Source organism: Mirounga angustirostris, unplaced genomic scaffold (genome assembly GCF_029215605.1).
Source record: "Mirounga angustirostris isolate CCGP_5_RB_7025 unplaced genomic scaffold, mMirAng1.0.hap1 SCAF_1, whole genome shotgun sequence".
NCBI lineage: Eukaryota > Metazoa > Chordata > Mammalia > Carnivora > Phocidae > Mirounga > Mirounga angustirostris.
This window is the reverse complement of record NW_026991709.1, coordinates 197,628,003-197,844,756: the sequence shown is the minus strand read 5'-3', so window position 1 is coordinate 197,844,756 and position 216,754 is coordinate 197,628,003. Positions and strand designations below refer to the sequence as shown.

The window sequence follows — 216,754 nt, the reverse complement described above, 5'->3', positions numbered from 1 at the left end:
GGCCTGGCTCTGCCCTCTGGCTCACAGGTTTAGTAGGAGCTCACTATGCTCTCATCTCCTCAGCTGCGGGGTTCTTCTCTAGACTTGACTTCTCCCGGTCCTGTGGCTGGGATGTGATTCTGGGACCCTTGGCGACCTGGGCTGTTCGGCCCAAGGCTGTCAATATCCTTAGGACAGGGAGGTTCAGAGAACAGGACCCAGGGCTCAGTATGTCACATGGACTACGAGTGACACAACCTGGAGGATGAGCGGCCTTCACTCCTCAGCCTGAGAAGACCATTCTGCACCTCCCTTAGTGCCCTCTGGCACTGCATCCCACACTTGTCCAGTCTCAGGCTGGGTTCCCTCCATCCTGGGCTTGTATAACCCAAGTGTGAGTGTGTGGGGGCCTGCATGGGCCCTGCCATGTCTTCTTTCATTGTACTTGGAGATCCCTTCCAACCTAGTGAGACCCTTTGGATCCTGACTGTCTCCTGAAATAGGGATAATAACTAAGACAGTGTACTTGTTTTCAGATCATGCTGGGAGAACTTCTCCCCTTCTTATGGCTCTGGGGGCCCACTTTCCAAATCCTTGTATCTCACTTGGAGTGATCAGTGTTGAGCCCTTGAGGCCAAAGCCTTGTCAGCTCTGGTTAGAGGTGGTGTCAGCTGAAGATGGTAGTAGAGCCAGGTCGCATTGGAGAGGCAACCACCCCTTGCACCTGTGGAAGCCTCTGAGCACTGCAGAGAAACTCTTTCGCAGGCCTGTTCTTCCCTGGTTGGCCCTGGCATTCTGGCCTCTTTTTGGGATACACCGGCCTTAGGCTCTGTAGGGAGGATGTCCTCAGGAGCAGTGAATGCTCTGCAGATGAAAATTTCAAACACACATAAAAGGAGAGAAGATGGAATGATGAACCCCCTCCTGTGAACCCATCACCCAGCTTCAACAATGATCAGTGTTCTGCCATCTTGTTTCATCCATATTCCTCCAACTTTTTTTTTTTTTTGACTGGAGTATTTTTAATCAAAATTCAAATGTATCATTTCACTCATACTTTAGGATATACCTCTAGTAGTTAAAAGCTGTTTTTATTTTAATCCAATGACATTATCACAGCCAACAAAGTTAACTATAATTTCTTAATATGACTTAATACCCAGTCCATGTTCAATTGACTTGATTATCTCAAAAATGATTTTTTAGGGTTGCCTTGTTCAAATCAGGATCCAAACAAACATTGCATATATGTAGAATTATACACACACACACACACGTAATGTATACATGTATATTTGTTTCAAAATAATAATATAGATATTTTTACTAACAATAATACTAATGAATGTATTTTAAGATATCCTTGTGGCTTCTCTTGTCCTTAGTTTATCTCTTTCCAGGGATGTCTAGTCCAAGCTCTGTGTTTTATTATTTTCTCTTCTGTTTTTTAATTTAAATTCAATTAATTAATATATAATGTCTTATTAGTTTCAGAGGTAGAGTTCAGGGATTCATCAGTCTTACATAATACTCAGTGCTCATTACGTCACGTGCCCTCCTTAATGTCCATCACCCAGTTACCCCCTCCCCTCCAGCAACCCTCAGTTTGTTTCCTGTGATTTAGAGTCTTCTGGTTTGTCTCCCTCTCTGATTTCATCTTGTTTTATTTTTTCCCCTCTTCCCCTATGATCCTCTGTTTTGTTTCTTAAATTCCACATATGAGTGAGATCATATGATAATTGTCTTTCTCTGACTGACTTATTTTGCTTAGCATAATACCCTCTAGTTCCATCCGCGTCATTGCAAATGGCAAGATTTCATTCTTTATGATGGCTGAGTAGTGTTCCATTGAAGATATCTATCTATCTATCTATCTATCTATCTATCTATCTATCTATCTATCTATCTATCTATGTAGATATATATCACATTTTCTTTATCCATTGATCTGTTGGTGGATACAAGTTCTGTGTTTTAGAATTATTAGAAATGATTCTTCTCGGGGTGCCTTGGTGGCTCAGTCGTTAAGCGTCTGCCTTCGGCTCAGGTCATGATCCCAGAGTCCTGGGATCGAGCCCCACTGCTCAGCGGGATGCCTGCTTCTCCCTCTCCCTCTGCCCCCACCTCTGCTTGTGCTCGCCCCCCCCAAATAAATAAAATCTTCAAAAAATGCTTTTTAAAAAAATTATTCTTCCCAGTGAGGTTCTGCCATTAAGAAGATATACAGTTAGGGGCGCCTGGGTGGCTCAGTCGTTAAGCGTCTGCCTTTGGCTCGGGTCATGATCTCGGGGTCCTGGGATCGAGCCCCGCATCGGGCTCCCTGCTCCGCGGGAGGCCTGCTTCTCCCTCTCCCCCTCCCCCTGCTTGTGTTCCCTCTCTCGCTGTGTCTCTCTCTGTCAAATAAATAAATAAATAAAATCTTTAAAAAAAAAAAAGATACACAGTTAAGCTCTTTCTTTCTAGTTTGTGTTCAGTTTGTAAGGATTGCTTTTTGATCACTTATCTGCTGCCACGATCATACTGCATGATGGGCTTCAAAGAGCAATTTTTTATTCCCACCCCGGCACCGGCATGCTGGCTGGAATCCTCTGATCTAGGCCCGGCTCCGGGCTCCAGTTGAGTACAGGTCTGCTCTACATGGCTCTCTCATCCTCCTTGGACGGCAGGCTAGCCAGGGCGTGTTCTTCTGATGGTGATGACAGATGCACAGGGGGCATGCCTAACCATGCATACACACCACACACACACACACACACACACACACACACACACGCATGCACGCACACACTTCAGTCCCCATCTGCTAACATGACTTTAGTCAAAGCAATTCATCTGTAAGCCCCAAGTTGAGGGATGGTGCTGCAGTTACTCTGAGTGTGTAAGAAATTACCCTAAAACTTAGTGACATCAAACAACCACTCTTTTTTTTTTTTTTTAAAGATTTTATTTATTTATTCATTAGAGACAGAGAGAGAGAGGCAGAGGGAGAAGCAGGCTCCCAAGGAGCAGGGAGCCCGATGCGGGACTTGATCCCAGGACCCTGAGATCATGACCTGAGCCGAAGGCAGACGCTTAACCATCTGAGCCACCCAGGCGCCCAAACAACCACTCTTTTGCTCACAGATTCTGTAGGTCAGGAATTCAGGCAGGGCACATGGGATGGCTTATTTCTGCTCCATGGTGTCTGGAGCTTCAGCTGGAAGACTCGAAGCCTGGGGACTGCAATCACCTGACATGTCTTCATCACTTACCTGTCTTACAGTTGATTCAGGCTAATAGCTGGGAGCCTCAGTGCTTCTCCACATGGGCTAGTTTGAGCTTCCTCTCAACATGGTTTTTGGGTTTCAAGGGTATCCTAAGAGAAACAGAGGAAGCCAGCTGGAGGCCGTACTGCCTTTTATGACTGTTGTATACTTTTTGCCACTTTCTATTCATTGAGGCAGTTCTAAAGTCCTACCCAGTTTTGAGTGGAGGAGACAAGGACTCCATCTCTTGTTTGGGAATGTCCAGATTCTATAAGACCCTGTGGAAATCTTGTTGAGGCCATTTTTGGAATATAGAGTCTGCCACATCTGGAAAAATAGACTCTCCACCCTTAGTGGGAGGAATTGCAAAGTCACACGGCAAAGGGCAGAAATCCACTGAGAACAACATACTTTTATGTTTTTGATTTAATTTTCTTAAAATTATGTAAAACTTTCATGTGTTCCAAATAAAACAAGATGAATTGAGAGAAGTCTAGTTCTATCTTGTTCCCTTCCACCTTGTTTTCTTCCTTCCCTGATAAGAATTTACCTTTAACAGTTTTTTTTCCCATTGTTTCTTCTTGAAAATATAAGGACAATATACATTTATTTACCTCTCTCTTTTTTTATATATATAAAAAATAGCAAATTCTGAACACTGTGCTGAACTTTGCCTTTTTTCCCCATAATATATCTTGAAGATCACCCTGTAGCAGAATGGAGAAATCCTCCTGATTCTTTTTTTTGCATCTGTGCAGTGCTCTATCACGCAGGTTTGCCATAGTTTATCCATGGACATTGGCCTATGGCCAGGCTTTTCGTCTTACAAAGAACCCCACATTGAGGAACCTGGTGTATGTGTCATTTTGTATTTTACTCGTGTACCTATGGGCTAGTGTATCTATGGGACTGTTCTCCCGGTGTATCTATGGGATGTTTTGTATTTTTACCAGGGTAGCTCTGGGTTAGTTTCCTATGGGACGCTGAAACAAGGCAGTAAATGCACATTGTGCTATGTTTGCCAAGCTTGAGGGGCAAGGGCAGAGGCAGGGCGCTAGTGAGGGGCTTGGACAGTGTTCAGGTACGAGAAGATGGTCATGACCGGGACGAGGGAGTAGAGAAGGGGGAAAGTGCTAAAAAGAGCTCAACTTCTGAATATATACTGAATGTAGAGCCAGAGGAGTGCTGAACGGCTGGCTTTGAAGAGTTAGGGAAAGAGAGGAGTGAGGAGGACCCCTGAGTTCTGGCCTGAGCATGTGGTACACGCTGGGGGCAACCGGCATGGGGCCTAAGATCAGGAGTTTGTTCCTGGACAAGTTGTGTTTTAGAGACACCCAAGTGAGACATTAGGTAGGCAGTTAGGCGTTCAAGTCTGGGCTGGAAAAATAAAGTAGCACCTCACCTGCACATGCATTAATAGTAATGCCACCTGGTTCTTACAAATACCCTGAGAAAGAGATAAGGAAGAGGAAGAAATTGAGGCAATACTGGGGTTCCAAGAGGGTGAGTCAAGTACAGTGAATTTGACAAACTTTTATCAAATGAAATGCTGCAAATGAAAGCATTCAGTCTGAGGCCTGGAATTAAATACCAACTGGTTGCCTGGTTCCCGTCCAGGGCTGAGGATCTGGAGGTGAACAGGTAGATTACCAGCCCTATTTCCCACTACAGAACTATTTGAATTAAATTTGATTAGGCGTTTGGTCCTGTCCTCTGGGATCTCTGACTCAATGGGGGGTGCCTGAAGGGGGGCTCAGAGGGCCCACTGTGGTCCATCTTCCTCACCTTCACATACAGCTGCTAAAACAGATACAGAATTTGGGCCTTAAGCTGGAGCTTTCCCTTGAGAAGCCTGGCCCATCCCACAGGCTCTCAGAATCCACTGCAAGTCAGGGTTTCAACCCAGGCCACCAGGGCCACAGAAAACCCCTTCTTGCAATAGGAAGAGAGCCATTTTATCTCTTAACCCTCGCTTGTGTTCATGAAACTCCAGGAAGTTCAGACAGTGGTGGAGGACAGGGTTCCCTTGGTAGATTTGGGGGATTGGGAGGAGGGCAGGAGGGAGGGAGCCCCAGGTCCGGGGCCGCTACTCTGGAGTGCTGATCTGCCAGTGGGCACCAGGGGTAGAGATACCACTGTGACTCTGGGATGTGTATTTCTCTGGGCCCAGGGCCCAGGAGGCAGGCTGTGGCCCGTGGAGCTGGAGTAGGGCTTTCCCAGGAGCCAGCCGTCCGTCCCTGCTTTCCCTGTGTGCTGAAAGCATTTTGCAAATGACAGAGCTTAGCACTGACAGGCAGAGGGGTTTCCTGGCGGGATGCTTTTGGGGAGCTGTGATTCAGGCTGAGCCTATGAAAGGGCACAATGGGAGCGGGCAGGACAGGGCAGCTGGCTCTGGGTGCTCCCGACAGGCCAGGTCTGCCACACTGCCCCCCCTTCCCCTAACTCCCCAGCTTTATCAGAGTATAGTGTGGGGCCCCCCCAAGGGCCGTGCTCTCACCGGTTCTTGGCACCTCCTGGCCACCACGGTGTATACCTTGGCTTGCTTGAGCTGTGAAACCACAGAGACTGAGGAGCGACAGGCGCATAGCTTCTGCTCTGTCCCTACCCAGGCACTCAGTCGGGAGTGAGGAGCCCTGGGAAACCCATCCAGGCCTCCAGGGACAGGTGTCATGCCACCATCTTCTTTTCTAAATGTTAAAACCTCCACAACCCTGAGTATGGAGTGTGGAAGCAAAAACGACCTCCCTGTCCTCAAGGCAGAAAGCCTGGTGAAGACTCTGGGGGGTATACTGCTCCCTTGCAGTGCCTGGTCTGCCTGGTGGTGCCGAGAACCTGTTTCCAGAGGCATGAGGAAAGAAGAAACAAAAGCTTTGCCTTTTGGGAAAGCATCTTGTGTTCCCTGTACTCCCTCATGAGCACTTATTCTGGGACGCGCAAGCCTGTGAAGGGGAGGGGCAGTGACCCTAGAAATAAGCAAGGCTGAACCTGCTGGCAAGGTTTTCAGGGAACATGGGCCTTAGTCAGGCTCCTTTAGCTTCGTTTTCCCTCGTCCCTGATGGTGGCTCAGGAAAAACCAAGACGTTCAGATAAAGGCATGCATTGCTTTTGAAAAAATAGTGATGATACTTAGTAGTAATTGATTTTGCTTATACAGTGATTTTTTCCTCTATGTAGCTCTGTCCAGTAGAGGGTCAGGATCACTGGTAAGGGATGGAAAGACTGAGGCCAGAGAGGTTTTTTTCCAAGAACCCCATAGCAAGGCATTTCCAAGAACAGGACGAAGAGTGGGGCCTTCCCACCCCTGGCCTCTGCTTGGTGGATTTCCCCGGCCACTTTGGGATGAGGAAATTTTCATGTGTCCAGTCAAAAGATTGGACATCCGGTGTGAGGACTGGTCTGCTTGGCACTCTCCCTGTCCCTGGATAGAGTGGGCTGGGGGTGGGGAGCAGGGGACAGTCTTAGGGTGACCTTGGGAATTAAGGCTCCAGAGTCAGAAGAGAAGAGTCCAGACCCCGTTGGATGGGGTCTGGGGACAAGGCCTTTGCTGCAGTGAGTCTCCTTAGAACAACCCACCCCTTGTAGTGTGCTTACTCTGTGCCAAGCCCCAGAGGCCTCTGAGTCAGAGGTCCGAGGCCTTCATTCTTGGGAATGAAGACAGAGATCGTTCAATATCTCCTTTTGCGAGAGGTGCCATGGACGCAAGGGGTACCTTCTCGAACAAGTTAACAGGCTGTAGGCTGTCCTGGAATGTACAGCCTTCAGGAACAAGACCCACAACCATGTAAGTATTCTGGTAAAGTGTGCTGATTATTACTCGTTGACATGCCGTGGGAGTGGGTTTAGACACACAGGGTGCAAGCGGCCTCACCAACACCTGCCCCCAATAAACTAACTTCTCCAAAGACCCTCCTCTATCCCCAGGGAAGGCTTTACTCCCGAAATGTGCAGACTCACTGTTTAAGAGTGTTGTTTCTTTGTCCCACGTTTTTGTTCACTGTTTATTTTCATTCAGTGTTTGTTCGTTTAACAAGCATTTATTAGTCCCATTGTGTATCGGGGTGTGTGCGGACTCTGAGTTCATAGAGGAAATGCAGTTGTCAGTTTGGTTGGATTCCACAGCCTGGGTGAGCAAGAAGGGCTCAGGCAAAGCCACACAATTAAAAGAAAGGAGCACCAAAACTTCTCTGGCATCTCCTACCCCTCCCGTTTTGTAGTGGGTTGGCCTGAGCCTCAGATAATAGCTGCTTGTCCACACACGCACACCCAGACCCTGATTCTTTCTGGGGCTCCAGGGACAACCTAATGGCCCCATTCAGGGGACATGTTTCTGTCTTAGCTGCCGACACTTCCCTGTGGGCTTCGGGTCACACTGTTCTTCTGGAAGCTCCCTTCTCGGTTTCTGTAGCACCCCCTTGTTTACTCTTTGGCCTCCTCTGTGGCACCACTGGCCCACCGCCTGCCTGAGGGCCCCAGGACTCAGCCCTGAGTCGTGTTTCTTTTCCCTCTCACATGACGGGCGTGGCTTGCTGACAGCGCCCTAACCCCTCGACAGCTCAGGTCTCAGTCTTCCAGTGGACACCTGCGTATGGGCACCCCCAGCCACCTCCTACACACAGTGCCACCATCTGCCCCCCTTCCTCTCCCCTTTGGCTGGAATAGTACCTAATGTTGGGTTTGTAGGACCTCTTTGCTTGGAAAAACTTGAGCCCATACCACGATGGAATTAATCTGACATAAAGTCTTTTTGTGAAGACAGGAATGTTGATGATTTTGTTTAGTGTCCATAAGAGATCTTTAAAAGTCTTTTGTTTGGGAAATGGAGCCTCTTCCCAGACCCAGGCCTGGGGCCCCTAGGGCCGCGAGGACAGTGCGAGCACCCGATAATGGTATGGGTGGTCAGAGACCCCACTGGTCTGGCTACATTCACCAAGGGAGGGGAATCACGGGTCACGGGGTGGGGGGAGATACTGGAGGTGACTGGGGGAGTGGGGAGCAAGAAAGCCTGCATGTGGTGGCCTCCCTCAGCTGACCATGACACCACTGATCCCAGGGCCAACTGTGTGGTTGCTTAGCATGACTGGGGCATCCCAGTCAGGATCTCTCATCCCAGACTGGATCACAGAGGGGCCGTGGGCTACTGAATACCCAGCAGGGGGTGCATAGCAGGGGCCCCTTGAAGGGTGATGGACACTTAGCAGTGACTTTGGGAAGGAGTCTTGCTTGGAGGTGGCTCTCACCCCTCTTTGGATCCTGCTACCCCACACACTTCTCAGGGATCTTGCCCAAGCAGGGCTCTAGTGCCATTGAGGCTTGTTCTTTGTCTTTGTTCCCATGCTCTTTTCCTGGCATCCTTTTTTCACATTACTCCCTGACTTCTGGTATGTTAGGGTACTTTTGAGTTTTAACTATATTAATGAGACTCTTCTGGATTTTTTTTTAAAGTTTTTATTTATTTATTTATGTCACCTCTCCACCCAAGATCAGAGTTGCACACTCTTCCGACTGAGCCAGCCAGGTGCCGATGGAATTTTATTTATTTATTTATTTATTTTAATTTTTTATTTATTTGCGAGAGAGAGAATGAGAGACAGAGAGCATGAGAGGGAGGAGGGTCAGAGGGAGAAGCAGACTCCCTGCCGAGCAGAGAGCCCGATGCGGGACTCGATCCCGGGACTCCAGGATCATGACCTGAGCCGAAGGCAGTCGCTTAACCAACTGAGCCACCCAGGCGCCCAAGGAATTTTAAAAAAATTATACAAGTAAGACATAAGCATATTGTTGATGTGAGTATTCACACAATCCAGTCACCGAATGAAACTTCTATTTTCCCCTACCTTTCCTCGCATTATTACCTCTCTGCCTATTTCTAAGATCTTTCTGTAGGCACATCCATGAATCTATTGTGTACTTATATAGTTTTTGTTCATAGTAGCTCAGCTTCATTTTCTATATATATTTTTTAAGATTTTATTTATTTTACAGAGAGAGAGAGAGGGAACACAAGCAGGGAGAGTGGGAGACAGAGAAGCAGTCTTCCCGCTGAGCAGAGAGCCTGATGTGGGGCTCAATCCCAGGACCCTGGGATAATGACCTGAGCCAAAGGCAGATGCTTAACGACTGAGCCACCCAGGCGCCCCTTCATTTTCTGTATTAACAAACATTTAATCACCAAACAAAACTTGCGGACCCCGAGTGCCCAAAGGCCATTACGGTCAAAGGCCAAGTACTATTGTGTACTATATAAGTACACAATAATAAAGTAGCAACCACTCCAGAAATCAGTGCTCTGGGGAAGGGTGCACTGCCTAGGACGGGGACACAAAGTTAGGCTTAGCCCCCTTTTCCCTGTTGAGGGTTAATGAAAAACGGGGGCACAGAACTCTGCAGGGTCTTCACCACCAGAGGGAGCTGGCCAAGACAGGAAGGGATGGAAACTCAAAATTGGCCAGGGTCTTTGGTAGTCAGTCAGACATTGAGCTCCTCCTTCTTCATCTTCCTCCTTCTCCTCCTTTTCCTTTCTTTCTTTCTTTCTTTCTTTTTTTCTTTCTTTCTTTCTTTCTTTTTCCTTCTTTCTTTCCTTCCTCCCTCCCTTTCTTCCTTCCCTCCTCCTCCTCCTCCTCCTCCTTCTTCTTCTTCTTCTTCTCCTCCTCCTCCTCCTCCTTCCCCTTCCCCTTTCCCTTCTCCTTCTTCTTCTCCTCCTCCTCCACCACCACCCAGCTGCTGGGCACTGTTTCTCTGCCAGGCCCTGGTGCATGGGGTGGCTGCTCAATCTGGGGAGGGCCACCCATTGTGGCATTTTTTTCTGTCATGATGCTGGGGCCTCTGAGGTCCCCAGGACCACCCGGCCTGTCCTGTTGGTGACAGCACACGCCCACTGCAGGACTCGTGCTTTCTTCAGCTGCACTCGTGGCTCCTCCACCATCCACCCCATCTTGAATCCGCCCACCCTCTCCACTGGCCACCAAAGGACTGACACATACTTTTTTTAAAGAAATGGGATCACACTGAATACATTGTTTTGTAGCCAACTTTTTTTACAGAACAATATAGGGAGATATTTCTCCCTAGTCTCCCACTTCTCAAAGAATCAGCAGTTCGGGGCCCAAGATAACTTTTGTCACCTTGTCACTTCTTGAATTGGAGCAATCCTTAGTGCATTTTGGAGGCTATTGTCCACTCCTGTGTCCCAGGCACATGTCCAGGCAAGCTATCAGACCCTTTGTCGTAGCTGGACACCTACTTGCTCAACCTTTGAGAGCAACATGAACTAGAGCAGCACCCTGCAGGGGGAGGAAAATGGCTTTGCCCCTGAGGCTCTGCCTCTGAACTTCAGAGAGTTTCCTCTGAAGGCTCTGGTCTGTCTTTCTGGCCAGGGCTATCTCCTGTATGTAGGCGTCCATGCAGAATTCCTTTTTCTTCCCCGGTATGTGGGATGAATTCACTTTTCTTTATTTATAACTTCTTCAGGTTGCATTGCTTAGATTCCCAGTCATCTGAGCAAAAGACTGCTTGTATAGCATGGCCATTTGCCGTGTGAGGAATCATCTGTGGCTGGCATCTTACCTTGCCTCTTGGCCCCAGATGGTGCTCTATATTAGTATACACTGCCTAGATGCCCCTTCAGAGATTCAACCCCAAATCTGAAGGAGGGTGGCTTCTTCCTTACTAAGGGTTTTGGTGTTTGGAATTTGAAAATTTTTATCTAGTGCAGCCCAGCTCCACCTTGGATCAGACCTCCACCCACTCCAGGGCAGGATAATGCTTGGAGTCATTCATTCGTTCATTCAATAGATATTTATTGAGCACCTACTACATGCCAAGTACTATTGTAGGCAGTCCTCACTGTTGACTATGGATCATGTCCTGCTTCCAAATTTCTTCTTCTTCTTTTTAAATTATTTATTAAGTAGGCTCCATGCCCAGTGTGGAGCCCAATGTGGGGCTCAGACTCATGACCCTGAGATCAAGACCCAAGCTGGGATCAAGAGTTGCTTAACCGACTGAACCACCCAGGTTCCCTCCAAATGTTGTCTTTGTTTTGTAGGTTTTCCTATTACCTGTGGAAGGCTTTTGCCTCTAAATTTGCCCTAGGAACATGATTATGAATTTCCAACTAATCACATCACAAGAATTTTTCCTTGGGTTTTTATTCAAGGTCTACCCTACTAGGAACATTTTAGTCTCCTAAGAAATATCAATCAACTAGGAGGCATGTTTCCTGGGGACTGGGCTTGGTGTGTTTCTGAGGAGGCCCTAGTTTTATAGGGTTGAGGGTGTGAGAGCAGGTCTTGGGGGTCATAAATCCCCTGGTCAATTCCTAGACTCACTGCCCATCCTTCTAGTGCCCTTTAGCTACTTTGCTTCTTTCATCTTCAGTTTTCTCATTTGTAAGAGTGGAAATGATAAGAGGACCTGCCCTGCATAGTTGGTAGGAGGTTGATTATGTGAAGAGGAGCCTGGCACATAGAGTGAGAGCTGAGAACACAGTATCTGCTGGGGGTAATGCTCTTACTGTTTTGACTCCCAGGAATGAAAGACATTGAAATCATTTCATCAGCCAATTTTTAAAAAATATATTTACACCACTTTTTTTTTAAATTTTGTGAATGCTTAGTGCATTAGCACAGAATACAAGCTCACAGTTCAGAAATGGATATTGCATATTTGAGAGGACAGGTTCAGATAGTATTTTGAAAAATTTTTTTGAGATATAATTCACATATCATAAAATTCACCCATTTAAACTGTATCATTCCCTGGTTTTTAGTAGAGTTGTGCAGTCTACAAAAGCTGCAATCCAAGTTTACAACACTTTCATCACACCAAAAAGAAACCTTGTACCTACTAGCAGTCACTTCTCATTCTTCCCCAACCCCGGGCTTAGGCAACCATTAACCTCCTATCTGTCTCTATAGATTTGCCTCTTGTGAACATTTCATGCAACAGAATCATTTAATATTTTTGTGTGTGTCTGGTTTCTTTCATTTAGCATGTTTGCTCACAAACTAATTCATGATGTAGCATGTATCAGTGCTTCATTCCTTTTTATTGTCCAATAATATTCTATTGTATGGACATACAACATTTTATTCCTTTGTTCATGGACATTTGGGTTATTTCTATTTTTTGGCTTTGGCTCTTATGAATAATTCTGCTATGAACATTTAGTACAAGTTTTTCTGTAGACATGTTTTAATTTCTTTTGGATATATTCCTAGGAGTAAAATTGCTGGGTCATATGTTAACTCTACATTTCGCATCTGAAGAACTGCTGGGCTGTTTTCCAAAATGACTGCACCATTTTACATTCCAACCAGCAATGAATGATGGCTCCATTTTTTCCCACATCCTTGCCAACATTTGTCATTATCTTTCCTTTTTCTTTTAGCCATCCTATTTGGGTATGAAGTAGTATCCATTGCAGTTTTGATTTGCATTTCCCTAATGACGAATGATTTGAACATATCTTCATGTGGTTATGGTCTATTTCTGTATCTTTTTTAGAGAAAAAAATCAAATCCTTTGCCTAGTTTTTAAATTGGGTTGCCTTTTTTTTTTTTAAGATTTTATTTATTTATTTGACAGAGAGAGACACAGCGAGAGAGGGAACACAAGCAGAGGGAGTGGGAGAGGGAGAAGCAGACTCCTGCTGAGCAGGGATTCCTGATGCGGGGCTTGATCCCAGGACCCTGGGACCGTGACCTGAGCTGAATGCAGATGCTTAACGACAGAGCCACTCAGGCGCCCCGGGTTGCCTTTTTATTGAGTTGTAAAAGTTCTTTCTATATTCTAGATAGTAGACTCTTACCAGCTATTTGATTTGCAAGTGTTTTCTCCTATTCTGTGGTTGATCTTTTTTCTCTGTTAATGATACATTTGCAGTCCAGAAGTTTTAAATTTTGATATAGTCCTGTTTACCTTTTTTGTTGTTGTTGTTTGTGCTTTTGGTTTCATATCTAAGAAATTGCCCAACCCAAGGTCATGAAGATTTACTTGTGTTTTTTTCTAAGTGTTTCATAGTTTTAGCACTTACATTTTTTAAAAAGATTTTCTAATTTATTTTAGAGAGAGAGTGTGTGTGTGTGAGTGGGGGGGATGGGCAGAGGGGCAGAGGAAGAGGGAGAGAGAGAATCTCAAGCAGACTCCCTGCTGAGCCTGATGTGGGGCCTGATGTGAAGCTCAATCCCAGGACCCTGAAATCGTGACCTGAGCCAAAATCAAGAGTTGGCCACTCAACCAACTGAGCCACCCATGTGTCCCTTAGCACTTACATTTAAGTCAGTGATCCATTTGAGTTTATTTATTTGAGTGAGAGAGAGTGAGCATGAGTGGGGTGAGGAGCAGAGAGAGAGGGACAAGCAGACTCCCCATTGAGCAGGGACCTGGATGTGGGGCTCAATCCCAGGATCCAGGATCAGGACCTGAGCCGAAGGCAGATGCTTAACCAACTAAGCTACCCAGGCACCCCTTGAGTTAATTTTTAAGTATGGTGTGAGCTAGGAGTCCAACATCATTCTTTCGCATGTGGATATTCAGTTGTCCCAGCACCATTTATTGAAAAGACTATTTTTTTCTCTATTTTATTTTCTTGGCATCCTTATCAATAGGAGAGGGAGAGAGGTAGGGGAACGGTTGGTCAGTGGAGCAGTCAGAACACACATACTTATCAACTAAATTCACCATCCTATATGGGCATGGATTGTGGCATCTCAAGACAAGTACAATAGTAACATCAAAGATCCCTGATCACAGATCACCATAACAAATATAATAATGAAAAATTTGAAATATCTCAGGACTTACCAAAATGTGATGCAGAGGGACAATGTGAGCAAATGCTGTTGGAAAAATGATGCTGATATACTTGGTCAACGCAGGATTGCCACAAACTTTCAATTAAAAAAAAAAAAGCGCAATATCTGCAAAGTGCAATAAAACGAGGTCCACCTATATTTAGGAATGTGTTATTTAATTTACATTTACTTGTGAATTCCCTAAGTTTCTTTCTGTTACTGATTTCTAATTTAATTATGTTATGTTCAGAGAACGTATTGTTTGATTTCAGTTCTTTTAAATTTATTGAGACTTGTTTTATGGCCTTGCTCTAGAATGTTCCTTGTGTGCTTGAGAGGAATGTGCACTCTGCTGTTGTTGGGTGAAATGTTCTACAGATGCCTGTTACGTCTAGTTGGTTTATAGTGTTGTTCAGGTCTTCTATTTTCTTGTTGATCTTTTGCCAAGTTGTTCTATCCATTATTAATAAGTATTGGTATTGAAGTCTTCAGTTATTGTTGAATTTTCTTTTTTTTAAAATTCTTTCCTTTAAATTTAAATTCAATTAATTAACATATAATGTATTATTTGTTTCAGGGGTACAGGTCTGTGATTCATCAGTCTTATATAATACCCAGTGCTCATTACAACACATACCTTCCCCAATGCCCATCACCCCATGAATTTTTTTTTTTAAAGATTATTTATTTATTTATTTGAGAGAGAGAGAATGAACAGTGGGGAGGGGCAGAGGGAGAAAGAGAAGCAGACTCCCTGCTGAGCAGGAAGCGCTATGTGGGGCTCAATCCCAGGACCTCAGACCATGACCTGAGCCGAAGGCAGATGCTTAACTGACTGAGCTACCCAGGCACCCCTGTTGTTGAATTTTCTATTTCTCCCTTTAATTCTGTCAGTTTTTGCTTCATGTATTTTGGTGCTTCATTATTACGTGTATATATATTTATAATTGTATATAATTATATATAATGTAATAATTGTATACAATTATAATAATTGTATGTAATTTTAATCTTTCTAATGGGTTGACCTTTTGTATCAATTTTATTTTAAGATTTTATTTATTTATTTGATTGAGAAGAGTGAGTGAGAGAGAGAACAAGCAGGCATAGGCAGAGGGAGAAGCAGGCTCTGCACTGAGCAGGGAACCCAATGCGGGACTCGATCCCAGGACCCTGGGATCATGACCTGAGCCAAAGGCAGACACTTAACCATCTGAGCCACCCAGGCGCCCCGACCATTTATATCAATCTTTATCTTCAGTAACATCTTTTGTTGTTGTTCTAAAGTCTGTTTTGTCTGATATTAGTATAGCCACACTAGCTCTTTTATGGTTACTGTTTGCATGATAATCTTTTCCCATTAAAAAAAATTTCAAACTGTATCTTTGAATCTAAAATGTGTCTCATATATAGCATATAGTTGGATTTTTATTTTATTTTATTTATTTATTTTTTTAAATTTTTATTTATTTATTTGACAGAGAGAGAGAGACAGCGAGAGAGGGAACACAAGCAGGGGGAGTGGGAGAGGGAGAAGCAGGCTTCCCGCCGAGCAGGGAGCCTGATGCGGGGCTTGATCCGAGGACCCTGGGATCATGACCTGAGCTGAAGGCAGACGCTTAACGACTAAGCCACCCAGGCGCCCCTATAGTTGGATTTTTAAATCCACTTAGATAATCTCTGTCTTTTGGTTAGATTGTTTAATCAATTTTTATTTAAATAATGTTATTGATATGGTTGGATTTACATCTGCTGATTTGCTTTTTGTTTTCTGCATGTCTCATGCTTTTTTATTCCTATCTCCTTTACTTCCTTCTTTTGTATTAAATGGATACTTTCTAGTGTAATATTTTAATTCCTGTGATTTTTTTTTTTAGAGTCTCAAAAATCAGTAAAACTTTATTCGCTTCCATTTTTTTGCCATTAACAGAAAACTGGAGAAAGCAAAAATGTTTTGTGTTTACAAAGATAAACGGCCTCTTTACCCAGAGAAGATCAAAACCTCAAACGACAATGGGGAAGATAAAAGTGCCCTCCCCCACATGATGATTTTTTAATATATTTTAAAATTATTTGATGGAGGGCGCCTGGGTGGCTCAGTCGTTAAGCGTCTGCCTTCGGCTCGGGTCATGATCCCAGGGTCCTGGGATCGAATCCCCACATTGGGCTCCCTGCCCCGCGGGGAGCCTGCTTCTCCCTCTCCCGCTCCCCCTGCTTGTGTTCCTGCTCTCGCTGTCTCTCTCTCTGTCAAATAAATAAGTAAAATCTTTAAAAAAAAATTATTTGCCTAGTGGTCACTTTAAGGTTACAATATCCATCTTCGTCTGTCAGAATCTACTTCAGATTTATGCTAACTTAATTCCACTGAAATTTAGAAATCTTACTCCTCTATACTGCCAATATTTCCTCCCCTTTTTTGGTGCTGTTATTGTTAAACATACTACATCTATGGGTTACAAACACTGTTATAATTGGAATAATTATTACTCAATATAATATTACATAATGTTATATATCACCTCAATAGATCTTTTAAAGAAGCTGAGAGAAAAAAGGGGAGCAAACATATATTTGTGGAGTTTGTTATATAAACCTTCTTATTTACCATTTCTGATTCTCCTCATTTTTTCCTGTGGATTCAAGTTACTATCTGATGTCATTTCCTTATATCAATACAACTTTGTTCCCACCTGCTTTGTGCTCTTTTTGTCAAGCATAATACATTTCTATAGGTGAAAAGCTCAACAGCACACACACACACACGTTACAGAGTTTATGCAATTGCCTTTTAATCAAGTGAGAACAAAAGGAAAGAAGTATGCAATTATACTTTCTTTTATACTTACCTGCATAATTACCTTCACCAGCACTCTTTGTTTTTTCATGTGTAGATTCGAATTACTGTGTGGTGTCACTTGCTTCTGCCTGAAGGACTTCCTTTATTATTCCTTTCCTCCCCCCACACCCCCGCTTCTTTGAAGTATAATTGACCTTTATTATTTCTTGAAAGGTAATTTGCTATAAATGATTTTTTTTCTGCTTTTATCTGAGAATATCTTTATTTTACCTCCTTTAAAAGTTTCTCTTTTTCCAGGGATTTTTAAGCTCACTTTATGTTTGTTATTAAAAAGATTGTTTTGAGGTGGGGCACCTGGGTGGCTCAGTCAGGTAAGTGTCTGCCTTTGGCTCAGGTCATGATCCTGGGGTCCTGGGATTGAGTCCTGCATCTGCTCCCTGCTTAGCAGGGAGCCTGCTTCTCCCTCTCCCTCCTCAACCCCCGCCCCCCACCCTGTACTCTCTCTCTCTCTGTCTCTCAAATAAATAAATAAATAAAATCTTTAAAAAAAAAAAAGATTGTTGGGGGGTCACCTGGGTCACTCAGTCGGTTAAGCACCTGACTCTTGATTTCAGCTCAGATTGTGATCTCAGAGTCATGTGATCAAGCCCCACATTGGGCTCCTTGCTGAGGGTGGAGCCTGCTTGAGATTCTCTCTCTCCCTCTCCCTCTGTCCCACTTGTGCTCTCTCTCTCTCTCTCAAAAAAAAAAAAGATTGTTGGCTCTGATTAGGTTGAGACCCAAAGACAGAGTAATATTATAAAATTATAAAATACCAACACATTTCTTACTCAGTTTTTAAAAATGGCAAGCTAATGGAGTAGAATACTTTGAGACCTATTTAATTTTTTAAAAAATTAAGATTATTGGAGATTCACATGCAGTTGTAACAAGTCCTTTCACAGTTTTCTAGTTTCACCCTGTGGTAACATTTTGCAAAGCTATAGTATAATATCGCAACCAATATAATGACTTTCATACAACCCATACCAATCTTATTCAGATTTCCCCAGTTTTACTTGTACTGCTGGGTGTGTGTTGTTTTTTTTTTAATTTTATTTATTTATTTGACAGAGAGAGAGAGAGAACACAAGCAAGGGGAGCGGCAGAGGGAGGAGAAGCAGACTCCCCACCAAGCAGGGAGCCCTATGCGGGGCTTCATCCCAGGACCTCGGGATCATGACCTGAGCTGAAAGCAAATGCTCATTGCACCCAGGCACCCCTGTGTGTGTGCTTATTAAGTTGTATACAGTTTTATCACTTGTGTAGATTTGTGCCTCAAGTACCACCGTCAAGATTCTGAACAGTTCCAGCCACAAGGGTCTCTTGTGTTGTCCCTTTACAACTATATCTACCTCCTTTCTGCCCCTTTCCTTCACTCCATCACTAATCCCTGACAACCACCAATCTGTCCTTGTTTACAAAAATTTGTCATTTCAAAAACGTTACTTAAGTGGAATCAGTCAGTATTTAACCTTTTGGGGTTGGCTTTTTTCCCCACTCAGCATAATTCCCTAGGGATTTACCCAAGGTATCCCTATTAATAATTCGTTCCTTTTTATTGCTGAATGGTATTTCGTGGTCTGTATGTGCCACAGCTTGTTCAACCGTTCACTGTTGAAGGACATCTGGGATGGCTCCAGTTTTGATCTATTACAAATAAAGCTTTTATGAACATTCATGCGCAGGTTTTTATGTGAACATAAGTCTTCATTTCTGTGGGATAAATGCCCAGGAGTGCAATTGATGGGTCATGTGACGGTTGCATGCTTAGGTTTTTTTTTTTTTTTTTAAGATTTATTTATTTATTTTTAGAAAGAGAGAGAGAGAGCATGTGCACATGTGCACTCCAGTGGGAGGAAGGGCAGAAGGAGAGGATCTCCAAGCAGATTCTCCTGTTGAGTGCGGAGCCAAAACAGGGCTCAATCTTACGACTCTGGGATCATGACCTGAGTCGAAACCAAGTGGGGCGCTTAACTGACTGAGCCACCCAGGTGCCTCACATGCTTAGTTTTTAAAGAAACTGCCAAACTGTTTTTCAGAGTGGCTATACCACTTACATTTCCACCAACAATGGAACCTTTTTTGGTCTATGGATGTCCAATTGCTCCAACACCATTTGTTGAAAAGGCTATCCTTCCTCTATTGAGTTAGTTTTGCACCTTTGCAAAAAATCAGTTGAGCATATTTGTGTGCATCTATTTCTGAATCCTCTGTTCTATCCCATTGATTTATGTGCCTGTAGTTCCACCAATATCACACTCTTGATTACCGTAGCTATCTAGTAAGCCTTAATATTGGGTAGAATAATTCCTTGCACTTTACTCTTCTTTGACAGGTTTATTTTAGTGTTCTAGAGCCCATGCTTTTCCATATAAATTTTGGAATAAATTTATATATGTCTATAAAAAGCTTACTGGGATTTTGATGGGAATTGCATTAAACCTATAGATCAATGTCGAGTCTTCTAGTTCATGAACATACTATGCCCTTCCATTTATTTAGGTCTTCTTTGACTTCTTTCATCAGTATTTTGTAATTTTTGGCATATAGATCCTATATATGTCTTTTAAATATACACCTAAGTATTTAATTTTCTTATTTTCTTTGGCGTGAATATAAGTGGTAATTTTTGTTTTGTTTTGTTTCGGGGGGGAGGGGGAGAGGGAGAGGGAGAGGATCTTAAGCAGGTTCCATGCCCAGTGCAGGGCCGACTCGGGCCTGTCTCACAATCCTGAGATCATGACCCAAGCCAAAATCAAGAGTCTGACACCTAATTGACTGAGCCACCCAGGCGCCCCTCAATGGTAATGTGCTTTTCCTTTTGATTTTTTTAAAGTAAGCTTCTGTGCCCAACATGGTGTCTGAACTCACAACCCCAAGATCAAGAGTCACATGCTTGGGGCCCCTGGGTGGCACAGTCAGTCGAGTGTCTGACTCTTGGTTTCCTCTCAGGTCATGATCTCAGGGTTGTGAGATCAAGCCCAGTGTCAGGCTCCATGCTCAGTGGGGAGTCTGCTAAAGTTTCTCTCTCCCTCTCCTTCTGCCTCTCCCCACTCTCTCTCTCTCTCAGATAAATAAATAAATCTTTTTGAAAAAAGAGTCACATGATCTACTGACTGAGCCAGCCAGGCACCCCTACTTTTGATTTCTTCATGTTCATTTTTAGTATATGTGATTGATTTTTATGTGTTTTATATCCTGTAACCTTGTTGAACTCAAGTTCTATGATTTTTTTGTAGGTTCTTTGGGATTTTCTTTTTTTTTTTAAGATTTTATTTATTTATTTGACAGAGAGAGACACAGCGAGAGAGGGAACACAAGCAGGGGGAGTGGGAGAGGGAGAAGCAGGCCTCCTGTGGAGCAGGGAGCCCGATGTGGGGCTCGATCCCGGGACCCTGAGATCATGACCCGAGCCGAAGGCAGACGCCTAACGACTGAGCCACCCAAGTGCCCCTCTTTGGGATTTTCTATATAGACAATCATATCATCTGCAAATATATACAATTTTATTTCTTCCTTTCCAATCTGTACACCCTTTATTCCTTTTACCTGCCTTGTTACAGCAGCTAGAACTTGCAGTTCTGTGTTGATTACCAGCGGTGAGAGAGTGGCTGGAAGTCAGGATTGGACCAGGAGATTTCTGGACATCAGGTTACCTGGGGCGGTGAGACCAGAGTCCAGAGGGCTTGGAATGGCAGGCAGGGTTTGGACTTGAGTCTAAAGGGGGCAGAGGAACTGTTGAAGGTTGCTGAGGTTTGTTAGGAAAATTCTTCTGGCCACTCTATGTGACTGCATGGAGGAGGGGAGCCTGGAGCCCTTAGAAATGAGTGGAGCCTGTAGTCACATCCCAGAGCCCCATCTTGGAGCCAGTGATAGAGATTGTTGAACATGGGTCTGAGACAGAAGCATGGCCCATAGGGAATGAGGAAGGAGTAGATGAGCCATCTTCAAGACTGGGTCAAGGCAGGGCAAGAAGCCACAGTACTCTTTTCCTTAGCCCTTGTGATATAGTCAGTGACCAATGGCAGATCCCAACTCTGTATGGGAGGAACCCCTCTAAGGGAGCAGACAGGAGAGTGGGTTTTCCAGTAGGAAGGTAGGTAGTAAGGGCCCTGGGCTCCAGAAAAAGTGAGGGAGGGTGGCCTGGAAATGTTGCCAGAAAAATTGGAAGACTAGAGGAGATGGTCTGCAGTGCAGGTAGCAATCATCGATGCTGCCTGAACATCACCCCTGAGACCTTCTCCCTGAAGGTTCTACGGAAGTTAAGGAGATCCTTACTTGCACTCCTAGGCGTGGCAGTCTCCAATGGGCTCAGCTCTGCTTTTCTTTCCAAGGCCTCATGAGATGTGTGAGTGACCAGAAACCTAAAGAGATCTTTCAACAAGAGCAAGGTTTCTTTGAGGTTGGTCTTCTGAGGGCAACACTTCTTCTAGTGCTACTTTGTGGCTTTGTGTCTTGGCTAAAAAGTTTGAGGGTGAAGCCACGTTTAGATCTGGCAAACAGAGCCCATGGGTCTGGAGGTAGGGTCTGGAGCAGATTCCCCTTGAGATTATTTTCCTTCCTGAAGTTCCTCCATGGCATCTCTTTCAGAGTGAAGGTTGAATTTCAATCTAGCCTGGTTTATATCCAGTCTCTGGATGACACCAGAACAGTGTTTCAGTCTTTTTTTGTATGTATCACTAGTATAGTTTGCTTCTAAAGAATTTATTCTTTTATTTTTTAATAGGAGGGAGTTATTAGATTTCTGAAAACTGTGGGATTTGTTGAAATGAGTCACAGCATTTGGCTGAAATAGAGAGGACTCCATCTGTTGTCTATGCGTGGTCTCCAGTTCTGTTCTATGTGACTGAGCTATAAGGGAAGCTGGAGAACTTGATGTTCTGGGAGCTCACCATGACTGGCCCTGCCTGGCAGACACAAGCCTCACCAAGTAAAGATATGGGGAAGTGGACCCTGTTTCCTGAGAGCTTCTCAACTTAAGATTCCGGCAGTTAGCACTGCGTTTGGGTGCGAGGGGGTGCGGGGCAGGTACCAAAGGCTCCTTGTCCACTGACCTCTCAGCACTTTCTTTGGAGTGCCCTTGAGTTTACCCCCTGGGTGTCAGAAAGGGGAGCATCCACTGCAGGGATGGTTTCCTCAGGGCTTCCCGGCCTGCTGAGCCCTGATGCTCTCCTCTGTCTCCCTGGGGACAGCAAGACAACTCATTCCGACTGAACTGGCTCTCTGAAGACAGGTGGCAATGGCTCAGGTCTGGAGAGGTCATGGGATCGTGAAACTATTGTGGGGGGACGGGGTCAGGTTTGGGGAAAGAGAGACCTAGGTACCACAGCTGAGCTTTATGCACATGACTTTCTCTCTTTAAATCTTGGCTTGCTCACCTGGGCCTCCTCTGCGGAGCTGTTGTGAGGGTTCACTGACAATCAATGTGAGGGGGTGGATGTGAGCTAGAAATGGCCAGTTTCCTGCCCCATCCCCCCAACCCCGCTCAGATCTGGCCCACTCCCTTCTCGTGCTGGCCTCTTTCAGCAGGGCCAGATCGTCCTCGTCCTCGTGCTTGGAGAAAGGAGAGGGGTGCTGGGAGTCAGGGGCACAGCACAGAAGATGCCGCCCTCCCACGCAGCTCCCGCAGAGGGGCGGTGGCTCAGCGGGTGCAGGAGCCCCGTGCTCGGTCAGCAGATTGGCCTGACCCACCTGGCCGCTCACATACTTGCCTCTCACATAGTTGACGCCTGGCCTTCCACGCCCCGAGGAGAGGCTGTCCCCAGCCAGTCGTGCCCCTCCAGGGTCGGCTCCTCCAGGACTGCCCCACTGCGGCGGCGTTCCTGTTCCCACTGGCCTCTGAGCCCTCACAGGAAGCGCCCTCGCCTGCATGGCTCACTCCCCTCTCCCCCAACTGGTGGTGCGCCGCCTGGCCAGTGCGGGGCCTGGGGGGGCGCTCCTCCTGTGGGACCAGTTGGAAGGCTGTGTGGCCGTGTGAGCAGATGCCACAGCGTTCCGGCTCCTCCTTCGGCCCCCGCACCCCGTGGGGTGTATGGCAGGAGTTGCTCATCTTGGTTGCCCCCCGCCCCGGGGCAACGTAGGCCCCTCAGATTACGACATGGTTACCCAAGGAGCAAGGGAGCAGAGCCTTGTGGGAGAGGGCCCCATGTGTGAACAGTGTGAACAGTGCTGAGTGGACCCTGCTCCGTGGCTGGAGATGGCCCAGAAGCTGGTCCCTGCGACAGATGCCAGGAACTCTGAAGACCCAGGGAGACAGATCACTGCGTTTTGGGTTGCGTGTTTCCCCTTTCTGGTAGGTCCACGCAGCCTCTCCTTCCCAGCAACCAGCAGCGGCTTGCTTCGACCCTGTGGGTTGGTTTGGACCACTAGCCTCTGACTAGGCCTCCCCTGGCCTCCCCCATTTGCTCTAGCTTCCTTCATTTTGGCACAATAAGAAATCCCAGGCTTAACAATTCTGCCCCTGACTTTGTTTCCCTGGCAGTGATCCTGGGGACCATCCTGGAGCAGTCCGTAGACACCTTCCTTTCCACAGCTATGAAGATTCCATTACTGTGGCTGGAGTATAGTTTTATTCAACCAACTCATACTGAGGACATTGGGGTTGTTTTCTGGGTTTTACTGTTACAAGTAGTTCTGCCATGCATCTCCAGGTGTGTATGTCTTTTGTATTTTTGGACCTGGACCTTTATAAGCTCTGGGTCTCTGTCCAGTTTGTGTAACAACTTCCAGAGAGGCAGCATGATATCTTTTGAGCATTTAGAATCTTCTGGCCACTGTACTACGTACAGATCATTAAAAGACCAATGGATGAAGTTCATTTAGAAGGAAAGCAAATTGGAAGTGATTTAACTTGGGGAAAAAAAGGCTAGATAAACACTCATTGGCTGAACTAGAAGCATCGCAGGGGTCCCCTGAAGGCCGGATAGAGGGTGGGAGGAGAGCAGGACTGTGAAGATGTCTGGTACTCCTCAGTGTTGGGTCAGGGAAGGCAGGTGGGGTCTGCCTCGCGGCAGGCCAGGTGGGCAGAGGTGGCTCTCCACAGCCCAGGAGAAGTGACCCCTGATTTTATTCGGGGAGTTTCTCCACCCGCCGCCCCTGCCCTGCTCTTTCCTCGTTGAAGTGAAATTCCCATAACATAAAATTAACCATTTTAAAGTGCGCAACTCGGTGACATTTAGTACCTTCACAGTGTTGTGCCGCCACTGCCAAAATATTTTCATCACCCCAAAGAAAACCCTATACCCACGAAGCGGCTGCTCCCCATTTTTTCCTGCACTCAGTGCCAGACAACCACTAGTCTGCTTTCTGTCTCTATCCGTTTACTTCTTCTGGATGTTTCATAGAAACGAAATGATACAATGCGTGTCCTTTTGTGTCTGACTTCCTTCTCTTAGCATAATGCTTTCGAGGTCATCCACATTGTAGCATGTGGCACTTCATGCCATTTGTTTTATTTATTGAGGCAAACTACACATCACCTAAAATTTGCCATTTTTCATCACGAGTGAGCATACAGTTCATCAGCATTAAGCGCATTCACACTGTTGTGCAACCAGCACCACCATCCATCTCCAGAACTTTCTCATCAGCCCAAATTGAAACTGTGCCCATTAAGCCAGCTCCCCATTCCTCCTCCCCAGCCCCTGGCAACCACTGTTCTGCTTTCTGTCTCTATGACTCTGCCTAGTCTAGGTCCCTCGGATAAGTGGAATCATTTAACGTTCCTCCTTTTGTATCTGACATTTCACTTAGCATAGTGTCCTCAGGGTTCATCCAAATTGTAGCAGGTATCAGAATTGCATTTCTTTTTAAAGGCTGAATAATATTGTATTGTGTGTATATGCCACATTTTGTTTGTTTTTTCATCTGTTGACATTTCATCTGTTGGACATTTGGGTCCCTTCCCCCTTTCGGTCGTTGTGAATAAGGCAGGGATTCTGGAGTCTCAGCAGCCTGGTTCACAGTCAGAGCAAAGACACGTGGATGAACACTGAGACGAGATACCAAGGTTTGGAAAGCAGTCCGGAAGCAGGGTTTGCTCCCATGTCCCAGGCTTCCCGGACCTACTCTTATACATCCCTCCGCACCCCCCCCCGCCCATACCCCTCTAGCCACAGCTGCCTGCTGGGTACTCCCTTCCTGCAGCGCACACTCGCGCAGGAAAGCCTCAGCCCCTGACATTTCTGCCCTCGGGACGCCCTTCCCTGGGCCTTGGCTTGGCCCCTCCCAGGATGTTTGCATGGCTCTGCTCTGGTGTCCCCTGTCCAGAGGTGCCCCCCCGACTCAGCAGGGTCATCTTTCTCCTTCCTTGTTCGTACTGTTCTAAGCACTTATTATACTCTGAACAAATCAGACCTACCTATTTATCTTGGTCTTTGTCTGTCTCCTGCACCGTAAGGCAAGTTCTGTGAACTGAGTGTCCTTGTCGGCCTTTCTCACCGGTAGGTAACCAATGTCTGCAGCGCAGTCCGGTGCCAGGCGCCCTGTAGCTCTTGATAAGGATCTGCTGTTCGCTGAAGCCTCCCACTTGTGCTGTTCTGGCTGCCATTGGAGCTCCAATGCTTCCGTCTCTCCCCCTTGCACTGGGGTTTGTATCCACCATATCCTCCTCCCAGGCACCCCACCCTGGTTCTCTGGAACCCCAGACTACCCCGGACCCCTAGCACCTTCCCCAGACATTCGCTCCACCTTCTGCCGAGTACAGCATTGCCCTCACCCCTCAACAGGCTGTCCAGACCCACATTTACTTGCTTGTTCCCCCTAACCAGGGGACCTTTGGGTCTGCTACCCAAGCCTGGCCCTTGGACCCGGGTCTTTGCTGTCCTGTCAGCCATAGGCCATATTGTTCTACCACTTTCTGTCCCTCAGCATTGCTGGTTGGACTTCCATTACTTCCCACTTCCCTAAAGACTTTGGCATCAAAATGCCAGGCTTCCTGCCCACTCCACTTGCTGTCAAGCCAGGGAAGGAAGGAAGGGAGGAAGGAAGGGCTAATGTTTTTCTCAGCGCCTACTGTGCACCTGGCACTGCTCTCCCTCAGGCTGGGGTGACCCTGGCCCCTCTGTTGGCTCATTCTAGGCCTGGTGACTCAGGGCTGGGCTAGTCCCTCGGGGCATTGCCCCTCCCCTTGGGAGCTGCCTCCTTGACAGTGTGTTAGTCATTATTCAGTGGCTCACCGTGTGCCACGAAGAGTGTGATCACAGGGGCTCACACAGGCTCACATGAGCATGCGTGCAGTCACGTGCATACGCACAGACCGGAGCGCACGTAGCCCTGCACACGCACGTGAGCACGCTCGTGTATGCCACACTCACCAGGGTCTCATCATGCTTTTTTCTCAGGTCTTAATCACCACTCTCAGACCCACGGGCAGGTATTTTCCTTGTGAGAACATCTATCTTGATGGGTTTGAAGCCCAAGTAGCTGAGTTTAGTGCTCTCAACATGTGAAAACGTGTCAGGTAGGAACATAGGTATCCCTCTGCCTCTGCTGCCCAGACACAGAGCCCTGGGCAGGGGAAGAGAACAGGGAAGGGGTGTCTGGGTGGCTCAGTCAGTTAAGCGTCTGCCTTCAGATCAGGTGGTAATCTCTGGGTCCTGGGATCAAGCTCCACATTGGGCTCCCTGTTTGGTGGGGAGTCTGCTTCTCCCTCTCCCTCTGCCCTTCCCCCCTGCTCATTCTCTCTGTCTCAAATAAATAAATACAATCTTAAAAAGAATCAGGGAGGGAGCCCCTGGTGCTCAGCCAGAGAGGGGGGCCTCTCCTGGCCAAAGGTGCCTCCAACCTCCTGGAAGGGACTTATGCTCCTTGGATGGGGATTTGGGCCTTAGGCTAGACCCATGGGGCCTCATGAGAGTGTTAGTTACCCCAAGCAGGCTGAGCAGTGAGGGGGGCATGAAGATCCGTCCTTGAGCCAGCAGGGGAGAATGGGAAGGTGGGGTGTTGAGGGATGGGGGCACCTCCTGCAGGAAGCTCTCCAGCCTTTCACCTTACTGGGGAATCTCTACCAGTGGGAGGCAAGCTCCTTGAGGGTCTGACAGGTGAATCTCCCACAAGAGGGACCTAGAAATGCACACCCAGGGGCGCCTGGGTGGCTCAGTTTTTAAGCATCTGCCTTCAGCTCAGGTCATGATCCCGGAGTCCTGGGATCAAGGCCCGCATCGGGCTCCCTGCTCGGCGGGAAGCCTGCTTCTCCCTCTCTCACTCCCCCTGCTTGTGTTCCCTCTCTCACTGTGTCTCTCTCTATCAAATCAATAAAATCTTTAAAAAAAAAAAAAGAAATGCACATTCAGCACCTCCTGGGCCCTCACAGTATAAGGGAGGGCAAGAGGCAGGAGCCGAAGTGCCTCAGGTAGGTAGTAGATTTCTCCTTCTGTATTAGACTCCTCGGAAGTGAAAGGTGAGCAAAACTTTAGGGGAAAGACTGCGGAGTTGGCAAAAACAGAAAATGAGCCACCATCCTTGTACATTTTTCTGCAACTGGGCTGACAGGGCAGGTAGGACAACGGACTTGGCAATGTTGAAGGCTGGAAGGGTGCTGGATGGCTTTCTTTTTAAAATGTCCTTAAATGTCACAGTGGGAATTATTTAGAGGAGGGTGTGTTTTTTCCTGCTGGAATCTTGAGTCTCACATACCATCTCGAGATGCCATTCTTTGCCCTTCTGATTTTCTTGCACAAGCCCTATAAAGGATGGCATTCAGTAGATGGACACCCTCTGGTGTGGGCGATTGGCCTTGCACTGCCCTCCATGAGGGGAGAGGGGGAGAGCGGACCAGAGAGGGGCCCACAGGAGCTGTCCTGCCTGAGGCTGGTGGAGCCTGCAGGAAAACACAGCACATTTCTGGGACTGGGCACCCTGGGGAAGGCCCTGTAGAGGGCAAAGTGCTTGAGCTGGATTTTAAAGGTTGAATTGGGTTTTAAGGAAAGGGCCTTCTAGAAAGAGAGCCGAGCACAAGCTGGGAGGGGTGATGGTCAGGTGAGGGGCCTCCGGACTCCCTGCCTGAAGGCAGTGCAGGAAAAGGAAGGCACAGAGGTAGGAGAGACCCCGTGTTGGAGGGCTTTGAAGGCAGAGGGCAGCGCGTCCTGGGTTTGATGACAGCCGTGCAGTGCAGTGACCCACCTCTGCTGGGGGCGTTGGTGACGGTTCCCTCCTGCTGGGCAGGAAGAATGAGCACTTAGCACGGTGTGGCCCGAGTGAGCCTCTGGGGCTGTCGCTGTGCAGTTGCCACAGACAAGCCCAGCTGCGTTCAAGTGGGCTTTCTGAACAAGACTCCGGAACTGGGCCTGTCCTGTGTTGGTCCCAGGCTTCAGACCCCTTTCTCCCCGTACCACGCCCCCACAGACTATCACCAGTCCGAGAAGTCTATAAGCCCCAGGATTGTGACAACATATCCTCTCTCTTCTATGGCCGGTGTGCCAGCCACCACTGTCACGGAGGACCCATCTATTTCCTAATCGTTCATCTCAGCTCATCGGTCATTCAGTCCACAAACATTTACTGAGCCCGGCCCTTGCCAGGCCCTGTGCTGGCCTCCAAGGACCCTGTGGTGACCATGTGTGGAGGAAAGGCTGGTGGCCTGCTTTTCTCTGGAACCCTCCCCCCGCCCCCGTCTTCCTCCATGGTTCTCTCTGACTCTGCCAATCCGCATTCATTTCTCTTCCCGGGGGCCCCCTGAGCCCCCTCCCCCTGCCCCTCCACACACATACCTGCACATTTAAGTTCTAATTATTTTGTGTATGCTACATGGAGTTTTATGTGTGAGAACACTTGCTTTGAATTCTTTTATCTGTAACAAATTTGAAATTGCCAGTGGTATTGTTCAGAGGGTTTCCTTCTCGTTTTATAACCTGTCCTGTCTAGTGCCAAACACTGCCTGGCTCCATGCCAGGGCTGTCAGCCCTTTGTCCGCAGGTGGGATTCTTGAGCCATTAGAATAACCCTGCCCAAGAGCTAGCACAGTGCCCCGGGCTGTGGGGACAAGTGACAGAAGGGTGAGTGCCAACAGGGTGGTTCTGGGAGATGGGTGGGGGTGGGACCCCTTGTATGGATTTACTCAGAGCTGAAACTGAGGGCCACAGATGATCCCCAATCATAATTTTCTTTTACCTTTTTTGGGTTACTGATCCTTTTTTCCTTATTTTTTATGGAAAAATAAAAATCAAGAAAGGTATTGCTAGTAAAGAAGTTTTTAAAAATTTTAAATAAAAAAAATAGCAGTTTTGATTTCTGGACAGGGAGATTTTTTTTTTTAACATGGAGTGGGTAGACATTACTTGGGTACTTCTTTCTCTCCCAAGATACACAATAGATATAGTCTTTGGATACCACTAGCTTCCCATGAGGAAGGAGTCAAGAAGTCTCAGCCAGGTAGGGTTTCCCTAGAAGTCTGGAGGAACAGGCATTGGGGTGCTTCCAGGCCCAGCAGAGCACCCTACGTACAGCAGGTGTTCACTCAGTTCATGTATTAATGATGCAGACACTGGGTTAGCTTGCTAACTGCACTGTTGGCCCCTGTCTTCCTGTGCTTGGAGCATGGCTGGGTGTGAAGTAGGCCCTTGGCCATCTTTGTGGGCTGAGGCTGTGTCCTGGTAGCCCCCGAGGGCAGGGTGAGTGCTAAGTCCTCTGCCCTGGGTCTGAAGACTGGGCGAGAGCTTGTGGAGTTTTCTGGCTTCTGCCCTACTGGGCTTGGCATGGGATAGTAGGGCCTGTGGCTTCCACAGTCACAAAGACTTGTGGTTTTAACTATCTCAACTTTCTGGTTTCAGCAGATTTTGGAAGAGAGCTGACAAGCACAACACGGTCCCCTTGGTAAAAGGCTATAGTAGTAGAATTTGCAGGAGCTAGAAGCTGGGAAAAGCTGGCTCAGCTTTATGTAATGACTTCTGACTCCTGATTAGAGCTTCCTAGCTTTAGGAGCACTCCCCCTGAGCCGGAAAACTGGGACACTTCACAGCTCAAAGTTGTCACCATGTGGGGTCCTACAGCAGGTGTCTGTAAGCCTGGGGCTGGGTGTGGAGCAGGAACCTCAATGGCTTGGGCTGGATCAGAACTCCTGGGCCACACTTGGGGCCATGGCACTTCCAAAGACAGGGTCGGCCAATGTGAACAGAGGGCCAGCACTGGGGCCTGTGAACAGGGGCCAGCACTGGGGCCAAAGCTTTTGAAAAGGCTATGGAGAAGGCCCTAAGAATTTGCCTGTGTGGCCCTGTGTCCCCTCAGAAAGATGAGTCAGGTAGGAGAGTCCTTGGGGGTATCTGGCTGGCCTGGAGGCACTCCTGAATGGTGCCCCAGTCATCATGGGCTGGAAAAGCCAGGAAATTCCTTAAAATGTAAATGCTGTGCGTAATGTAGGTCTTGGTGTGGGGATGCACTGTGATTTGCCCAGACAAGTGTCAGGGTCCTGGGTTCAGTCCTTATGGTGCCCAAAGGGATGAGTCCCTAAGGTTGGGCCCCTTTTCTTCTCTGGTGTCCCAGGTCAGGTCCAGGAAAGCCTGGGAGGTGACGAGGAGAGCCCTTCAAGGAGCGGCTGACCTGGGGCTTAGCTCTGGGTGGAGACTTCAGTCTAGCTTCCTGCCTGTCTCCTTTTCCCTCTTCTGGCCCTTTTGGCTCCCAGCATAGGCCCCCACCTCCCCTGGCTCCGTCAGGAATCTCCTGCTGATGAGCTCTTTCCCAGGTCTGTGGAATATGTGGGGGAAAAAGGCATCAGGGCACTGAAAACATTAACACTTCCCTCCTACTGATTTCTAGCTCAAGAAGCCAGCTCCTTTATGCACTATAGTAAAACCCAACCTTTGGATCTCTTCCCCTTGGAATTTGTGGTAATTGGCTAAACCAGATCTTTGTAAACCGTGAATGGTATAAATATGACTGTTCAATTCACTTAAAAGACGAAGTTACTTACAAGCCTTAGCAGGGTCATTTCCTACAAATCTTGTCCAATTACAATTTATTTTTTATCAGTTGATTAAGAGAGCCTGTAGAACTTCTGCTTCCTCCAGCTGGCAAACAGGGATGGTACCCGTGTTAGATTCCGGGAACCCCTGCCCTCATGGGGTGCTCAGTCCAAGCGGAAAGACAGACAGTGAACAGTGCCTCGAAAGGGGGCAGCACTGGGACTGGGGTTGGGGGGACATGCATAGGGAGGGACCCAGGAGGCTCCACACCAGAAGCTTGGAGGAGGTGTTCAGCTGGCGCTCTGGAGAGCCTGTGGGCATGGATGCAGGAAAGCTGCTGGCTGGTCAGGAGCTCCCAGGCCTCAGGCAGGGCTTGCACTGGGGACATGTGAGTGTGCTCAAGTGACAGGCTAATGTGATAGCCTGGGGCCTGCTGGTCATGGGCCAGATCAGCCATTGAGGAATTTGGCTCCCGTGGGCTTCGGGAGGTCTGGTACCTTCTGAAATCAAACAGAAATGTGTATGAATGTGTGTGTGCTTTTTTTCTTCTTAGGAATGAAATCTAAGGTGTTTTTTAAAAATTTTTTTTTTTGTTAAAGATTTTATTTTTGAGTAATTTTTACACCCAGCATGGGGTTTGAACTCACAACCCTGAGATCAAGAGTCACATACTCTACTGACTGAGCCAGCCAGACGCCTCCTAAATCTAAGGTTTTAAATCAGGTTTATAAAGGGGTTCATGCTTTAGAAAACTTAGAATATGCACAGGTGGAAAGCCAGAGAAAAATGGTATTTGTTTTGGGTTGTAAAATGTCCTCTGGTTAAATGTGATGAATTTAAAGAGTCTCTTTGTTCATTCTTCTTACTGAACTAACGAGAAGCTATTGCACTGCAGAGGTAAATGTTAATGTACCTATAAGGGGAGCTGATCAGGCTGGCCCAGAGCTCTCCGCAGTGGTGGTCGGTGCTAGAAAAGAGGGGCTGTACCTGCAAAGTCCTCAGGGGAAGCAAGTGTGAACCTAGAATTTTATATCCAGCCAAGCTGGTCAAGTTTAACGACCTCAAAGATACACTCAGATATTGAAGAACTAGGGAACATGATTCCTATGAACTCTTGTTCAATGAGCGAATGAATGAACATTTCTAGAGAGAAACCCCTTAACACCTGAGCAGAGAAGCCATGACCAAAGGACTAGTCACCCCCCAGCAGAGTCCGGAGACCAGGGGGACGGCATCTGGCACCACTTGCACTCAGGCAAGCTACCGTCCACGCAGCGCCTGTCACAAGCACCACAGTGCAAGAGACCTTCAGCTACACTGAGCCTGTGGCATTTGATGCTTCAGCTGCCTGATGCCCACGTACGGCTCCCGTGGCTCTGGGAAGGCCATGAGCTGGAGGTGCAAATGGGACTGAAGGGAAGGTCAGAGATGAACACTGCATGGATCTGCTGCTCCCTTTCTGACGGGGATGGACTTGGCCCCAGGTGGCCCTGGCCCAGCTCTCAGGGAGACACTCCAGCGGCTTGGCTATCACCTGAGGCAGGTCGAAGGGTCTGGTTTCGTTCTGCCTCATGGATGACAATTCTATGGCCTTTGTGCTTATGGGCCCTGGTTCGAAACAGACCTTACTAACCGATGGCGACGGTCTTTCCACTGGTCTTTCTCAAACCCAGCTCTCTGTGCAGTCACTACCAACTAACAGCTTTAGAGGAAAGTTACCCTTATTACCCATCCTTGTTCTGGATTCTGGAGAAGGGCAGGGCCAAATCACAGCGTTCTGAGAGATGCTCTTACCCCTTGGACCCACACAGGCCCTGGGGCTGGGGAACGAGCTCTCCAGGGCCCGCTTTCCTTGCACCTGTTGCCGGACCCTGCCCTTGCTGCCGGCCCTGGCGGTCTCTCCTCTCGTGCTGGCAGTTCCCCTGGCCTGTGCTGGGTGGCAGTAGCTCACACTCCCACCGGTCCCTCGGGCCTCCTTCTCTACCACCCTGACCCACCTGGCGAATCATCCCAAACTCCCTGCAGACACAGCTCACTGCCTGAAGCAGGTTCTCTGCCAGCCCAGATGGACTGGCCCGGGACCAACTGAGGCTTGTTGTTTGGTCCCAGGAAGAGTTCCAACTGCTAGACGATTCTAAGTGGAAACGATGAGTGGAGGTGGTGGGTACCTCCACATGGGTCTTTGTGCTCAGGGGTGTGAGTATATGTATGCCCAAGTGCAGAAGAATACTCCTGCTGTGGCGGCTGTCACCAGGCCGGCATGGTGCTTTGTCCCCACTTGTAGGGGAGGAGCTAATTCTCTGGGGTCTTTTGGGTCCTGGAACCTTGTCTTCACGGTGGGGCAGCAGCTTCCGGGGGTTGGAAGTTGGGAGGGGAGGGTGTCAGTCTCTGGGGGAGCTCTGCCTATAGCAGTGACAGCCTACCACCACCACCCAGGAAGCCTATGCATAGTACCTTCCCTCCCAGCCAGCAGGGCATCCTCGGGCTGCAAGAGAGCCACTCAGAGGCTCTGCGCCCGTGGGCCTGGCTTCTTGTCCCATCAAAGGCTCTGAGTGCAGTAGCCGAGTGTTATGGAGACTCTCACCTCTGTGCTGTTGCTGTCAGCCGAGCAAACTCCTTTTGGTTCATAGGTGGCCGGGCAGGGTGGTGAGGGCAGCCCCCAGTGGCCTGGGGTGTTCCTGACACTGACCTAAGTACACCTGCAGTGGAGCAGGGCTGGGGGCAGGAAAGAATCTGGGGTCTGGGCCACCAACAGAGTCCTTTATAGATTGGGAAATCAAGGATTTCCCCAGCAGAGGAAACTGGGGCACACGCGCCGAGGAGGGGAGGGAGATGAGGCAGCCAACTGAGGATGGAATGAAAACTCCATTTACACGTATTTCCGATTTCATCCTTTCAAACTTTTCCATTGAGGGAGGTGTGTTTTATCAGTAATATATGTGCACATAATTGGTGGATAAACATTCATATGTTGGGGCTGGGCAAATGTGTTTTATTTATTTTTATTTTTTATTTTTTAAAGATTTTATTTATTTATTTGACAGAGAGAGACATAGCGAGAGCAGGAACACAAGCAGGGGGAGTGGGAGAGGGAGAAGCAGGCTTCCCACCGAGCAGGGAGCCTGATGTGGGACTCGATCCCAGGACCCTGGGATCATGACCCGAGCCGAAGGCAGATGCTTAACGACTGAGCCACCCAGGCGCCCTAGGCAAATGTGTTTTATTGATAGGGACACATGATCAGAAAGGCAGAAGGCCACTGGCCTCAAAGCTGGGTAGGTCAAGAAATGTTTTCTTGTGTGGATACTGGAATTTTCTTCTAAATTCAAACTTTCTGAGTTCTCCCATCCATTCGTGAGAGAGTTGCTCCAGGACCCAGGACCTGCACCCTGCTTCCCAAGATTCTGCAACCCTTATTATTCTGTGCCTGAATCCACAGGGACCACTGGGTGGCCCAGTGGTCCTTTGGCACAGATCTGAAAGGAGAAGGTCCTCCCACAGCATCTGGTCATAATTGCCTATTAGAAAAAGGTCAGCCATGAATTTATCAAAACCTTGTTTGAAGCTGTGGGACTCTTCCGGCTGCTCTGACTTAGAAAAACAGCTTCCTTACGTTCAGTCCCCTCCTGGTGAACAAAGACCATCCTTGATTGGTGTGAAATATTTCTCTTTTAAATATTCAGTTGGAGGTGGTGGGGGGCGTGCTCTAGAATGCCACCTGGTGTTCCCTCCGGAGCCCATCCTGTCTCCCTGCCTCCTTGCTTTTCCTTCCTTCCATCTGGTCAGCCTGAGCAGCCCTCTCTGAGTGCAGCTACCAGAGTGGCTCTAGGCGCCTCCCCACTGTGGACCCGGGCAGCCACATCTCTCCCTGGTGGCCCTGTCCTCATGGACGTACCAGTGTCTGGAGCCTCTTTGGTCAGTGGAGCTTGTTGGCTTCATGCCTTTCCTGGGATTTCTGACAGAGGCAAGCCCGGTTCTGACCAGTGCAATCTGGATCATTTCTCCCAGCAGTGGTCATGGTACGGGGACAGGAGGCCCGAGGCTGCCTGAATCGGCTCTGTGCTTCTCCCCAACAGCACCCCTGTGGCCGGGAGGGCCCTTCCAGCCCTGCCAAACAGCTTCAAGACTTGTTTCTGATCAGTCAGTAGCCTTTAATGCTGAAAGGGAGGAAAGCTGGTAGAAACCCAGCTATTTTTACATCCTCTACCTTTCTTGGCTATCTTTTAAAAATATCTATCCCTAGATAAGCCATTTTTAGTCTTCCCTGCTTGGCTTCCAGCCACTCCTTCATATCCCTGTTCTCCCTCCTTCTCACCTACTTGTCCTCCTGTGTCTCTTCTGCTTTTATGGCACAGTCCTTCTTCCCTCCTTACTCACCTGCTCTTATCCCAACCCTTGCCAAGGAATCGTAGCCCCCAGTGGCCTTTGGGAGGACTGTTGGCCTCATGGGGCCTCACTGCTGATAATCCAGATCCATGAAACCGGGTCTTCTGTGGGGCTGGGCTGGGTCCTACTTGTGGACACCTCCCTCCCCCTTTCCTTCCTCTCTCCCTTCTCCACCCAGTGATCTTTGTTAAGGAGGGCCACCTGAGGAGGCCCAGGGCTACCCTAACCACCCTGGTCCCTGTGGGACTTGTGTCCAGGGATGTTTCACAGATGAATCTCATGGATCCCTTGCCATGGGTAGATCCTTGTGTTCAGCAGGATGGGGAGTTAGCCCCTCTCAAGTTGGTCCGGGTGGGCGAGGGCTGGGTAGTCACAGGGTGTGGCCCTCATGCGTGTAGACTTTTCTTCCATGCCTTCTCTAGTGTTGCAGACTTCAGGCACAGAGGTTCCTCATAGCACATGATTGAACGTTCCTCCTCTGCGAACTTTTCCAACCCGGGGAGGGGGGGTTGTGTCTTTTTGTTCTTTCTCTGACTTCTCTGTTTCTGGCATCTCTTCTGCTCCCGTAGATGTTGGTGCTCCCCATGAACCTTTCCTAGACCACTGCTCTCTGTGTGATCTCTGTCCCTCAGGCTTGCCTGTGAATTGAACCCTTAACTCTCCCCAATAAAAATATCTGGACTTATCTGAATTGAATCCAAGCTCTGACCCATCTCTGGATGTCTCTTGCACCCACCTCCCCACCTCAACAAAACCAAACCCAACCTTGTGATTTTGCTTTTTCATGCCCCATTCCCCACCCACCAATTGGCTTTTCTCCCTGAATTCCCCATCTCAATCAAAAGGACCACTCCTCCCCGGGCCTCAAGCCAGAATACCCCCACTGAGCCTTCCTTCCCTCTCACCCCATGGACTGTCTCCTGGGCTAGTGCCTTATTTTCACTGTTTCCCTGCCTCCACTGTCTCCTTGACACAGACCCAGAGCACTCTCTTGTTGGAAAACCTTAGAGGCCCCGCTCTCTTGGCTTTCCCCTTTTTAGCTCTAAGCTTTCCCATAGTTCAGGTGGTTCAAAGCACGTGACTGCTGGGAGCTGTTCTAGGTGCTGGGGATGTCAGGGGACCTAAACCAGCCAGGCCTGCCCTACACAGCCACTTCCCTCCTCTGTCATGCTCCTCTGTCACGTCATGTGCTCTGTCATGCCTCGGAGACTTTCCACCTCTGCCTACCTTGCCCTTTCACCTCTTGGAAAAGGCTAGTTGGACTTCCGCCCCTCCCCTGGGCTGTGTGGGGCGTGACGTGCCGTGATTTGTTTGCACATCTGTCTCCCCTCTAGACTGTAGGCTCCCAGAGGACTGGATCCCTGTCGGATTCACTTTTTTAGAAATTTATTTCAATTAAATATCGAATAGGTATTTCTAAAGAATATAAAAATACTCATAAAGTATGTGTGAGAGGTAAAGGATAACAATACAATGAACACCTGTGGACCCACTTTCCATTGTAAGAGACATAGTTTGTTCATCGATCATTACCTATTACAGGGCCTGCAGCCATGCCAGGGGCCAGCCAGTGTTTGTCAATGACTGCATTCCCGAGTGAATCAAGGAGTGTGGTTTTCTCTGTGAGTCTCTCGGCGTTGCGGGGCAAACTCCACGTGAAGTGGTCACAACTGAGTCATGTTGCTGCCCCCACTCGGTCCCACTCTGAGCTCGCCGCTTACACAGCTGTCCGTTTACTTCTCACATGCTTACTGAGTGCCCACTGAGTCCCAGGCGTGCTGTGGGCCCGGGCTACAGCGGGGAGCCAACTGTCAGAGACCTTCTCCTGGGGCTCTTCCACTTAAACAGCTCTTCAGAAAAAAGGAAAAAAGAATCCAGAGCCCAAAGTGCGGTGCTGCCCACTCCTCTCCAGCCTCACCAGGCTCCCCGGAGTGGCAGAGTGGGACCGTGGTTAAGGACAGGGACCGCTGGCCTTGATATAAATCATAATGGCTTTGCAAGTTACATAACTTCTCTGGGTAGCAGTTTCCCTGTCTGTATAACGGGCAAAATGGGCCCTACCCCGTGGCTTTGCTGTGAGGCGTAAGGGAGTTAACACGTGACACGTGCCTGGCACACTGCGGGGCTCGCGGCAAGGGCTCGGTTGGCATCACCCCGCTCTGCTCAGCACAGCGTGCTGTGTGGTGGGGCTGGGGGTGTGGCCCGCGGCCAGAGAGGACTCCGGAGCCATTTCTGCAGTTCTCTGCAGGGAAGGGCCAAGTGCCACGCTAGTCACATGGCATGCCTCGTTTCCTCAGCTCGAACAGGCTTTTGGGCCATGTTTTGCTGTTCGGAGTCATGACGTGCCTACAGTGCATCCATTCAGGAAACAGCTGTTGAGTGTTCAGTGTGTGCCAGGCGCTGCGCTGGGCTCTGGGATGCAGCTATGGAGATGGCACACGCAGGCCCTGCCCACAGCAAGCTGCCAGTCTGATGCGGGGATCACAGAGGGTACACAAAGGCAATACATATGTGATGAGTCGGAAGGTACTCATGCCATGGAGAACAAAGAGGCAGGAGGGACAGAGCTGCACTTAATTTATTTATTTTTTTATTAATCTCTATACCTAGTGTGGGGCTCGAACTCACAACCCTGAGATCAAGAGTCACTTGCTCTTGTGACTGAGCCAGCTGGGTGCCCCAGAGCTGAATTTTATTTTATTTTATTTTATTTTATTTTATTTTTTAAAGATTTATTTATTTATTTGAGAGAGAGAGAGAGAGAAGGAGTGTGTGCATGAGTGTGGGGGGGGAGGGGCAGAGGGAGAGGGAGCGAATAGCAGGAGATGAGGCCAGAGGGAAAGGGGCCATATCTCACGGGGCTTCAGAGGCCATTGTAAAGCCTTTGGCTTTTCTTCTGGGAGGGAAAGGAAGTGTTGGAGGGTTTAGACAGAGGAGGGAAGTGGCTGACTTATGTATGTAAGGGATTATCCCGGCTGCCATGTAGAGAAGACCACAGAGGGGTGAATGGAAGCAGCCAGGCTTGTGCAGAACTGAAAAGAGAGGACGGTGTCCTGAGCGAGGTGGAGCGTGGAGGCAGTGGGAGTGGTCAGACTCTGAAGCCAACAAGATTTACTGATGATTGACATAGATGGGAGAAGAAGGGGTGAGCGATGGCTCCCAGAGGAGGCTGGGAGGTGCATGTGTAGGGGAAGATGAGAGCTCAGCTTGGACACACCAGGTTAGAGATGCCTATATATGTGCGATGTCTCAGTCAGGATGCAGAGTTGGCACTTAGACCAGTGAAGGGCTCAGGGAAGAAGTCTGGTCATTGTCACTGGGTAGTGGGATTTTAAGCCTTGAGTCTGGGTGGGCCCTGAGACCCAGGATTGTGTGTACTCAGAGAAGACCGGGTCCCTCCAATGTGAGGATGGGGTTCTGGGACTGGGGGAGAGTTTAAACCGGTGTGGCCAGGAGGGAGGAGGAGGTGTTCCAGAAGGCAAGTGGAGAACTTATCTCAGGAAGGAGGGAGCACTCAGCACTATCACGTGCTGCTGCTGAAGTGGGATCAGGAACTGGGAAGTGACTGTGGGACTGATAACATAGAGGCCATCGGTGACAGTGACCCGAGCATTTCCTGTGGAAGGGTGTACAGAAGCCAGGTGGGCCTGGGTTGAGAGGAGGGGAGGGGAGGAGAAAAGAGATGGACAGGTAGCTAAAGGCGGAAGTGGGTCAAAGTTAGTTAGTTAGTTAGTTAGTTAGTTCGTTAGTTAGTTATTTTTGTGGATGGGAGAAGCATGTTTGAATGGCAATTGAAGTCATCCAGGAGAAAGGGGAGATAGATGATGAAGGAAGGGGGAGGATTTGTGAAGGTGAGAAGTGGGGGCAAATACTGGGGGATAGACATCAAGAGGCTGGGGATGTGCCCCTCCCCCTCCAGCGGCTCCCCCTTTCTTAGGGAGACGGCAGGTGGGTTGTCAGTGAAGAGAGGGAGAGACATGTTGGAGGCTTGAAGATCAAGGGGAGAGGGTGAGGAATCATCCAGGAGGTCGGGAAAATGAAGGGTTGGCAGGGAGCCCTTGCAGGACGGACTTTGCTGGGGGCCAGAAGGCACTGTTTGTTTCTTCACTGTCACTACAGCTAAGCTGAAAGCTAACTTGAATCTGGACCTCTGTCACAGAAATTTTGTCCCCAGAAAGACTACACTGTGATGCAACATTGAATTAAAATGCCGTCATGTACACGGAAGATTGCCTGTCATGTATCAGGCAATTCACATACAGTAGAGATGGCTACATTCCTCAGGAGACTCCGCAGACCCTGCACAGCCTGGGAAAGGGCTGCAGCCCCTCCATGTGATGGAAGGAGCTCTCAGTAGCTCCTGATTAGCTTTCAGGGACGTTTTTGTTTTTGTTTTTGTTTTTAATTTTAATTCCAGTATAGTTAACATACAGTCAGGAGGTGCTTTTCAATTCTAGCCCCACGCCTGGGTGGCTCAGTCACTTAAGTGTCTGACTTCGGCTCAGGTTATGATCTCGGGGCTCCTGGGATCAAGCCCCGCGGCAGGCTCTAAGGTCAGTGGGGAGTCTGCTTGTCTCTCTTCCTCTCCCTCTGCCCCTCCCCCTGCTCATGCTTTCTCTTTCTCAAATAAATGAAATCTTTAAAAATAAATTTTAAAAAAATCTTTAAAAATAAATAAAAAAGTAAGTAAGTAAATAAATAAATTTCAGCCCCAAATCATTCAAATAAAAGATGGAACTATGAACTTAACCAAGTGGGAATCTTTCTTTACCTAGAGATTAGTTTACGGGAAGGCCCTGGAGCGCAGGTTCCAAGTGTGGCCCAGAGATGTTGCGCCACCACATCCTGGGCCTCACAGCTGATGGCAAGGTGGCCCAGAGGGGCTAGACTCAGGCTCTGGTGATTCTACTGAAGAAGAAAGTGGCAGGTCCGTGAGACTGGATAGATGGGTGTATGCTGTTGTTAGTTGATGAAAGAAATATTTGATAGACACGTAAGAGTGTTTCTTTTTTCTGGAAGGGTCTTTGTTAGACCAAGGGTGCGGCACTCCCTTCCCCCACCACACACACACACTGTTCCTCAAAAAGGAGGAAAAGCTGCAGACTGTCTTGGAGCGGGTCTCCCCAGGGGGGCTCCTGGTCTCCCCTCTGAAGTGGCTTGTCCTAAGAGGTTCTACCAGTTGGCAAGCAGAGGGCTTTCATCCAGGGGCAGCAAACTTCGAGGCCCCTCCTGTCAGTCAGGCCCTAGGAGGTCAGGGGGCACCAGGGCAGAAGGCACCAGGGCAGGCCCCTCACAGGCTGCTGTGGCCTGGCCTCCACAGTGGATCGCAGCTGGTCTAGCCTGCCTGCTGAGTGCCAGGATCCACCCCAATGAATACAGACTGAAGCAAGGATAGAATTTCAGGGAAGCAGTACAAAGCATTGCCTTTGGCTTTTTGTGCTCAGTTCCTTTCAAATTAGAAAAGGAAAATTGGGAAAAAGAAAATAAGGAGACAGAGTTTAGCCTAACAGTTTGACTTTCTACCTCACTGAACTGCTCAAGTCTGCTGGCTCTTCTGCCAGCTGCACCAGGTTGGGATGGAGATGGGGGGTCAGGCACGTTGGACCTCCCTCAGTGGTTCCTCAAGGGCTGGATCCTAGGACTCCAATCCCCCCCGGCCCCAGCCTTGCACTAACGGAAAGTAACACCTCACCCATCTCCGTGGACTTGCTCTAGCATCGGGCCTGGTGGTGGACTGCCAGAAAGAAGGTTCCTTTGTCCCTGCTGGAGACGGCATTAACTAGTCATTGGGATGCCTCCCCCACCCATCTCCAGCTGTCTGGGGTCAGCCTTTGAAGGGGACAATAGCTCTGAACTTGAGCTGCATGTTGGGATCACCTGGGGAGGGAAAGATACGAATACCAGGGTCCTGCCCCCACAGGTTCTGATGTCATTTGTCTGGGGTATATAGTCTAAGAGTCAGAAATTTAAAAATCACCCCAGGTGTTTCTAATGTATAGGTCTAGAACCTTGGTACTCACCATGTAGTCTGCAGACCATAGTCTAGGGAGGTTGTTAAAAATGCAGCTCTCACCCTAGACTTATTGAATCAGAATCTGCACTTTATCAGGACGAAAGAGGGGAACTCACGATCCTACCATGTGGCCTGGTGCTGAGGGTTCGAGTGGGAGATGCTTGTCAGGGCTCAGCAAACGGTGGCCCAGAAGATGCCACTGGGCAGGAAGAGGAGGGTGGAATGGGGCTTGGCAGGGCCACCTAACTTGATAGAGCCCTCTACAGGCTGCTTCTCTGAGAAGTGTCTCTAACGCAGTCATTTTCAATGTCATTTCAGCGTTTCCAGGAGACTGGACCCCAAGGAGCCCCCGGGTAGCCAGAGAGCAGCTTCCCCAACCCCGAAGCAGGCTTCTGCTACTGCTCCCGGTCGTGAGAGCCCCCGGGAGACAAGGGCGCAGGGCCCAGCAGGCCAGGAGGCTGATGGCCCCCGCAGGACGCTGCAGGTAGACAGCAGGACGCAGAGATCAGGGCGGTCCCCCTCTGTGTCACCGGACAGAGGCAGCACCCCCACATCACCCTACTCCGTCCCCCAGATCGCCCCCCTTCCCAGCAGCACGCTGTGTCCCATATGTAAGACCTCGGACCTCACGTCGACCCCCAGCCAGCCAAACTTCAACACCTGCACCCAGTGTCACAACAAGGTCTGCAACCAGTGTGGGTTCAACCCCAACCCTCACCTCACCCAGGTAACCACCTTCTGCGCCGGCTCCCCCCACCTACCTTCCCATGTCTCCCTCGGTTCCCTTCCCCCCGCCTTTTTTTTTAAAGTAGGCTTCATGCTGAGCATGGAGCATAACGGGGCTTAAAATCACAACCCTGGGATCAAGACCTGAGCTGAGGTCGAGTCGGACACTTAACTGACTGAGCCATCCAAGGGCCCCTCCCTTCCCCTCTTTACCCAACTCTCTTTTCCTGGTCATTTCCCTTGGCCACCAGAATGTGTGTCTTCCTGGCTCCACGATGTGGTAGCAGAGAACAGACCTGGTCGCAGATCTCCTGAGGGATTCCTGCACCTCCTGAAACCGCGGGCAGAGTCCCAGCAGAGAAGATGTTTTCTTACCCAGTGCAAGTTTGACCCAGAAAAATGGCCTCAGAAAGGGCCAAAAACAGGCTTCTGGGCAACTTTTCTCAATGGATACTCATCTGGAGAGGGCCACAAGCAACTGCAGGCTGGAGGGGAGGCAGATTTGCCTGGCCCCAGGCTGGCCTTTCTCCCTGACAGTGGGCACTGGAAGGGGGTGCTGGTGAGGGAAGCAAGGTTTTAGGGGGGGGCAGGAAACGGCCTTCCAGTTGCGCTCTGGGAAGCTTCTCCTCTGGTTTCCATTCCAGTTAGCTGGGGCCTGACGTGGTAGAGCAACTAGCCATTCCCAGGGAAACAACCTTGGGGTAGAGACCCAGGCTAGGAGCCAAGCATTCACAATGGGTGACAGTGTCCTACTCTCACTAAGAGGCCACTGCAGGGCCATTTCCACAAGATTGGCCTCCCTTTTGCCCCAGAGGACCCTGGGTCCTCAGCCCCACCCTGGCTTTGTTCAGGATGCTTTGGGTTGCTGGGGGATGCTCAGCCAAGCCCCTGGAGGCTCTTTTTGGTGACTTGGAGGCTGGGTGTCCCAGTGTACTAGTAGAGCTGGGGCCATGCCTCTGAAATGAACCAAGCAGGTTTGCTGGCTTCCCCCCTCTCCTCTGGGATAACCTGGAGAAGTCTCTAGCTCCTCCCCCAGGGCTCTGCCCTTGGGCAGGATGGAGCATGGCTGGCTACAGGCAGAGGCATGGCTGCGTCTGGGACTATCAGCAGCCGGAGCCATTTGGACCTCGTGGGTGGGGGGACGAGTGAGAATAATTGTTCGCAGGTCGGGGTCTATTTGTGACATGAGGTGCCGTGGGTGTGGGATGTGTGGTTTGCGAGAGGTAAGTGTGAGATTCTGAGGAAGGAGCTGCCGTTGTGGGGAGATGACTCAGTAGGTTTGGAGTCGCTCCTGGAGTGTGGGGGCTTCCTTGAGGAGGCGGGCACACTCGTGATTATTGCATCTGTGATTAGAAACAGGCCCGTCCCTGCACTGATGGGTTAGGTAAGTGTTGGGCCTTCAGCACTTAGAACAGTGTGACCCAGACCAGAGAAGCTCACCTGCGTGCTTCTGCCAGCGAGAAGCTGGAAGCACCTGGCCCCACGGCAGCAGAGAGGTTTGGCAGGCAGGGACGAGATGCTGCTGTGGACCCCCCTATGGCCGTGCCCCTCTGGGTTCCAGCCTTCCTGAGGCGCTCACTCGAGCCGTAGGGCCTAAAGCCCTCTGGATGAGGTGGGCGGGGATCAAGGGAGAGCCATGCATGGTACACTGGTTTCCTGGCGGGAAGCCCAGTCCTTGCCACGCAACAGGCTCCCCCAAGCCCAAGACCTTGGGTGAGGTGGGAAGGGAGCCAGCCTTTGATGTGCTGGGAAAAACAGCAGAGCGGGAGGACCTTGGCGATACTCGGTCCATCTGCCTCATTGTGCCGGGAGGAAGTGGAGGCTCAGGGCCAGGAAGGAAGGGGCCTCAGACTTACTGCAGATTCACCGTGTTTGGTGACGAGCAGGCCTCCCTACCAGGTACTTCGAGCAAATGCCGAGCCAGACAAATGCATTCGTTCTTTGCTATGAGGCTTCCCGGGCCTTCGGCATCCTGAATGACACCACGCAGCTCCAAGACACAGCTGTCGCCAGCAGCCTTTCCCAGACTTGCTTTCACAGAACATTGGGGACTGCTGTTCCATGGCATCAGTTTGGGAAACGCTGACCTAGTGCATTCTCCAGGTTCTCAGAACCTGGTGGATGCCCTTTTCTGAAGGGGTCTCCAAGCAGAACGTTTTCTTCTCCAGAATTGGCTTTTAGTGGGGTTCCTGTCAAGGTGAAAGAACCCTTGGCACATTTTCCTGAGAGGCCCGCATAGCCTAATTCTTCAGAGCTGTTGGCCTTGAGCAGAGTCACCTCCCTGGTCACATGTCCACGTAATGAGAAAACCAGTTTGTAGGTTTTGCTCACACACCTGCCGATCCACCCTGCTCAGAACCTGTTCTGGCACCTCTAACTTGACGTTATGTCAGCCAAGAAGGCCGTTTCTGGGATTACCCTGGTGTCTGTGGGCTGGGCTCCTGCCTGGCCTGAGGTTCTGGGCAGGACGAGGGGCTGGTTCTGGAGTGGGGTGCGTCTCGGTGGCAGCTGCTCAGGCTGAGCGACCTTTTCCAGGAAACCCAGCGCTGGTCCTCACGTCTCAGGAGGAACCCTGCGAGAGTGCAATGGGAGGTGGCGCTGATCCCTGCACAGATGCACTGTGGACACTGGCCACTGGGGAGCATGTTGGGGACCTTGTCTGGGGGTGGGGGTGCGTGTCTGAAACTGCTGGTGTAGTGAGGCTCAGGCAGGGCTGAGGAGGGCTGGGTCCTGCGTTCTACCCAGAAGCTCACCAAAGCCTCATCAGGGCGGGTCAGCAGGATGCTCAGCTTCCTGCCAGCAGGAGTTCTAGAGAGGGACGAGGGCCACGCACGCGGCATGGAGAGTTTCACTGCTAATGCAGCTGCCCTTGGATATTTGGAAATGTGAGCATGGAAAACGGACCTTTCTTCCCAGGTAGAGAGAGAATCACTGGCTTGTCCCTCAAGTTGCGGCCCAGATGAGGAGGGTGACAGAGTCATTGTGCTGAATGGCTGGGTGAGGGCAGAGGAGCAGAAAGGAGGGAAGAGATGGCCACTGGAACTCAGTGAATTTGTCTTTCCACCTCATGGCATCTGTCAGAGTCTTGTGACCTTACCTGGGTCTTTCAGAAACAGTAGACTGGGTGTGGAGAGGAGAATCACCTACAGGTAGAAGAGTACATCCCATTTGGCCAGAGCAGCGGCTGAGATGTGGAACCACTCCTTTCCTGGGCAGTGGGCCTGGTCTTCTCCTCTCCATTCCCAGTCTTCTCCTATCCGTTCCTGGTCTTCTCCTATCCGTTCCCGGTCTTCTCCTATCTGTTCCTGGTCTTCTCCTATCCGTTCCCGGTCTTCTCCTATCCGTTCCCAGGCCGCCCGGGGGCTCCTGCGCTCACACAGACGTGGTGCTTGCCGATCTGCCCAAGCCCCGGATGGCCAGCTCTCGAGGCTGGGATGCCTTCGTTGGAGGATGCCCGCCCATGTACTTTGCTGGGCTTCTGAGGCCTGGAGCACGTTGAAACTGCGTGGAAGTCAGGGAAGGAGCTCGGAGCGCTCTCTGTCTATAGACCAGGAGACTAAGTCTTGGAAAGTCTTGGCCTATTCGGGGTCGTTTGGAGCAGTAGAGCTGGGGACCCCGAATCAATAGCTAGCTCTCCGGCTTTCCCTCAGGGACTCTCAGGCACCATCCTGCCCATCCACCATACACTTTTGCTCAGGTTGAGGATAGTTCAGAGCAGACAAGCCCATCTCAGCCACTCTTCATGGTGAGGCCATTTCTTTTTGGAGTTCTGCAGTCCTGGAGCTCAGGGCAGATGAATAATTCAACCTGTTTGAAATCGTGGCAAAAGACTGCAGGTTTCCTTGTGGGGGCTGAACATCTCTCACCACCCTTAAGAGGCCATCCCTGTGAGGATGCACTGACCAGGAGGCCACACTGACCAGGAGGCCAGGGGCATTAGCGTGTAAGCCCATTCCGTGCCCAGTAGTGGGGAAAAGGCAGGAAGATTGTTCTCTCCTCTCCCTGGAGGTGAGTCCTTAGAAAAGCACCTTAACTTCCCAAATGTCCGATTTCTCTAAAAGAGAAGCAGGGGGCCAGGGACCAGCCTTGGTGGCTTTGCTGATCCCTCATGCCTGCCCGGGCCTGTTCGCCCAGCTCTCCACTCTTCAGTGACTTAACGTTCAGTCCTGCCACCCCTTTCTTCTCCAGGAGGGAGGCCCTTGTTGCACAAGTCAGCCTCTATCCTGGTAGCTGGGGATAGGAGAGGAGGCATGGCGATGAGCCTGCTGGGTGGAGTCTGGGAGGTGAGGTTTGGGTGGGCAGTGGGGGTGGGAGTGAGCTGCTGGAGAAGATGAGCGGTGGCCAGGGGCAGCCCGGATCTGCCAGTCCTCTCAGGGGCCTCCCTGCCCCTCTTGGAGTGGCCCGGCAGCACATCCTGGCCTGGGAACTCCTCCAGATAGGAGTCCGTCCTCACGCTAGGAACAGCGTCACACAGGGAGGGCTATGCAGACTCGGGGCTGGCTCGTGCCTGTGTTTCCAGATCTGACTGGCAGAATTGTCCCAGAGCACCACCTCCAGCGAGGCTACAGCCCACACCTGGGAGGCCCACCCTCTGCCCCATCCCTAGCCTTCCAGGTTCAGGCAGCCCGTCTGAGCTCATCTGCCTCCCACCTCTGTTGCTCTAGTCAGAATCACTCAGAAGCCCCTCTAAAAAACTACAGAAGAATGATCGTGGTCTTTCTTCACCTATTCCAAGGTCTGGACTTTGCCAAGACCAAGCCGAAGGTGTATAATCCATTGCGCACCCCCCTTCATCCCCACTCCATCGGCAAGCCATGGTGGGCGGTGTGGAGAAGGGAGGGAGATAAGCAATGGCCATAAGGCTTCCCTCTATTGCCTGCAGCCCACTCCTTTCCGGCAAGGGCCGGGCCGCCAGATGGCCCGGGGGAGGTGCTGCGAGTGCAGCACGGATCCTCCACTGCAGCCACCGGCCTTGCCCCCTTCCCTCTGTTCCTTCCTGGCCACACCGCCCCATGGGCCAGTCGGGGGTGAGGAGCAGGTGTTAGGAGGACATAGATGGGCAGTGGGCTGAGGAGAGGCAAAGGTGTCCCCCTCCTTCCTGGGCCCAGCAGTTGTCTTCACACGTGCCCAGCCTTCCCTTCTCCGCCTCCACACCAAAAGGACATGGGTCTCTAGGTGGCAGGCCCTTTGGGGAGCCTTTCTCCCACAGTATGTCTAGTTCTTGGGCAGTTTGCCTTGAAGAAGCCAGTCTCCAGGTCAATAGGGAAATGCCCGCCAAGCTCAGTCGGTCCTGGACAACCTGCCCTGCTGCCAGTCCCTGCTCCCAGGACACAGAACGCTCGACCTGTCTGCTTGGACCACTGCAAGACAGATGCCAGCACCGCTGGGGACATGTGGAAGAGACGGCTCTGCGGGAGTGGGAGCTGTTTCGTAGCTGCAGCTATCAGGCGCAGAACTCCCTCTTTTAGCTACAAAGGGGGCCATATGTACCATTAGCAAAGAAGGAATGTGAAATGAATTCAGAGCCGAAACCTGAGATTTTATTCCTGAAAAACCTGCCTTTATACGTGTGGGCAAAAGAAACAGAATGGGAAGATAATTGAGTAAAAATGGTAGAAAAAAAAGAGAAACAAGTAAAGTGGGAACAGGGAGAAGGAACAGAGGGGAGAAGCAGGAAAGGGAGGTGATGGAGAAAGCCAGAGGCAGGAAGGGGCAGGGAGGCAGGAGAGCTCGGTGAAGTCACCGGCTGCTGGTAGACTGGGGCAGGCCTGCCTGGATCCACCGTTAGAAGGGCGCCCTCTCCCTTCTTCTCATCGTTTCCTTCCCCTGTAATTGCTGTGGAGGCCTTATGTGAAGCCAGGAACTGTCCTTGACACTGGAGAATCAGGTAGAACTGAAGCAGCTGTGTTGCTCAGCCCCCTGGAGCCTGTAGGCCAGAGGGAGAGGCGGCCCTTCTGATAACCACCCAAGCAAACACACAGTCAACACCTGAGGGTCAGCTCTGAGGAGGACCAGAGGGAGGCCAGGGGGCTTGATAGGATGCTGCAAAGAGACTCTTAGTGGGTGGGGCTTCTACAAGGAGGGGACATTAGACTGAAGCTGGACCGGGGAAAGGTGGGGCCCGGGGAGGCCTGAGGGGAAGTGCATGGTGTGTGTGAGGGTGGCTGGGGTGCCGTTAGCAGGATCAGAGGGCCTGCAGCTCCTGCTGGGGTCTGTAGATGGGATTTCAAGGGTATCGGAAAGTGGCAGTGGGAAGGTCAGATGTGCATTTAAAAACATCTCTTTGGGGGTCACCTGGGTGGCTCAGTCCATTGAGCGTCTGACTCTAGGTTTCAGCTCAGGTTGTGATCTCAGGGTCATGGGATCAAGCCCCACATTAGGCTCCCTGCTCAGCAGGGAGTCTGCTTCTCTCCCTCTGCCCCTCCCCTTGCTCTCTCTCTCTCTCTCTCTCTCTTAAATAAATAAATAAAACTTAAAAAAAAGAAGCAGAAAAAGCCCCACCTCTTTGAAAATTAATAACGGTGATTGTACAACATTATGAATGTAATGAATGCCACTGAATTGTACACCATTTAAAATGGTCAAATGGTCAATTTTATGTTATGTTTATTTAACCACAAAACTCTCAACACCGCCCCCCCTCCTCTGGCGGCCATGTGGAGATCCCCCCGTGGGGCGGGGCTGGCTTCCAGGAGCGGGCTGGGGCGGTGGTGATGGTAGTGGAGGGCCTTGACCAATTCCTGGTGGATTTTGGAGACTAAACAGACAGGTTTGGGACATGTGTTGGACACGGGGGCTAGGCGCTAGAGATGGAGAATGTTTCCATTTGGGCCATGTCAACTTGGAGGTGCCTGTGAGCCTTCAGGTGGAGTTCAGTCGGCTGGCCTGCAGACCTGGGACCCCGGCACGCAGTGCACAGGTCGGGGCTGGAGACCTCTGAGACCCACAAGCATATTGCCATCAGTGTACTTCACACTAAACACTTCAATAAGCATATCATCAGCTAGAGTTTAGTATTTATTTAAGGCGTGTGGTTTTATTTTTCCGTAAAATGTACCTATGATGAAATGTACAGAGCTCAAGTGTAGCATTCAGTGAGCTTTGACAAAAGCATGCAGCTGTGTCAGCCAAACCCCTCTCTCAAGGTGAACGTCCCCGTCACCCTAGAAAGTCCCTTCAGGCCCCGTTCCTGTCCATCCCCACCCCTCCTCCAGAGACAACTGCTGTTCTGATTTTTCTCCACCATAGATGAGTTGTGTCTATTCTAGAGCTTCATATAAATGGGATCGCACAGAATGTGCTGTTTGGATAAGGTTTCTTGCACTCAGCGTAATGTTTTTTGAGGGTTGTCTATGTGGACAAGTCTTAAGAAGCCTGACTGAGAAGGAGAGGAGAGAGCCCAGGCAGTAGTAGTAGACAGGAGAGGGTTCTGGGAGGCAGGTGACAATGGCACTGAGTTCTGAGAGAGGCAAGGGGTGCCTAGGGGTGTGGGGGAGAGGGTGTGCTTGAAGGAGTGGGACCCCCCCCCCAAGGAGGCAGGTCTGGATCCTGAGGGTGGAGGAGGAAGCCTAATGTGTGGCTCCTCTTGAAGGCATCGGAAGCAGGGCAATGGTTTGAGCCAGAAGGCAGGGGAGGGGGCAGGCAGGGGAGGAGGGCAGGAGAAATTGAACCAATCATTGTGGACAAAAGCTTCCTGGAGAGAGGGAGTGAATGAGTTAGCCAGGCAGCTCTAGTGCCCCAGGAGAAGTTGGGACAGAAGTCAGTTTACGGTGGAGCCCATTTGCCTGGTGCCCATTTATCTGTTTGGGTAGAGGCCCGGAGAAAACAGGTGTGTGGTTGGATCTAGTTCTGAAGCAGACATAGGTCAAGAGAGCACAGACATTTGGCAGAGTGCCTGCATGATAGACCATAGATTCAGCTGGGCAGGAAGAGATGTGAAGGCAGAGGCTCGGCGGGTGGGGTCCACACGAGGCCCAAGGACTGCTACAGTGGGGAGGCCTGAAGTGACCTAGAAGGCTGGAGGAGGACGGCACAGGGTGATTTTGGAGGAGATGGTTTGGGGTGATAGTGAGTTGGAGGGTGAGACTGAGGGATAGCGCTGTTGGCTGAGTCAGCCCAGTGCCTGCCATCTGCAGTGACTGTCACGTCAGTTCAGTGGAAGCCTGGGAGACACCGACCACAGGGCGTTTGGGAACTAGTGGCCCTGATGGTGGGGCCTGGAAGGCAACAGCAGCTAGGAGGGGAGAAGGGTGGGGAAGCCGAGGGCTAAGCCCCAGGGGTCCCAGGGATTTTAAAGGGAGGGTGAGTGGTTACCACATTCTGAAGTCCAGGGAGGACAGTTTCTCCTGGAGAGGTCGATGGGGGACCAAGAAGAGAGTGTGTGTGTGTGTGTGTGTGTGTGTGTGTGTGTGTGTAGGGAGTTTGGGGAGCTGGCTTGGTCAGAAAAGGATGTTTTACAGGGCACAGAGGAAAGCCTAGAAGGGAGGGGAGGCCATCTAGGGGAAGCTGGGAAGAGTTGGACACCAGAGGTGGAAAGGCAGGTGTTTGTAGGAATCAGCAGGAGGATGGGTTCTTTCCGTTTCATGGAGCTCCAGGCCAGTGAGGCCTTCAAGCCCCCAGCAACAATTAAATTCAGCCTCCACTTCCCAGATCCTGGCCTCACATGCTGGGCAGTTTCCCAGGGCCTCCCCGATGGGCCATGCCTGGCAGATTCATTCATCCAGCTCTGCATTAATGTGCCCCACCCTTTGGGGCCCTGTGGCACCTGCCTGCCCCTAAGCCTGTGGGCAGCCAGGTACTGGATGGGGCAGGTGGTGTGTCCAGTGCTGGGGGGAGAGTAAGGGGGAAGGCCAGCCCCGATTCCCTGCTCCGGACCATCATTGGTCCAGGGGCCACAGTGGGACATGTGCCCTCTGTTGAGGCCTGGCCAGTGACTCACAGTGCAGAAGAGAATGGAAAGCCACACTGGCCGGTGGGACCCTCCCAGGAACCAACAGGGAAGCCTTGTTTTTAAGCTGTTTCTGTGATGTTTGAACTTGTACCAAAATGGAAAAAAGCACGGATGCAGCATCAGGCATGTCAGTGCAGTGATCCGACCACCGAATGCCCTCTCTCCTGGGGAGGGCTAGGCCTCAGAGGCAAGCCGCCGCTCTCTGCAGGAAGGCAGGCTAAGGGATGTCTGTGACCCTCCTTCTTCCTTGCTGGTGGGGAGGCAGGAGGGGAGAGTGGAAAGAGACTCTGTTGCTGCTAGGGGCCCTCAGGACCTGCTGGCAGCCTCGGAGGTGACCGTGCGGCAGGCTCCATCTCAGGAGCGGAAGCATGTTTCCTGGGCAGCATCTTTTCGGGCTAGATATGGCAAGCAAGTCTGGGCCCCTGCCTTTGGGGCTGGGACACAGGGTGGCAGGTCTCAGTGCCACCAGTGTCCCTGTGGGAGAGATGTAGAAGCCCCTCCCCCAGAGTGCCCCCACTCCCCTCTCTGCCCCAGAGCCCAGTGCGGGGGGCAGTGGGGAGTGGTCACTGCAGATAGATCATGGCTGGCTGTTCCTTCAACGTGTGGTTCTCAGAGCCCCCAGCCTGGTCCACAGGCGGGCAGTGCTACCCTAGCCGACCTTCCCTACACTGAACAGCTCAAGTGAGGGAGCAGCTGAGAAAGGCTCTTCTCGGGATGAAAGTCCCTTCAGAGCCAGAGCCCACGAGGCCCTGCCTTTCTGAATCCCCAGCAGGCTCCTGGCAGGGCAGGCAGAGGCTCTCTGTGGGAAGCCACTTTCCTACAGCTTCTGCTTCTCCCACTTCCAACGCGGCTCTTGGCCTGCACACCACACTGAGCCTTCCCATCCCTACTGCTGCTCAGGCCCCCACCGGGTTGGGGTGCGCAGGTGTCCACGCCTCTGAGAGGCCAGGATGGGCTTCCTTGCTGGCAAGAAGGGTCAGCCTGACAAAAGCTAGTGTCTGGCAGAGCTATTCACCTCAGTGTAGCCCTGGGAAGTCCTCTTAGCTTACCTCTGGCTCTTGGGACACGAGTTCTGTGGCTGATGGCCTGCTCATCTCCTGGCTCTGCCAGGCCAGGATCATGGAGGACTCTAAGAGAGATTTCCTGTCACACTAGTAGAAGGCCATTCCCTGTGATTCTGGTGGGCAGCTGGATTGGAGGGTACCAAGGAGTCACAGACACTGGTACAGATGAGGAAGGCTCTCACTGCTGCTGGTCCCAGGCCTGAGGAGTCTGCCACAGGCCTGGCCATGTATGCCCAGCCTAGGTGGGCAAGTGGGCTGGGGGTGCGGAGAGGAAGAGGCTGAGGCTGAGCTCCTCAGATCCAGCTCCTGACGATCTGTGAGGGAGGCCGAGGGAAGTCTTGCTGGGTTCAGAGAGCGCCCCTTCCTGTGTCCTCCCTGGGAGGCCTTAGTGGCAGGGGCCTGTCGGCCTGGGCCTGAGCCTGGGTGGGGCACGAAGAGGGCGTGGTCAAGGCTCCTCACCGTCTAGAAGAGGCTGGATAGAAATAGCTGTGCCCATCTGGGCTATGAGTCACCGAGGGGCGTTTTAGCAGTTTCTTGGAGAGGTTCTATTTTAGGTGAGTGCCTGTGACAGCCTGGGTGACGGAGGCTGGGTAAGGGAAGGTTCTGGTGGTGAGTGCAAGAGTTTTAGCACATGCCCTTATTCAACCCTGTCCAGAACCTGAAGGAGGGTCACTCTGAAGTCCCAGGATAAGGAGCTTTACTTCCCGGATCCATCTTCTCAGAAGGTCCTAGAGCGTGCTGTGGCCTGCAGGTACACGATAGCAAGGGAGCCTGGGTGTGCCTGGGCACCCGCTACAGGAACTGAATCTGTGGCTACTGCCTGGGCCAGGGCCTGGGCCTCCCCTCCAGGGCTCCCTCTGAGGGTGAGCAGAAACAGCTTGCCCCTGGGAGCTCCTGCTCTTATGGGAGTGAGCCCTCCCTAGCCAAGAGGGACCTTTCTAAAGGGATCTTTGGACTGAGTCCCAGGGGTGCAAATTGTTTCCTGGGAGGCTTTCTCTGTCCAAATGCAGACAGGTCTGGTTGCAAAGGAGGAGCCTCCTCACTGGGACACTGAATCTCCAATCTCATGGCTTTGGCCTTATGGGAACTGTGCCCCCTATTAATAGGCTGTTGGGATTAATCCCACTGCAAGCCTCTCTGGAATGGGCCCTGCTCTGTGCCACGTGGTGTGCTATACACCCTGCATAGTCCTGAGAACCCCTTAACAAGAGCTCACGAGCTGGGTGGGGGGACAGGAGACTACCCAGAGAAACATATTGGCAAATACTTCGGGAAAGAATGAGCACTGTGACGAAAATAAACTAGGTGATTAGCTACAGCGTGCCTGGGTGGTACGTTAGATTGTGTGGCCAGAGAGGGCCCTGATGGGGAGATCTGAGGCCTGTACAGCTGGCCAGCCCGGGGGCAGAGAAAACTGTGAGCTCAGAGGACTACTGCACAGAACAGGAGGCCCAGTGTACCTGGGCTGAGACCGCTAAAGGGGGATGGCTGGGAAGGAGGCCAGAGAGAGGGATGGGCTGGGGCATGGGCCATGGTGAGTTCCCATGGTATGCATGATGGGACTCCACCAAGGGATTTGAGCCTGTAAGTGATATGCTCTGATCTGTATGTAGGTTTTTTGGTGGAAACAAATATCATTGGCTCATGTAACTGGAAGTCCAGGGGTAGACTTAAGGCGTAGCTGAATCCAGGGAATTAAACAAAGTCATCGGGTCTGCTCCTTTCTCCTTACCTTGGCTCCACTTCTGGGTCTATTGATGTCATCCTTAGCATCTCTCTGGATGCTGGGAAAGAAGGCAATTGACCACCCCACCGCTACATTCTTCTAGGAGCAATCCCAAAGGCAAAAAGACCCTCTCTCCCCTGTTGTTCATTTACAAGTAACATGGGTCAGCCCTGTTTGCAAGGTCACACGCCCAGCCCCGCAGCCCTTGCTGAAACCAGTGATTGGCCCAACCGGAGTCTCACACTCACTTTACTCAGGGAGGCATTGATGCAGAGAGGAAACTCCGTGTCCATCGCAGGAATAGCGACATGTGCTTGTTTGTTCTAGAGGCACAGATTATCCCATTTTCTTAAAAAATGCACCTTTTGCTTAAGGAAAAAAAAAAAAGGCTTTTTCATTCTACTTACATCACCACTGACATGGCATTACTTTGCTTTCCAGATTGTTCACATCCATCTTGTGTCCTCAGCTAGGCTCCAGGCTCCTCCAGGACAGGGGTCATGGTTTCTTTTTATTTTCTATGCCTCCCTCTCCCTCCTGTTACTCTTCATTTATTTATTCCTTCTGCAAGTTTTTAATTGAACATCTATTGCATCCCAGGCACTGTACTAAGGCCATCCTTTTTGTCTTGGTTTATGTTTTAAAAGATCAAGCTGGCTGCTGTGTAGAAATGGCCCAAAGGGGGCAGCAGGGGAAGGAGAGTGACCAGTTGGAGGCTTTGTGGATCATTGGTGGGGGGGGCATGGGGATGGAATGATGTACACGGATCAGAGGTACAGCCGGCGGGCAGCGGGGAGGACACCTGCGCAGGAGGGTCCGGCAGGCAGCGGATTGGTTCTTGGGGCGTGGGGAGTGTGTAACTACCCCCGTTCTGCTCCAGGCACCTGGCAGCTCCCAGGGGTGGGGGCCGTGCCATCGGTCCCTTCAGCTCTGTCCCCTGGCGACCCAGAACCCCCTGAGCAGGCCTTGTTGCTCCTGCCTATGCTTGGAGCTGACCCTGGCTGCCGTGGGGCCCACGGTGACCTGAGCTATGGGCACCACCAGTCCTGACCACCCTGATGACCATGATGCTTCCTCCTCAGGTGAAGGAGTGGCTCTGTCTGAACTGCCAGATGCAGAGGGCTCTGGGGATGGACATGACCACCGCGCCTCGCTCCAAGAGCCAGCAGCAGCTGCACTCCCCAGCCCTGTCTCCTGCCCAGTCCCCAGCCAAACAGCCCCTGGGGAAGCCGGAGCCAGAGAGATCGCAGGGCCCAGGGGCACCACAGCCCGGCCCCTGCCAGCCTGAGACAGCCAGGGCCACCACAGTGCCGGGGCCTGCCCAAGCAGCTGCCCCTCCGGAGATGGGGAGAGCATCTCCTCAGCCCCTTCTCCCTGTCAAGCCTTCCACAGCGGAGCCCAGGCCACCTGCAGGAGAGGCCCTGGCCAAAAGTGCTACCACAGTGCCCTCGGGGCCTGGTGCTGCTGAGCAGACCCAGGAGGGCCTCACCGGGAAGCTCTTTGGCCTTGGTGCATCCCTGCTGACCCAGGCGAGTACCCTCATGTCTGTGCAGCCTGAGGCTGAGCCCCAGGGCCAGGCTGCCCCCAGCAAAGGGCCACCTAAGATCGTCTTCAGTGATGCCAGCAGGGAAGCTGGCCCGAGACCCCCAGGCTCAGGGCCTGGGCCTGGGCCGGCACCTGGAGCCAAAACCGAGCCTGGAGCTAGAACAGGTCCTGGACTGGGGCCTGGAGCCCCGGCAAGAACTGGGGGAACCACCAGTCCAAAGCATGGCAGAGCGGAACACCAGGCCGCCACCAAGGCCACTGCCAAGCCAAAGACCATGCCGAAGGAAAGGGCCCCCTGCCCACTGTGCCAAGCTGAGCTCAACGTGGACAGCAAGGGTCCCGCCAACTACAACACCTGTACCACCTGCAAGCTCCAGGTGTGCAACCTGTGTGGCTTCAACCCCGCGCCCCACCTGGTAGAGGTAAGAGAGCTGGACCAAGCGTGTTCCCTTGGGCCGTGGCGAGGGCCACGACCCGGAGGCCTGGGAGCCAGAAAGGGCTGCAGAGAGCCGGGTCTTCAGCTGTTGCCAGGCTGCCCCGCCACGGCTGCCGGGGGGTGGGCTCCCTTTCCTGTCCCTGCCCCGTGCTTGTTCCACTCAGAAAACTGACTGGCGGGCGCCTGGGTGGCTCAGTTGGTTAGGCGACTGCCTTCGGCTCAGGTCATGATCCTGGAGTCCCGGGATCGAGTCCCGCATCGGGCTCCCTGCTCGGCAGGGAGTCTGCTTCTCCCTCTCCCACTCCCCGTTTGTGTTCCCTCTCTCGCTGTGTCTTTCTCTGTCAAATAAATAAATAAAATCTTTAAAAAAAAAAAAAAGAAAACTGACTGGCACAGCGCAAGGGGGAATGGTGCCCCCTGCCTCTGACTGGCTGACTGGTGCCCCGGGGCCAGTCCCAGAGGTCGCCAGGCTTGGGAAGCCTGAACTGGCCGCCCCATTCCCAGCTCCCCTGGGCCTGGCCTGAGGAAAGATGCTAATCTCCCCTGCTCGGGTAGGAAGAGCCTGAGGTCCTGTCCTGCCCACAGTCTGAGCCGCACAGGGCACTGAAGGGTTGTTAGGCAGAAGGCTGTGCCCCATTGCCCGGGCTCCAGCCCACCAGGGAGCATCCTCCCTCCATCCCGTCCTCTGAGGTTACAGATATTGATGCCCGCTTGTCAAAGCCATAGTCTTTGGGCCACATATTTTCCTTTGGCTGGCCTGGTTCTCCCTGGGGCTGCTTGTGGGGATGCTCAGAGATGTTCTTCTTACCCATAGGGAAGTTTGAGGGAGTTCTGGGGTTGGGGCCTGTCTCTGCGTCCTTGGTCCCGGGAAGGGTTCTGAGCACTGTGCAGAGCTGGGTGGAAAAGAACAGGAGGCCCAGTGTTCTCTCAAAGCTTCGAGCCCAGCCTGGCAGGCTCAGAAGGTACAGAGGTTCCTGGGCAGAGCTGGATCAGCCTGGACCCGGAGGCTGCTTCTGCACCTCCCCTTACTAACTCTGCCCTGCCCAGGGCCATCTATGTCAACCCTACCTTGCCTGCCTTGGTCATAACTTGTGTGTCCCGTTCCATGGAGGATCCTAAGGGGCAAGATGAGCGATTGGCTCATCTTGACAGGCGGATGCATCCCCAGCTGTGTCACATCAGGAGATGGTCAAGCCAAAGCCCTTCCTCCTGCACATGGGCAGCCACCCTTGGGGCTCCTAGGCTGAGCCGTGCATGGTCAGTGGTGGGGCAGGGGAGCCTCGGCACCTTGTTCTGACTTGCCTTGGGTCAGGCCTCCATTGGAGCAGCCCATTGTGATAAGGGAGACGGCTTTGGCTGTCCGACTCTGCTTTTCCAACACGCAGAAAGAGGCAGCTCTAATGAAGACAAGTGACCTCCTCAGATGAGGACCATGTGGCCCTCTAGGCCCCATACTGCCACCTCTTAATCCCTAGATCCAGTGGCTCACTGGAGGACAGCTGGCCTGGCTGGCTGGGGTGGGGAGGGGGCACCAAGGGGCCACCACAGAGCCAGAGGAGCCCCCGTCCAGAGACTGCCCGGTAACACTCACTGCCACTTGAGTGGGACGCCCTGACACTAAGGGACTGTGAGCCCTGTTGGATGGCTGAGCTGGCCCAGCCCGGGGGCCCCTTGTCCTGGAGAGACCTCCTGGCCCACATGTCCTCATTCAGCAGGACATGCACAGAGGAAGGGGGAAAACGGTCTCTGCCCAGGAGTGTAAACGTTCCTGACAGCTCCTTTCAGCAGCCCCTGGGCCAGGCCAGGGAAAGCGCTGATTCTGCCCAAACATGTCTCAGTCACATGCTGACTCTGGATGAGCATCTGGCTTCTGATCCGAGCCTCTCACTAGCTGCTTGGGTGTCACCTTCCTGGACTCCGGAGCTTCTGCTTCTTGATAGCCGACATCGCCCCCTCCTCAGGTTGTTTTTTCAGAGGAAATTTCCAAGGGAAATGGGATCTAGTTCTACTGCTTCCTTCATTGTATGCTCTGGACTCCCTGTCTAGAAAGAAGAAGGTAAAAGGTGTTACAGCTCCGAGATGTTGAAGAAAATTGTCCCGGGTGTCCTGCTGTCTCCATGTCCTGCGCCACTGCCACCTCCTTGGCCAGAACCAGCCTTGCCATCGCAGGATCTGATGGGTTCCATGGGCCTGACCACAGAGCTGCTGGGTGTCCTGGTCCTGGCTTCTCCCCACCCTGAGGCCGCTGCTTCCTTGCCTCTTGCTCCTAATAGTCAGGGTAGCCCAGCTTCTCCGGCTCCTTTCTCCTCACGGCTCTGCTTCATTTCCTTTCTTTCTTTCTTTCTTTCTTTCTTTCTTTCTTTCTTTCTTTCTTTCTTTCCTTTCTTTTTCTTTCTTTCTTTTTCTTTCTTTCTTTTTCTTTCTTTCCCTTCCTTCCTTCCTTCCTTCCTTCCTTCCTTCCTTTCTTTCTTTCCTTCTTTCTTTCCTTCTTTCTTTCTTTCTTTCTTTCTTTCTTTCTTTCTTTCTTTCTTTCTTTCTTTTCTTTCTTTTTCTTTCTTTTCCTTCCTTCCTTCCTTCCTTCCTTCCTTCCTTCCTTCCTTCCTTCCTTCCTTCCTTTCTTTCTTTCTTTCTTTCTTTCTTTCTTTCTTTCTTTCTTTCTTTCCTTTCCTTTCCTTTCCTTTCCTTTCCTTTCCTTTCCTTTCCTTTTTTGCTTAGTAGCCTCCATGCCCATCGTGGAGCCCAATGCGGGGCTTGAACTCACAACCCTGAGATCATGACCTGAGCTGAGACTAAGAGTCAGATACTTAACCGACTGAGCCACCCAGGTGCCCCATGGCTCTGCTTGTTAATGCTGCTATCTCCAGGGGGTTCCTGGGGAAGGTGTGGGTGGGCAGTCACGATGCCTCCCTCCTGTGGTTCCCACCACCATTGCTGCTTTTCTTCACTGTAACCAGGCCACGGGCCGTTTTTGATCTCACCTCGGCAAATGGCCACTGGATATTCAGAGCAATTGTGTGCTTCCCTGTGACCTACTTGCGTGTTTTGGTGAGAGGCTCCTGATTTCTCAGCAGGTGTCCTAGACACATCGTGCCTTGGGAGTGAGGTGGCAGGGCCAGCAGGTAGGGGTAGGTCTGCTCTGGCTGTCTCTCCCACACCTAGCTAATGAGTGCCAGCCCGCCAGGCCCGGGATGACTGTGCTGTCTCTGGGCCTAGTGTGAGGCAGAGGGACCCCTGTCTGTGTAGGCTGGGGGCTTGAGGGAGGGATAGACCAGGGAGGCCCCACTGCTAGCTCCCCACTTGTCTGTTAGACCTGCTGTGGCTCCACCCGAGACCAGAGCCAACTGTCTGGGCTGTTGGGTTGGGAATTTTCCTCAACATCTCGGAGCTGTAAAACCTTTTACCTTCTTTCTAGATAGGGAGTCCAGAGCATACAATGAAGGAAGCAGTAGAGCTAGATCCCTTTTCCCTCTGAAATTTCCTCTGGAAAAAAATAATAACCATAGTGCTATTTAGTGAGTCATTTCATAATTAAGAGTTGTTGATTCCAAATTTTTTACCTACTTATCTTTCTGAAGGATAATAGTACCCTCTGGCTTAATTTTTAATTGGCTTTTAGTTAAAAATAGAGTTTGTGAAGAAATTAGTGGAATTGGAAATGTTATAGTAACATCACCAGTTTCTGATCTTATTATAATTGCCAAAATACCAGCCATACCCTTGAGAAGTCGGGCCTCCTTGGGCAAAGGGCCTGGTGCCTGTGATATGCGGGGCTGGCCTGGGCTTATCTGAGGCAGAGGCTGAGGCCAGCAGCTGCCTCTGGGATCATGATCTCAGGGAGCCCTGTCTCCTCCATGTGGAATGGAGGTTTCTGGGAGAACCAACTGAGATGCTATACTTCAGGTACTTAGGTAAGGTCCAGCACACAGCCAGGAGATTGGAACCAGTGTCCTAACAGAGAGTCTCCGTGCGAGGAAGAAAGAGTCCCTACCGGCCCCCAACTATCTGGGTGTCAATCAACCCTGTGACCAGTGCAAGACCCTGGTCTCATGAGGGATGCCCCATGGGGAACGGACACATTTGGTACTAGAGCGTGAGGAGAGCACAGCCCCGCCAGAAAGGTGCATGTTGGGGATATCAGGGAGGATTCCTCTTCTTGGAGGAGAGGCCCAGAAAGGAGAAGCTTAAGCATGTCCAGGGACGGGGAGGGACGGGGTCGCAGCATCAGGAGAACAGTAGCCCCAGTGACGGTCATGCCCGGAGTCCAATGGCTGAGTCTCGGGCTCTTTAAGTCAGGACATCCCTTCTCTGGATTTCTCATCTGCTGCCTGTTGTCTGACAGTGAAGCTGGGGATGGGGATATGTTGGGCCCAGCAGCCGGCCGTGGGGTGTTGGTCAGCCTGGTGTCACTGTAATCAGATTGACACAGGCCAGCTCCATATACACAGAGATTGTGTTCTGTGGGGTCATTCAGACCATGGCAGGCAGTGCAAGGAGGATGCCCAACGTCCACTGCAGCCTCGCCCGGCAACCTTGGCCCTTGAGTCACAGTAGCCAGTGGTCCTGGAAGGCAGCTGGGCTCGTCCGCCTGTGGGGGTGCTCCACCAACTCTCGGACAACTCGCTTCCCCTTCCTCACCCTGACCCCACCTCCCACCATGAGGTGGTGATTGCCCTGGGGCGTTGCGACCTTCCTGCCCCCAGAAAGGAACTGGACCGAGGGAGATAAGGCAGAAATGGCCATCAGGCCGCCCACTGTCCATTCCCAGGTCCCAGATCATCCCCTGCCCACTTGCCAAGGGGGACAGGCAAAGGGGAAACAGGCAGCAGCTCCCTGGAGGCTGGGGCTGGGACAGAAGAGTGTAGGAGAGGGTGTGCAAGTGAATGAATGAATGAGGGAATAAACCCTTAAGGGGAGAGTGAATGAATGAATAAGGGAATAAGCCCTAAAGGGGAGCATGAATGAACAAATGAAGGAGTAGAATAATGGAATGAATAAGCAGGGGTGGAGCAGGGTGGGCCTGCTATACTGGGCAGAGATCAGAGCTGAGGGAATTTTAAAGAAATCAGGACCTCTATTCCAACCCCCAGGCACAGAGCCTCCCCATGGCCTGCCTCCCACCCCATCCCCATTCCCCAGAAGACTTAGGTCTGGGGCCAGGGCTCCTCAGGCTCTGCCCCTCCAGGCCCCAGCGCTCTGTAACCTTCTCCCCACCCCCCAACCTCCAGAGAGCTGGGGAAGGGCCTCCAGCAGCCAGGTCAGGTGTTTATTTTTAGCCCTTACCTCACATGCCTCCCCCTGCCTGCCTTCCCTCCCTTCCTGGCTGACTGCTATAGCGGAGCCAAGAGCAACAGGGCCAACTGGGCAGCCCCTTCTGCAGCCTGGTGGCCTCCGTGAATAGCGTGGGAAGGAACAAAACCCTGGGGAGCGTGTGACAAGTGACATGCTCTGCTGAGGGCTGGGCCTCTAGGCTTAGGTAAGCAGGCTGCTGCATGCGCTGGCCCTGAGCCCCCGGCATGAGGTCTGTCTCCTCCGTTCAGACCATCCTTCCAAGGTGCCCTTGCTTCACTGGAGACTGTTGCTTCTGGGGTGGGGTCTGCAGGCCAGAGATAGGGGTCAGAGGTTTGCGAAGCCACCAGGGTGAGCCAGGCCAGATGACCTAACCTCGAGAGGCCTAACCTGGAATGGCTGTGTGCAGGGACTCAAAGTGGAATCAGGAGAATATTGCCATAGGCCAGTCCCCCCGCCCCCCATCTGGGCCCTGATCCTCACCCCATCTTGCTGATCCTGGGGCTTTTCTCACTTCCAGAATTCTCTTGGCCTCTGCCTACACCCCTCTCACCTCGCCAGGGTCTCTTTGTCATCTCAGAGTCCTCTGACCTTGGAGGGATTTCCATTGTGTCCCCAGCTGACGTCAGAGGCACGTGGGCAGGATTTCAGGCTCAGGCTCCGTACTCTTCCATGCCCCATCTCTCTCAGGGCCTGGGCTCAGCCTGTCTAGCTAGCATTCTCCCCAGGCACCTCTAGGGGAGACCAGGCCAAGTGAGCCCAAGACCCAGCAAGTAGCCAGCACCCATTGCTTCCTAGGGGTTTGTGTCAGGGATACATAGAGGATCAGACAGGGTCCATGGGGGTCAGTAGTGGTGCTAAGGCCAAACCCTCCAGGGAACAGGGTGAGGACACCTAGGACTTGTGAAGGGTCACCCTCCATCACTGGGCGCCTCTGCTCAGGACCTGTGCATGGGATTGGGCTTCAGGGCAGAGTCAGAGCTCCAATCTCAGGGAATGACCTCAAGGCCCAGAGTAACAAGGCCGTGGACCAGGCCTATCCCTCAACATACACCAGGGGCCTGCCACTTGCCTGGCCTGGCCTCTGCTGGGGCCCAGGCCAGAGATGTGATATGTAGCCCTGTGGACAGGACACCGGGGCAGAATCATTGACATGCCATCTGCCATGGTGGCCTGGGGATGCCAGGCTGCGGGCAGGCACTCTGGGGGCACCATGCTTCCAAGGATCTGCCAGGCAGGCTGGGGTCTGACATGGGCTCAGGGCAATGTGCGAGGTAAGGGTGCCGAGGCTGCCCGCCCACTTTGGGCTGGCGAGGGCCAAGGGCCACCTCCCTGCCCTGGCTCCTGGCTCTGTGATCCTGTGGTTCTGTGTCTTGTGTTTCTCCTTAATGGCCCAGCCAAGTGGCCAAGCTGCTGGTGGGATCCTAAGTGTCTGGGCACATGGGATGAGGAGCAGCAGGAAGTCTCTGCCCCCTCCTCTGGTGTGAGAGCAGGCACGGGTGTGTGGTTACCCTCTTTCCCACCTCACCCCCTCTGGGCCATGGTAGGGCCTCCAGTCTTGGCAAGAGGAGTCCTGGCTCTGACAGTGTCTGACCGTGAAGCTGGGAGGAAGTTCCTGGGAGACATGGCCCTATCAGCCCCTGACCGGCTACAGGAATCAGCCCCTCAGGGCCTAGGATGCTCAGACCTCACCCCTGTGCAGACAGCTGGAGCCGGGGGAATCAGACTTGGTTTCTGGTGTTCTAGGAACTTCACCACTGATATCCATGTCACACTTGGATGACCAGTTTGGGTCTGTGGACTCCAGGAACGCTTCCTGCCAGCACCCCCGGTGTCTGTCTTCGTCCTGGCTGTGTCTCCAGCCCCCAGCACTGAGCCTGACGGGGGGATGACCCTCAGAGTGGTGGACTGATGGTTGAGGGTTCGGTCCCCACCCAGCTCTGGAGGAAGCAGGGCCCCTGGCCTCAGTGCGGCAGGGGGAGTGCACAGTCCCCATCGGAGGAATAGTCCAGAGCCCTGGGGGCAGGAGGAGGCTTCCACCTGAGGGTCTTTGCTGACCTTGGACAGGGAGACTTGGGCTGGGGGGTGTGGGCAGAGGGAACTGCTCAGCCCCATCCTCCCAGCAGGGCTTCTCCCAGACAGCCTCCCCTGGCCCCAGGAGTCTGCAGCCTCCCAGCACAGCCCTTACTTAGGAAGGGTGTGGGGAAGGATGGGGTCTGAGGCCACTCCTGGTTTGCAGGGGCTCTGGGCTGCTGGACTCTGCCCCAGTTCCCCCTCTTCCCCAGACTCACGGGCTACCTGTAGCCTCCCCTCCCCCGCAGGTCTCCTTTTCTGGCCAGGTGAAAAAGCTTGCTTCGGTGTCATGCTTTAGAAGCTGTCCTGCTTACGATTACAGAAATAGTCATGGAAACATTCTTTGAGTACTTTAGGGTCTTTGTGATTTTCATCAATCCCCTCCCCTCCCATTTCCTTACAGAAAACCGAGTGGCTCTGCCTGAACTGCCAAACTAAGCGGCTGCTAGAGGGAAGCCTGGGAGAGCCGACGCCCCTGCCGCTGCCCACCTCTCAACAGCCCCCTGCAGGGGCCCCTCTCCGGGCACCTGGAGCAGCCCCTCCGAAGCAGAAAGGGCCACAGGGGCCGGCCCAGCCATCAGGCCCCCCGCCTGCCAAGGCCAGTCCCCTGCCCACCAAGGCCAGCCCCCAGGCTAAGCCCCTCAGGGCTTCTGAACCCAGCAGGACCCTGAGTGGTGCCCAGGAAAAGAAGACAGGAATCCCAGCTAAAGCCGAGCCTGGGCCGAAACCACCTCCAGAGACTACCCTACCCCCTGGGACTCCCAAAGGAAAGACAGGGCCCCGGAGGACTGAACCTGCCACCCCTGTCGTCAGGGCCGTTCCAGAAGCCCCCAAGGGTGGGGAGTCAGAGGTCAGTCTCACTCACTTCTGGGACCCTAGCTCTCAGGTGGGACGGTCTAGGGAAAGGCTTGGTTCTCTGGGACGTAGGCCTGGGACAGGCCCCTTGGGGCCACGGAGGAGGTAAGGGATGCCTGGATGAGGCCCTGGTGGGCCTGTGAGTTCTAGGCTAGCCCTGTGTCTGGCACGTGGTTGAATACTTTGGTGGGTTTTGCTCCCATTTGATCTAATAAAGTTTCTCTTTGAGAAACTTCTCTTTGAGGGTGCTTGGGGTTTCCAAGGCCAGAGAAATGGAGGACGGTGGGCCATGATCCCCTGGGCAGTGGAGGGCCCCTTGCTCGGGCTTCCCCAGCGAGCTGTCTGCCACAGGGAGGCAAGTGTCTGCTTCTCACCCTGCTGCAGGAGCTGGTGGGCAAGCAGTACTCTCAGGACCCGTCCCGGAGCCCACAGAGCCTCAGCGACACAGGCTACTCCTCCGACGGCATCTCCAGCTCCCAGAGCGAGATCACAGGCGTCGTACAGCAGGAGGTGGAGCAGCTGGACAGCGCGGGGGTGACAGGGCCTCGCCCGCCCAGCCCCTCCGAGCTCCACAAGGTGGGGAGCAGCATGCGACCTTCGCTGGAGGCCCAGGGCCCGGCCCCCAGGGGCGAGCCGAGCAAGCCGCCCAGGAGCCGTAGGGACGAGCAGAAGCGGAGGCCCCACTCCTTGTCCATCATGCCCGAGGCCTATGACTCCGACGAGGAGCTGGAGGATATCCTGGAGGAAGAGGAAGACTCCCTGGAGTGGGGGCACCAGAGGGAGCATCAGGACACAGCCGAGTCCTCAGACGACTTCGGCAGCCAGCTGAGACACGACTACGTGGAGGACAGCAGTGAGGGTGGCTTGTCCCCTCTCCCACCCCAGCCCCCAGCCCGGGCCGCAGAACTGACTGACGAGGAGTTCATGCGACGGCAGATACTGGAGATGAGCGCCGAGGAAGACAACCTGGAAGAGGAGGACGCCACCGCCTCCGGCCACGGCCTGGCCAAACCTAGCGCCCAGAAGGGCGGCCCCAGGCCCCGGCCCGAGCCCAGCCAAGACCCAGCGGCTCCGCCGAAGAGACGTCTGCCGCACAATGCCACCACGGGCTACGAGGAGCTGCTCCCTGAGGGAGGCCCAGCCGAGGCCGGCGACAGCACCGGGGCCCTGCAGGGGGGGCTGCGCCGCTTTAAGACCATTGAGCTCAACAGCACGGGCAGCTATGGCCACGAGCTGGACCTGGGCCAAGGCCCTGACCCCAGCCTGGAGCGGGAGCCCGAGCTGGAGATGGAGAGCCTGACGGGCTCGCCTGAGGACCGCTCCCGCGGGGAGCACTCCTCCACGCTGCCGGCCTCCACGCCCAGCTACACTTCCGGCACCTCTCCCACCTCCCTGTCCTCACTGGAGGAGGACAGCGACAGCAGCCCCAGCCGCCGGCAGCGGCTGGAGGAAGCAAAGCAGCAGCGCAAGGCCCGGCACCGCTCCCACGGGCCCCTGCTGCCCACCATCGAGGACTCCTCGGAGGAGGAGGAGCTGCGGGAGGAGGAGGAGCTGCTGCGGGAGCAGGAGAAGATGCGGGAGGTAGAGCAGCAGCGCATCCGCAGCACTGCCCGCAAGACGCGGCGAGACAAGGAAGAGCTGCGGGCCCAGCGGCGGCGTGAGCGCTCCAAGACTCCCCCGAGCAACCTGTCACCCATTGAGGATGCCTCCCCAACGGAGGAGCTGAGGCAGGCGGCCGAGATGGAGGAGCTCCATCGCTCCTCCTGCTCCGAGTACTCGCCCTCCCCTTCCCTCGACTCAGAGGCCGAAGCCCTGGACGGTGGCCCCAGCCGGCTCTACAAGTCGGGCAGTGAGTACAACCTGCCCACCTTCATGTCCCTCTACTCGCCAACGGAGACGCCCTCGGGCAGCGCGGCCACTCCCGGCGCGGGCCGGCCCCTCAAAAGCGCGGAAGAGGCCTATGAGGAGATGATGCGCAAGGCCGAGCTGCTCCAGCGGCAGCAGGGGCAGGTGGCAGGCGGCCCCTCTCAGCCCCCCGGCCCCCGGAGCCAGGGCGCCTTTGAGTACCAGGACACCCCCGACCAAGACTATGGCCGGGCTGCGCAGCCTGCCCCCGAGGGCACACCGGCCAGCCTGGGGGCCGCCGTGTACGAGGAGATCCTTCAGACGTCACAGAGCATTGCCCGCATGCGGCAGGCCTCCTCCCGGGACCTGGCCTTCGCCGAGGACAAGAAGAAGGAGAAGCAGTTTCTGAATGCCGACAGTGCGTACATGGACCCAATGAAGCAGAATGGCGGCCCACTCACGCCTGGCACCAGTCCCACCCAGCTCGCCGCCCCCGTGTCCTTCTCCACCTCCACCTCCTCAGACAGTAGTGGTGGCCGAGTCATTCCTGATGTCCGCGTTACTCAGCATTTTGCAAAGGAGCCTCAGGACCCTCTCAAGCTTCACAGCTCCCCTGCATCCCCCAGCTCTGCCTCCAAGGAGGTAGGCGTATCTTTCTCCCAGGGCCCTGGCACCCCGGGCACCACAGCCGTGGCTCCTTGTCCCGCCAGCCTGTCACGAGGTTACGTGACTCCCACCTCCCCAGCAGGCTCTGAGCGCAGCCCTTCACCATCTTCCGTAGGCCGTAGCTACGGACAGAGCCCAGCCACTGCAAACTATGGGTCCCAAACTGAGGAGCTACCCGCGGCCCTCAGCGGCCCCACTGCCAGTGGACGGGTTGCCAGAGACAAGCCCCTGAGTGTGAGTGACGGGGAGAGCGGCCCCCACAAGGCCTCCCGGGGCTATGCCTACTTCACGGGCTCCAGCCCACCTCTCTCTCCATCTTCTCCCTCAGAGAGTCCCACGTTCTCCCCTGGCAAGCTGGGCCCAAGGGCCACAGCCGAGTTCTCTACACAGACGCCAAGCCCGACCCCGGCCTTGGACATGCCTCGGAGCCCTGGTGCCCTGACCCCAGCACCCATGGTGGCTCAGGGCACACAAACGCCACACCGACCCAGCACACCTCGCCTGGTGTGGCAGCAGTCCTCTCGGGAGGCCCCCTTTATGGTCATCACTTTAGCATCAGACGCCTCCGGCCAGACCAGAATGGTACACGCTAGTGCCTCCACCTCCCCAGTGTGTTCGCCCACCACCCACAGCTACAGCCAGACGACACCTCCCAGTGCGTCCCAGCTGCCCCCGGAGCCGCCCGGGCCACCTGGCTTCCCCCGGGCACCCGGCGCTGGTGCGGACGGGCCCTTGGCAGTATATGGCTGGGGCGCCCTCCCTGCTGAGAACATCTCCCTGTGCCGGATCTCCTCTGTCCCGGGAACGTCTAGGGTGGAGCCAGGCCCCAGACCTCCGGGCAGTGCTGTGGTAGACCTTCGCACAGCTGTCAAGCCCACACCCATCATCCTTACTGACCAGGGCATGGACCTGACCTCTCTTGCCGTGGAAGCAAGGAAGTATGGCCTTGCCCTGGATCCAATCCCAGGACGGCAGTCGACTGCTGTGCAGCCTTTGGTCATCAACCTCAACGCCCAGGAGCAGACCCATGCCTTCCTCAGCACCTCCACCACCATGAGCATCACCATGGCCTCATCTGTGCTCATGGCTCAGCAAAAGCAGCCTGTGGTCTATGGAGACCCCTTCCAGAGCCGGCTTGACTTTGGCCAGGGTGCGGGTAGCCCCGTGTGTCTGGCCCAGGTCAAGCAGGTAGAGCAGGCTGTCCAGACAGCCCCGTACCGAGGTGGGCCCCGTGGAAGACCTAGGGAGCCCAAGTTTGCCAGGTATAACCTGCCCAACCAGGTAGCCCCTCTAGCCAGAAGGGACGTTTTAATCACTCAGATGGGCACTGCCCAGAGTGTTGGCCTCAAATCAGGTCCAGTGCCAGAGCCGGGCGCTGAACCCCACCGGGCTGCCCCCGCAGAGCTGCGGTCACACGCTATGCCCGGTGCCAGGAAGCCACACACAGTGGTGGTGCAGATGGGAGAGGGCACGGCAGGCACTGTGACCACACTGCTCCCGGAGGAGCCCGCAGGTGCCCTGGACCTCACCGGGATGAGGCCTGAGAGCCAGATGGCGTGCTGTGACATGGTCTACAAGTTGCCCTTTGGCAGTAGCTGCACGGGCACCTTCCACCCCACGCCCAGCGCACCTGAGAAGAGTGTGGCGGACATTGCCCCACCCGGCCAAAGCGGCGGCCCCTTCTACAGTCCCCGGGACCCTGAGCCTCCTGAGCCCCCCAGCTACCGGGCACAGGGGGTAGCGGGGCCTGGGCCCCACGAGGAGCAGAGGCCCTACCCACAGGGCCTCCACGGCAGGCTATACTCCTCCATGTCTGACACCAATTTGGCTGAGGCTGGCCTCAACTACCACGCACACAGGATTGGGCAGCTCTTCCAGGGCCCTGGACGAGACTCCGCTGTGGATCTCAGCTCGCTGAAGCACTCCTACAGCCTGGGCTTCGTGGATGGACGCTACCTTGGGCAGGGCTTGCAGTATGGCTCATACACAGACCTGCGTCATCCCACGGACGTTTGGACTCCCCCGCTTCCCATGCGGCGCTACAGTTCAGTGTCAAACATCTACTCAGACCACAGGTATGGCCCGCGGGGAGATGCCGCTGGCTTCCAGGAGGCCAGCCTGGCCCAGTACAGTGCCACCACCGCCCGCGAGATCAGCCGCATGTGTGCTGCCCTCAACTCCATGGACCAGTATGGAGGGCGGCATGGCAGCGGTGGCGGTGGCCCTGACCTCATGCAGTATCAGCCTCAGCCCGGGCCTGGGCTCAGCGCCCCCCAGGGTCTGGCTCCCCTCAGACCCGGCCTCCTTGGCAACCCCACCTTCCCAGAGGGCCACCCAGGTCCTGGGAACCTGGCCCAGTACCGGCCTCCGGTCGGCCAGGGAACGGCAATCAGACAGCTGCTGCCATCCACAGCCACCGTGCGCGCCGCCGACGGCATGATCTACTCAACTATCAACACTCCAATTGCTGCCACACTGCCCATAACCACCCAGCCCGCCTCGGTACTGCGGCCCATGGTGCGCCGCGGCATGTACAGGCCTTACGTGTCCGGCGGAGTCACAGCCGTGCCGCTCACCAGCCTGACGCGCATGCCCGTGATTGCCCCCCGGATACCTCTTGGGCCCACGGGGCTGTACCGATATCCTGCACCAAGCAGATTCCCCACTGCTTCCAGTGTTCCACCTGCTGAGGGTCCTGTCTACCTGGGCAAACCCGCTGCTGCCAAGGCCCCGGGGGCTGGGGGCCCACCAAGGCCAGAGCTGCCTGCAGGGGCGGTTCGGGAAGAGCCTCTCGCCACAGCCACCCCTGCTGCCGCCAAGGAGGCCCTAGCAGCCCCAGCCCCAGCCCCGGCCCCAGCGCCGCTGGCTGGCCAGAAGCCTCCCGTAGATGCTGCTCCCGGGGGCGGCAGCGGGGCCCTCGGCCGGCCCGGGCTGGAGAAGGAGGACGCCGCGCAGGAGGAGCGGCAGCGGAAGCAGCAGGAGCAGCTGCTGCAGCTGGAGCGGGAGCGGGTGGAGTTGGAGAAGCTGCGGCAGCTGCGGCTGCAGGAAGAGCTGGAGCGGGAGCGCGTGGAGCTGCAGCGGCACCGCGAGGAAGAGCAGCTGCTGGTGCAGCGGGAGCTGCAGGAGCTGCAGACCATCAAGCACCACGTGCTGCAGCAGCAGCAGGAGGAACGGCAGGCTCAGTTCGCCCTGCAGCGCGAGCAGCTAGCACAGCAGCGCCTGCAGCTGGAGCAGATCCAGCAGCTGCAGCAGCAGCTGCAGCAGCAGCTAGAGGAACAGAAGCAGCGGCAGAAGGCCCCCTTCCCCGTGGCCTGCGAGGCACCTGGCCGGGGGCCTCCCCCAGCTGCCCCGGAGCTGGCTCAGAACGGCCAGTACTGGCCCCCTCTGAGCCACACGGCCTTCATCGCGGTGGCAGGGCCAGAGGGGCCTGGGCAGCCTCGGGAGCCCGGGCTGCATCGGGGCCTCCCCAGCTCGGCGTCGGACATGTCGCTGCAGACTGAGGAGCCGTGGGAGGCGGGCCGCAGCGGCATCAAGAAGCGGCACTCCATGCCTCGCCTGCGGGATGCCTGCGAGCCGGAGTCGGGCCCCGAGCCCTGTGCGGTCCGGAGGATCGCAGACAGCAGCGTGCAGACGGACGACGAGGAGGGCGAGGGCCGCTACCTCCTGACCCGGCGGCGCCGGGCGCGGCGGAGTGCCGACTGCAGCGTGCAGACTGACGACGAGGACAGTGCTGAGTGGGAGCAGCCCGTGCGCCGCCGCCGGTCCCGTCTGTCCCGCCACTCGGACTCCGGCTCCGACAGCAGGCACGATGCTGCTGCCTCGTCATCCCCTGCGGCTGCTGCCGCGAAGGCCATGAGCAGCGTGGGCATCCAGACCATCACTGACTGCTCCGTGCAGACGGAGCCCGACCAGCTGCCCAGGGTCTCTCCGGCCATCCACATCACAGCCGCAACCGACCCCAAGGTGGAGATTGTCCGGTACATCTCGGCGCCAGAGAAGACTGGGCGTGGGGAGAGCCTGGCCTGCCAGACGGAGCCCGAGGGGCAGGCCCAGGGTGTGGCTGGGCCACAGCTGGTAGGGCCGACCGCCATCAGCCCCTACCTGCCCGGCATCCAGATCGTCACCCCTGGGCCCCTGGGCAGATTCGAAAAAAAGAAGCCGGATCCCCTGGAGATTGGATACCAGGCCCAGCTGCCCCCGGAGTCCCTGTCCCAGCTTGTGAGCCGCCAGCCTCCCAAGTCCCCCCAGGTCCTCTACTCACCGGTCTCACCCCTGTCCCCACACCGGCTCCTGGACACCTCCTTTGCTTCTAGTGAGAGGCTGAACAAGGCTCACGTGAGTCCCCAGAAGCACTTCACGGCTGACAGCGCTCTCCGCCAGCAGACGCTGCCTCGCCCCATGAAGACCCTGCAGCGGTCCTTGTCCGACCCTAAGCCCCTCAGCCCCACCGCCGAGGAGTCTGCCAAAGAGAGGTTCTCCCTCTACCAGCACCAGGGGGGACTGGGTAGCCAGGTATGGGCACAGGGGCTGGTCCAGGGTGGGACAGGGGTCTCTGTCTAGCCTGGGGGCCCCACAGGGAGGGGTATCTCCTGGGGAGGCGGTGGTGGAGTCACCTCCAGCTCCAGAGGCTCAGAGGAAGGAGTTGAGGATGAGGGCTGGACCTTCTTTCGGTGGAGCCTGCAGCCTGGCAAGGACATCTGGGCAAATACACACTCGCACGCTGGCCCCCACAGCCACCCATCCACACACCACTGGAAACTTCAGCCTTCCCTCGGCACTGCCTCTTCACGGCCCATACCTGCTCCAGCCCCTACCACGTCCCCACCCCAGACCGGGCCCCTCCCATTCCAAACCTCTACTGTGGATGTTGCCTTACAAAATCAGCAACACGGACCAGCTGGACCGCTCCCTACTCCCCAGCCCTGGCCCGGCTGCCATGGCCCCACAGAAAGCCCAAACCTCTGGGCCTAGCATTCAAGGTCCATCCCAATAGGCTGCAGCGTGCTCTTGGTCTTATCTTGTCCCCTGCCCTTCTCTGGCCCTCAATAAATCACTTACACTCCTGTTTGCTCCCCTAGGCAGGGAACCCTGCAGCATAAACCTACCCTTGCCTGTGGCTTTAGTTGCTGAACGGTGCCCTGGGACTGGGCGAGGTGGCCTGCTGTGGGCTGCTGTGCAGGGGGAGATGGGAGTTGCAAGGGCCCAATGCCAAGGATTTTGAGTGCCAGGCTGAGGAGCGTGGGCTTTTCTCATAGGCCCTTGGAGCCTCTGGAGGTTTTAGGCAGGTGAGACAGGGCCAGGTGGGTGTTTTTGTTTTTTTTTTAAGATTTTATCTATTTGAGAGAGGGAGTATGAGTGTGGGTAGGGGCAGAGGGAGAGGGGGAAGCAGACTCCCCACTGAGCAGGGAGCCCGACGTGGGGCTCAATCCCAGGACCCCAAGATCAAGACCTGAGCCGAAGGCAGACGCTTAACCGACTGAACCACTCAGGTGCCCCAAGATGGGTATTTTAGAAAGCTTCCTGGGCAGAATGTGGGCAGATGGGCTGAAAGACCACACAATGGCCCTGGGGGAAAAGGGTAGGAACCAGAGGCATTGTGAGGTATGTCTACCTGTTTTCTGGGTGTGATGCATAGAGGAGAGGGTGGGGCCTCGAAGTGGGGTCCTGCAGGTGATGAGCTTAGGTAGTGGAGAGCCCTGGGGTGTGCAGGCCAGAGAGCATGGTGGTGGGATCAGGAGTGTGGGCTAGCCGTGTGGTGCCATGGCATGATGGGCGCTCTTGGTGAGCAACGAAAATAACAAAAGATGAACAATAGAGTGAGGATTTCAAAAAGTGAAATTTATTGGGGCGCCCGGGTGGCTGAGTCAGTTAATCGTCCGACTCTTGATCTCAGCTCAGGTCTTGATCTCAGGGCTGTGAGTTCAAGCCGCACAATGGGCTCCATGCCCAAAGCGAAATAAATTTATTTATTTATTTATTTATTTATTTATTTATTTATTTATTTATTTATTTATTTATTTTTAAAAGACTTTATTTATTTATGTGACAGAGAGAGAGCACAAGCAGAGGGAGAGGGAGAAGCAGGCTCCCCGCTGAGCAGAGAGCCCGATGTGAGGCTCGATCCCAGGCCCCTGGGATCATGACCTGAACCGAAGGCAGACGCTTAACCGGCTGAGCCACCCAGGCATCCCACGAAATTTACTGTTAAAGGCCCACCCATTGTTCTAAGGTTCTGGGGCACACTATCATTTCCTTTATGATGACGTATGGTGAGAGTGGGTGAGAGGTTTTTATGTAGTTTCTTGGCAAGGTAAAAAGTAAGAAGCCCAATGTCCGGCCCTAGTGTATTTGGGGGACTTGGGTGGTTCATAAAAACCGAAAGGCCTGGGGCACTCTGGGAAGGCTAGGAGCTAGAAACAAAGGCCCCGGTGTAAGCTTTCCAGCGATATGGACCTTCAGGCAACATGGGACATCAGGGCAGGTGAGGAGACCTGCACAGAGGGTAGCGTTAGGGAGCCTGGACCAGGAAGCCATGCAGAGATAGGGCCGGAGAGGCCCTGGAGGGGAGCTGGCAGCCCCAGAGAGTGGTGGGCTCACAGGGATGTAGAAGGAACTGGGGGCCAGGCTGAGAGCACAGTCCAGAGGGTTTGGCAGAGGGTGGCTCAGGACAGCTGGGTGGACAGGCCACTTAGAAGAGGAGTAGGGCAGGAGGCAGGAAAAGACCCAGAGCCTGCAGTAACTGGCATACAGTCAGCACGTGCCCCTTCCCATGATCCTCTAGGGAGCCTGCTGGGCACCCAGGAAGCATTCCATTTCTGTCCATAGCCCTCCACTTGCCCTCGGTCCCCACCAGCTGCTACACCTAACCCCAGAGCCAAACTGTACCCTCCTCACCTCAGGACACTCAGTGGGAGACAGAGGGTGGCCAGCCCACAGGACACAGGCAGGGGATCTCAGAGCCCCTGTGTACTAGAGGTTCTCAGAGGCAAGCCAGTCCTAGAGACCAGCACAGAGGGGCATCTGCTCCTCCCCTCCCCTGCCGCTGCCCAGAATGCCGGGAGGGAGAAAGGCTGTGAAAGGATCGCCGGCCAGTGGTGATCTCCACCAAGCGGGGACAGGGCCGGCCTCAAGGCTGCCTGGTGAATCAGAGAAACCACTGTATGGAGGCCAGCCCAAGCCAGGGATCTTCCACCTTTTGCCCCACCAAGTCACCCACACCTTGGGTCTCAGTGCTGCCCGCCCTTCCCTCTGTCTCAGGTGTCGGCGCTGCCACCCAACGGCCTGGTCCGCAAGGTGAAGCGGACACTGCCCAGCCCCCCTCCAGAGGAGGCTCACCTGCCCCTGGCTGGCCAGGCCCCCCCACAGCTGTATGCGGCCAGCCTGCTGCAGCATGGGCTGGCGGGGCCCACCGCTGTCCCTGCCACCAAGGCCAGCCTGCTCCGGGACCTGGACCGGGACCTGCGGCTGGTGGAGCATGAGTCCACCAAGCTGCGCAAGAAGCAAGCGGAGCTGGACGAGGAGGAGAAGGAGATCGACGCCAAGCTCAAGTACCTGGAGCTGGGCATCACACAGCGGAAAGAGTCTCTGGCCAAAGACCGAGGCGGCCGTGACTACCCGCCCTTGCGTGGGCTCGGTGAGCATCGTGACTACTTGTCGGACAGCGAGCTCAACCAGCTGCGGCTCCAGGGCTGTGCCACTCCTGCCGGCCAGTACGCAGACTTCCCTGTCACTGCCGCTGCTCCTGCCACCCCCTCCGGCCCCACTGCCTTCCAACAGCCCCGGTTCCCGCCTCCGGCCCCGCAGTACACTGCAGGCAGTGGTGGGCCAACCCAGAACGGATTCCCGGCCCACCAAGCACCCACCTACCCTGGCCCCAGCACATACCCAGCACCTGCCTTTCCTCCTGGCACCAGTTACCCAGCTGAGCCTGGCCTGCCAGGCCAACAGGCTTTCCGTCCCACAGGCCATTATGCAGCCCAAACACCCATGCCAACCACACAGAGCACTCTTTTCCCAGTCCCGGCCGACAGCCGTGCCCCCCACCAGAAGCCGCGCCAGACATCACTGGCCGACTTGGAACAGAAGGTGCCCACTAACTATGAGGTGATCGCCAGCCCGGTCGTGGCCATGTCCTCAGGCGCATCTGAAAGCAGCTACAGCAGCCCAGCAGCGAGCGGCAGCTACGAGCAAGGCCAAGCTGCAGAGCAGCCCCGGGCCAGCGACCGTAGCAGCGTGAGCCTGAGCTCAGCCTCCACCTACCCCTCTGACTCCCACTACACCAGCCTGGAGCAGAATGTCCCCCGGAACTATGTGATGATTGACGACATCAGTGAGCTGACCAAGGACAGCACCTCCACTGCCCCCGAGAGCCAGCGACTGGAGCCCCTGGGGCCGAGCAGCAGCGGGCGTCCTGGCAAAGAGCCCGGAGAACCAGGCATCCTGGAGGGGCCTGTACTGCCCTGCTGCTACACCAGAGGGGAGGAAGAATCCGAGGAGGACTCTTACGACCCCCGTGGGAAGAGTGGCCACCACCGGACTGCGGAGAGCAATGGCCGACCAACCAGTGCCCACTACTACGGTGACAGCGACTACAGACACGGGGCTCGAGCAGAGAAGTACGGTCCGGGCCCCATGGGGCCCAAGCATCCCTCCAAGAGCCTGGCACCAGCTGCCATCTCCTCAAAGCGCAGCAAGCACCGGAAGCAGGGCATGGAGCAAAAGATCTCCAAGTTCTCACCTATCGAAGAGGCCAAGGACGTGGAGTCGGATCTGGCCTCCTACCCCTCCCCTGCAGTCAGCAGCAGCCTAGCCTCTCGGGGCAGGAAGTTCCAGGACGAAATCACCTACGGGCTCAAGAAGAACGTGTACGAGCAGCAGAGGTACTATGGGGTGTCCAGCCGGGACCCAGTGGAGGAGGACGACCGCATGTATGGAGGGAGCGGACGGTCCCGGGTGGCATCTGCATACAGTGGGGAGAAGCTGTCCAGCCATGACTTCGGTGGCCGGGGCAAAGGATATGAGCGGGAACGGGAAGCTGTGGAGCGACTTCAAAAAGCGGGCCCCAAGCTCTCGTCCCTGAGCATGGCCCACGGCCGGGCCCGGCCCCCCATGCGGAGCCAGACCTCTGAAGAGGAGAGCCCCGTCAGCCCCTTGGGGCGGCCCCGCCCTGCCGGCGGCCCCCTTCCTCCTGGGGACACCTGCCCACAGTTCTGCTCCAGCCACTCCATGCCTGACGTCCAGGAGCACGTCAAGGACGGGCCTCGGGCCCACACATATAAGCGTGAGGAGGGCTACATCCTGGATGACTCCCACTGCGTAGTTTCCGACAGCGAAGGTAATGGCAGCCAGGGGTGATTTCTGCAGCTGCTCGGCACCCCGGGGGGCCTGCCCGCCCATGGGGCCCTGGGCCCTGAGATGTCCCAGAGGGGCCTGACTTGGCGCCTCATCCAGTGGGGGCCCTGCTGCAGGCGGCTCCACCCGCGCCCTGGCCCTGGTTGTGGGGGGGCGGGCTGGGGGCCTAGTGTTAATGCTTGCGGCTGTGGCGCCCACTCTCTGGTTTCCTTGCATGGCTTCAGCTGGGCCTCCCCCTGCGGCCAGCCCGGGGGTTGATGGTGTTCTGTTTTTGGTCTCTGAAGCGTATCACCTGGGCCAGGAGGAGACAGACTGGTTTGATAAGCCCCGGGATGCCCGCTCTGACCGGTTCAGGCACCACGGGGGCCATGCAGTCTCCTCCTCCTCCCAGAAGCGAGGCCCTGCCAGGCACAGCTACCACGACTACGATGAGCCCCCCGAGGAGGGCCTGTGGCCCCATGATGAGGGTGGCCCGAGCCGCCACGCCTCAGCCAAGGAACACCGGCACCACGGTGACCACGGGCGGCACTCAGGCCGCCACGCTGGCGAGGAGCCGGGCCGGCGTGCTGCCAAACCACATGCTCGGGACCTGGGTCGCCACGAGGCCCGGCCCCACCCTCAGCCCAGCCCTGCCCCGGCCATGCAGAAGAAGGGTCAGCCTGGGTACCCCAGCTCCACTGAATACTCACAGCCAGCCCGTGCTCCGTCAGCGTACCATCACGCCTCTGACAGCAAGAAGGGCTCCCGGCAGGCCCACACGGGGCCCGCTACGCCGCAGCCAAAGCCAGAGCCCCAGCTGCAGCCGCAAGGTCGGCAGGCAGCTCCCGGGCCGCAGCAGTCACAGCCGCCGCCATCGAGGCAGACCCCCTCGGCGACAGTATCGCGCCAGCCACTGACACAGCAGCAGCAGCAAGGTCTCGGGGCGCAGCACCCCCAGCAGGCCCCGGCGCAGGCCCGGCTGCAGCAGCAGGGCCAGCCAGCTGCCCGGGGCCCGGCCCCTGCTGCCAGCCAGCCGGCAGGGAAGGCTCAGCCGGGCCCCACGACAGCCTCGGGCCCCCAGGCAGCAGGACCGGTAAGTAGGGCTCCAGCACACGGATCCTACCCAGGGCAGGTGCTGGGGCTGCAGCTGGGACATGCCCTCGGTTCCCGGCTGGGCGTGAGCAGGGCCGTCGGACACTATCTCAGCTGTGGGTTCTGTGTTGCAGCCACGGGCAGAGCAGGCAAATGGCTCTAAAGGGACAGCCAAGGCACCCCCACAGGGGAGGCCTCCTCAGGCCCACCCGCCACCAGGACCTGGACCTGCAGGTGAGCCTATATTTTGGTGCCCTCAGCCACGGCCCAGAATTCCTGGTCTGTCCTCTCCCTGCGCCCACCGGCGCCCTGAGCTCCCCTGCACCGCATACCCGCACTGCTCCCTGAGAAGGTGCCCAGGGGTCTGCAGACCTTCCCAACAGAAAACCAGCCTGGGGTTAGAATGAGCTAGTGGTTGGGCGCCTGGGTGGCTCAGTGGGTTGGGCGTCCGACTCTTGGTTTCTGCTCAGGTCATGATCTCATGGCTCGTGGGTTATGGGATCGGGCTCCACACTCTGTGGGGAGTCTGCTTGAAGATTCTCTCCCTCTGGCCCCTCCCCCCATGCGTGTTCTCTCTCTCTCTCCCTCTCTCCCTAAAATAAATAAATAAATCTTAAAAAAACAAAACAAAAGAATGAGCTAGTGGGGTCACCAGCACTGGGGCCTTCAGGCCCAGGCAGCTCTGGGCAGGGAACCTGGAAGGGACTGGTAAGTGCAGGGCCAGGACCACAGCTTCTTACTCGTTCTTTCCTTCCCCTTCTCTCCTCCCTTCTGTCTTTCCATCCTCCTCTTCTCCTTCCTTACTTGCCTCAATTTCCCTTTTTCTGCTTCCTTCCACCTCTCTAACTTCCTGTTCTTACACCTCTCTCTTCATTACTCTCTCCTCCTCCTCACCCTCCCACCTCATGGCTGCCCATGTTCAGATTCCCTCAGAGTGGCTCTCCCACTCAGAGCCTGAAGGGCCAAGCCTGCCTTCTGACGGTGGTTTCTTTCCCCCTAGGCATGAAGGCCGGAGCCAGGCCTGGAGGGACCCCAGGGGCTCCTGCCGGCCAGCCAGGCGCCGATGGTGAGAGCGTGCTCTCCAAAATCCTCCCTGGTGGGGCAGCAGAGCAGGCCGGCAAGCTGACGGAAGGTAAGTACTGCCTGTAGCCGGGTCCGTGGTGAGCAGCTGCTCCGGGGCCCTGCTGTGGCCGAGGTTGGGTCTGGGCAATGATGGCGGGCTCAGCCAGTCAGCCACAGGCGAGCCTCGAGGTCTACCTGCCGCTGCCCAGTGGCTATCTTGCAGCAGTGGGGGGAGGGGGTGTCCCTGCCCCTTGGGCTGGGCTTGGCTTCACTGTGCCAAATGGCCCCGACTCGGAGGGAGTCTAGTCCAATTTCCTGATGCCTCTCTCCTTTTTCTGTCACAGCTGTCTCTGCTTTTGGCAAAAAGTTCTCCTCATTCTGGTGACCATGCCCTGCAGGGTAAGTATGAGTTGCCTAGACCCAGCCTCCCTTCCTGTGGGGGTGCTGAGAGATCCTCTAGGAAGAGTCTGGTGATGCAGTGGGTGATGCGGCCAGAGCTGCAGTACCCTCTCCTGTGAGTGTGGGAGGAGGAGGAGGAGGAAAAGGAGAGACCCAATGCACAGAGTCCCTAACATGGGGCCAACTCAATAGCGGTCCCAGCAAAGGGAAGCTAGGGCCAACATGCCCTTGTCCTTTTCCACCACCCCCTACCGCCCCCACCCCAGGGCTCTCACAGCCTTGAGTTGGCTTTAGTTTGTAGGTAGGGCCCTCTGGGATGCGGCTCCTTCCCAACCCTCCTCTGTAAATACTCCACAGGCTCTTGAAGAGATGAAGGGAGATGATATCATTGCTGTGGAAAAATCTCTGGAGTCAGAGGCCTGGGCACAGCTCTGGACTCTGCGTATAACAGTGAGTGTCAGGTCCAGGGTAGGGTGGGGCAGAGAAAGGGGTGAAGGTCCAAGGCCTGGCTGACCAGACCCACGTAGCTCCTCCAAGTGTGAACTGGGAGGAGGCTGGTGGGCTTCCTTCAGCTGTGATGGGTCTGGCAGCTACCCGAGAGGCAGAGACCCCTGGGCTGGCTGAGATGACTCAGGCAGTAACCTTGGGGAAGGACCCAGCAGAGCCAACCGTGCCCCTCAACTTGGGGGCTGTGCACTGGGCACCATTCCAAAGCCCCTTCCCCTGAGTCTGGTGCTGGTGACTTTGCCCCAGACAGTCGGGTAAGGCCAGAGTCCCCAACCCTGCCGAGCTCAGCAGCCACGGGCCTGAGCTTCAAACACCGTTGACTTCAGAGGCTGAACTCCTGACCTGCCAGATGGGAGAGCAGAATGAGAAGCGAGGCAGACGGAAATAACAGAGAGGAGGGGGAGGTCACTGGACAGGCAGGCGGTCTCAGCCCCCAGACAGGTCAGCCCAGGGAGAGAGTGGAAGGGCCTCCGCATGGGAGCCTTGGCTCTGTGTGGGTTGCAGTGGCCAACACGGGGTGAGAAGCCTCCTCCCGGAGCCCTCTCTGGCCTCAGCCCTGCCTCTACGGCAGAGGAGGAGGCTGTGCGTCCTCCAGGATGGCGGGGAGGGTAGGCTGGCTAGTGGCGCTGCTCTGTGCCCAGCCAGGGACCACCTTCTACCATTCCATAAGCCTGGGACCCTCTCCCTTCCCTTCCTTTGCCGCCTCTCGGCTCTAGAGCACAGAGGTTTGGACGCTTCTCATGGTGAGCAGGCATGTGTGTGGCAGGGCCAGAGAGGCAGCGAGCAAATCACAAGGGAGCCCAGGCAAGGGCTGCTTGTAGGAAGGAGCTGGGTGTACTTTCCAAAGGGCTGCCTGTCTGGGGGAACAATGGGGGCACCAGAAAGGCCCAGTCTTCCATCCACTTATCCATTTATTCCACAAATGTTTGTCAGGCCCTAGGCAGGTGCCAGGCCCTGTTCCAGGTGCTAGGGATACAGCAGGGAACAAAACCAAGTCCCTGCCCTCCAAAGCTGACAGTCCATTTAAGGGGGGCAGAGAATAAATAAGCTAAAAAAATAAAAAGATTAAAAAGGTGATTTCTGAAGGTGATGAGTGTTATGAAGCCAGGGAGGCAGGGTTATGGGCCACCGGGGCTGCTCTGAAGAGAGTGGGCAGTGTGAGGTAAGGCTAGAGGCAGGATGATGTTGGGATGGGACAGGTGGGCTTAGGGACCAGGCAAAAGGCCAGCATAGCCAGAGCCACAGCGGAGGGAAACGGTGGTCAGGAGTGAAGTCCCAGGGGGTGGGAGCCAGCTCCGGTGGGCTTTGTAGGCCAAAGTAAAGAGCCCGGAATTTATTCAAATTACAGTAGCCACAGTGCGGCTCCCCCAGCGTTCTTCCTGCCTTCAGCCCACGACGGCGGGCTCCCTGCCACTTTCCCACCCAGCCGGATGTTTCCTCGGAGTTGCCCCAGAACAGATGTGAAATCAGAAATTGTGCTGAAGGGAAGGAAGGGCAGCCCATGGACTGGGGCCATGGCAGAACCCACCCTGGGCTTAGGCCTAGGGCTCCGTCACCGAGGAGTGAAAAGAACCACGGGCATGGTTTTGTTCACAAAACCTGGGTGGCCACTGAGACCACTAGCTTTGTAGTTAAAGGGGTCTCCCTCAAGTTCTGGCGTTTGGCTAACAATTGGGCCAAGCGGTCAGCACTTCTGTGAGTGCCCGTCCTCTGGTGTCTTCTATGACCGTTTCAGAAGCGGGCTGGGGGAGGCTGGCCCTTTTAAACAAAATCCCATCTTCCTCACTCTGAAGCAACTTATGTTATATTCAAGAAATGTCCCTTACTGGCCAACTGGATTCTTCTCACTTCCTGTCCTTCTCTTCGTGACCTCAAAATTGCTCAAGCACGCATCTCCCCAAGGCTCAGTAGGTGGGGGGGCCCCCCCCCGGGGGGAGGAGGGGTCAGGCCAGCGGTGCATGGCAGGCCACCGACCGAGAGGAGGGTAGGGATGGGAAGCAGCTGTCCACAGTTCTTGACGACATCCTTCTTTCTTTCCTTCTTTCCCTCCGCCTCCCGCCTTCTCTCCTCCAAGCATCTGCAATCTGGCAAACCCTTGGCCCAAAGACTCACACCAGGTGGGACGTGGCAGGCAGGCCTCAGTTGAGGACGTTTTCTAACAGCAGCTGCCTGGGTGAAGCATCTGCTGGACATGTTGGGACCACTGGCCCGGGGGACCTGTGATTGTCTTTCCAGAGACCCTGCTCTCCTCAGGGCACCATCTTCGAGGCCTAGCCTTCGCTGGGAGGGAGGAGCCCTCTCCGGACACCCTGCCACTGCGGCCCGGCCAGCCAGGCTTCCTATGCGTTATACACAGAGTTTGGGCGCAGGCTGCCTGTTTTTGATGGACGCTGCCCTCCCTCCACGATGCCAGAAGTTTTTCCACAGCCTTGGAGAGGGGCTTTGACTGAGGGCTGGGGGCCCCGGGCTCCGTTTCCTTCACATTCCAGCTGACCCGGATCCCTCTGTGGCCACAGGGCCCTGCTCCCCTCACCCTGCCCTCTGGGTGACATCAGAGCAGACCTCCGTGTGGCTAGCGGGGGGTTGGGAGAACTTTACAAACATTAGGACCTAACACTGTCTCATCGCTGAAATAAGAGGCCATAGCAGCAAAAAGCAGCGTGGGCACTGGCTGAGGCTTCTCCCAGCCCATGGGTGGCAGCATGCTAGCCCGCCTGCCACCATCTCAAAGCCATCCCCCCCCCCCCCGCCCGCCCCCAGCCATCGTGAGCATCCCGGCAGCACCGCCATTGTCTCGATCAGCCAGCTCCTTGTTCGTACACCTGGGGATTTCTTTTGATTTCGAGAACAGCCTTAATCATTTCAGTTTGATTTACATGTATACCTCATAAGCATTTTTCTTTTTTTGTCTCCTTCTCCCCCTTCTCTCTTTTTCTTTGCTCACCTCCTTGCCTCTCCCCTCCACCACCTCCTGTGACTGATGGTTTGGTTTCCTCTCTGCTCTGCCCCTGCTCAGCACAGGGAGAATGTTGACTCAGAAGCAATAGCGGGCAGCAGGCCACCAAGAGCACAACCCCAGGGCGAGGTCTAGGGAGGCCCCTCAGCCCGCCTCTGTTTACTGTGCAATCCAGTCCTTCTTAAGCCATCACCAGTGGGCATGCTCAGAGCAGAGGGGCCAGGGCTCCTGCCAGCCGAGGGCCGGGCCCAGAGCCCTGTGCTGGGGGGTGTGGCACCGTCCACCCACCTGGCGGACTGGGTGGCATTCCTCCCCAAGGCCCTTGCCCTGGGGGCCTCCCTTCCTCTTGGGCACCCCCACCAGTCTCATCTCTAACGTTCTATGCAATGAAATATAAACCCTCAAAGACAACTGTTAATATTTAATAAATTCCATGTTATGTATAAGGAGTCAATTGCAAACGTGCAGTTGAGAAACTGGATAGATATGCTCATATCAACCCTGCCCCCCGCCCCCTGCTCCCACTGTGTGTGTGAAATTCTCAGTCTGTGGCATGTTTGACCTGTGGCAGGACGCGCTGCTGCCAGGTGAGTCACCGCCTGTCCTGCAGTGAGGCATGCACAGCTCACAGCCTTTTTGCACGATTTCATCCATTTTAAATGCTCGACCCTCTTGCTTGGGAGTTCTTTTTGCCTCAGAACTTCTCCTCCTGGAGTGCTTCTAGCTGACTTCTGCACGAGCTAGTGAGGACCTGCTGGAATTGTTGCCTGAGCGTGCTAGGCTGTGGCGTAGGCAGCGCAGGGCTTCGCATGCCCTGCGGGCTTCTCGGACCAGGATGGCAGGTGAAAAGAAGCCTCTGGAGTAGACACGCTGGTGGGGCCCACACAGGAGTGTGTGGGTGAACATTCTGAAGGTTTGCTATAGGATTTCCCTCTGTAAATTGCTCCCCCTCTCATCCCATCCCTGAGCCAGGGGTGTCTGGCCACCCCGTTCGGTGGGACATGGCTCAGGCACAGAGCTGGCCTGTGTCTCTGGCCGGAGACACAGGCCAAGGGCAGGGTCTGGCTATGTCCTAGGGACCCCAGCTCCTGACTACAGCTGCTCCTTGCCTCTCCTTTGTAGCTGGGCAGCTCCAAGGTCTGTGAGCCAAGAGATAGAGGCTGGGGTGCAGGGTGCTCAGGTGCTCAGGAAGAGCTGGACCTCCGGCCCTTGTGGTGAGGACAGCTGACAAAGTCATCTTGGACCAGAGCAGGTGTTCCTCTAGACAGTAGCTTCAAGCTGAGTTTCTTGGGAAGCTTGTCAATGGCAGAATTCACAGAAGGTTGTGCTGTGACCCTTTTTCCATCTGTCCCCAGGACCTAACCTCCCTGCCCACCCTTGTCCCTGAAGCCCAGGTATCCCACTGCTCCTCAGCTTCTCTCTGACTAAGTCGACAATGCGGCAGGCAGTGACCACCCGACCCCCCGAGGCCTGGCCTTCCTCCAGTGTGCTCTGGTTTGCACCATGCATTTCTCAGGGGTCCACATTTCTCATGCTTTCCAGTACGGTCTACACAGCCCTTCAGAGGGGGATCCTGGCCCACCTCTGGCAGCTGTGGATGGGACAGGAGGCTGTCGACCTCTTTTTGGGCCTGCGACCCTGGTCCTCCTGGATTTGGGCTTCACCCGTCCCCCAGGACACCTGCCTCATCCCAGAGATCAGGCCTGGGCTGTTAAGAGCCCGTCTGAGCAAGGGCTAAGGGAGGCCACTCTCCATCACCTCTGACTACCCAGGGCCAGGTCTGTGTGGGGATGTGCCTGGTGGCTGGATACAGTGGGGACCAAGGCAGTAATCCTTACCATGAAAGGCCAGGGGATGGGCCCAGGAACAGGGAGCAGGCAGGGAGATGGCAGCAGGTCCTTCTCCATCAGGCCCAGTCTCAGGCTCTAAAACGTTGACTTTTTCTCAAATTTCCTTTCGGACCAAGCCCTCTGAGTTTGAACTTTCTGACATCTGCCACTCCCCACTCCCCAAGCTACCCACAGGACACCTCTGTACCCGTCACCCCGTGTGAAGGCGGCTGGAGCAGGCCTCTCTGGGCCACAGGTGTCCTGACCTTTGTGTAGATGCAGCTGTGGCTCTGGGGGACACTGCAGCCAGAGGCTGAGAGACCAGCATTGGGTGCCTCGGGCGGTGGGGAGCATCGGGCACATCTCTAAATGAGCAAAGGGTCTCTGGGATGCAGTCCAGGCCTTCTCCACATCTGCCTCCTCAGTGTCATGAGCAAGGGCACTGTCTCTGCTCACTCCAGGGCCCAATGCGCTCACTTTGCAGCGACACCCCCCCCCACACACACTTAGTCCTTAGGAAGAGAATGGGGTCTCAGGGCCCATGATGAGAGGGCAGCAGTGGTAGTAACTATGGCCTGTCTTCTGGAGCCTGTGGGGGCATTTCCCAGGCAGATACTTTGCCATGGCAGCATGGTCCTGGCCTACTGGCCTTCCCCTGCCCTCCTACCACCCTCCCTCCATTCTGTAAATACTTGTCATCGTGGACTCCGACAGGGTCAGAGGGACAGGCCTGACCAACCGAAACTCCTCAGAGATATCAGCTCTGTCTCCCTGGGTACCCATGTGCACTGGGGTGGCGCTGGAGAGCCATGGAAATCGTGAGATACTGTGTGTGTATGCATGTGAACAAGTGTGTGAATGTGTATGTGTGTGCGTGTCTGCCTCATTCAGCCTCTGGGATCACATCAGCTCCTGCTCTCCAAGCACAGTGCCCTGGAGAGTGGTGGCTGCCCAGCGCCTTTCCTCTGCTAGCTTCCATGTCTTGTTTTTGCTTTCTCCTCCCTCCCTCCCTCCCTTTCTTTCCTTCTCTCCTTTATTTGAGGGGGGAAGAGTGCTGTACAAAGTCAAACAAACAAGTTTACAGTTGTAAGTGCAATGACCCGAGTCCTCCACATGACCTTGTGAATTGTGTGCCGTCCTCCTGTGCTCTGTGAGAACTCGTGGTACTTCGGTGTCCCTCCCCCCTGTATTGTGACAAGGTAATTCTGTGGTATCAGAATAAAAGGACTTGATATAAACAACCTACAGACTGTCTCTGGGATGGTTTCTGCAGTGGGAAGGCTTAGCCCGAGGAACAAAGCCCCAAACATGGGATAATCCTGTCTGTTCACAGTTAAAGGGAAAGGGAAAGGGCCAAGTTGTAGACGTGCTGGCGAGGCCATGGCTTTGTTTACACCAAGCCTGCCAAAAACAACGGGCCCTCCACAAAGACGTCGGTGGCAGGTCCCAAGTTTGGACCTGGAGGGAGCAGCTAGGTCACTGCGCAGCTGTTGCTGGACCGTGCATCTGAGGCCTGTGTGTCCAGGGGCACAGCTTTCTGGAACCTGGTTCCTGGTGAGCCAGGTGAGCAGGTGCTGCCCCCTGGTGCTGCCCACAAGCGCTACACCTCTCTGCCTTGCTGTGTCTCCTTCAATCCCTCAACTCTTGGAGTCTGTCAGACCTTAGTCCTTCCCCAAAAGGATGGGAGAACCTCCTTACCAAAGTAGCCCAGAGCTGCTAGAAGATTTTTAAAATGCTGATAAAGAAAAGAGTATCAGCCTCACCTCTGACCTTCCTGCAGGGTTAATACCTTGATGTAGGTCCTTCCTATCTTTTTCATTTTAAACAGAAACCAGAAGGTGCAGTACCTTCTGTTTTCTAGACTCCTGTTTATTTCTACATGTTCATCCCAGGTAATTAGGTGTTTATCCTCCAATGCCCGGCTTCCAGACAGCTGCATGATGAGTTTATAGCCAGTCTACTGTATATACCCTGAAGACCGGGCACCATGGTCCTGGTTTTCCTTAATATAATACATAACGCTGTGATGAACATCTTAGTTTCCAACCTTTCCACTCAGATTGGTGGCTGTGGTCACCCTTTCTGCTCTCAGTTCTGGCCTTGTCAGGCCTGTACATACTCAGTGCCCACAAATGCAAGCGGCCTCAGAAAGTGGGAACTGTTTTTACTTAACTAGTCCGATGTGGTTGATGGCGAAGGGGAAGCTGCAGGCCAGGCAAGTGGGGATCTCAGTCAGAGGCAAGGCAGAGTGCAGGGAGCCAGGTCTCTGAGGTGTGGAAGACCAGCCAGGCTCAAGGTATATGGAGTAGGGGACATCCCTATAGCCTGACTGGTGCCTAGTCTCTCCTGCCCTTCCCTGCCATCATAGCCCATCCAGTTCTGTGCCACTGTGCTGAGGGAGTCTGCCTGCCTGCCCAGGTTCTCCTGTCCACAGGAAGCTCTTTGATTCTAGGTGGAGCCTGACCCCCGTCGGGCCCTCTGCACCCAAGAGCTTTGGACGAGGCCTGGGGCTGGGGGGGGGGGGGCAGGCAGAAACCCACCGGCTTACGATCCCCAGCAAGGTGCCACTGAACAGGGCAGTTGAGGGCTGCAGGGACAGATAGCTCTTGGGGTAGGCCTGGTGGCCGATAAGCCCAGGCGACACCCTGAGAGCTCAGCATCCGCCCTTCTTTGCCCGGCAACCCAGGGCTCTGCGCGCTCCTCTCCCCATCTACCTCGGAGCCCCTCCAGGGCAGGGACTGGCACCTGCTGGTGAATGTTTGCCTCGTAATGGACAAGAAGGGAGCCAACGGTCAGTCCCAGGGCTGCGGGTGATGCCTGTTGGGGCAAGCTTCGGCTCCAACCCCGTCTCCCCGGGCCACGCCCTCATCTCCGTTTCCTCTATCCGACCTTCACTGGGCTCTGCCCCCGCCCCGCCCCTATCTTCAAAGATCCATTGATCGGGGCGCCTGGGTGGCTCAGTCGTTAAGCGTCTGCCTTCGGCTCAGGTCATGATCCCAGGGTCCTGGGATCGAGCCCCGCATCGGGCTCCCTGCTCCGCGGGAAGCCTGCTTCTCCCTCTCCCACTCCCCCTGCTTGTGTTCCCTCTCTCGCTGTGTCTCTCTCTGTCAAATAAATAAATAAAATCTTAAAAAAAAAAGAGAGAGATCCATTGATCTGCGTCCCTCCCAGGCCTCGTCCTTCTTAGGGTCCACCCCCGTCCGACCTAGCTTCTTTCACCTCACCGGCTATTCCCGACTCGGGCCTCGCCTCCTCCCCAAGCGGGCCATGTCGTCGGTCACACGCCTCGCCCAGCCTAGAGACTGATCCTGTATTCCGTTTCCTAGAGCTAGCTCCTCTCCTCGGACACCCTATTCCTTCCCCTCCCAGCACCAGGCCTGGGACTTGGCCTCTGGCCGCCTCCCCTCGAAGCCCCTGCCCCCACGCCTCCAGGACTCCCGGGTCCAAAGCTCAGATCGCTCTCTCACAGGCCCCACCTCCTCACCCTCGAGGTCCCGCCCCTCTCCTTAGGGTCCTCGCTCATTCGTCGAAGCTCCCGCCCCTCCCGCGGCGCGGCGGTGGCAGACGCAGGGCGGGGGGTGGGGGTGGGTCGCTCCTGGCTCCGCCCCCCGCAGCCTCACTTCCGGGCGCCAGCAGGTACCGCCCTACCCCGGCGGCCGAGAGGTACCATGGAGCGCCAGGTGAGGGCTCGGCCCGCGGTGCCCGTGGTCCTTGCAGCCCGGGCCGGGCCTGACCCTGGTGTGTCCCCTGCGCAGGTGCTGCTGAACGAGCCCGAGGAGGCGGCGGCGCTGTACCGGGGCCTTAGCCGCCAGCCCACGCTGAGCGCCGCCTGCCTGGGCCCGGATATCCTCACCCAGTACGGGGGCCGCTACCGGACGGTGCACACCGGTGTGTGTATGGAGGGGAATCGAGTGGCGGGCCCATTCCGGAGCCGTGCACTCGCGTGGAGAGGAAGGAGATGTGGAGGGGCTTGCTGCTTGGCAGTGCACACGAGTGTGTGGAGGAAGACGGGGCTTGGAGAAAGTGGGTGTGGGAGGGTGCACCCCTCAGAGGACCTTACATACGGGTGTATGGGGGACGCTGCTCGGTGTGTTGTGGCATGGTGTCCTTGAGTGCATGAGTTGAGGGTGTGGGAGTAGAATGCAGACCGGGATACACGGTGTGGGCCTTTCAGTCTCACGCCTCGCCATATCCCATACACGTGCCTGGCTCCCCTCAAGTTCTAGGATGGGGGTGGATGCTGGGAGCAGACTAGTGGTTTCTCTCTGACATGCCATCAGCTCAGGCCTAGACTTGAGTTGTGGCCAAGTGTTGTCCATCCTGCTTCCAGAACATCAAGACAGACTGGGGAGGTGGGCTGGGCCTTCCTCTTGAGGGGCTGAGAGGAGCCTGTGCTGGGACTGGTGAACTCAAATTAAGTCTCATGCCTCTCCTCACAGAGTGGACCCAGAGGGACCTGGAACGCATGGAGAACATTCGATTCTGCCGCCAGTACCTGGTGTTCCACGATGGGGACTCAGTGGTGTTCTCAGGGCCCGCGGGCAACAGTGTGGAGACCCGGGGGGAGTAAGTTTGAGGGAAGAAGCTTGTGGGCAAGGCCACAGCCATCTGCAAGCCTTTTATGAAGGCCTGCCATGTGTCTTGGTGCAGGTAGGGCCCTGAAGGGAGGCCAGGAGCCAGGTTCTTGCCTCTTGGGAGCTCAGGTGGTCTTCTATTGACATGGCCTGATAAGCACTGGAGGCTTTGTCCAAACTTGGGCCTGGATTAGAGCCCTTGGGGCTTCAGGGAGGCTGGGGAGAGTAGAGCCTCTGCCCCAGGTAGGAGAGGCAAGGCCAACTGCCATAGTGGAGCTACAAGGGCTGCAGGGGCAGATGTGGGACCAGTCTCAAGAATCTTGTCTAGGAGGTTGTGGCCAGGAAGGGGTAGGATGGGACTGTGTGGGTGGTGACCCTGACCTGCTACCCTATGTCCTCCTCAGGCTGCTGAGCAGAGACTCTCCTTCAGGCGCCATGAAAGCCGTGCTGCGCAAAGCTGGAGGCACGAGCCCTGGGGAGGAGAAGCAGTTCCTGGAGGTGAGACTGCATGGGACCAGGCGGTGGGCGACTGGGGGCTCAGTCCCACAGATGAGGCTCTGTTGGGGGGCAGGTAACCTGATGCCCAGATGTCCTCAGGTCTGGGAGAAGAACCGGAAGCTCAAGAGCTTCAACCTGTCGGTGCTGGAGAAACATGGGCTCGTGTACGAGGATGGTAGGCAGCTGGCTGGTGAGCAGACAGGGTGGACAGGAGGGGCAGCTGGAGCCCAGGGCTCCTCCTGATCAGCCTTCCTTACACCCAGACTGCTTTGGCTGCCTGTCCTGGTCGCACTCGGAGACACACTTGTTGTATGTCGCAGAGAAGAAGCGCCCGAAGGCTGAGTCCTTCTTTCAGACAAAAGCCTTGGACATCAGTGGCAGTGATGATGAGATGGCCAGGCCGAAGAAACCAGACCAGGCCATCAAGGTGCTCATGTTTACGGCCAGTCCATAAAGGCCCTTCTGGGCAGCCTAGGGCTCAAGTGTGCTCCCTGCCCACATCGTGCCTGTCAGAACTGGGGAGGCAAGACAGGCTGGACACTGAGTATCTTGTGTTCTTAGGGGGATCAGTTTGTGTTTTATGAAGACTGGGGAGAAAACATGGTTTCCAAAAGCACTCCTGTGCTCTGTGTGCTGGACGTCGAGAGTGGCAACATCTCTGTGCTTGAGGGGGTCCCTGAGAGTGTGTCCCCTGGACAGGTTAGCACTGACTCGGCCTGCCTCACTCCTGGAGTCTGGGGGCCCTGCTTGAGCTGTTGCCCCTTGCTCACACTTGCCCCGGGGTTTTGTCTACAGGCATTCTGGGCCCCTGGAGACACGGGCGTGGTGTTTGTAGGCTGGTGGCATGAGCCCTTCCGGCTGGGCATCCGCTTCTGCACCAATCGCAGGTGAGGAAGCAGGGCAAGGCAGGGGGCCTTGCAGCTCAGGCTGGCTCTGAAGCTGAGTGTCTCTCTGGTGGTTCCAGGTCAGCCCTATACTATGTGGACCTCACCGGGGGTCAGTGTGGTAAGTGCTGGTGCCCACCTGTGCTTTGCTGACATACACTGGCCCTGCCAGCCTGCATGATGCTCACATTTTCATCTGGCCTAGAGCTTCTCTCGGATGACTCTCTGGCTGTGTCTTCTCCCCGTCTGAGCCCAGACCAGTGTCGCATCGTCTACCTGCGGTACCCATCTCTGGTCCCCCATCATCAGTGTAGCCAGCTGTGTCTGGTGAGCTGGAAGAGGGTGGGCGTCGTCAGCACGAGGAAGGGATGGTGGATGAGAGATGAAGGGTCAGCTTCATCTCCCCATGGGCCCCTCAGTGGACCTCCTGTCCTGGGTGCAGTGATGGTGTGAGTTCTGCCTGTTTTCCCAGAGCAGGACCTGGAGGCTGAGAGTGCTGGTGTGGGGGGCTTTGCACCGTCAGGACCCACCGCCTTAGAGCATTCTCTGTCTTCAAGAATTCTCCTCCCTTTGCTTCTCATCTGCCCATGGTCAGGGTGTACAAGGGGCTGGGATACAGCCGGCAGTTAGAGAGTATTAGTCCTTGCCCAAGAAGAGCTCCTTGGGAAAGTCATAGGCCCCTTCGGACAACTATCCAGGTCATCAGAAAGGAAATACATCAGGCTTGCCTCAGGTCCTCCCCTCCCCTGAGGCTCCCTAGGGCTGTCAGAGAAGAGGATGGGTAAAGAGTTCTGTGCCCTCAGCACACTGCCCGTCCCCCGGTGGGCCTGACCACTGTGTTCTCTTGCAGTATGACTGGTATACCAAGGTCACCTCAGTGGTGGTGGATGTCGTGCCTCGGCAGCTGGGAGGTAAGGGGTGTGTCTCGTTGGGTGCAGTGGAGCCTGCAGTTCTGTTTTCCTGCCATCTGTTAGCCCCATGCTGGGTTCTGTCTGAGTGTCCCTCCCTGCTGGGCCAGCTTCAGGCCCAGCCTGAACAGGGAGTGGGGCCGTCACCACGGGACAGTTCTGAGAGAAGGAAGTCAGCTGGACCACAGCTGAGATCAGAGTGGCCCAAGCTGGCAGGGGATTTAGATGGTTTCATCCCCATGTTTCCAGTGGCCGGTTAAAGGCTCTGTTCCAAGGGGTCTCAGAAAGCACACAGGGTTGGAATGTCCTGCTTGAAAGGCTCCAAGCTCAAGGGTGCTGCATTGTCCCACTCCCAGACCCCACTGTAGTGTTTGTCCCATCCAAGCCTTTGAGTCAGTGGGATCTCTGGGTGGGTGGCTCTTGGCTGAGAAGTTCTGGTCAGAGTCTCAGGTGCTCACCACTTTGTTTGGGATCCTGGACCATCCCAAGGACATGAGGTCTCTTTTTTCAGGCCACCTGGTCAGCTCCAGGGGTCCTGTAGAAAAGTCATGGCCTGTTTATCTCTTTGGGTTGTGGGGATGCAGTGGTGGGGAATCTGGTCTGAATCCCAGCTGTTCCTTATTAGCTGTGTGTCCTTGGATGGCATCCTCACCTCCCTGAGCTTCCATTTATTATCTGTGGGAGGTGGTAGCCCTTGTTTTCTTTATAGCATTGTAGTGAGAGTTAAATGAGTGGAATTGATTCAGCCCCCTCTGCCAGGCACTCTGCTGAGCACCATAATGGACAGACAGACAGGGGTCATCTTGGTTCCAGCACTAGGTGCCTACCAGGGGCCCAGCAAGAGCAGCTCCTAGGAGAGCCAGTGCATTTCTTCCGAGCAGCTATGGTTTCTCTCAGAAGCCCTTGAGCTCTGCCTCTCCCGGGCCCTCAGAGGCCTCCGGCCCCGGGCCCCTCTCTAGGCAGCCGCCCATCACCTAGGGCACCCCCATGTGTAGGACTGCCATTCTGTCACAGTTGCAGGGGCCCTGGGTTGGGGGGAGTTCCCCAGCGGCCCAGCCTGCCTCAGGCTTGACCTCCCACACCTCCACCGCTGGACATGGCCTCAGCCCTCCCATCTTTGCAGAGAACTTCTCTGGGATCTACTGCAGCCTGCTGCCTTTGGGATGCTGGTCGGCTGACAGCCAGAGAGTGGTTTTTGACTCAGCTCAGCGAAGCCGGCAGGTAAGGGGCCCTCTGTTGAGAGACAGCCCCTCTGACCAGCCTCCACGGGCCCTGGGCCTGGGGCAGAGCATATGCATACTGCTGGGTGGAATGCCTAGGCCAAAGGTCTTAGGAGCCCCTTCAGGCCCTGCCTGCCCTGGTGCCCCACAGCAGAGCCCTTGGCCTTTCTTTCTGAGGCAGAGGTGCAATTCCCCTTCCCCCAGGCATTTCCAGCTGGGGGGCCAGGGGGCTGCCATTAGGTGGGCCCCCGAACACTATGCTGATGGAGATAGGACAGAGGCTTTCTCCTAGGGATCGGGTAGGGACACCCACAGTGCGCCAGGCTTCTTTTTGTTGGAGTGTGAGATCATTTGTTCCTCACGCTAGCTCAGGGGCTCAGAGGCGTTCCTTTCCTCGCGCAAGGTCCCGCTGCAAGTGGCGATGGGGCTGGGATTTGAGTCCAGGCTTCCAGACCACTAGCCATGGCAACTGAGGAGCCGTTGCCATGGTTGCTTACAGCCCTGGCCTGGCCCCGGGGTCCCTACGAGGGTAGGGGGCGGGGAAGGGCCCAGAGGGCTGGGGGTTGTGGTGCTACACGTGGCCTCCCCTCTGCTTCAGGACCTGTTCGTTGTGGACACCCAGATGGGCAGTGTGAGCGCCCTGACAGCTGGTGAGCGGGGCTGGTGTGCAGGCCGGCCAGGCCAGGGGCGGGACGGGAGCTCCGGCGCTTGGGCCATCACTGGCACCCTTGGCCACTCTGCACCACTGTCCTGCAGCCTTCACTGCGTCTCGCAAGGACCCTGACCATGCAGGACCTTCCCAGCCAACAGACTGCCTCCCCTGCTCCACTCTGCTCTGCACATCCTGGCCCTGCTTCTCAAACCTACAAAATTCTCTCTTGCCAAGATCTGCCAGAGTCATCCTTCCCCGACCTCCCAAACCTCAGGCGGAGGCAACTCTGCTGTCCCAGGGCCCATGAGAAACCCTGTGTTGGCTCCCTCATCTTCCTCTTATCTGGGCCTGTGATTCTGCCCCTAAAATGTCTTTTGAGTCCTCTACCTGCCCTGACTGTAGTCCTTCCTCCACAAGATTCCAAAGTATTGTGCGAAACTGTACCTTGTCATATGGGTTCTGCTAGAGAATCTCCTTGGACCCCAAGCCCAGAATCAGCACCACTCCAACCCCTTAGGCCTAGTTGCCACCCCCGCAGACTGCAGTCATGAAGCTGTGGGTGGACGTGCCATGGGCGTCTGCTGTGGCCCCGGGTTTGGCAGTCCCTGGGCTTAGTTTGCATCTGCTGGATGAACAAGGGACTAAGGAGACTCACCCAGGGCTGCGTGCAGTGGGGTGTTTGTGACAGTCTTTTTGTGGGTGTTTTTTTGCTTCTCGGGGTGAAAGGGGCACCCTGGCATAGAGCCGCCGGCCTGGGACTCTGGCCGTGCAGGGAGTTGGTGGGAAAGGTGGTGGCATCTGCCTTCTCCAGGGGGGTCAGGTGGAAGCTGGAAGCTGCTCACAGTTGACCAGGACCTCATGGTGGCACAGTTCTCCACGCCCAACCTGCCCCCAAGCCTGGTGAGTGTTGCTGGGCCCCAGGCCAGGAGGTGAGGGTTCTGTGCAGCCTGAGCTCCCCAGGTCAGGGAGCTGGCCTGAGTCTGACTGGGGTTGGTCACTGTGTGGGAGGCCAAGACATGGGCCCAGCCCAGCGTGGTCCACAAGGGTCTGGCGCCCATGGAGAGGAACCACCAGGTGTAGGTCTGCTCTATAAAGAATAGGGTGCCTGGGAAAGTGCCTGGTCCTCTGGTGGAATGGAGCACAAGGAGACAGCAGAGCCTAAAAGCTCAGGAGGAAAGGGTGCGTGCTTTTGTGCGTCTCTGCATATACCAGCTCACAACAGGAGTCTATGATGTACCCTGTGGAGGTGGGTAAAAGGCCCAGCATAGTGCGAGCTGCCCATCTCCCACCCTGGCAGAGGTGGAAGGGCAGGGAGGCAGCCAGGCCACCTATGACACACTCTTTCCCCTTGGCAGAAAGTTGGGTTCCTGCCTCCTGCAGGGAAGGAACAGGAAGTATTGTGGGTGTCCCTGGAGGAGGCCGAGCCTATTCCTGACATTTCCTGGGCCATCCGGGTACTGCAGCCACCCCCAGAGCAAGAGAACTTGCAGTATGGTGAGCTGGGCCAGGGCAGAGGGACACCTCCCAAGTTCCCCAGCACACAGCATCTGTGGTCACCTTCCCTGCATCCGGGGGGGGGGGTTCTCTGTTCCGCTTGTGCATGCTCCTGGGGAGTAGTGTCCAGGTATGTGGGCGCCTACTCTGGGTATCAGGGCTGGGCATCACCAAACCAAATGCTCTGTGGTAGGGAAACCAAGGCCCAAAGACACTGCCTTATTTGAGGCCTCTGACCACATCTCATCTGGGATGCTGTCCTGACAGAGTGGGGCTCCCTAACTAGGGCAGGAGTATGAGCCTCCTGGGGTCCAGGTGTCTTGGACCAGATCTTTCTTTCAGCGGTCAGCCCCAGACCTGCAGCTATGGCTCAGGCCTTGGCTGGGGAAGCCCCTGGGCAGCGGCTCTGGCTCTGCTGACTCCTGCCTTCTCCCTGCAGCTGGCCTTGACTTTGAAGCAATCCTTCTGCAGCCCAGCGACCCTCCAGATAAGACCCAAGTGCCCATGGTGGTCATGCCCCACGGTAGGCATCTGGTCTAAGAGCTGCTGCCCTCCCACTGCCCGTCCTGGCCGGCTCTTTCACTCTGTGCTCCATGTCTGCAGGGGGACCCCATTCATCCTTTGTCACTGCCTGGATGCTGTTCCCAGCCATGCTTTGCAAGATGGGTTTTGCAGTACTCTTGGGTGAGTGAGCCGGGCCCTGCAGCAGTGGTAGGGCTGTGGAGGGGGATGGGGTGGACAGGCAGCATGGGTACCACCCTAGTCTCCAGGCCTGTCTGCAGCCCGGACCTGGCAACCATTACCAGGGACTTCCATGGAAAGGGTGCTGTGGTCACTGGGCAACAGCCTCGAATCTCTTGGCCCCTGCGCCTCGACAGTCTGTGGAGCAGCCAGCCCCAAGGCCCACTTCACAGAGGGGTGAAAGCGCGACCAGGGGGCTGGGAATGTCGCTGACCCCCCTGTCTGGTTCCTCCCTGGCCTCCAGTGAACTATCGTGGCTCCACGGGTTTTGGCCAGGACAGCATCCTCTCCCTTCCCGGCAATGTGGGCCAGCAGGATGTGAAGGACGTCCAGGTAGCAGGGGCCGGGGCTTCTGGACAGGCTGGAGGGTCACCTGTCGGGGTGTGTTCTGTTCGGGCGGGCAGCTGGCTGCAGCATACTCTGCCCCACCCTGTAGTTTGCAGTAGAGCGGGTGCTCCAGGAGGAACACTTCGACGCTGACCGAGTGGCTCTCATGGGTGGTTCCCACGGTGGCTTTCTCTCCTGCCACCTGATTGGTCAGTACCCTGAGACCTATGGTGCCTGTGTGGCGAGGAACCCTGTGATCAACATTGCCTCCATGATGGGCTCCACCGACATCCCTGACTGGTGGGTGTGCTCCGCAGGCCCCTGCCCTTCTCTGTATCGCCTCATGCCCGACACGGAGCCCCCGCGGGCTCCGGGGCTCCTGGGGCTGCTTCAGTGCAGTCTCTTGCAGGTGCGTGGTGGAGGCTGGTTTCCCCTACAGCAGCGACTGCCTGCCAGACCTCAGCGTGTGGGCCGAGATGCTGGACAAGTCACCCATCAAGTACACCCCTCAGGTAGGCAGCCGTCCCCCTGCCCGGTACGCTGCCAGTCTCTCCAGAGCCCTGGGGCCCTGCTCACCACCGCTCCCCACACCCCCAGGTGAAGACCCCGCTGCTCCTGATGCTGGGCCAGGAGGACCGGCGCGTGCCCTTCAAGCAGGGCATGGAGTATTACCGTGCCCTCAAGGCCCGGCACGTGCCTGTCCGGTGAGTGCGGCAGGCCGGCCCTGGCAGCTGGTGGGCAGGTGAGCAGGGGAGAACCGCCACCCTTAAACGTGGCTGCACAACCACTGCAGGCTCCTGCTCTATCCCAAAAGCACGCACGCGCTTTCAGAAGTGGAGGTGGAGTCGGACAGCTTCATGAACGCTGTGCTCTGGCTGCGCACGCACTTGAGCAGCTGAAGCCCCGCCTCCCTGCAGGAGCCGCACTTGGCTCTTGGAGAGCCCCGGGGTCTGGCGGACCAGCGACGGGATTCCTGGGCTGTGGGCTTCATGGATGGGTGAGCCAAGGAATGTAGGCTATACGGTCATAATAAACGAGGACACAGAGTCTGGTTCCTGCTGGTACTTTATACCCAGCCATCCCTAACCCCAGCCTCACCGTTGGGGTTCAGAGTACTGTAGGCCCTGGGTGTGGTAGCCTTAAGGACCTCACCTACCTCCAGCATGACGGGGAGGGGACAGTGAGAGGCTCAGCTGCTGCCTGTCAGGGCCAACTGGGATCTCACTAGGCTGGCTCCCTCTGCTGCAGGCTCTTCTGCTAGAAACTGCCCTACACCACCCTTCTCTTACCAGCAGTTTAACTAGGGAACTAGTGAGGACCTGCCCTTCCACCCCACCTACAGGCTAAGGTAGTCCTCGAGTGAGGTCTCCCAGCCCAGCTCTGCTGAGCTTGAGCCACCCAGGCCCTAGCAAGGGCGTACACCAACTGATTTCCCAGCAGAGGCTAAGAAGCAGCCTGCAGAGGTGTGAAGAGGAGAGGCAGCTTTATGTCTGACAGGAAACTCTGTCCTCTCCCAAATACATGAGATCGAAGTTGGGCCTAGCCCAGCCGCATGACCTTGTGAATCCAGTCCGTAAACACAGAGACGCGCATGAAGATGGCTGGCCAGCGGGGCCGGGCGCACACTCGGTTGGGGATTATAATTCCCTCCAGGACCCAGCAGTCATGGGTAAAGCAGGCAAGTGGGCCCCCGTAGTCACCCTGGTAGATGGAAGACCTGGTGAGGGGGCCCTGGGCCAAGGCAGACACTAGCCTCCTTGGGGATAAAGTAGTACATTTTCAGGTTCCCGGACCCTCCCTGAGCTGGGAATGGGTGCCCCAGCACTGACCTCACAGGCACCCACAGGGGCCAAGAGTCCCTCAGTGCACATCTCATTCTCCCGTACACGTCCGCGGTGCTTGACGTTACATTTCTGGTTGGAGATGACGTTCAGCGAGGCCACATTTAGGACTTTGTTGTTCCCTGTACCTACGGTGATAAGAATGGGAAGGAGGAGAGGGCCTCTGGGTAGGATCTGAGGCTAGGCCTCCTGGCCTGGGGTAGCCCATGCCCCTGCACGGTGTTCTTTCTTACCTTTGGTCTCACCCCAGCCTGCGATCTCACACTTGGTGCCTGGAGGCACCACATACCGCTCAGGGGGCAGGCAGATCAGGGCCACTCGCTGGTTCAGGGTCACAGGTCTTTAATGGGAATGAGGGTGCTCAGCATGTAAGCCCACAAGGCTCAGCCCCACCTCACACCTCTTGACTTGTCACACACCTCTCCAGCTTGAGCAGAACAAGCTGGGAGCCTGAGGGCCCGCACACCATCTTGGCCACGGGGACCTGCTGCAGGCTTGGCTCCCCCGGCTGTGGGTTCTGGAACAGGGTGCCCAGCCACACCTCATAGCCCATGAGAGGCACATGGCTGGGGGAGAAGCTCTGCTAGATCAGTCGTGACTCATAGTCTGCTGCCCCAAGGCTCACCTGGGAAAGGTAGCTAAGGGGAAGATGAAGGCAGGGGGGTGTGACTGGGTCCCCAAACCCAAGGCTCACCAGGAAGAGAAGCACTGCCGGGCGGTCAGTACCCACTGCTCCTTCACTAGGGAACCCCCACAGAAATGCTGGCCCTGCCTGAAGGAGTAGAGGTTAGGAGAGAACAGTGAGTTCTAGGACACAGGCTGGACTTGCAATCTCTTGGCTAAGACCCCCGAGGCCAGGGACAGGTTCCCACTCCCCAAGCATAAGTGCAGAGGATATAAGGATATGCCCTCGGCTCCTCTCTTGAGGAGAGGCAGTTGTGCCTCACCGATTACGCAAGCTGACTGTCCAGGGTGAGTTCCCAGGCTGGCCCCCCACCACACGCAGCCTGGAGCGCTGCTGGTCCAGGCGGGTCACCCTCTTGCCACACTTCTCAAACACCACCTGGTCTGGGGCATAGAATGGGCCTCGGGAAACTCCGACTGGATGGAGGCCCCTAAGAGGCCCCAACCCAAGCCTGGCCCAAGTGCATACCTGGGGGCTCCAGGATGGACGGTGGTTGGTCATCATCTGAAAAACCAAGTTCACCTGCGTTGAGGGAGCCAGCCCTCTAAGGTGGAGGCTGGGGGCGGGCCCCGAGGGAGTGTCGCGCTTACCGCAGCGCCGCAGTGCACAGTAGTCGAACGGAGTCCCCGGGTCCGTAGTGTAGCACCAGGGCCCGTGGCTATCCCTATCCGGGTTCCGGCAAAAGTTCTCCTCCAGATGCGCGTGGGGGGCGGAGGTGGGTGTGAACCTGGGCGGGAGAGGACGCGAAGTCCTAGCAGGGTAATCCCAAACCCCTGCCGGGCTCGTTAGGTGACGGCGTGCCGCCTTAGGGGAGCCTGTGGCCTTGGTCCGGGAGGGGCCGGGCGCGCGGACCGACTCACTGCGGCTTGTGCGGCATCTCCGCAGACCAGTGCTGGCACGGGACGCCCTTGCGGGTCCTGCTGACCGAGCCGCGGTACCGCTGCCCCACGCCGTTGTAGCAGTCTGCGGCGAGCGGGGGCGGCCGTCAGCCGGTTCTCGTCCCAGCCCTCCGGCTCCAAGCTCCCAGTCCCAGCTTGGGCCTTACCTTCGGGCCGCACGTCGTCGGCGCAGCGCGGGATCTGGTAGCAGAAGGCCACGCGCATGCCAGGCCGCGACGTAAAGCACCAAGGCGCCTCGGAGCCGTCGGGGTTCCGGCAGAAATTCTCCCGAAGATCCCTGGGCGGGCGCTCCTCTCAGTTCTTGGTGGGGCGCAGCCCACCGGCCGGCCAGCCTCCGGCTGGAGCCCCGCCCCCGGCTGGAGCCCGCCCCCCTGCGATCCCCCCACCTTCAATCAAGCTCCGCCCCGGAACCCCACTCCGGAGGTCCCAGCTGCAAAGGTACGCCCCCCAGCGGCGGCCCGCCAGCTCACTTGCAAGCGTATTTCTCCGGCGCAAAACGATGCTGATGGGGGTTCTGCGCGTCCCACCGCTGGCAGGGCACGCCCGCGGCGGTGGTGTTGGCCGTGCCCCGGTAGCCCTCGCCCTTCCCGCGGAAGCAATCGAGCGTCGTGGCCTCGTGGCGCGGCTGTGCCTCGGACCCTTGGATGGACGGGTCGGAGCCCGAGTGGGAGCTGAGACCGCGGCCGGGGCGGAGGCCGAGTACAACGCCCGCGGGCCCACCGCCGGGTCACGCCCAGTCCCTCCTCTCTCCGCAGGCAGGCCACGCCCCCCACGTTTCCCAGGTGCCCTCCCAGGCCCCGCCCTCGAGCCCTACCGCAGCGGGGGAGGTCGCAGAACTCTCGCTCCACCTGCGGGTCGGTGGTGTAGCACCAGGGCCGCTCGGAGCCGTCAGGGTTCCGGCAATAGTTGTCGTCCAGATCTTTGTCAAGGAACCTGGCGGCGGTAGCGGGGCGCGAACAAGACCCTGGGCCTCGGGCCCAGGGTGGCCCCTGCCGTATTCCCGGGTCCCGCCCCTGGAGTCCTGGGCCCTCCCCTAGTCCGGCCCCCGCGATGCCGCGCCCGCCCACACGTACTTGCCCGGCTCAAAGGGGTGCGCGTGCGGACGCTGCAGGTCCCAGCGCTGACACTCGCGTCCGGACTCGGTGCGGTCCACTGCGCCGCGATAATCCTCGCCATTGCACCAAACGCAAGCGGCTGGAAAGACAGGCCGGTGGGTTCGTGGACGGGCGTGGGCATGCTCCTCCAGTCTCGACCCAGAGCCGCTTACCCTCCCGGCAGGACTTGATGCCACAGCTCTGGAAGCGCACTGCAGGGTCTGTCGTGTAACACCAGGGACCTCCGGGGTCCCGGTCAGGGTTGCGGCAAAAGTTCTCCTCCAAGCCGTTCCGGAGTGTGGGCGTGTACCTGGGGGCAGAGAGCAGCAATTCAGTGCGTGCTGGGGTGGGGGCAGGCGCCGGGCCGGGCAGGGACCGAGGGGGAGGTGTCTGTCTTACTTGTGGTCATTGGGGAACCTATGGCTCCAGTGCTGGCAGGGTAGGCCGCCAGTGGTGATGGCCACCGTGCCCCGGTACTTGACCCCATTGTCCATGATACAGGTCTGCACATAGTCTGGGAGGAAGAGACCCATTGTCAACAAGGCCTGAGGCCTCAGCAGCCCTATCGCTGGCCCACCTTCTCCACAGCCACTTACCTTTCTTTTGGAAGAGGTCACAGCGCCCCGAACGTTTCAGCTGAGTATAGGGTGAGTATTGGGTCCATGGCAGCAGTTGGCAACCGTGGCTGCTCACATTGTAGTGGAAGGCCCTGGGAGGACGAGGCACAGGGTTGCCCAGGTTCACCTGCCACCCAGTCTTACTTAAGTCCTGTAGTCACTCACCTGCAGTCCAGTAGGGGCCCGCAACGCCCTGCACACTCCTCAGCATCTGCCACATCCTCTTGCCAAGGCCCGGGCCCCACTGCATGCCGCAGGTGTTGCAGTTCCGTACCCCGGAGCACCTGAAAGTCATTCAAGGGCGAGCGCTGCCCTGTGGGGGTGGGGGTGCACGTCAGTGCATTTATGTCCGCACATCCACACTTCATGCAGGGGATCAAAGCTACAAGGCCTCTGGGATGGACCCTGTGGGCACGTTCAAGGGTGAGACCCCTGTACGGGGAGAAGCAGGCCCAGACATGGTAGTTACCACCAGTGGTCATGTTTACTAGGCAAGGCACTAGGCTCAGGTCTAAAACCTACAGTATCATGAGAGCAGTGGGTGATGGTGCTTGCCCTGGGGAGCTTATTTCATCTCAGCAACACTAAGGCTCAGAGCTGTCCTATTACCCAGGCCGAGGCCCAGCCCAGGCATTCTGACTCCAAGTCTGGGCTCCCATCAGCAGCAGGGCATACGCTAGGTTAGAGGGTTAGATTAGGCTCATGAGGGGTAACTGCCTGATGTGCGCATGCATCTGTGCGGTTCCCACACTGCCTCAATGCTACAGCATTCTAATTCTAATGCAGGCATTCTAATTCAGGCCTGAATAGGCAGTGTCCAGATGTATTCCTGGGGCTACCCAGCTCTGCACAAGAAGCCAAGAGCATTCATTGGCTCCATGCCCAGTAGGAAAGTGAGCTCCTGGCCTGAATAGCAGGGTGGGCCCAGGGATGACCCCTTCCTGAAGGCAAATGGGGATCAGGGTGGGGGGCACTCACCAGGGGCCCCTGAGCACTGCGTCAGAAGCAGCAGGAGTGGGAGCCACCCCATCCTCCTGGCTGGAGGTTGCACTGTGACCCACCACAGCCCTATCCGGGAAGTTGTGAAACCTGTCCCTACGGGATTGGGTGGCTCTGCCTCCACACCCCCACTCCAGGCCTGCTGGAGCCTGACCTGAGACCCAGTGGCCGGAATGGGGGTGGAGCCAGGCCTCAGGCCCCCGGGGTGAAATGCAAGGGCCCTTACTCTGGCACAGTTAGCCCCTGCCCTATGTAGTGGGCAGGTGTTCAGTGGGGACACTTGATGTGCCCTGGGGTGGGGTTGGAGACCCTCTGCAGCCTACGTTGCTCTGAAGGGAAGAGTGGTGTGGGCATGATTGGTGCCAGAGGCTTGGGTTCTAGCCCCTGGGTGGTGCGATACTAATCTTTTCTGAGCCTCAGCTCTTCCCTGTAAAGTGGCAAATGTTTCCTGACCCAGCCTCAAAGCAGCCTGCCCCTTTTGCTGACTTATCAGCCCCAGCTGTAGGCAAGTCAGCCCACACCCCAGCAGCAGAGCCCAGAGAGGCTCCCCTCACCAAGGCACAGTTGCCAATCCAGGAAAGGTAAGCGAGGCGACCTGTCTGGCCTGAATGGACGTGGGAGTGACAGGTAGCAGGGACCCTGGCCGGTAGCCTTTCAAATGTTCTGGGAATCTCTGGGCCCGGCCTCCACGTACGGGTAGGAGTTGGGATAAGCGGCCTGGGGCTCCCAGTTAGGACGTAGTGCTCGGACCGGCTGGGCTAGGAGCTTCTGCGCAGGCGGGGGTCGGAGGCGGTTGGGCTGTCGGTGGAGGCCGAGGCCGGGAATGACCCGGCTGGAGACCGCGAGGGGGCCCCCTCGCGCGGACGCCGGGCGCGAGCCGATGCGCGTGCGCGGCAAGACCGCGGTTTGGCCCTGGACAGGCGCCGTAGACGAGAGGCTGGGTGGATGTTGTGAGCCGGGGCGCCGCGGCCGAGGCTGGGGGTGAGTGAGGGGCGGCTGGGCTCCGAGCGGGGCGGGTCCCTGCCGCTCCCCTCCCGGCCGTAGCCGGCCCAGTGTGAGGGTGCTCGCCGCCCAGGGCTTGCAGCCTGTGACGCGAGACTCCGGGCTGGAGCTGGCCTGGAGGATCCTCCGGCGCTTGGGGCCGGGCGGGGGCGACTTGGGGGAGACATGCGCTGCTCTCTGCGTCCTTGGGCGCCGAGATGGGGTCGGTTCCGTTCCGAGTCCGGATCCCTCGGCGGGGCTGGACAGGATCGACGGGGCAGGGAATCCCTGAGCAACGTCAAGTCCGCCTATCACCTGGGTCCTCAGCACCTGACACCCGGAGTGGATGTCTGGAAGGTTTGCTGATCAGATGAGTGACCGGGTCTAATCTGCCCCGCACCTCCTCTGGTGTGAGATGGGCAGCGGTCAGTCATGGACGCCCGCGGAGGGCCGGTCGTAGGCGGCATGGCGGGACAGTCACCTTCCCCAGGGGCAGGCGTGGTGCGGGCTGTGAATGGGCAAGGGTGTGTGGTGGGAACAGAGGACCTGTGTGAGGTGAGATAAGGAACTGGGCTGCAGAGATGGGAGTGCAGTCGAAGGCAGTGCTAGAAGGCCAGGCTCCAGACTGGAGTTCATAAAACTTTCTGTGATGATGGGAGTGTTCTATATTTTCAGTGCTTAGTACAGTAACCGCTAACCATATGTGGTTACTGAATTTTTGGAATGTGGCTAATATGAGAAGTTGAATTTTTAAGTTTTAGTTCACATGTAAATAGCTGTACATGGCTAGCGGCCACTGCGTTGGACAGCACAGCTCCAGATCACTGAGGCCGTCACCAGCGACTTAGTGCATCTTCTGAAACAGCTGCAGCAACACCATGGCATGGGTGGGGTGGGCAGCAATGGGAAGAGCAGCAGGGTCTGCAGTGATGACTGGGCGAGGGTGGTGCTCTGATGGGTGAAAGGCTGGGCGTGCGAGTGGGAAGAAGAAAACTAGCAGGCCTGTGGACAAGAGAAGGGAAGATCCTGGCCTTGGGTGTCAGCAGGACTTAGGGCTGGAGATGGCACCAAGCCCTTGGATGATGGGCCACACTTAGGGGAAGGTGGGGTAGGGTTCTCTCTACTGGATATGAGCTAGACCCAGTGTGGCTTACAGCTGAGAAGGAAACAGGGTCTGTCTGTCTCTGGGCCACCTCACTTTGGACACTTGGGTCTCATTTTTCTGGGGTTGAGACATTTAGTTTGGTGCAACAAACCTATATGTGACAGCTACTCCCTGTCAGGCCCCGTGCTGAGCCCTGGAACGTGGTGGGGTCCCTATCCACCCTCCCTGTGTAGGAACTGGGAGGCCCCTGCTCTCTTGTACCCTGGGGTTGGTTTGTGTGTGAGTGTGCATGCACCTGGCCTCACCTGCTCCCAGGCCTTCTTGCCACCCCGGAACTGAGGTCATTATGGGGGCCCTTGGCTGGCTTCAAAGAGATAAGCTCTGCCTCTGGCTCAGCCCCCCAGGACCGCTGGCTGCCCTCAAGAGATGAAGGATGGCGTCCAAAGAGTCCAGCATGTCTTTCTCCCGCAAGAGCTATAGGCTGACATCAGACGCTGAGAAGTCCAGGGTCACAGGTAAAGGCTGGCAGGGCTGGGAGGAGGCTCCTTGTGTTGAGGGAAGGAGAAGGAAAATACAAAGGCAGTGAAGCCCCAGGTCTCATGAGCTGCAGGCCCTGCTGCACCCCTTGTCCTGTGAGCGAGCTCTTCTTCAGCAGCCCTGGGGCAGTACACCCAATGTGACTGCTTTTCTGAGCCCTGTGGCTGGCCTGGGACCAGGAGCCTGGAGGGCCAGCACGGTCTGGGAGCTGCACCGACCATGTGACCCTTCTCTCCCTCTGCCTTGTGGCACAGGCATCGTGCACGAGGAACTGCTGAATGACTACCTGCACCGCATCTTTTCCTCTCCTGAGCATGCGCCCACTGCAGCCACCAGCAGGTATGGCCCTGTGGGTAGCCCCTCACTCCGAAGGACCGGACCAGAGGCTCTGGGTAGACCGGCTTGGGTTCTCTTCTCACTCTGCCACTCCTGGCTGTGAGACCTCTGGCCAGAGAGTCTGCATTCCAGCCTCTGCTGCTTCCTCTCCCCTGGCCGTGTTAGTACCTTCCTTCTGAGGGGGGTGTGGAGGTTAGGGAGGTGGTGCACATGCAGTCCTTAGGATAGCAGCTCACCCCTACTCCACAGTCAGCATCTGGTCCGTGTGTGCACCTGCCCGCACTTCGGTCCCATCCCGGTCCTCTGTAGCCTCTGCCTGACCCTATAAAGTGCAGACCCTACCAGCCTCTTTTCCCTGCAAGTTGAGTGTGTTTAAGCTTAGTCCAGATCAAAGTTACAAGTGCACTTGAGCAGAAACTTAGAAGAAAAAGAAAGAAAAAATCTGTTATCTTGTTACTCTAACACGACCACTTGAGTGTGATTTCTTTGTTTTTCTTATTTTGTGACGTATGTAGTTTGGATTATGCTGTATAGAAATTTTTTAAAACTTCTGTCATCTTCAATTTTTTTTTTTAAGATTTTTTTTTTTTTTTAGAGAAAGAGTGCATGGGTGAGCGAGCCCATGAGGGGGGAGGGGCAGTGGGGGAGGGAAAGGGAAAGAATCTCAAGCAGACTCTGCGATGAGCGTGAAGCCCCATGCAGGGCTTGATCTCATGACCCTCAGATCATGACCTGAGCCAAAACCAAGAGTCGGACGCTTAACTGAGCCACCCAGTCACCCCCACCTTCAGTTCTTAAAAAAAAAAAAAAAGTTTTATTGAGGAATAATTGACATGTAATAAACTACATGTATTTAAAGGATAAAATACAGTAAGTTTTAATCCAGATAACCTGTGAAACCCATCAAGCTAGTGGACAGGTCCCTCACCTCCAAAAGTATACAGAAGTTTAGATCCTATTTGTCATTAAACGTTTTCCCCTGAGTGGTTTTTTATTTCTTTTTTTTTTTTTAAAGATTTTATTTATTTATTTGACAGAGAGAGACACAGCGAGAGAGGGAACACAAGCAGGGGGAATGGGAGAGGGAGAAGCAGGCTTCCCGCGGCGCAGGGAGCCCGATGTGGGGCTCGATACCCGGACCCTGGGATCATGACCCGAGCCAAAGGCAGACGCTTAACAACTGAGCCACCCAGGCGCCCCTGGTTTTTTATTTCTGAATTCCGAATAATCTTGGTGGGCATCTTTTAGGGCCAGGGGTCTGCTGTAGCCTTTAGCACTGCCCCTGGTTTGGAGGGGCTTTTGCTTCTGTAAACAGTGCTGTGAAGAGGTGCCGAGAGTTGGAATCATGCGGCTGGAGCATTTGAACTGCAATCACGTTTAAGACTCTTGCTAGGTTCTTTCTTTAAAGGGTCACATGGATTCTGCCTTCCTGCAGCGAGGCATGGGTGTCCCTATCCCAGCCCCCTGGCCAGCTGGGCTCTTCTGTCTTCCACGGTGTCTGCTCTCTGGGCAGGCACAAAGGACAACACTGTCGCCTGTTCCATTTAAGTGGCTACGGTGGCCATAGGATTCCCACTTGTGGAGGGCCAATGCCCACCTCCATGCCAACCCCAGTCCTGGCCTGTTCCCAAGGCCATCTGATCCCTGCCTCATGTGATATCAGAAATGGTCGTGCTGTCACTGGTTCTCTGGCTGCCAGGAGGGAGAGCAGGTGGCGGGGCCATCACTCAGCGCTTGTGTGGATGCAGAGCCCTGGGCCGGGACCTAGGCGATCCAGAAAGGGCAGACAAGTGCTGCATTGGCCAAAGGGCAGTGCTGAGTCTCAGGCCGGCTTCCCCCAACTGCTCTTGAGAGCAGGCGCAAAACCAGAGCAGCCCTCCCAAGTGGGGGCCCATGAGCACTGCCATGATGGAAGCCTTTATCCCTGGGCCTGTTGGGGTCTTCAGAGATGGGGTTGGCTGAAACTTTCCGTGCTACTGGTGGGGCACCCCATGGCATGGCCACCACCTGGCTTTGGCTTGGGGTTTAACAGGAATGGGGAGGAGGCTTCGTGCGTCTCTACCTCCTACAGCTCAGTAGTGGCTCATGGCAGGGGGGCATGTGGTTCCTGAGGCTGGGTTGACGCTACCTTGCCAGAGAGTGGGTGCTTTGGCCCATCTCTGTCCCCTTCCAGGGCCTACCGTCTAGGCCAATGAATGGGGAAAGAGCTGGGATCAGAGGTGGCAGAGCAGGTGCCAACAGTCTGTGGGCTGGACCCAGGTGGGCGCCAGTCTCTGTTCTACTCGAGCCCTGCTGATTACTGCCACCCCATTCCCTGCTATTCTTAGCAGCTGTACTCAGGACAGAGCTGGCCAGCATCAGGCAGAGGCCTTTCTCCTGTGAGCATGTGCACTGGGAGGATAAGGAGGCCACTCAGATGTCCCCAGCCGCTGTGGCTGGAGCAGACGGTGGATAGGCAGGCCATATGCTCTGTTCCTGTACACGTGGTTACAGGACAGAGCCAGCTAGTAGCTCAGAGGGCTCATCCCTTCATCCTCCCAAGGCCTGTCTCATTCAGCACAGACTTCCCTGGCTGGGACCACAGGCCTGGGGTCAAGGGCCAGTCTAGCTGTCATTGGTACAGGCCACCTTGGGGATCGGTACTTCTCCCGGCCTTTCTCTTCCAGGCAAATCAGCACAGAGCTGCCTTCGAGGGTGGGCGGGTTATGGGCCATGCAGGGAGCATGCATCATGCTTTGGGATCTTCCCAGCCTTTCTAACACACAGCTGTTGTTCCCTTTTTACAGAGGAGGAAATTAAGGCTGAGGGAGGGCTCATCTTTTAAGTCCTGAGGTACACCACACTGGACTAGTACTTTTTAGTTTAGTGGATAGCCCAGCCTTCTGGCCCCCAGCATGCCAGAATCTGGGACTAGACACAACACTTTTACTGGAGTCTGGGCAGCCACTGTCTGAAGCTCAGAGGAACAGAGCGGGAGAGGGGTTTAGTGTCATCTGGCTGGTTTCGAGGACTCACAGCCTCTGCTCTCCCCAGGAAACCCCTGAACTTCCAGAACCTGCCAGAGCATCTGGACCAGCTGTTACATGTGGAGGATGAGGATGAGGAGAGCCAGGGTATGTGGCAGTTTCTGGAATGGGATTGGGGGAGCCAGGCTGGGCTCTGGGGGTCCTGGGCGTGCCTTCTGTGCGTTCTGTCAGACCCTGTGCCCTGCCCAACCCCACATCTACCTCTCCCTTTCAGGACAGGTTGAAGGCCGGCTTGGCCCATCCACTGTGGTCCTGGACCACACAGGTGGCTTCGAGGGGCTTCTTCTGGTGGACGATGACCTCCTGGGGGTGAGTAAGGGCAAGGCGAGGGGCCCCAGGTCCAAGCCCCTCCTGACAACCCCAAGCTCCCCCTGACAGCCCCAAGCTCCTCCTGATGGGGCCTTGGTCTCTTTACCTTTTCTTTATGGGGTTATAGCCACAAACCCCTCCTGATGGGCTCATTGAGTCCTCAGCCCCCAAACCTCCTGACACGGCCCTGAAACCTTCTTGATGTGACTCCGGCCCTGAGCTCTTCCCAACACAGCCACAACCCCCTCCCGTCACGCTCCTGACCTAGAATCCCTTCTGACACAGGCCTAGGCCTTCCCACCCTGTTCAGGCTCAGTGCACTATTGGCCATGACAGGCAGGCACCACCAACACCAGCTGAGTTGGGGATGGGGCCCTTCCCCCTCGGGGAGGCAGTCTGTGTGCCGGAGAGAAGGCTCACCATCCCTACTCTTCCCCCAGGTGATCGGACACAGCAACTTCGGTACCATCCGCTCTACCACGTGCGTGTACAAAGGTGAGACCACGCTCTGCTGCAGCCCGGGTCGTGGGGAGAGGATTTGTGGGCCCCCGTCCGAGGCAGGAGGCAGTCTTTGTTCACCTGCTAGGCCTGACTCGGCTTATTCCAGGGAAATGGGTCTACGAGGTGCTCATCTCCTCTCAGGGGCTCATGCAGATTGGCTGGTGCACTATCAACTGCCGCTTCAATCAGGAGGTACGTGCGGGAGAGGCCCCCTCCCAGGGAGAGGTGCTGCTGCCGCAGGCCTCACTGGGGCGCAGGCAGCCCACCGGACCGCGCGAGGTCTGCTCTGGACTGTAACCCAGACTGCCTTCTGGAGGAGGAATGCGTCCCACCCCATCCTAGGGCCACCCAGCCCAGGCAATCTCTCCTTGTCTCAGAGCATCGGCCTCTTTCTCTAGAGCTCTGTGGGTGCAAGGTTGATGGCCTGTGGGCTGTGGCCCTGCTCCTAACCTACTCCCTGGACCTTATGGACGCTTCCTCCTTAGGAGGGGGTTGGAGATACACACAACTCCTATGCCTATGATGGCAACCGGGTGCGCAAGTGGAATGTAACCACGACGAATTATGGCAAGGTAAGGGCCGAGACCCCTGTAGCCTACCTGCCCATGTCCATCCTCACAGCTTGGCGGGATCACTGGGCAGCCGCGAGAGACTGTAGGGCACGGGGTGGGGGTGGGGGGCAAGGACTCAGGTCCTCTGTACTTATGGTCACCTCCCCTGGGCGGTAATGGAGACACAGCCGCAGGGGGCAGAGTGGGCAGGCTTCTGGGCGTCTGTGTATCTGTAAGACCTCCTCCCCTGGCAGGCGTGGGCAGCGGGGGACATTGTGAGCTGCCTCATCGACCTGGACGATGGCACCCTGTCCTTCTGCCTGTGAGTCTCCTGCCTTTACCCACAGGCCTGGCCTCTGGGGCCTCCCTGAGCTGCCCTCAGTTTCCCAGTCTCCGTAAGGGGGCCAGGCCGACTTCGGTAGCCTGAGGGTGGACAGCCGCAACAGGGCCTGGCTCCCTGGCTTGTTTCGGCTACGTCATTTGGCTCACAGGCCTTCCCTTCTACTCCAGGAATGGCGTGTCGCTGGGCACCGCTTTTGAGAACTTGTCCAGGGGCCTGGGCATGGCCTACTTCCCAGCGATCAGCCTCTCCTTCAAGGAGTCCGTGGCCTTCAACTTTGGCAGCCGTCCCTTGCGATATCCTTTTGGGAAGAAGTCTGGACTGCATGGAAGCTCTCGAAGCAAGGGATGAGGGGCTCCCTGCCTCAGCAGTTCTCTGGGCTGGTGATGGGGCCATGGTTGCTGTGTGCAGAGAGGAGGGTGCAGCTTAGGTGGGTGCCGAGGAGCACGGTTCTTGTGGCAGCCTCGTTTGGTGGGTACTGCTGTGGTCGGTGTGGAGCAGAGGAGAACGGGAAGCGGCAGGAGAAGTTGGGGCCCGCGGAGACAGAGGAAGAGCTCTGAGGGAGCTCAGAGGGAGCACGCACCAGGCGCTCTGACTTCCCAGCACTGCCTCCGGGCCCAGGCCCCTCCTCAGGGGTCTCAGTGGAGAGGGGCAGGGGGTGTCTGAGCCCCAGACCGGCTGTTGGCGGCTTAACTCTGTGGCACCTACCCAGTGGCAGGCTACCGGCCCCTGCAGGACCCGCCGCATGCTGACCTGGTGCGGGCGCAGAAGTTGCTGGGCTGCTTCCGGGCGGTGCTCAGCGTGGAGCTGGACCCTGTGGTGAGCCGGGGTCTGGGTGGGTGAGCTGGGGGCCTTCCGCAGCCCTCTGCCCCTCACCATCCCCCCCCCCCCCCACGCAGGAAGGCCGGCTGGTGGAGAAGGACAGCTCCGAGTGGCAGTTGCAAGGCCAGCCCACTGTCCTCCTCACGCTGGCCCACATTTTCCATCGCTTCGCGCCGCTCCTGGTGAGGGCACGTCCGGGAGGGGCAGAGGCAGACTGCGCTAGGGGCTGGGAAGCTGGGGTGCGTGAGGTTCAGCACCATCCCCTGGCCGGGGCCCCCTGTGACCAGAGCCCTCAGACCTCAAGGATGTCACCCAGGGGAGGAGGAGCTGCTTCCGGCCGAGGGTATCGGGGGAGGTCTTAGAAAGAGGGTTGACGGGGAATGACACGACCGGCTAAGGGAACTGCGTGTGCGAAGCGTCAAGGAGCTCCGGGGCGGTGCCTTCCTGCGTCTCACTCAGACCCCGAAGGGCTTATCTCTGTCTTGGGGTCGCTCGAGTGAGCCCGGGAGTCTCTCTGTGCCTGTGGCCTCGGCGACGTGCCAGGGCCGGGGTGCCCTCAGTGGGGCAGAGGGCCACCGCCTCACCTGCGCCCACCCTTGGTGCAGCGCAAGGTGTACCTGGTAGAGGCTGTGCTCATGAGCTTCCTGCGCGGCGTCGTGGATGCGGGCAGCCCCGCACAGGCTCAGTCCGTGGTGCGTCAGGTCCTCGACCTCCTGTGGCTTTTCATGGAGGTGAGGCTCCCGACGGCCTGGGGCCGGGATAGCAGGCTCCACCGAGATGGGGGAGGTGCAGGGAGGGCTTGGGAAAGGACCCGCAGGTGGCTGTCTTGGCGCCTGGCCTCTGCTGGGCAGGCATGCAGCACGGCATCTGTCCCCCAGGACTACGAGGTACAGGACTGCCTCAAGCAGCTGATGATGTCCCTGCTGCGGCTTTACCGCTTCTCACCCATCGTCCCGGACCTGGGCCTACAGGTGGGAGCGCCTGCCCCTGCCCTGAGCCCTCTGGGCCTTAGCTCCGCCCAGTCTGAGCGCTCCCTCCCCACAGATCCACTACCTACGGCTCACCATCGCCATCCTGAGGCATGAGAAGTCCCGCAAGTTTCTGCTCAGCAACGTCCTGTATCCTCCCCTTGCCGCCAGGCAGGCCAGACGTGTGGTGTCCTCTGGGCTCGGTAGAGGCCAGGGGGGGCAGTGTACCGCTGGCCAGGGGGTCCCCAGGGAGGCTCGGGACCAGAGCCACCCAATGCGTGAGTCCTTATTCCAGGACCCAGCCTTCCCAGCACCTTGTCCGCAGAGCAGGGAGGGTAGAACAAGGGGCCCTGGCCAGCCTGAGCAGGGCTTTCCGGATGGCTGCAGACACCGGCACCACACAGAGGTGTGGGGGCCTCACCGGGGCCTGACCTCTGCAGCCAAAGCACTGCTCCTTATCCAAGTCCCGTGGCGGGGGTTCCTACAAGAGTGTGTAGGACTCCACTCTCCCTGCTTCCCAGCAGTGTTGAGGACTGTGTCACGGGAGGGAAGGCCCTGGCGGAGAAGCCTGGGCTGGTAGCTGTCTTCTCTGTCTGGGGTCTTCAGCCTCCAGGAGGCAGACACAGCTGGGAGACGGGGAGACCGCCAGGCCCTTTCTCCAGCCTGTGCCCTAGTCTTGAGCTCCCGTGACAAGCCTTTTTCATCGCTTGCTGGGAATTGGGCTGAGCGGGCTTGACAGCCATGGCTCTTCATCAGGACTCAGAGTCAGGGGAGACGGGCTTATAGCAGCGATGGTACCCCTAAGGGTGGGAGAACGTGGTGGGCACATGAGGAGATAGGCGGGTTTGGGGACGGCTTCCCAGAAAGAACGCCTGAGGGCGGATGGCTCACCCTTTGGCGAGCAGAGCTCTCCCTTGACGACCACCAGCTTCGACGTGCTCCGGTCCGTTGTCTTCTTTTACATCAAGAGCCCCTTGCGAGTGGAGGAGGCTGGCCTGCAGGAGCTCATCCCCACCACCTGGTGGCCCCACCGCTCCGGCAGGGAGGTGGGCCCCCTGAGAGGGGCGGGCAGGGTCGCAGTGAGGGCTGGCCCAGACTATCTGAGCCACCTGGCACTGAGCACGTGAGGCCCCTTCCCCGGCCTGGTCTGTGGGGTAGGGGCAGGGGTCTCCTGTCTGAAGCAGGCCCGGTTAAGTCCTGGGTGAGCTCTGCTGTCTTCCATCCCCTGCCCCTTCCCCTGCCCAGGGCAAAGACAGTAAGGACGTGAAGGATGAGACTGCCGAGGAGCGCGTGCGGAGGCGTGCCTACGAACGGGGCTGCCAAAGGCTCAAGAAGCGCATTGAAGGTCGGCCCCCTGCCTGGGGCACTGGGTAGGGGGTGGAGGATTTGTGTGTGCATGTACTGGGGGGCCCTTGGTAGTGACCAGGTCTAGATTGGGCTTGTGGGACCCTGGGAGTGGAACCCAATCCAAACCTGCCATCCCCTCCCATCCCTGGGAGCCTGAGGGCAAGGCCCTGGCTGAGAAGGGCTCAGTGTCGTGTTTCCCACCCTGCCCCCAGTGGTGGAAGAACTACAGGTCCAGATCCTGAAGCTGCTGCTGAACAATAAAGATGATAACGGGGTGAGTGACTCCCAGACCCCTGCATGGGTCCCTGGCAGGGAAGGGTGCTGGTCCTGGGCCCTGAGGCCCAGAGGGCAGGCACTGGCTTGGGTTCCCATGGCAGGGCCCAGGCTAAGCCACAGCACTGAGCTAGTCCACTCTGGGGCCAGCTCCTTACAGCCTCATTTTCCCTTGCACCAAAGGGTGAAGCTTCTAGGTACATCTTCCTGACCAAGTTCCGAAAGTTTCTACAGGAGAATGCCAGTGGCCGGGGGGTAAGTGTCCACTAGGCCAGCCCACCATGGACCCCTGGCTGTGTTGACAGGTCTGCAGCCTTTTGGCGCCTCTCAGCCTGTGGCATCCCCGCCTCGTCTTGCTCTTCCTCTGCTGCCCTGCTCTCCGTGCTCCACTCAGGGCCGGCCTCGGATGAGGAGTGAGTTGGCTCTGGGCTGGCATAAATGCGTATCTTGTGCCCTGTGCCCGCAGAACATGTCCATGCTCTGCCCCCCTGAGTACATGGTCTGCTTCCTGCACCGGTTGATCTCTGCCCTCCGCTACTACTGGGATGAATACAAGGCCTCGAACCCTCATGCCGCCTTCAGTGAGGGTGAGTGGGGCCAGGCCTCATCAGAGAGGCTGGGCAGGGCTGCCCCTGGTGATGGTGTGGAGTGCAGAGCTGGCGGTCTGGTGGGGATGGAGCTGCCCCAGGCTTCCTGCCCCATTGAGTTCTCTCCTCCTGATGGGTGGCTTTTCCAGCGGGCAGCAGGAGCCCCACCCTGGAAGAGTGCCAAGCCCATATTCACTCTGTCCCCACAAGTTCCTGCCCGTTCCGGGCTCCTCTCCTCAGTCCCAGCCATCTAGTCCTCTGTAGTCCTTTGTAGAGGACGCCGTGGGCAGGCTCTGAGGTGCTGGGGGCTGTGTTTGTGGGGGACAGGGTCCTCAGGGTCAGTGGGAGCCGTGCTTGCCCGGGACTGCAGGATATCCACAGGGCTGGGCAGGGTCCTCTCTGAATGTGACCGCAGCCAGAATGCCCCTTTCATCCCAACCCGTGCTGTTGGGGCACTGACCTGAAATGGCGGAGGGAGGGGAAGCCATGCTGTGTGCCTGGGAGGGTGGGTGGCCGAGGCCAGGGGTCCCCTCAGTGCTAAGCAGTGTAGAGGGCTGGCTTCTCAGTGGGTCTTCCTGCCTGGCTCACTGCTGGCTCACGCCCCACCCCCTCCCCGGCCCTCGCAGAGGCCTACATCCCGCCCCAGGTGTTCTATAATGGCAAGGTAGACTACTTCGACCTTCAGCGCCTGGGAGGCCTCCTCTCACACCTTCGGAAGACCCTCAAAGGTGCGTGCAGGCCTGTGGGCAGTGGGCAGGACAGACGGGGCTTGGCAGGGGGTGTTGGCCGGGAGGCGGTCCCTCAGCCCACTCGGCCTGGAGTGCTGGATAGCCTGTGCCCACCAGAGGGCGCCCGAGTATCTCGCTCTGCTCCAGCAGGGAGCTGCCCGCCGGCCTCTTGGGTCCAGCCATCCCTTCCCTCTGAGCACCCATCCCGGGGGGAGGCTGGGAGTCCTGTAATGAAAATGAAAATGAAATAGGGGCACGTGTGCTGGCTGAGGAGTGACCATGGGATCTTGGTGAGGTCACAGGGATGGGAGGGGAACGTTCATAAGCGCTGCCTGAGCAGCTTCCCCGGGTGAGCAGAAGCAGCTGCGAGCACAGAGCACAAAGGCAGGGATGCCGGCAGCAGCCCGGCAGGGCCCGGGGATAGAAAGCCGCGGGTGTACCAGGCCGGGAGCGATGGGAAATGAGGCCAAGGAGTCGCACAGGTGCAGTCTGAGGGCCCTGTGGGCCACGACGCAGGTGTGGGCTCATTCCAGGGGTAGGGGCCGCTCTGGAAGGTCTTGAGGCAAGGGAGTGAAGTCCGGGGTCTGTGTGTGAGAACGGAGTGCCTGGGCCAAGTGAGGAGGTAGAAGGAAGGTGGGGGTGAAGGGCAGGAGTTAAGGAGGACGCCAGGCTTCCTGTCGGAGGCTGTGGGGATGGGGCGGCCTCAGGAAGGGGCGCTGCAGGAGGCGGCCGAGATGACAAGCCCGGTGTGTTTGGGGACCGGAGCCTGGGATGCAGGCAGAGGTGCTGCGGTCAGCTGTCGGTGTAGAGGCGGGAGCGGACACGTCTGTGGTGAGGCCTGTGTGCGCGGTGGGACAGGCCGAGGCTTAGACAGCCCCGGATCTCGTGTTCGTCGGGAAGGAAGCAGTGGGGCAGAGAAGTAGAGGGTAGGGGGCTCGGGAGAGCATGCAGGCGCTGCAAGCGGAGGCACTGACGGAGGGCATGATGGGGAATGTCCCCTGCTGTCAAGGCCCTCGTGAGACAAAGGGCTTGGGACGCAGCGCAGGCCGGGGCCAAGTGAGTGGAACGTGCAGGCAGAGGGGCAGTGGGGCGTGCTCAGCGCGCGGCGGTCTCTCTTGCCATCCTGGGCCGTTCCACTGTGACCCCTCCGCCCTCCACTGGCCTGAGAGCCCTCCTGCCATTCCTCCCAGATGACCTTGCCTCCAAGGCCAACATCTTGATCGACCCGCTGGAGCTCCAGGCGGCCACCATGGATGACCTGGATGAGGACGAGGAGCCAGCCCCGGCTGCGGCCCAGGTGCCGCGGTAGGGTCAGGCAGGGTGCTTGGTGTCGGGCTGTCCCTCTATCATAAGGGCAGGGGTGTCACGCAGGGCCCTTCCTCTCTGTGCAGGCAAGGAGCTTCGCACCAAGCAGGTCTCTTTGCTGTAGGTGGAGGCACACACCTTCCTGCCATTTCCCAGCCCCACAAATCCACGGGGCCCTATATGGGCCCCAGGCCCCGGGGAGCTGAGTGGCGTCTGGCCTCCTCTCTCCTCCACAGCGCCCCATGCAGGCTCTGGCCATGGGGGGCGTGCTGCCCCTGCCCCGGCCCAGCTGGCTCAGTTCTCCAACCCTGGGCCGAGCTAACCGCTTCCTCAGCACAGCAGCTGTGAGCCTGATGACCCCCCGGCGGCCTCTGAGCACCTCGGAGAAAGTGAAGGTCCGCACACTGAGCGCCGAACAGAGGACTCGTGAGGACAGTAGGTGCCGGGCAGGGCCAAGCGTGCCATCTGTCGTGTACGGTTCCCCATCCTGGGCAGAGCCAGGCTGCACCCCCCTTCCCTCCTGGTCCTGTGGCCCAGCAGTAGCTCAAGGACGTGGGAAGTGCACTCCGGGGGGAGGAAGTCAATGCTGCAGAAATAGGCCTAGAGTGGCGGGCCCTTGTCCTGCCCCCACCCCTGCCTTCTCCCTGCAGTCCTGGGTCCCAGGGTGGGGGAAGGGGCTCCCCTTCTCCCGCTGGGAGGCCCAGCCTGGCACCACAGACCTGGGAGAGAGCTGGAAGGGCCTGCGGCCTTGACCCTGCCCTCCCCCCACTTCCTAGTTGAGGGCAGCCACTGGAACGAGGGCCTGCTGCTGGGGCGGCCTCCCGAGGAGCCGGAGCAGCCCCTCACCGAGAACTCCCTGCTGGAAGTCCTGGATGGCGCTGTCATGATGTATAATCTCAGCGTTCACCAGCAGCTGGGCAAGGTCTCCCACTGGTGGCCCTCGAGTGTGGAGTGCGTGCATGTGACCGCACGTGGACGTGTGCCACGGCGAGACTGACTGCTGCTGGGAGCGTGTGGGCCTGACCTGTTTTGTGGGAGGGGGGCTGTGCAGGGCCAACGACCTGGAGCTTGGCAGGCCTGGGGGCCGGGCTGAGTCTGGAGAAAGCTGAGTGAGGTGCCCAGGGCTCACGCCGGATACGTGGTGTCCGATGCTCTAGATGGTGGGTGTGTCTGATGACGTCAACGAGTATGCAATGGCTCTGAGGGACACAGAGGACAAGCTCCGCCGGTGCCCCAAGCGGGTAAGGCCCGATGGGCAGGTGGGTTTGGGGGAGGGAGGGCTGTTAACAGAGAGGTGGCTTGCGGGCTCGGGGTTCCCAGGGCAGGCTGCAGAGGAAATCGGGACTGCCCTGCCCCTGCTTCTGGGGGCTGCCCCGGCGGGTTTTCTGTCCCTGCCCCCCACCCCCCCCACCGACTGTGCCACATCAGGGAGAGCGGGGCTGGCATTAGGGTGTGGCATGACCTGAGCCCCATCACCAGCCACAGCCCGTGCCAAGGTGCCTCCGCCCCCTGCCCACTAAGTGCTGACGCACATCCACTCTCCTCATCAATTATGAATTCGACCCTGAGTGCTTCCTCAGCCACTTGCAGAGTCAGCAGGAAGTGGGACCTGCCTCCCCCACTCCCCCTGAGCCCCTCTGCCAGATCTCTCCAGGCCCCGGGGAGTAGGGCTGAGCATGCCTGGGCTGGGCTTCCCCGGCAGGCCCCTGCCCCCAGCTGGATGCGAAGCCCAGGCTTGGCCAGGGTGAGAGCAGCTCCTGGAGCTCTGGTCCTAGCATGGTCCCTGGGGTGTCCTGGCCATGGGCACACAGAGCCTTAGCTGCGTCTCACTTCCACGTTCTGTGCAGGTGACCAAGGCCCTGCTCTGTGGCCTGCTCAGGCTTGCCAGGGGGTCAGAGGCAGAAGCAGAATTGAAGAGTAGAGCTGGGTCTGCCCACCCATTTGCCTGTTCTGGGCGCCAGTGGGTCCCTTCCAGGCTGCCTGGGGAAGGCGGGGTGGGGCTGGGGCCATGGCATGATGGCTCTCCTTTCCCCCTGGGGGCAGAGGAACGACATCCTGGCAGAGTTGACCAAGAGTCAGAAGGTTTTCTCTGAAAAGCTGGACCACCTGAGTCGCCGTCTTGCCTGGGTCCACGCCACTGTCTACTCCCAGGTGAGTGGGTGTGGCCTTGGCCGGTGGTTGCTGCCCTCCCTGCTCTCACTGCCTAGTCACAAACCGGGCCAGGTTGTGCCAGCCCCTCAGTGCTCCCTGCCCCCCTGGGCCTCTGGCGCACACGTGCCCCCTCCCCGCTCCTCACCTCCCCTACCCCTACCCCATGCTATACCCCCTGAACCTCTCCTGCCCCATGAGCTTGAGTAGATGCCCTTGTAGGCGCCCCAGGTCCCCTCCGGCTCACACATCCTCCCTTGGAGGAACAGAGCCTGTCTCTGCCTGTCTCCCCTTCTCCCCTGCCCCTTCTCTCTGGGGTGGAGGGGCGCTCTCCTGGAGCCCCACTCGCCCTCACTCTGCACCTGCTTCTTTCTGACTCCCCTCCCTCCTTTGAGGCTACAGCCTTGTTTCCTACTTTGTCATTCACTCGCTCATTGATTCAGTAATATGTGCCCAGAGCCTGGAGTATGTCAGGTGCATCCTGATGCTAAGGACACTCAGTCATGACCTAGAAGGACGAGTGTCTGCCCTCCCAGGGCCATCGGCCTTGAGCGGTAAACTGAAAGATGATGCACTCTCCCTGTGACCCTACTGTGACCCCCAGGCCCCGAACCCTCCAGACTCGCTTCCTCTCCGAACTGTCCTAGCATCTCTCCCCAGCTAGTGAGTGCCCCTGTTGGGGCATCTGTCTACCTTTTTAGGCATGCCCTTCCCCCATAACTAGGTGATCAAGGCCATTGTCCACACCTCTACCCACCATCCGCACTTGCTTTTTCCCAGCCTCCTTCCCAACCCGGACCACCTCCACCTGCTACCCCTCCTTTCTCTCTTGCCCCTGGCCGCCTTGCCTCCAGCCTTGCGGAGGTGATCATGGTCTGGGAGCTTCCTCTCCTCCCTGGACGGGGATTTCATGGCTGTCCGCTGGCCTAGGCACTCTTGCCCACCCCTCCGCACCATCTTCTTAGGCACCTCACCTTACCATCTCTGTAGCTTCTTTTCCTTTCTTTTAAATTATGATAAAGCTCCCTGCTCAGTGGGGAGTCTGCTTCTCCCTCTCCCTCTGCCCTTCCCCCTGCTTGTGCTCGCTAGAATAAAATCTTTAAAAAAATAATGATAAAATATACATAAAATTTGTTTTCTTAACCGTTTTTTTAAATTGTGAAGTACATATATTGCTTACCGTCTTAATCATTTTAAATGTATAGTTCAGTTAAGTTTGTTCACATTGTTGTGCGGCCAGTCTCCAGAGCCCTTCATTTTCCCAAACTGAGACTTACCCCCCCACCTCCGCATTCCCTCGTCACCTCAGGCCCCTAGCACCCGCCATTCCGCTTTCTGTCTCTCTGAATTTGACCACCTTGGGGACCTCCTGTAAGTGGAATCCTGCAATATCCTGCTTTGTCACCGGTTTATTTCACTGAGCGTAACGTCCTCCCAGCTTTCTGTGGCAGTGGTCAGGATTTCCTTCCTTTTTAAGGCTGAATTATACTCCATTGCTTGTATGTACCCCATTGTGTTTGTCTATTCATCTGTCATTTGGTTTGTTTCCACCTTTTGGCTGCTCTGAATGGCGCTGTCGTGTTCATGGTGTATACAACTTTCTCTTCAAGATTCTGTTTTCAGTTCTTTTGGGTATGTACCCAGGGGCAGAATTGCTGGATTACTCGGTAATTCTATTTTTAATTTTTTGAGGAACTGCCATGCGGTGACTGTACCATTTTACATTCCCACCAGCAGGGCGGGCATAGGGGTTCCAACTTTTTCCCATCTGTGCCAACACTTGTTACTCTCTCTATTTTTTTGATAGTAGCCATTCTAATCGATGTGACGTCTCATTGTGTTTTTGATTTGCATTTCCCTATTGATCAGCGATGTTGAGCACCTTTTCATGTGCATGGCCATTTGTATGTCTTCTTTGGAGAAATGTCTGTTTAAGTGCATTTGCCCATTTTTAATAGGATTGTTTGTTTTTTGTTGTTGATTCATAGGAATTCTTTTTATGTATTGGATATTGGCTCCTTATCAGATTATGATTTACACATATATTCTCCCATTTTGTGGCTTGCCTTATCACTCTGTAGATGGTGACTTTGTCACAGTTTTCATTTTGATGAAGTCCAATTTATCTCTTTTTTTCTCTCTTGCCTGTGTTTTGGTTGTCACAGCCCAAAAGTTGGTGTTAAATCCGAGGTCATGAAGTCCTCCCACAAGTTTTCTTCTAAGAGTTTTGTAGTTTTAGCTTGTAAGTTAGGGTCTTTGATCCATTTTGAGTTAGTTTTTGTAAAAGATGTGAGGCAATGGTCCAGGTTCATTCTTTTGCATGTGGAGATGCAGTTCTCTTAGGACCATTTATTGAAATGACTGTCCTTTACGCATTGAATGGTTTGGCATCCTTGTTAAAAACCCTTGGATCATATGTGTGAGGGTTTATTTCTGAGCTCTCTGTGCTATTCCATTGGTCTGTGTGTCATTTTTTATGCCGGACCACACTGTTGTTTTTGTTTTTGTTTTTTTTAAAGACACATTTATTCATCATCATGACCAGACTATTACATTTAGCAACTGACAGCATGGGTGCAAAAAAAAATCTACATTAAAACCCTTTGTTGGAATGCTTTACACTTTCCACAGAACATAAACTAAAATAACCTGTTGTACAATTAGTCACAAATACAGTCCTCGAGTTTTTGCCCATACACATGAGTATTGTCTAAAGCATGTCTTCTTTGTAGCAGCTCGGCCCTGCCACCACTGTGCTTGGCTGAGTTCACAAATCTCTTGTAACCTGTAGCTTCCCTGCCCCTTCTCTGGCTCTCCTCTCCTGCTAAGCTTTGTTTCCTGGCAGTAATTAAAACCTTCTGCCACTGCCGTAGCTCCTGCTGCTGCTGGAACCGCCACAGCCACCTTGGTTTCGTGGTTTGCCAAAGTACTGGCCTCCACCACCATAGGGGCCGGAGTTTCTGCCTCCAAAATCTCCTCCTTTCATGGGTCCAAAATTTGAGGATTGGTTGTTGTAATTGCCAAAATCATTATAGCTTCCGCCACCTCCAGAGTTGCTTCCATCATTACCAAATCCGTTATAGCCATCCCCACTGCCACCATATCCACCTCCACCTCGACTGCCACCAAAGCCACCTCGACCACTGAAGTTCCCTCCACGACCAAAGTTGTCATTCCCACCAAAACCACCTCCATGACCACCACCAAAGTTTCCAGAACCACTTCGACCTCTTTGGCTGGATGAAGCACTAGCCATCTCTTGCTTAGATAGGGCTTTCCTTCCTTCACATTTGTGGCCATTCACAGTATGGTATTTTTGAATGACAGTCTTGTCTACAGAGTCATGGTCATCAAATGTTACAAAAGCAAAACCTCTTTTTGCCACTGCCTCGGTCAGTCATGATCTCGATCACTTCAATTTTCCCATACTGTTCAAAATAATCTCTTAGATGATGTTCTTCAGTGTCTTCTTTAGAGCCACCAACAAAAATCTTTTTCACAGTTAAGTGGGCACCAGGTCTTTGAGAATCTTCTCCTGAGACAGCCCTCTTTGGTTCCACAACTCTCCCATCCACCTTGTGTGGCCTCGCATTCATGGCTGCATCCACCTCCTCCACAGTGGCGTACGTGACAAACCCAAAGCCTCTGGAGCCCTTGGTGTTTGGATCTCTCATTACTACACAGTCCGTAAGCGTTCCCCGTTGCTCAAAATGGCTCCTCAGACTCTCATTGGTTGTTTCAAAGCTCAAACCTCCGATGAAGAGTTTCCGCAGCTGTTCAGGCTCTTTGGGAGACTCTGACTTAGACATGACGGCGGTGGGAGGGGAGACTTTATCGATGCTTACTTGGCGGTGTCCATGGGCAGAAAGGAGTAATCTAACGAACGTGTCTTTGGACCACACTGTCTTGATTACTGTAGCTTTGCATTAAGTTTTGAAATCAGGAAGTAGGAGGTCTCCAACTTTGTTTTGTTTTGGCTATTTGGGTCCCTTGAGACTCCATATGAATTTTAGGATAGATTTTTCTTTTTTTTTTTTTTTTTAAAGATTTTATTTATTTATTTGACAGAGAGAGACACAGCGAGCGAGGGAACACAAGCAGGTGGAGTGGGAGAGGGAGGAGCAGGCCTCCCACGGAGCAGGGAGCCCGATGCAGGGCTCAATCCCAGGACCCTGGGATCATGACCTGAGCTGAAGGCAGACGCTTAACGACTGAGCCACCCAGGCGCCCCAGGATAGATTTTTCTATTTCTGCAAAAAAATGCCATTGGGATTTCTATAGGAATTGCATTAAATCTGTAGCTTTCTTTGCAGAAACATCCCCACCCCCGTTACAGTGGTCCTTTGGGTACATTAGTGCCATCCCCTCCTTAGACTTGGACTTCTCTGGCCTCCTGTGGCAGTAGGCTCCCAGTAGCCCTCCTGGCTCAGGCGCACCCTCTGACCCTTGCTTATATCTTCTTGGGTTCTTAGGTTTGAGGGCACATCAGAGCTGAGGTCAAGTCCAGATGCTCCAGCTCCAAGACATGTGGGTGCTCTGGGTCTGGGCTGGGGCCTTGTTCGTGATCCCTCCTGGGCACAGACCGTGTGGGAACCATCCTGTGGGGAACAGGGCCTTTGGCAGGTGGTTTGCTTTCGGTGGTCTCTGCTCCACCAGTAATCACTCTGCCTCCTTCCTTCCCACCACCTTCTCCTCTGAGCTCCAGACCTGCTTCCTCAAAACCACCTCTTTGGGGGCATTTTTAGGCACCTCGTGCTGCCACATCCCCTCTGCCTTGGACCAGGCCTGCTTCTCCTCCAGTACCGCTGGCCTCTCTGAAGGTTCCATCACCCCCAGAAATGTGCGCCCCATGCTTGTGCAGCCAGTCTCTTGCCCCCACAGCCCATCGGTGCCTCCCCATCCTGGCCATCCAGTCCCTTGTCTGCTGACTTGCGCCTAGATGAGGCTGTGCTTCTTCACTGCCCTGTCCCCACTTGTCACCATGGCTCATTTTGCACGGGGCAGCGTTCCAACCCAGACTTCTGGTCACATGGCACCTTTTCAGTTAAAACCCATACCTACCTTTCTTTCTTGCATTCTTTCTTGTCTTTTATTTATTTATTTAGAGAGAGGGAGGGAGAGAGAGGGAATCCTGAGCAGGCTCCATGCCCAGCGCAGAGCCCGACATGGGGCTTGAGCTTACGACCCTGAGATCATGACCTGAGCCAAAATCAAGAGTTGGGCGCTTAACCCGAATGAGCCACCCAGGCGCCCCTAAAACCTGTACCCTTAAAAAACTGCAAGCTAGAATTCTGGTCTAGGCTGGGGCGTTGCCCTTTCTGGGCACGGGGTGCACCCTCTCGCCTGCCAAACACGTGACTGCCCTGCCCGAGCCACTGCACCCACTTGGGAACACGGAGGCCTTTCCTGGGCCCCCGGACCGAGCCATGCCCCTGTGACCCTTCCCACGAGCAGCCCAGCAGCAGCCCCTGTGCCTCCCGCAGGAGAAGATGCTCGACATCTACTGGCTGCTGCGCGTCTGCCTGCGGACCGTTGAGCACGGCGACCGCACGGGGTCTCTCTTTGCCTTCATGCCCGAGTTCTACTTGAGCGTGGCCATCAACAGCTACAGCGCCCTCAAGAATTACTTCGGCCCCGTGCACAGCATGGAGGAGCTCCCAGGTGACAAGGAGGCCTCTGGCCTGAGCCCTGGCAGCCCCGTTCTGAGCCTCCTAGCCCAGCAGCACGCATCCGCGGAGGGAGCGGGCGCGGGCAGCCCCTCTTCTCCTCGGCCCTGTAGTAGACAAGCATTTGCAAAAGCCCCACCTGCTGGAGAGCCCTGCCCGGCACCGTAGTCCCAGAGCCAATGGCTCCTCCCTGGTGCTGGGAGGGAAGGAGACAAAATGGAGTGCCGGGGTGGGCGTCCCTCAGGCTTTCACTTCCTCCTCGGTGCCGCTGTGGTCTGGGAGCCAGCTGGCCTCACCTCGCGCCCTGGCACTGGCCTCGGGATGCGGCTTGTGTTTGCAGGTCACAGCAGGCGGGGATGCTCTGCTGGAGGCCGTGTGTAGGAGCTTGGGCTTCTCGCAGACCATTTCAGCCTGGGCTTGGTGGTTTGTGTCTGGATCGGGCCCCCCGGCCTGTCCCCTGCCCCGCCCCAGGCCTAGGTGCAGCCTTTGTGCTCAGAGGCAGAGCTGTGGGTGCCCAAGGGGCTTTGACTGCTGAGCCATCAGGTGTGTGCTGAGATGGGCTTGAGCCCAGTCTTGCAGGACCGTCCCCACCCGCCCCGCCAGTGAGTCTGTGCAATGGCCCGTCAGTCAGTGAATATCATGCCCGAAGCCCCTGCATGACAGCTCCGGCCCAGACTGGCTCTGGGGGTCCACTCCGGAGTCCTCCGCCCAAGCCCGCTCACCCTGCCAGGGGGATGGGCCTGCCCCTGGAGCCGCCGCCCCCGGCCAAGCACTGCCCCTGCCCCATCCTGCAGGCTACGAAGAGACCCTGACCCGCCTGGCCGCCATCCTTGCCAAACACTTTGCTGACACACGCATCGTGGGCACTGGTGAGGAGCCCTCCAGAGGGCTTGGGGCATGGGGATGGGATGGCGTCTCCGGCCGGCTCTTGTCTGCTCAGAATGCCGTCCGGGTGGGCGTGAGGCGCGGGGGCTGGGGCTCGTGCCAGGTACCTGCTGAGGCACGGCCTGTCCCAACAGACATCCGTGACTCGCTGATGCAGGCCCTGGCCAGCTACGTGTGCTACCCACACTCCCTGCGGGCCGTGGAGCGGATCCCCGAGGAGCAGTGAGTGCGGGCCAGAGCGGGGAGGCACGCGCTCTGCCCCACACGGTGCCCAGCCTCAGCCCTTACCCACCACCCCTTGCCCTCGCAGGCGTGTCGCCATGGTGAGGAGCCTCCTGGCTCCCTATGAGCAGCGGCCCTGGGCCCAGACCAACTGGATCCTGGTGCGGCTGTGGAGGGTAAGCCCGGCTGGAGGGGAGGTGGCTGTGGCAGGCTGGAGGGGAGAGCTGCCCTAACCCCAGCTGACCCCCCACGGACCCCCCTCGCAGGGCTGTGGGTTCGGGTACCGCTACACACGGCTGCCGCACCTGCTGAAAACCAAACCCGAGGATGCCAACTTGCCCAGTCTCCAGAGTGAGTGGCTGCTCTTGGGTCCTCTAGGAGTCTTCTCTCTTCTCCCAGCCTCTGTCCTGCACTCCTGCTGGGCCCCAACTCTGCCCCCTGGGGCTTCCATCTCCCAGCTTCCTCTCTGTCCAGGGACACTGGGCCTACTCCCCCTGGCTCCCCAGTGCCACGTGTGCCCTTTGGGCCCGAATGCTCTGCTGGGTCATAGGGAAAAAGGGCAGTATCTTCCCAGGCTGCCTGCAGCTGACACAGAGTGAGGACCCTGAACCAGCTTCCTGACCTCCAGCCTGGTCCCAGCACCATGTCCTTCTCCCCCTTCATTGCCATCTGCTGGTGCCAGACCTTGGGTACTTCAGTCAAGGCAGGGGCACAGACTAGGCGGTGCCCATGGAGCTTCCAAGAGGAAGAGGCATTTGGTTGGGAGCAGAGGCTTCGCTCTGTCTTTGGGGGCCATGGTCCAGCAGAGCCCTGTGAACCCGAGGACCTTCACCTAGGGCGGGCCTGGGGTGGGCCAGCTTGCAGTCTGCCTGCCACACACTGCGCTCACCCCACAGGGTGGCTTTCCTTGGCCCACGTGGTGTGTTTCTGCCCTCGTGGGCAGGGTTTTTGCGTGAAGGGGTCCCCAGAGGCTGATTGCCTTGTGCAAAGTCACACATCAAGTCCTTGCCAATTGTTTTGGTCGTGCCTGCAGGTGGAACTGAGCTGCAGATGGAGAATGGCAGTGGGACCAGATACTTGTCCTGCTGCTGTAGGAACTATTGATTTGCATGGGCGGGGGCGGGGGGGGGGCGGGTGTCCAGCCCAGCTGCGGCTAAGGGCTCTGGTTACCGCTCCCTGTCAGCCCAGACTTGGCACCCACCACCTCGGCCATATGCGAAGGCCAGGCCAAGGGCAGCAGAGGAGAGGAGAGGGCTCAGACAAGTATGTCTTAGGGACGCTGACCTGGATACGAGTGAGGAGAGGTCTGGGTCACCCTGTCTGGGTCTAGCCCTCCCTGAAAGCCATGTGGCTGAGAACTCGCTGGGGACAGGCTGGGGGGCAGCTCTAGGCTTAAGGAATGGTGTGGGGCTGAAAAGGACTTCAGCCCGTGGCTTGCCCAACAGATGGAGGGACAGATTTAGCTCTAACCCCCGGACAGGGCTGTACCCTGTCCTCCCGCCTTCGTGACCTGAGCGTTCTCAGGGAGCCATCTTCCTGTCCGTACACCAATGGCCCAACAAGTGAGGACGGAGGTAGACAGGGCAGGCAGGAGCCCCAGAATGGAGTCCTCGGTGACGCCGCCTCCTCGCGCCCCCACAGAGCCCTGCCCCTCCACCCTGCTTCAGCAGCACATGGCGGAGCTGCTGCGGGAGGGGCCCGACGTGGCGCCCAGCTTCCTCAACAGCGTCCTCAACCAGCTCAACTGGGCCTTCTCGGAGTTCATCGGCATGATCCAGGAGGTGCGTCACGGCGGGTCGGTGGGTCGGGCGGGCTGCAGCGTTGCAGTGGGCCCGGCGCGACGTGCGGCGCCCCCAGGCCACTGAGCGCTGCCTGCCCCCCGCCGGTGGCTCAGATCCAACAGGCTGCCGAGCGCCTAGAGCGGAACTTCGTGGACAGCCGGCAGCTCAAGGTGTGCGCCACGTGCTTCGACCTCTCAGTCAGCTTGCTGCGGGTCCTGGAGATGACCATCACGCTGGTGCCCGACATATTCCTTGACTGGGCCCGGCCTACGTCTGAGATGCTGCTGCGGCGTCTCGCGCAGGTGTGTCCATCTGGGCAGGGAGAGGGGGGCCCCCGGGAAGGCCCCAGTGGCGAGCCCACCCTCGACACCCACCAATGGGCTCCACAGCTCCTCAACCAGGTGCTGAACCGGGTGACGGCTGAGAGGAACCTGTTTGACCGCGTGGTCACCCTGCGGCTGCCTGGTGAGGACCCAGCGCCCCACACCCAACATATCCCGGGGCTCGCTGCCTCCGCTGGGAGCAGGGATGCCTGATCGTCCGTGCTGTGTCGGGACAGCCGGCCTGGGCCCCCGCAGCCTTAGCTCGCCCTTCTGCGGGGAGGGTGCTGGGGAGGGGGGCTGGCGCTAGCCAGGCAGGCCTAGACCCCCTGCAGGAGGAGCACGCAGCAGCTCTTGCCTTCCCTCCTCCCCCGCCCAGGCCTGGAGAGCGTGGACCACTACCCCATTCTGGTGGCCGTGACGGGCATCCTGGTGCGGCTCCTGGCGCATGGCCCGGCCTCGGGGTGAGTGTGAGGCCCGTGGGCCCACGGGAGCTGGCGTGGCTGGCGGGAGTGGGCCGGCCAGGGCCTCCTGCCGCTGTCTCTTTGCCTCTGCAGTGAACCTCGGTATCAGGCTTTTGAGGCAGGCGGAAGGCCGTGAGGTACAAACTGCCCAACCAGGTGGCAGCAGCAGCAGCTCTGAGTAGAAGAATCGGAGCGCACACTGGCTTGTGGTTATGCCTCAGGCAGGGCTGGGGTGCTATCCTGCACGTACGGGACGGCACTGCTGGGCTCGGGCTGAGGACACGCGCTGCTACTTGTGTTCGCGAAGGGTCCGGTAATGAGCATGTACCACCTTTATTAAGGAACTCCAGGACAACTGGATCCAGGATGCTCGTAGGAGCCCCCAGCTCAGCACCCACACAGGAGGGCTCTCAGACCCCTCTTCCCCGCCTCCCTGCGGTGGGTGGCAAGATGGGTATAAGACCAGGGCACGGCCTCGGCCATTAGGCCGAGACCAGTGCCAGCCCTTAAGAGGCTTCTACCCTCGAGGGACAGTGAGTTCTGGCTCAGCCCTCCCATCTTGGCCATGCTCAGCAGGCTTTTTACTGCTGAAAAGCTGGGGGACAGGCCCTGGTGGCCCTTACTGTCTTGTGAGCCCACGGAAGAGACCCTGCCCTCAGAGTGGCCTGTGGATGCCGCTGGCCAGAGACGGCGAGGCTGCTCTGGCTGGGGCTCGGGCCAGGCCCCCCGAGGGGTGGCGGGGAGGGGTCTCTCGCCTTTCTGCCTGCCCACCAGACTGCACGGAGTTGTGAAGCTTAAAGGAGGTTAGATGTTGGTGCGGGTTTCCTTCTTCCACCCTGGGTGGGGGCCTAGGTCTTCCTTTGGCGCTCTCCTCCTCTTCCCCTGGGCGCCCACTCTCTTCCTGCCCCACTGGGAAGGGGAAGATGGTTATGCTTCAGTTCTTCGCCACTACTGCTTGATAGCTGCCTCGGCCCCTAAGGGGGTGCCTCGGGCTCTAACGCACGGGCCCTTCCAGATGGCCCCAGTTCCAGGCCTCGGGGGACACTTGGGCACCAGCAGGTCGTGCGGGGGCCTCCGGCCTTTGAGCCCTGTGTGAGGGCAGAGCAGGAGAGAGGGCGGGGAGCCCAGCCCTTCCATCAGCGAGTGGGGCTGCTGTAGTTGAGGTCGAGGCCACACAGGAGGCTGGAGGACCAAGCCCCGCGCCGCCCCCAGCATCTGGCAGCTCTTGCCCGGGGCGGCAGCGGGGAGCGGGGCAAAGCAGCGGGCGGGCGGTGGCCTGGCTCTGCGCCCAGGGCAGCCTAGGATATCACCAGCGCCTCGGAGCCCGTGGAGCTAGCCGACTCAGAGCCAGCGTGGAGCCGCAGGCCCACGGGATTGTAGAGATCAAAGTCCTCGGCGACCGCCAGCTGCACGCGCCCGTTGAGGCCCCTCCTGCCCGGCTCCAGAAAGACCACGTGCTTGTGCACACTGGCCTTGCGGCTGGGCCCGTCGGGCGGGGTGGCGCCGAGCCCCGACAGCCGCGCACTCGGCTCCTGGAGGGGGCCGGGCCCGCGGGGCCAGCAGAGCCGGCGGCAGGTGCAGGTGCGGCGGTAGCAGCGGCGGCAGCCCGGGCAGGGCGGCGCGAACACGTAGAGCAGCACGAGCACCAGGCCCACGGCGCAGCCCAGCAGGGTGGTGAAGCCCGTGTTGAAAGCCTCGGGCTCCGGGCGCGGGGAGTGCACGCTCACGTTGTACTCGTGCGTCTGGTTGTGATGCAGGCGCGGCCCGGCGGCCAGGCACACGAAGAGCCCCTCGTGCCGCGGCTGCACGTTGCTGATGGCCAGGCTGCCATCGGCCAGCACCGCAATGCTGCCGTCTCGGGACCCCGGGGCCACCAGCAGCTCCTGCTTTGGGGACACCCAGGCGACGCGCACAGCCGGGGCGCTGGTGTTGCAGCGCAGCGTCAGGGGCCGACCCATCTGCACGTGCAGCTGCTCTTCGGGCCGCTCCAGGCCCCCGGCCAGGGCGGCCGAGCAATTCTCGAAGACGCGGCTGTGCTCAAAGAAGCGCACGCGGGACGTGGGCACCCTGAAGGCCAGGCACATGTACTGTGGGGCGAAGTCACTGACGGCACTGAGGCCCCGCTGGAGCCAGCGCTGCAGCAGGTGGTAGAGGCGGCAGTCGCAGGCCAGGGGGTTGTTGTGCAAGTAAAGGCCGTTCTTGAGAAAGGCCGGCAGGGCAGCCAGGGCAGCCACGGGGATGCGGCCCAGGCGGTTGGAGGAGAGGTCCAGAGTACGGAGGTGGGTGGCGCCCAGGCCGTGGAGGTGGTCAAAGGAGAAGGAGGAGAGCTGGTTGCAGCCCAGGTAGAGCCGGCTGAGTGCGCCCAGGCCCCGGAAGGCGAGCTCGTCCAAGTGCGCCAGTCGGTTATTGAACAGCAGCAGCCTCTCGAGCGCCCCCAGCCCTTCGAGGTCGTGGCGTCCCAGCGCCCGCAGCGCGTTAGACGATAGGTCGAGCAGCCGCAGGCCGCTGGCGTTGGTGAACACTCCGCGACCTAGCGCGTCCAGCTCGTTGTGGCCCAGGCGCAGGGCGCGCAGCCGGGAGAGGGGCGTCAACCAGCCGGGCCGCAGGCGCTGGAGCGCGTTGTGGCTCAGGTCGAGGTCTGTGGTGGCGGCGGGCAGCGCGGCCGGCACGTCCTGCAGCCCCAGGCCCGCGCAGCTCAGCAGGTCGGCAGCGCACACACACCTGTAGGGGCAGTCACGGGGACCGGAGGGCAGGAAGCCCTCCGCGCCCAGGCCGCCCACCCCGACGCGCGACAGGCACAGCAGTGCGCCCAGCAGCACCAGCCAGACCATGGTGGCGCCTGCCGGGGGCTGGGACGGGGCAGCTCTGTGCCGGACACGCCGCGCCGGGACTCACCCACTTCTGCTGGCTGTGGGCTCAGCCCCGCACGCCCACCGCCCCTGCTCCCCCGGCTCCGGGGCGGGATTTGGGGCAGGCCTGCACTCCGCACTCTCTCCTCTGGCTTCCCCAGCGCTCCGAGGGCTTTCCCTGGTCAGCTTCTAAATACCCTCCCGGAGGAGGGCGGGGCCGCAGCCTCCCATTGGCTCCTGTTGGAGGGGGCGGGGCAGCCCCTCTCCTCCCCGCGACCGAGGTTCCCCGCGTGGCCGCCAGAGGGGGCGCGAGCCCGCCCCGAATGCCCCAGCCTGTGCTTGGCCAGTGGCTTTGCCCGTGCCCTCGCCCATCTCCCCCAGAACAGTAGGAGGGGAAACCTGGGAGGCACTCCTTTAAGCTGCTAGTGATGTTCTTTATTTGTTTTCTTTGGAGAGTTAGTGTTTATTAGGGGTAGGCAGTCTTTCACTATCTGCTGGTCACCCCCTTAAACTGGTACCCAGGTTGTATGAGTTCTTGCTGGGCTCTAGGATGAGGGGCATGGGGTGGGGGCGGTGGGTGAAAACAAGAGGTGAGCTGGATTGCCCCACCACCCCCGCCCCTCCAGCAGGTACTGCTTTCTGACTACGCTTGTTCCCCTCTCCCACCTAGGAGAGAGCGAGCCACGTCCGTGCTCCTTGCTGATCCCTGCTTCCAGCTCAGCTCTATATGTTATCTCCTGGGGCAGCCAGAGCCCCCTGCCCCTGGCACTGCCCTGCCTGCCCCTGACCGGAAGCGCTTCTCCCTACAGAGCTGTGAGTGGACTGGGGGTGGGTCAGGGGGTTGGGGCTGGACTAGATCAGGAGTCTCAAAAAGAACAAAACCCCAAGTTGCGGTACTTAAGAGGCACTGGGTTTGAGGGCCACGTTGGGTCTGACACCTGCTACCGCCCGCAGACACAGATTACATCAGCGCGGAGGAGCTGGCCCAGGTGGAACAGATGCTGGCACACCTGACCTCTGCCTCTGCCCAGGCAGCTGCTGCCTCCCTGGTGAGTGGGGGCCGCCGCATCCGGCTGTGCGCCGCCCACATACACGCTGGCACAACTGTGCACACGACATAGGCTCCTTGTCTGGGCATCCGGCCCCAGCTCACCCTGCGCTCTGCTCCCTGCAGCCCACCAGCGAGGAGGACCTCTGCCCCATCTGCTATGCTCACCCCATTTCCGCCGTGTTCCAGCCCTGTGGCCATAAGTCCTGCAAGTAAGTGGGCCCCATGGGCGCAGGGGGCTGGGAAAGCGGCAGGGATACCCAGGCCCTCTCCTCCCCCCCTCCTCCCCCTCCTCCCCCGTTGTAGAGCCTGTATCAACCAGCACCTGATGAACAACAAGGACTGCTTCTTCTGCAAAGCCACCATCGTGTCTGTAGAGGACTGGGAGAAGGCGGCCAGCGCAAGTACCACCACTTCCTCAGCCGCCTAGCCCGCACAGCAGCAGCCTCCAGCCCTGAACTCAGACCCAGGCTGGGCCCTATTTATGAGCTTCCCCTTGCCCTGTTCCCCATGACCCCCCGCCGCCACCACCACCACCACGTCCAACCTCCTTGCCTGAGCGTAACCTCACTGGCGGGAGCCCAGCCATGTCCTGATTGTGCCTGAGCTTGACTTCCAGTCAGGGCCACAGTGAGCATTAAATTATTATTCCATACAGCCCTGGCCCGGCCCTTCTTGAGGGAGCGGGCTTTGTGGGGTATGCCCAGCAAGGAGCCTGCCAGATTACGTCCACGGGAGAGGGCAGGCGTCCAACCGCTTCAACCTCGTCTAGTCCTCCCAAAGAAACGGCGAGTCCAGGGCCTTCTGATGTGTCACACCAGGGCTCCCCCCGCCAGTGGGGAACTGGGGACTCGGCCGGCCCCATGGTATCCCCTCACATGATGATACGAGGCTCTGGCACCGACTCGCCGATAGACTTGTGGGGCAGCACGCTGGCGCCGTTGAGGTAGAGCTCGTCGTTAACGATGACGTCTTCACCCAGGACCGTCACGTTCTCCATGCGCACCTCGGGGGAGGGGGGCAGGCCTGGTCAGCAAGGCAGGCTCATTCCCTGCCCCTCTCCCCATTCGGCCGAGCCCCTAGACTTACCCACTGGCCCACGCGGCAGCGCCAGCCCACAATGCAGGACTCGAGCCAGGAGTGGGATCGGATGTGAGCATCTCGCAGCACTGTGCACCGCCGGATGCACACGCCATCCTCCACCACCACACCAGGACCCAGGCTCACGTTGGGGCCGATGCTGCAGTTCTGGCCGATGCGGGCACTTGGGTCCTAAGGACAGTGGGGAAGATACAAGTGAGGCATTCATCTCCTAAGCCTGAGAAGGGGCATTTATGATGGGCCGGGCGGGGGCCTCACCACCAGCACGTTGCCCACAATGCCAGGGCCTGAGCATAGTTGCTCAGGCTGCTTCTGTCGCAGGGACTGTAGGAAGAGGCACATGCCGGTGAGGAAATCCTTGGGCTGCCCTATGTCCATCCAGAAGCCTGTTGGGAGGAAATGCATCAGGGGGCTCAGCCCAGCCACACCACACCCCTACCCTGTGGCCTCCCTGCCTCACCCTGCAGCTCCATGGCATATAGCTGCCCCTCCTTGGCCATGACAGGGAAGATCTCCTTCTCAATGGATGTAGGCTGCAGCTGTGGGAGTGGGCAGCTTGTGAGCAGGGCCGTGGTGGTAGGGGCCTGCCCTACCCCAGCCCACCCCGCAGCTGGCTTCCACACACCTGGATGCGCCGCAGCACTGCAGGGTTCAGGATGTACATTCCTGCGTTGATCTTGTTGGACACAAACACCTGTGGCTTCTCCACGAAGCGGTGAACGCGGCCTGTGTCAGCCTCACATACCACCACACCATACTTAGAGGGCTCCTCCACTTTGGTCACCTGAGTGCAGGGGGAACCTCAGGCCCAGTCCAGGTGTGTCTGAGCCTCGATAATGCATACTGTCCTAAATCTCGGGCTGTGCCCCAATGCTTAAAGATACATACGGTACAGCTTTGCACCCACAACACAAGGGGAGGGTTAAAGGCTGGGCAGCGGGACAGGCTGGGCATGCGGGACAGGCGTGTCAGAGAAGAAAGATCTGGTCCCTTACCAGGATGGAGCCCTCCTGGCCGTGGTGCCGGTGGAACTGCACCATGGCTTGGAAAGGGAAATCGCAGATCACATCACTGTTGAGGACGAAGAAAGGGTCCGCAGTCTCAGAGAGCAGGTCACGGGCAAGTGCCAGGGGCCCAGCTAGGAGAGAAGTACAGGTCACCATCTTCCCCGGGGGCGGGGGGGGGGGGGGGGGGGGGGGGGGGGAGGTGGACGGACAACTGAGCCCCTGGATCCAGGCTCAGCAGACCCCATCCAGGCTGGGTCTTACCCCTTCCCAGGCCCTAAACCCTCTCCCCAAGGGACTTTTACTGACCTGTCCCCAGAGGCTCTTCTTCATGGGACATGGAGATTCGAATTCCCAGCTGTAAGGGAGAAGCCGCCTGTCAGGTGCCTCCCACCAGGGTGGGTGGTTGCGCGGGGAGCGAAGAAAAAGGTGAAAAGTCCGAGCCTCACCCTCTGCTCCTGCGCCTTCATTTCCTTCTCCAGCACCTGAGACATGTAGCTCACGGCCAGAATCACGTGGTCCACGCCTGCCTGTTGTACAAAACAGCGCCGGCCGATAGAAGGGCTCAGCCGGAAGGTACGGGCGTCCGCGACCCCCAAGTGCTAGCCGTCCCTCGTCCTGCCAGGTCCCACCGCGACACCGACCCCGGGTCTTACCGCGGCCAGCGCCTCCACTTGGTGCAGCAAGATGGGCTTATTGCAGAAATCCACCAGTGGCTTCGGGATGCTCAGCGTCAGCGGCCGCAGACGTGTCCCATAGCCGCCCACCAAGATCAGTGCCTTCATCGCGCCTGCGGGCGGCCGGAGAGTGAGTCCCGGGCTCCGCGGCCCGGCCCGCCCGGCCGAGCCCTGCCGCGCACTCCCGCCGCCGTGCCCGGCCCCGCGCCCTTCGCCTGCCAGACTGACCCACTCTGGCTCTGCCTTGGCCGCGCAGTCCGCCGTGACGCCGGCCCGGGGCTGCACCCAGCAGGACGCGACGCCAGACGAGGGCGGCTAGCCCCGAACTCAGGCCGGACCTAGGCGGGCGGTGACGTGAGCCCGAGCCGGCCAATCGGCTGCCGTTGACGTGGCACGGACGCCGACGTCGGAGCGCTGACACGCGGCGCTCCGGCAGACGTAGCCAATAAGAGCCCGAGCGCGGCCGGCTGCCATGGGGACCGGGCCCCGGGCCCGCGGGTCAGCTAACCATTGGCGGATCCAAAGGCGGAACTGGCGCCAAGGGCGAGGCTTCCTTCCCGACGGGTGCCAGGTCCGCCGCCGCACGGGCGCTTCCGGCCCCGCCCCGGGACGGCGGCTCGGGGGCGCGGCGGACGGACGCGAGCGGCGGTCGGGCTGGGCCTGTCCTCGAAGCCGCGGGACAGCAAAGACGCGGACACACCTCAGTTTCTAGCGGCTTTATTTTGACATACACGACCTCAGACACAAGCGGGGCGGGCAGCGCTAGGTGTACAGAAAGGGGCGACCCGGCGCAAGGCCCGAGCACCCCTCCCCGGCACGCAAGGTCCCGAGGAGACGCAGCTGGCCCAGCCGCGGCCGAAGCCGAGAGTGGAAGGGGGCGCAGGCCTCGGGCGGCGTGGGCAGGTTTAGGCGGGAAAGCGGAGCAGAGAGCGATTCCTAGAGGCGAGGCCTCACAGTTCCCCGAGAAGCAAAGGAACCAGGTCCTTCCCAGGGTGCTCCAATTTTTTTCCTCATTAAAACTTTTTTTTAATCGGCAAAAACAAAACCAAATTGAACAGCGATAAAGTTCCAAGCAATCTGCATCGAGGGGGCGTGCACGTGGACGTGCGCGAGGGAGCAGCGGCTAAAGAACTAGCCCAGGCCTTTGGCCCCTGGGGAAACCCCCACACCCACTGCACAGGCCCCAATGTGAGGGAGGGGTGGGGTCCCTGGCAAGTTGCTACACTGGTCCCCTTCCTCGTTAAGCACCGCCGGTCCCACTCCCCCCCCCCCCGGGGGGGGCTGGTGTCTACTTGGCCCAGGGAAGCACTAGAGAGGGGGGTCACTTGAGCACCCCAACCCGTGATCCCGCGTTGCACTTTGGTCCCAAGTTGGGGTTTGGGAAGGCAGGGCCTGGCAGGGACAGGGCTCTCTGACAAGGAGCAGGCAGAAGGAGTAGAGGCAGAGTGTGTGTGTGCACACACATGCCCACCACCCACCAGGTAACAGAGCTGAGTCTCCAAGTGTCAAAAGTGCTGAAAAGAGGGGTCCTGCCCTGATGGAGTAGCAGCAAATCCCAGGCCCTTCTGCTCTTTTTAGTGCCAGGAAAACGCTGAAGATAGTGGGTATAGTCTCTCTCACTATGAAGAGCACAACGGGGCAGCATGTGCTCCCAAAATACAGGAACTCAGGAGGCACAGCACATCCCCAGGCTGGAGAGGTTCAACTAAAGGGGGTCCCAAGTGGCCCCTGACTCTTGGTCTTAGCCTCTGCCCTGCCAGGAAATGCCAGTCCAAACGAATGAGCTACTACCCCCCTGAAGCCACAGAATGGTACAGGAAAGATGGTCGTTACTGACCAGAAACAAGCAAGCTGTCCCTCCCAGCCCCAAGGAATGGGAACCTGCCCACTACTGGCACCAGGATCAGAGGGCTGAGAGAGAGACGGGATCCATCAAGGAGCCCATTTAAAATGTGTGAAGCTGCATCTCTAAGGAATCGGAAAGTAGTCCACCACTTCCAAGGCCTCGACAGGCTGGCAGGCTTACCTTTAATGCCCAAACAAGGACACGCCCAAAGCAACCATGACAGTGGCCCTAGGCTCAGAGGGGAGGGCACTAACCTTGGCAATGGCTAGGTGAGTGCAGTGTCACCTCCTGGCCACATGTTCGAGGTGGCAGGTCTCTGTGCCATTAAGGGCTGGAGGCAAAAATTATTAAAAACCACCAGAAAGATCACCCCTTGGGCCTTCACTGTACCACTGTCCACGTGGAGCAGGGCTACACACTGCCAGGCCCACAGAGAAGGTGCTGGGCCATCCGGGAAACACCTCCTACAATTCATTTGCTACCAATTCTTTGTAAAAAGGTCGCACCTGCTGACAACAGGCACAGGGGCAAAAGCTCACCTCAGAAATGGCAGGACAGAAATCAATATTTACTAATGAACAAGGCTACAGCCCAGGAAAAAGATCCCAAGAGACAAGGGCTGGCTGGGAGATGGACAAATGGACAGACTGATGGATCCCAGGACTGATAAGACGAAACTCATTAGCAGAATCTGGACACCTGCACCCAAGGCCCAAACAATGTCTCTATGAACAGACAAGCTTCAAGCTCTCCCTCACAAGACTGGAGCTCCTCACAATGGGTTGCTGCCTTGAGCTTAGCCTGGAGAAAGGTGACACCCTGAGCGGACCACAGCCCTTGAGCCCTGGGAAGGGCAGACCATCCAGAGGCAGCACAGCTGCCCAAGCTAGAGGAAGACGACTCCCACCCACAGCACCAGAACTGCAAATACTGTCTAGGCCAGAGCCACCAGACGCCCTGAGGCCTGCTGGGACACCGACTCTCCTCGGCAAATAGAGCAGGGACCCCCTTCAATGGGGCAAGAAGGGGTGGCCTCCTCAGGCAAGGGATCTCAGAAAGGCTGGCTGGGGTGTGCAGGCAGGAAGAGGAGCAGGTTCAAGTGCCAAAGAGTGCCTGGGGATCCCAGGGCCTGCCCTCTGCCATAAGCTGGCTTCAGCCCAGCTTCATGAATCTAGCCTCATGCCAAGTCAGAACCGAGAAGGACGGGTCCAGCGATGTGCAACTGGCCCTGTGCTACCTGGGGGGCATGTGTTAAAGAGCTGGTTGATGCCCATGCCACCAGACTAGGAAGTCCCCCAACGGATGGGCACCCAATCCTCTACTGGTGAGGAACAAGGGATGAGTGAGCACAGAGGGGCCCTGTACCAGCCCACAGCTTCACCCTAAGACCAGCAGGGCCCTGCAGCCTCAGACGCCAAAGACCTAGGCAAGAGAAACCAATGTCCAAGGGTACCCTGTCCCTGCTGCCAAGCCCATCCACCAGGGGCACCTCTTCCTTTCTAAGTCAGCCTGGACACAGCAGTCAGAGCCGTAGAGCTAAAGGAGCCTGGCTGAGGGGATGTGTGTTGTGCCCTCCTTCACTTTATATATATGGATTCCAGGCTACAGCTAAAAACATTTCTTTTAGTTTACACCAAAGAGAAATATAACCCTTTAAAAGCAAGTCTGTGTGTCCTCACGGCGAGTTCAGTCAGAGCAATGGTCCCTGCCTGCGGGTGGAGAGGAAGGGGTTCTGGGGGCCCAGGGCCGGGCCTACTGGTTCTCGTCCCGCATCTGTTCCATGATGCTGATGAGGTTCTCTAGGCCGAACACATAGCCTCGGTCCGGCCCGTCATGCACGGTGGGGTCATCCCGGAAGCCCTTGAACGTGCTGTGTGCAAAGTCGATCATGCGGACATCCACCTTGGGTGGAGAGGAGGGGCTGGCCTCAGGGCTGGTGCTACTGGGGCTGGTGCTGGGGCCACAGGGTGGCGCCCCCTCAGGGAGCCCCGTATCCAGGTGCTTGAGACGCATCTCAGCCCGGCGGTCCAGGAAGGACTCTGCCCGGCACTCCCTGCCGTCGTAGATGACAAGCAGGGAGCTGGAGTAGAAGCGATAGGAGGCCTGCCGCTCCAGCACAGCTTTCAGGCCCCGCAGTTTGCTCAGGATGGGCTCAAAAAGGTCACGCCTCAGGTCCAGGCCGTTGTGCAGGTACTGATAGAGGGCGTTGCGGAAGCCTTCAATGGAGAGCCCGCGGCCATAGTACTTGTTCCTGCAGAGGTAATGCCCTGTGTCCAGCTGGTACACCTGAAAGCCCAGGAGACAGAGCGGGTGAGCACCAGGGAGGTCTGATGACCTTCGAGTGCCCTGGGCAGCCATTGTCTGGAAAGTACTCCTGACCAGCTTGACTCGTCCCAATGTCAAGGCAACAGGCTCTCACAGAGGCTCTGGATCTGGAGTCCAGACTAAGGTCACCAGGTAAGGCCTAGAGGGCTCAGGGAACATACCTATAAGGACGCACTCGGCACCCTGTGGGGGACTCACCCTCTCGGAGGAGACTCTGGACCACTGTGGGCCCGGAGGACACCTGGCAGGGGGAGCAGGCAGGTACATGGGCCACCCAAAACACGCAGGCAGCAGCAGTGAGGCTCTGGCCAGGGGCAACTCACCTGCATGCCACAGACCCTGACACCCAGCGTAGCTGACGTACTCTGCTCGCACTTCCTCATCTGCCGGGCCGCCTTCTCCGCGGATGCGTCATCCCCGTGCTGCCGGGTGCCCATCTTCAGGTCCAGCACACAGGGGTACTTGAAGTGGTGCACCACGTTCTCAAGCAAGAGGAACTCTGGGCCGTGGTCAAGGAGAATAACAGCCACACTCACCGTCAGCCCCAGCCAGGAAACCACGACCAAGTTTTTCTACAAAAGGGGGCATTCTCTTCTAATGTGATCTGTATTCACCTCACAGACTCTCAAATGTAGATGTCACACCACTGGCTTACTCATTCTTTTCAAAAATTTTTTATTGTAGCAAAATACACATAACATAAAATGTACCATTTTCACTATGTTTAACTGTACAGTTCAGTGGCATTAGTATATTCACATGACTGTGCACGTCACCATCCATCTCCGGAACTTTTTCATCGTCCCAAACAAAAACTAGAAACTGCATCCACCTCACACTATCTCCCATTCTTCCTCACGCCCCCACCCGCAGTAACTACCTTTCTAGTTTCCGTCTCTATGAATAGGACTATTCTAGACACTTCGTATTTGTCCTTTTGTGGCTGGCTGTTTCACTTAGCAAAATGTTTTCAAGTTTTATCCGATTTGTATGTAGCATGTGACAAAATTTCATTCCTTTTTATGGCTGAAAAATTTTCCGTGGTGTATATATATACCAAATCTGCTGATGCCATCATTTTTATTTTTTTCTATTTTATTCTGTCCTGTAGGCATACACAAACTAAAGAAGATCTGGCAGATGTGCATACATCCCTGGCACCATCAGTAAACCGAGGCCCTACTCCAGCCGTACCTCACCGAGGCCTAAGAGAAGTAAGACACCTTTGCGGCCCTGCTACCAACATGAGAAATCCGGTTTAACATTCCTGAATGGGAGTCTTAGAAAAAAGTGGATTTCAAATTTCTATCCTGCCTTTTTCTGACTAACCTTCAAACCAGTGACTACATATTTAAACTTATCCCTTGGTATTTCTAGAACCTTCTGCTTAAAATGCCTCTACGGTCCTGGCTGGCTGGATGGCATTTATACCCATGTCCTCATTTACATTTACTGTCTGCAACCATCCTGGATAAAGGTATAGGCTTGTCACATCTGTCAAAAGTCACCAGGGCCTACAGCCTGGACCTCAATTTCGTACTGGGGGACGAGGAAGCAATCACATGATCTTGGACGGGACTTGGCATCACTTGACGATGCACATATTAGCATCGCCTAATTCTTTAAAAAATAACTTATAGAAAACGATTAAATTGGCCTTTAATCAATTTCATCACCTGCTATAACCTATAAACAAGTGGCAATAAAACTTAAAAAGGGCTGCAGAAACACCTCACAGGGCCGGAGAACATGGGCTCTTGAATCCTGCTGTGGCCACTCACGGGCCTGGGCACAGCACCTAACCCCCCTGGGCTCCCATCTCCTCATCTATAAATGGGCTTCGTCAACACTTTCTCCCTCAAGAGACTGTTCTGAAAACTGAGTAAACAGAGAGGGCTCAGCACATTTCCCCTCAGTTTCCCAGTATTAGTTATTCACAGTCTACTGCTTCAAACACTAAACAATCATCAGAATTCCCATTTTATAATACTTTTTTTTACTTTTACCATCCTTTAAAGACTTTTATATGTTGTTTAGGTATGGTGTTTATCTTAGACAAAAAAACCCCACATATCACTTTGTAATTATTACCTTTTGGGAGGGGAAAAATACATGTGTGCACACGCGCACACACACACCCAGATCCCTGATTCTAGACATGCACTGATAAATACCGTAACCACTAGGAACATGTGGCAATTTAAATTTAAATAAATGTAAAATTCTGTAACTCAGAGCAAGCACGTTTCAGTTACTCGGTGTGGCCAGTAGCTACCATACTAAACACAGATACACATACCTCCACTGTCCCAGAAGGTTCTACCAGACAGCACCCTTCTGAACTGCCAAGTTTAAGCTTCAGGCTTACCAGTCCCGAAAGGCAGAAAAAAAACATGTCCATAAAACAAGGAAGGACAAAGAGCCTATGAAAAAGGGAGATGAGAACAGGAGGGGCTCCTGGACAGAGAGGGCCTCGGCCATGGTGCTAGGTGTCCTGACACAGGACCAACCCACGGTCCCAGCAGGGGGCACTGCTGAAGGTGTAGTAACAAGGATACTGTAGAGCTTTCGGTCCTTGGACTCGGAGCGCATACGACTCAGCTGCTGCTTGTGACAGCGCAGGCTCCAGGGATTATGGCTGATCTTCTCAGAACTCAGACCGCTGTTGCCATCCAGCATCTGGAAAGGGACGTCTGAGTGGCTGTGGAGCTCCACCTTTGGACTCTTTGCCTCCTGGGAGCTAAGAAGGAAGAACAGGACACACTGCTGAGGGGCTCAGACAAGTCACCTTCCGGGGTCTCGGTGCACAAGGTGAAGGAGGCCTCGATCAGGTCTCATCTGCCACCCATGGGCCCTGCTGACAGGTGGCACAGGGGCTCCGGATGCATGAGCGCATAAAAGTGAGTAATAAGTAGTATTTATACTTGTGTCTCTGAAAACTGTCTCAAAAATAATTCTGGGCATCAAATTATGTGATGAAGACACCACTCCAGATGCATTAAGAAGGCTGCTATAAAAATCAACTGGAACAAGTGTTATAGAGGATGTGGAGAGACTGGAACCCCGCACAATGCTGGAGGGAATGCAAAATGGTGCAGCCACCGTGAAAGTCTGCTGGTTCCTCAAAACGCTAAACATGGAATTATCCAATGATCCAGCCATTCCACTCCTAGGTCTGTACCCAAAAGACCTGAAAACAGGAACTCAAACAGAAACCTGACACTGTTCACAGCAGCACTACAATAAACAAGAGGTGGAAACAACCCAAGTGCCCATGAGAGCATGAACGGAAAAACAAAATGTGCCATACCCTACAGTGGAGTAGCGTTTGGCAGTAAAAAGGGAGGGGATTCTGACACAGGCTACAACCTGGATGAGCGCTGAAAACATCTTGCTAAGTAGGAGAAATGCTGTAGGGTTCCACTCGTCTGAGGTAACCGCACATTCACAGAAACCGAAACGAGAATGGTGGTTGCCCGGGCCTGGGGGGGAGGGGAATGGAGAGTTATCTAACAGGGATGGGGCTGCCGCTGGAGATGAAAAGCAGCTCTGGTAATGGGCAGTAGTGAGGGCCGCACGACAGCGTGCGTGTGTTCAATACAACTCAACTATACACCGAGAAAAGGCGAAAATGATAAATTGACAGGTGTACTTTACACTTTTAAAAAATACAAAGCCTGATGAATGTAGAGTTTTACACTTCATAAATAGAGGGTGGAGCATGGGATGCCACTGTCAAGAACACGAGTAACTATCCTGTTTGTGTCCACATCTACAACCGAATTTTTAATAAGACTCAAAGAAAGCATCTGCAGACACTGTCTGTGGGCCTGCGCAGCGGGTGCCCGGGAAACGGCAGAGCGAGCGAGCAGCTCAGAACAGAGGCGGGCGCGGCAGCTCCGGACAGATGCCACCGTCCTCTCCTGCCACGGTGGGTGCGCGAAGTCACACAGAGCCGAGCTAACCACCAGGCCTAGCGTGTCCTGGAAATGCGGGCGCTCCCGCACAGAGTGGCGGGCAGGCTGGGCGAAGCGGCTGAGAGACCCAGGCAGACCTTCCCAGTCCCTCTGACCGGAAGCAGAGCGGCCGCCGGTGCCTCTCGGCGTGACGGAACTCTCCTGTTCTTCTGGGGACGGCGTGGCTGAGGCTATTCATGGACGCCTTTTTTGTGATTCCCTTTAAGAAACAAGGTTGGGATGGCTCGGAGGCTCAGTTGGTGAAGCGTCTGCCTTCGGCTCGGGTCATGATCCCAGGACCTGGGGTCGAGTCCCGCATTGGGCTCCCTGCTCGGAGGGGAGCCTGCCTCTCCCTCTGCCTGCCGCTCCCCCTGCTTGTGCTCTCTTTCTCTCCCTCTCTGACAAATAAATAAAATCTTAAAAAAGAAAAGAAACAACAAGGTTTACTAATCTGCCAAGTAAGCCCAGATAAGTTCTCTGTGCCTGCCTGGGGAACCCGTGCCCCTTGGCATCACCCCTGGTGTTGCAGCTCTGGTCCTGGTGAAGAAGCAAGCTCCACTCCGGGCGGTAACTCAGAGCCTCTGCGAATAGGCCAAACAGAGGTCGGGGCCTGCAGACAGAGCTGTCACTTTCAAAGCAGAGCCCTGAACTCGGACACAGGCAGACTTTGATGTTATTCTATGTACACTGGCTTTTCATCAGATGATTCATGGAGCAACTTCTATACCTTTGGAGACCAAAAGAAAGCCCACTCTAAAGAGCTCTTGAGAGAAAGGCATTAATGCCGGCTATGGGCTGGAGGACTTGGGGAACATTCCTTGTCACTAAGCTTAGGTCCCACCTTCATCAGTGAAGAGGAAGCCCCTTGGGGAATGACAAGGAAGCCCTGAAGAAGTGCTTCCGCAGACTGGAGTCTATTTTCCACAAGAACACTTAACACCTGGAGACCCTCCTTACTATGAAATGGGTATTTCTCTCCTTGCATCAGGGATGCAGATCTGGCTAGAGAGGGCCCCTGACTGAGGACACGGGAGAGGACACATCACACACTCAGACAGTCTCATGGGGTTCTGTGCTCCTCGATGGGCGTCCTCTTCCGTCGATGGGAGCAAGGAGCACTAGAAGGCCCTCAGCTCACAGCTTCAGCAGCCAGGGTGAGCAGCATGTGTTGCTGAACTGATCTGACATTAGAGATAAGCTATGTGCTGCCACATCTAAGAAAAGTCCCAAATCCAACTTTTGAGTCACAGATCTTATTCACTGAAACTTATTTTTGAGTGAAATAATATACTTTAAAAAAATCTTTTTTTCTTAAGTAATCTCTATACCCAACGTGGGGCTCGAACTCAACAATCCTGAGATCAAGAGTCACGTACTCGGGACGCCTGGGTGGCTCAGTCAGTTAAGCGGCTGCCTTCGGCCCAGGTCATGATCCCAGGGTCCTGGGATCGAGTCCCACATCAGGCTCCTTGCTCAGCAGGGAACCTGCTTCTCCCTCTCTCTCCGTCTGCTTGTGCTCTCTCTGTCAAATAAATAAAATCTTAAAAAAAAAAAAAAAGAGTCACGTACTCCACCGACTAAGCCAGCTAGGTGTCCCAAAATTAAATATAAAGTAACTTAATCATACAATTTTTATTTCACTTTGTTCCAGGAAGCTCACATTACTTTTAATTTCTTTTTTAATAATTCAGTGGGTTTTTTAAAAATATATATTTACAAGGTTATAAAATATCACCACTATCTAATTTTTAGGACATTTCATCACCCCCAAAACAATCACCATTAGCAGTCACTTCCTATCCTCCTCTCCCCTCCCAGTCCCTGGCACCCAATAACCTGCTTACTGTCTCATGTGATGCCTATTCTTAACATTTTCTATAAATGGAATCACATTATATGTGGTTTTTTGTGACTGACTTCTTTCACTTAGCAAAGGTTTTCAAGGTTCATTCCCACTGTGGCTCGTATGAGTGCGCCATTCCTTTTTATCACTGAATAATATTCAGCCTTTATTCATCCATTCATCAGCTGACGGACACTTGGGTTACTTTCATTGTTTGGCTGTTAGGAATAATGTTACTATGAACATTTCTTTGCAAGTTTTGTGTCTGAATGTATTTTTTCAATTCTCTTGGTATGGGCTGCTATTCCCAGGAGTGGAATTGATGGGTTTAGCTTTCTAAGGAACTGCCAAATAACTGTTTTCCAAGGTGGCTGCACTATTTTACATTCCCATCAGCAATTTAAGAGGGTTCCAATTTCTCTACATCTTCATCAACACTTTTATTGCCTGTCCTTTTGATGACAGCCATCCTAGGAGAGTTCACATTTTTTCATAAAATATCAAGAAACAGAACTCTTTGTAAACTATTTTCCTAATCTACAAGAAAAATAATTTCCACTGGAATAAACTAAATTTTAGGTGCAGGGAAAGGGTTAAGAGCTGATCTCAGTCTCAGAGAGGTCAAAGAACCTCTTCCAGAACCCTTAAAGAACACTACTCCAGTCTCTCACTGCCCTTAGGCAATCCTACAGGTCAGAAAGCAGATGCAACCTCACTGTGGCCCAAGGCATTTCAACCTCATGTGTGAGACATAACCAAGCTGTAGTACACAGAGCACCCACGGAGAGTCCTTGCTTCCAAAGGGCTGAGAGGCCTTCACTCTCTCTTGACCAGCTCCATCCATCCTCAGAAGGTGGCATCACTGGGGTGATGTGACACGCCCAGGTGGGCAGCCAACGAACACCAGCCATCTTCCCCCAACCTTGAGCCCTACTTCCCCAGGGTGTGTCAGGACTCTAGAGATGCCTCGAGTGTTTGTGCTGCTAGGACCAGACGTGCACCTTCAGCCCTGCTCACCACCCCCTTACCTCTCAGAGGTTTCAAGGGACAGGCTGGCTTTCTCCTCCTTGTGGTCACTGCCACTGCCTGATCGGTGCAGGCTCCGGCGGGAGTGTTTGCGCCGAGGTTGCTCCCGCTCTGGTGTGTCATCCTGCTCCACAGTCTCACTTTCCACATAAGGGTAGGCCACCAAGTTGATGTAACCATCACTGTCTCCCTCAAAACAGACAGACACCACGCCTGTTGAAAAAAAGGCAGCTAGTCAACAAACGTCTACACAGGCTGGGTCTATGCAGCACAGACTGCTGGTACTTGCTGTCCCACAGCACATCACCTGCCTGAACCAACTGAAGATCAGTGTAAGAACAATGACCAACAGACACCTTTCCAGAACACAGCTGACCACTCACCCTGACTCAAAGTCTGCTACTTATCCTTTGACCGTGGGTAGATCGTGGGTAGAGCGGGTACCTATTTCCCACTCTCTTCTATAGCCCCGGCACTTCCAATGACTGACTTCTGTACTATCCAAACTGCGTGTGCTGGAGACATCCACACCTGACAGGACTTAGCCCTCTCCTTATTTAACTGTTCTCTGATACTGCCATGTCCTGTGTCGGCGTCTCAATCTGTTTCCCTCTGCCTGGCGGTGCCAGAGAGACATTAAGACTTCTCCCTGCAAAACAGTCCCCAAAGTAAGTCTTCTGCCCACACGAAGCATCAGGTTTTCTAACCTCACCAGACAGAACCTCTGCTTCACCAAACCACCGGCACTCCTAAGTTGAGACACCTTTCTATTCTCCGTGCTTTACTCGGGCAAAACAGTTTATCATGTCCATTTTTTATCAACCAGGTTGTTCGTAGGTTCTTCTTCAAAAGAGTTAAAACACAACACCTACAAACCTAGCTCAAGGTTTTTTTTTTTAAGAAAGAAAAGAAACAAGAAGAAAGTAAGAAAGAAGCCCAGGGGCACCTGGGTGGCTCAGTCGGTTGGTTAAGCATCTGACTTCAGCTCAGGTCATGAGCTCGGGGTCCTGGGATCGAGCCCCACGTTGGGCTCCCCGCTCAGCAGGGAGTCTGCTTGTCCCTCTCCCGCTGCCCTTCCACCCCACTCATGCTCTCTTCACATAATAAAATCTTAAAAAAAAAAAAAAAAAGATAAAAGTCCAGGCTGCCTATCATCTAACTTCCACATCCAACCTTCTGTCAGCTACATTTCTCTTTTCACACACTTGTGTACAAAACTGGCTCTATAATCTGAACATAAGTGAGAAGCTTTTATAAATAAGTCAATATGGGGTGCCTGGGTGGCTCAGTTGGTTAAGCGACTGCCTTCGGCTCAGGTCATGATCCTGGAGTCCCGGGATCGAGTCCCGCATCGGGCTCCCTGCTCAGCGGGGAGTCTGCTTCTCCCTCTGACCCTCCCCCCTCTCATGTGCTCTCTCTCTCCTCTCATCCTCTCTCTCAAATAAATAAATAAAATCTTTATAAATAAATAAATAAATAAATAAATAAGTCAATATGCCAGACCAAGAATATCCTTCTCTTTGGCCCATTTCCTTCTCCAGGTAGGTACTGCCTCACTCCCTGGGCTCTTTTAGAAAAAATTCCTGAAAACATGAAATGGATTCTTTTTTCTTACATTCCCACCACACTGCTCAAAGTATGCTGCACTTCAGTGCACCTCACCCCTGTACCCTGGCTGGTTTATACAGATGGCTGCCTCTCCTGCAGGTATTCACCTCTGTAACCTCCTCTCTTTGTCTTCACTAAAACCTCAACTGTTCCGGCCTGAATGCCCTCTGGTCTGCAAGCTTCTCGGTCTCCTGGGCTGCCCCTTATGCTCTGACCTAGAGGGTCCTCTAGGCCTGCCACACAGCTGTCATGCTGACCAGCCTGAGGGTCGTTCCTTCTATCCTTCTATGGTCTTCTACTTCTCCCCACTCTTGGTTTACTCCTTATTTGAGTGGAAGACATCTTCAGGTCAATGTTCAGTCCTTTGCAGGACTTTATTCTGCTCCAACACCTGACTGACTGAAGACAAAATTCTATGTAGTCTGTAAATAAAGACAGTTCTACTTCTTACTTTCCAATTGGAATGCATTTTATTATTCACTACCTGGCCTAACCACACCGGCCAGAACCTCCAGTAACATGCTGACTAGAAGTGGACAGCATGAACATCCTTGTCTCGTTCCTGATCTTAGGGGGCAAAGCAATGGTTTCGTCATTATGACGCTAACTGGAGGTTTTTCATAGATGCCCTTAGTCAGGTTGAGGAACTGTCCTTCTAGTCCTAGTTTGCTGCTGTTGTTTTATCAAGCAAGAATGGATGCTGGAGGGGCACCTGGGTGGCTCAGTCGGTTAAGCATCTGCCTTCAGCTCGGGTCATGATCATGGGGGTCCCAGGGTCCTGGGATCAAGCCCCATATTGGGCTCCCTGCTCAGCGGGGAGCCTGCTTCTCCCTCTTCCTTTACCCTTCTCCCAGCTCTCTCTCAAATAAATAAATAAAAATCTTAAAAAAAAAAAATGGATGCTGGATACTGTCAAATGCTTTTTCTGAATCTGCTAAGATATAGATGGTTTTTCTTTTTTTAGATTATTAATATGGAAATTCCATTTAACCTTTGAATGTTAAACCTACCCTGCATTACTCAGATAAACCCTACCTGGTAATGATGTATTGTCCTTTTAATATATTGTTGGACTCAGTCAACTAAAATTTTATTCAAATTTTTTACATCTAGATTCATGAGGTCCATTTATTTTCTTGTAGTGGCCTTGCAGAATGAGTTGGGACATACTCTTTAAATTTTTTGGAAGAGTTTCTGTAGAACTACTCTAAGTATTTCTTTCTTAAATATTTGGTAGAATTCATCAGTGAAGCTGTGTGGGCCTGGAGTTTTCTTCACTAAAATGCTTTAAACTCCAATCTCAATTTACTTGATAGCGCTATTCAGAGACTCCTATTTTTTCTTGAGAGTTTTCATAGTTTGTATCATTCAAGAAACTGTCTCTTTCATCTGTGCTGTAGAAGTTATTGGCATAAAGTTTTTCATAATATTCTTTTACCTTTAAATATCAGGAGACTCTACTGACAACATATCTATCATTTCTGGCATTAGACGTTAATGTATTCTCCTCTTCCTGATCAGTCTAGCTAGAGATGTTCTCAAAAAAATCAGCCTTTGGTCTTTGGTTTTTATTGATTTTCTTAATTTCTGCTCAATTTTCTCACTGAATTGTCTTTTTTATACAGATTTGCATTAATTTAGATATAGATATATATTCTGGAAACTAATCCTTGGTCAGTTATATGTGTTGTAAACATCTTTATCCATTTTCTTTGAAGGTGTATTTTGATAAATGTAAGCTTTAAATTTTATATGTCAAATATATCATTATCTCCTTTACGATTAGCTCTTTTATTTTTGTCTTTCAGGCTCGTCTAAAGCTATACTGGAAATCTGCCTTTCTCCTGAGGCACACACTTTTGAGTACCCTGACAGACCACAGGCAGACACAGAGCATCACACCTGCTATGGGGAGAAATGGCTGTGCTGTGGGTAGGCCAGGAAAAAGCTCTACCAGGAGTAGATGAGACTTGGTAATTAAATGAGCCATGCAATCAACCATTAGATTAAGGAAAAAATATTTTTGATTCTGACTTTTTTTTATTTTTTTTAAAAAAGATTTTATTTATTTATTTGACAGAGAGAGACACAGCCAGAGAAGGAACACAAGCAGGGGGGAGTGGGAGAGGGAGAAGCAGGCCCCCCGCAGAGCAGGGAGCCCAATGCGGGGCTCGATCCCAGGACCCTGGGACCATGATCTAAGCCGAAGGCAGACGCTTAACGACTGAGCCACCCAGGCGCCCCTGATTCTGACATTTTTTTTATGTCATTACTCACACCTAGGTAGAATGCAGACGGGAAAATGAAAATCAATGATCTTTTAATTCATCTGATATAAGTCCTAACTTTCTTGGCATTTTTTTTTTCTTTTTTTCTTTTCTTTTTTTTTTTTTTTTAAAGATTTTATTTATTTATTTGAGAGAGAGAATGAGAGAGAGAGCAGGAGAAGGGGGAGGGTCAGAGGGAGAAGCAGACTTCCTGCCGAGCAGGGAAGCCCGATGCGGGACTCGATCCTGGGACTCCAGGATCATGACCTGAGCCGAAGGCAGTCGCTTAACCAACTGAGCCACCCAGGCGCCCACTTTCTTGGCATTTTTAAGACTAATTTCAATAGACACTAAAGATCACATTTGATGAAGGTTTTGTTATTTTTTAAAATATACTCTTAAAAATTATAGTAAAAAATAGGGGCGCCTGGGTGGCTCAGTCGTTAAGCGTCTGCCTTCGGCTCAGGTCATGATCCCAGGGTCCTGGGATCGAGCCCCACATCGGGCTCCCTGCTCGGTGGGAGGCCTGCTTCTCCCTCTCCCACTCCCCCTGCTTGTGTTCCCTCTCTCGCTGTGTCTCTCTCTGTCAAATAAATAAATAAAATCTTAAAAAAAAAAAATTATAGTAAAAAATATGTAACGTAAGTTTATCATTTTAACCATTTTTAAATGTACAATTAGTGGCATTAAGTACATTCACAATGTTGTATATGATTATCATTCTCTATTTCCAGAACTTTCTCATCACCTCAAAGAAAAAATCCGTACCCATTAAATAATAACTCCCCCTTTCTCCCTCACCTGAACCCCAGGTAACCTCTAACCTACTTTGTCTCTACAAATAGGCCTATCGTAGACATTTCATATAAGTGGAATCATGTCATTCTCGTCCCTTTGTGTCTGGCTTATTTCCCTTAGCATAATGTTTCCAGGATTCACCCATTCTGTAGCCTGTATCAGAACTTCATTTCTTTTTATGGCTGAATACTATTCCACTGGGAATATGTATCACATTTTGTTTATCCATTCATCTGTGATGGACACATGGGTTGTTCCCACTTTGGGCTATTGTGAATAATGCTTCTGTGAATATTAGCTTATAAGCATCTGTTTGAGTCCCTGTTTTCAATTCCTTTTTTTAAGACTTTATTTATTTATTTTGAGAGGGTTTTTTTGTTTTTGTTTTAAAGATCCTGTTTTGTTTTGTTTTTTTTAAGATTTTATTTATTTATTTAACACAGAGAGAGACTAGAGAGAGAACACAAGCAGGGGAGTGAGAGAGGGAGAAGCAGGCTCCCCACTGAGCAGAGAGCCCGATGTGGGGCTCAATCCCAGGACCCTGCGATCATGACCTGAGCTGAAGGCAAACGCTTAACTGACTGAGCCACACAGGCGCCTCCCCCCCCCCCCCACCCGTTTAACTTTTTGAGGAACCACCAAACTGTTTTCTGTAGTGGCTGCACCATTTGACAACAAATACTTTCCTTTTTTTTTTTTTAATTGTTATAGCCATCCTAGGGGGTATGAATGGTATCTGACTGTGGTTTTGATCTGCATTTCCCTAATGATTAATGATGATGTTTCATGTGCCAATTGGACATTTGCATATCTTCTTTGGAGAAATGTTTATTCAAGTCCTTTGACCATTTTTGAACTGGGTGTTTCTTAACTCTTAACTAGGGGAACTAGTTCTTAGAACACCCAAGCTTTTTTTTTTTTTTTCTTTTTTAACCTCAGAACTTTTGCTTAGGCTTAGAACGTTTCTTTCCATTGCCCTTTGTCCACAGCTGCTCCTCACACTTCAGTCCTTCAAGTCTCCCCAGACATTCCTTCCCTGATCATCCTATCTGGAAGCCTTATTATTTCTAATTATAGAACCATACTTAAGCACTTCTCAAAATCTATAAATTGTCTATATGTTTATTTACTCTTTCTCACAGTAGCATGTTAAGTTCCCTGAGGTATGGTATTTTGTCTTTTACATCAATGAGCACAGAGCCTGGCATCCAGTAGATGCTTAATAAATATATGATTAATGAATAAGGGAAAGTTTTACATAAGGATACAGAAGCCTAGAACCTCACATTCAGTACCAGATGCAGTAACACCTGATGACTGCAGCTGGCCATACTAAATAAATAAAAATCCCTCTTCAAACTTACTGCCAAAACACAGAATATCATTGACATTTTTCCTCAGCTTGGTTGAGTTTTAAAAACACCTGTGCTCCTGGCAATAAAGGGATATGTGTGTTGTGTAGGATCATATTTATACAGGTATTTTCTAGACCTGTCTGCTGAAAGGGCCTAAAAACAATGATACTCCAGTAGCAATCAGTCCATCTAATGTCAAGATCTTGGTTTTTCTAAATACCATTCCTACAATAAAAGGAAGCAAAGCTCCCTGGAGAAATGGTTGGTTCCTGAATCGGGGCAGGAAAAATAAAATATGAGCCTGGAGCATCCTGAGGTAACTGAAAGTAAAGGAGGAGTCAAAAATGATGGGGGTACGTGTCACAAGCACACAAGAGCCAATTAAAGGAGTCCCAGTGGCCACATCTAGAATATGAGAAGTAAAATATCCCTAAGCCCAAAATGACAGATAATGGGTGAGAAGGGACAGTTCTTCCTTATGGGATTGTAATTCCTTTTAATTAATAGATGTAGAAGGAATGATGGAAACAGAAGTCACCATTAGGCACACAACACAGTAATAATTGTCACAGGCAAGAACCACCAAACAATTCTAAAATTAGTGGGCTAAAGTACTATAAGAAACAGGATATTTAGGGGTACCTGGGTGGCTCAGTCGGTTAAGTGTCCGACTCTTGATTTTGGGTCAGGTCATGATCTCAGGGTGGTGATATCAAGCCCCATTTGGGCTCCACGCTCAGCTGGAGATTCTCTCTCTCTCTCCCTCTGCCCCTCCCCGCCCCCACCCACTTTCTCTAAAATAAATAAATCTTTAAAAGGAAGGAAGGAACGAATGAACAAACAGGATATTTAGAAAGTCTTAAAGTATGTCCCCATAGGATATTCATTAATTACAATAGGAAAGATAGTAACTTTACAGTGAGGAAGCCTGGGAGACACCACCTTAACCAAGTGATTGAAATTAAATCACCAGTAACAACGCACCTATCTTCTGACATGAATAACTGAGGACACAAGATCACTTCTGTTGCCCAAGATATATAACCTCAGTCTAATCATGAGAAAATATAAGGCAAATTCAAATTTAGGGACATTCTACAAAATCACTGCTAGTATACTTCAAAAGTGTCAAGGTCATGAAAGACAAAGACTGAGAAACTATCTCAGGTTGGAGGAGACTAAGGAGGAGTAAATGCAATGTGAAGTGAAAACCTGAACCAAAAGAAGAACGTAAGTGGGAAAGGAAAACTGCTGAAATTTGAATATACAGATTAGTTATTATTATTATATCAGGGTTCATTTCCTGGTTTTGGTTATTATAAACTGTACTATAGTTAGGTTTTTAAAGAAAAATTTTTAAAGATTTTATTTATTTATTTGAGACAGAGAAAGAGAGAGAAAGCACAAGCAGGGAGGAAGGTTAGAGGGAGAGGGAGAAGCAGACTCCCTGCTGAGCAGGGAGGCCGATGAGGGTGCTCGATCCCAGGACCCTGAGATCATGAGCTGAGCTTTAACCGACTGAACCACCCAGGCACCCCAAGAAATTTTATTTATTTGAGAGAGAGAGAATGAGAGAGAGAGAGCACATGAGAGGGGGAGGGTCAGAGGGCGAAGCAGACTCCCTACCAAGCAGGGAGCCCGATGTGGGACTTGATCCAGAGACTCCAGGATCATGACCTGAGCCGAAGGCAGACGCTTAACCAACTGAGCCACCCAGGCGCCCAAGAAATTTCTTTTTACTTATTTATTTACTTATTTGACAGAGAGACACAACACAGAAAGAAAGGGAACACAAGCAGGGGGAGTGGGAGAGGGAGAAGCAGGCTTCCCGCGGAGCAGGGAGCCCGATGCGGGGTTCCATCTCAGGACCCTGGGATCATGACCTGAGCCAAAGGCAGATGCTTAATGACTGAGCCACCCAGGCGCCCCAAGAAATTTAATACAATGCTCATTGATGCTTGATGACTGGCTTAAGTGAAGACTTTGATTTTAGTACAAGTCACTTTATCAACAATACGCATGAAACAGCACTCTCCTTAAAATCTAAAATCAGTTACTGAGATTCACTTAAGGAGCTCGAGGGCAGTATTAAAGGGGCCAGGCTCTCACAGGCCCTTACCCGTCTCTGCACGTTGGCTGGCACTGTCACACAGCAGCCTCCCATCTGCCAGGGCACAGACCACAGCACATCTGCCACTGGGAGTTCAGTCCCAACAAGTCAGGATGCTCTTTCCAAGAGCAGAGTTCACAGAGTCAAACACAGTGGCTTCTTCTTTACTGCTTCCCTGTTCTGTTTTGTAAATTTTAAGATTTATTTATTTGAGAGAGCGCATGCACGCATGAGCAGGGGGAGGGGCAGAGGGAGAGAGAGAGAGAATCTCAAGCAGACTCCCTGCAGGGCATGGATCCTGGACATGGGGCTCGATCTCAGGACCCTGAGATCATGACCTGAGCTGAAACCAAGAGTCAGATGCTTAACCAACTGAGCCAACCCAGGAGTCCCTACCTACTGCTTACCTCTTTTAACTGAAAAATAGCTATTATCTACCCAGGTATCTACAACGGTTAAATTTACAGCATTACGCTTTTGGCCAAACAGAAGAAAAAGTGTGCAATGTTCCTTTCTCCTTTGAAGACAGACATGATTTGGCCACTGAACTTCATCTGAATCTTTGGCACCTTCTTCCACATTAGATTAAAACCCAGCTGATATTCATGACAGGGCTGTTTTTTAGTCGGCTCACCAAAGCACTTAAGAAGGCTTTCTGGCACACTGTTGACTGCTGAATGCATGAGAACAGTGGACAGGACCCTGTAGTGGTAACAGAGCAGCTGGGACAGCACAAGAGGCAGGGGAGGTGGGGTCTGTGTTAATCATGATCTTTCAGTGCCCTTGTCTTTCAATGCCCCATAATCTTTTTCAAGCACTAAATTTAAGTCGCAGGCATTGGCTGATAAAGCAGTAGGCTCATCAGCTTGGATTATGCTGGTTACATCCAAGTTCACATCTAGTATCTCAATCATTTTGGAGCAACCATTAACTGCAGCTTTCAATTCATACAGACATTTTTAAATATCTTTTTTTTTTTTTTAAAGATTTTATTTATTTATTTGAGACAGAGAGAATGAGAGACAGAAAGCATGAGAGGGAAGAGGATCTGAGGGAGAAGCAGACTCCCTGCCGAGCAGGGAGCCCGATGCGGGACTCGATCCTGGGACTCCAGGATCATGACCTGAGCCGAAGGCAGTCGCTTAACCAACTGAGCCACCCAGGCGTCCCCATTTTTAAATATCTTGATGGGACTCAAGAGCTTGAAGAGACGGGTCAGACTTCCTGCACATGGTCTACAACCAGGTAAGGAAAGATGCATCACTTTATGATAGGGCTTTACCTGGTACACTGGCATCATGGGAGCATTAGAGGAAGCTGGGTATACAGGAACTCTAATTTTTTTTTTGCAACTTTTCTATAATTTTAAATTTATTTCAAAATAAAAAAACAAAAGCCTTGTGCTGTTGGTTTTCATATATATGAAATGGACCAATAATAGCTTCCATTTTCTTTGAATAAATTGGGCTTCATTTGACTTAATAAGAAAAGATCAAATTTTGGTTTAACTGTATATTTGAGAACATACACTTATTTTTCCTAGTAAAAATGTAGCCCGAGGAAAGAAAATAGATACTAATGATTTGCTATGGTTTTTAAAGACTTCTGTTGCCCAGTCTGAGAGAAAGTTGCAGGGAAAAACTGAACCAATGCTAGGGACAATCCTTCCCTGGAAGGCACCTTGAGATTCAAACTTGTCCCAGCTCTGGTGGTTGTGATTTAGAAAACATTTCTCTGGAGCCAGGGCTCAACGTCCTTTTAAGAGATTTTTTTTTTTTCCTTAGCATGACTCCATGAGCTAACAGGGCTTATAGTTCTCTATCTGGTTTTGGCATATTTATAGCAGAAGATTTGGCCATGAATGTGTTGAGTGTGGAAGAGTAGGCGGCTGAAGCTGCATTTATAAAGCATTTGTAACTGTTGTTCTTAGCCACTTAGAGACAGCAATGTGTTTGATTCTGGCTTCTCTCTCCTTTTACAGGCTTAGAATATTCCTTCAAATTCAATATTCTTCTGGTTCTGTTTTGAAAACAGTAGCAAATAGACCATCAAATTCAAAATTACATAATGGACTTGAATATACATTTCTCCAGAGAGATACACAGATGGCCAACAGCACATCAATATCATTAATCATTAAGAAAATGCAAATCAAAACCACAATCAGATACCACTCATACCCACTAGGATGGCTATAATAATTTTTTAAAAAAGAGGAAAGTACATGTTGGCAAGATGTGGAGCAACACGAACATTCCCAGTAAGAATATCAAATGGTGCAGCCACTACAGGAAACAGTTTGGTGGTTCCTCAAAAAGTTAAACAGGATTACCATACGATCCAGCAATTCCAATCCTAGCTATATACCCAAAAGAACTGAAAACAGGATCTTTAAAACAAAAACAAAAAAATTCTCTTTCTCCCTCTCTCAAAATAAATAAAGTCTTAAAAAAAAAGAAGAACTGAAAACAGGGACTGAAATGATGCTTATAAGCTAATATTCACAGAAGCATTATTCACAATAGCCCAAAGTGGGAACAACCCATGTGTCCATCACAGATGAATGGATAAACAAAATGTGATACATATTCCCAGTGGAATAGTATTCAGCCATAAAAAGAAATGAAGTTCTGATACAGGCTATAGAATGGGTGAATCCTGGAAACATTATGCTAAGGGAAATAAGCCAGACACAAAAGGACGAGAATGTCATGATTCCACTTATATGAAATGTCTACGATAGGCCTGTTTGTAGAGACAAAGTAGGTTAGAGGTTACCTGGGGTTCAGGTGAGGGAGAAAGGGGGAGTTATTATTTAATGGGTACAGATTTTTTCTTTGAGGTGATGAGAAAGTTCTGGAAATAGATAACGATAATCGTATACAACATTGTGAATGTACTTAGTGCCACTAAATTATCATTTTAAAATGGTAAACTTTATGTGTATGTTGCCACAATAAAAAAAGAGTTAAGGAAACAAAAAATACTGATATGGATTGGTTTTTCAAAATTGAGGATCCCTTAGGCAAAGGATGGTGTAAACATGACTAAATTCATAACAGCTTTGGGAAATTAAAAAGCAGAACACCCCCCCCACCCAAATTTAACTTACACATGGTAGGCAATCATGAAAATGTATAAACACAGTGACAAAAATCAGAGTTTAAAATAAAGTGACTTAGGGCGCCTGGGTGGCTCAGCTGGTTAAGCGTGTGGCTCAGCTGGTTAAGCGTCTGACTCTTGGTTTCAGCTCAAGTCATGATCTCAAGGTCCTGAGATTAAACCCCACATGGGGCTCTAGGCTCAGCATGGAGTCTGCTTGTCCCTCTTCCTCTGCTCCTCCCCTGCCCCCTGTACTCTCTCTCTAATAAAAATAAAATCTTAAAAAAATAAATAAAGTGACTTAATTCTGGTATATATTCATGGGCTTCTATTCTATAAAGTCAATTTACATTTTCAAACATTATTTTTCCTTTAAAAGTTAGGACTTCCATGCATCCCCAGTCACTGTGCAAATTCCTTACCATCAATTCAATCCCCCAGCACATACAGACACAGGCTCCATACAGCCTCCTTGTCAGTTGTCTCACCGCCTCGACCTGGAAAGCATCCAATCCTTCCTCCTCTGGGACCAGAGAAGTACTTCTCTGCTAGACCATCCCAGCAAACAGGGCAAACCACCTTGCTAACAGCATGCTCTTCACAAATAGGACTTAATGCTGTAAATTCTTCTTGGGTTTACCTATCAGTGAATTCAGATTTTTAAGATCTAAAGACCTCGCTGGTACTTTCGGCCTCAAATTTTGCTTAACAAAGTGACTTCGCTGCTTTGAGACAACAGAGACCCACATCATATCACATGGCCAACAAAACAAGGAAAACTGAGCTGAGGGCCTGCAAAAGCCCAAGGCTGCTGCTCTCTCGGAACCGGCCAGTGACTGACCTTTATACTCCGGGGTGAACTCCTTCATTTCGGGAGGAAGGGATTCGTAGAAACGCTGCTCCCGGGAGATGAGAGGCTTGCATACAGTGTGGTCGTCGTAGCGCATCATGCTGCTGTGTCCGCCCACCTGGTGGATGAAGGGCTCCAGGAGGACTCCCCGGTCTCCGGCCCGACTTGCGTTCTTGCCATACTGCCCCACTTCCATGGTTTGACAAACACACATTGCGTTGGGGGCCAGTTGCACTCTGAGGGCAGAGGATGCAGCACATGGGCCACGAAAGGAGAGCTAGGCAGAAGGTCCTGGTGAGCTGAAAGCAATGGTCAGAGTCTGTTCAGCTTATTCTTCTTTCCTAAAAGAAAGGAGAGAGGAAAAGAGGGAATCAAAACACCTGGCAAGCTACAACTTCCCTGGCGTTCATAGAACATCTGTTCTATGAATAAGAACGGGATTCTGAGGGCGTCTGGCTGGCTCTGTCGGTTGAAAATGCGACTGCTGATCTCAGGGTCATGAGTTTAAGCCCCACACTGAGTGTAGAAATTACTTTAAAAAAATAAAATATTGGGGCGCCTGGGTGGCTCAGTTGGTTAAGCGACTGCCTTTGGCTCAGGTCATGATCCTGCAGTCCCTGGATCGAGTCCCGCATCGGGCTCCCTGCTCGGCAGGGAGTCTGCTTCTCCCTCTGGCCCTCCCCCCTCTCATGTGCTCTCTCTCATTCTCTCTCTCTCAAATAAATAAATAAAATCTTTAAAAAAATAAAAAAATAAAAATAAATAAAATATTAAAATATTAAAAAAAAAAAAAAAAAAGAATGGGATTTTGTTTTGTTCCCTGCTATGTGTTCCCCCAGTAAGTACAATGCTGCCTGGTGCATGAGAGGCAGGTGGCAAGTTTTTCTGAATGCTACAACTTTGGTGTCCTCCATCCATTTTTTTTTATGCACAGAAGCCCACATTTTCTTCCTTTCCTAGATATCATATAACCTTCCACATTCCCTAAAAGATTTGATTTTAGAGCTACAATATGTTAACAGTCATCAGAAAGGCAACTATCCCTGTTTACTTCATATTCAAAGATAAGCATTCAGGGAATAAAACAGAAGGCAACATGAATTCATCTTGTTCAGACTTCTCACTATATCCAGTAATGGTAAGGGTCTCTCGCTGACTCAAGGAAGGGTTTTTGAGAAATCTGGTCACACTAGATTTTCAATTTTTCTGCTGAAGGCCAAGCAGCAGGCAGGGAAAGCCATTCCTTGCTGAGTTGTAGCATCATAAAAAGGGTTTGCTCTTCCCAAGGAAATTTACGCTTCTGATTTCTTCTACTTTAAATGTACAGCCATCAGTCCAGTGCCCCAGAGCTTCCCTTTCTGTGTAACTCTACACCAACCAGTAGGACAAGGAAATGCCTTTGTACTTAAATACCTACCTTGTAATGTCAATTTTCTCTCAAGAAAGTTAAAGTAATGGGCAACTTCCCTAATACTGAATATAGTTTGAAGTTAGGAATGTAGCAGGCAGGACTACATCCGAAAGATCAAGACTAAAAAAGAAAAATATTTTTAAGAGCAGGAATATGGCTTTACCTGAAAGAGATAAAACATTATTTTTCTTCCAAACCTCATAATCTATGGGCAAAATAGGCTACTGAAGAACCCTGCTGCAAAACTGCAAAATTTTCTTACTTCAAAGCCGCCCAGGAAGCTCTGTTCTATTTCACGGCTATCAACAAAAATAAATGATTTCCCATTCCCCTAACCAATCAGCACCACTTCAAAGCACACAATACACATTTTTGCTTACCTATCCACTTTCTAGTCGTCCTTCAGGAGAAGGCGACTCCCTTCCCCACAGAGTTTTCCCAGACTCCACTCTCCCAAACATGAGTTGGGTGCGCACACCTCTACAGCTCCCAAGGTACCTTGTGCCAACTATCTCAGCAATATATCACTGTACTGTCCCCTATTTACTTGTCGTCAACACCACCAAACCATTCCCTTGTATTTCCATCTAGGGTCCAAGGCAGTTCCTGGCAGACAGGAACTGTTCAAAAATAGGTTAGGTGGCACCTGGGTGGCTCAGTCATTAAGCATCTGCCTTCGGCTCAGGTCATGATCCCAGGGTCCTGGGATCGAGCCCCGCATCGGGCTCCCTGCTCCGCGGGAAGCCTGCTTCTCCCTCTCCCACGTCCCTGCCTGTATTCTTTCGCCTGTGTCTCTCTCTGTCAAATAAATAAACAAAATCTGGGGCGCCTGAGTGGCTCAGTTGGTTAAGCAGCTGCCTTCAGCTCAGGTCATGATCTCAGGGTCCTAGGATTGAGCCCCGCATCAGGCTCCCTGCTTGGCGGGGAGCCTGCTTCTCCCTCTCCCTCTACTGTTCCCCCTGCTTGTGCTCTCTCGCTCTCTCTGTCAAATAAATAAATAAAATCTTTAAAAAATAAATAAATAAATAAATAAAATTTTAAAAATAAATAAATAAATAAGCAAACAAAATCTTTAAAAAAAAAAAAAGGTTTGTTGGAATGAATGAAGTAATTCCAGGAAGAGGGCTGCAGAGAGTAAAAGCACAATCTGAAAACAGAAGGAGTTACATAGCGGTAGTGTTAAGTGGGGAAGGAGCTGTGAAGGGTCTCTTCTCAGGTCTCCTGGAGGTGCCCACCATGACAGTGGACTCTACCTCACACCTCCAATCAGCTTTTGCTCTGGCCCCACTGCACGCCGGGATTGCCTCTGATGGGAGATGGGGTTCCCAGAACGGTGCTAAACTTTCTAGCCTGGGTCAGTGGGTGTCTGGGAAAGGAGAGGGATCCATAGTGCCAAGTGGCCCAGAAGAGCTGGACTCTTGAGGTGCATGGCAACCTCAGCAGCCTCCAAAGGACCAAAAAGGTTCAAGTCCAAACTCCAGTCAGATCTAGACTTTTGGTATTTTGTTCCTACATGATAAATACATAAAGTCATGGGACTGGTTTGTGTTTGAAATATTTTCTTAGAAGTAAACATGTAAGGGGCGCCTGGGTGGCGCAGTCAGATGAGCCCCCAACTCTTGGTTTTGGCTCAGGTCGTGATCTCAGGGTCATTAGATCGAGCCCCGCTACAGGCTCCATGCTCAGTGCAGAGTCTGCCTGAGATTCTCTCTCCCTCTCCCTCTGCCCCTCCTGCTCGTGCTCTCTCTCACTCTCTCTAAAGTGAATAAATCTTTATTTTTTTAAAGATTTTATTTATTTATTTGATAGAGATAGCCAGAGCAGGAACACAAGCAGGGGGAGCAGGAGAGGGAGAAGCAGGCTTCCCGTGGAGCAGGGAGCCTGACGCAGGGTTCGATCCCAGGACCCTGGGATCATGACCTGAGCCGAAGGCAGACACTTAACGACTGAGCCACCCAGGCACCCAGTGAATAAATCTTTAAAAAAAAAAAAAAGAAGAAGAAGAAGAAGAAGAAAAAGTTAACATGTAAAATATACCATATTTCTATAAGCTTTGTTTTGGCGTTTCTTTTTAAATAAATCTGGAACCTAAAAAAGTACAAGTGCCCAGAAGCCTGTCAATCTCTGTGAAGCTGTGACTCACAGAGTGTGGAGCTGTGGGTAAGTCACTTAATTTCACATTTCCTCACCTACGCCTGGGTGGCTCAGTCAGTTGAGCGTCTGACTCTTGATTTTGGCTCAGGTCATGAACTCAAGGCCGTGTGGAGCTCTGCACTCAGTGTGGAGTCTGCTTGTCTCTCTCCCTCCCCCTCTGCCCCACACTGCACACACATGTGTGTACACATGCTCTCTCTCTCTCTCAAATAATAAAATCTCAAATTTCCACACCGACAATTTGAAGCCATGCCCACCACTAACCCTGCAGGATATGCTGATGCAGGCAAAGGGTTTGGGCTTGCCCTGCCCACTGCCCAGCCTTGAAGTCCTAGAAACATCGATAGTTCTGACTCTTTCATAAACAACCAGAAGTTGCTCCTGAAGTCAGGTGTCCACCAAGGCCCACTCTGAAAACCATGACTGAGAAGGCTATAGATGCTGACGTCCTTCTCCACTATTTCCTTGCTAAGAGTCCCAATCAGGTAGTCCAACCTCAAAGGGAATGTGAAACTTCATTCTAGCTCAGGGAGAATCTCCAACAGTACTTCCATCCCTATGAGAGGGCTGATTTAGGAAAGGGCATGTGACCATCTTCTAAGCATGAGACAAGAGGGGAAGTTGGCCAGGGGTCCCCTGGGAAAAGTGACTTGCTCTGAAAGAACACAAGAGAGGCGTCCCTTCTCTTCCTCAGGGTAGTATTCTGTCTGGATGTGTATCTAAGACTACTGCATCCACCTGGAGACCCTAAAAGATACTAGCCTAAAGACCAGGCCAACATGCTGAGCATGCAGAACAGAAGGCTAGAAATCAGGGTCCCTGATGTTGTCACTAAAATACTGGATAACTTGTTATGTAACAAAAATAAATTTCCCTTTATGCTTTCAGCCAGTCTCATTAGGGTTTTCTATCACCTGTAGTCAAAACCATCCCAGATAAGGGACAGAAAAGCATCAAAATCCCCAGATCTCCAGTTAATACACTTTGCACATAAAGAGATAAGTGTTTTCTGATGATAACAAGGAAGACTTCCAATAACTGAAGAATAAGCCCTTCACTGATGATAAAGGACACATTCTCCCCAAGCTCCAAAAGGAAAAATGTAGCTTTATAATCTTTAAAGTGTCCCCGAAGGCAGACAATCTGAATTATACCTGGTCAAGACTTAGGGCTGGTACCAAAATACTAAAAAAGAATCTGACACGGGGCGCCTGGGTGGCTCAGTCGTTAAGCATCTGCCTTCGGCTCAGGTCATGATCCCAGAATCCTGGGATCGAGCCCCGCATCGGGCTCTCTGTTCAGAGGGGAGCCTGCTTCTCCCTCTCCCACTCTGCCTGCTTGTGTTCCCTCTCTCACTGTCTCTGTCAAATAAATAAAAATCTTTATAAAAAAAAAAAAATCTGACAAACAAAATTCATTCCCTCATAAGTCATAATGAACCTGCCCAAATATCCAAATAATTAGCTTAGAACTGATTCTACTGTGAATCAATGACAGGCAGACCATAAATGAAATTTATACTCTTGCCACTTCAGGACCTCACTGATCATTATTTTTCACAAACACATCTAAATACAATGGAGTCGATAAATCCTATTTTCCAGAGTGTAACTAATCCTCAAAGATTTTCCCAACTGTCCTCTGCAAATACACTGACCTGATTTCAAGTAGTTTATGCCATTCAAAACGTCAACAGCCCTGATCTTTTCCAGACTTAAATTAAGGAACTACTAGCATGAAGAAAAACTTGCAAATGCTTTAAAAGTATCCAAAAAAGTCAGATAATTAAAATCATGAGGGTTTCACTGCTGTGGGTTAAACTAACAATAAAAACCAAAAAACCCACCAGTATATGTTTTGGCTTTTTTGTTCTGTAAACAACTCCAAAGGTTTCCCTGGGGGAAACTTTATAAATGGTATGCTTTTCCCTATATGGCAATAAATTGAGGTTCTCTATTTGGTTTACAATACAGTGGTGCTTCCTATGCACCTGGGTATATGACATTCATATTGCTCAAGTATATAATGTACAGAAAAAGTGGGGGCTATGACAATGGGAACAGGATAATTTTTAAAAATTTTAATTCCAGGGGCGCCTGGGTGGCTCAGCTGGTAAGCGTCTGCCTTCAGCTCAGGTCATGATCCCGGGGTCCTGGGATCGAGCCCCACATCGGGCTCCCTGCTTGGCGGGAGGCCTGCTTCTCCCTCTCCCACTCCCCCTGTTTGTGTTCCCTCTCTCGCTGTGTCTCTCTCTCTCTCAAATAAATAAATAAAATCTTTAAAAGAAAAAAAAATTTTTTAATTCCAGTGTAGTTAACACAGTGTTTATTAGTTTCAGGTGTACAACACAGTGATTCAAGAATTCTATACATTATTCAGTGTTCATTATGATAAATGTAATCTTAATCCCCATCACCTATTTCACCCATCCCCTTACCACCTCCCCTCTGGTAACCATCTGTTTGTTCTCTATAGTTAAGAGTCTGTTTTTTGGTTTGTCTCTTTTTTTTGTTGTTTTTTTTGTTGTTTATTTCTTAAATTCCACATACGAATGAAATCATGCAGTATTTGTCTTCCTCTGATAAGCTTATTTCACTTAGCATTATACTCTCTAGATCCATCCATGTTGTTGCAAATGGCAAGGTTTCATTCTTGTTGATAGCTGAATAACATTCCATTGTGTATATATATACCACATCCTCTTTATTCATTCATCTATTGATAAACACTTGGGCTGCTTCCATAATTTGGCTATTGTAAATAATGCTGAAATAAACACAGGGGTGCATATATCCCTTCGAATTAGTGTTTTCATATTCTTTGGGTAAATACCCAATAGGAAATAAAATGATTTTTAGATTGAGACTAATAAAAAATACTTCTGTTTAAAAAAAGAACAACTAGGGGCGCCTGGGTGGCTCAGTTGGTTAAGCGACTACCTTCGGCTCAGGTCATAATCCTGGAGTCCCTGGATCGAGTCCCACATCGGGCTCCCTGCTCGGCAGGGAGTCTGCTTCTCCCTCTGACCCTCCCCCATCTCATGCTCTCTCTCTCTGTCTCATTCTCTCTCTCAAATAAATAAATAAAATCTTTTAAAAAAATAAAAATAAATAAAAAAAGAACAACTAGACATCACCCCCTGCAAATGTCACAAGAGCTCATTTAGGAGGAGAAAAAGCTTAGGTACAATAATCTGCACACTATAAAGACCTCACAAATCTATGCACTGAACTACATTAGGATTTGCAGTCTTTTCCTTCCATAAAAATCACTTTGTTTTGTAATTAACACAGCACAGAGAAAGAAATTTTCCCTTAGTATCAAAAATATTCTTTGATCCTCTGAGCAAAACTGCAATTTCTCATTTTGCAGTTTCTACATAACATCTGTCCACTCATGGGGCACCTGGCAGCTCAGTTGGTAGAGCAAGTGACTCTCGATCTTGGGGTCGTGAGTACGAGCCCCATACTGGTTGTAGAGCCTACTTTAAAAATAAATAAATAATAATTAAAAAAAAAAAAAAAAGACTTGTCCTCTCTTCTCATGAGGCAGTGAGGGCTCATCATGCATTTTCACTTATTTCAGATAAGAGCTACAGAAGCAGACAATCTTCCCTCCCTGTGGAACTTCTAAAGCACGTAAATACTACAAGGACAAACAGGAACAAAAGAAACTGAACAGTCTAAAACCATGCCAAGAGACTAGAAAGAAAAAGGAAAAGGCTGGAGCCATTTCTTGGAACCACTGCTAAACTGAACAAGGAAGAAGAAACAGAAAAAAAAACAATCAAGAATCAAGTTGTTCAAAGTTCCCCAAATTTCTGCAGAAGAGGTAATTAACAAAGGCAGTATCTTCAAACCCTTAGGCAAGAATGAGCATCCCAAACGAGCCTACCTTTGAGCACCTGGACAGCAGTCTGATCACCAGCAGCATCTGCTGAGCACTAACATACCTGACATTCCACTCACAACAGAGCGAGCCTCCTCTTCCCCAGTGGTGCATTAGTCACCTGGGAGGCACCTAAAGGAAAGTGATACCTAGGTTTATCCTCCACCCCACTCCAGAATTAACTGCAGTAAGAAGACTCTAGAACATTCCATTATAATCTCAGTCCCCCTGCAGGCCATGACTTGACTGCATCGCCCAGTCAAGTAGTATGCTGGACAAACTACTCCTGGCTGTCACTGTCAAAGGCTTCTGTAGTTTTTTCCACAACACCACTGCCTTCAGCATCTTCAACCTCATCAGCCCTCAAAGCTATTCAGCTGCCAATGCCACCAAGAGGATCATGGTCACAATATTTTGATCATGCAATGCAACTTGGTCACCAGCACTAACATTCTGGGCATGACGACAGCCATCCTGAGATCTTCCTGCACAATAGGACCAAGTAACCAAGTATGACTCAAACCAATAAGGTAGAAGTATCTTCTCCCTGTCATGACTAAGGACCGAGCAATCATAATTATTCTCAGAACACACCAAAGGAAGGTTGATGGAAAATAAAGTTCTAACATACACACACACACCCCCCCAAAGAAACCCCTCACCACCTCCAATTATCATCACATTGGGGATTAGGTTTCAACACATGAATCTGGGGACAAACAGTCTATAGCAGAAATCATGATCAGTGTTTAAAGCTCTGCTTCCAGAGTACCTGCTCTCTCTTTTTCTGGTAAGACTTCATCATTTCTGTGATGACTTGATTATTTGATTATTTGATAAGGAAATCTTGTTTTTGTGAAAAGGAGCTTGCACTTTTTTTCTATGGAATAGTTTGTAACACTATGTGTACTGGATTAAAAATTGTTTGGACATCTGGGTGGCTCAGTCGGTTATTGTCTGCCCTCGGCTCAGGTCTTGATCCCAGGTCCTGGGGTCAAGCCCTGCATCAGGCTCCTTGCTCAGCGGGGAGCCTGCTTCTCCCTCTGCCTGCCACTCCCCCTGCCTGTGCTCTCTCTCTCTGACAAATAAATAAAATCTTAAAAAAAAATTGTTTTACTTTTAAATGTTTAAAAATAAGAAAATTCCCACTGCAGAAGCCTGATACATTTCAGTATTTAGTAGTAAAGCTCCTTTCTTTTTTAAAGATTTTATTTTTAAGTAATGTCTACACCTAATGTGGGGCTGGAACTCACAACCCTGAGATCAAGGGTCACACATACCACTGACTGAGCCAGCCAAGCACCCCAGGAAAGCTCCTTTCTAATGAACACAATCTTGAAAAATGGAACCGAATCAGGATGATCTAATATTTATGCATTAAAGACCACTGTGTATTGATTACCGTGTCTATTTTTATTGGGTTGTTTGCATTAGGGTCTGAGTGAGGTAAATGGGGAGAGGGGGAAAGTATAGCAAAGGCTAGGCTTTGGTTTGCCAAAACAGAAACATGGGACAAGATTAAGTTCTGCGTTTTGGCAAAATCACTGTTATTGAAATTATATAACCCAGTAGATAATACCTATGCCCTAAACACTGGGTTCTTTTTTGTCTTATAAAAAAAACTGGACCCTAACCAAAGGACCACTGGCTTGATTTGTGGGGTTGTCAGCGAAAGCTACATGTTTTTCAACACTGTCACCAGCCTTAGGAGCAGAGCAGGGATGTAATACTTGCAGAAAAGGAGCAGCAGATGTTCTTCAAAAATGTGGATGCTGGACTAAGAGGGGTTAAAGTAACTGCAAGTCTCTCCACATATTTTGGTGACTGATGTTCAGAGAAATAATGTAGTTTGAATCAGTTATTTTGGATCATTGGAAGTTTGTATTAAAATGGTTAAAATTTTGTCAGTTTATGAACGGACTGCTCCCCTAGAGGTCAAGGGGTTCCACTGCTCTGCCTAGGAGTCTGTACACCACCAGCTACAGGAGTCTCTGTTTGTCCTTCATTTGCTTTAAGACACTTTGGTTCCACATCTTACTGCATAAAATGGGAAGGAGGATATTCTTTTTTTTTTTTTTTAAGGTTTTATTTATTTATTTGTCAGAGAAAGCACAAACAGGGGAAGCTGCAGGCAGAGGGAGAAGCAGACTCCCCGCTGAGCAGGGAGCCCGATGTGGGACTAGATCCCAGGACCTTGGGATCATGACCTGAGCTGAAGGCAGACGCTTAACCGACTGAGCCACCTGGGCGCCCCAGGAAGGAGAATATTCTTAAAAAGAACTTGCTGAGACTGAACTTTTTCACCAGCAGATAGCAACAAATGGAAATAAATGTACACTGCAAAGATAATTACAATAGTTAGGTTGACTTTATGGTTATAGGCACTAACTCCTTGAACATATAATTGAACTCCAAAATGAATTACATCTCTTTCAAGTAAAATAAATTTTCTGATACTGCTGTAATGTGTATATAACTATTTTCCTTTTTATTTCTTTTAAAGGGGCGCCTGGGTGGCTCAGTCGTTAAGCGTCTGCCTTCGGCTCAGGTCATGATCCCAGGGTCCTGGGATCGAGCCCCACATCGGGCTCTCTGCTCGGCCGGGAGCCTGCTTCTCCCTCTCCCCCTCCCCCTGCTTGTGTTCCCTCTCTCGCTGTCTGTCTCTCTGTCAAATAAATAAAATAAAATCTTTAAAAAAAAAGATTTTATTTATTTGAGAGAGAGAGAGAACGTGTGCACACGAGTTGGGGGAGGGGCAGAGAAAGAAGCAGACTCCCCATTGAGCAGGGAGCCCAATGCCAGGCTCTATCCCAGGACCCTGGGACCATGACCTGAGCCAAAGGCAGATGTTTAACTGAACGAGCCATCCACATACCCCTCCATTTTAAATTTTTTACAGTTAAATAGACCCTATTTATTAATTTACAAACTATAATAAAATCTGACAGTCATTTTGGGGCTCGTGGGTGGCTCAGTCATTAAGCAGCTGCCTTTGACTCAGGTCATGATCCCAAGGTCCTAAGATCGAGCCCCGCGCATTGGGCTCCCTGCTCGGCGGGAAGCCTGCTTCTCCCTCTCCCACTCCCCCTGCTTGTGTTCGCTCTCTTGCTGTCTCTTTCTCTGTCAAAAAATAAATAAAATCTTTGGGGCGCCTGGGTAGCTCAGTCAGTAAAGCCTCTGCCTTCAGCTCGGGTCATGATCCGGGATCGAGCCCCACATCAGGCTCCCTGCTCGGTGGGAAGTCTGCTTCTCCCTCTGCCCCTCACCCCCCTCGTGCTCTCTCTCACTCTCTCAAATAAGTAAATAAAATCTTTTAAAAATAAATGAATGAATAAATAAAATCTTCTTTAAAAATCCGACAGTCATTTCATCTCACTAAGGGCTTTGCTTTAAAAAAGGAAAATGGGCGCCTGGGTGGCTTAGTCGGTTAAGCGACTGCCTTAGGCTCAGGTCATGGTCCCGGGGTCCTGGGATCGAGCCCCGCATCGGGCTCCCTGCTTGGCTGGAAGCCTGCTTCTCCCTCTCCTGCTCACCCTGCTTGTGTTCCCTCTCACGCTGTCTCTCTCTCTAATAAATAAATAAAATCTTTAAAAAATAAAAATATAAAAAAAATAAAAAAGGAAAACAACTGGGACGCCTGGGTGGCTCAGTCAGTTAAGCATCTGCCTTTGGCTCAGGTCATGATCCCACGGTCCTGGGATTGAGCCCCACATCTCTGCTCCCTGTTCAGTGGGGAACCTGCTTCTCCCTCTACCTCTGCCCCTCCCTCTGCTCGTGCTCCTGCTTTCTCTCTCTAATAAATAAAATCTTTTTAAAAAATTTAAGTGGATAAACTGTGGTATATTCATACAATGGACTACCACACAGAAATGAAAAAGAACCAACTACTGCCACACACAATACAAATGAATCTCACAGGCGTGATATAGAAAGAAAAAATCTAGACACTAAAGAGACTATGTGGTGTGATTCTACTCCCATAAAATTCAAAATGATAATGGAGACCACAACAGTGGTTACTCTGGGAAAATCCTAATTGAGAAGGGGCACAAAGGTGGAGATGACACAGGTGAATACTATAAATATCGAATGAGCTGTGTCCTTGGATTTGTGAACTTTACTGTAAGTTAGAGCTTAATTTTAAGGAAAAAAATCAATAATAGTCCTCTATACCAACAAAATACAATTAGAAAATGAAACCTTTAAATACATCCCATTCACAAGAGAAACAAAAACTATAAATTACCTATAAACCTTTAAAAATTATGTCAGACAGGGCTGCTGGGTGGCTCGGTCGTTAAGCATCTGCCTTCGGCTCGGGTCATGGTCCCAGGGTCCTGGGATCGAGTCCCGCATCGGGCTCCCTGCTCGGCCGGAAGCCTGCTTCTCCCTCTCCCACTCCCCCTGCTTGTGGTCCCTCTATTGCTGTATCTATCTCCATCAAATGAATAAATAAAATCTTTGGGCGCCTGGGTGGCTCAGCTGGTTAAGCGACTGCCTTCGGCTCAGGTCATGATCCTGGAGTCCCAGGATCGAGTCCCGCATCGGGCTCCCTGCTTGGCAGGGAGTCTGCTTCTCCCTCTGACCCTCCTCCCTCTCATGCTCTCTGTCTCTCATTCTCTCCCTCTCTCAAATAAATAAATAAAATCTTAAAAAAAAAAAATCTTTAAAAAATAAATGAATAAAATAAAATAAAAATAAAAATTATGTCAGACAAATAATAAAGCTTTACTGAAGGACCTAAAATTAAGAGGCACAATATAAACAGCTTCTCTGTTTGTTTTAATTCAACAACACAGCAAGCCTAGAAAGTGGCAATGAATAAAAGCCCTGGCAAAGAAAGAGAAATTGCATCAGATACGGTGGTGAACAAGGTCAGGACTATTTTAAGAAGTAGTAAGGCACTGTCTCCACAGCAAGAGCAATACCTGGTCACCAAGTTCATTAGTCAGGCCAGCACATTCATTTAAAATGCAGATCAGCAGACATGTACTCTAAGAAGCTTGGTTAGAATTTCAAATTCTATGGACAACATATTTTTATAGCCTCAGATTAAGCACTTGGGTTTGATATGAATCTTTTTGTAAAGAGAAGCATACTTGGTGCCTCCACACTGCACAGGTGTATCAGCAAATTTCCTCAAAACTGGTTTATAAATCCATTATTTCTATTACCTCTTCTGAAATTTGGGGCACTGGCTGACTTAGTAGAGCATGCAACTCTCTCTTTTTTTTTAAGATTTTATTTATTTATTTGACACAGAGAGAGAGACAGAGCAAGAGAGGGAACACAAGCAGGGGGAGTGGGAGAGGGAGAAGCAGGCTTCCCGCGGAGCAGGGAGCCTGATGTGGGGCTCAATCCCAGTACCCTGGGATCATGACCCGAGCCGAAGGCAGATGCTTAATGACGAGCCACCCAGGCGTCCTGAGCATGCAACTCTTGGTCTCAGGGTCTTCAGGTCAAGACCCACACTGGGCATGGAGCTTACTGAAAAAAATTAAAATTAAAAAAACAAACAAACAAATAGATCCACTTAAGCGCTAAAGGCATAATGATAAAGTATCATGCCCTTAAAAAATCATATGAAATTTATTTAGTTTTTTAAAAATTTAACGTAAGTCAGGAATGCTAAGTAAAATTTTGGCAATACTGTATCTCTGGTTGACAATCCAATCCAAGGCACAAAATAGCAAAATCATTCTTAATTGAAAAGAACACAATGGACTGATAAGTAACTCCAAAAGAAAAGAACAACACACAAAGCTTGGGTTACACAGCCCTAGACTTTATGAAAACTTATTTCTAACCAATTTCAGAAATAATAAATTGATATGGACTGTGACAGGAAAAGATACATTTTCAAAATACCCTCACTTTCATGGACGAAAAAACTGAAGCAGAAAACTAACACAAAAGCATGTCTGTTCTCTAAAGCACAGAACCAAGGGAACCTACTGTTTCCTTAAATTCAAGTCTGTTCTTGCTTTTACATATGTCTATAGGTGCTGATACAGATTAGGTATTTGTGAGGGAGAGACAACAATCCTCCTTCCCTCAACCCTGGGGACTATTTCAAGCACATGCTCACAAACCTCTCCTTTGAGGAGGAAGGAAATATAAGGACTGTTCTCAAGGTACACAGGGTTGCCAATCTGAGCCTGTCCTACCAATCTAACCAGGGACTGGCATATCATCTAGAAACCAGAAATGTGTGCAGAGGCCTAGAGCAATGTGGGAGATTTGAAATAAGAAAGGAAAAAAGGCTTAAAGGTATCTATTTTGTTGTTTGTCCTCAGAGAAGAGATGACGGATTGTTTCGACTTTTGGGTCCTATCCCAGGAACAAGGGACACAGTGGCATAGTCCTGAGGACACCAGGCTGACAGCAAACAGGGAGCAACGAGAAAAGGAAACTTGGCAAGGAGGCCTGAAATGTGCCAGCCCATCAAGAAACAGCCAGAACAGAATTAATTTAGGACAAAGAGAGAAGACAGAATCCAGTGATCTCCTTTCCTGTTTTTATTATTCTAAAGATTAGAAACCCAACACTTCCTCAGATATATAGATACATATCTTTGTAAAGATCCTTTTGAAAGAGTCTCAACTGCACTAAAAAGAGTCGGGGCGGGGGGGAGCTTAAGGAAAGAATTTTTAAAACACAGGTCCAAAGTAGTACAGGGGAAATCAAAATGAGAAAACACCCAAAGAAAGAAGAAAGGTGCCCCATCCCTTCTCACCTGAAATACTGTCTACTCACAATTTATATGGGATTATTCTAACAAGAAGCTACAGGAATACTTCTGCTGTGACTAAATAGTTCAGGTGAGCCATACCTAAGCCAGGTAAGTTTCTGCCTCACACAATTACAAGTGAATCCAAACATGGTCAAGCCTAGAAAGTACATGTAGAAGGATAGGATAAAATTTTCTAAAAACAAAACAAAACACCACAGAACACTTAAAATGAAACTGTCTAAACTGCTAAAATATGAAATGAGGAGCTTCCTGGACTTACCTCATGCTACTGAGCTCACTGAAGACCCAAAGCTGAAGAGAGAAGCTTCTGCACAACTGAAAAAAAGATGCAGAGGGACAGTACCAGGCCTGTTCTCACAACCTCGGTTTTAGATGTGACCAGTAATTCTCATTCCTCTTCTCCACCTCCATCCTATTGTAGCTCCGCTAAAAGAGAAGCTGAGCACAGTGGGGGCAAGCTGACAGGACTGAGGCAAAGGTGAACTGAGGTGACTGGGAAATGGATATAGACACTTCTACTTGGGATTTTCCCTCACCACAACATCTTCTGAATAAAATCTGCTCTGTTGCAGAACAGAAACAAAAGAACAATATTTCTTGTCACTCACCAGAATTTCAAGTAGCTATAACTGGGTTTGTAACTGGAGGTCACTCCAGGTACAAATCTGTTACCTTGGACTAGGGATATTCACATGTGTCCTGCTATTAAAGAGGGAAAATGTGGAAATAAAACCTCTTACACCTAGGAGACGTGAACCCAAAGCTCCGGTCACAGCATGACCTTGGGGGCCTCATTTAGAACCCACCCCCATTAAAAATGATTATCAGCTTCAAACAAGAAAAATCTCCAGAGTAAGGAATTATGCAACCATGAAATAGCTCCTGTCTTCCCTGTGGTATCTCAATGATACCACAAAACTGTTAGAACTCCAAAGGGGTTTTAAATCACTGAATTCTGTACTATTTTAAAAGATGCACCAAGAGGCAGCATACATCTAAAAATCAAGATGTGGCTACAACCCAGAGGACTCTTCTTTGGTGGTGAAATCACACTTAAACATTCTGATGCTACACTACTCTACAGATTATCTGAAAATATAATCAAAGACTAGATTACTCAGACATGGACACTGGACTGTATTCAGCTGTAGCTGGGAGGAAATGATGAAGTGTCTACCACAAAATAAAGCTCCACTGAGTTTTGCTCTTTGGGGATAATCTGCTGCTACATATGTCCCACATAGGGGCTGAGACCAACTCAGGATGTCTCTCCCAAGGACTAGGTTCTTGGTATCCTATGTTCCTGCGTCCTGTGAGACCTCTCCCCCTCAAGGCCAAACAGCACGATTCCTTATACAGTCACACATTCAGAAAACAATACAAGGAGATTTCAGGGCACAAAAGTGACAGACACTCCCTCCATTTAAAACTACACATCACTGGGGGTGATATAATGACATATCTGAACATCTATCGGGTAGATAAAGACTTTACTAGCAAGTACCTACAAGCAGATGAGCAACGTGCAAAGTGAGTGTGGGGAAAGCCTATAAAAAGAGGTAAATGACTTGTTTAATGCCTCACAAAATGCAAGAGAGTTTGAAAGCTTCAAGAAGATTACATTCCAGGGTGCCTGGGTGGCTCAGTCGTTAAGCCTCTGCCTTCGGCTCAGGTCATGATCCCAGGGTCCTAGGATCGAGTCCCACATCGGGCTCCCTGCTCAGCGGGGAGCCTGCTTCTCCCTCTGCCTCTCTCTGTCTCTTATGAATAAATAAATAAAATCTTTAAAAAAAAAAAAAGAAGAAGAAGATGATTACATTCCAGGGGCGCCTGGGTGGCTCAGTCGTTAAGCGTCTGCCTTCGGCTCGGGTCATGATCCCAGGGTCCTGGGATCGAGCCCCGCATCGGGCTCCCTGCTTGGCGGGAAGCCTGCTTCTCCCTCTCCCGCTCCCCCTGCTTGTGTTCCCTCTCTCGCTATGTCTCTGTCAAATAAATAAATAAAATCTTTAAAAAAAAAAAAAAGAAGATTACATTCCATCTGTCTTCTACCCTCCAGTGAAACACCAGAATTACTACTTTTAGGAGCACCTGGGTGGTTCGGTCTGTTGGGCATCTGACTCTTGATTCTGGCTTAGGTCATGATTTCAGGATTGTGAGATCAAGCCCCACGTCAGGCTCTGTGCTGGGTGTGGAACCTGCTTGAGATTCTCTCCCTCCCTCTCCTTCTGCCTGCCCCCCTAAAAAACAAAAAAAGAAAGAAAGAAAACAAAAATTTAAAAATTCACCAGGGTAACTTCCTGGAAAATGGCAGAGTAGGAAGCTCCAGGAACCCACCCTTCCACTAAAACAACTACTGAATTAGAGAAACTGAAGTAACTTTTGGAACTCTGGAGTGTAGCTGGAAAACATGAAGCTTCCCAAGGTAGAGCCTGATGAAGAGGTGGGTGAATTTTGGTAAACTTCGGCCTTTTGTGTAGCAACTACCCAACCTCCAACCCTAGGGCAAGTAGCAGTGGGAGGGCTGGCCTCATTTCTGGTGAGGCTTGCTGGAGGTTAGGATGGGCAATAAAGACCTTGTCCTCCAAATATGTATTCTGATTGATGATAGCTGCTTTTGATCACTGAGGAGCAGGCAGAGGCTGGTGACCACTGCTTTCAACACCCACAGGCTGAAACAGCTTCTAGAAACATTTAAGAGGACAATACTTGTTTTTACTTTTTTCCCCTTTTGGGAGATAGTCATTTAAGGAAATCTTTATCAGGTCACTGTCTAACTGCAGAAATAACTGAACAGAAATAGATACACATTTCTAATATTAGTTTGAAAAAGCCACAAATGGAAGTCTCTAGCACTCAATGAGCAAAAACTAACAATCACTGAGAAGTGGGAGAATCAGATTTGTGAAATTAAAACATAACACTCAAATGTCCAGTTTAATAAAAAATTACAAAACAAAGAAACAGAAAATTAATGACCATTCCCAAGAAAAAGAAAATGATAAAAAAAATTCCTGAAGAAGCAAAAACACTGGAATTACTATTAATCAAAGACATTAAATCAACTGTCTTAAATACATCCAATGGACTAAAGGAAACCATGGTCAAAGGGATTCAGGAAAATGTATGAACAAAACGAAAATATCAGTAAAGAGATAGAAATTATAAAAAGGACAAAACATAAATTCTGCAATGTCTCAAAACAGAAAAGTACAATGACTGATGTGAAAAACTCACTAACAGGGTTCAATTGCAGATTTGAGCAAACCTAAGAAGTATCAGTAAGATACTGAAATTATTCAGTCTGGGAGGCAAAAAAATTAAAATAAAAACTAAGGAAAAGTAAAGAGTCTTTTTTTTTTTTTTTTTTTTTTTTTTGAGAGAGAGAGCACAAGCAGGGGAAGGAGCAGAGGGAAAGGAGAAGCAGACTCCCTGCTGAGCAGGGAGCCCAATGCAGTACTCATCCAGGCAGACACCTGAGCCACCCATGCGCCCCAAAAGTAGAGTCTGAAGGACCTGTGAGACATCACCAAATATAACAATATATGCATTACAGAAAGAAACGAAAAAAAGGGCAGAAAAAAATATCTGAAAAAATAGTAGCCAAAAACTTTCCAAACCTGAGAAAAGCCATGAATGTACATGTGCAAGAAACCTAATAAGCCGTTCTTTGAGGATTAACTAAGACACATTATAAAACAAAAACACACTATTGAACCATTGAACCCCAAAGACAGAATATTTAAAGCAGCAAGAGAGAAGCAACTCATACTGGACAAGGAGAAACACTAAGATTAACAGCTGGTTTCTCTCCAGAATCCTCCAGAAGGCAGTGTGATGACATATTTAAAGTACTGACAGAAAAACTGTCATCTAAGAATTCTATATCCTGTAAGGCAATAAAAAGAAAATTGGAAAATTCACAAATCTGTGGAAATTAAACAACACCCTTAAACAACCAATAGGTCAAAGAAATTACAAGGGAAGTTCTTGCCAGAGCAATGAGGGAAAAAAAAGAAATAAAAGGCATCCAAATTAGAAAGAAGTTAACTGTTTGCAGAAGACACAATCTTATATGTAGAAAACCCTAAAATGACCCAAATACACACAAAACCACTGTTAGAGCTAATAAATACATTCAGGAAATTTGCAGGATACAAAACTGCCACACAAAAATTGGTTGCATTTCTATATGCTAGCAATGAACAATCTGAAAAGGAAATTAAGAAAACAATCCATATCTATGTACAATAGTATCAAAAAGAATAGGGGCGCCTGGGTGGCTCAGTCAGTTAAGCATCTGCCTTCAGCTCAGGTCATGATCCCAGAGTCCTGGGATGGAGCCCCACATCAGGCTCCCTGATCAGTGGGGAGTCTGCTTCTTCCTCTGCCCCTCCCCCATTCATGCTTGTGTACTCTCTTTCTCTGAAATAAATAAAAATCTTCAAAAAAAAGAAGTCTGTGAGTAGGTCACTAAGAGGCATCTTCTTTACTTTGTCTTGGATCATTCATTCTGGAGGAGATAATTGCATGCCATGAGGATACTCAGCCCACATGTCAAGGAACTGAGGCCACCTGCCAAAAGCCACATAAGTCATCTTGGAAACGGACCCTCCAGCTCCAGGCAAGCTTTCAAATGACTGCAGTCCCAGAAGACATCCTAACTGCAACTTCATGAGACACTGTGAGCCAGAACCACCCAGCTAAGCCACTCCTAAATTTGTGGTCCTCAGAAACTGAGGCAATAAGTGTTTACTGTTTTAAACTGCTAAGTTTTAGAGTCAATAGATAACAAATACACAAGTCTTTTTTAGCAAATGATGCTGGTACTGGAACAAGAAGTTATCCATATGGGAGAAAAATTAACCCCAAACCCAATCTTACAGAATACACAGAAATGAATTCCAAGTGGATTAGAGATCTAAATGTCAAAACTAAAACTCTACAACTTCTGGATGAAAACACAGGAGAAATCTCCAACATTGAGAGGTAGGCACGTGTTCCTCAGACACAACAAAAGGCAATAACCACAAAAGAAAATACTGATAAATCAGACTTCAACAAAACTGAAAACTTCTTACCTTTAAAATATATCTGTGAGAAAATAAATAGGCAAGCCATCCCAGACTGAAAGAAAATATTCACAAAACATGTACCTGACTGGTATTCTATATAAAGATCTCCTAAAATTCACTTTAAAAAAAATTAACAGCTCCATTTTTTTTAAATGGGCAAAGGATTTGAACAAGTACTTCACAAAGGAAGCTATACAAATGACCATTAAGCACAGGAAAAAGTGCTCAACATCACTAGTAATCAGGTAAATGCAAATTAACACCACAATGAGGTATCACTATACTTTCAGGAATATGGCTAAAATTAAAAACACTAACAACACACTACATGTTGCTGGGGATATGGAACAACCACAACTCTCATACATTATTGGTAAGACAATAAAATGATACAACCATTTTGAAAAGGTATTAAAAGTTTCTTATAAAACTAGACATATATCTACCCTATGATCCAGCAATTCTATTCCCTTCTACCTCCCTATTCCCCAAGAGAAATGAATGTATATGTCCCCCAAGAACACCTGTACAAAATCTTCATAGAAGCTTTACTCATAGGGGCGCTTGGGTGGCTCAGTCAGTTAAACATCTGCCTTTGGCTCAGGTTATGAACCCAGGGTCCTGGGATCGAGTCCTGCATCGGGCTCCCTGCTCAGCAGGGAGCCTGCTTCTCCCTCTCCCTCTGCCTCTCCCCCTGCTTGTGTGTTCTCTCTGTCAAATAAATAAATAAAATCCTAAAAAAAAAATAAAGAAAAAAGAAAAAGCTTTACTCATAAGTCAAACACTGGAAACTGCCCAGAAGTCCATCAACAGAACAGATAAACTGCAATGTTCACACAATGAAATACTACACAGCAACCAAAAGGAATGAACTAGTGATACAAACAACAGCATGAATAAATTCCCAAAACATTAAAATGTGTGAAAGAAGCTGTACACAAGAGTATTATACCCTTTAGTATTATTTAGTACACAAGAGTGTTATTCCGTATAGTATTATTCCTTTTTTTTTTTTTTTTTTTTTAAGTAGGCTCCACACCCAGCATGGACTCCAATGCAGGGGCTTGAACTCACAACCTTGAGATCAAGACCTGAGGTGAGACCAACAGTTAGACATTTAACTGACTGAGCCACCCAGGTACCCCAATATTATTCCATTTATATGAAATTTTAAAACTGGCCAACTAATCTATGATGAAAAAATTCAGAGCAGAAGTTGTCTCTGGCTAGAACAGAGCAGCATTTTAATCCCTATATTAAAACAAATTTAAAACATAGGTGGTAGCAACAAGAGTGTTCTGTTGAGAAAATACTTATTTAATTATTAACAACTTAGGGACGCCTGGATGGCTCAGTCGGTTAAGCATCTGCCTTCCACTCAGGTCATTATCCCAGGGTCCTGGGATCGAGTCCCGCATCAGGCTCCTTGTTCAGCGAGGAGCCTGCTTTTCTCTCTGCCTGCAGCTCCCCCCACTTGTACATGCTCGCTCACACTCTCTCTCTCTCTGGTAAATAAATAAATTCTTTAAAAAATTATTGGGGTACCTGGGTACCCCTTTTAAAAAATTGTTGGCTTAGCTGGGTTAAGCGTCTGCCTTCAGCTCAGGTTGTTATCTCCTGGTCCTGGGATTGAACCCGGCATTAGGCTTCCTGCTCAGCGGGGAGTCTGCTTTTCTCTCTCTCTCTCTCCCTCTGCCCATCTCCACTGCTTGTTCTATCTCTCTCACAAATGAATCAATAAAATCTCAAAAAAAATAAAATTAACAACTAATTTGTATAACTCTGACAAATAGCAGCTTACCAGTTATCAATGCATTATCTCTTGGCTCTAAACCCAACCTCATTGCCTGCTCTAAAAATGGAGCTGGACCCATTAAATATTTTTCCTTTGCCAGCTGATATTAAGCTTTGTCAGAAGACACTTGAAGAGATTTTGCTAAAAAGAAAAGGCTTCGGGGCACCTAGGAGGCTCAGTCGGTTAAGTTTCGGACTCTTGATTGATTTCGGCTCAGGTCATGATCTCACGGTTGTGGAATCGAGCCCAGAGTCGGGCTCCATGCTCAGCATGGAATCTGCTTGAAATTCTCTCTCCCTCTGCCTCTGCCCCACCTGTCACTCATGCGCTCTCTCTCAAAATAAATAAAATCTTCAAAAAAAAAAAAAAAAAGAAAGAAAGAAAGAAGAAAAGAAAAAAGAAAAGGCTTCTCCACCTGGTTCTAGTATGCTCCTCTCACCAGGCCCCTGACAACACCCAGTCAGCTCCCCTCAGTGCCTAGCCACTGGTGGGTGCCTGACTCCCACAATGCATCATGGTCAGCAGTACACAGTGGCCAGCAGCTTCCTCTGACACCTCACTCAAGTAGTTTTGTGGCAGAGTGCTTCCAGCAAGACTCCTCTCCATAAATGGCTTTCTCCAACATCCTAGAAGGTAGATTTCCAGCCAGTTCTAGCAGGTAGACTTCCAGCATGTTCTGCCAGTGTGGCACCACAATGACTTTCTCTGCCATCCATCTAGGCACCACCACTGCCTTCTCCAAGATATGGATCTTGGCCCTGGGAGGGTGTCTTCCTCGAGTGTCCTGTATCAGCCCTAGGGGTAATGGCTGTTCCTATATATGCTAATCCTATATTACTTAGAGCTCACTCTACTTTTTACTAGCCAATCTTTCATTACTCCAATCCCGTTACAGTTAACAATTTTTTTTTTTTTCAGTTTCTATCTTTTATTGACACTTGTTAACAAGGTGGTGGAACATTCATTACTTTGGCAGGCATTTCCTTGAAAGCTGGGTGGTCTCTTCCAGGAATGTGGGTCACACATTTTCTTCCTTATGGTCAGAGGTTTCCTGTCATGGCACCCTTAGGGAAAAGCTTTTAGCATGGTCATGGAGTACAATGAAGGAATAATGTGGTGAACTCTGGCCTACTCTGTCAGCCATGTTGGGCCTGTCTGCTTTGATCCGGTTTCTTGTGGTTTTGTTTTGCAAGGACAGACCTCGGACTTTCCATAGTGAGGCATCACTCCTTCTTCCATTTCTCCATTTTCTGTGTGCCCACATCCTTCCCAGGACTCCCACGACCAGGGAAGATCCCAGAGCGACAGAGGCAGCTGCTAACAGAGACACCAAGGAGCCTTAAGGGGCTGGGGGCAAGAAGTCAACAATTCTTTATATTAAACTTTACCTATTCCGAGGCGCCTGGGTGGCTCAGTTGTTAAAGCGTCCAGCTCGGTTTTGGCTCAGGTCACGATCACAGGGTCCTGAAATCGCTCCACCCTCAGCAGGGAGTCTGCTTGCCCTCTCCCTCTGCCCCTCTCCCTGCTTGTGCAAGCGCCCGCGCGCGCTCTCTCTCTCTCCCTCTCTCTCTCAAATAAATATTTAAACTTTACCTGTTCAAATTCCTATGTGGTTTTTGTCTCCTAAATGGACACTGACAGTTGTTTCAACGAGTTGAAAAGGCTAAGTGGCATAGACTGAAAGTGAAAAATTTTATTATCTATATAAAATTCATATAGCTCTGCTTTATTCACAGTTCTACTGATAAAAACTAATACAACACTGTAAATAGCCAAGTTATCATGCTTAAGGGTCCAAGCAGCCCTTCCTGGTACACTCTTCTTTGGAAAGTTACTCAAGCTTAATATTTGGCTCCCTGAGGCCAAAGTTACCTTTCTTTGGAGACACTCATGAAATAGTTAATACAACCACATATTTTAGAATACATCTTCCCAAACACAGTAGAAACTTCTTAGCATTTATTCTATGTTTTATGCTAAACAAATCACTTTAATTTTCACGCAGAATATAAAACCAAAACAGCCTATGCACATCTTGTGCTTGCCTGAAGTATCTAGTGGGCTACTTGGCCCTGACCCATTCAACATCCTCCAGCTGAGCAGAATCTTTTATTTTTATTTTTTTAAGATCTTATTCATTTGAGAGAGAGAGAAGAGAAGAGTAAGAGGGAGAGGCAGACTGCGGGACTCAATCCCAGGACTCCAGGATCATGACCCAAGCTGGAGGCAGGTGCTTAACCAACTGAGCCACCAGGTGTCCCGAGCAGAATCTTTATAAATAAGTTTCAAAGTACTCTCCACTAAATCAAGTTTGTGACCAAAGAGCAACTATAAAGTCTCCAAATCAATCAGGGACCATTAATATAAAATCTGTAAAAAAACTTTTTAAAGTATATAATCAAGTATATATGTTGAGACCCTGTAGAACAAATATCGTACTAAGACTAACACAGTTCCTGTCCTCAGTAAACTGAAAGTGAGGATGGAGGGCATCCTCCCCACACTCTAAAAAATGTCTAAGATTCTATAGCTATTCCACCTGAGGAAAGAATGGTATCCTAGAAACCTTCACAATATTTTCAAGTGTGGGAATATAATCATGGAGGGTTTCAAATTCCCCCAGAAACACTCTAGGTGCTAACAACCAGTGTCAATATCCATGGTCAGGAGAAACTTTTCTGAGAACAGCATTTGATAATGTTTCCATAGTCAATAAATAAGAAAAAATTGGGGCGCCTAGGTGGCTCAGTCGGTTAAGCATACAACTCTTTTTTTTTTTTTTAAGATTTTATTTATTTATTTGAGAGAGAGAATGAGATAGAGAGAGCATGAGAGAGGGGAGGGTCAGAGGGAGAAGCAGACTCCCTGCTGAGCAGGGAGCCCGATGCGGGACTCGATCCAGGGACTCCAGGATCATGACCTGAGCCGAAGGCAGTTGCTTAACCAACTGAGCCACCCAGGCGCCCAGCATACAACTCTTGATTTCAGCGCAGGTCATGATCTCAGGGTTGTAAGATCAAGCCCCGCATCAGGCTCTGCACTGGGTGTGGTGCCTGCTTAAGATTCTCTCCCTCTCCCTCTGCCCCTCCTCCCCACTAAAAAAATAAAATTAAAATTAAAATAAATAAAACTGAAAAACACAACATCTAAATCCTATAGCAGTTACCTGCATTATAAATCTAACTTTAAGCCAAATCACAAGAGTTGGTCTCCCACTCTCTCCCATTCTCTACCCTGGCAAGGGAACAAACCTGTTCACATCACTTCAACTACCAAAACAATGTTATAGTTCAGATACAAGGCCTCCATATGGTCTCACTGACTATACTGGTTTAGACAAAATTTCAATTTTTTGGAAAAGAAAAACTGAGTAACACACACACACACGAAATAGCTGACATGGGAAGAAAGTACAGCAGCAAAGCAAGGCAATCAGTGTACCAGAGCCATTCACACAGTCTTCAGCAGACTCAGCAACCAGACAGGGTGTAGGGAGCAAAGGCCACGGCTACCAAAGGGCTCCGAGATGAGGAGAGAGGAGAAACAAAGTCCCCTGCCTGGCTCTCATGACTTATTAGTCAAATGAAGAACTGCAGAATGAATTATCTGAACTTTTTCCTATGAAGGATTATTTATATCTTAATCTCAGGTTGCATGAAGACTAGAAATCTGACCTGCTCTGTTCAATGGGAATGACCCTAACAACAGTCCTATTCTTGAAAAGATAAAAATCCTTAAAGGAAAATTGGATTTGTTTTTATCTCCCCTAAGTGCTTTTACCTAAAAGTAACTCTTGATGCTTTACAGGTGTTTTCTCATTCACCCTCAGAGTCTTGATAAGGATTTTTACCATAAAGAAGTTTTACACACAGCTCGAAGATGTAGACCTTCAGCAGCCCCCAAGAGCCAGTATTTCAATAAGGGCCACAGTACAACAATAAGGCTTGCTCCACAGCACAGATTACATTTCCCCAGGTAAAATGAGTACCTACTCACAGCCCAGTTTCCCAGGTATCATGCCAGGGTGCAAAGCTGCTTAAAAGGAAAGGAAAAGTTGTCTACATTTAAAAGACGAGGAAACTAAAGCACAAAGAAACTAAGCAGATGAAAGCTAAAGGAGAAAAATGAAAAAGCTGTATCTAGTCTACTTTATAATTGGTTCTGAATCTAAACATCTGTCTAAATTCATGACAAATATGAAATGCCATGTTAGTTCTTCTTTAAAAAAAAGCTGTTCATTCTAGAAAAACCCCAAGCATCAAGATCTATTCTGTATATATAAAAAAAATCACTACATGGAGGTTTATAGAGGCTTTATTCATAATTGCCAAAACTTGGAAGTAATCAAGATATCCTTCAAAAGGTGAATGGATAGGGGTGCCTGGGCGGTTCAGTCAGTTAAGCATCAGGTCATGATCTCAGGGTCTTGAGATGGAGCCTGCAATGGGCTCCACTGCTGGGCCTGGAGCCTGCTTAAGATTCTCTCCCTCCCTGGGGCACCTGTGTGGCTCAGTTGGTTAAGCGTCCACCTTCAGCTAAGGTCATGATCTTGGGGTCCTAAGATCGAGTCCCACGTCGGGCTCCCTGCTCGGTGGGGACTCTGCTTCTCCCTCTCCCTCTGCCTCTTCCCCCCTGCTCATGCTCTGTCTCTCTCTCTCTCTCTCAAATAAAGAAATAAAAATCTTAGGAGCGCCTGGGTGGCTCAGTCAAACAGCTACCTTCAGCTCAGGTCGTGATCCCGGGATCCTGAGACTGAGCCCCACATCGGGCTCTCTGCTCAGTGGGGAGCCTGTTTCCCCCTCTCCCTCTGTCCCTCCTCCAGCTTGTGCTCTCTCTCTTTCACTCATTCTCTCAAATAAATAATAAACATTAAAAAAAAAAAAAAGAAAAATCTTAAAAAATAAATTTAAGGGGCACCTGGGTGGCTCAGTCGTTAGGCGTCTGCCTTTGGCTCAGGTCATGATCCCAGGGTCCTGGGATCTGGCCCCACATTGGGCTCCCAGCTCCACGGGAAGCCTGTTTCTCCCTCCCCCACTCCCCCTGCTTGTGTTCCGTCTCTCGCTGTGTCTCTCTCTGTCAAATAAATAAATAAAATCTTTAAAAAAAAAATTTTTTTTAATTCCCTCTCCCTCTCCCCCTCCCCTACCCCACCCCACCCACCCCCACACGTGCGTGTTCTCTCAAAAATAAACAAATAATAAATAAATAAAACAAAAGGTGAGTGGATAAATAAACTGTGGTCCATTCAGACAATAGAATATTATTCAGCACTAAAAAGAAATGAGCTATCAAGCCCTACAGACATGGAGAACCCTTAAATGCATATTACTAAGTGAAAGAAGGCAATCTAAAAAGGCTACATACTGTATGATTCCAACTAGGGGACATTCTAGAAAAGGCAAAACTATGAAAACAGTAAAAATACTAGTAGTTGCCAGGGGTTCAGAGAGAGGGAGGGATGAAAAGGCACACACTGGATTTTAGGACAGCAAAACTATTCTGTATGATACTTTAATGGTGGATACATGCCATTATACATTTGTCAAAACAAATACATTCTATGGAAGGTACAACATCAAGAGTGAACCCTAATATAAACTATGGACTTTGGGTGATAATGATGTGTCAATGTAGGTTCACTGACTAACAAATGTACCACTCTGCTGTGGGATGTTGATAATGGAAGTGGCTACTGAGGACAGGGGGTCAGGTGGTACATGGGAACTCTCTATACTTGACATTTAATTTTGCTATAAACTTAAAACTGCTCTAAAAAAATAGGTCTATTTTATAAAAAGCCAAATTATTTAAATGTTCTTATTTTTTATCTGGGTGGTTGTTAGACAAATGTATACATGTATAAAAATCAAATTGTCCACTTTATATGTATTTTATATGTATTTACAAGTATATGTATTTATATGTGTATATATTTTATTTATATGTATTTCAATAAGTTACTTTGAAAGGAAGAAATTAATAGGGCAAACTAATCATCTGAGGGAAAATAACATCTGTGCTTAAATTAACACTGGAAGGCAGAGCCTTGACGACGCATGGGCATTGTCCGAACACTGAGACTCCCTGGCTCTGTGGCCTAAACATCTTATTCTCAGTTTCCTCCACCGTAAAATGAATGCACTACTGCTTGTCTCATAGAGCTGTTAAAAAAGAAATTTTTTCTCATCCACTTAGTTATTCAAAAGAAAAACAGGCACAGCAGGAAATAAAGATTCCAATCAAGTGAGAGGAATATTACATATTGGTTCTCTCTCCCAACAAACTGTAAGAAATACAGTAAACTATAAATATAGACACTGGGGCACCTGAGTGGCTCAGTCAGTTAAGCGTCTGCCTTCAGCTCAGGTCATGAGCTCAGGGTCCTGGGGCTCCCTGCTCAGCGGGGAGTCTGCTTCTCCCTCTCCCGCTGCCCCTCCCCCAGGCTCGTGCTCTTGAGCTTGCTTTCTCTCGCTCTCATAAATAAAAATCTTTAATAAATAAAGATACTTAATATTTTTAATAAAATGCCCTCTAAAGAAGCAGTATTTTAAGAGTTAATTTTCTCACTTCAACTAACTCCCGCATGAAAGTTTCATTCATCTTAAATCCCCACCTTACCTTCCATCCAGAACATATCATTTTAGCAGCTCCATTAGAATCAATTTAATTCTTTAAGAGATTTGGGAAGCTTTAAAAGAGGACAAGAAACTAGTCACTGACCACTGCCCCAAGAAGTCAATGATGAAACAAAATGCAATATGCCAAACAGAGCTATGAATAGGCAAAATATGGAAATGACTTTTAATGGGGGGGTGGATTTAAGGGGTGAACACTCCACACCAAAAGCACTGTGTGCTGCTCCCAGAAATGAGAATCTAGAACCCTTAGCTAAGACCCTCTGGTTGATGCCAATTTTCTAACACTGCGCATGAGAGATCATCAGACAAAGAAGCCTCAAACTTTAAAAAGTTACATGTGAATTACAATTAAAATTCATATGCAACTTTTTAAAGTAGCAAAATGCAGGCCACATGACTCACAGTCTAAAGAAGCAGTGTCCAGTGTGGCAACTGGACCTGAACAATAGAGAAATGAAGGATGAATTCTGTGAATCCTGTGAATGACCAAGAAACCTCCTGGCCTGCATCAATTAACAGAAATCCAGGGGAGCCTGAGTGGCTCAGTTGGTTAAGCGTCCGACTCTTGATTTTGGCTCAGGTCATGATCTCAGGGTCATGAAATCCAGCCCCACGCCGGGCTCCTCACGGGGCATGGAGTTTGCTTAAGATTCTCTCTCTCTCTCTCTCCCTCTCCCCCTACCCACATTTGCACGTGCACACACTCCCCCCCACCCCCCCAAAAAGAAAGAAACCTAGAAGCATGACAAAGCACTGATGTAAGTTCTAAAGCAAACAGACCCCCCTCCATCTAGAAGCTTGTGTCCACTTGCAATAAATAGTTCCTGGTTACTTCAACTTGCCACCTCAATGGAGTATCATTAGTTCTTGACCCAGTATAGGTAGATATGAAAATCTGGTAAAAGCAGAAAATGAAGCCTGGAGCTGAGAACTATGAGGGATGAATAACAACAAAACTGGGCCCAGGGCCCATAGGACTGCTCTTTAACTTTTCCTGAAACAGTGTCCCTCTGATGTAGTCTGGGAGTCAGAGCCATTCTACTCTCAGATGTATACTGAAGAGAAATGAAGGTATGTACATACAGACTTTTACAAGAACATCTATTGCATCTCTATTCATAACAGTCCCAAACTGGAAACAACTCACATGCCCATCAGCAAATGGTATAGCCATAAAATAGAAAACTATTCAGGAATAAAAAGGAACACAACAAAATGGATGAACTTCAAAAACATCATACTAAGCAGAAGAAGCCAGACACAAAAGACTTCTCATTATTCTCAGTAGTTCTATAAAGTCTTGGCTAACACCAAGTTAGCAAATAAATACCAAGCCACTACTCCTAGGGGAAATACCAAGCCACTACTCCTAGGGGAAATACCAGGTTAGGTTTCTGTGAGCCTCTGGTCACATTTTTGTCAACCAATCAATTCATAACCCTCCAGAGCTACATACATAGAATATATAACCTTGTATGTATGTTTCTGTTTAAAGACACTTTTAATATACAGTAGTCTCCCCTTATCCATGGTTTTGATTTGCACAGTTTCAGTTACCCAGCGTCAACCACAATCCAGAAGCAGATGGTCTCCTCCTAAGGTATGGTCAGAAGGTCAGTAGTAGCCTAACGCTACGTCACAGTGCCTACGTCATTCACCTCACTGCATCTCATCATGTAGGCATTTTATCATCTCATATCATCACAAGGGTGAGTACAATACGATATTGTGAGACAATATTCATGTAACTTTTATTACAGTATATTGTTATAATTGTCCTAATACTTTATTAGTTATTGTTGTCTCTTTCTGTGCCTGATTTATAAATTAAACTTTATTATAGGTATGTATGTATAAGAAAAAACATAGTACATGTAGGGTTCAGTAACATCCCCAGTTTCAGGCATCCACTGGAGGTCCTGGAAAGGATCCCCTGTAGATAAGGGGGACTACTGGATATTGTTGACACATTAACACTGCACTCTCAGCCAACAGTACTATAATTCACGTCTGAACAAAACTTATCTAATACACGTATTTTCTCCATAAGGGGCATCAGAACCTTCTCATGCTTAGGAAGATTAACGGCGCTTCAGAACTACACTTGAGAGACATTTTAAACAGCAAAATTCCCAACAAAAAAACACAAAAATGTGAAAAACCATGGCACTAAACAGACCATGAAAAGGACACTTATTTACAGAATTAGAGCTAAAACAAGAAGGCAGAGTGTCACCTTGTTCCACCTCAGCTGGGAATGGACACAACAGGCAATTCAAATTTTTTGCGATTTCTGGTCGGCAAAGGGTTTTCTTTCACCAGCGAAGTGGCTCAAATTTTCTTAATTCATTGCCAAATTAAAAAAATCAGGAAATTTCACATAAAAATTCAGATTTCTTGTTTTCTTTTAAAAAAAAAAAAAAATCACAAGTGGTGCCTGGGTGGCTCAGTCAGTTAAGCGGCTTCCTTCAGTTCAGGTCAGGATCCCGAGCCCGGAGCCCCAGCCCTGAGTTGGGCTTCCTGCTCAGCAGGGAGTCTGCTTCTCCTCTCCCTCTGCCCCTCCCCTCCAACTTGTGCTCTCCCTCTCTCCCTCACTCACTCTCTCTCAAATAAATAAATAACATCTTAAAAAAAAAAAATCAAGATCTGGTAACACAACTGGCTGGAACTGAGCAACAGTGATCCTTTAGATAAGGCCTGTGCTTGCTAGATCACCCTAGTCCCTATCTCTATGCAATGCCCTTACACTCTGCTTCCCTAAATTTGTCGCCAGCTAGCCCGTGATGTAAACACATCATTTACCAACACAGATGTTTATATAATATACTGCTGACTGTAAAAAGGTACAAGTCAGGATATATAGCATTACCTCATTTTTGTAAAAATTAAAGACAGGGAAAAAAGTCTGGTTATACACTAAAACACAGGGAAGTTAAGGATGATCCTTTTTTTATTTCTTCTTGTTACTCATATATTATCTTTTTTTAAACTAGAGAATATAATTACTTATATAAGTTGTTTTTATTTTTTATTTATTTTTTAAGATTTTATTTATTTATTTGACAGAGAGAGACACAGCGAGAGAGGGAACACAAGCAGGGGGAGTGGGAGAGGGAGAAGCAGGCTCCCCGCCGAGCAGGGAGCCTGATGCGGGGCTCGATCCCAGGACCCTGGGATCATGACCTGAGCCGAAGGCAGACGCTTAACGACTGAGCCACCCAGGCGCCCCAGTAAGTTGTTTTTAATAGCAGCTTTGAGTTATAATCATACAATTCACCCATTTAATGTGCACAATTCAGTGGTTTTTAGTATATTCACAAACATGTGCACTTATCACTACAATTTTAAACATACTCATCACCTCATAAAGAAACCCCATAACCTTATCTATCATTCCCCTATGCGCTCATCCACCTTCAAGCCCTAAGCAACCACTAATCTACTTCCTATCTCTATAGATTTGCCTATTCTGGGTATTTCATATAAATGGAATCATATAATATGTGATCTTTTGTGTCTGGCTTCCTTCACATGTTTTCCAGGTTCATCCATGTTGTGGATGTACCAGTACTTCATTCTTTTTTATTGCTAAATAATATTTCATCATATGCACCTACACTTTATTCATCCATTATCAACTGATAAGACAGCTGTTTCCCCCCTTGGCTATTATAAATAACACTGTATATAAACATTCACATACAGGTTTTTATGTGGACATGTTTTCATTTCTCTTGGGTAGATAACTAGGAGTGGGATTTGTGGGTCATATGGTAACTCTATGTTTAACCATTTAAAGAACTGCCAGACTCTTTTCCAAATCCTGGTAAAAGCACAGATCCATTGGCACAAATATACAAAATGCCGGACTCCTCTCTAACTGCATCATTTTACATTCATACCATTCTCTGTGTATGAAGGCTCTGATTTCTCCACATCCTCACCAACACTTGTCATTACCTGACTTTTCAATTACAGAATAAGTCGTTCATAAGCGTTCATTCAATCCTAACACACCCAGAGTTTTATGTACTTCAGGCTGCTCTTACTCACAGACATCAAATTTTAGACTTGAAAAGAGACCAGTTGGGGGCGCCTGGGTGGCTCAGTCAGTTAAGCGTCTGCCTTCGGCTCAGGTCATGATCCCAGGGTCCTGGGATCGAGTCCCGCATCGGGCTCCCTGCTCAGCGGGGAGCCTGCTTCTCCCTCTCCCTCTGCCATTCCCCCTGCTTGTGCTCTCTCTCCTCTGTCAAATAAATAAATAAAATCTTTTACAAAAAAAAAAAAAAAAAAAGAAGAGAGTCCAGTCCTAGACCTACTCACCTAGACTGCCCACCTTCTGTAAAATGAAGGGACAGGAGTAAATGATCCAAACTCCCACCCACAAATGAAACTTTTACAAGAGATTAGCAGCAAATTTTCTAAGCACTAAACGAAATGAAGTCACTAACGGGGATCCAGCCCTCAAGTGAACATGTTCTCCCATCAAAACTCATTTGCAATGCCTCCTACATAAATGCAACTTTAAAACATAGTAGCAAATGACAGTCTTGATCTATCACTTTTCGTAAAAGAACCAAGGTATCTTAGGCTGTCCCACACAGAATCCGCTGCTCAAATCCTGCTGTAATAGAGGAGGAGAAATAAAATCTAATTTGAAATTGGGGCAAAAGCACAGATCCAGTGGCACAAACACACAAAATCCCCTACTGCTCCCTTGCCCCAAGCCAGAGACAGAGTGTACTGTGCAGCCTTTCCTCAGCTCTCCCATCACTGCTCCCCACAGTCTCAGGGCAGCACTGGGAGGGCAAGCAGCAAATAATACTGACACAATTACAGCAGCCCAAGGTGGCGGTGAGACCAAGACCCAACCAAGAAGGTCTAAGAATCTCGGCACCCACTGCTATGTTCACCCAGTGCACGTTTTCCTAGAATCAATACTGGATCTGAGCCAGGAAAGGGATGGACCACACAGCCCCTTCCGAGATGCAGAATTACTTTCCGTTTCAGGCTTCAGTTCTGCACTTTGAGCAAGTTCTGCCTCTGTCCTACAGCACTGAGGATGGGCCTCCATAAGACCCTACAGGTGCAAGCACTTCAGGCAAGGTAGGAGGTGGAGATCCATGGCCACCAAATCCCCATTTTCACGTGTTTATTCTGCCCATTTCCCTGTTTAAATACAGAAGGTATTTTGAACTCAAGACAAATTCAACACTCTTGTAAACATCTAGTTCTCATCTACTACATGCAGGGGTTAGGTCTTAGCAGAGGAAACAAAAAAATATTCTTAAAAGAGCAAATACTATTTTGTTTTTTGTATAAGGGCAATACCCCTTATACAATACACCCCTTATACAAGTACCCCCAGGGACTGGAATATCTGGGGAGTGTTTCATAAAGAGGACCTGAGCTGGACTCTAGAGAAAGGAGAAGTGGGGATGAAGAAGAGCTGGTATCCCAAAGAGGAGCAAAAGCCATTGCACTCGGCTGGCAAGAGAACTGTGTAAGGAAATATTGTGTGTGGAATGTCTAGCAAATCATTTGGTTAATGAGGATTAGGATAAACCCTGGAGCGGTGGGCTGGGGCCAGCTGAGCAGCAGCACCTTGAACGCCAGGTTAGGACATCAGATCTCATCCCATAAGCCTGCAGCAGTTTCTGACTTCAGTGTAGGATCTCCAGTCTCTCCAAGTGTGTCTGTTGCTCATAACAGTTAAAACTGCTGACATTTACAGGTGAATTACATAAATACAAGGAAGAGTCTTTGTGTTCTCACAAGTAAGACCGTAGCAACAGACCGCCAGCCTCCTCTGGTTCAGCATCTTCTCCAAAAGGATCTCCTGATCAAGGAGCTGGTTTCTTTCAAAATTAAACATTCAGAGATGACAGGATCCCGACACAAGCACACAAAGTATTGTTGCTTGACTTAGTCGATTCATTCAGGCTTTTTGTATGACCACATACATGGAGCCTGTGCAGAGGAGCCAAGGGACCACGGGGAAAGAGCAACGTGTTCTGGAGCACTTAGAACTCTTCCTAGACCTGTACACTTTGCCCACGGTCTCTAACCCTCCCACCCTCGCAGGAAGGGGGCCTGACGGTCTGTTTCCATTGGGCAAAATACATGTAGTCTCTTAAAAGTTAATTTGACAGTTCCATACCATCCACAACGACAAAAGTAAGTTTCATTTCTCTTTCTGACTCTAATACAGTCCTACATTTCCTTTGTCTCCTGATGACACTGGCAGGGTATCTACCTCTTTAGAAGATAAAACCAAGTCATCACCATAATACTCACTTTCTTCTAGAGCAAAAAGAAGACCTTACCACAAGTCCCAAAAATGGTCAGAAACCAAAGAAATTATGTTCCAAAATAAAACTCGGGCATCATGGGCATTTAAGCAGGCTCTTCAGGAAGAAGCAAACACTGAGCTCCAAGGAGCACAGGAGCCAGGCGCTGGGCAGAGCTTTAGCCCTGCCAGAATCACAGGGCCGGGACACTGGCCTGCCTGGGTTCGTGGGGGCTTTGGCCTGTTTCGTCTAGTCTCAGTTTTCAACTAAGTGAAAAACACTCGCAGGAACCACATCTAAGAAAGAGGCAGGTGTGTATTTCTCACTCGGGAGCAACAGAAGACTCCCAAGAGCATCAGGCTGGCAATGGACACGTTTCAGGGATGCGGGTCAGAGGAGATAATTTCCCGCTACCCCGCAGGCCGGCCTTTGGGCGCAGGGCTCTCCGACCTCTCCCCGCGGCCGTCCACCGGCCTCGGCGCTGGCATGTGGGAGGCTCCACGGGCGGCGGGTCAGGACGCTCGAGCGATGTGTGAACGATGCTTGGCGGATGCCCCGGCCCCGCGCGCGCCAGCTCCAACCCCGCGCCCGCCGCCGCCCGCCCCGCCGGCGTCAGGCCGGTCTTTCGGCCCGGCTCCTGTCACTCACCGGCCCGGCCCGGGCAGCGGGCGCCCACGGCTCCCCACGGGAGCTGGGCCCCCCGGGCCTCCAGGTTTCGGCCCGCCCCCGGCAGGCAGCGCAGGTGGATGAGCCCCGCAGCAGCGGCCCAACACCGGCCGCTCGGTCCAGCTCCCGGCGCTGCCCACTGGGTACGGATCAACAACAAGATGGCGGCCAGCCGAGGGGGCAGGGGCCGGGCGTCATAGTAACCAGGACGGCGAAGAACCGCCCCAGCTGAGGATGTCTCCAATCAACAGCCTCTTCATCCGACGCCTAAGGGAGTGCTTCTCGCTGACAGGCCGGCCGACCTGTCACTCAGAGCCTGCCTCTCACGGCCCCTGCCGAACGCCTTGGGACGTGACTGTGACGGCGAGGGCTGGCGCATGCGCGCCATTCCCAGAGTTGCTGGCGGCAGAGCTTTTACTGGAGGCTCTGAGGCTATACCGCCCTTGGCCTTTTCGCGTGGGCAGCCTTTTTGCGAAGCCGGCAGCGTCTTCTCACACACGCGCGCACACTTAGAGAATGCCTGCTGTGTGCTATATGATTTTTTTTGCCACCCACACCCTGGAAGGGAGGGCTTGTTGTCTAGGTTCACTGGTGAGGAAACTGAGGTGCAGAGGGGGAGGCCTGGCCAAGGTCACGCCACCTCTGGAAATGGAGGCTCCAGATCTCGTACCTCCTCCTACTGATTTCAAAGCATAATACCCACTTCCCAACGGCTTCCCCAGCGTTGCCTCTCATCAGTGGCGAGGTGCAGCCATGTGTGCTAACCCCAAGCAGTCCCTGGCCTATTGCCCACGTTTGTCCTTCTGCCTTGAGTTCAGTGCCCAGCACAAGCCCTGGCACACAACAGAAACTCCTCTTCCTGCCCTAGAGCATCTTGTCTTGAGTGCCTGACACAGCTTTTGCCCTGGATTGGCATGATCTATCTCAGAGGCTGACTGTGAGTCCTAGGGAAATGGTTATCCCCTGTTCCTGGTACAGAGCACCTAACTCTGGGCTTGGCTTCAGGGTTAGGAGCGCAAATGCAATCACACAGCCTGGAACCACATCAAGTGCCAGAACTAGCTAGTTATGTGACTTTTGAGCCTTAGTTGCCCCATCTATAAAATGAGGATAACAAATGAGCCCTTAGACCAGGGTGAGTGCTCAGGAAAGTCTGCCTATAACCACTTCTAGTAACAGCCTGCTATCAGGTTGCTGCCACTGGGCCAGCTTTAACACCCTCACTTTCAGGGGAGCACCATGAAGCATGTTTTTCCTACAGCTTCTTCTCTGACCTGGGACAGCATAACTGGCTTAGGAAGGGAGGTCCTCCATTGCCCTGAGAGGGTTCAGGTTCACAGACTTGGCAGAGGGGAGAATATTGAAGGAACTTAGGGCTATCTCAGTAAAGGTAGCCTCTACCCAGAGAGCAGGTCCTCTTGGAGAGCTGGCAGTAACCTGAGACCTGATTCCAGGCCCGGCAAGGGGAGTGAGCCAGCACTGCATCCAACAGAACGTGCACTCCTGCGGGTTATTGTAGGCCACCTGGCTATGTGCAATGGCTCTGCTCAGCTCAGCATTGGGAGGGCTGAGGGCCAAGAAACCAGAAGAAACAGATCAGGAATAAGTGGGAATATCCTGTCAGAAGGGGGCTACCATCAATCCCTCCATGGCCATCCTTGCCACAGGGTTCTCAAGTCTGCACCAACTCTCACCTCAGTGAAAAAGTTCCAGATCCTTCCCAAGAAAACGTCCACACACAGACTGCAAATAGCACTGGAGGTTGGTAAGGGCCCTCAAGCAGCAACAATATCCTCTGTTCAGTGGGAAATGGAAGCTCCCTGGCCCTCCCCATCCGCTAGAGCAGGTGGTCTCTGAAGGGACGGGCTGATTGGAGGTCTCCTATGTCCCTAACAAGGATAACAGCCTCTTATCTCGGCGTTAATCACGGTCAGGCAGAGCATCATACAATGCCTTCTCAAAAGAAAAATAATCCTACTACTCCCGAGAGTGTTCCCGGAGGCAAGGCCCTCTCCAAATGAGAACAAGGAAGCACAGATCCCAGAGCTTCTCCCACAGGTGGATTACAAGGCCGGGACTCTGCCGTTTGTAATTTTGTTTATTGTTGAATCAACTTGAAGACTCAGCCCGTGATCATGGGAAAAAGAAATTCCACACATAGTGAAGCAGCTTCTTGGCCTCAGAGCCAGCGCCGGGCTCCCGTGAGCGTGTTGAACAGGTAATCTCTGCCTGTACCTGAGCTCAGATAAACAGGAGGGAGAGAGGGCACTGCTGGCCTCAGAAGAACAGCCTCCTTCCCTTAAAGGTAGGGGAGGACCTTCCAGAACCGTTGGTGAGACCCCCCATCTCCTTGATCCAACCTGTCCCCTCCCTCCTTTCTCAGCAATCCTGTGAAGTCTGGCTCAAATGCACAGGGAAGCATCCTTGATTCCCACAAACTGGACACCAGCCCCCCCCAAGCCCAGTGCCAGATTACTCTGCCATAAATCACTGATGACAGTGTAATATCTGAGGGCCTCTTCCCTCACCACGATTTCTGCCATAGGCAGGAACCAGACCAGGTCTGAGTCACCTTCTGGTCCAACAGGTGTTTGAGAAATGTTGGCTGAAATGCGACTGGGGGTGAGAATAGACCCCATTCAGGGAAAGAGCAAATAGTGGATGCCTGGTGGTAAAAGGAGATGCTGAGATGGGCTGAGGAGAGAAAGTGGACCCAGGTGGAGAGTGGTTTGGGAAGAGGGGGACTCACGGGAGTCCTGTGCTCTGCCGTCAAAGAGCTGCTGATGGGAAGAATGAGAGGAGGCAATGAGTTGAGCCCTGCCCCCAGGGAGCAGCTGGAGGTCCGCTCCCAAGGGGGTCAGGGGCCCACCTGTTTCCTCCATCCTGATGGTGCTGCCATGGGCTCTACCACAGGGGTAGCCACCCACAAGGAGGCAGGCTTGACAGGGGAGTACTCTAGAACAGCCTCAGTGCCCACTATACAGGATGGCAGGTTGGCATACCAAGCTCATGACACTGCTAGGTGTCTGGGGCATCTCCATCCTCGGTGCCTCCATGAACCCCTCAATGGACTCCTCAGTTCCCTGGATACTAGGGCAAAGTAAGAGTAGGAATGAAGGAAAAGGCTCTTGGTCCCAGCGTGAGTTTAAGGGATGGACTCTAGGCATAGAGCTATGCAAAGGAGGCTGACCTGTTTAGTAGCAGAGCCTGGGCTGGTTTTCTTCGTGTCTGTAGCATCTGGGCCAACCTAAAAGGCCAGGAGGAGGGACCAATCAGTGAGGGCAGCAGACCTGCTGGCTCCAGGAACCAGCACCATTTATCTGCCCCTTTATACTGGGGATAGCCAATGTCTGTAGGTAACAATGTAGGCAATGCCCACATTGTTACCCCCACCTTCCCCTGGATTCAGTCCTGTGCCCACAAAAAAACTCATTTGTAAGGGCAGATCAGGTTTGAAGCGGAGGGTACGGGGTCAGAAATAGGGATAAATGCCCAATGCACGACAAACTCTGAGTCTCAAGCACTGGGTCTCATCCACACCTACCCCACTCCAAGATCAGGCTTTGCCAATAAGGGAGACAACTTGCTCCCAGTGCCTCTCCGCCTCTGACCTGAGGACCTCTGGAGGGAGAGTAGCTCCCATTAATATCAGTTTGTCTGCACATCACCTCGGGCATTGTCATCAAATCTTGGTGAAACCACCTATCACAGATGGGGTCCATTAGTGGGCTGGGGTGAGGCAGAGAGCAGAGGGATAGGAACCTTACCCCTGGAAGAGCCTGCTGAAGAGCCAGCCCAGAGCCAAGAGAAAGAGGGCACTGGTCACGGTCAGCACCACCACAAACCAGGGTTCCGGCTGCCAGAAAGCCTCCGTGTCTGTCACAAGCAGGGGTGTCATCATTGAAGGCACCTGAAATGGGGGCCACAGCCCTTCCAAAATGTCCTGATCATCCAGCCTTCAGACCCCTCCAGGAGTTGGGCCACCACACACCGCAGAGTTGCTCTTCCAAATTGCTAGGCTCTTAACACTCAATGGCTCCCTCTGGAGTGCCTTCCCCCATTGTTCCGCCTGGAAAACTGGGTCTCATCCCCCTTCAAGATCCTCTCTGCCCACCTCCCAAGGTCCCAAGGGCCCCCCTCACTGCAGCTCTGCGGGTGCGGGTGGCCACTGTGCTGGCGCTCCAGGGAACGAGATGCACAATAACAGTGGCTGTGGTGCTGAGGTGGGGAGCGGAGGGACCTGCATCAGCCACCCGGATCAATAGCTCATGAGTAAGGGGCTGCTCTGGCCAGGGGGGCCCCAACATGTTGTTGTGCACCAGGATGGGTCCTTGCAGGCTGAATCGGCTCTGACTATTCCCTGAAAGCAGAGTGGCAGAGGAAGGGGATCATTGCTGGCCTTGGCCTGCTCCTTCCCCAACAGCCAGGAGGTCCCCACGGCCCTCACCTCCCACGATGCTGTAGGAAAAGACCAGACGCTGTGGCTCCTGAGGAACCCAACAGGACACCTTGGTCACCTCCACACTACGGCCCAGGGGAGCGTAGATGGTGAGTTCCTGAAATGGGGGCTGGCACTCGGGGGCATGGTCGTTCACATCCTGCAGGAGGGTAGCCAGGTCACCCCCAATTCCCCAGGCCAGCCCCTCAGTCTCCCCCAACTACAGCCAGAGCCTAGAAGTCAGAAAACAGGTTCCAAAGGTTTCCATTATGAGGCACCACTTCCCTCCAGCCAACCAATGGAGGAAACTTAAGCCCAGTGTAGAAAAGTAGAATGCCAGAGGAAGATCTGAACACTTTCCAAGTTTTGCCAATGCCTCGGGGCTCAATTACCTCAACCTCAATGGTAATGGTGCAGGAGCCAGAGCGGCGGTGGGTGGGGTCCTGGTCTTGGCTCTGGTCGGTCACTAGGACAGTGAGCCTGTACAATTTCTGCAGCTCATAGTCCAAAGGTCCCAGGAGGTGAACCTCCCCTAGAAGAGGTGCCCCCAGCCTCAGCCTGCAGTCAACTCTGGTTCCACCCCTCCATCCCAGCCCTGGGGTGCGAGTACCGCTGAGATGGTCCACAGAGAAGGCGGTGGGCCCACCAGAGATGTCGTACTCAATGCCATTGTGTGGGTAATCCTTGTCCGTGCCCACCACAGAGCCCAGCAGGGTGTGGGGCCCTGCATCCTCCCGGATCCGGAATGTGTGTGGGACACAGGCTGGGGAGAACTCATTGACAGGAGTCACCATCACCAATACTGGCACCTCAGCTGGAAGCCATTTGGCAGTCACGGAGCTGGCCTGGGGTGCCCAGCCCTTCCCTGGGGTCTGAGGAGGGAGACATGGCCCTGCCCTGGGGGTCTAAGGAGGGAGTGGGTCTGGAGGAAGGAAGAGCAATAGCCATTCCTCAAGGCGGCAGAGGTGGGGGGGGGGGTATGCTAGATGTCAAGGAGAGGAGAGATAATGCCCCACCCTAGGGGTCTGACCTGGAGACAACCCTGCCCTATTGGTTTCTGTGGGAGGAGAGGTGACCCTATCTTGAGGCTAGGGAGAGGAGTACGGAACAGCCCTGTCCTGAATGTCCAGGCCTGGGTATGGTCACTCACTGGTCATCAGGGGCTGACCACCATCAAGCACCAGGATGGAGGCTGCATGCTGAAAGCAGGCCCCAGGAGTGTCACAGTCCAGTGTGGCATTCACCTGGCCAGAGGGGCCACAGAGTGAGGCCGAGCCAAGGCCTGGGTGAGCCTAGAGCCACACTGGGCTGCATCAGGTCAGGGCATCCACACATAGTCAACCCTGAGCCTCTGTTTTCTGGACTACAAAGCAGATTGACTTTACCACCATCTCCTTCACCGCCACGGTCTCAGCTCCCACAGACCCTTGCCCCCCAACCCTCCACCTTCCTGTGCCGAGCACCCTGCACATAGGTCTGGAGGCGGGGACTGGGCACCTCCAAGGCCCTGCCTCGAAGGCAGAGGCTAGCTGGGCCAGGAGGGCTGTGGATCCGCAGCTCGTAGTCGAGGGTGGAGCCAGGAGAGTCTGGATCAGTGCAAGTGAAGGTGTTCAGCACCGTGCCCACCGGCGTGGTCTCGGGGATTTCAGTCCTGGGAGCAGAGTGTGGGCCGCAGGGCAAGAGTCGAACAGGACCACGAGCCATGGCCATCACCCCAATAGCTTAGGTAAGGTTCCTGTATACTCACACAAGCATCGCTGGGAGGCAGCGCGGGGGCCAGCGGTTGACCGAATGCACGTTCACCGTGAGATTGAGGTCAACACTGGCCCGCGGCCTGAGCCGCTCATAGGCCTTCACCTGCAGCCTAGTGACCGCCGCACCCCGGGCCTGTGCCAACTCCAGGGGCGCGGTGGTGCGGACCACGCCGTCCTCTGAGCAGGGTAGGGGTGGGGAATGCTGATTTAGCCCCTCCCCCAGCTCAGTCCTGTCCCCAGCCTCCCACCGGATCCACCGCAGCGGGAGGGCGCTGAGCCTGGCACCTCTCGCCACCTCCTCCGAGGCTCGCCTCTAATTCTAGCCCAGCCTCCAAACACCACCGCGCCCGTCTGCCTCGGCTCCAGCCTCGTTTCTCAGGATGGCGAGGAGGTAGCACGGGTCACTCTGGACCAGCCGCAGAGGCATCCCGCACCACCCCCACCCCCAGGGCCCCTCACCACGTCCGATGGAGAAGAGCGGGCAGGGCACTGGGGAGAGGATTTCGTAGCGCACGTCGAAGCCCCGGGCTCGAACCTGAACCACCTTACTGCCAGGGGCCAGGTCGTCCAGGATGGTGATATTTGGGGCCTGCCCCCTGGACCAAAAGGGGGGGCACTAGCTCATGCCCGCTCACACCACCCTTAGCCCTGTCCACAGGCCCCTCCCCCAGGAGTTCCCTTATACAGGAGCTAGCTGGGGACACTCCAGCAGAGCCACACCTTAACCTTACTCCTAATTCCCTGGGGCTAGGCCTGGCCACCCCCACTGTACCCAGGGTAGGGAAGCCTTACAGGAAGGAGATCTGACTGGAGGGAACACGCAAAACTTTCACCTTCAGCATCCCATGGCAGCTTCGATTTTGGCCAAAGGTCACCAAAATCTGAAGCTGGAAAACCTGTGGTGCACACAGAACAGGAAGGGGACTAGTGTGTCTACTGTATGTCTGTGCCTAGTCTTCCCTGCAAACAGGCACCCCCTGCCTCAGGCCCTCCATGGACAAGGAGCCCTAACCCTCACTCTACCCCAATACCTGTCATTCTGCTGACAGGTACTCCTTTGAGTCCCGTTCTTGGGGGCCATAAATTTTTCTTTTAGGATGCAAACAGCCCAAAACAGTGTGATATCTGAGTCATTCACAATATAATATCATCTTAGAGTTGCTAAGAACCAATCATTAAGACATGGAAGTTTTTATGGGCGCCTGGGTGGCTCAGTTGGTTAAGCAACTGCCTTCGGCTCAGGTCATGATCCTGGAGTCCCGGGATCGAGTCCCACATCAGGCTCCCTGCTCGGCGGGGGGTCTGCTTCTCCCTCTGCCCTCTTCCCTCTCCTGCTCTCTGTCTCATTCTCTCTCTCTCAAATAAATAAATAAAATCTTTAAAAAAAAAAAAAGACATGGAAGTTTTAAAGAAGGAACTTCTCGGGGTGCCTGGGTGGCTCAGTCATTAGGCGTCTGCCTTTGGCTCAGGTCATGATCCCGGGGTCCTGGGATCGAGTCCCTCATCGGGCTCCCTGCTCTGCGGGAAGCCCGCTTCTCCCTCTCCCATTCCCCCTGCTTGTGTTCCTACTCTCGCTCTCTCTCTCTCTGTCAAATGAATAAATAAAATCTTTTTTTTAAAAGATTTTATTTATTTATTTATTGGAGAGCGAGCGAGAGAGAAACAGCATGAGAGAGGAGAGGGTCAGAGGGAGAAGCAGGCTCCCCGCTGAGCCGGGAACCCGATGTGGGACTCGATCCCAGGACCCTGGGATCATGACCTGAGCCGAAGGCAGTCGCTTAACCAACTGAGCCACCCAGGCGCCCCTAAATAAAATTTAAAAAAAAAAAAAAAAAGGAAGGAACTTCTCTAACCTCCAGAAGAGCCACTTTACCCAGAAATTTCTCTTCCTGTGTGACTGCTCTGAACACTCTCAGTTCTATTAAAGGGAGCACTCCCAGAGCCAGGGATCCCTTTTCTTTCTGGAACTCCAGAACCCAGCACAGAACCAGGCCAACGTGGGAGAACAGCCAGCATGTGGCAACAGGTACGGATGTGGGCTACGTCTGAGCAGGGCAGCAAACCTTAGGAGGCCAAGAACAAGCAAACCTCCAGGAAATTGTGTCCATTGCATGCCCCATCCATGGGTATCCCCAGGTTCCAAGTCAAGCTCACCTTTTTAGCCTGGCCTTTGAGGCCCTGGGATGGTGCCAGCAGCCAACCTTGCCCGTTGATGGAGAAAGGTCCAGGGAAGTATGGAGGGTCCTGGGCACTGTTGATGCTTATCTGACAGGACAGGGATGCTGGAGGCCCCAGCCGCAGCCCCCAGTGCCCCCAAATCCCCCAACAACCCAGCTGGTACCTGCCCATACCCAACTCTCCCATAACCCATCACTGGGTGGCTCCCCAACCTCCACCCTGACCCCTGGCCCTGATCCTCAATCTTTTCTGCTTTTAAATCAATTATTTTGTTCTTTTTTGTTTGTTTGTTTAGCAACATTTTTGGGGGGATTACAAAAGTGATACAGAATTTTCATAAAGAATTCAGAACACACAGGAGAACCTGAAAGAACACAAGCCCTTAAGATGTCCTTGTAGGAACAGCCATGGTCACTGGGGGTGGGCAGCCCTCAGTGGCTCTCCCCAAGAACATGCATCACGCAGAGGCTTAGTGGACACTAAAGGGTCTCTCTGCAGTCTGTGTTTGGCCAGAGAGGAGCTGGGCCAAGGAGGGGCCGGGCTTGGTTTCCCCATGTGCCTCCCCCATCCTGTCCCCGCACTGTCCATGTGCTGGGCTCACCTGGGCACGCTGGAGTTCCAGGCCTGGGAGCAGCAGAGTGTACAGCTGGGCCCCAGGTGTGACTGTTTCCCGAACCTGAATGATTTCCCCAGCTAGCCAGAGGGGAGGTCAGGGAGGCTCTGTTCAGGCCATGCCCGCTCACCCCCTGCCTGCTGCCCCTGGCCTCACCTGGGCTGGCAAATCGGCCAGCGCATGGGCTATAGCCAGGGTCCCGGTACACATCCACATAGAGTGGTACCTCCATCACATGGTTGCCACACGTGAACCGAAGCTGCAGTTCATAGTGGCTCACCGCTAGGGCGTCCAGCCGGGCCGAGCTGCTTAAGGTCACCTGTGGCAGATGGGCAGTGTCATGTGGGACTCTAGGCGCTCCATCCCCCTACACTACCTCTGGCTTGGTGAATTAAGGGCCTGCCCTTGCCTCCCCATGGTTCCCATCTGGGCCCATGACCCTACCATGCCCACATAGATCTTCTGCCACCTGCTCAAGCTGGGTTGGTTGAAGAAGGTGGTGGGTGGCTGCACATGGACCAATTCCAGGACGGGCATGTGAGCAGTGCAGTTGAAGGAGAAGGAATGAATGACGGTGCCAGGTCCCTGGCTTTCAGAGACATTTATGAACCAGGGCAGGCAATGGAGTTCTGTGAGAAAGAGACAATTCAGGCTGGAGGCCCCCCAGGCTCGCGGAACCACATAGATGAGCCCTTCAGCCTCAGGGCCAGGTCGCATCTCGGGGCCAAGCAGCCATAACTCTTCCTTGTCCCCCACATCCAACCAGGGCTCAGCACATTGAGCAGAACGGGAGTGAAGACTTGGTTGAGGAAGCAGCCACGATAAGGAATGAGGGTCAGGGAGTTAGATCTTTGCCCTTCCCTGGCTCTCCCACAGCCCCTGCCCTGCATGGTAGCTTATCCGAGAAGAGTCACGATTCCACTCCACTGTGGAGTGTGTTGGGGCATGAGAACTGGGGTTCCCCCACCCACTGGCTCCTCACCAGAGACAACCAGAGCAAGCAGAAGCGCCGGGGGCCTGAGCAGGGCCATAGTGGCCTGAAGATACAGACAGCAGATGAGACTCCGGAAGACCAGACGTGTTTGTCAGGCCTACCCTGTTGCTAGGTCAGTTGCTTAAACACAGCTGGGCAGGCTGGACTCCTGGGCCTCCCAGATCCTAGCCCCGCCCATCCTGGTGACTTGAGCTCTAGACTCCAGGCAGGCATTAAGAGGCCTGGACAAGGGGCGCCTGGGTGGTTCAGTAGGTTAAGCATCTGTCTTCAGCTCAGGTCATGATCCCAGGGTCCTGGGATCGAGCCCCACATTGGGCTCCCTGTTCAGTGGGGAGCCTGCTTCTCCCTCTCTCTGCAGCTCCGCCTGCTTGTGCTCTCTCTCTGTCAAATAAATAAAATCTTTAAAAAGAAAAGTTAAATAACTTGCCCAATGTAAAAAAAAAAAAAGAGAGAAGCCTGGACAACCCCAAGTTTTACTGCTTCCAGTGAATTCTCCCATTCGTTACTATAACCCAAAGGAAATGTTAGGGGGAAAGGATCAAGCTTCAGGTAGGGAAACTGAGGCTTAGGGAAGGAAGTCTTGGTCATGCAGTCTTTGGAGACACAAACACAGCACCCGGGAAACTAGGTTAAGGACTTGCTACGCCACAGAGTCCAAACTCCAGTTGCCCACCCCCTCTCACCATTAAGAACATTATCTGCCTAGGGTGCCTGGGTAGCTCAGTCCATTAAACCTCTGCCTTCAGCTCAGGTCATGATCCCAGGATCCTGGAATCAAGTCCTGCATGAGGCTCCATGTTCAGCAGGGAGACTCCTTCTTCCTCTCCCTCTGCCGCTTCCCCTGCTTGTGCTCTCTCTTTCTCAAATAAATAAAATCTTTAAAAAAAACCCAAAACACTATCTGCCTGTAAATCTGAGCCCAGCCATCAACAAAATCTCTTAAAAGTTGCCTACATCCCAGAAGCAAAAAGAATCCTTGGTGATATAAATCAAAATAGTGGTTATCTTTGGGGATATCAAGGGGGCACAGAGTGTCCTCCCTGGAGTAGCTGGGACTAGTCTATACCTCGATCTGGGTGACAGGTGTACAAGGGTCTACAGATTTTAACATTCATTGAGCTATACCTTTGAGAGTTGTCCATTTGTTATATTTATATGTCAATATTTATTTATTTATTTATTTTTAAAGATTTTATTTATTTATTTGACAGAAGAGAGACAGCGAGAGAGGGAATACAAGCAGGGGGAGTGGGAGAGGGAGAAGCTGGCTTCCCGCCAAGCAGGGAGCCCGATGCGGGGCTCAATCCCAGGACCCTGGGATCATGACCCGAGCCGAAGGCAGACGCCTAATGACTGAGCCACCCAGGCGCCCTATATTTATATGTCAGTTTTTAAAAAGTTGTCCACACTTGCTCTTTCTATTTCTTCGTCTCTCACTCTCTTCTGCCCACTATCATCCAGTTTGTCCCTCTCTTCGTGAAACTGCCCTCATCAGAGTCCTCAGAGACCTGCATACTACTGACTTCAGTTCATTCTCCAATCTTACCTCCTCTAGTGTTTGACGCTTGCTCCTTGACTCCTAAGTGCCCACACTCTCTCGGTTTCCTCCCACCTCCCTGGCTGCTCCTGCTTAGCCCGTTTGCTGGTCCTGCTTCCCTCCTACCACCAGGGCTCAGTCCTGACTGCTGCCCTCCGCTGTCTACACTCACCTCCCCCAACATATCCAAGCCCGTGGCCTTAAATACTATCCACTCGCTTTGCCTTCCAGATCCAAGGCTTCAGTGCCAATCTCTCTCCCAAATTCCAGAGTCACACACCCAGTGGCTGCCTCTGCATCTCATGTTGGATGTCCAACAGGCATCTCAAGGGTCGCATATCCACGAATAAGCGTTTGGTTTTCCTCCCCAAACCCATTCTTCTGCAGTCTCTTTCCTGGATCAAGTCACAGCAATCTCATCCAACCAGTTGTTCAGGCCAGAAATCTAGGAGTCTTGCTGGATGCTCCTCGTTCCCTACCCATATTCATGCAAAAGCAAGACTTGATTGTAGCTCCAAAACATACCCCAAAGTCACCCCCTCTTGTGCCCCAGCCCTACCCAGGCCCAGGCCCTCCCCTCTCTTGGTGGGTGAGGGCGGGAGCCTTCAGTCTGATTACAGAGTGGTTCTCCTAAAACAGCGGGGATAACCCAAACAGGAGCCAGCCCAGGTCATTCCCTGCTCAAAAGCCCAGTGCTCCCTATCACACCAAGAACAAAACCCTATTTTTCTTTCTACGGTTGCTAGGAGCCTGGTTTTGCTGACCTCCTTCCCCCCAACAACCATCGTCTAGACACTTGGGCCTTCTTTATATTAAGCCCTGTGCAACTCCTCTCCTCTCAGGGCCTTTAACTGGCTGGTGCTTCTGCCTAGACTACCCCTCTTTTTGTTTTCTTTTTTTGAGAGAGAGGAGCATGGTGCAGGTAGTGTTCAGAGGGAGAGAGAGATTTTTTTTTAAATTTTATTATGTTATGTTAGTCACCACACAATGCATCATTGGTTTTTGATGTGGTGATCCACGATCCATTGTTTTCATATAACACCCAGTGCTCCATGCAGTACGTGCCCTCCTTAATACCCATCACTGGGCTAACCAATCCCCCCTCCCCCCTCCCCTCTAAAACCCTGTTTGTTTCTCAGAGTCCATAGTCTCTCATGGTTCATCTCTCCCTCCAATTTCCCCCCCCATTTTCCCCTTCCTTCTCCTAATGTCCTCCATGCTATTCCTTATGTTCCACAGATAAGTGAAACCATATGATAATTGACTTTCTCTGCTTGACTTATTTCACGTAGCATAATCTCCTCCAGTCCCATCCATGTTGATGTAAAAGTTGGGTATTCATCTTTTCTGATGGCTAATATTCCATTGTATATATGGACCACATCTTCTTTATCCATTCATCTGTTGAAGGGCATCTCGGCTGGGAGAGAGAATTTTAAGCAGACTCCACACTCAGCGTGGAGCCCAACTCCGGGCTGCATCTCACCACCCTGAGATCATGACCTGAGCCAAAATGAAGAGTCAGATCCTTAATCTACTGAACCACTCAGGCGCCCCTAGAATACCTTTCTTGATCTCCCATGATGGCTCATTCAGATCCCATACAGAATGCTGCCTCCTCTGTGAGACCCCTCTCCCAGACTAGCCCATCCACCCTCGTTACGGCTATTTTTTTGTCTACTGGCTTGCCTAATCTGTCTCAAGTTAGACTGTATCCTGGAACCTAGCCTCCGATTCTGGAGCGGCCTCCAGGAACGGGCTCTGACCATTCTCGACAGAGTGCCGCCCTAATCCCCCGCACTCACTCTAGGTTGGCTTGTGGTGCGGGCAGAGGGAATGCAGGTGTCGCCGAGGTAATCCCTGCTAACCGCACGCTCCCCGCTAGAGGGCGGCCCTGCCTAGCTCTGCCAGACGCGGGGCTGAGAGGGCGTGGGCTGGGCCGTGGCCGAAGCCCCTCTCCCGTGCCGCCGCGAGGTCCGGTGCTTCCGGAGTCCTCAGAGGGGCCGGACCCATCATTTCCAGGGCTTGTCGAGGCCCCTCCAGGAACGGATTCAGTGACACGTGCCCGGAGTGGGCCACAGCACTGCTAGGTCCGACGGTTGGGGGCGCTCTGTCCGCACGTGGGCGTGGCCGGAGGATCCGCGCGCTCACGGAGCCCCTGCGGGAGGGACCGCAGTCCTATCCCGGGAAAAACGGGGAAGCTGAGGCTACCGCGGGGAATCGCCTTGTCTTGGGTCATGCAGCCAAACCGCCCAGGGTGTGGGGGAGTCCCAGGCAGGACCCGCCCGGCTTCCAGCCACAGCCCCGCCCCTCCCTCCAGAGCCGGAGAGAAGTGGGGAGCCGGCGTCAGGCTCACTCACCCCCTCGGCCGGGCCCGAGGGGCGGGGCCACTTCAGCCCCGCCCCGGCCCCATTGGCTGCGGCACCAGGGGCGGGGCGCGGCTGCCAGATGTTGGGGCGGTGGCGGCGGCGGCGGCCGGAGCTGTGGAGAGCGAGGAGCGGCGGAGCCAGGCGGAGGGCCGGGGCGCCGCTGGCCGGCCCGCTGGGCCCTCTCCGCGCCGCTCGCGCTGGAGTTCGAGGAGGAACTGGCAGGCCTGGCGGGGGCTCCAGCACGGGTATGCACAGCGCTCGGCTTGACAGCTTCCTGGGCCAGCTCCGCTGGGAACTGGTGAGGCTTGGGAGCGGGTGTGGCATGTGGGGACGCGTGTGGGGTGCCCAGCTGCCATCCGGCCCGAACGACACCCGGGTAAGGGGCCCGGCCCGAGTGCCCATCCGAGGCAGGATGGGGGCGGGGCGGCGCAGATGGCCCAGATGGCCCGCATCGGGTTTCGGACGGTTGGGAGCTGCGCTGGGCATCAAGTAACAGCCGCCCAGCTGGCCTTGCTGCTGGGTTGGCGGGGAGAAAGTTCTTTTGGGGCGGATCAGGGGGCTGCGAGGGACTAAAGAAGTGCTGGCGCTGGTATGGATGCCTTCTACCCCAGGCTGACCTCCTTCCTCTACCCCCCAAGCCCCGCAAGTGCTCTTTCTCTGAAAGAGACTGTGAGCTTTGGGGAGCCGAATCCCTCAGGAAGCAGGGATGCTCCCCCACCCCCAGCCCTGAACAAGACCTACTTCCCGATGCAGGCAGGCCCGCAACCCTGCCTCCCGCCCTGGTGGCGGGTACCGACTTGCCCAGCTGTGCGTGCTGCAGCCTGCCGGACTGCCACCAGGTCGGCTGACGGGAGCCACACGAGCTACGTGTACCAGCGCCCCCATGCCTGCCTGGTGCCCGCTGGAGGCTTGCTGCCCGGGCCACAGGCCTCTCCAGCCCCCGGGTCTGCTGTTTTGGGACTGGTCTGGCCAGGCAGGCAGGAGTGACAAGCACTACCCCCTCCAACTTGGGCCCTCTCTTCCTCCACAGCTGTGTGGCCGGGACACAGGCTCACCCCCCATGTCTGGCCCCCTTCCACCACCCCCCAAACCCGGCCCACGTGTTCCGCTCAGCCACCGACTCAGGGCCTCAGATGCCTTGGAAGAGGACTCAGTCTGCTGTGTGGAAGAGGAGGAAGAAGGTGTGTCGATAGGAGACAAGGGTGTTGTCTTGGGGAGCCCCAGGGAGCATGGCCTGGACTGGGACTCTGGCTTCTCTGAAGTGTCAGGCAGCACATGGAGAGAGGAAGAGCTGCCTGTACTCCAGCACCCAGCACCCCCAGCGTGGCCCCCCCACAGACAGCGCCTCTCGGCCAGTGGCATTCCCCTGCTCAGCCGCGCTCCGGGGGCCAGTGCACCACCTGCCCACCGACCACGGCCCAAGTCCACCCCAGATGCCTGCCTGGAGCATTGGCGGGGGCTGGAAGCTGAGGACTGGACAGCAGCCCTGCTGAACAGAGGTCGCAGTCGCCAGCCCCTAGTGCTGGGGGACAACTGCTTTGCTGACTTGGTGCACAACTGGATGGAGCTGCCAGAGGCAGCGGGTGAGGGGGACGATGGAGGAGGGCCCCGTGCCCGTGCTCGGCCCCCTCAGTTCTTGCTTGGGCTCTCTGAGCAGCTGCGGCGCCAGCTGGCCAGGGCACGCAGGGCGGCTATGGCGGGAAAGAGACTATCGTGCCCACCTCGCCCGGAACCCGAGCTGCCTGCAGATGTCTCACGCTTTGCAGCTCTCATGCGCTGCCGCAGCCGCCAACCCATCATCTGCAGTGATGTCAGCTACCTCTGACCCTGCCCTCCAGCCTGGGACAATAAAAGGCCTTTCTCTGGACTACCCTGGTTCCATACCCCTGAGGCTCTAGGAGGTGGCCCCAGCCCTTTGAGGCACAGCCCAGGCAGGCGAATCTAAAGAGCCTTTTCTCTCCCTGTAGGGGTCCCCGTCATGTCCATGTCACACGCCCTGTGCATTACTGCCCCAGGTTTCATCATCCATCTCCACTTACGCCCTTCTTCAACAAGCATTTATTGAGTGCTTACTGTGGGCTCGGGATGCAGGGCTCCGTAGAGCCGGGTGATAGGGCTGCTGTCTTGTCACATAGCTCGTAGTGCAGGGGTGGGAAGGTAGTGTCCTCCTCCTCACCCTCACAGCTGAGCTCCAGCACCAGCACCCGCTGCCCTGGCTTAGGCATCTGGCCTGTCACCCGCTGCACCAGTTCTGTCACCCTGGTGGTGTGGCAGGGAAAGTGTTGGAGGTGATTGGCTAGGTGAGCAGCGAGAGGCAGAGCGACCAGGCATGGACCAGAGGGTGCTGATGGGCCATAAGGAGCCCAAGCTAGGGGCCAGAGCAGCTCAAGACAGGAAACATCTGAAACTATTTTAGGAGCAACAGGCAGGGCGGGCAGGAGGCAGGAAGTTGTGAGTCCCCTGGGAGTGGGCTGTGAAAGGGGGGCTTAGCAGGGTGTGGAGGAGCTGATGAGGCCCGCCAAGCAGGCAGCTGGGAGGCCCCTCCTCAGGTTTTTTGTCCTCACCCCACCCCCAGCCCATTTGCTGGCTCCATTTGGCAAAAGAAGGCCTCAGGAGGGTGTGAGGGGCCCAAACGGGGTTGGGAAGAGGAAAGACTTCACGTCTCCCAACTCCAACCTCCAGAACAGAACAAGTCCTGGCTAAAGCCACGTGTGGGCTCACCTGAGGGCCAGGTGCTGGGCCTGCTTATTAGGCGACCATCTTGCTGAGTAGAGCAGGGCCTTCCCATGCAGCAGCATCGTCACCCTCAGCCCAAATTGTTCCTAGAGAGAGATGGGTCAGGTGCCAGCTAGGCCAGGTTGGGCCAGGCCTGAAGGCAGGGAGGAACAGGGCTTACGTGGAGATGGGCCAGCAGTAACTCCAGGGTCTTCTCTGGCTGCCCAGCAGGCACCTTCAGGCGGTTCCAACACGTCCAGGTCCATGTCAGGTAATGTAACTGGGGGGTGGGGTGGGGCGGGGCGTGAGAAGCTTCTCCCACACACCCTCCCCTTACCCATTACCAGCAGCTGATGGCCCCTTTCCTAGAGAAGGAGATGGACTAGAGGCAGGAAACAGAAGCCTGGGGGTGGGGTTGGAAGGTGGGATCTGGGCCCAGAGTCTCAGCACCCTCCCTGCCTATGCTGGGGCCAGCACAGGAAATGGGGCTATGGGGCCCCCGCACAGGGAAACAGGCAATCCATCACGCAGGCTGGTTGTGTGTGTGTGTGTGTGTGTGTGTGTGGAAGGGGGGGCGTTGCTTCCTGAGGAAGCAGGAGCAGGGCCGCTGCAGTCACCGATAAAGCTGCTTGATCCTCAAATGCAAGGCTGGGAGCTGGGGGGTACATCCTGCCCCCTCATCCTGTATTGCCAGGGCATTGGACTACATGGGCACAGAGGATCAAGGGGCACAATGACCGCTAGGGCCCCGCTGGCTGAGAGCCCCCAGGAGGGACGCACTCTGCATAGGCCTCTTCTTCCTGTCTCCTTTCCTTCCCTATTTCAAGAGTCTTGGGGTTCTAGTGCCTGGAGCTGAGGGTGGCAGGTGGCCAGGGGCCAGGAAGGGGGCCCTGCCAGCTCCCCGAGAAAGCACAGTGGGGTCAAGCTGAGACGAGGCCAGAGGTGAGTTGGGGGGGATCCTCCCTTGCCCCCTCCCCCTCCACCATAGACAAAGGCAGCTTATGTGCTAGCTGGAGGAGAGGCCCTTCACAAAGGGGCTCTGTGTACTGTGCCCTGAGGGACCCCAGGCTTGCTCAGCAAAAGCCCAGTGCTGGCCCATGACCTCTCCCCTCTCCCCTGGTGAGGGCATTCTCTCCACCCCCTCTCTCCTGTGCCCCAAGAAAATGCCAACTACTGCCGAGCCTGGGCACACAGCCAGGGCATTCACAGCCCTGCACTGGAAGGAACACACACACACACACACACACACACACGGCCAGGAAGGCCTGCAAGTGTACTCACATGCACACCCGTGCACGCCGCCAGTGAAGAAGAGCCCTGTACTCCCATCTGGCACACAGATGTACAAGCGTGCTCCCTCTATGCCCACACACCATAGGGCCAGGGATGCCCAGACCCCTGTGCACTCATACGCATGCAACGAACACACACAAGCCCACCCGCGGTGGTGAGCTCAGTGCCCTTTAACTCGGCTTGGATGGGGTGGGCCAGGGTCCCCATGCCGTGCAGGCAGAGGTTAGGCTCTGTTTGGGGCTGGGGCTCTAGTTCCCCCTCCCTACCACCTCCCCCTTAGGGGCTCTACTGGAAGGAGGAGGCTGTGAGGGATGTCTGGCTCCACTAATGAGTTAAAGCTGCAGCAGCCCCCCAGACCTAGGGCAGGGGAGGGGTGAGGGGTGGGGGCGGCTGATGGCTGCTTCCTGTGTCTGACAGGTCCCAGTCTGGCTTCACAGCAGGAAGGGGGCCGGAGGGAGTCTTAAGGACTCCCCCAGAGTCTGGGTTCTGGTGTGAAGCCAAAGCCAGAGTAGAGCCTGTTTTGGTAGGTATAGGAAAAACCCAGGCCTGGTGGGGAGTGGGGTGTCAAGGGCTCACCTTCTGGATGGCGGGGGCGCAAGGCACCCAGGAGCTGAAGCGGTTTTCAGCCAGATGCAGGTAGCTGTGGCGAAAGGCACTGAGGGGCCGTGGCCCGCCCACCAACTTGTACAGCTCCAGGCCCACCAGGCCCGCCACAGCGGCTGTGGTGGTGGCAATGGCTGGGATAATCTGGCCCACAATTCGCTTGCTCTGCCAAGGACAGGAGATTTGGTCTGGGCCCGAGGTGTAGGACTAGGGTTTGACCCCCGCCTCCAGGCCTGAGCCCCAAGGGGCAGAGTTACCTGGGTGCGGTTGGCAGGGGGGATCCCATAGTTCTGAGCACGCAGGCTTGCTGCTGCCACCACGAAATCCACATGGAAGTTGCTGTCATTGTCCTGTGAGGCCTAATTCCCAGTATTGTTAACACGGCCCCAGAGTCCCTCACCATGGCTGACCACCTGTCCCCGCACAAGTCTTCCCACAATTCGGCAGCGGGGGGGGGGGGGATGCTGACATCTGTCCCCCTTATCAGATAAGGAAGCTGAGGCTCAGGGAAGGTGATCTGCTTTGGGGTTCCTGCCAGGAGGAGAATTCAGGCCAAGGGAACTCCAAAGCCACCTTCTTAGCTCTTGACCTTCCCCAACAACCTCCCCATCTTGCCCCTCAACCCCTGCTTGGGCTCCCACCTTCTCGAACTTCAGGGGCTCGAGAGGAGGGCTCCCGCTCCAGACCTCCAGCACTTGGTGCAGTTTCTTCAGTTGCTCAGGGCCTGGCAGAGGAAGGGGGTGTTGGGCAGTTCTTAGCCCCCACCTTCTGCCCTCTCCCTGGAGCCTGGTGCCTATTCTCAGTCTCTCCTAAGCCTAAATTGACTACGTTCAGAGAGATCCCTTGATTGATGCTGCCTTCTCTCCAGCAGCCCGAGCCCTGCTTGTGTGCGTGCACACGCATGCATCCGTGCGTGCACCTGTGGAATTCTGTCCTCACCTGGGGACCAGAGCTGGGTACTCTCCAGAGCCCAGTGGTTTGTGGGGGTCTTTTTTGCTGAGAATCTGCCATGGGAACAGAGGTGTGGGAGTGTGGGCAGCAGGGAGAGGGCCTACTGAGGGGCTAGAGGATGAGCCCAAACATCAAAACAAGCAAGGTTAGAGGACCTGAGAAACTGAATTGGCAGCAGGGCCCCAGGGCCCCATCTTCCTTCTGTAGCATAGGCTGAGCACAGGGCCAGGCCTTTGGAGGGCAGACAGGGGGCCAGAGCCAGGGACCTCACCAAACTCAGCAGAAGCCCCAGCGAGGTTCAGGTCATTAGGAAAGCTGGCGGCCGAGGGCTGGGGCACAGGCAATGGCAGCATTTTCAGTAGTTCCCTGAGCGCCGTCTGGTCCCGTGAGCCAGGCAGCCCGTGCATCCGGGCATATAGGTTAGCAGCCGCCAGAACGTAGAGGAGGTGTGTGTCCTGCAGTCAGACCAAGAGCACGGGCAGATGCACGGGTGTGAGTGAGCATGTACAGGTACGTGGGGTGGGGGTCCGCCCGTTCGTGGAGATGTTGGAGCGCCTGCCTCGGTCTCACGTGTGGACACCCATATGTGCACAAACGTGGCGGTCTCCCTCAGCATCTGTGCATCTCTGCACAGATGCAGAGGTGCCCACCGCTGCTCTGAGGGGGTCACATCCCCGCCTTGGGGTTCCCAAGGGACCCCACTCACTTGGCTGGCATCAAACTCCAAGGGCTCGGGACACTGTTTGGGACCCGACCAGAAAAGAGTTCCATCCTCTAGCACCTAGGGAAATGGAGGCTGTTGGGCTCAGTCTGGTCCCCCTGAACCCTCAGCCTTCTGACCCCTAGACACCCACTTTATCAGGTGGGAAACGGCTCAGCAGCTGCATGATGCCATAATGGAAGCGTCGTTGCCAGTGGCCAAGGGCCCACACCACACAGTCTTGCCAGGTCCGTGGACGCTCTCTCAGGACACCCAGCACCTCCTCCAGCAGGGTCAGCACCTGTGGCCCATCTGTTTCTCCCAGGGAAGTGAGCTCCCTGCAGAGAGAGGAGGAGGTTTGAGGCTAAGCCCTGAAAACTCTGGGGCTAGGGGCTCTGGACTCCCATCCACCCCTCTTGGTGGCCTTACTGATGGTGGCGGTTGATGGTCTCAGCAGACAGACAGAAGAGCCCCTCAAACTCGTCCCGGGCCCACTGTGGGGGAGAGAGGAACCATGAGGTGTCAGGTGGGGAACAGGTCTGCAGCTGAGGGCGGGGCTGGGTGGGTGCTTCCTACCTGCACGGTGTGCTCGACTGTGCTGGGGAAGTGCCGCAGGGTGCAGACAGGGTAGGTTGCATCCTCAGAAGCTAAGCCCGAGGCAGGGGCTCTGTAGGCCTCAGTCACATATGGCACGAACACGGAAGCATGGCCCAAGGTGCCCTGTGTCCCCGCCTCCAGCAGTGGCTTTAGATAGTGGGTGCAGCGAGCAGCCACATAGTGGCCTAGCAAGGGGGCGGAGGGTCAGGAGTGGGGCTGGCACTGCCTTGAATAAGGGGCTGAGGTTCAAGGTCAAGTACTCACGGGCCTGGAAACTGTCCAGGGCGGCAGCCACGCCATCCACACGGGAGAAGAAGTTGTCCTCGTAGATGTGCTCTGTCGTGGGATCCAGTGCGTAGGTGAGTGGGGTCACCTGCAAGTCTGAGTTCAGGCGGTGAGTGGCCTCTGCAGCTACCTCTGCCTTGGGCCTCTGAGAAGAGAACAGGAAGATGCTGGGGGTGGGGGGGGGGGCACTGTGGACAGTCCAGGATGCAAGATGTGCACAGGGGCCAGCACTCACGCCAACGTCCTGGGTCCTGAAGAGGAACTGACGGCTGAGATTGGAGCGCTCTATGTGGTCCATGTCGGCAACAGTCACGCCCCCGCTGGCCCCGGCCCCCAGGCCCACTAGGGCGAAACCTTTGAGCAGCTCACAGCCGATAGCACCAGCACCCACCTGCCAGCAGGAGCAGCCTTAGCCAGAGGGCCTGGCCTGGCCCTCCCACAGACATCTCCCGACTGGACCACAAAGCTCACCACGAGGTAGCGCTGCTGGCCCAGCTTCTCCTGAAAACCAGCCCCAAACACTGCGATTTGCCCATCATAGCGGCAACATCTCTAGGGGACACAGACAGGGGTCAGGGATGGCTGTGCTGTGTCTCCTACCTCTTACACTAACTTTTCCAGGTCAGGATCTCTGGACCATTCTTCCTGTTCCTTCCCTGGTCCTAAGTTTGGAGAAGGCTTGCACTCCTACCCCAGGCTCTTACCGGCGCACAGTCCTCCGGTGTGGGAAGGGGCTTCCCATCTTCTGGAAGGCAATCGAGGGCATCGAAGTAAAGCCACTGGTCCAGAGGCATGAACTTCCTGGAGATTGCCTAGAGGCCAGAACTTCAGTGTAGGGACTCCTGCCAGCTCCAAGCCGCCTGCGATCCAGGCTGGGCTTCACCAGACCCATGAAACCGCCAGGGCCGCTGTCCGGTGCTGGGCACCCTCGGCACGCACACTGATCTCCACACCCTTCCCAGTCTCATCCTGCCTGAGCCTCTGCCCACCTTCAGCACCTCCTGGGCAGCCACTGCACCCAGCATGGCTGCCATGGGGCTCAAGCCACCAGCACTACTCAGGGCGACTGTCTGCACTAGAGCCTCATCCAGCAGCTCTTCCAGCGGCTCTCCTTCTGTCCCCTTCAGTGGTTCCAGGGACCGGGCCAGGCCCACCACCATCTCTGCATCATCCTGTGGAGTAGAACTCTGTGGGCACAGCGGCCCCAGCCTAAGCTCCATCCCCCACTCAAACCCTTCAGGCAGCCATCCCCCGTTTCCACAGAAGAGGAAGCAGAGCCTGAGTGTGAAGGCCCCAACCAGTTGCCAGACTGTGCAGCCCACCAGAGGATGCCTCGAAAATGCCTATGGAGGCTTCGCCGATGTGGGTAGAGATTTCAGCCCAGAACTGAGGGGTGAGGAGATGGCCAGGGTCCCCAGGCTTTGTGCCTGGTCCTTTCAGGGACCCGGTCTCTGGTCCGGGGACAGTGCTATCATTTCCTTTGTGTAAGTGGGAAGCGGCGTCTGGAATTATAACTCGGGTCTGTGAGATCGTCATTGTTGCTTCCTGGCAGGTGAGACCCCAATAAGGCAGAGGCTCGGGGGAGAAGCAACGGGGCCACTCACAGGATCCCAAGGCTGGGGCAGGCGGCCGTTGAGGTGCTCGAACTGGTGCAGTGCACGGAAGGCCTGATGCAGGCAGCGGGCACGGTCAGCTTCCTGGGGACTCTGGGCCACCACACGGGGCTGGAGCAGGGCTACATCCAGGGGCTTCTGCAACAGGTACTCAGCTCAGGGTCAGGTTCAGAACACTGTGGGCCCCCTGGGGCTCCCAAGCTCCCCCATCTCGGGTGCACTTGCACTCACATGGCTCACAGTCTCGGATTTCTTGACCTCAGTGACAGCCCCACCACACAAGTAACGGGAGAAAATGGCCGTGTTCCCAATCTCCAAGGTTCCGTCCTCTGGGGGAGATCCAGCCGGGTCAGTATGACCTCTGAACCTGAGTTGCTCTTCATACTCTATCCTGTCTTGCGCCTGTGTCCTTGACCTTGCTCCACACCGAGGAAAGGTGGAGGGAGAACCTATCCCCAAGGACCAGGCTGCGTACGCCCCCCGTGGGGGCTTGGGGGTGGAGCCTGGGGTTGGGTTGGCTTACCCTGCACACGGATAGGCCGGGGATCACAGCCATTGAGCTCAACCATGCCCTCAATGCCTGAGAAAGTCACCAGATCCCCATCATGGAAGTAGCGGGCATCGGCCTCTTTTCTCAGAGTGAGAATTCCAGGGGAGCCCTGGAGAAGAGGTGGTTTGGTTCAGGGGTGCCCCCTGCTTGGTCATCAGCTGAGCACCCACACTTCCGCACCCACCTGGGAGATGTGCTGGATGGCAGCTGTCAGAGGCTCTGCCTCCGTAGGGTCCTGCACGGTGAAGTCCTCGCCGAAGTCACTGAAGAGCTGCCTGGGGTGGGGTGGTATGGTCCCTGAGCCAGTGCAGTGGTTACTCACCGAGCTTGCGGTGAAGGGTGGGAGACACTAGACCCAGCCCAGAGCACCAGCACCGGGGAAGGGATGCTGGGAGAGGCTTAGAAGCCGGAGTTTGAGGGATTTACTGGAGCAGGTCTGGAGACTGGGGTGGAGGAAGCAGAGGGGTGGGACTGGGGACTACAATCAGGAGGGGATGCTAAGACAGGCCCCGGGGCGGGGGGCTGGGGAGGAGCACGGAGCTTGGGAACAGCCCCGGACAGGTTGCCGCTTGTGATGTTAGGTTAGCGCAGGTTAGTCTCACTCACCCCACGAGGCCCCGGGTATCGGCCACCAGAAAGCAGATTCCGAGCTTGTGGCATAAAGCACCCACCCTCAGCTGCTCCTCCAGCTTCGAGGCAGTCAGCACCACCACCTGGGTGGACTTCGTGATCAGCAGGGCCAGAACCACTGCTCAGCTCAGGAAGAGGAAGGGACCGGGCTGACCTGGAGAGTGGGGCAGGGAGGGTACCTGGAAGTCCAGCAGCAGCTCCTCGGTGATGTCACCTGTGTGCACACACACCTGGACGGCTCCGTTGAGCTTGGCCACAGGTTCTTGAGATGCCTCAGCCCTGCTCCTTTCCAAGTCCTTCTCTGAGAGGAAAAACTAGAGAGAGACCCAGTCTTCCCTGAGCGAGATTTCTCTTGGGCCCCACCCCCACCCTGGCCTGAGGACCCATAGCACCTCCCCTTCACGACCCCCACCTGGGCAGCCAGGTCAGACCAACAGGTGGGGTGGGGATCATGCAGCGTGAGGCTGCCCACACCCATCAGGACCAAGTTTTTGGCCACCTCAGCCCCCAGACCCTGAAGGCCTGATAGCAGGACCTTGGCTCGCCGAATCCTCTGCATGGCCGGCAAGTCCAGCACACACCTGTGGAGGGGGGAGAAGAAGGTAGGCAGTCGGAGGTCAGAAGTCAGAAGGCCACCCCACTCCCTTCCCCACCTCGGGCCTCACAGCTGCCGTGAGTATAGCTCCTCATCCAGCAACTTGGAGGTCTCCAGGACAGCCATTCTCAGGCCGGAGGCTGGGCAGCTGGCTGCCGCGCTTACAGGTGGGGTCGCTGTGCGGGAGGCTGGGCCAGCAGAGGCCAGTGCCCCACTGTAGCTAGTGCAAAGAGGCACTAAGCTTCGCTACTGGTCACAGCTTTCTTCCTGGCTCCTCTGTCATTTCAAGAGAAACGAAAGTGAAAGTGAAACGGGACTGAGCCAGCTCCTGGTCCCACCTCCAGACGGTTCTGGCAGCTGTAGGACACAGGCAAAGTGGGGCAGAACTCTTGGCTATTTGGCCTCTGGGAGAGCAGGTATCTTTTTCTTTTTTTTTAAAGATTTATTTATCTATTTGAAAGGGAGAGAGAGAGAAAGCGAGTGAGAGAGAGCAGGAGCGTGTGAGTGGGGGGAGGGGCAGAGGGAGAGAATCTTCAAGCAGACTCCCTGCTGAGCCTGGAGCCCAAGGACATAGTGCTCCATCCCACGACCCATGAGATCATGACCTGAGCTGAAACTGAGAGCCGGATGCTCAACCAACTGAGCCACCCAGGTGCCCCAGCAGGTATCTGTCTTGAGGAAGGGAGCCATGGGAGGGACCCATATGGGCTGGATGCAATGGTCTCCTGTAGGTCCCTAGATGTCCCAAACCTCGGGCCCCATCCCCCTCAGTGTCGCTGCCTGAATGCGCTTCCTGCCCACAGAGTTCTGGCAGAAACCCCCGTGCCATGAACACTCACCTGGTCCATAACACAGGGCAGAGCCAGTCCCATCCCAGAGGCTGTGGGAGAATGTGAGGCGTTGTCCCACCCCCGGAGCCCAAAGCACAGATCCAGGTGAAGCCTGACATCTTTGGGAGTACCTACTTGGCCCTGGGCCTGCTCCTGAGGATAAGGATTCCCCCTTGCCCACAGCTGCCAGCTCAGGACAGATGGCAGTCCTAGGTGGCCAGTCAGGGAATAAGTGCTGGGACTCAAAGAGATTGGTCAGTCTCTGAGTGCCAGACCTGAGAGTGGCAGCCATGATCACACGTGTCCTTACTTTTCATTTCACCTTTTATTTTGAAATAATTGCAGACCCAAAGAATGTTGCAGAAACAGTAGAGGTCCTGTGTACCCATCCCCCATAGATTGTCCTTTTGCCTTCTCGGACACTGGGGGCCAGTTCTCTGGAGGGTGGCGCACAGCTCGCCACAAAACTCCACACCACCTAAACCAGATGTCGTCATAAATTCTTTTTTTAAATGGAAGTAAAATTCATAGAACATTAAAATAACCATTTTAAAGTGTACAATTCAGTCGCATTTAGTGTACTCACAATGTTGTGCAACCACCACCTCTCTGTAGTTTCAAAACTTTTTCATAACCTACTGAAGAACACCCCCACCACATTAAATAATCACTCTTCATCCCCTACCCCGATCCCCTGGCAAATACTTAGATTCTTTCTGTCTCCAGGGATTTACATAGTCTGGATATTTCTGTGAAAGGAATCATGCAAAACGTGACCTTTGATATCTGCTCTCTTTCACTCAGCATGGTTTTGAGCTTCATCCAAATTATAGCATGTATCAGTACTTCATTCCTTTTTATGGCTGAAAAATATTCCATCGTATGGCTGTATCACGATTTGTTTATCCAGTCACCTGCTGATGGACATTTGACTTGTTTCCACC

General features: G+C 53.2%; 10 protein-coding genes and 2 pseudogenes across 22 annotated transcripts; 4 read left to right on the top strand and 8 right to left on the bottom strand.

The window, feature by feature from the left end:
* The first annotated feature begins 38,961 nt into the window (after positions 1-38,961).
* Positions 38,962-85,792, top strand: BSN (bassoon presynaptic cytomatrix protein). The gene is made up of 13 exons (XM_064593312.1): positions 38,962-38,988; positions 39,075-39,085; positions 41,469-41,877; positions 54,699-55,583; positions 63,360-63,806; positions 64,196-70,834; positions 73,580-75,656; positions 75,958-76,745; positions 76,879-76,978; positions 77,745-77,876; positions 78,151-78,205; positions 78,563-78,655; positions 80,787-85,792. Exons 1-11 carry the CDS (start codon positions 38,962-38,964, stop codon positions 78,189-78,191), a joined length of 11,556 nt encoding a protein of 3,851 aa, XP_064449382.1. The 3' UTR covers positions 78,192-78,205; positions 78,563-78,655; positions 80,787-85,792.
* A 1,288-nt stretch (positions 85,793-87,080) lies between these two features.
* Positions 87,081-95,841, top strand: APEH (acylaminoacyl-peptide hydrolase). Its single transcript, XM_045862364.3, has 22 exons — positions 87,081-87,177; positions 87,253-87,385; positions 87,937-88,063; positions 88,476-88,569; positions 88,669-88,744; positions 88,833-88,996; positions 89,131-89,268; positions 89,365-89,456; positions 89,534-89,574; positions 89,659-89,780; positions 90,304-90,364; positions 91,485-91,582; positions 92,180-92,231; positions 93,045-93,133; positions 93,589-93,727; positions 94,167-94,250; positions 94,331-94,411; positions 94,713-94,801; positions 94,905-95,095; positions 95,205-95,307; positions 95,393-95,499; positions 95,589-95,841. The coding sequence occupies exons 1-22, from the start codon at positions 87,166-87,168 to the stop codon at positions 95,692-95,694; spliced, it is 2,199 nt and encodes a 732-aa protein (XP_045718320.1). The 5' UTR covers positions 87,081-87,165; the 3' UTR covers positions 95,695-95,841.
* A 422-nt stretch (positions 95,842-96,263) lies between these two features.
* On the bottom strand, positions 96,264-100,997 carry MST1 (macrophage stimulating 1). 2 transcript variants are annotated; one of them, XM_045902200.2, is made up of 18 exons: positions 100,910-100,997; positions 100,097-100,244; positions 99,911-100,023; positions 99,714-99,828; positions 99,488-99,624; positions 99,294-99,414; positions 99,035-99,153; positions 98,691-98,859; positions 98,367-98,497; positions 98,182-98,284; positions 97,912-98,048; positions 97,790-97,825; positions 97,584-97,704; positions 97,331-97,408; positions 97,056-97,202; positions 96,870-96,976; positions 96,625-96,764; positions 96,264-96,496 (listed from the first exon to the last, which is right to left on the bottom strand). In XM_045902200.2, the coding sequence occupies exons 1-18, from the start codon at positions 100,959-100,961 to the stop codon at positions 96,335-96,337; spliced, it is 2,136 nt and encodes a 711-aa protein (XP_045758156.2). In that variant the 5' UTR covers positions 100,962-100,997; the 3' UTR covers positions 96,264-96,334. The 2 variants fall into 2 exon arrangements, with proteins under 2 accessions (XP_045758156.2, XP_064452067.1); XM_064595997.1 differs by lacking the exons at positions 98,182-98,284; positions 98,367-98,497 and having other exon boundaries at positions 100,910-100,980.
* Positions 99,822-130,686, top strand: RNF123 (ring finger protein 123). Of its 6 annotated transcripts, none has more exons than XM_054504748.2 (39): positions 99,822-99,961; positions 103,413-103,531; positions 103,808-103,892; positions 106,923-107,002; positions 107,130-107,224; positions 107,665-107,719; positions 107,832-107,917; positions 108,211-108,297; positions 108,531-108,598; positions 108,787-108,912; positions 109,321-109,435; positions 109,516-109,620; positions 110,044-110,169; positions 110,317-110,409; positions 110,483-110,556; positions 111,335-111,452; positions 111,652-111,751; positions 111,966-112,027; positions 112,210-112,281; positions 112,493-112,613; positions 113,240-113,341; positions 114,532-114,638; positions 114,883-115,081; positions 115,423-115,568; positions 115,804-115,887; positions 116,690-116,797; positions 122,278-122,455; positions 123,255-123,329; positions 123,480-123,567; positions 123,656-123,743; positions 123,834-123,918; positions 125,209-125,348; positions 125,462-125,650; positions 125,738-125,813; positions 126,048-126,132; positions 129,652-129,794; positions 129,936-130,030; positions 130,156-130,241; positions 130,336-130,686. In XM_054504748.2, exons 2-39 carry the CDS (start codon positions 103,450-103,452, stop codon positions 130,457-130,459), a joined length of 3,948 nt encoding a protein of 1,315 aa, XP_054360723.1. In that variant the 5' UTR covers positions 99,822-99,961; positions 103,413-103,449; the 3' UTR covers positions 130,460-130,686. The 6 variants fall into 6 exon arrangements, with proteins under 6 accessions (XP_054360723.1, XP_045718314.1, XP_045718312.1 ...); XM_045862358.3 differs by lacking the exon at positions 99,822-99,961 and adding an exon at positions 100,244-101,511; XM_045862356.3 differs by lacking the exon at positions 99,822-99,961 and adding an exon at positions 101,544-101,911.
* Positions 118,095-120,813, bottom strand: LOC123833793 (heterogeneous nuclear ribonucleoprotein A1-like; annotated as a pseudogene).
* AMIGO3 (adhesion molecule with Ig like domain 3) lies at positions 122,094-129,245 on the bottom strand. Its single transcript, XM_045862366.3, has one exon. It carries the CDS (start codon positions 128,961-128,963, stop codon positions 127,431-127,433), a length of 1,533 nt encoding a protein of 510 aa, XP_045718322.1. The 5' UTR covers positions 128,964-129,245; the 3' UTR covers positions 122,094-127,430.
* On the bottom strand, positions 129,395-133,197 carry GMPPB (GDP-mannose pyrophosphorylase B). The gene is made up of 10 exons (XM_064596021.1): positions 133,040-133,197; positions 132,791-132,924; positions 132,584-132,664; positions 132,444-132,492; positions 132,126-132,268; positions 131,756-131,914; positions 131,591-131,669; positions 131,389-131,516; positions 131,119-131,301; positions 129,395-131,035 (listed from the first exon to the last, which is right to left on the bottom strand). The coding sequence occupies exons 2-10, from the start codon at positions 132,917-132,919 to the stop codon at positions 130,904-130,906; spliced, it is 1,083 nt and encodes a 360-aa protein (XP_064452091.1). The 5' UTR covers positions 132,920-132,924; positions 133,040-133,197; the 3' UTR covers positions 129,395-130,903.
* A 315-nt stretch (positions 133,198-133,512) lies between these two features.
* IP6K1 (inositol hexakisphosphate kinase 1) lies at positions 133,513-190,746 on the bottom strand. Of its 3 annotated transcripts, none has more exons than XM_045862368.2 (6): positions 190,548-190,746; positions 155,889-156,238; positions 143,810-144,020; positions 139,541-139,722; positions 137,306-137,481; positions 133,513-136,943 (listed from the first exon to the last, which is right to left on the bottom strand). In XM_045862368.2, exons 2-6 carry the CDS (start codon positions 156,109-156,111, stop codon positions 136,410-136,412), a joined length of 1,326 nt encoding a protein of 441 aa, XP_045718324.1. In that variant the 5' UTR covers positions 156,112-156,238; positions 190,548-190,746; the 3' UTR covers positions 133,513-136,409. The 3 variants fall into 3 exon arrangements, with proteins under 3 accessions (XP_045718324.1, XP_064452080.1, XP_045718325.1); XM_064596010.1 differs by lacking the exon at positions 190,548-190,746 and adding an exon at positions 183,590-183,937; XM_045862369.3 differs by lacking the exons at positions 143,810-144,020; positions 190,548-190,746 and having other exon boundaries at positions 155,889-156,028.
* Positions 148,140-155,882, bottom strand: LOC123833795 (aminoacyl tRNA synthase complex-interacting multifunctional protein 2-like; annotated as a pseudogene).
* A 1,908-nt stretch (positions 190,747-192,654) lies between the features above and the next one.
* On the bottom strand, positions 192,655-200,265 carry CDHR4 (cadherin related family member 4). The gene is made up of 18 exons (XM_045902199.2): positions 199,993-200,265; positions 199,705-199,867; positions 199,537-199,628; positions 198,912-199,022; positions 197,550-197,653; positions 197,217-197,353; positions 196,751-196,934; positions 196,501-196,654; positions 196,154-196,247; positions 195,614-195,817; positions 195,396-195,535; positions 195,013-195,163; positions 194,708-194,925; positions 194,333-194,475; positions 193,756-193,812; positions 193,568-193,655; positions 193,315-193,342; positions 192,655-192,800 (listed from the first exon to the last, which is right to left on the bottom strand). Exons 1-18 carry the CDS (start codon positions 200,263-200,265, stop codon positions 192,745-192,747), a joined length of 2,397 nt encoding a protein of 798 aa, XP_045758155.1. The 3' UTR covers positions 192,655-192,744.
* Positions 200,266-204,496: 4,231 nt separating this feature from the next.
* INKA1 (inka box actin regulator 1) lies at positions 204,497-206,315 on the top strand. Of its 2 annotated transcripts, none has more exons than XM_045862354.3 (2): positions 204,497-204,746; positions 205,479-206,315. In XM_045862354.3, the coding sequence occupies exons 1-2, from the start codon at positions 204,528-204,530 to the stop codon at positions 206,271-206,273; spliced, it is 1,014 nt and encodes a 337-aa protein (XP_045718310.1). In that variant the 5' UTR covers positions 204,497-204,527; the 3' UTR covers positions 206,274-206,315. The 2 variants fall into 2 exon arrangements, with proteins under 2 accessions (XP_045718310.1, XP_045718311.1); XM_045862355.3 differs by having other exon boundaries at positions 204,503-204,693.
* A 176-nt stretch (positions 206,316-206,491) lies between these two features.
* UBA7 (ubiquitin like modifier activating enzyme 7) lies at positions 206,492-215,286 on the bottom strand. Of its 4 annotated transcripts, XM_045862351.3 has the most exons (24): positions 215,051-215,285; positions 214,798-214,966; positions 214,565-214,699; positions 214,362-214,468; positions 213,940-214,030; positions 213,729-213,864; positions 213,437-213,534; positions 213,197-213,343; positions 212,582-212,764; positions 212,297-212,404; positions 212,064-212,144; positions 211,828-211,983; positions 211,572-211,737; positions 211,287-211,492; positions 211,140-211,204; positions 210,865-211,048; positions 210,717-210,791; positions 210,282-210,465; positions 209,701-209,783; positions 209,317-209,418; positions 209,033-209,224; positions 207,345-207,443; positions 207,170-207,270; positions 206,492-206,707 (listed from the first exon to the last, which is right to left on the bottom strand). In XM_045862351.3, exons 1-24 carry the CDS (start codon positions 215,104-215,106, stop codon positions 206,518-206,520), a joined length of 3,114 nt encoding a protein of 1,037 aa, XP_045718307.2. In that variant the 5' UTR covers positions 215,107-215,285; the 3' UTR covers positions 206,492-206,517. The 4 variants fall into 4 exon arrangements, with proteins under 4 accessions (XP_045718307.2, XP_054360721.2, XP_064452005.1 ...); XM_054504746.2 differs by lacking the exon at positions 210,717-210,791 and having other exon boundaries at positions 215,051-215,286; XM_064595935.1 differs by lacking the exon at positions 212,064-212,144 and having other exon boundaries at positions 215,051-215,286.
* Positions 215,287-216,754: the final 1,468 nt, after the last annotated feature.

Excerpts from the sequence above, each read along its gene's own strand:
- BSN (XM_064593312.1), top strand. The coding sequence starts at position 38,962 with ATGAAGGAAGGGGGAGGATTTGTGAAG. Across the intron at positions 55,584-63,359 it reads CCGCGCCCCACCTGGTAGAG|AAAACCGAGTGGCTCTGCCT; the intron begins GTAAGAGAGCTG and ends ATTTCCTTACAG. Across the intron at positions 76,979-77,744 it reads ACCAGGACCTGGACCTGCAG|GCATGAAGGCCGGAGCCAGG; the intron begins GTGAGCCTATAT and ends CTTTCCCCCTAG.
- APEH (XM_045862364.3), top strand. Across the intron at positions 93,134-93,588 it reads CCAACCTGCCCCCAAGCCTG|AAAGTTGGGTTCCTGCCTCC; the intron begins GTGAGTGTTGCT and ends TCCCCTTGGCAG. Across the intron at positions 94,802-94,904 it reads AGGATGTGAAGGACGTCCAG|TTTGCAGTAGAGCGGGTGCT; the intron begins GTAGCAGGGGCC and ends CCCACCCTGTAG.
- MST1 (XM_045902200.2), bottom strand. The coding sequence starts at position 100,961 with ATGGGGTGGCTCCCACTCCTGCTGCTTCTGACGCAGTGCTCAGGGGCC. Across the intron at positions 98,498-98,690 it reads CCGGAGAAATACGCTTGCAA|GGATCTTCGGGAGAATTTCT; the intron begins GTGAGCTGGCGG and ends GCGCCCGCCCAG. Across the intron at positions 97,705-97,789 it reads GTCCATCCTGGAGCCCCCAG|ACCAGGTGGTGTTTGAGAAG; the intron begins GTATGCACTTGG and ends TCTATGCCCCAG.
- RNF123 (XM_054504748.2), top strand. The coding sequence starts at position 103,450 with ATGGCGTCCAAAGAGTCCAGCATGTCTTTCTCCCGCAAGAGCTATAGG. Across the intron at positions 111,752-111,965 it reads GCTCAAGAAGCGCATTGAAG|TGGTGGAAGAACTACAGGTC; the intron begins GTCGGCCCCCTG and ends CCCTGCCCCCAG. Across the intron at positions 123,919-125,208 it reads CAACTTGCCCAGTCTCCAGA|AGCCCTGCCCCTCCACCCTG; the intron begins GTGAGTGGCTGC and ends GCGCCCCCACAG.
- AMIGO3 (XM_045862366.3), bottom strand. The coding sequence starts at position 128,963 with ATGGTCTGGCTGGTGCTGCTGGGCGCACTGCTGTGCCTGTCGCGCGTC.
- GMPPB (XM_064596021.1), bottom strand. The coding sequence starts at position 132,919 with ATGAAGGCACTGATCTTGGTGGGCGGCTATGGGACACGTCTGCGGCCG. Across the intron at positions 132,665-132,790 it reads AAGTGGAGGCGCTGGCCGCG|GCAGGCGTGGACCACGTGAT; the intron begins GTAAGACCCGGG and ends TTTGTACAACAG. Across the intron at positions 131,302-131,388 it reads TTGTGGGCAACGTGCTGGTG|GACCCAAGTGCCCGCATCGG; the intron begins GTGAGGCCCCCG and ends CACTGTCCTTAG.
- IP6K1 (XM_045862368.2), bottom strand. The coding sequence starts at position 156,111 with ATGTGTGTTTGTCAAACCATGGAAGTGGGGCAGTATGGCAAGAACGCA. Across the intron at positions 139,723-143,809 it reads TCCCTTGAAACCTCTGAGAG|CTCCCAGGAGGCAAAGAGTC; the intron begins GTAAGGGGGTGG and ends CTTCCTTCTTAG. Across the intron at positions 136,944-137,305 it reads TCAGGGTCTGTGGCATGCAG|GTGTACCAGCTGGACACAGG; the intron begins GTGAGTTGCCCC and ends CTGGGCTTTCAG.
- CDHR4 (XM_045902199.2), bottom strand. The coding sequence starts at position 200,265 with ATGCGACCTGGCCCTGAGGCTGAAGGGCTCATCTATGTGGTTCCGCGA. Across the intron at positions 196,935-197,216 it reads GCTCTTCTCCATCGGACGTG|AGGACGGCGTGGTCCGCACC; the intron begins GTGAGGGGCCCT and ends TACCCTGCTCAG. Across the intron at positions 196,655-196,750 it reads TGCCTCCCAGCGATGCTTGT|GACTGAAATCCCCGAGACCA; the intron begins GTGAGTATACAG and ends CTCTGCTCCCAG.
- INKA1 (XM_045862354.3), top strand. The coding sequence starts at position 204,528 with ATGTTGGGGCGGTGGCGGCGGCGGCGGCCGGAGCTGTGGAGAGCGAGG. Across the intron at positions 204,747-205,478 it reads GCCAGCTCCGCTGGGAACTG|CTGTGTGGCCGGGACACAGG; the intron begins GTGAGGCTTGGG and ends CTTCCTCCACAG.
- UBA7 (XM_045862351.3), bottom strand. The coding sequence starts at position 215,106 with ATGGCTGTCCTGGAGACCTCCAAGTTGCTGGATGAGGAGCTATACTCA. Across the intron at positions 211,738-211,827 it reads TCAGGACCCAGGACGTTGGC|AGGCCCAAGGCAGAGGTAGC; the intron begins GTGAGTGCTGGC and ends TTCTCTTCTCAG. Across the intron at positions 211,205-211,286 it reads CAGTCGAGCACACCGTGCAG|TGGGCCCGGGACGAGTTTGA; the intron begins GTAGGAAGCACC and ends TCTCCCCCACAG.